This window comes from Capra hircus, chromosome 18 (genome assembly GCF_001704415.2).
Source record: "Capra hircus breed San Clemente chromosome 18, ASM170441v1, whole genome shotgun sequence".
Classification (NCBI taxonomy): Eukaryota; Metazoa; Chordata; class Mammalia; order Artiodactyla; family Bovidae; genus Capra; species Capra hircus.
Window position 1 is genome coordinate 9,632,068 of NC_030825.1, and position 288,358 is coordinate 9,920,425.

The 288,358-nt window shown below is 47.8% G+C and overlaps 2 protein-coding genes and 1 pseudogene across 7 annotated transcripts; 1 reads left to right on the plus strand and 2 right to left on the minus strand.

The window, feature by feature from the left end:
- PLCG2 (phospholipase C gamma 2) lies at positions 9,601 to 167,304 on the plus strand. The gene is made up of 33 exons (XM_018061765.1): positions 9,601 to 9,719; positions 16,830 to 17,077; positions 74,585 to 74,728; positions 76,616 to 76,709; positions 77,447 to 77,494; positions 85,176 to 85,260; positions 87,241 to 87,324; positions 94,389 to 94,432; positions 96,046 to 96,118; positions 104,793 to 104,894; positions 105,748 to 105,866; positions 107,836 to 107,921; positions 109,044 to 109,164; positions 112,243 to 112,411; positions 115,491 to 115,595; positions 117,129 to 117,218; positions 117,787 to 117,962; positions 119,276 to 119,476; positions 120,354 to 120,473; positions 121,598 to 121,778; positions 123,330 to 123,401; positions 127,334 to 127,443; positions 130,374 to 130,470; positions 131,767 to 131,833; positions 133,703 to 133,860; positions 138,783 to 138,885; positions 140,348 to 140,557; positions 142,425 to 142,570; positions 143,103 to 143,217; positions 144,145 to 144,312; positions 149,734 to 149,822; positions 162,314 to 162,498; positions 163,092 to 167,304. The coding sequence occupies exons 2-33, from the start codon at positions 16,894 to 16,896 to the stop codon at positions 163,132 to 163,134; spliced, it is 3,789 nt and encodes a 1,262-aa protein (XP_017917254.1). The 5' UTR covers positions 9,601 to 9,719; positions 16,830 to 16,893; the 3' UTR covers positions 163,135 to 167,304.
- On the minus strand, positions 98,862 to 102,844 carry LOC106503071 (annotated as a pseudogene).
- SDR42E1 (short chain dehydrogenase/reductase family 42E, member 1) lies at positions 251,909 to 265,594 on the minus strand. 6 transcript variants are annotated; one of them, XM_018061768.1, is made up of 4 exons: positions 265,492 to 265,557; positions 256,329 to 256,489; positions 255,136 to 255,228; positions 251,909 to 254,138 (listed from the first exon to the last, which is right to left on the minus strand). In XM_018061768.1, the coding sequence occupies exons 3-4, from the start codon at positions 255,201 to 255,203 to the stop codon at positions 253,025 to 253,027; spliced, it is 1,182 nt and encodes a 393-aa protein (XP_017917257.1). In that variant the 5' UTR covers positions 255,204 to 255,228; positions 256,329 to 256,489; positions 265,492 to 265,557; the 3' UTR covers positions 251,909 to 253,024. The 6 variants fall into 6 exon arrangements, with proteins under 6 accessions (XP_017917257.1, XP_013826411.2, XP_017917256.1 ...); XM_013970957.2 differs by having other exon boundaries at positions 256,329 to 257,686; XM_018061767.1 differs by having other exon boundaries at positions 256,329 to 257,454; positions 265,492 to 265,555.

Here is a 288,358-nt window from a genome sequence, read left to right on the forward strand (position 1 = left end):
CAGCACTTGTCCAGTCTTTTTCCTCCTTTCCTGTCTTCCAGCTCTACAGAGCTTTCCTTATATAGTTAGGAGTTATCCTGATGATACAGTGTATCCATTAGTTACAGGAGGTGGAGGACAAACCCAGTCCAACACCGAGGTGTTTATGGAAGGATAATAGGTGATTGCAGACTCCCTGGAAGGGCAGAGATCCAGGTCTGGAATCTACCTGAGAGGAAGCAAAGCAAAACTAGGCATGGGCTGCCCCTGGCAGGGTCAGGCACAGACTGCACAGCTGATGCCCCTGGGCTTGGAGGCTGTAGCCTCTGGACCTGCTGCTGTTGAGCGCTGGGTGTCTTTGCTGCAGCCTTTGTCAGGTACGTGCCCTCTGACACCTGCTTCTCCCATCGCCAGCTGCTGAACACAAGCCTGGCGTTCAGAAGCCCTGCCTTGCTTCCACGGTCTTGGACAATTCTGCTCTGTCCCAGACTTCCAAGCCCCATCCAGCGAAGCAGACCCCTTGTACCAGTTATCTGTTGCTGCATAACAAAGTCCCCATGGCTTGGAATCACAGTGCTCATTGCTTATCTGCCAGAGTCACTGTGGGTCAGGGATTTGGGAGAGGCAGGGCACTTCTGGCTTGGGCGGGGAGTCTCTCGTGTAACAGCAGGTGGGTGCTGATTTGTTTGGGGACCATCTCAAAGGCTGCTTCACTCTCATATCTGGCGCTGGGCTGAGGAGACTGAGGCTGGGAGAGTGGGGCTGGGGCGGCTGGAGCTCCCGGGCATCTCGGTGCAGTCTCTGCAGACTTTCCAGCATGGTGAGTTCAGAGGCGCTGGTCTTCTTAAGTCAGCTTGGGGCTCCTAAGGTGTGTGTCCTGAGCTGGGCAGCAGCTTCACACATTGTCCCTGCTGCGCCCTTCTATTGGGTTGCAGTTACAAAGATTGGCCAGGTTCCAGGGAAGGGGAGCTGGACGCCACCTCTCAGAGGAGAAAAGTCAGGCCACCTTGTGGAAGAGCAGGCGTGATGGGAAACACAGTCGCCCCCAGGTGGCTTCTGGGTAACCTCCATCTCCCGGGAAGGCAGTGTAGCCACCAGGGCTTACCCTGCAGTGGGGGTCTTACCCTTATCTCCTGTGGTTGTCTCACCCTCATCCCCTGTGGTTGTCTTCTCAGCCATGAGTTGAGCTCTCTGGTCATTCCAGCTCCCTGGGAAGCTGATGGCAAGCCCTGTTCTCTCCATCCAGCTTGTGACCTCGTGTGCTAGGTTGAGTAGGGTCCACCCCAAATCCACATCCACCGGGAACCTCAGAAGGTCACCGCATTCAGAAGCAGGGTCTTTGCCTGTGTAATCAAGCCCAGATGAGATCACATTGGGTTGGGGTGAGCCCTAAATCGGGTGGCTGGTGTCCTTACGGAAAGAAGAGAGGAGGGACCTCCCTGGTGGTCCAGTGGTTAAAACTCCACACTCCCAGTGCAGGATGCCCGTGTTCAAAACCTGGTCAGAACCAGATGCCATATGCCGTCACTCATGTTGCAGCTAAGGCCCGGCACAGCCAAAATAAATAAATATTGAATAAAAGAGAGAGAGGACCCAGAGGAAAGATAGTGTACAGACCCAGACTCACAGGGAGAAGCCACGTGGCAACAGAGGCTCAGGCTGCAGGGATGCGTCCAGCTGCCCAGGACACCGAGGGCGGCCGTGGCAGGGACTGAGAGAGGCTCAGCCCAGATCCACCCCCAGCGCCTGCAGGAGGAACCACCTGCAGACACCATAATTCCAGACTCCTGGCTCCTGAACGATTAGAGAACGCATTCCTGTTGTTTTAAGCTCCCCGGTTAGAGGTTTGTTACGGCAAACCCAGGAGACCTATGCAGTTGACAGTGACATTTTGGTCCCCTGACAAATTGAGGGTCTGGCCGGCTGGTTGGTGGCTGAATTCCGACCTGGTGCAAAGGCTCAGAACGCGCAGGAATGAGGCCTGGGGACACTGTGCAGTGTGGCCGAAGGAGGTCACGGTCCAGGAGACACGAGGGTGGTGCCGGCTCTGTGGACGGGCAGGACTCGGGTGACGCATGAGTCACTGGTGTGTGTTTGCTTGCTCCGGTCTCTTATGTTCTAACCGTGAAAATCCAGCTTGGCCTTCCCAGGTGCGTCCTGTGTCTCCCGCCTCTGGAGCAGCCTGGCTTCTGTCAACACAGGCGCTGTTTACAGTGGCCGCGGCTGTGACCTTCAGGGCCAGGAGGACGGCTGCCCTGGTGGAGTCAGGCTCTGCTTCCACGCTCACACTCGGGGCCTCGTTATTCTCCAAAATACTGAGGGATGGAGACCCACCCTGGGGCTTGAGGGAGGGCTCCCACGTCCTGAGCTCTCGGTGTGACCCTCGGAGGCAATGGGGCGTCTTCCTCTTGGAGCCGCTTCTCCTGTGCAGGTTGGCTCAGACGTTGCCTCCCCTGAGGGGCCCCTGTGTGCCTCATCTACCACCACCCTCACCTCTCCTGGTTTATTCATCTGCCCTCACCCCAAGGTCATCTGCAGTGACCTTGTTAGTGTGTTTCCTTGTTTTTATTTATTCCTTTATATTTTTTGGCTGCCCCCTGGGGCATGTGGGACTCTCAGTTCCACGACTGGGACTTGAACCTGTGGCCCTGTGTTGGAAGCGTTCTTCATGCCTCTTCAAGAATCTCCTATCAGTGGGACCCTGGCTCTGTGGGGGACGGATTGACTACAAACAGCAAATGGAATTTGTAGGGTTGGGAGTGGAATGGGGTCATTTTATTGTTGGTTGTGGTGGAGTTACAGGACTTAATGAAGTTGCCCAAACTCACAGAACTCTGTACCCAAAAGGATGAGTTTTACTGAATGTAAATAGTATTTTACTTAAAAAAAAAAAATGTTTACAAGTGATAAGACCAAGGGTGAGGCCAAGAATAATTAATGCAGGTTTGGGGAAGAAATGGGAAGCGAGGATCCGGAAGTCTTCCTGGAGGTGGTGGTCCTCACACTGAGACTAGAGAAAGTGTTTGTTGAACTTGAACCGGGAGGAGAGGAGAGAGGGCGGGATTTCAGGCGGAGGAACAGCAGGAGTGACACAGTTCTGCAGACGCCGAAGGCTGGATGTGCCCGGAGGGGAAGGCAGGCCTGGCTCCGTTCCTGCAGGGCCAGCTCAGTCTTGCTCAGGCATTTGGACTTCAGAGTGACCTCGTTGGCTTCTGGTTTGGAAAACTCACCATGGAGCAGGAGGGTGGGATGAGGGAGCCAGGCTAAAGGCGGGAGGGCTGGTCCAGATGTTCTTTGCCTAACAGTGTACATCCTTGACTGAGGCATTTTGTCATTTTGTCGCTCCCAGACATTAAGCAAGCACGTGCCACTTCACCAGTAGAATGCAAGAGACACAGGGCAGTTTCAGCCTGTTCTTGTCTCCCCAGCTTCTGTTAACAGTGCTGGCAGGTGGCAAGTGCTTGGCTAATATCTGTTGAGTGACAGAGTGGGCTTTCATTGAGCAGAGTGCCTTGGAGATTCATCCTCGGTCTCACGTCTAGCAGTGTTTTCTTCTCTTTTATCCAAGGGTGCTGTTTCCATGTATGAATGTTTGTTTATCCCTTCACCAGCTGAAAGACCTTAGTGCTGTTTCCAGTTATTGGTTATACAGTGTTAGTCACTCAGTGATGTCCGACTCTTTGTGATCCCATGGACTGTAGCCCACCAGGCTTCTCTGTCCGTGGGATTCTCCAGGCAAGAATAGTGGAGTGGGTTGCCATTTCCTTCTCCACGGGATCGTCCCAACCCAAGGATCGAACTTGGGTCTCCTGCATTATAGGCAGATTTTTTTACCATCTGAATCACCAGGGTGGCGCATGCTGCTGTAAACATTAGGGTACAGATCTTTGCATGATTGTGTGTTTTCGTTTCTCTTGGGTAAATACCTAGATGTGGATTGCTGTGTCATAGTAAGCGTGTATTTCACTTGTTAGAATAAACTGCCTAGCTGTCTTCTGAAGAGGCTGCACCGTTTTGCACTCCCGTCACTGGCTCCACGATGTGTTTCTTCCTTGTTGTTTCAGCAGAATGCGCTGATGTACACACTAGAGGGTGCAGAGGAGTCATGGGCTGGGGTGGCTAACATGCAGGTTCCCCAGGCCCTACCCTCGAGGCATCCCTGGGTGTGTCTTAGACCTCCCTGAGAGCCCCCAGGAGAAGCAGGAGTCCTTTGTGGGGGCAGAGAGAACCCCAGATCTTGATGCAGGCACTCGGTTTCAGTGTCCAGCTCCGCCGCTAGCTTCTGGGTCACCTCTGTGAATCATCTGTCGCCTCCGAGCCTCAGTTTCCTCGTTAGTAAAATAGATGTGAAAATCACTGAGCTTCCTAGTTCGCTGTGAGGGCTTAATGCGTTACTGTGTGAAGGGGCCTGGTTCTAGGTAGGTGTTCAGTAAACGTTGCCGATTTTGGTCAACTGCAAAGATTTTAAATGCTTCCTGCTCCCTTTAGCTAACGGCCTCATATTTTAATGTTTTTATTGATGCGTAGCATAAGGAAGAAAGTGCCCCGAAGACAAGTGTACAGTTCAGTGAATTCTCACACGTAGAACTCATCCGTGACGCCAACGCCCCACCAAAACGGGACGTGACCACATCCCTGGGGCTCCCCTCAGTTCACGCTCATCAACCGCCTTCCAGACTGACCTCTCCTGGACCTGTGACTGTAACGGCCTTGATTGTGAAACACTTTTGTTTTTCTAGTATAGCTAAGATGTGCTCAGTGAAGCTTAGGTTGAAAACACGGAAGGCAGAAGCATAGAGACAGCCTGTTAACATATTGAACAGCCTTTTAAAATGCTCATTTTTTTATTGAGATCTAACATAAGACTGCACAGGTTGTAAGCATAAGGCCCAATATATTTTCACTGGGTGACCACCTCACGTTAATCACCAAATTGAAATTGAGAACAATACGGCAAGAACCGCTGTTCCAAGGAGATAGATCAGCTTTGCCCAAACAGCCTTGTTAATCTTATTTATAGTTTTTGATAATTTATTTTATTGAAGGATAGTTGATTTACAATGTTGCATTAACTTCTGCTGCTTAGTTATACCTACATATACACATAAATGTATATATATATTCGTACATATATAAACACACACACACACATTCTGTTCCACATTCTTCACCATTTGGCCTAGAGCAGGATATTGAATATAGTTCCCTCTGCCACACAGTAGGACCTTGTTGCTTATCCCTCCAATAGATAATAGTGGGCATCTCCTAACCCCAGCTCTCACTCCATCCCTACCCCCGGCTCCTCCTAGGCAATGACAAGTCTGTTCTCTGTGTCCATGAGTCTGTTTCTTAAATAAGTTTATTGGTGTCCTGTTTTATTTTTTATTATTATTTTTGATATTATTTTATGTATTTGACTGTTATGGGTCTTACTGCACCATGCAGTATCTTTTAGTTTCGCCATGTGGGATCTAGTTCCCTGACCAGGGATTGGACCTGAGCCCCCGCACTGGGAGTGTGGAGACTTAGCCGCTGGACCACCAAGGAAGGTCCCTGTTTGTACCATATTTTGGGTTCCACAATGTAAGCGATATCATACGATATTTGTCTTTGTCTGTCTCACTTCACTTCACTTAGTATGATAATCTCTAGGTCCAACCGTGTTGCTGACAATGGCATCATTTCATCCTTTTTTGTGGTTGAGTAATATTCCATCGTGTATGTGTACCACGTCTTTATCCATTCATCTGCCTGTCGATGGTTGTTTCCATATCTTGGTTATTGTGACTAGTGCTGCTACGAACATAGGGGTGCATGTATCTTTTTGGATTAGTTTTGTCTGGATATATGCCCAGGAGTGGGATTGCTGGATCATATGATAATTCTAATTTTAGTTTTTTGAGGAACCTCCATACTGTTTTCCACAGTGGCTGCACCAACTTACACTCCCACCAACAGTGTAGGAGGGTTCCCTTTTCTCCATGCCCTCTCCAGGATTTGTTATTTGTTGACTTTTAAATAATGGCCGTTCTGACTGGTGAGGTGGTCCCTCATTGTAGTTTTGATTTGCATCTCTCTGATAATGAAGTGTTGAGCATATTTTCATGTGCCTGTCGGCCATCTGTATGTCTTCTTTGGAGAAATGTCTATTTAGGTCTCCTGCCTATATTTTGAGAAGCCCAAATTAAAACTACAGTAACAGAGGCTTTTCCACGCAGCCCTCGATTTGAATAGCAGACTCCTACAACGCAATAGCAAAAAACAAGCAAACAAAACCCAAACAACCAGCTTTAAAAATGGGTAAAACATGACAGCAATGATAAATCCATAGGAAAATTTGAAGGTGATGGGTATTTATTGCCTTGAATGCGCTGACGGTTTCACGGGGGTATGCAGAAGTCCAAATTCATCAGATTGTATACTTTGATTGTGTGCAGGTTTTTTTTTTTTTTTTTGTATACTAATTATACCTCAATAAAGCTGGGAAAAAACGAGGTGTGTGGGTCTGACCACTCCCATGCAGAAGCTTCTGTGTCGGGCCTGACCCTGACCAGGTCTGGAAGCCAGTTCTGGGTGGTACTTCCTCTCAGAGTCCTGCCACCCAGCAGCTGAGACTCAGCTTGTCCCCAGGGGACATGCACTTCTCTGAACAATATCAGGAAAGGAAGCCAAACTCAAAGCCTCTCAGGGGTTTTCTGGCTGTTTTTGGCTGTGGGGGTGGAGGGAGGAGGCTGGCAAGGCGCTGGGGCAGGGCAGTGGGCCTTGGCCTGGCCGCTGCGGTGACTGGCAGGGCAAGGAGGGCCAGGTTCAGAAGACCTACTCTCTAATAATGATTATTATGTGAGCAACTGCTGCTTTATTGAAGGCTGTGTTGTGCTAAGCTGTGTTAGCCATTCATTTTTTAAACAGCCTTCTAAGGTAGGCTTTTTTTTTTCCCCCAATAGCTTTATTAAGACATAATTCACATCACATACAGTTCACCCATCTAAAGCCTACAGTTCAGTGGCCTTTAGTATCTTCACAGAGCTGTTCAGCCATTATCACAATCTATTTTAGAATATTTTCATCCCTCCACAGAGAAACCCTGTACCCCTTCCAAGACCCCCCATGTCCCCCCCAGTCCCAGGCAACTACTAATATACTTTCTATCCCTACAGGTTGCTTGTTCTTGGTATCCCAAAAGTAGATTGAATGATGGGGAAATTGAAGGTTCAGAGAGGGTAACTGACCAGCTTAAGGTCACACAGCTAAGGAAGTGGCCTTGGAATTTGAACCCAGATCCCCATGTCCTCCAGATCCACGCTTTCTCACTGCAGCATGGGCCTTTTTCTTCTTCCTGTCAATAACAATACTGAAAATAGTCAACCGTGATGGCTGAACTGTTTTGCCTGTTTTATCGCTCCGTTGTCTCATTTAATCATTATAATCACCCCTGGGAGGTAGGTACAGTTATTATACCCATTTTTGCAAAGAGGGAAACTGAGGCACAGGGTGGGGGCTGCTAATGGTCCAATACATCATGGCTGCTAGCAAATGGAAGAGGGTTATGAAGAAAAACACGATCATCCTTGAGGACTGGTGAGGGACAGAATAGCAAGTCCAGACAATGCTGGTTAAAACACAGTTTTCTTTCAGATTATTCCCTCCCTCCCCCTTCTTCTTTCTTTTTATATGAAAAGGAAAAGAAAGTTCCCTCCACCCTTTGAGGTCACTTCCTGACCCATTTGTGAATCTATGCGGAGTGGTTACACGGGCACCTCTCCCTGCTTGCATTCCTCCTAAATGCCGGGGATGGGTCCTGGGCCTGTGTGCCCCCGGGCTCCAGCACCAGACAGACTCGGGTTCAAATTCTGCTTCCACCGCCCCCCCACCCCCATTTAATGCCCTTGAGCCCTAGCATAGCTAACTTGTGATGGGGACTTTCCACTACATGTATATCTGAATATACAGGGTGGCTTCTCCCCCCACCCCTTATGCCTTGGAGAAGAAATGTCATTTTGTATTTGAGCCTTCCCAGAACCAGGGCTATTATCTCAGTGACTTTATAAAGTTGCAGAAAAACAGGCAATGTGGAGCCCCAAACACTCCCATTCATCGCATTGGATTCCTTTAGCTGTTTACCTGAAAAATGAAAACAGTGAAAAAGAGGAAAAGCAATTAAAAATATGAAAAAAATCAAATTGCCATCTCCAGCACAACAGACATTTTAACTCCAAAAATGCTGTAGGCTCACAAGAAAAGTAAGCTGAAGTAGGTGCTCCGTGTTCTTCTTTCTTGCTTGATTCCCGGGGACCAGGGAGATCTCCAATCAGAATCAGCACCTATCTGGACCGAGAAGAGGAGCCAGGGCTTCCCACAGTGGTTTCCAAAGCCAACTGCCTTTAGTTTCATCTGATCAGCAAGAAATTTAACATGGTCCACTATACACATGGACTTTGTAATAATAAATTCTACACATAGGCGGTTGTACCACTTTATCATATACATTAGATAACATGTACCAGAATAGAAATGATAAAAAGGATCGATGGAAATATAAATTGAAGTTCTTAAAAAAAGCAAATGAATTTAACCCAGATTTATCATTCCTGGGGAGGTGGCCCCATGTTTTCAAGTGGTTTCAAGGATTTCTTTAAAAAGCAGTGCAATAACTGATCTATAGGAAATAGCAAGTGTACACCCCTGGGCTAGGAGCAGTGAAAAATGAGTCCAGCTTGCCTAAAGTCAGCACATGAGCCCTGTGGCTTTAGATATCATATCTTCAGCTAGAGCAACATTCATAGATTTAAAAAAATGCTGTAAGTCAAGTGGCTCAGGAGTAGAACTGACTTGTCCTGATAACTCTATAGGTAAAAGAAAGTCTCTCTCTCGTCACAGCAGACACGTCCAAGATGCATATGGAAGGTCTGAATAAAACAGCTTCATGAAACAGGAAAGAGGAAAAGAGCAATATTTCTCAAAGAATATGTTACATCATACAATATGCGACTTGAAATAGGCTTGGTGTAGCTCAATGAATCAACTAAATCCCATCACTAGGCACTTGACGGTGTCATCTATACGCATAGAAGTTTATAGAGTGAGCCGTAAAATAATCTCTCATTGGGAAAACGAGAGATCAGTTCTCTTGGTATTCCATGTTCCCTAGAACAAACTTTTGGGACTTTGATCCTGTCTGACAGATGAGCAAGCTGAGCTTAGGGTATTTATGTGGTTTGTTCCATGTAGTAAGAGGCGGTCAGACACCTGCGCAGACTCAGTGACGATCTCACAGTAGGACCATGAACTGCCAATTCACGGGGGTTACAAGGGAGCATATTAAATGCATGTAAGACACACGTGTGCAGTGAGCGCTCCATACATGCTGGTCTCTCTGGAAATTCTCTCTCCACCTTGCAAGGGACCTGGGGCAGGCAGGTGGATCCCCTTCTGCTGCCTCAGTTTCCTCCTCGGCCCGCGGAGGCGCGATCCCGAGGCTGGCCCGCCCCCGAGAGGGAGCACGCGGCGCCCCGGGTGCTCAGAGCAGCGGGCGGCGCTGGGCCCGCCTCGGGGCCGGGGGTGGGGCGGGCCGGGGCGCAGGGGCGGCCCCGGAGGAGTCACGTGGCGCGCGGCCGCGGCCGAAGGAGAAGTAGCAGCGCCCGCGTTGGAGGGCGTGCGCGGCAGGGAGTGCCTGGAGCCCGGACGGCGGGCGGCTGCGCGCGGGACCCCGGAGCCGGGACCCGCGGCGGCGGCGCGGCCAGGTGAGTGGCCGGGTCGGGCGGGGCCGCCCCGGGGGCGTGCGCCCGGGGGACGCGCGCCCGGAAAGCCGCGTCCAGGGAGGGGGTCCTGCGCGGGGCGCAGCTGGCGCGAGCAGGGGTGGGGCGCGCCGCCCGAACCCCGCTCGCTGTGCCCAGCGTCCGGGCGGGGACGGCCACTTCCTCACCCCGGACCGGCGCCACTCTGTCGGTTGATGCCCCGGGGCAGCCCGGCTTTGAATGGGAACCGGAGGAAGCTGCGCGGCTTGCGGTCGGGGGTTCGCGCCAGCGCCTGAGTTCTAGGCTCCGGTGGCCCTGGGGGTCCCGCGTGGAGTCGGGCGTGTCTCCTGGCCACCTCTGTGCCCAGGGCTTGTGGACTCCAGGCGCAGGCCGGCCCCTGGCACTTCCTCGCACTACACAGGTGGTTGCGGGTGGGTGGGTGGCGAGCGATACCAAGGAAGGCGCAGCCCTTTGCCCTGAGAGATTGGAGGGTTTTCGAGGGATCCAGGGTTCCCTGTCTGCCCCACAGCGGTGTGCACAATTATGTTTGGGCGACTGTGCGTTTTCCTGGTTATGCTGTGGAATCGCGGAGGGGTGGTTACCCCACAGCGGAAGAATTTGAGGGAAAGACGAGCCCGGTGTGCACCCCGGCGGAGGGGGTGTTGGCAGCTGGATTCCAGAGGGGGCCTGGGATGGCTCTTCTAGCACCCTGATCTTGAACTAGAGTAAGAAAGTGTGGGGTGGCTGGGTGGGGGTGACGCGCACGGGAAACAGGTGGCCTTGTCAGTCAACGTAATTAGAATTTCGGTTCCAGCTGTGTAACCTTGGGCACATCAAAGACTCTGAGCCCCCGTTTCTTCCCCTGGATACTTGGGCCACCCAGGCCTACATCCCAGGGCTGTATGCAGAGTTGGGGCTTATCTGCCACTTTTTGACCCTCTGGTTAAGGGCCCTGAGTGGGGACCTGGGCCAGCCTCGGCAGCTACAGCCTTGCAGGCAGTTTTGAGTCCCTGGCGGTCCCAAGCAGGTCTCCTTATTACAGAGACTAATGCCGCGTGTGTACCACTGCAGGGTTCCCCGATCCTCAAATTGCCTAATGATACCGGCCCCCTTCTCCCTAAGCTTGTGAAACTCCTCTGGAGGAGGCAAAGCCAGGACCCCCATAAATAGCCCTTGGGCTGAGTGGAGTTGATGGAAAATTGAAAATGAGAAAACTTTTGAAACCGTGTCTTTACTTAGAAAACACTAAAAACTCAAAGCAGAAAAGCTCATCCATTATGTTAGCACTTAAATTAGTCATAAGCCCATGGTCAGACCCTTTACGTTCTCCCACTCTCCAAAAATAACCATTCCTTCTAGGTTTATAAGCAGACAGCCTTTAAAAAAAATCATTAAAAATTAATTAATTTATTTTGATTGGAGACTAAGTACTTTACAGTATTGTAGTGGTTTTTGCCTTACATTGACGTGAATCCGCCATGGGTGTACATGTGTCCCCCATCCTGAACCCCCCTCCCACCTCCCTCTCCATCCCATCCCTCAGGGTCATCCCAGTGCATCGGCCCTGAGCGCCCTGTCTGATGCATTGAACCTGTTTCACATATGGCAACAGACAGCCTTTTTAAACATGTAATAATATTTATTAGTTTGCACCTCTTTTTCATCTGCCTCACAAATCTTTCCAGATCACAGTACCTGTAAATCTTCCTCCTTCTTTTCAGTAGCTACTGAACATTCTTTAATGTGGGCTTCCCTGGTGGTTCAGTGGTAAAGAATCTGCCTGCCAATTCAGGAGACATGAGTTTGATCCCTGGATCAGGAGGATCCTCAGGAAACGGAAATGGCACTCTAGTATTACTGTCTGTGAAATCCCATGGACAGGAGCCTGGTGGGCTACAGCCTGTGGGGTCGTAAAAGAGTCAGATGCGACGGAGCAGCTAAACAATTCTTTAACGTGTATGTCCCATCATGTAAGGGATACCCCCCCCCCCCACCCATTCATGGGCAGCTGAATTGTTTCCTGATCTTTCCTCTTACAAATATTTTTGGTGCGTTTTTCTGCACAATGCTGGATCAAAGCAGATGCATGTTTTACATTTTAATAGATGCTCGCAGGTTGCCCTAAAAAAAATAAAAGTGCAACTAAGGCACACCCGTACCTGCCATGGCTGACCCTGCCGAGTTCCTCCAGTGAGAATGTGAGTCACCCTGTTTCTGCAGGTGGGTGTGACATGCAGCGATAACACCCCTCCTGCCCCCAGAGGGGCTGTCACCTTTCAGGGATGCGACTGTGCCCGGAGTCCAAGGGAATTGTCTTGTGGGATTTTGTATGAAATCCTGCCCTGCTCTGAGGAGTGCTGAGAGCCTTGAAGAGAAGAAAACTGTTTCCTGGTTCTGGGTCCTTGCATTACTTTTTAAAAAATCTTTATTGGAATATAGTTGGCTTAGAATGTGTTAGTTTCTGCTGTGCAGCAGAATGAATCAAGTATATACACACATACGTGTTACGTGTGCTCAGTTGCTTCCATTGTCTCGACTCTTTGCCACCCTCTGGACTGTAGCCCGCCAGGCTCCCCTGTTCACGGGATTTTCCATGGCGAGAACACTGGAGTGGGTTGCCATGCCGTCTTCCAGGGGATCTCCCCGACCCAGGGATCGAAGCCATGTCTCCCGCCTTGCAGGCTGATTCTTTACAGTTGAGCCACTGCTTAAGCCCATATATATACATGTATTTACTCTTTTTTAGATTCTTTTCCATATAGGTCATTCTAGAGTATTGAGTAGAGTTCCCTGAGCTATACGGTAGGTCCTCATTAGTTACCTCCAGGAGTGTGTATATGTCGATACCAGTCTCAATCTATGTTCCCTTTTCGCCCAGGAACCATAAGTTTGTTTTCTGCATCTGTGACCCTTTATTTTCTTTGTAGATGGCTTCATTTGTACCTTATTCCACATATAAACGATGTCATATGATAATTTGTCTTTCCCAGAAGTTTATTTCAAAGAGAAGAACATGAAAAGTAGGATCTTATTAAATCTCAGCCTCATTTGTGTTTAACACCATAAGTCATTTTATAAAATTACCCAGGGAGGATGAGAAACAGGAACAAGAAAGGGATTTCAAGTCTATTTCTTTCTTTTTTTTTTTTTTGAAAGCAGAAGCAAAATAGAAATTGCCGGTGATGGCTAGTGCCCTCCTCCGGGGTCAAGGCCTTGGAGACCTTGTCTTAGTTGCTGAAGTGTTGAACCCTGAAAGCCCGACTTGGGAGCTGGTGGATTTTAATGGTTGACTCCAGGGATCTTGTGGCCGTAAGGATGCTTTCCTGGTTCTTAGAGAAGGACGTGAGAGACTTGATGTTTATGGTTGAGCCAGTCTGCTGGGCTTCTGAATGGGGAGTGACCAGAATCCTGGGAAGGTTAGTGCAGGGCCCTCGGGCCCTGGTGCTTCCAGGTCGGCTGGTTTAAGTGGCGGTGTTGTGAGAGGGGGTGTGCTTCTCATTTGTGCCCTGCTACACCTGGGAGTGGGGAACTCGAGAGCTGTGTCCTGCTCCTGACACTTTGCAGCTGTGTGACCTTGGATGAGTCCTTTGACCTCTCTGCGTGGTTAGTTACTATCTGACCAGATTGTGAATGCCAGAAGGGGGTTGCAGAAGGAGCAGGGGCATGGGATTCAGACCCGGGTTCCCATCCTGATGTTGCCACGTCTCCGTGACCTTGATCACGTGATTTCACCTCCCAGGCCTTGAGTTTGCAGCGCCAGTATTTCTGAGGTAAATGAGATGAACCCGATACGGCAGGTGCAGGCACTCGGGAGGGCCAATAAACAGCAGGTTTTCCAGGGCAGAGACTGGCCTCAGGCCCCTTGCTGACCTGGAATAGGGATGGTGAGGCGGGAGGCTCGGATCAGGCAGGGTTCCTGCACACCCTTGGCCCCTGGGCTTTTGTTTCAGCCAGTTCCTCGGACTAGAGCGCCGTCCCCTCCCGCTTCATCTCTTTTAAAGATTGGATTCAGATGCCCTCTTCCCCTAGAAGCTTCCTCTGAGCACTGTTAAGTTCCCAGCCTCACCTTAGACTCAGTTGGGGACCCCTTCCTGCTGCTCCCTCGAGACCCCCACGTCTCTGCTTCTGCAGAATCATGGAGCTGATGTTTCCTAATGGGTGGAGAGCAGGTGTAATTTATGATTTTATTGCTGGGCTGTCAGCACACCTGGGAGGTGCCCCTGGCTGTGGGGGGAGGGGGAGGGGGAGGGGGACGAGGGCAAAGGACAGGGCCCGGGCCTCACCTCTCGTTTGCGTGCGAGTCCACCGTCCGTGCCTGTTATAGAGCTGACCCTTGGTTAACACTTTGATCAGCTGGCTGATTAATATCATCGGAGGCCCTGCTAGATGCTGTTTTTGTTGTTCAGTTGCTCAGTCATGTCCAACTCTCTCCGGCCCCGTGGACTGCAGCACATGAGGCGTCCCTGTCCTTCACCGTCTCCCGGAGTTGGCTCAAACTCACGTCCATTGAGTTCGTGATGCCGTCCAACGTTCTTATCTTCTGTCATCCCCTTCTCCTCCTGTCCTCAATCTTTCCCAGCATCAGGTCTTTTCCAGTGACTTGGCTCTTTGCATCAGGTGGTCAGAGTTTTGGGAGCTTCAGCATCAGTCCTTCCAGTGAATATTCAGGGTTGATTTCCTATAGGATTGACTGGGGGCTGTACAAACATTGTGGGGTCTAGTCCATCCAGAGCCCCTCGAGGGTGGTGTTATTCCCATTATACAGCTGGAACAGCTGAGACCCTGATTTTGAGCAGCTTGGCACAGAGGCTGTGAGGAGGCCCAGGCAGCCCTGGCTGAACACCCAGCTTCTCTGCAAAGAACTGTGGGAGCCTAAAGGGGTTTGGAGGTGGGGACAAGATAAGAAAGATACAGGGATAGAGACACAGGTGTAGAGAATGGCTTGTGGGCACGGGGAGGGGAAGGGCAGGGTGGGATGTGTTGAGAGAGTGGCGCTGACATGTACATACCCTACCACGCGTGGAATGAACAGCTCGTGGGAAGCTGCTGCGGAGCACGGGGAGCTGAGCTCTGTGCTCTGTGCTGACCTCGAGGGGTGGGGTGGGGTAGGGGGTGGGAGGGCGGTCCTAAAGGGAACGGATAGATGGTGTACGCACATGTGTGCCTGCTCAGCCATGTCTGACTGTGCGACCCCATGGACTGCAGCCTGGCAGGCTCCTCTGTCCGTGGGATTTCCCAGGCGAGAATACCGGAGTGGCTTGCCACTTCCTTCTCCAGTGTGTGGTACACACATAGCTGATTCACTTTGTTGTACAGCAGAAGCTTACACAACATTGTAAAGCAATTATACTCGATGGACGTGAGTCTGAGTGAACTCCGAGAGACGGTGATGGACAGGGAGGCCTGGCATGCTGCGATTCATGGAGTTGCAAAGAGTTGGACACGACTGAGCGACTGAGCTGCACTGAACTGATATATATATATATATATACTGAGTGGGAAAGGGGGAAGAAAGATACAGGCAACAGTGGACAGTAACAGGAGCTAAACCTGAGCGTCACTGACCGTGAATCTTTGTTTTAAGGGCCGAGATACACTATCTGGTTTAGTCTGCAGAACCTTCAGCCTTCCTTGAAGGAGAATCCTTTGTCTGTTTTCTTCCCCTTTACAAGGGTGGGATTCAGCCCTGGGGGTGTAGTGACTTGGGGTAGGGGCTGTGGTCAGGTCCCTCAGAGCGAGGGGCCCTGAGTCTTCGGACGTTTGGAGGCAGGATGTTGGGGGCGGGGTAGGGTTGTACAGAGCATAGCTCTGGGAGCGAGCTGTATTCGCTCTTACTCTTTCTGTTTCTGTGCTTTTATTTTGGGCCGTGCCAGGCCTTCCTTGCTTTGCTTGCACTCTCTCTAGTTGTGGCCGGTGGGGGCCACTCTCCATGACATTGCTTCTGGGCTTCTCCCTGCGGAGGCTGCTCTTGCTGCAGAGCCCGGGCTCTGGGCACGTGGTCTTCAGTAGCTGTGGTGTGCAGGCTCAGCTGCTCTGCGGCGTGTGGAGTCTTCCCGGACCAGGGGTCGAACCTGTGTCCCCGCCGTTGGCAGGTGGAGTCTTATCCACTGCACCACCAGGGAAGTCCCGCTCTTGTTTTTTTTTTTTTTTTTTTTTATTCATTTATTTTTAATTGGAGGATAATTGCTTTATAACGTGTTGGTTTCTGCCATACATCAGCATGAATCAGCCATAGGTATGCCTACGTCCCCTTCCACTCTTCTTCTTAAAGCATCCTTTTGGTTCCTGGTCTGAGAGTTCACTCCAGGGTCTGGGGTGGGAGCAGGCGGCCAGACTGACCCACGTGTATAAGATCCCTGGAGGGAGCAGGGACGCAGGGGGACCCACTGCTTTCTGGGCTTGCTGGTGGGCTAGATGCGGGCGTGAGAGGAGCCAGGCAAGGAAGGCTCTGAGACCTGGGGCCCAGGCACCTCTCTGGGGAGCTCCGACTGTTCAGGAGGGTGAGGGGTGACCAGGGCCACCACCGGAAGCCGAGCTGCACACAAGGTACTTCGCTGGTGGCTTCCTACTCAGAGTGGGGCTCCCAGGGGTCATGTGGCCTGCTCAGGGCCGCACGGTCAGCGGGGGCCTCCACGCGGGGCTGCGGGGCCATGCTGGTTTCTGCCCTTTCTGCTCCATTTCCATGCAGAGGTGTCCACGGACCCATTTGGGCGGTTTTTTTTCTCTATTCCCGGCTCCACTCGGGAAGTAAAGGGTTGGTTAGAAGTCTCTGGGAGGGGTGTCAGGGTTGGGGCGGGAGCCAGCCTGGGCTTCTTTGGCTATTCAAATATTCTACAGCATGAACCTGCTTGGGGAAGGAGAGGTGGCGGCCAGGTTGGGGTGATTTGGTTATTCAAAGCCCAGATAACCGTTGGCTCACTGAGGTCAAGGGCTCCACCCACACCTTGCTTCCATTTAAACGTCTGAGCAGCTGGTGAGCCCCGCTGCCACCAGCGCCTTCTCCCCAAGCTTATCCTGATGGGCATGAGATGGGATTTTGGCTTTTGAAGCTTCCTCCTGTTAACCGAAGCCCGCTCAGTTAACTGAAACCAGTTTCCCCTTGCTTCCTCCCTCCAGCCTCCTTGTTCACCCCCTTCCTCCTCGCCTCCCCCCGCACTGGGAGCAGACGACAGTGAGCACCATGGCCAACGTGGACACCCTCCCGGAGTACGAGAAGAGTCAGATCAAGCGGGCCCTGGAGCTGGGCACTGTCATGACCGTGTTCAGCTTCCGCAAGTCCACCCCGGAGCGGAGGACGGTCCAGGTGATCATGGAGACGCGGCAGGTGGCCTGGAGCAAGACGGCCGACAAGATCGAGGGCTTCCGTGAGTACCTCTCACCACCCCGCCTGGAGCAGCGGGCCCTGCAGCCGTCATCAGTTCGACCCCTTCTTCTGAAAAGGAAAAGCGGCGTCACTTTGTCTGGATCTCTGATGGGGTTTGGGGCAGGTGGGGGACGTCGGCCAGGAAAGCCCTGGTGCGGAGGCGTGCGTGGGCCAGCTTGGAAATGACCTCCAGACAGCTTGCCTGGGCTGCTGGGGGCTGAGCGCACCATCTCACGGCCTCGGGGACCGTGTGGTCTGCGTTGATGGTCAAGCCGTGTGCCCTCTTGAGGGCTCACTGGCCAGAGCTTGTGGAAAGTCATCAGTTGGTAGCCAGATGTGTGTTTTAGTGCAGATAGCAGAGCGAGAGGCCTGTGCTTTACTCCATGTGGACAGAGCATGTTGCTGAGTGTGTGGAGCCCTCCTGTGAAGCTCTGCTGCGAGTGGAGGCGGCTTCTTTTTTCCTTCCCCCTTACATTGGGCAGTGGGTTCAGATCCTCAAGTTCCTAAGGCCCCTTTTTCACTCAGAGTCCAGAGACTTAAGCAACGTCCAGTTGCAGAGACTTGCTTTAATGAGTTTTTATTGACTTCTTTTAAATTGAGAAACTAAAGCGTACGCTTGGGGAAAAATCAGACAATTCATAAATAAATGTGTCTCTTCCCCAGGCCCACCCCAGGCTCCAGAGGCCCGCTCCCGCCCAGGCTCTGTGGCCTTCTAGATGCCTTCTGTGCTTGTGGGACGTGTCTGTTGCTTTTTACACGAATGAGTACCTACTGCATATACTTACGCACTTCGATTTCTTTTTTAAATGCAGTAGTTTTCTTTAAAAAAAAGTTTTTATTCTCTCTGTTTGGCCGTGCTGGGTCTTCGTTGCTGCCTGGACCTTTCTCTAGCCGTGGCGAGCTGGGGCCACTCTCCAGCCGTGGTGTGCGGCTTCTCCTTGCAGTGGCGTCTCTTGCTGTGGGTCACAGGCTCTGGGGCGCCGGCTCTGTTGCCCCCCGGCTCTAGAGCAGAGGCTGTGTAGTTATGGTGCACAGGCTTAGCTGCTCTGAGGCGCGTGGGATCTTCCTGGATCAGAGATTAAATCTGTGTCTCCTGCACCAGCAGGCAGATTCTTTACCACTGAGCTGCCAGGGGAGGCCCCTGAGCAGTTACCCACTGAGGTGGTTTCTTATCAGCATATTGATCTGATCCTTCCATTGCCACGTAGCATTCTGGCTACAGTGTGATAGTTTAACCCCTAGAGACGGACGCTTTGGGTTTCTCCAGTCTTTTGCTACTAGCTGTAGCAACTGTACATGGATTCTTCCTTTCTTTTGCTAGCAGATTTATGGAGATACAATTCACATACCTTATAATTCATCCATTCACAGATTGGTATATTCCCAGGTATGTGCAGCCACCACAGTTTTAGAACATTTCATCACCCCTAAAAGAAACCCTGGACCCTCCAGCCATCCATCTGGTCCTCCTCCACCTCTCCTGCCCTAAGCAACCTTTCATCTCTCCATTCCCCTGTTCTGGACACTTCCTAGAAAAGGAATCATGTAGTATGTGGCCTTTTGCGACTGGCTTCTTTCACTTAACAGCATGTTCCCACGTTTTCACGATCCATCCGTGTTGTGTGTGTCTCAGGACTTGATTCCTTTATGTGGCCGGGTAATATTCCTTTCTACAAATATTCCGCAGTTTGTTGACCCATTCATCTGTTGATGGAAATTTGGGTTGTTTGCTCTTTTTGGCTGGTATGAATCCTGCCGCTGTGAGCTTTCATGAAGGATTTTTTGTGCGGCTGTGTGTTTTCATTTCTCCTGGGTGTATGCCCAGGGGCAGGGCTGCTCCTCAGCCAATGCAGTCACTTTGTTTGATCATTTTAGGAACCCCCTGGGCTGTTTCCCAAGTGGCCGCACTATTCTACATTTCCACCAGCTGCGTGTGGGGATCACCTTTGCATCATTCTTTCATGCGCGCATGTTGGGTTTATCTGAAGGACAGCGTCCTCCATGTGTGATTTCTGAGTTAGAAGGCACGGGGTATTTTTAACTTTAAAGGACGGTTGGATCATATCCCACAGAAGATCCTGAGGTGTTGGGGGCCCCTCTAGTTCCCCACATCCCCTCCCACGCTGCCATGGGGTCTGAACTTGGCAGCTCACAGGTGAACTCTGACAGTGTGACATGGCTCTTTGTTCGGTTTCTTTTATCATGAGTGAGATGAGGTAGCTTCCCAAAAGGTTTCTCCTGACTCTAGAGCCAAGATGACCTCCAACAGCACTGAGCCAGAGGGCCTGCTTTGACAGTGTCCGTGACTGGAGGCTGCCGGCCTTCTCCCCCACCCCACCACCCCGATTTTGTTTACATTGGCCTCACGACCTCCCAGGTGGCCCAGAGACCTGTGGCAGCTGGGGCGGGGATGGGGGCCTGCAGGGGCAGGACGGGCCCAACGGTAAACACAGGTGCCCCGCCGCACTGAGAGTGGATGGCCAGCCTGTGTCAGCCAGCTGGCCGAGCGCCAGAAACACCTGGTGAGGGGCATTCGAAGGTGTGCAGGCCTCTGGAGCTTTCTCCTGACGGTCCTGATGGTTGTGAGACAGGGTTTTGCCTCCTGAAATCCACACCCTGTGGTTCTCCCCGGTTACTCGCTAAGAGCAGTTCCTCCTCCTTGGGGTGGCTGAGGATGACTGTCATTCAGGTTGGTTGGGATTCAGTATTTTATTTTATTATTTTTTATTTATTAATTTTTTTGGGATTCAGTATTTTAATGAGCTCCCCAGGTGATCCTGGTAGCTAGCCAGGTTTGGTAGGTACCGCACTAGCGACTCCCTCCTCCCACTCCCTGTCCTCCCACCACCCCCCCTCCCACTCCTCCTCCTCCCAACCCCCGTTCTCCCACTCTCTGTCCTCCCACTCCCCGTCCTCCCATCCCCCCATTTCGTCCTCCCACTCCCCCTCCTTCCACCCCCGGTCCCCCCACTCCCTGTCCTCCCACTCCCCCTCCTCCCACTCCCCCTGCCCGTCCTCCCACTCCCTGTCCTCCAACCCACTGTCCCCTCCACTTCCTGTCCTCCCACTCCCCTTCCTCCCACCCCCCTGTCACCCCCACTCCCCGTCCCCCCACTCCCCGTCCCCTACTCCCCGTACTCCCACTCCCTGTCCCACCCCACCCCCGTCCCCCATTCCCTGTCCTCCCACTCCCCGTCCCCCCACTCCCCATCCTCCCACTCCCTGTCCTCCCACTCCCTGTCCCCCCAATCCCCATCCCCCACCCCCATCCCCCATTCTCCGTCCTCCCACTCTTCGTCCTCCCACTCCCCATCCTCCCACTCCCCGTCCCCCCACTCCCCGTCCCCCCCAATCCCCATCCCCCCACCCCCATCCTCCCATTCCTCGTCCTCCCACTCTCCGTCCTCCCACCCCTGTCCCCCCACTCCCCATCCTCCCACTCTCCATCCTCCCACTGCCCCCCCACTCTCCGTCCTCCCACTCCCTGTTCCCCCATCCCCATCCCCCCACCCCCATCCCCCCATTCCTCGTCCTCCCACTCCCCGTCCTCCCACTCCCCGTCCTCCCACTCCCTGTCCCCCCAATCCCCATCCCCCCACCCCATCCCCCCAATTCCCTGTCCTCCCATTCCCCATCCCCCCACTCCCTGTCCCCCCACTCCCCTTCCCCCCACTCCCTGTCCTCCCACTCCCTGTCCGCCCCATCCCCATCCCCTCCACCCTCGTCCCCCCACTCTCCGTCCTCCCACTCCCTGTCCTCCCACTTTCCATCCTCCCACTGCCCCCCCACTCCCCATCTTCCCACTCCTCGTCCTCCCACTCCCCATCCTCCCGCTCCTCGTCCTCCCACTCCCTGTCCCCCCAATCCCCATCCCTCCCACCCCCATCCCCCCACTCCCATCCCCCACTCCCCATCCGCCCCCATCCCCCCCACCCTGTCCCCCCACTCCTCGTCCTCCCACTCTCCATCCTCCCACCCCGTCCTCCCACCCCCTGTCCTCCCACTCCCCGTCCTCCCACTCCCCGTCCTCCCACTCTCCATCCTCCCACAGCCCCCCCACTCCCCGTCCTCCCACTCCCTGTCCCCCCATCCCTGTCCCCCCCACTCCCTGTCCCCCCGCTCCCTGTCCCCCCAATCTCCATCCTCCCACTCTTCATCCTCCCACCCCCTGTCCTCCCACTCCCCGTCCTCCCACTCTCCATCCTCCCACAGCCCCCCACTCCCTGTCCTCCTGCCCCCCGTCCTCCCACCCCTCCACCCTCCTCTCCTTCCAGCCTTCCTTCTTTCCTTCTCCGGTAGCATCCCTCCCTCCCTCCTTCCTCTGTCCATATTTGAGTGCCTGCTCTGCCAGGCACTATTCTGGGTGCTGGAGATATGGCAGTAACTGAATTAGATCCGTCCTCACAGAGCCTGCCCTGGTGGATCAGGTGCAGGCAGCGTGGAGCCTGACTCCAGCAGGGTTTGATGAGCTTGGCCACGTGAGCCTAGGCGCATCCTGTCCCCTGCTGAGATCCGGTTCTCCTGGCTGCAGGACGGGGACGGTATTGCTGTCCACGCACAGTGTCGCAGCTGCGAATGAACACATGAGTCGCTGGATCAGAGGGCTGAGCACGGTGCGCAGCCCTGGACCGGTGCGAATTGCCGCTTTTGCTTTTGCCGTTGTTGTGGGTGACGAGCAGCGGCCAGCCTGTCCGGAGCAGCAGAGTCTTGCTTAGGTGTTTGGACTTTCTCTGGAGAGCAGTAGGGCTCCACTGAAGGGTTTTCAGCCGAGGGGTGGTGTTTTGAACTGCACTGGCGAGCCTATGTGGGATGGCTGTGTCGTGGTGTTTGTAAAGTGACACAGAAGCTGATTTGTGGGTAAAGTGCTTTACAAAGGTGCTCCCCTGACCACCTAGAGAGAACAGGCCTTTGAGCCCTGGACGGGGCCACTCAGCACCTCGTTTCCAGCCTCTTGATATAGAGGTGGTGTTCTGGGGGCCCCAGCTGTAGTGTTGGTCTGAGTCAGCAGGAGCCTGCAGGTTATTGTGGGGTCTGCAGAAGACAGCACCCGTGTGTGGCTCTGGGGTCACTGGCAGGTGGCCGCTGGCCTCTGGACAGGCGTCACAGCTTCCTGTGTGGGCCTGGTTGAGGGCAGACGGCCACGGGTCTCACTGCACAGCAGGGAGTGGTTCTCAGTCGGGCGATCCCGTCCCACCCATGCGGGGGCATTCGGCAGTGCCTGGAGATGCTCTTAGTCCTGGTTATTTGGAGGAGGTTGCTTCTGGCATCTAGCAGGTTGAGGCCAGGGCTACTGATAAACATCTTACAATGCATAGGACAGCCCCCACCACAAATAATTATCCAGTATAAAATTATAAGATATCAGTGGTGCCAAGGTTAGAAACCCTGGCCTAGGGGCTTCCCTGGTGGTCGGTGGCTAAGACTCTGCCCTTCAATGCAGGGGTTCTCTGTTGTTGTTGTTGAGTTGCTAAGCTGTGTCCAGCTCCTTTGCAAGCCTATGGACTGTAGCCTACCAGGCTCCTCTGTCCTTGGGATTTTCCAGGTAAGATTGCTCGAGTGAATCGCCATTTCCTGCTTCAGGGGCTCTCCCTGACCCAGGGATCGAACCCGCATCTCCCGGGTCTTCTGCACTGGCAGGCGGATTCTTGACCACTAAGCCACCCGGGAAGCACAGTTCCTGGTCAGGGAGCTATATCCCACATGCCATGACTAAGCCCTGGCACAGCCATATGACATAAAAAAAAAAATTAAAAAGGAAGAAGAAAAAGTGTATTTTTTCCTTAAAAGAAATTAAGAAACCTTGGTCTGAAGTCATGTGTTTGCTTTGCTTAGGACCGTAAAACGTCACTGGATATGTTAGGATTCCCCCTTGGACCGTGTCGTGACGGAGCTGTTCCGAGTGGAGTGCCATGCCTGTATTTGCCATCATACCGGGCCCCCAGTTTTGCTAAGAGAGAGGAGGAGGGATGGGGTCCCTGTCCTGGAGGAAACAGGTGAAATCCCACAGATAGAGGAGCCTGGCGGGCTTTAGTCCATGGGGTGGCAAAAGAGTCAGACACGACTTAGTGGCTGAACAACAGCAACAGCAGCTGGGTGGTGGTTCTCTCTGTGGCCTGGACTGAGGTGGTACTCTGCGGGCCTGTCCCCTGGTCTGGAAGTTTCCAGAATCTTGGCTCCTGTGTCTGGTGCTGTGGCGGTGATGGCCGGTAGCCCGGGCTCAGCTGAAAATGTTGGCTGAGCACCTACTGCGTGGCAGTCCCAGGGTCATCGGGCTCTTTACACAGTGCCTGGTGTCCCCCGGGATGTGTCTTCCAAGAGTCACGGAGTTCTTGTGACCTAGCCTGAGAAAGTGTCCGCGGGGCCAGCTCAGGTTCAGAGAATGGGGCATTTCCTCTTGGAGAAGATGAGACCTTCCAAAGTGGGCAGAAAGTTGACAGCAGCCACCTTGGTGCCAAACGGCCACGAGGGTCCAGACTCATGGTTCAGAGCCCCGCTCCACCACCTCCTGAGAGCTGTGTGACCCGAGGTGGGTTTGCGCGAGCTGTCTGTGCCTCAGTTTCTCTGTTGGTCAAGCGAGATGACAGTCAATGAGATCAGGGTGAGAAGCAAGCGGATTTTACTTAAGTGTGTTTCTGTATGTGTTTACATATTTTATCTGTATACCAAAGGTGCATATTTTAAACCGTCGAGTCCCAAGGCCTGGCTTCTGACAAAGAAGATGGACTTCAGCCAGACACTCACGTCTTGGCCATCATTCTCTTGCTGACTTTGCGAGGCCGCTGGGCAAGATGGTGCACTGGATCCCCTCCTGTGTGGGCCTCCTGCGAGTCTCTGGGCGTGGGGCGGGAGCTTGTGCCGGAAGTCCTGCCTCTGGTTTTTTGTTCCCTCCGGGCGCTAGTGGAGCAGACTCCGCCTAGAAGGGAGTCTGCCGGAGCACCTTGCTGAGGTGAGCTTTGGGGTCCGCTGGCACCTTGTCCGTTTGGGAGGTGGCCTGGGACGTGTCCTGGGAGCCACAGTGGTGCCACCTGCCCGGGGGGTGTGGACGGGGCGGGTTGTGTGATGAACCACCGGTGGGGGTGTAGACGGGGCTGGTTGTGTGATGAACCACTGGTGGGGGTGTGGACGGGGCGGGTTGTGTGATGAACCACCGGTGGGGGCGTGGACCACGTCCATCTGACTGAACGGGCTTTGGTTCTCAGGCGTTCACTTCTGCGTGTGCACGTCTTCTCTATCCGCTTATTTTCGGCAAGTGGTGGCTGTCTGCGAATGCGGGGTGCTCACAAATACCAGGTGCTTCCCAGGTATTGGGCTCTTGGCTTGCCTGCCTAATAAGTGAATGATGATGATGGTGGTGATGTTGTTGGTGATGAGAGCCGCCTCTGAGTGCTCTCCATGTCCTAGTCTCTGTGTGGATCCTCACAGTGACCCTGTGAGCAGGAATCATACCCACTTTATTTATGAGGAAACTGAGTCCTGGGGAGACTTGGTGACATGCCCAAGGCCACACGGCCAGGAAGGGGCAGCACCCCAATTTGCTTTCGTTCTACCTGCCTTTTGGAGTCTCATGTCTTCTGTTCTGGGTTGCCTTCTCCTGCTGTGTGATCTCAGAGATGTCTGAGTTAGTTCTGTATGGGGTAGCGGGGCACCCTGCTGGGGACCGAAGGACGACGGCCTCGCTCAGCCTTTGTCACAGCAAGAGGGAAGGCACTGATCCCTTCTCACAGAGGACATGCCCTGCCTGGTGCTGAGATGCCAAGGGCAGGAGGCTGGAGAGGTGCCTGGCTAGCTGGAAGCCAGACGTGCCTGCTGGAGTGCCCACAGTGGGGATGAGTGTGGACCCAACTGGGGGCGCTGAAATGGCCTCATCCTCTATCTTAGCTTCTTCTGAGATCCATCTTCGAGCTACTTATCCATTAAAACAATGAGTATTTTGCAAAGTTCTTATTTTAACAATGCGTTTTTGAAACAGTGGAGCAGGCGTTTTTCCACCGGAATCTTCCGTCTGCAAAATCCATTGTCTGAAAGTGGTTCCCAAGCTCCATCAGTCAAGTGTCCCATGAGAAATAAGATTCAGCCAATGCTCCCAGTGTATTACAGTTGATATAGTACAGTATTAATCTCAACCTCCTAATTTATTGCTACCCTCTTTTTGCCCTTTGTCTTCTGTGTCGGTGATTCTGCTTCATAAATAAGTTCATTTGTATCATTTTTTTGATTCCACATATAAGGGATCAGTTCAGTTCAGTCGCTCAGTCGTGTCTGACTCTTTGCGACCCCATGAATCGCAGCACGCCAGGCCTCCCTGTCTATCACCAACTCCTGGAGTTCACTCAGACTCGCTTCTATCAAGTCAGTGATGCCATCCAGCCATCTCATCCTCTGTCGTCCCCTTCTCCTCCTGCCCCCAATCCCTCCCAGCATCAAAGTCTTTTCCAATGAGTCAACTCTTCGCATGAGGTGGCCAAAGTACTGGAGTTTCAGCTTTAGCATCATTCCTTCCAAAGAAATCCCAAGGCTGATCTCCTTCATGGTATTTATCTTTCTCTGTCTCACTCCACTTAGTGTGATAATATCTAGGTGCATCCATGTTGCTGCAGGTGCCATTCAGTTCAGTTCAGTCGCTCAGTCGTGTCCACCTCTTTGGGACCCCATGAACTGCAGCACGCCAGGCCTCCCTGTCCATCACCAACTCCCAGAGAATGCTCAAACTCACATCCATTGAGTCGGTGATACCATCCAACCATTTCATCCTCTGTCGTCCCCTTCTCCTGCCTACAATCTTCCCCAGCATCAGGGTCTTTTCCGTGAGTCAGTTCTTCACATCAGGTGGCCACAGTATTGGAGTTTCCGCTTCAGCATCAGTCTTTCCAATGAACACTCAAGACTGATTTCCTTTAGGATGGACTGGTTGGATCTCCTTGGAGTCCAAGGAACTCTCAAGAGTCTGCTCCAACACCACAGTTCAAAAGCGTCAGTTCTCCGGCGCTCAGTTTCTTTATAGCCCAACTCTCACATCCATACATGACCACTGGAAAAACCATAGCTTTGACTAGACGGACCTTTGTTGGCAAAGTAATGTCTTTGCTTTTTCATATGCTGTCTAGGTTGCTCATAATTTTTCTTCCAAGGAGCAAGCGTCTTTTAATTTCATGGCTGCAGTCACCATCTGCAGTGATTTTGGAGCCCAAGAAAATAAAGTCTCTCACTGTTTCCATAGTTTCACCATCTATTTGCAAATGGCATTATTCCATTCTTTTTTATGGCTGAGTAGTCTTCCAGTGTGTGTGTGTGTGTGTGTGTGTGTAGGGGAATTAAAGGGTTAAATGAAGTAATTAAAGAACTAAACAAAATAATCCCTATAATTTGCCCTCAGTCACATGGAGGAGACAGGTGCTCAAGTAGTCACTGCTCTTGTTGGCATCGTGGAAGGGATGAGGTGGACTGTGAGTGTTTGTTCACATAATGAAACCATTGTTTTCCTGCATCCACATGGGCCGTCCTGCTCCCCTTCCCCGGGTACCAATTCTCCACGTGGAGCCTGCTGGTGTGAGAGACAGAACTGATGTTTTTATCCCTGACACAGATACAGACCTGCCTGTCTGCCATTCAGCTGAGGAATTGGTTTCTGTGACCATTCAAGGATTGTCTTCTGTCCTGGGTGACAGTCACTTGACATCCTTAGAATTTGTTCCTTTGTTGTTATTTTTTAAAATGTATTTGGCCATGCTGTGTGGCATATGGGATCTTAGATCCTTGACCAGAAATCAAACCCGTGTCCCTTGCAACGGCAACTCAGAGTCCTAACCCCTGGACCACCAGGGAAGTCCCTGTCCCTTCTTTGACTTAGCAAATACTCAGAGGATCGGTGTGGGTCGGATATGAGCCTTGTCACTGGGGACGCCTGGTGAGTGGGACGGTGGGGGCCCCAGAGGAGCTTACGGTGTCACAGGAAGGCCAGAGAAGGCCAGACTAAGCGTTCAGGACTGTGTCGGATGCCAGGGAAGGAAGAAGCAGAGCCCGTGGCAAAGAGTAACCAGCGAAGAGCGCAGTGTTAGGAGGGCAGGCCTCAGGGAAGCGTGTCCATGGAGGCGACGTCTGAGCTGAGACTTGCAAGGTGATGAGGGAGCCGTGGGAAGCTCTGGCCAGGGGCGGCGGGGAGCGTTCCTGGCTGAGGGCACAGCAGTGAAGCTTCCGTATTAGTCTGAGTAGACAAATGGCAGTGACAAAGGTCTTTCTCTTTAAAATTACTTTTTAAATTTATGCTTAATTGCAGGATAATTGCTTTACAATATTGCGTTGGGGACTGCCATACAGCAACAGGAGTCAGCCGCAGGTGCACACATGTCCCCTCCCTCTTGGCCCTCCCGCCCCACCCCTCTCGGTTGTCACGGAACCCTGGTTCAGCTCCCTGAGTCACACAGCAAATCCCGCCCTCTGTCTGTTTCACACGTGGTGCTGTATGAGTGTCTCTGCCGCGCTCTCCATTCATCCCAGCCTCTCCTTCCCCTCTGGGCCCACAGGTCTCTTCACCATGTCTGTGTCTCCATCACTGACCTGCAAACAGGTCCGTCAGTACCATCTCCCTAGATTCCGTTTGTATGTGTTAGTATATGATATTTGTCTTTCTCTTTCGGACTTGCTTCACTTTGTATAAGAGGCTCTAGGTTTGTCCACCTCATTGGAACTGACTCCGGTGCGTTCGTTTTTCTAGCTGAGTAATTGCGTATGTAATTTCTTTATCCTCTCACCTGCTGATGGACATCTAGGTTGCTTCCATGTCCTAGCTATTGTAAGTAGTGCTGCAGCGGACGCTGGGGTGCATGTGTCTCTTTCAGTTACGGTTTCCTCAGGGCCTGTGCCCAGTAGTGGAACTGCTGGGTCGTATGGTAGCTCTATCCCCTGTTTCTTTAAAGTGATCTCCATACTGTTCTCCACAGTGGCTGTATCAACTTGCATTCCCACCAGCAGTGCAAGAGCGTTCCCTGTTCTCCACGCCCTCTCCAGCATTTTTGTTTGTAGACTTTCTGATGATGGCCATTCTGACTGGTATCAAGTGGTGCCGCATTGTAGTTTTGATTTGCATTTCTCTGATAATGAGCGATGTTGAGCATCTTTTCATGTGTGTCTTAGGCATCTGTGTGTCTTCTTTGGGGAAATGACTGTTTAGGTCTTCTGCCCACTTTTTGATTGGGTTGTTTGTTTTTCTGGTATTGAGTTGCACGAGCTGGTTGTGTAGACAAATGCCTTCCTGATATAAATGTTTCACTCAAGTCGTGGTCTAGTGGGACTTCAGGGGGGCGCTCTGCTGTCTTGTGACACCACCATCCCCTAAGGTGTCTGAGGCCACTGCAGGACAGTGTGGGGTCAGCGTGTGGGGTAAGAGGGCGAGTGGAGGACGGCTTAGGAGGCACTAGGGGTCAGGCCTGGAACCAGTGTGCCTCTTCCCTCCCGCCTTCTGTTGACCAGAACTCAGCACGGGACTGGCTGCAGAGGAGGCTGGGAAATATGGTCCGTTGTGTGCCAGGCAGAATGGACGTGGGCGTGGTGGGCGTCCCCCAGGCTCTTCACGGCCCCTCATTTTGGAGGATGCAGACGTGGCTGTAGCCCCACAGATGGCTCGAGAGTAGAATGATTGTAGGAATTTAGGGACTCCTTCAGGAATCCAAGGGGAGTGCAGAGCCCTTGCACTGGGCCTCCTGGGAGTGGGAGGTGGTGGCATTGAGGTCTCTCCCATCCCGTCTGTGATGGAAACCGCTGTGGTGATGACGTCTGCCCATACAGACAGGCCTCGTTAGCCCTCTTAGGTTTCCTTGGAGCCACGGTTAGACCGTCCCCAGCAAAGTCCTCCGCCTTGACTCTGTTGCCCCCCAGCCTCCCAGTGATGGATGCCCGAGCAAGGCCTCCGATGGCTGGGTCTTCTGAGCCAGTGCACAAGGCTTGGCTGCCTCTGAGAACAGTGTCCTCTCCGATCAGCTTCGATGTGGAGGCTGGGTTAGGTGGGTCTCCTGCTGGAGAACACGGTCTGGCTTCTTCAGGGCTTCTGGGTGGAGGTGGGTTCCTGTTATGCGTGGACTGTGTCTCCCTTCCAAATTCAGGTGCCTCTGAACGTGGCCTTATTTGGAGATCTGGTCACTGAAGAGGTGATTAGCCAAGACGAGGTCCTACTGGCACAGAGTGGGCCGCCGATCCCACGCAACTGGCGTCCTTGTATGAAGAGGATGGGACTTCCCTGGTGGTCCAGCGGCTGAGGATCCGCCTGCCAGTCCAGGGGACATGGCTCTGATGCCTGGTCCAGGAAAAGCCACACCCTGTGGGCTACTGAGCCTGTGCGCCACAATGGCTGAGCCTGCCCTCTGGATCCCACAAGCCGTAACTCCTGAAGCTCTGGAGCCTGTGCGTCTCGTCAAGAGAAGCCACCGCAGCGAGAAGCCCACCCATCACATCAAAGAGTAGCCCCCCTTCCCAAACCTAGAGAAAGACAGCAGGTAGCAGTGAAGACCTAGCACAGGCATAAGTAAATAATTAAGAGGATGCACACACAATATCGGTGCTTCTGAACTGTGGTGTTGGAAAAGACTCCTGAGAGTCCCTTGGACTGCAAGGAGATCCAACCAGTCCATTCTAGAGGTCAGCCCTGGGTGTTCTTTGGAAGGAATCATGCTAAAGCTGAAGCTCCATGCGAAGAGTTGACTGATTGGAAAATACTCTGATGCTGGGAGGGATTGGGGGCAGGAGGAGAAGGGGCCGACAGAAGATGAGATGGCTGGATGGCATCACCGACTCAATAGATGTGAGTTTGAGTGAACTCCGGGAGATGGTGATGGACAGGGAGGCCTGGCGTGCTGTGATTCATGGGGTCGCAAAGTGTCGGACACGACTGAGCGACTGAACTAAACTGACACAAAATATTAAAAAAAAATTAAGATCATGGCGTCCAGTCCCATCACTTGATGGCAAATAGAAGGGGAAACAGTGGAAATAGTGAGAGACTTTATTTTCTTAGGCTCTAAAATCACTGCTGATGATGGCTGCAGCCATGAAATTAAAAGACACTTGCTCCTTGGAAGAAAAGCTGTGACAAACCTAGATAGCATATTAAAAAGCCGAGAGATATCTTTCGCCAACAAAGGTCCGTACAGTCAAAGCTACGGTTTTTCCAGTAACCGTGTATGAATGTGAGAGGGAGTGAGTGAGTGAAGTCACTCAGTCATGTCCAAGTCTTTGTGACCCCATGGACTGTAGCCTACCAGGCTCCTCTGTCCATGGGATTTTCCAGGCAAGAATACTGGAGTGGGTTGCCGTTTCCTTCTCCAATGAATGTGAGAGTTGGACCGTAAAGAAGGCTGAGTGCCAAAGAATTGATGCTTTTGAACTGCGGTGTTGGAGAAGACTCGAGAGTCCCTTGCTGCAAGGAGATCAATCCAGTAAATCCTAAAGGAAATCAACCCTGAATGTTCATTGAAAGGACTGATGCTGAAGCTCTAATACTTTGGCCCCCTGATGCGAAGAGCTGACTCATTGGAAGAGACCCTTGATGCTGGGAAGGATTGAGGGCAGAAGTGAGTGACAGAGGATAAGATGGTTGGATGGCATCACTGACTCAATGGACATGAGTCCACTGAGGATTGCTGGCATCACCAGAAGCCAGGAGGGAACTGGGGAGTTGTTTCCCCGTCATAGCCGCAGGAGCCGCCCCTGCTGACTCCTTGATCTGAGCTGTGAGACAGTCCGTTTCTGTTGTGGGAGACAGTACGGTTTTGGTTGGGGCCGTTTTGCTGCAGCAGCCATGGTACACCAGCGCACTGCCCTTCAAGGGGCTGAGGGACGGGCAGAGTGGTGAGCTTGGCAGCTGATGTGTCCACGTGGCCGCAGAAACCATGGACAAGCTGGACTCTGTCGTAAAGGAGTAAGAGCCCTCACTTTCTGTTCCAAGCGTTGTCTTATTTCCCGGCTGTGAGAGGCGAGAGGCAGCATTGTGTCCTGGTTTACCGCAGGGACTGGCCGCCTCCTTGGGCTTGAATCCTGACCCTGTGACTTGGGCCGGAGACTTCCCTCTCTGTGCCTCAGCTTCCTCACCTGTAAAATGGGAAGAATGAGAGTGCCCAGCTTCAACGGCCTTCAGGAGGATCGGATGGGCTCCTCAAGGTGAGGCACTTAGAAAGGTCGGGAGGGGGAGTGCCCTGTGTGGTTTGCCCTTGTCAATGGCTCACGCGTCTTCCTCATCTCTTGGGGGCGCATCCCTTGAAGTCTGTCCTGCAAGTCACCAGCCCCCACGCCCACCCCACAGGACGCTGCGCATGTCTGGTTAGTTGTGGTCCATCCAGTTCTCCCACACACACCCTGGGAGTTGTGGCCGGGATTCTCTTTCCCTCTGGGTTGTTGGGGATCTCAGTATCCCCACCAGAAGTCCAGCTGGCTGTTGGAGAGGAGAGGACAGGAGGAGGGGGCAGCTGGGCTGTGGACACACCTGCTCTGAGAAGCCCGAGGCCGCCCAGGGAGCAGCTGAGGGCAGGGCCAAGCCCTGGGAAGGCAGATCCCGGATCTCTTATGCATGTCTGACTAGGAGAGGGAGCTGTCAGAAGCCATCCTCTGCTGAATCCTTCAGGAAAGACCCTCCTGCCGCCATACCACAGTCTAGCTTAGCTGTAAGTGAACATTTTTGTGTGTTGGGCTGGTGAAGTGACACGTTGTTTTTTCATCTTGGGAGAGACCTAAGCACTGTGCACGTTGAAGCTGAAGCCAGAAATCTTGGTATCGACTCTCCCTGCCCCCGGCAATGCCTGGCCCTGGAGCCAGGCCCCTGGTGGCTGTCACCCCAGGCGGTGAGCTCCCAGAGGCAGGGACCCATCGGTTCTGCTCACCAGGAGGAGTCCCAGCTGCTGGCCCACACCTGACCTGTCGTTGGTGCTCCCCAGAGAGCGGTCAGCCGGTGAGCCAGGACAAGGCCCTGGCCACCGCCCTCTCAGCCTCTGTAGCCTCTTCTCCCCAGAGATGGCAGTGTCTGAGGTGAAGGGAGGGCAGCTCTGTGACTTCTCTTGCTTGCTTATATTTCTGTTTTTAGTTTTTAATTGGAGAATAATGGCTTTACAGTACGACGCTAGTTTCTGCCACACATCAACATGAATCAGCCGTAGGTATACGCATGTCCCTTTTGAACCTCCCACCCCACCCCACCGCACCCCTCCGGGCTGTCACGGAGCGCTTGATTCGAGCTCCCTGTCTCACACGGCGTCTTCCCACTGGCTACCTCTTCGGCACGTGGTAGTTGGTGTGTTTATTCGCCGCACCCTCTCCTTCCCGCACTGTGTCCGCGAGTTTGTTCTTTAGTTCTGCGTCTCCATTGAGCTATGTGCTGTCACTTCAGCCGTGTCCAACTCTTGGTGACCCCATGGACCTTAGCCCGCCAGGCTCCTCTGTCCATGGGGTTCTCCAGGCAAGAATACTGGAGGGGGTTGCCGTGCCCTCCTCCAGGGCATCTTCCATTGTGTCTCCATTCCTGCCCTGCAGAGAGGCTCATCAGTACCATCTTTCTAGACTCCAACTATGTGTATTAATGTATGATATTTGCTTTTCTCTTTCTGACTTACTTCACTCTGTATAATGGGCTCTGGATGCATCCACCTCATTAGGACCGACTCACATGTGTTCCTTTTTATGGCTGAGTAATATTCCGTTGTGTACGTGTGCCACAGCTTCTTTGTCCATCCCTCTGCTGATGGGCGCATGTTGCTTCCGTGTCCTGGCGACTGTAACCAGTGCTGCTGGGGACACTGGGGCACACGTGCCTCTTTCAGTTCTGGTTTCCTCAGGGTGCTGCGCAGCGGTGGGACCGCTGGAGCATGTGGCAGCTCTATTCCCGGTTTTTTAAGGACATCTCTATGGAATCTCTGACAGAATCTTGCTGTTCTTTATAGTGGCTGTATCAGTTTGCATTCCCACCAACAGTGCAAGAGGGCTCCCTGTTCTCCACACCCTCTCCAGCATTTATTGTTTGTAGACTTTTTGATGACGGACATTCTGACTGGTGTGAAGTGGTACCTCATTGTAGTTTTGATTTGCATTTCTCTAATAATGAGCGATGTTGAGCATCTTTCCATGTGCGTCTTAGCCGTCTGTGTGTCTTCTTGGGGGAGATGTCTGTTTAGATCTTGTGCCCACTTTTTGACTGGGCTGTTTGTTTTCCTGATATTGAGCTCTATGAGCCGCTTGTGTATTCTGGAGATCAATCCTTCGTCAGCTATTTCATTTGCAATTGTTTTCTCCCATTCTGAGGGCTGTCTTTTAATCTTGTTCATTGTTTCCTTTGCTGTGCAAAAGCTTTTAAGTTTAATGAAGTCCCCTTTATTTATTTTTATTTCTATTACTCTAGGAGCTGAGTCACAGAGGATCTTGCTGTGGTGCGTGTCAAAGAGGGTGCTGCCTGTGTTTTCCTCTGATGACCCTTGCTCTAGCCGCACGTGATGGTGCTGGCCTCAGTTTTCTCTTCAGGGAGGTGGGTGGCCGGGCTGCCTTGCAGGATGGGAGTGAGGCTTGTGTTTCTCAGTGCATCTCGCGTGCACGGTGTGTACCTGACAGGGCTTGTCTGTGTGCATTTGTGTCTGATTGGGGATGCTGGTGGGGGGGGGGCTGTGGTGTCGCCCCCCGTGCAGAGGCTGGTCCCTTCTGGTGCACGTGGGTAGGGTCCCTATGAGGTTAAGGTCCTTGGTTTGAGCCTGAGTGTCAGCGGGCAGCCCCAATCCTCGCCTTTGTCCTTCTGCAAGCCTGGGGAGGCCTGGCCTTGGAGGAAGAGTGTCTGCAGGGCAGCGGTGACTTCGTTTTGTAAACAGTCAGTGCGGATACCAGCTGAGAGCAGGGGGCCCTCTTCCATGTGCTCCGGACAGCAGGAAGAAGCCGGAAGAAGCCTTCGTCTTGCATGGTGTTCTGGCGGCCATGGTGGGAGTGAATGCTGGGGGGCGGGTGGGGGCGGGCGGGAATTGTCTGTGTGTGAAGGACTGTTTTCTGAGAAAGAAAAGTATGGGAATTTGCTGATCCATAGGGTGGAAACTAGCGAAGTTAGCACAGCAGGGCCAAGAGCATGTGGCCGGGGGACAGGCCAGCCTCGGGACTGGGAGGCCTGCTGGCATCCTTCCTGCTTCAGCTTTCAGCTTCTCTGGTCAGAGTTTACCCGCCGCTGTCACCTGCCCACCACGCCCGGCCAGCGACTGCTGGTGGTTAGCAGGTACCTGGCTGGGGAAGGACCAGTGTGCCTGGGGAGGCCTGAGCTGGGGTGGCTGATGGTAAAAGCTACACCAGTTTCCTGCTGAAGAGAGCTCTGAGCCAGGCTTTTCTGTCTGACCTGGTTTTGTTTCCCCTAAGTGGAAACAGTGTCAGATTTTATTTTTTTGGGCTCCAAAATCATTGCAGATGGTGACTGCAGCCATGAATTTAAAAGATACTTACTCCTTGGAAGAAAAGTTATGACCGACCTAGATAGCATATTCAAAAGCAGAGACATTACTTTGCCAACAAAGATCTGTCTAGTCAAGGCTATGGTTTTTCCTGTGGTCATGTACGGATGTGAGAGTTGGACTGTGAAGAAAGCTGAGCGCCGAAGAATTGATGCTTTTGAACTGTGGTGTTGGAGAAGACTCTTGAGAGTCCCCTGGACTGCAAGGAGATCCAACCAGTCCATTCTGAAGGAGATCAGTCCTGGGATTTCTTTGGAGGGAATGATGCTAAAGCTGAAACTCCAGTACTTTGGCCACCTCATGCGAAGAGTTGACTCATTGGAAAAGACTCTGATGCTGGGAGGGATTGGGGGCAGGAGGAGAAGGGGATGACAGAGGATGAGATGGCTGGATGGCATCACTGACTCGATGGACATGAGTCTGAGTGAACTCCAGGAGTTGGTGATGGACGGGGAGGTGTGGCGTGCTGCGATTCATGGGGTCGCAAAGAGTCAGACACGACTGAGCAGCTGAACTGAACTGAACTGAATTAGGCGGGTCTCCTTGAAGCAGTAACATGTGTCCATCAGTGGAAAGATTTTAAACTTTACAGTGAGGGTTACCCACCTACCCCCAGAGCAATGTGTGTTCACACTTGGTATAACCCTTCAAGATTTTTTTTCTTGCACGACATAGATACATTTTTACAAAACGTAACCCTCTCATAATACTCTTTAGTTACCTGCCTTTTTATTTCGTGCTGTATTGTGACCACCACCTTTTTTTGAGTTATTTAGAATGTTGTGATTGGCATAGAGATGCCTTTGTGCTTAAGAGCATGTCCTCTAGGGTCCGACTGCCAGGGTTCAGATCTTGGCTCTGCCACTTAGAGTTTTGTGACCATGGACGAGTGTTTTAGCCTCTCATTTTCCCATCTATGGAATGGGGCCATAGTAATGCCTCCCTCACCACATTCTCATGGGGGTTAGGAGAACTGGCTAGGTAGCACTCTTGGGATAGGACCTCACAGATAGCCCAGATCACTCAGTAACAGTTAGCTGCTGCTACTATACTGATTATTTCTGTGTACTTTGTGGTCAGCAGAATACTCCCTGCCCCCAGATATTCTAAGCCTCAGAACCCGCGACTCTGTTATCCTGTGTGGCCCAAGTCTCCTTGCAGGTGTGATAAAGTTGAGGATCTTGAGATGAGATAATTCTGGATTGTCTGGGGGGCCTGATGTCATCCCATGGGTCCCAAAGAGTGAAAGGGAGGGAGAGGGTCAGAGTCGGAGGAGGTGGGATGATGGAAGCAGAGGTCCGAGTGATGACATCAGTGCTTGCAAGGCGGAAGGGGTCCACGAGCCAAGGGGTGCAGGTTGCCCCGGAAACTGGAAAAGGCGGGAGGCGAATTCTCCCCTGGAGCCCCCAGAAGGAAGGGAGCCTGGCCGACACCTTGATTTTAGCCCAGGGAGACCCAGTTTTGACTTCTGACCTCCAGAACTCAGGCAGTGATTGGCAGCGCTGAGTTTTTGGTAAATCGTCACAGCAGCAGTAGTAAATGAATGTGCCCTTCTCACCAAGTTAGACACATCATAGTATTTGGTTTGGGTCTTTTCTTTTGTTTTTAAGAAATGAGGTTTTACATTTAAGTCCTCAAGTATACCCCTCCTTCCCTGGAGAAACCAGTAACATGCTTTGATAACTGCCATTCTTGTGGATATGTCTTACCCTTTCTTAAAACATCGTAGCCTGCAGTTGATACAGCGCGTTGTGTGTGACGTATCTGCATTGTGTCAGTGGCTTTATCTGACCTGCCCTGGGCTGTCTCACTCTGTGAGTGCATCTTGAGACATTCCCCAGTCCTTTTGTTTATGGATATTTAGGTTGTTGCCAATTGCAAAAATCTTCCCATTCCAAGTATATGCCTTCCATCTTGTTTCTTTTTTTTTTTTTTTTTGTCACAGTTGGTTTATGGGATCTTAGTTTCCCTATCAGGGATCGAACCTGCGCCCCCTTCAGTGGAAGCTCGGGAGTCCTGACCACTGGACCACCAGGGAATCCCCCGTTTTGTTTTAAATAGCTATGGTTTTCTACCCAATTTCTTAATGTTTTTTAATTTTTAAAATCAATCTTCTATTTTTGGACATCTCGTAGTTTATTATTTTGCCACGTCAAACAGTAATCCCAGGGACAGTTTCATACCTAACTGTTAAGCATATCCCTGGTAATTTCCCTAGATAAATTTCTAAAAGGATTTCTGGGAGGAAGGACAGGCTGCGCCACAGTCTCCGGGCACAGAGTTCTGTTGTCCCCAGGAAAGCTGCACCGACTTGTATGTCCACCCACCTCCCTTACCAGGCGGTGGACATCGTGGGCTCTCACGTCTTTTGTGAAATTCACAGGACGATGAAGTGTTATCCTGAGTGTTGGGTGCCCATCCTTCTGCTCCTGGTTTACATTTGTACTGTCCCAGGACCTGACACCAGCAGCCTGATTCCCTGTTGGCTGAAGGCTGTGGGTCTCATCGTGACGTCATCAGGACCACTTCAGATGGTGGCAGAAAACTCCGGAGCCCGTCCTGTGGGCCAGAGCTGCTGACGGGCCCTCTCAATAGCCCTGTGAAGTTAGTAAAAGAGAATGTGGCGTTGAGGGAAGCGGAGGAACTTTCCAAGGTTGACAGCAGGGATTTAGTTCCAGTTACTCTCACTGCTCAGCTCACTCACTTTACTAGCAGGGTGGGCTCTATTCTGGGACGCGAGCTGGGTGTCACTTTCCTGTCTCGAGAGTAAGGCGTTGGATGGCCTCCCCTTTTGCAGTTGGTTCCACAAATGTATGGCTGTGCAGAGTTGCTGACCAGAGTTGAGTCTGGAGTGGAAAGATTGGACCCCAGTTCCTGGGGTGGGGTGTGTCTTGTTGGTCTCTAACTCTAGCTTGTGCTACCAGCTCATCAGGAGGCGCTCGCTAAATGTGTGCCCATTGAGTGACTACTTCCGCCACGAGCTACCACTTAAACATTTTTCATTTGTTTATTTATTTGGCTGCGCCAGGATCGTCAGTCTTTAGGCATGGGGTTTCTCAATTGTGGCCTGTGAGCTGCTTCTCTGCAGCACGTGGAATGTAGTTCCCCCACCAGGGATCAAACCTGAGCCCCTGCATTTGGAATGTGGAGTCTGAGCCATTGGACCATCAGGGAAGTCCTTTTTCTTTTTTTGGGGAGGAACTACTTTCTCTTCTATAGCCTTGCCTAGTTTGGACATTTTATTTAAATAGAGCTCCAGTATTCTTGCCTGGGAAACTCCATAGCCTGGTTGGATGGCATCACTGACTCAATGGACATGAACTTGGACAAACTTCGGGAGACGTTGAAGGACAGGGAGGCCTGGCATGCTGCAGTCCGTGGGATCACAAAAGATTGGACATGACCGAGTGACTGACAGCAACAATGAATCAATAGTGTACAGGGCTTCCTAGGCGGTGCTGGTGGTAAAGAGCTTGCCTGCCAACACAGGAGACAGGAGACATGGGTTCAGTCCCTGGGTTGGGATGATCCCGTGGAGGAGGGCCTGGCAACCCACTCCAGTATTCTTGCCTGGAGACTCCCCATGGGCAGAGGAGCCTGATGGGTTACAGTCCATAGCATCACAAAGACTCGGACATGACGGAAGCAACTTAGCACGCGCACACATCAGTAGTGTATATTTGTCGAACCCAATCTCCCAGTTCACTTCCCTCCCCCAAAAGACCAAGGTTTGGTGTTGATTGATTGAGGAGGCTTGCAGGAACCTAACCTTGTGTTCCCCCCCTGGGGTGATGGTTCATTATTTGCCAATTCAGTGTTTACAGTGACTTTACAGAATGTAATGGTTGTGGAAGCTGAGACTTGCCCCTATATGTCAACACAGGAGTAAGCCTGGTTCTGCTTTTGTCTTGGGCTCCCCACCTGACGTGAACTCTAGAAGAGGGTCACTAGAGGCCAGAGGACAGGTGGGAGCGTGTGCCTGGCCGCTTCCCTGGGCTTGAGAGCATGTCTCCTGCCATGAAAGCCACCTACTGGGAGTCTCAATGTGAAACTCAGCCCCCCATCCTGCTTTCTAGAACCTTCTGCCTGCTCTTCTCACAGCTGCAGGAGATCTGAGGTCTCTTGGGTCTGAGAGGGAAGAAGGTCTGCTTCTTTAGAATTATTAGCCTTTTCTACTGCAAGGTTGTGAAAGCTTTTTGGTCTCAAGGACACATCTGGGCCATGGCTCTTCAAGGCTGGCCAGGGAGAGAGGCCACCTCTTTTATTCATCGCTGAATGCATTCCCCTCATCATGCATTCATTTAATAACTACTTACTGATCGCTGGGCTTCCCTGATGGCTCAGCAGGTATAGAATCTGCCTGCAACGCAGGAGACACAGGAGTTGTGGGTTTGATCCCTGGGTGGGGAAGATCCCCTGGAGAAGAGCATGGCAGCCCACTCCAGTACTCTTGCCTGGAGAATCCCATGGACAGAGGAGCCTGGTGGGCCACAGTCCGTTGGGTTGCAAAGAGTTGGACACGGCTGAGTGACTCAGCCCAGCGCAGCGTGTGCTGATCATCTACCAAGGATGAGGAAACTGCCTTCTGACTGAAATAGACATGGTCTTTAGTAATATGGGCATTATTGTTTTGGAGGATGGGCAAACGTTGGTGGAGCATACACGTGAACACATTGCTAATGGAAATGGAGGTAAGTTCTGACACTTTCTTGGAGGGACTCCGGGAGGTTTTACATCTGTTCGGGGCCCAGGAGACAGTAGCCGAACTGAGCCCACTGTGGCCTGTCTGGTCCCACTGGCTGTGATCTGTGGCTCCAGCCCAAGCCTGCCGTGTGTCCCAGAGGGCTGTGAGGGTGCACGTCCAGGGGTGCTGCTGGGGTGGGGGTTGGGCTGCAGGGGGTCGTGCGGCATCACACGTAAGGGCAGTGCTGGCATGCTCGAGCCTGGGCTTGAGTCCCGGCTCTGCTGCTCTGTGTGAGCTCCCGACTCAGGGTCTGCATCTGTGAAATGGGCGCAGCCGTGGTACCTGCCTTGTGGGTTGGTGTGCAGACCATAGGTCGCTTCCTGGAGCCTTTTGCTCGGGGTTAATTGAGTGCTTTTCTCCGTGTCATCAGTAGGGCATGGCTTTGCTTACCCAGGGTCCAGGACTCACACAGGGGACAGTCTTCCCTGGCGCCAGTCTCCTGAGAGGGTGACGTGGCCTCTGCCCCCCTCCTCCCCACCCCCCCAGCCTGGAGACCGGTTTGGGAATTTCTCTATCACTGTGTAACAAGCCTTATCCGAACTCAGGGCCTGAATTCTGTGGGTCAGGAACTTGGGCAGGGCTCAGCGGGGCATGGTTCTGCTCCTGGGGGTTGGCTGGACTCACCGGGGTGTAGTCAGCTGCTGGCTGGGCGGGGAGCTCCCAGGGGGCTCTCTGCTGGTGTGTGCTCTCCACAGCACCAGAGAGTCTGTCTGCCTCTCTCCTTCCACATGGCTAGCTTGGGCTTCTTAACAGCATGGTGGTCTCGCAGTATTTGAACTTCTTACATCGGACTGGCTCCTGTGGATGGGGGCAAGGAGGAGAGGGAACTGGGAGTCACCTTCAGGGTTAGGGTCGAAGGTTGGCCCAGTGTCACTTCCGCTGCGTTCTCCTGGTCAAAGCAAGTCACAGGGTCAGCCCAGAGTCAAAGGGAAGGAAGTAGACCCTACCCCGTCATGGGCTGTAAATCTGTGGCCGTCTCTAACCCCCAGAGAGAGATGACCATGGTAGCCAGGCAGTGTCTCTGCCTTTCTGGGCCTTGACCCTGGATGCACCTGGGTGTTCCGGGGGCATCTCTGGTAAGGGGGTGTTTAGAGGGTCTCAGGGAGGGAGGGTGGGCTGGCTCTTCGCTGTTTGCTTTCTGTCCACTGTTTATGGCGCTGCTCTGCTGGGTGGGTATAAAGTCATAGGCAGGGACCTGCCTGTGAGGTGGAAAGGGGCATGGGTGTATTTTAGGTCAGTGCGTTCGGGAGTGGAGGACCTGCCTAGGGAGGTCGGCGAGGTGGGGTATAGTGGGGGTCCCGCTGAAGGACGCCCAGTGGGAGATGAGGCACAGGGAGGCTGGAGAGCAGAGACCCCAGCTCCTGTTGGCCCTGTGCTGCCTTGCGGTGTGGCCATGGGCCGTATACTTACCCTCTCTGAACTCAGATTCTTTGTCTGTGTTCCGTGGGGATCCTCATGGCGCCCACCGCACAGGGCTGGCACGTGAGCTCATACGTGCTGGGTATGCAGCCCAGGGTTTGGCCCAGAGCAGGTGCCCCGTGAGCGCTCGTCCTGGGGGGCCTGCCAGCGTGCAGTTACCTCTGCTGTGGCCGAGACTGCTTGTTTCAGAAGTCGTTCCAGCCTAACAGATGCCTTCCAGGCGACTGGTTGCTGAGGTTAACTTTTAAGTTCTTCTCTCTCCCCGCTTATCAAAGGAGTGCTGAGGATGGGCACTGGCCAGTTGCTGAGAGTGAGTGAAGGGAGGCTTTCTGATGGGAGAGGCGAGAGGCCCTTCAGCTGGAGGGTCTCGGCCTTCCCTTGTGGGGGTGCCCAGGTTAGCCGGCGAGCATCCCAGCCCTCCCCAAGGGATCTCGGCCTGAGCAGGGGGTGGCCACCCAGGATAGCGAGCTGCTTTTGCTCGGCTGGGCCCTGGGAATCCCAGGATCAGAAGGTGCAACCCCAGGGTGACCTGTACCTCTGGGAGGAAGCCTGGGGACTGTGAGGCCACCCCTAAGGCTTCCTGATTTGTTTCTTTAGAACTGCCACGGTTGGGGGCTACTTCGCCTTCTGCTAACCCCTGCGTGGGGTCTGCCCACTCACCCTGTTGCTTGGGGGTTCTCCTGGCTCTTCCAAAGGTGAAGGGTGCTCCGGAGCCACCTGCAACTCAGGTCCCCTTCCAGCAGCTCTGGGTCTGAGCCCCCGAGGATCTCGTCTCCTTGGGAGGATCCCGTCTCCTCGGGGGGATCCCTGTCTCCCGAGTTGCTGGGCAAAACCCAGTTTGGGGCTATGAAAGGGCCACCTGACAGGTCTGAGAAGGGGACCTTGTCCCCGTCAGAGATGACTGCTCACTCCCAAGATGACGGGGCTCTGGAACAGAGAACCAAGAGTTGTGGACGCGTTGTGACCACGTGTAGGGCGGGACTCAGACGCCCGGGGCCGTATGCTGGTTCTCTGCGTCTCCCCCGAGTCAGGCTCTTCGCCTCTGTATCCGTTGCTCAACTACCCGCTTAGAGCCTGGGAGGTGAGGCACTCGACGTTCTGGATGCTGGGGAATGAGCAAGTGACAGTGACAAGGCCCGTCTCGTGACTCTTGAGAGCTGGTGGGAGAGACGGGTGGTGAATTGAAGACCAAGACCCTTCCTTTCTAATGAAGGCAGCTCAAGGGGTGTGAGGCCACCCTCGGTGGGGGTGGCCAGTGAAGACCCCTCTCTGAGGACGTTGCGGTCTCAGCCCACCCACGGGTAAAATGGGAGCATTAGCGTCCATGTCCTTGGCAGCTGCAAAGATAGAATGAATTACAACCTAAGCATCTACCCCTTGAGTAAGCGCAAAAGGCTTTTATAGGTATCATTATTTTATTGTTATGCTAGAGAGGAGTCTGACTGTTTCTCCTGGGAAACCTGAGAGAGAGTGTGAGTGTGTGAGTGTGAGTGTGTGTGTGTGTGTGTGTGTGTGTGTGATGCCCAAAGACCAGGAATGTGTTCCGGCCTGTTTCTGAAGCTTGGGCGTGAGCTGTGTCAGAGTGGCACATGGTGCGTGCCCTCAGCATATTTGACAAAGAAGTGGGCGGTGTTGATCAAAAGACAGACGGTGGTGTGGCTTTTCTGTTACCATTGCCGGGAGTGGTTAAGGACCAGGACCCTGGAAGCGTGCGGTCTGTGCAGATCCAGGCATGCTCTCACTTCAGCTGGGTGACCTGGGGCATGTAGCTTCACCTCTTTGGGCTTTCCCCTCATCTGTAAAGCGAGGATAATCAGAACTGCCTTGCCGACCGTGATGAATGTTTAGTGAGCTAACTCACACGAAGCGTTTTGTTGAATTGCTGGCATCCAGAGAGGGCTGAAGAAAGGTAAGCTGTTGCTAGTTGTAGGGGATTAAGATCTTGAGCTTGAATCAGAGGAGCTGAGTTTAGGTGGTCACTGTGGGTGACCTGGGGTAAGTCACTCCGCCTCTTGACTCCCTAGCTTCCGGTTTATGTGCAGCAGGGGAAAACATCACCCGCCTTATCAGAGTGTTGCGCTGATTGAATGAGTTAATGCGCGGTGATTAGACGACTGCCTGGCACGTAGTAACTGCTGCATGGCCCGTGGTTTCTCTTGATAGTGGTCACGATGGTTTCGGTTAGCTGTGGGTCTGCAACAAACTGCCCCAAAGCTCAGTGGCTTAAACCTGCGGCGACTTGTCGTTTTGCTGGTTCTGAGGCTGTTCCTCTGCTGGATGTTGGGGCCTCGCTCACGTGGCTGGCAGGTGGTCCTGGCTCCTGGCCTCTGCTCTCCGTGTGGCCTGTCATCCTCCAGCAGGCCCAGCCCCGCTCCTCATGTGGCGGTCTCAGAGAAGAGTTTTGAGAGGCAGAAGCGGCAAGGTTTCTTGAGGTCTCGACTCTGGACCTTGCACAGTGTCACTTCTGACTTGTCCTGTTGACCAGAGCAGTCAGGAGGCCCAGATTCAAGGAGAGGGTTACGCGCCTTGGCGGGAGGAGCTGTGAGGTGGGCCGAGCTCCATGGTGTTCTCTCCAGCCATGATCGCCACCCTGAGGGTCACTGTCTGCCCCCTCATCTGGGCGCTTCATCAGTTGCATGTTGCAGGTAATACAGCTGGTCACAGTGAGGTTCTCAAGCTCTTCTAGAACACTCTAGACGTGAATGCACCATTTCAGAGGGTAGGGGGTTCTTCTTTGCCATGATGCACTTCTTGAGTACTTCTGATAGCCCAGGCTCGGGCCAAGCTCCCTGCTCTTGTGGAGCGTTGAGTCTAGTGTCCCTTACTCTTAGGGGAGGGAAGGAAAGAGATTCAGTGAGCCTTCGGGGTTGAGAGCAAGCCTGGAAGGAGAAGTCAGGCCCTGGGAGGAGGGGCAAGACACGGTGTGCTGGGGGTCATCCACCCGCTGCCCCTTCCCGCCACGTGACCAGGCCCAGTCACTTCCTCTCCGTGAGCCCAAGCCCTCCATCTGTCAAGTAATGATTGCCGTCCTTGGTCGGGCGGCGGTGAGGACTCAGCGAGCTGGTGTCTGAAGCTCTTCGAGTTGCTCTGACCACTTCCACCTGTAGTGCCTCGGTTTCCTCATTGGTGAGGGCCTTTCTGACTCAGAGGACCTGAGTTCAGTTGCATCCTCACCTCCTGCCTCCCTGTCTGGTCCCTCGTTCCTCCGTGGGCCCAGCTCGTCATTGTCCTTTCTGATTTCAGCGTGGCCTCCTGCCGGGGAGCTCTGTGAATGTTGTTGACAGTTACTGCTTATTTCTGTGCCCCGTCCGTTTGCGTTAGCCCTTGGTGGGGAGGGGGCATGCTTGTTCTGTTCACATCGTGCTCCACGATGACTAATGTACGCCAGCTGCACCGTAGACATCGTCTGAGTGGGTGAATGCCATCCTTTCCCTGCCCAGCCTGGGGATACCCTTCCGCTGCAGTGAAATGAAGCTCTGGAGGCCCGAGCTTCAGGAACCATCTGTCCAGCAAGGGCACTGTATCTGTAGGCCTCTGTGGTCTGGATGAGAGCCAGCCCAGAGCCACCCATCCAGACCCAGCCTCTGTCAGCCTGGTTGGCACTCACAGGCAGAAGGAAGTGGCTTCACCATGAGGGTGCCCCTTGTCATGAGTTTCCATGGAAACTGAGGGCTGCCTACCTCGTCAACCTTGGCATAAGGGAGGAGGATGGAGTTGGTGTTTAGCTGAAGCATGAATGGGGGAGATTTGCTTCCCTTTCCATAAACTAGTGGGGACTCATTGAACTTTTTTTGGTGGGGGAATCTTTGAATCTAAAGTGAAAACAGGGACTTGCCTGCTGGTGGTCCAGTGGCTAAGACGCTGAGCTCCTGATGCAGGGGGCCCAGGTTCGATCCCTGGTTGAGGTACTAAATCCCACATGCTACAGTTAAGAGTTCACATGCTGCAACTAAAGATCCTGCGTGCTGCAAGTAAGACCCAGCACAGCCAAATAAATAAATTAAAAATAAGAGTACAAACAAGTACAGCTTTTTAGTGGGAATTTAGGGTATACCCAGTACCATCATTGTTTCATTTTATTTTTCCAGCCCTTTCATAAGCAGGAATAACTCCTCTGATTTGAGGATGAGGAAACTGAGGCTCAGGTCCAGTGACTTGTTGGAGGCCCCACAGCCAGCGGATGGCAGAGGTGGGATCCAGGTCCTGGTCGGTCTGCCTCTGGGGTTTAGCATGGAGCGCAAAGGCCTTGCTGGGTGCATGGCTGCTTCTGGGGACGCATGGAGGGTGATCTGTGTCCCTTTTAGAGCAGATGGTCGGGCAGAATTTTCAGGAGGGTCTCACATGAGTCCCCTGGTACTGCCAGGCTCACAGAAGTTAAGGATCAGGCCCAAGACGTCCAGGAAGCTCCAGATGGAACCCAGGACACCTCCTGACTCCTCTCCACGCTTTGTTGGGGAAGGCGGTCATCCGAGTCATCTCAGGAAGGCTGGATGACCTCCCACTTGAGTTTAAAAAGTTACACTGAGTGTAGATTTATTTGCCATTACAAGTGAAGAAATTTTCATTGTAGAACCTTTGGCAGATGCAGAAAAACACAGATAAAAGAAGAATATTTCCCATTGCCTACGGTCTAGGCATCCACTCAGGAACCAAGCTAGTATTTGGTTGCTTTTCTGTGCAGATATGATGTTGTATCTCTAAGGGTTATGATCTCCTGGGAGATAGCTGTGCCTGGTATTTAAAAAATGAACTTTATTGAGGGGTAATTTCATATGCAATGCAGTACTCCCATTTTAAGTATATGGTTTGGTGCACTTTGACACACGTGTTCACGTGTAAAAAATCACCGCCCCAGCTCACCCCAGAGAGCTCCCTCTTGCTCCTTTGCCGCCAGCACCCCTGCCCCAGGGAGCTCCTCCTCTGCCCTCTTTCCATCCTTGGCTTGCTTTGTGTGTGTGAGAATGTCACATGAAGGGAGTCCTACAGGATGTGTGCTTTGGTGGCCAGCTTCTTCCACTCAGCATGCTGTTCTTGAGGTCATACGTGTGGTTGCAGGTATTCCACGCACCCTTCTGATGGATGACCTTGGGCACTTCAGTCTCCCCTTCTGTAAAATGGGGGGAAATAGGTTCACTCTGCGGGATTGCTGTGAGGATTGAATGATTCCTGTGGGTGATGAGAAGACTGCCTGGCCCATGGCAAGCGCTAAATGATGGGGGTTCTTCCTGAGAGTAACGGTGGTTTCAGGTACCTGTTGCTTGTAACAGACTACCCCGAAAACTGAGTGGTAGACGTTGGGGGCGTTTTCAGTCTGAGGCTGTTTTGAATAAAACGGACGACTGAATAAAATCGGTGAGCATCTTGGCAACAGGCTAACAGGCAGATGCTGCCGCTTTGAACACGGGTGGGTTTTATTCGGAGGTGGGTCCTGGGGGCTCTGATCTGCTCAGCACTGGCCCTGCTTCTTGCGCTGCGTCCTGCCCTGAGCCTGGCTCTGGCCTTGCTGAGCTGACCTACCAGCTTACCTCATTTGGGCCTCAGGAAGTGGCCTCTGAAGAAAAAAAAAACAAACGTATAAGCAGCGGGTGGTGGTGAGCTTTAGGCCAAGAAAGCAGATCACTGGAGCGCAAAGCCCCAAAATAGACCTTTCTCTGCTCAGTCTCCAAGCCAGTGGAGGCAGTGGTGAATGCTTTGCATAATTTCCTACCCAAAAGGAAAGGTTTTTACTGTGAACAACTTTTTGGGACCAAAAGGGAAAAAGAAAAACTCAAGAAGATCCAAGTGTTTTTTTGAGAAGCCCAGAGTAAGAGGCCTGAATTGGAATCCCAGAGGCACCACTGGCAAGCTGTGGGCTCTTGGGCAAGCTCTTTAACCTCTCTGAGCCTCACTTTTCCTCTGCGCTCACTGGCAACAATGAGACCAGACTCTCAAGTGTGTAAGCAGAGCACCTTGCCCTGCGTTTGACACGTGGTGGGCTGCTGCAAATAGAAAGTATCCTTTTTTTTTTTTTTTTTTATAAATAATAAAAAAAAGTGTCCCAGCACTTGTGCCTCGGTGTCTGTAAATGTGGTAGGCATGAGGGGGAGGGGTAAGCTTGGACTTTCCTAGGAAAGTATTTGCAAGGGTGCCCTTGAAGTAATACCTTCCTCCTCTGCAGGTCACTGATAGGGAGAGTTGAAAGGCAGGGCTTGAATAGTGGCCCAGATGTCCCAGAACTTGTGGACGCGTTCCTTTCTGTGGCAGCAGCGACTTTGCTGATGGGGTTGAGTTAAGGATCTTGCCATGGGAAGGTCATTCTAGATGATCTGTCTCCGGGGCGGCGGGGATGGGGGTCCAGTGTCATCACAGGGGTCCTTCTAAGTGAGAGGTCGCAGTTCATAGAGATGTGGGAGGAGCAGAGGTTGCAGAGATGTCCTGGAGGAAGGGGCCACGAGCCAAGGAGTGCACACGGCCAGGCCCCTGGCTGCTGAGAACAGTGCGTATAGATGGATTCTCCCCGAAGGCCCCCAGAAGAGACCGGCTCTGCCTACACCTGCGTAGCCCACCTTAGCCCAGTGAGGCTGATCCTCACCTCGGGACAGAAAGAAAGTCAATGTATGTTGCTGCAAGCCGCTCCATCTGCGGCCATTTGTTACAGCAGCCGTGGGAGACACGCACAGCCCGCCGGTTTTGTGCTGTGATGGTTCCGTAGGAAGGTGGCCTCCGAGGTGGTGGCCCCTGTGACCGTGTGTAAGCGTCTCCCTTTCTGACTCGGATGGACTGCTTTGGTCGGGCCTGTGGGACTTGAGATGCTCCGGCCTCTCCGGGGCCCGGCCTCTCCGGGGCCCGGCCTCGGCCTCTGTGGTCAGGTGGCTGCGAGCCCCCCCCAGCTGGGGGAGCTGCTGCAGACGGGCTTCCTCTCTCCAGCAGGAAGAGAAACGAGCCGCACGGCGTCGGGGGCCAGGCGTCCTCTGTGCTGCCTCCGCCCGCCGGCGCGCCGGGTCCAGGTGGGGTGGGAGGGCACACTCCGCGTCCTCTGGCGCGAGCGCCTCTCTCTGCCCAGTGTGGGTCTGTGTGTAGTCTTTTAAATGATTGTTTTGCTGTGATGTGGTACCACCCAGCCCCTGGAGGTGTGAGTGTAAGGCCACCGCAGCCTCCGTGGAGGCGCAGGAGTGGGGCTGCAGAGCTGGCCGTGGCTCTCTGCGGGGACCCTGTTCGGGTCCGTCTTGGGCGGTCTTGGCACTTTTCCTGATGTCCTGCTTGTGTGAGGTGCTAGGCCGTGGTGGGCATTCCAATATAATAATCATTGTTCTAATGAAGGAGCAGCCTCAAGGCTGAGAAATGAGCCGCGTGCCATGGCTGGGTCATCTCACTGGGTGTGAGATGGTCATCTCGTGACCTTTTGCCCTTTTGGTCCTTTCCAGGATACCCCTGCCCCCGCCCCCACCCCCGAGTAGGCAGAATAGTGGTCCCCCAGTGATGTCCAGGTTCTAATCCCCGGAACCTATGGATACGTGACTGATGTGGCAAGAGGGACTTTGCAGGTGTGATTAAGTTAAGGCGCTTGAGATGGGAGATGATGCTGGACACTCCCCGTGGGCCCGTACCATCACCAGGATCTGTAAAAGATGGAAAAGGGAGGTAGAAGATTCAGAGTCAGGGAGAGGCTGAGAGATTCTGGCCTTGAAGATGGAGGAGGGGTGCAGAGCCAAGGGATGAGGCGGCCCTGGAAACTGAAAAAGGAGAGCGTTCTGCCCAGAGCCTCTAGGAGGGGCAGCCCTGGCCACACCTGCTTTGGAATTCTGGTCTGTAAAAGGGTGAGATAATACATGTGCGTTGCTTTAGGCCTCTAAGTTTGCAGTCACTTGTTAGAGCAGTAACAGGAGGTGAATACGCTCCCAAATACGCATCTCCTTTCAAGCTTTTTCAGACTGGTCCACTTGGTAGAGATTTATCAACCATGTTTGAGACACTCTGCTGGGCATCGAGGTGAGCAGGTTGAATACAGCTGGATCCTGTGTCTCGGGTTCACAGTCAGGCAAGAGTTGATAACGCCTGTGTGCAGGGTGCTCTGGAATTGTCGGGGAAGACATGGAACCACCCCCGGGGGTGGGAGCATGGGAGAGTTCTGGTGAGAGTCATCGGGAGAATCCCTGAACTCAGAGTTGGAATTCTAGAAATGTCCGTCATCTCTTGGTTATCGCTACTTGGACATCTAGTTAAGTCTTTTAAGCTGAAACTGTTCAAGATGGAATTTGTCACCAAAAAAAAGAAAAACCAACTTGAGGCTGCCTTCTTTTATATATTTCTTTTTGGCTGCACTGGGCCTTTGTTGCTGCACGTGGGCTTTCTCCAGTTGTCGCGGTGGGTGAACTTCTCATCGCAGCGACTTCGGTTGCTACAGAGCACCCGCTCTGGGCCTGTGGCTTCAGGGGTTGCGGCGCGTGGGCTCAGTAACGGCGACTCTCAGCCTCTGGAGCACAGGCTCAGTAGCCGTGGCACATGTGGGATCTTCCCGGACCAGGGATCGAACCCACGACCCCAGCATTGGCAGGTGGATTCCTATCCTGAGGCGGAGCTCTGAGGCCTCCTTCTTTAAAGCCTACTCCTTGTTCCCCCACCTTGGTGAGAGGTTCACCACACCCACCCCGTGGCCCACACCAGACAACTGGAGTCCCCCTGATTCTGCTCTCGCCTCCGCTTCCGACACCAAACCCGCCCCCGAGGGCTGTGGGTTTGTCCCCATCTGGAGACCCTTTCCCCTCCCGCCAGCTGCACAGCAGTGGGATCCAGGGTCAGAGATGGAGACAGTGGAGAAAAACCTCCTGTATGACCTCCCTCATCAGGTGGTAGGAGGCCCTAGGGGTCATGGCCAGAAGGGTGGACCCCAAAGACGGACTTCCTGGGTTGAGACCCCAGCTCTGCACTTGGTGTGCTCGTAGTCAGTTGCTCTGTGGTGTCCGACTCTTTGCAACCCCTGTGGACTGTAGCCCTCCAGGCTTCTCTGTTCGTGAGATTCTTCCGGCAAGAATGCTGGAGTGGGTTGCCATTTCCTTCTCCAGAGGACCTTCCTGACCCAGGGATCAAACCCACATCTCCTGTGGATTCTTTACCACCGCACCACCTGGGAAGCCCAGCAGTGTACTCTTGAGGTCAAATCACTTCATTTCGAGTGCCCCAGTCTCCTCACTGATAAAATGGTAATAAAAACAGTACTGCTGTCTTGGAATTAAATGTATTAAAATACAGAAAGCGCTTAGAATGACGCCCTCCATAAATGGTGGAGAAGACTGAAAATCCTCACAGCAGTAGCCGCCTTCTAACAGTGTCCTCTGAGGGGTCTTACGACCTCTGTCCTTGGTGTCTTCATCAGTCCTCACTGTGCCTTTATAAAGCCTCCCCATTTCACAGATGGGGAAACTGAGTCTCATAGAGGCGCATGACCTTCCTGAAGCCACTTAGCTGGTAAAACTCTGCTGTGATTTCTTCCAGTATGTCCCAGTGCGGCCTGGGACCATTTTCAGAACCTCTTGGGTTTTTTGAAGGTTTCTTCCTGTAACCGCTTGGAAGTCTGAATCTTACTACTGGAAAGGAGCAAAACCAGGCTCCTGCTTCCTGTGGATCAGTTAACTGACACCAGGGAGCTTGGCCCTGAACTCCTCTCTAGATGCCACCTCCTCAGTCCCTGAAGACAGCAGTCCCCAACCTCTTGCTAGTTTATTTGTTATTTTGGTCGGGGAGGGGCGGCGCTGGGTCTTTGTTGCTGTGCAGGTTTTCTCTGGTTGCGGAGAGCAGGGGCTACTCTCTGTTGCAGTGCAGGGCTTCTCATTGCTGTGGGGATCGCTGCCCTAAGGAATAGCCTCGTAATCTACAGACTCTCTGTTACCATGTTCGAGAGTCTCTGTGACCTTGTGCTGACGTCAGACTCACTGGACGTTTTCCGGGACCTCATAGATGAGATGTGTGGGAAGGAGCCTGGTGAGTTCACGTCTATTGCAGTTAGAAAGGGTCTGTGCTACTTGGGAACTCTGGCTACTTTTGTACTTCTGTGTCAGTTAAGCTTTCAGACCCCCAAATAGAACTTTGCATTTATTCTTTTAAAATTCCACCTCCTCTGTTCCCGATGGGGGAACCAGAAACTCATCTGCTTGTAGGAGGCCGGGCAGGTGACCTGCATAAGAGAACGGGACAGGGTCTAGGGGATGAGTGACAGGACGCCTGGGCTGCAGAGATGTGAGGGCGGGTTGGAACCATGGAGCAGGGGGTGCGAGGTGGGCAGATCACGCCCAGTGCTGCAGGCTCAGGGTCGACAGACCTGTGGCTGAAAACGCTGGTCTTTACTGCAAAATCAGCTCAGTTTTAAAAAGTGCTGACACATTTAAACAAATAGATAAACAGCATGGTCTTGACCCACCTAAACATGTCTGCAGCCAGATGCAGCCCCCAGCCAATGAATATAAACTCTGTTTTAGACTGTTGAGAGTCAGTTCAGTTCAGTTCAGTTGCTTAGTCCTGTTCGACTCTTTGCGATCCCATGGACTGCAGCACGCCAGGCTTCCTTGTCCATCAGCAACTCCCAGAGCTTGCTTAGACTCATGTCCGTCGAGTTGGTGATGCCATCCAACCATCTCATCCTCTGTTGTCCCCTTCTCCTCCTGCCTTTAATCTTTCTCAGCATCAGGGTCTTTTCAAATGACTGTTCGTATCAGGTGGCCAAAGTATTGGAGTTTCAGCTTCAGCATCAGTCCTTCCAATGAATATTCCGGGCTGATTTCCTTTAGGATGGACTGGTTTGATCTCCTTGCAGTCCAAGGGACTCTCAAGAGTCTTCTCCAACACCACAGTTCAAAAGCATCAATTCTTTGGCACTCAGCTTTCTTTATAGTCCAACTCTCACATCCATGCATGACTACTGGAAAAACCGTAGCTTTGGCTAGACGGATCTTTGTTGGCAAAATAATGTCTCTGCTTTTTAATATGCTGTCTAGGTTGGTCATAACTTTTCTTCAAGGAGTTATGTCTTTTAATTTCATGACTGCAGTCACCATATGCAGTGATTTTGGAGCCTAAGAGCATAAAGGTTGTCACTTTCCATTGTTTCCCCATCTATTTGCTGCGAAGTGATGGGACTGGATGCCACGATCTTAGTTTTTTGAATGTTGAGCTTTAAGCCAGCTTTTTCGCAGTTTTTACTGTTGCACGGCAGGTGGTGCCTCCTCCTTTATTTCAGCCACAGTTTTGATCAGTGTGTTCTTGGGGTCCACAGAGGAATCTGGGAAGACATGCTGGTGTGACCTGAAGCAAGTTACAGATCTCCGGGACTCAGCTGGCCTGTACAGCACCAGCCTTCCAAAGCTGCTGTGGCAGCTCAACTTGCCTGTTTTTTAGAGCGTGAAAGGTGTGTTACATAGAAGGTGTCAGTAAAAGTGGGTTTCTTTCCCATCCATTTGCATTCCTTTTCTTTTCCAAGTTTTGGATTAAAATTTTTAAAACAAGGAGCCCACAGCGGCCCAGAGCCCTTTTGGTTCATCACTAGAGACCTCTTTTCAGGGAGACATTGCAAGTCACCCGAGAACCTCTGTGTGGGCTTCATGTTGTGTGTGTTGCTCTTGTTCAGACTTGGCTCCGGGTCTGGAGATGCACTTGGCAGTGTGGCCTAAAGGGAAGAGTGATCGCTGCAAGAGAACGGACTCTGAATCCTGGCAGGTGCCAAGGTCCCATGGCCAGGTTGTTTAATATGAATTGGATGTGTTTAAATAAAAAAAAGGGCAAGAAGGGCAGGGTGTTGATGAGGACCAGGGTGGCTGGAAGTGAGGCCAGTGAGCTATGGGCTTGTGGCCATTACAGAGACTCTTCTGCATTGACTGTGTGTTTTTAAGCTTAAATTTTTTTTTTTCTTTTTGGCTGCGCTGGATCTTTGTTGCTGAGAGTGGTCTTTCTCTGGTTGCAGTGAGTGGGGGCTACTCTTCATCGTGGTGCAAAGACTTCTCCTTGCAGTGGCATCCCTCGTTGAGGAGCATAGGCTCCGTAGCTGTGGCGAATGGGCTTAGTTGGAATGGGTGGCAAGTGGAATCTTCCCGGACCAGGGATTGAACCTGTATGCCTTGCAGTGGCAGACAGATTCTTATCCACTGTACTGCCAGGGAAGTCCTGTAAGCTTTTTTTATTTTTTATATTTGAAATTGTTGTTGTTGCTTAATTTCTCAGTCATGTCCGACTCTTTGCGGCCCCACAGATTGTAGCCCGCCAGGCTTCTCTGTCCATGGGATTTTCCAGGCAAGGATAGTAGAATGGGTTGCCATTTCCTTCTCCAATTTGAAATAACACAAATTAAATATTCAGTATAATGAATGATTACAAGACGAGCTACCATGTCACCATCAAATTGAGACCAAGAACATTGTACTTCCCAGAAGTTTCCTGTGTACGGTCCCAGTCACCCCTCCTCCCTTGCCAACTAGCTCTTCACTTTTCTGTATAGTTGGACCATCTATGGACACAGTGGGGTTTTAAATTTATTTACTTTTTTTGCTTTTGTCACTGAATAATAGCTCAGGAAATCTCCAGTTCAGTTGACAAAGGCAGTCTAATATGCTCTTTTTCTGGTTGCATAATAACCCTCGGTGTGGCGGAACCACAGGTAAATCACCTATTCCTCCACCTTACTGTGTGGTCAGGTTTTTGTTTTTTCCGCTAGCCACTGTGAATGTTGAGATAAAGGGGCCGTATTAGTGCAAAAGCCTTACCTGCTTACATTGCCAAGCTCAAACAATGCAAGTGAGGAAAAAAGTGTGCTGTCCTTCTGCCGCATCTTGGAGATAACCAGTATTAACCGTTTAGTGTGATTTTTTATGTCTTTCCTATGTGTGTATGTGTCCATATACACACGTATGTACGCGGGAATTTTACTTTATTTCTCTGGCTTTGTCAGGTCTTAGCCGTGGCATGCAGGATCTTCCACAGCGGGCACGGACTCTCTAGTTGTGGCGAGCGGCTCCAGAATGCATGGGCTCAGCGGTTGCAGCTCCGTGGGATGTGGGATCTTAATTCCCCAGCCAGGGCTTGAACCCGCGTCCCCTGCATTTCAAGGCAGATTTTCAACCTCTGGGCCACCAGGGTGGTCCCTGTACATAGGTTTATGTACGGTTTTCTAAGCAGAAGTAGGACCACACGATGCCTGTTGCTCTGCGGCATGCTGTTTCCCTTAACCGTGCTCTGGGCAGCTTTCGCGTCAGCACACGCAGGTCTGTTCCATTCTTCCTCCACAGCTGCCTGGTATTCCAGACAGTGGCTGCGCTGTCGTTTCTCTAACTCACGTGCCCGACTGGTGGACAGGAGGGCACCGTCCAGAGGAGAAACGCCCGGTACCAGCGTCTCCGTGCAGCCGTGCTGCTCTCTCTGCAGGATGGGTTCTTGCAGGTGGAATTCCTGGGCGTGCACACTGAACATTTTCATAGATCCCGTCATATTTTCTCACCAGCTGTAGCCTGGTTTTAGAGGGAATTCTCTGCTATGAACATTGAATCTCTTAACGGAGTCTAGACTCAGAAATAGATCGTCACAGAATCTGGGTTTTAGTGATGCCGAGGCACGTGGCTTAGCTCTGCCCTTTTTCCTGCTTCTGTGCTTCTCATTCATTCATGAGCTTTGGTTTGATTATTTTAATAAATAACATGTTTGAGTTTAAAAAAATATATTTATTTATTCGACCGTCTTGTGTCTTAGCTGCGGCATGCAGCGTCTCTATTTGCAGTATGTGGGATCTGGTTCCCTGACCAGGGATCGAGTCCTGGCCCCCCGCATTGGGAGCATGGAGATTCTTTTTTATTAAATGTTAAAGGGCTATAAATCCCTCTGTCAGTTCTCCCAGAAATAACCATTTTGTGATGGTATGTACCCTTTTATGTCTTAAACTTTCTGTACCCTGGGGTAACTGGCATCACAGGCACCCATGACAATTGACTTGTGTCTTTTAAATGGGTCATTACCATTTGTATAAAATTTCAAACTTTTGCAGCTTTTCCCTGCTCAGCGTTTCTTGAAGCTAAGCTTTCGGAATGGCTGTTTTGAGGATGTGCTTTTGATTCCTTTATGGCGATGTGGGTCTCCGTCGCTGCTTGCGGGCTCTCTGGAGCTGCGGTGAGTGGGGGCTGCTCTCTGGTGTAGCTCGGGCTTCTCACTGCCGTGGCTTCTTCTGTTGCGGAGCTCAGGCTCTGTAGCTGGGCGCACGGGCTCAGTTGCCCTGTGGAATGTTGGGTCTTCCAGGACCCCTAACCACTGGACCCCCAGGAAGTCGTGGAATAGGTTTTGATTTACAGAGGAGTTGCAAAGATCCAGAGTTCCCATGTGCCTTTCTCCCAGACTCCCACCTTCTGTTGTGTGATGAATTTGCCCAAACCAGGAAATTAACATCAGTGAATGACTGTTAACTAAATTTCAAACTTTATTTGGATCTTACAAATGTTCCACAAATGTTTTTCCACAAATGTTCTTATTCTGTTCCAAAATCCATCCAGAGCAGCCCGTTGCATTGAGTTGTTTTGATTTATCCATGTTGCTATGTATAGGTCTGTTTTTTTTTTTTAATTGATGGAAACGGATCCATTGATGATGAGAGCCCGTTTGCTCTTATTTCCAGTGTTGAACACGCACATTGATTCTCTTTCCCTCTGCAGTTGTGAGTCACACTGCCCTCAGTACAGGTGGGGTTTCTTGCAGGTGGATGGACCCAGGGAGGTAGAATCGCCAGGTGGGAGGGAGCCTGTGTTTCTAGTGTGATCGCTGATTGCCAGGTCACTCTCCAGGGTCCTTGTTCTGCTTCTTGGTTGAGTTCCCTCTTTGGTGACAGGCACTGAATGCTGTGGACACAGAAATGAGGGAGACAGCTTTTTAGTCAGTTCAGTTCAGTCGCTCAGTTGTGTCCGACTCTTTGTGACCCCATGAATCGCAGCACGCCAGGCCTCCCTGTCCATCACCAACTCCCGGAGTTCACTCAGACTCATGTCCATCGAGTCAGTGATGCCATCCAGCCATCTCATCCTCTGTCGTCCCCTTCTCCTCCTGCCCCCAATCCCTCCCAGCATCAGAGTCTTTTCCAATGAGTCAACTCTTCTCATGAGGTGGCCAGAGTACTGGAGTTTCAGCTTTAGCATCATTCCTTCCAAAGAAATCCCAGGGCTTATCTCCTTCAGAATGGACTGGTTGGATCTCCTTGCAGTCCAAGGGACTCTCAAGAGTCTTCTCCAACACCACAGTGCAAAAGCATAAATTCTTCAGTGCTCAGCTTTCTTCACAGTCCAACTCTCACATCCGTACATGACCACTGGAAAAACCGTAGCCTTGACTAGACGGACCTTTGTTGGCAAAGTAATGTCTCTGCTTTTCAATACGCTGTTCAGTCTGCTATCTAGGTAGCTTTTTTAGTAGATGTCCATAAATCATGGCAAGACCACCATTGTGGGTCGCAGCTGACCCCAGAGGACCCTAGAAGAGCCGGATGGACAGTGGAGAGGGCTGAGAAAGCTGTTGGGATGGGGCTCCAGGCAGGTGCAAAGACCACGCAGGTGTGTGCTCCAGGCAGGTGGGCTGACCGACTGTACTGAGGCAGGGCTGGTGTGATTGGACTGCCCAGGCGGGGGAGGTGAGGTGGGCAGGCGCTGGGGGCCGCGGGGCTCCGGGGGCACAGGCCGTGCGTCCACAGCGCCCTCCTGCTCCTCACGTCTAGAGCTTGGTGGCGTGCCGGACAGAACGCACCCAGCTCCCTCTTGGCTCCTTAGTGCTTGCTGTTTGCTCTTTTTTTTTAATTTAAACTTTTATTTTATATTGTGGTATAGCCAATTAACAATGTTGTGGTAGTTTCAGGTAGACAGCAAAGGGAACTCAGCCATACGTATACGTGTAGCCCTTCTCCCCCAAACTCCCCTCCCAGCTGGGCTGCCACACAGCGTTGAGCAGAGTCCCCTGTGCTCTATAGTGGGACCTTGTTGGCTTCCCATTTAAAATATAGCAGTGTGTATATGTCCATCCCCCCAACTCCCTAACGATCCCATCCCCCCCACTCCCTAACGATCCCATCCCCCCACTCCCTAACGATCCCATCCCCCAACTCCCTAACATCCCATCCCCCAACTCCCTAACGATCCCATCCCCCCCACTCCCTAACGATCCCATCCCCCCACTCCCTAACGATCCCATTCCGCCCCCCCCCCCCCCGCCCTTCCCCCTGCTGTTTTAATCTAGACGTCTGCGTGGATCTGCCCTCGCTGCCTTCGGGCCACAGCGTAGAGGGCCTCTCTTTCGAGCTTCGCGCTGCGCATCACCCACCAGGCCTCGCTCTGAGCCTGTGTGCTTGGTCGTGTCCGACTCTGCGACCCCTTGGACTGTAGCCCACCAGGCTCCTCTGTCCCTGGGATTCTCCAGGCAAGAATGCTGGGTGGAGCCGGTTGCCGTGCCCTCCTCCAGGGGATCTTCCCGACCCAGGGATCAAACCCGTGTCCCCTGCGTCTTCTGCATTGGCAGGTGGGTTCTTTACCACCGCGCCATCTGAGAAGCCCTGGGCCTCACTCTGCCTTGGTTTGCTTCTTGCAGCCCTTCTCGCTAGCAGGCATCATGTTGTCGTTCAGTCGTTCCGCCGTGTCTGACTCTTTGAAACCCTGTAGCACTGCAGGCTTCCCTGTCCTCCGTTATCTCCTGGAGTTTGGTCAGACTCATGTGCATTGATCTGTTGATGCCATCCTGGATGGTAGATGTGTGTGGATTTATCTGTCAGCCTCCTTAGAATGTCCTTCCTTGAGGGCAGGGATTTGGTCTGTTTGGATCTCCAGCCCCCACCCTGTGCCGGGCCCGGGAGCCTCGGCGCCTCTGCCGACGGGATGAGTGGCTGGGTGTTCCCCTCGCTGGGTGACCTGAGACGACAGCAGCAGGCATTTAGCACTGGGCCAGATGCAGCTCTGCATCATGAGCTGTCTTCTCCTTCAATCCTCGCATCCCCTCCGTGAGCCCGACCCCACTTAATGGTGTCTCTTTTCTGCAGGGGGGTTGGGAGCTGGTGGGGGTGTGGGTGGCATGACTGTGGGGCAGGGACTCGGCCATCTGCTGACCCAAGCTCCAGCTGGGAGCCCAGGCTGACTCCCTGGCAGATGCTACGAAGAGGAGGCAGGCTGTGGGTTTCCGCTCTGGGCTGTGAAGTCAGACAAGTGCTTATAGCCCCGGGCTGGACACGGATCCTTGTGCCAGGAGGACGCGGGTGAACCTGCCTGGCCTGGAGTGCTGGGGGGACCCTCTTGCCCCCATCCTGCCCTCTCTGAAGGGGAAGGAAGACTCTCACCTTCTAGCTCATTGTAACAGGAACTGCCACCTCCCCCCCAGCCTTGGTTTGCAAAACTCTGAGCCTAGTGGGGAAATGAAGGGCTGGCTTGCTAACCACAGTGAAAACTCATTTGCAAAGGCAAAGCAGGGGCCGCAGGCCCCTTCTCTGCCCCTGCAGAAGGGACCCACATCTGTAGGCAGCTGTCTTGCTGGGGCGGGTCGTGTCCCACCATGGGGCCTGGGAGCCTTGAGATAGTTAACAGACTGTGGGCTTTCTCGTCTTTCAGCCTCAGTCTTCCCCTCTGTTAAATGGGAGTAATCATGATAATGTGGTGGTGGTCCCATGGCTGCCCAGAGGAGGAGATGCACGCGGTGCCTGACACCCTGTTCCTCCTGGGGGGCTCTTAGCATCATTCCTGGGGTGCTAATAGACAGTGGGCACCCCTCTTCCGGCCTGTGCTCCACTCGGTAGCTACTTTTTAGGAATAATACTCAGGTGGAGCAACCAGGGGATAAAGGAATATTTCCTGAGGCATGATTTCTTTTTCCTGTTTGAGCAGACCTGGCCAGGTTAGTCAAACTTCACGGGGCAGTCTGACATCGATTCAATGGAGGGCGTTGTGAGGGTCAGACCTCATGCCTGCAAAGCTGAACAAGGAGGCAGAACTGGGCCTCTCGCCTTGGGACCAGCAGGGGAGCCCATGGGTGCCTAGTAAGCACCCCCACACCCCTGCGCTGGGACATCCGGCGTCCCTGCCAGTAACTCTTTGGAGGCTCCCAGGGGGCCCAGCTTTCCCGGGGCCAGGGCCTGGGTCAAGGCCGTAGCAGTAAAGCAGAGTAGCGAGTCATTACTGAAAGTGTAGTGAGAACCAGGAAAGGGGAAGTTGAGAAGAGGAAGGGAAGGCCTCCTGGAGGAGGGGGGCATCTACTCGGGGCCCAGCCAGATGAATGCCGTTTCCTGCTCCCCAGCTGCGTTCACCCCCCGGGGCCCCGGGTCGGCTCCGGGAAGAGCCGGGCCTTCCCTTGCAGGCTGCCCATGTCCCTCGGGGCCCTTCCCCTTGAGTGGCTCCGTCAGTCAGGTCCCTAAGCACCTGAACCCTTTTTCTTGCCAACGTGGCCCAGGTCCTGCTGGAGACTGGGAGAGTGTTCCGCTGGCGACTCCTGGCCTGTCCTGGTCAACAGCAGGGTGAAAAGGGGTCTCTGCCTTCTCCTCCAGGGACTGAGCTTGGCATCGGGAGCCCTGAGTGCTTCTGGCCTCTCTCTCCAAAGCCCGCCAAGACTTGCCTTCAAAGAGACGCCTTGAGTCCGTATCTGTCCTGCTCACCCCAAAGGTTTTCCTAGAGACCATCATGGCAGCAGCCCGTCCCCCGAAACAGAAGTGGGGAGAGGAGAGAGGCAGGCTCCCCTGGGGGGCGGGCTCTCTCTGTGCGACACCCCCATGTCACACGTGGGGGCTCATGCCCTCTCATGCCCTGCTGCCTTTGGCGTCATGGTCTGGCCGGCCAGGTGACCATGAGGGGATGACCTCACCTTCCTGAGTTGAGTCTGGAAGATGGGAGTTTGTTCCTGGGGTTGAGAGGAGTAAGGAGCCAGTGAGCTCAGCTCTGGCACCTAATAACAAGGGTCCTGTCTGTTAACTGTGCAGCTCAGGTGTTTTGACTTTGGGTCTTGACCTTGGCAGGGCTCCCCCTTTCTGCTGGTGGAATTGGGGAGCCTGCCTGGGTGGTGCTGGGGCTGGACTGGCAGGGCTTGGACCTGGGTCACCCAACCTGCCAGAGTCTGCTTCCTCCTCTGCAAAATGGGGGTGCTGATAACAGTGGCCACTCACCCCTTAGGGCTGCAGGAGGCACCTCTGAAGTGACGGATACCAAGTGTTATCCTTGGCTGGTGGTTGGTGGACGGTGGCCTGTCAGAGTTGCTGCTGCCTGTGTGTAGGGGTTTCGGAGCCAGGATCTGAGCAAGGATGTTCCTGAGACAAAGGACCCCGAGGGACACAGCTGGGCTGGGGGAGATCTGAGCAGGCAGGGGCTCTTCCCAGGAGAGGAGCTGGCCCTCCCTGAGGAGGGGTTAAGAGTGCCTGCTGGGAGGTGGACTGCCAGGGTTCAAGTCCTGGCTGCACCATGGTGGTGGTGACCTTGTTTGCTGCCGTTTGGTTGCTAAGTCGTGTCTGACTCTTTGTGACCCCATGGACTGTAGCCCACCAGGCTCCTCTGTCCATGGGATTCTCCAGGCAAGAATACTGGAGTGGATTGCCATGCCCTCCTCCGGGGGATCTTCCCGACCCAGGGAGCAAACCTGCGTCTCCTGCTTGGCAAGTGGGTTCTTTACCATTGGGCCACTTGGGAAGCCTGGCGGTGGCCTTAGAAAGTCATGAATCTCTGTCTTAGTTTCCCCATCTTTGGAACACAGATGACGATCTCTGCTCACATGCGCGTGTCAGAATCTCTGGTGTGGTGCCTGGCTGGCCGTACTTGGTGTTTCTGTGAATGTGGCTCTCCTGTCCTTTGTGCCTGTTGGATTTCCACTGAAGCCAAGAGGTCCCTGGTAGAAAGACGAGGGCCAGCATTTTCCATCGGAGGATTTAACATCAGTTGACCTCGAGCATTTTCTCTACACAAAGTGGTCAAAGTTGAGATAGTTGTGTATTCTCAGAACCTTTCTTTTCCTGTTTAAAAAAAATGATAAGAAAAGAACCGTCGGACACAAAGGATGAGCATGTGTTTATGTGCAGTGCTGCCTGCCGGAGCTCATGGACAGAGGAGCCTGAAGGGCTACAGCCCATGGGGTCGCGAAGGGTCGGACGTGACGGAGCGACCGAGCGCGCACGCACACTGGTTGGACTGAGGTCAGGGAGGGGTGATGGGAGGAGAGGCTGCTGTCACGGGGGAGTTCACGCTGTCCTTCCGCAGGTGCTGAGTGCTCGGGCTCCTCCCGGACGTTCATTGAAATTGTGTTCTTGGCAGCCGTCCTCGGCCTTTGCAGAATGAGCGGGCCCCCAGGCTGGGCCCCGTCACGGGCCCCCTGCAGGCCACTTCCTCTGGGTGTGTGACTGGTTATCAGGCAGCCCCATGTGCGTCTATTTGTGGTCCAGCTAGAAATAGTATGGATCCTGGTGGAGAGAGGAGCAGTCCACAGGGAGGGGTGAGGGGTGCTGTCCCCAGTGCCCCCTGGGAGACTGACTCAGGCCCCGGGGACGGGAGCCGGTGCTGGAAACACCGTTCCCTCCAAAGTTCTTTTCTGGTCTTTCTGAGCACGTCAAGGAGAACATCTGTGTGGCACTAGCACGGTTGGTTTGTTTCTTTCTTAATACTCTGTATTTTTAACTGAAATTTTATTGAGGTCTTCCGAGGATCATCTGTGTGTGGACTGTATTCAGTTTCCCCCAGTACTAATAACATCCTGCCAAGTTGTAATGTGACGTCACAGCCAGGACGCTGGCCCTGATCAGTTCTTGGCCCGTCTCACTCAGATGTCCCCAGTTTCCCTTTTATTTTTAACATTTATTTATTTGGCTGCGCTGGGTCTTAGTTGCGGCATTTGGGATCTAGTTCTCGGAGCAGGGATCAAACCCGGACTCCCTGGATCGGGAGCACCGAGTCTCAGCCGCGGGACCGCCAGCGAAGTCCCCTGGTTTCCCTTACACTCTGTATGCATTTATGGGTTAATTCTGTACAGTTTTATCCCATGGATAGATTTCTGCGTCCCCCACCTCAGACAAGATAGCGAAGTTCATTGCCATCAGCCGTGCCTCTTAATAACCACACCCACCTCCATTTCTAAAATTTTGGCACATCTCATTTTGAAAGGTGTACGTTTTCTTCAATAAGATATAACTTAGCTATGGGAGAAAATGCAAGTGAGGTGGGCATGAGCTCAGATTACACGTGTCCAGCTCTGTGCCCACTGTCCCCACGAGGAAACCACCGCTCTGCTTCTGTGTCCTTCCGTGACTGACTGTGGTGAACTTGGCCTCATGCCGTCTGAAAACTGCTCTGTCCTCTTGTAGCTCAGAAGCACCCAAGGGTTTGCTTTGGCATCAACTGTAGGCAGAATTTTAATAACATTGTCCCATTTCTACTGAACTGCATTATTTTACAGTTCCTATGATATCCGGGCTTCGCAGGTGGCTCAGTGGTAAAGAATCCGCCTACCCATGCAGGAGGCTTGGATTTAATCCTTGGGTTGGGAAGATCCCCTGGAGGAGGAATTGGCAGCCCACTCCAGTATTCTTGATTGGGAAATCCCATGGACAGAGGAGCCTGGACGCCCATGGGGTCGAAAAAGAGTCGGACATGACTTAGCGACTAAACACCACCACTGAGATATACAATGGATAGGACTGGTTTTCTTTTTACCTAAGACATAAACTCAGAATACTCAGATGAAAAGGCAAGTTGATTTAAAGGTAAATATTAGACAAACAGTACCAGCACCGTGCCATACGGCAGACTTTACTGAGCTGATAATCAGAGGGTATTTGAGAAATAGTGTCAGAAACACATACGGTTCCAAGAAAACTCTAGACCCCAAGATGGTCAGTCCAGCGGGAGGAATGATCAGTAGATAGGCTTGGTACAATCAAGGCCTGCTATGCCATTCTGATTCACAGTACTGGGTCTATTTAAGATTCTTTTTGACGTGGGCCACTTTTAAAGTCCTCGTTGAGTCTGTTACAGTGTTGCTTCTGTTGTTGGATGTGGCTTTTTTGGCCATGGGGGATCCTAGCTTCCTGGCCAGGGATCGAATCCCCACTCCCTGCATTGGAAGGCAAAAATTTAACCGCTGGACCACCAGGGAAACCCCAATAGTGGGTTTAAAGCAAAGAAAATTAAAATTTGGTTAGGCCACGCCCACGTAAAGGCGTGAGTCCTTTCCTTTTAATTCCTTAGTGATTTTTGTTGTATCTGCATACCACCTGTTTTCTAGACCTAATACATATTTTAAAATCAACTTTTTAAAACTTAAATTTGTATAGAAGGAACTTGGAGCGCACAGTTTAGAGGCTGCTAGATGGGTTTCAGTATGAACTGGAAAAATACACATCACAATTAAGAGATAAAAAGTATGTAGATACTGTTAAAGTCATCTCCCACATCAGACATGTGGGATCATTCTTGTTTCGTTTTCAGCAGGAGAGAGGAAACGTCGAATTAAAGAGACACTGAAACAATGAGTACTTAAAGAGCTGTATTTGACGCTTGGTGTTTGATGTTTTGGCTGGCCAGTTCATAAGGCTTCTCTTTCTGCCATCTTCTCCTGAGCTCGAGCACAATTAAGAACTGACTCCCAGGTCACTCATAACGGGCTGTGAGAAGATTTGCTCTGTGTTTGAGCTGCCCCGAGAATCTGGTTTAGCACTGCTCTCTGACCCCTGACACGCTCACCCTGGGCACTATTGGATGCCCACTCCAAGCCACAGGGAGTGGGGCTGGGCACGTGGTTCCTAGGGGGTAGGTTGGACCAGAGCTGGATAAACAGCCTGAGTTGGGCAAGCCGGCTTCCTTCTCCCAGATTCTCCTGCCGGAGAGCGTTCCCTCGTCTCTGGGGGAGAGGGAGTCCCCGAGGGTAAGAGAAGGCTGGTCAGTTTCTCCAGGATCACTTCAAACTCTTAAACACCCGTAAATCGGCCCTTCAAACATTCCTGCATGGATGCAGAGCCTTCCATGAACAGCTTAATGTTTGAGTGTTCTTTCTCTGGAAAAGTCTCCGTGTGGAAGCAGGAGGCTAATGTCCTCAGCTGGGTGTCAGCACCGTCTCATCCATTGCGTGTTGCTTTCTTCAACAAGGAAGATGAGAGCAGCCCCCCTCACTCCCCATCTCTAGCCTTTAAAATAATTTTTTGAATATTTATTTGTTTGGCTGCGCTGGGTCTTAGTTGTGGCACGCAGACCCTAGTTCCCCGACCAGGGATTGAACCCGGGCCCCCTGATGTTGGGAGCGCAGAGTCTTAGCCATTGCACCATACCAGAGAAGATCCCAAAATAATTTTTAATATAAAAAACTCATCTTTTTGACATTTTACCAAGTTCTTTGAGGTATATCTACCTATGGGATGGATGTTATTTCCCCATTGCACCTGTGAGAAGGTAGAGGCCAAGTCAGAATGAAGGAACTCCTCCCCAGGTGCATAGCTGGGGGTGACAGCATGGAAGCTGAAGCCGTGTCTCCTCGATTTTTGTGGAGTTGGACTCTTCCTGCGCTCCACGTGCACCTCCTGTAACTGTGTGTTCCGTGGTGCATCTCAGTTATTTATCAAAGTAACCCCATGCCCTTTGGCTTTTTAAAGCAGGGTCCTTCACTGAGACAGCAATACTGAGACAAAGCGAAACCAGCAGTGGTGGCGAAGGTGTTGTTGAGAGATGCCGTGAAAGAGTGTTCATCCCAGCAGCTCAGCTAACCCCGACTCTGAGACCTCTCAGGGGCCACCGCAGTGACTGCCATTTCATCTCGTTTGCAGAGCAGCTCAGGGAAGGCGCTGCTGTTAGCACTGTGCATGCAGCTGAAGGGAGAAGGGAGGTGACTCGCCCAGCCTCCCAGGTGTCGCTGGGGAGCAGAGCTGGGCTTGGAACTGGGGTCTCTGCAGTCCAGACTCTTCCCAGCGCTTCCCTCCAACCCCCTCACAGGATAACTCCAGGCTTCAGAACTCAGCCGGGATGCTCACAGCCTCGAGTAGCCTTTCTTCCCCTTGCTGGGCCAAAGCCCCCGTGTAGACTTGATCTTGCTCCTTTGCGGTGTTTAGCTCAGAGGGAGGTTTATGCACTCGTGTGCCAATCTGCTCAGGGTCTGTCCCTCCTTCCAGCCTCAGAGCTTCTGAGGATGGGGACTGTGCCTGTCGGCTTCTCCCCTGGCACTCAGCGGGCTGCTCAATCCCCACCCGATTGGTTGAATGACTGAAGGATGGACAGGGGGACGGTGGGCATGTGCAGGGAGGTGCCTGAGCCTGGTCTGTCTCTTTTCCCATCGGTTATACCTGGAGCTTCCTTGAAGGTGTTCTGTTAAGCTCGTTGGCTGGTGGTGCCACCTGAGGTCGGGTGAGGAGATGGGGAGAAGGCCAGGCGAGGGCAGGAGGAGGTTCCAGGTGTGGGGGGCAGCCTGAGAGCGGCCCAGAGTCAAGAGTGAGAGGAGGAAGGAAATAGGAGTCGCAAAGCAGGGTCATGGGCACAACTGACACGGGGCACAAAAACCCCAGGCGCGCCTGCAGATGATGGGTGGGTAGTGGTGGCCAGACCTGGGGAAGACCCGGTGTGATGCCAGGAAGGGGGCTGTGCCGAGACCTCGCCTCTGTGGCTGTGTCATCTCGCTTCTTCAAGCAGGAAGCGCGGCTGCAGAGCTGACCACACAAGCACCCCCGGAGCCCGCTCGGTAATCGAGTCTGTGCTCTGCCTGAGCCCTTGGCCAAAACTCCCGCCCACTCGGGTCAAGGTCCCCCGGCCACCGTTTGCCCATCACCCTTCCCGTGAGTCACCCCTACTGTCAGCAAATTGGTGGGAACCTCTCTCTCTCTCTTTTTCAAAACCTCTTCTCACACTTTTACGCACACATGCGCACACGTACAAATAAAAGCACCTCTCCTTAGCCGAGCCTAGTGCATCCCTGAAGATGCAATGGAGAGCATCTTTCTTGGGATAATGTGTTATGTCCTATTACGTGAATACAAGTGGCGGCCCATCACCAACAGCTTGAAAAAAACCCAGCCCATTTCCACAGTATTGCTTAACACCCTTAAGCACCTAAAAACCAGCCCATCAGATGTTTCTGCAAGAATATAGAGCATATTGACAGCAACAAACACCTAATGATTTGATGCTTTGATGACCTTATTACTCGTGTATATGAAGCTGGACAGTACTGGTTCTGAATTTTGATTTTTTGTTCCTGTCATGTAACTACTTTGTAGCTTAATAGAAACGACAGTGAAATCGCCTGTTAAAAGTACTAAAGAGAGTATCTAAATTGGTTGGTATCTACTCTGGTTGGTAGTTGGCTTGCCGGAAGTAAGCCCTGAGATGGACTGGGGTGGCAGGACACTGGTTTGCTGCATGACGATTCTCGCCACCAGTAGCGCTGGCTGCGCTCCTCTCCAGGGCAGACTGGTGCGCAGTGCCATTTTCACAGGTGTCTGCTCGCGAAGCCCCTCTCACAGGTGTGTGCGGTCCAGGTGGTGCATTTCAGGTGAAAAATCGTCGCTGTTGCTGTTGTTCAGTCTCTAAGTCGTTGTCGACTCCTTACGACCCCATGGACTGCAGCACGCCAGGCTTTCCTGTCCTCCACCAGCTCCTGGAGTTTGCTCCAAGTCACATCCATTGAGTCGGTGATGCCATCCATCCATCTCATTGTCTGTTGCCCTCTTCTCTCACCCTCAGTCTTTCCCAGCATCAGGGTCGTAGAGCAGATGCTCATATGTGAGCATTTGAATAGCAATAGGCACCTGTATACAGTATGTGTGTGCACAAGTGTGTACGTACGTGCGGATCCACACACAGGTCTCCCACACCTGGGAGACCCTTGGGAATATGTGGATTTGCATCCCTAGCACTGGGGTTTTATTCCCAGTGGCAGGTCAGAAAGGCACTTTGGGGTTAACCTGGCCGAGTGCAGCCAGCATAACCCACCTTGCTGTCTCACACCCCTGGGTCAGTGGGCCCACCCTTCAATAAGGAAGGTGCCCCGCTGCCCCACGTGATGTAAGATCAAGCGCTGGGCGTGTCAACAAAAATGCTCAAAGGGCTCCTGCAGCCTCTTCAGTTCAGTTCAGTTCAGTCTCTCAGTCGTGTCTGACTCTGCGACCCCGTGGACTTCAGCGCGCCAGGCCTCCCTGTCCATCACCAGCTCACGGAGTTTACTCAAACTCATGTCCGTTGAGTCGGTGATGCTATCCAACCATTTCATCCTATGTCATCCCCTTCTCCTTCCGCCTTCAATCTTTCCCAGCATCAGGGTCTTTTCCAATGAGTCAGTTCTTCGCATCCGGTGGCCAAAGCATTGGAGTTTCAGCTTCAACATCAGTCCTTCCAATGAATATTCAGGACTGATTTCCTTTAGGATGGAATGGTTGGATCTCCTCGCAGTCCAAAGGACTCTCAAGAGTCTTCTCCAACACCACAGTTCAAAAGCGTCAGTTCTCTGGCACTCAGCCTTCTTTATAGTCCAACTCTCACATCCACACATGACTACTGGAAAAACCATAGCCTTGACTAGATGGACCTTTGTTGGCAAAGTGTTGTCTTTGCTTTTTAATATGCTGTCTAGGTTGGTCATAACTTTTTGTCTTTTGATTTCATGGCTGCAGTCACCATCTGCAGTGATTTTGGAGCCTCCCAAAATAAAGTCAGCCACTGTTTCCACTGTTTCCCCATCTATTTGCCATGAAGTGATGGGACTAGATGCCATGATCTTCGTTTTCTGAATGTTGAGCTTTAAGCCAACTTTTTCACTCTCCTCTTTCACTTTCATCAAGAGGCTTTCTAGTTCCTCTTCACTTTCTGCCATAAGGGTGGTGCCATCTGCATATCTGAGGTTATTGATATTTCTCCCGGCAGTCTTGATTCCACCTTGTGCTTCATCCAGTCCAGCGTTTCTCATGATGTTCTCTGCATATAAGTTAAATAAGCAGGGTGACAATATACAGCCTTGACGTACTCCTTTCCCTATTTGGAACCAGTCTGTTGTTCCATGTCTGGTACTAACTTTTGCTTCCTGACCTGCATACAGGTTTCTCAGGAGGCAGGTCAGGTGGTCTGATATTTCTATCTCTTTAAGAATCAGCCTCTGCAGATCACCAATAGAAAGCCGCTCCCACTGGTCTGGGATTTCCTTCCTGGGGCTCCCGGTATTCAGGGGATGGCCAGACAGTGGGTACCCCTGTGTTTCTGGAGGTGGCCTCTGCTTGTCCAGAATGCCTGGAAGGTGGTGGTGCCTGCTTTGAAGGACTTGGTGGTGGTTCACGGAGGCCCAGCCACAGGCCCACACAGACAGGTGACTGTCCACCTATGTATGAGCCACTTCTGCCCCGGGTTGGCGGCTGGTCAGCCTCGTGGTGTGAGGGGCACACGTCGCCATTACACTTGCGGCCCTGAGGGTGTAAATGATAGGGGACCAGTTTCCGCTGCTACCAGACACCCAAGATCACTGAAAACAGGTGTTCAAGCAGCAGCCTGCATGCGGATGTTCAGAACTGTAGTATTTACAACAACCCAAACGCGGAAGCAACCCAAATGTCCAGCAGTGGATAAATGGTTAGAAAAGATTCATGTGATGGAATGTTACTCATTCATGAGAATGACGCGTGCTGCAGCACGGAGGGACCCCGGAGATGTCCTGCCGAGTGAATGGAAAGGCCAGGCCCAGAAAGGAGATCGCGTATCCTATGATTCTGCTTCTATGGAACGTCTAGAACGGGCAGCTGTATGTAGGCTGAAAGTGGACGAGTAGTGTCCAGGGGCTGGCGGGGATGAGCGGGAATGTGGAGCCTGAGGGTAGGGGCTTCTTTTCGTGGAGATGGAAACATTCTAACATTGACTCCGGTGGCTGCCCGAGCCTGTGAATCTACTAGAGGCCATTGAATTGTTTGCTCTAAGTGGATGGCATGTGAACTACAGCCTTTTAAAAATCCGTTTGTTTTTGTTTGTGCTGGGTCTTCCTTGCCGCGTGCGGGCTCCCTCTAGTTGCGCCTCTTCTGTGGGGCGTGGGCTCCTCACTGTGCTGACGTCTCTGGTTGTGCACAGGCCCTAGGGGTGCGGTCTTCAGTGGCTGCAGCACACGGGCCCAGAGGTTGTGGCGCGCCGTCCTAGTTGCCCTGCGGCATGGCAGTTCTTCCCAGACCAGGGATCGAACTCCTGTGTCCTGCGTTGGCAGGATTCTTATTCGCTCTACCACCAGGGAGGTCCTGAACCGTATCTTATAAAAGCTGGTATTTTAAAAGAGATTTAGTGAGAGGTTGAGAGAGTGCACTGATTTGTGTAGTTCCGGGATACCTTCAGGGCTGCAAAATGTATAGAAGTGGTAACATCTCGTCCTGTCTCCATGCAGCAGCTCCACTCAGGGAGCCCAGAGACGCTATTCTTGGCAATAACTGGGGCCTGTCCACATCCCCCACTGTTCTGCCTGAACTGGAGACCCTGCAACTTTGATGCCTCTGATCCCCGAGTTCCGCGAGGGTAGCACAGAAACTACGGGCTTGCCAGGTGGCTCAGTGGTCAAGAATCTGCTTGCCACCGTAGGGGACTTAGAAGAGTCAGGGTCAGTCCCTGGGTCGGGAAGATCCCCTGGAGAAGGAAATGGCAACTCGCTCCAGTATTCTTGCCTGGAGCATTCCATGGACAGAGGAGCCTGGCGGGCTACAGTCCATGGGGTTGCGAGGAATCAGACACGATTTAGCAACTGGGCACACACAGTGCAGAAGCTACCAGACTGATAAGCTGACACAGCAGAGGATGCTGTGGGCTGACCCTTATGCTAGAGTGGTCGCTGATGCACATTGAAGGCACTTTGCTCTGAACACTAAAGCCCTCTGCTCAGGGCCTGGGGAGGTTAAGGCCTCCAGAAGCAGTCATCGACCAATAGCAGGTGGAAGTCGGGGGATAAATACCCCAGCTCCCTCCCTCCTCCATGGGGCAGCCTCTAAGGGGGCTCCTAATTCCTGTGGGGTCAGCTCCCAGTGCCCCTGGGGTGCCAGCTTGATAACATAGCACCTGTCTTGCTTCCCCGTGCCTCTGCTGGTGTTTCCTGGCAGCCGCTCCCGGGGCAACTGCATGTGCTCAAATCGCGGTCTCAGAATCTGCTTCTGGGGGAAGCCAAGCCACCTGGGAGACCTTCTCATTTATTGTGTGGCAGTCTGAGTCTCTGCTCTGAGCCAGGCTCTGATGCAGGCGGCTGTGCACAGGGTGGACACGACCCTTGTCCTGCTGGGGCTTGGAGGGGAGAGCGGATGGGCAGTAAACAGATGACCCTGTGATTGCAGATGGTGCTGGTGAGGAGCTTTCCAGGGAGCCAACTGATGACTCGTGCAAAGCACTGGCAGCGTGCCTGGAGTTACAGTGTGTGCTCTGTGAGAGCTGCACATGGTTATCATTGCTTGGATTTGTATTCTCACAGTTGAACTCAGTGTGTCTGTAAGACCGTTGGGGGCCAGGACTGTGTACATTCAGGGGATTGTCTTGATGAATCAATACTCCACCTTCATGGATAGAAAGACTTGATATGTCAGTTCTCTGCAACCGAGTGTAGTCAACACAGTCTCCATCAATAAGCTAGCAGGTTCTTCTGTAGATATGGACAGTCTGATCCTAAAGTTCATATAGAGAGGCAAGACACCTGGGACAGTCAGTGCAGTGTTGAAGGACAAAGTCAGAGGGGGTTGCAGCCTCACTCTGAGACTTACAGTAAAGTCATAGTTATCAGGACAATCAGGGAAATAATAGATCCATGGAACGGAAGAGAGAGACCAGAAATAGACCCACACAAATAGTCAGCTGACCTTTGATAATGGAAGGGAGGCTCCAATGGGGAAAGCATGGTCTTACCAGAAGTATGATGAATAGGCCAGTACTTATCTGGCCAAAGAGGGGAGTGATCAGGATGACCTCATGGAGGTGTCCAGGCTTGCCGATGAGGGTGGACACCTGCAGCCCTCTCCTGGGACAGGGCTGCCCTCCAAAGGGTGCTTGCTTGCAGTGAAGTGAGGGGCGGTGGTGTAGGGGTCATTGGGGCTGTTTATGTCATCAGAGTAGCTGTTGCATTTCATTCTCTCCCCATTTCCTGTTTTCTCTATCTTTTAAAAAAATATTTATTTGTCTGGGTCTTCGTTGCGGCACGTGTGCTGTGTTGCAGCCCCGTGAACTCAGTAATTTTGGTGCATGAACCCCGGAGGGCATGGGCTTAGTTGCTCCATGATATGTGGGATCTTCGTTCCTGGACCAGGGATTGAACCAGTGCACGCTGCGCTGGAAGGCGGATTCTTAACCTCCGGCACCAGGGAAGCCCCTCTTTCTCTCTTTGTATGTTGCACGGTTGTCCTTCTCCCTCCTCGTCTGGGTAGCTTGTCTCCTCTCTGTGTCTGGTTGTCCCTGACCCTGCTTGACCCTGTTTGTGTGTGTTCATATCTGTGTGTGTCTGTCTCCCTCAGTCTCCCACTCTGTCCCATCTCGAGGTCTGTCCCATAGTCCCCATCACTCTCCCCTTCCTCTTTTTTTAAAAAATATTTATTCGGCCACAGCACGTGGCATGTGGTATCTTAGTTCCCTGACCGGGGATTGAACCAGTGCCCTCTGCATTGGAAGGCCAATTCTTAACCACTAGACCACCAGGGAAGTTCTTGTCCCCTTCCCCTTTTAACAGTCATATGTTTCTTATAATTTTGCTGTAAGGAAAAAAGCTCACAGTAGGCCAGTTCAGAAATTCCCTCTTAGCAATATTTTATGGGGAAAGAGAATGGTTAGATAATCATTGCTAGACTAACTAGGGGGGGAAAAACAGAGTATTTACTTAAAGTCGCTAGACTCTTGACTGGCTGTGTGGGTGAGTAACTGATTTCTGAGAGCAGACCTTGATACCTTAGATGTTCCCAGATAACTGCTAAAGCACTGCCGACCTGACCTCTCAGAAGGTGGTGGGTCTGAGCGCACACAAAGTCTCTTTGTGTTTTGTTGTTGGCGTTTGAGGAATGAGGAAGAGAAGAAAAGATAAGATTCCCTGGTTTCAGGGTTGGATGAAGGGTGGGATTATACCTCCCGCCTCTCTACCCGCCAAGGTTTAGAGACCCTGCCCAATAATAGGGCCATTCATAATTGCTAAGTGTCTCAAAAACTTTTTTTGGCTTGAAAAAATTGTAGATTCAAATAATTCGAAGTTTCTGGGTGCCATTCATCTAATTTCCCCCCATGATAACATTTTTCATAACCATAGTTAACAAACCCAGGAAATTGAGCTGGTAAAATGTTCTTAAACCGTAATCAGTTATTTTTAAAATTTATTTTTTATTGACGTATAATTGAGTTACACTGTTATGTCAGTTACTGCTGTACAGCAAAGTGACTCATTTATACATGTATATACATTCTTTTTCATTATGACTTATTACAGCATACTGAATATAGTTCCCTGCGCTCCACAGTAGGACCTTGTAGTTTATTCATTCTGTGTGTGCCAGTCTGCATCTGCTAATCCCGAGCTCCCAATGCAGCTCTCTCTCACACCCCGCTCCTTTGGCAACCCAGTCTGTTCTCTCACGTCCCTGATCCTGTTTCTGTTTCATAGAGAGGTTCGTTTGTTTCATATTTCAGATTTCACGTATACGTGATGTGCGCATGCTCCGCCGCCCAGCCGTGTCTGACTCTCTGCAGCCCTCCTGGACTGTAGTCCGCCAGGCTCCTCTGTCCATGGGATTTCCCAGGCAAGAATCCTGGAGTGGGTTGCCGTTTCCTCCTCCAGGGGATCTTCCCAGCCCGGGGATCAAACTAGGCAGTGTCTCGTGCATAGTTGGTGGACTCTTTACCACCGAGTCACCGAGAAAGCCCGTGTCAGTGATGCCGTGTAGTAGTCATCTCTCTCTCTGATTTACTCCACTTTCTGTGGTAATCTCCAGTTGCATCCAAGTTGCTGCAAATGGTATAATTTTGTTCTATTTTATGGCTGAGTGGTCGGGCCATAATGGGTTTTCATCATTTTTTTACGTGGACTCAGTTTTGGTTTGTTTTTGTTTCGGTGAAGAGTTTTAAGGAATTTTCTCACATGTATAGACCTGTGTAACCACCACCACCACCACCACGCACAGAATGCAGAATAAATGCTGTTTATTTCAAGTTTTTTCACTTTACTTCATGACTCTTGTCCCCCGAACTGTTTTCAGTCTGGCTAGACCCATGGTAGGACAGTGGAAAGGCTTTAGTTCATTCCACCCCCTTCCTCCCCAATGTAAGTATCTCCCCTCTTCTGCACCCTGTGTGCGGTGGTAGCTTCATGAGTCTATACATGTGACCAAATTCCTCAAAACTGTACACCGAAACAAAAAAACCAAAATTGAGGCCATATAAAAAAATGGTGAGAACTGATGATGGCCGGACAACTCAGCCATAAAAAGAGAACGAAATTATACCATTTCAGGTCGTGCTAGTGGTAGACAGTTCGCCTACCAGTGCAGGAGATACAAGAGATTCAGGTCGATCCCTGGGTCGGGATGACCCCCTGGAGGAGGAAATGGCAACCCACTTTAGTACTCTTGCGCGGAGAATCCCATGGACAGAGGAGCCTGGTGGGCTATGGCGTCGCACAGAGTCGGACATGACTCAGCACACACGTATCTCATTCTGCTGTCATGTGTGAACAGCTGTCAACCTTTACTCCTACTTCAACTCTGACTCTGAAACGCCCTGGTTCACTTGGGTCTCTTGGCTTCCTGGACTCCAGGTCAAAGCTGAGGTCTCCTTCCTACCCTCTCACTTCCAGGAATACCTCTCTCTGCTGTTTCTCTGTTCAGTGCAGTAATGGAGGTGTATGCCCCAGGATTCTTACGGTTGCATGTGACAGAAATTTCCCACTGACCAAAGCAAAAAAGAATGGATTAGGTCACATAGATAGCGTGTTCCAATGCAGAAGAGGCTTCAAGCCCAAACGGACCCAGGAGTTCGATAGTGCGTCAGAGCTGAGTCGTTTTGCTTTCCGCGTGCCCAGCAGCATGGACCCTGCTACCCCTCCACTCACGTTTCCTCAGCCTGCAGCAGCAGCAGGAGAAATGTGACGAATGGCTTTGGCCAAGTCAGTCCTGGGAGGATGCTGACGGGCCCAGCTTAGGCCGTGTGCTCCTCCCTGAATTCTGGCCATGAGGTGGGATGCCTTGGTCATTTCTGGGACCCTGGGTCCCTCCTTTGGCCTGTTGTGGTGGGAGGGGGGTGGACCGTCTTCATTTCAGGCATGTGGAGTGGGTCCATCCCAGGAAAAGGTGCTTTTCTGACAGAAGAAAAGGAGGAAGGGATCGATGGACTTGTCTCTTGGTGACACTCCTTAGTTCACTGGGCCTCCTGAGATAGGAGCAGGGTCCCTCATGCAACAAACGGCCACCCTGTGAGGGGAGGGGCTCACCTTTGAGTCAGGGGCCGTCCTGACCTTTGCCCAGGAGAAAGTTGGAGTCCCGTGGCCGGGGTTCTACAGAGGATGAATTTCCTCTTTTTCTGTCATCTAGGGCTTCTCCAGTGACTCAGACGGTAAAGAATCTGCCTACAGTGTGGGAGACCTGGGTTCAATCCCTGGGTCAGGGAGATCCCCTGGAGAAGGGAATGGCAACCCACTCCAGTATTCTTGCATGGAGAATCCCACGGTCAGAGGAGCCTGGCGGGCTACGCTACAGTCCACAGGGTCGCGAAGAGTCAGACGCCACTGAGTGACGGCTCTCAGCATTGCTACACAACAGCTCTCCCGGCGCTGAGTGCCTGAGAACCACACGCGTTTCATTATTTGCACATAAAGCTGTGAACGGGCAGGGCCTCGGGGCTGGTCGAGCGTGTCTTCACCCTGGGCAGTGAAGCGCTGGGCGGGGTGTCTCTGGGGTGCAGGCACGTGGCGGCCGCCTCAGGTGGGGTGACGTCCAGCTTCTAACCGGCTGCTGTTACTTTTCCTTCAGTGGACATCATGGAGATAAAGGAGATCCGGCCAGGGAAGAACTCCAAGGATTTCGAGCGCGCGAAAGCGGTCCGCCAGAAGGAAGAGTGCTGCTTCACCATCCTGTATGGCACCCAGTTTATCCTCAGCACGCTCAGCCTGGCAGGTGGGTGCCCGCCGTGCGCGCTTCCCCTCCCTGCGCTGGGGTTGCCTTCCAGGAGAGTGCTCCAGCGGGATGCTCTCCCCTGGCCCCCTGCTAATGCGTGTTTGGGGCATCCCGGTTTCGAATCCTGACCCTGCCTCTTTCTAGCTGTGTGGCTTTGAGTAAGCGACTCTGCCTCTCTGAACTATGGTTTGCCCAGTTGTAAAACAGGACCCAGTTCATCCTCATGCTGACCTCGTGGGGATGTTGAAAGGATTATGTTAAGGGCCCGTTTGGCTCATGCTGTGCTGAGAACTGAAGGCAGGTTACATTTTGTTGTCCAGCTGAGTGTGGCCTGCACCATTTATTCAGCTTAACTGATCTGAAGGAACGATCCTGAAATCTCCTCTCTCATACATGGATATGTGCACACACACAGTGCATGCACATAGACACAGTCTGGGGGGGTGATGTCTGGTCCTCCTTGTGAATCCTCCAGAAAGTTAAAGAGGCCTTTAGCTGGGAGAAGAACTGAGAAAGCTCAGGCGCTTGGCTCAGGGGCAGAAGCTTATAGCTACCTTCAGGTCTAACCCCAGAATTTCTTGACTTAGAACTTGATATAAAATCATGGTGGACAAGATAGAAAATAAGTAGCATTAAAAGTAAACCAAAGTGGGTGGAAACTGTGGAAGCTGAGTAGCATTAGGGACTTTTAAGTTCAGGCCCGATGACTCTCATTGGTTTAATTTCCCATTCATGCTTTCCTCAGGCATCTTTTGAGTTTATGCTCTGTTCTGGGTTGTGCTAGATGTCCGTGGGGCTGTAGTGAGACATAGGACCCAGTTACCACCTCTAAGGAGCTCATGGTCTACTTGGGGAGAAGACGTGTGGACAGGGACTTAGAGTACTCTCTGATAGGAGCCGTAGTCCAAATGTAATACAGTGTGCTGGAGGAATACCCGGAGCCTAATTCCCTGGAAGGCTTTGCCGGGGAGGTGGCTTTTTTTAAACTGGGTTTTGAGGCATCAGTGGGAGTTATGAGGAAAGAGAGAGGATGGTCCAGGTAGAGACCCTTGCATGTGCCAGGCTTGGAGGAGGGAAATAGTAAGCCGGATGTGGGAAGTGATGGGTGCATGTCTGATGGAGGGGGTGTGGCAGGAGGCAGAGACAGGACAGGAGAGAGGGGCCCATGAGCCTGAACCTTCAGAGCTTTGTCCACTTAGCCCGGCTGCAGGCTGAGGCCTGGTGGTTCTTCTTGGTAGGGCGGCCGTGAAAGCCCAAGCAAGATGTGGAGCCCAGGATGCCAGCTTGAAGGCTGGATCCCGGCTTCTTCCCTTCGCCCTTCCTAGCCATGCCTTTCTCTTCATCCGCCTGAGGAGAATGAGAGCAGAGGCCTCGGCATGCTCTGTCCAGGCTAACGAGGCCCCTGGCGGTGCGAAAAGATGTTTAATAGCGGGACCAGGTGTTTGCACTGCTAGCTGCATTTCATGATGAGGAAATGAGGCACAGGGAGGTTAAGTAACATCGCACAGCCCTGAAGCGCTACAGTGGGCTTTGGGGTTGATGCTAAGCTCTTACCCACCTTGCGTTGCTGCTTCCCTTACAGGCAGCAGCCTCGGCTGCTTGGTGGCCCTCTCTCTGGCCTTGATGGGAAACAAGGGAGGTGCCGAGGGCTCTCAGGATTGTGGTCCAAGTTGTCCTGAGTTCTGCCTCTTGTTTGTTAGTATAGGACTAAAGCTAAAGCTCTACCGGCTTGTCACTCCTGCTGTAGGAGGCTCACCCTGGGCAAAAAGCAGGTCCCAGGAACCAGCACAGGTTCCTCCCATCGCCGTGGTCTGTGTGGGGAGGGAGTCTCCAAGCAGAGATCTTCCCAGGGAGTAACACAGCATTTCTGGCCCCTCCTCTCTCCAGCCGACTCGAAGGAAGATGCAGCTAAGTGGCTGTCTGGCTTGAAGATCTTACACCAGGAAGTGATGAGCGCGTCCACCCCCACCATCATCGAGAGGTAATGGCTTTGCCTGTTTCTCTCCGTAGTCGCTCACTCGGGCGTCTGTTCGGCTCCCTCTAGCCAGTATGACGAAAGAAGGGAGAAGGAGATGCTTCGTCTTGGAGGCTCCTGGAGTGCCCTGTATGCAGTAGGTGTCCAGTAGTGACGGTGGACACTCCAGCATCTCCCAGAAGAGCCGCCCGTCTCCCTGGGCCTTGTTCTGCTGGGGTGAGAAGTGCACTGGGATTGAGACAGAAACTCGTCCTGGTGTGGGGTCTGAGGGGAGGGCCCGAGGCTTCTTTCTCAGAGGATTTAAGAAGAGATTAAGCTGACTGACGGGAGGACCTCAGGCTCGAGGTCTGGGATTTTCCTCCTGGCTTGACGAGGGCCTTCTCAGGACTGTCCATCAGCGTCATGGGTGTCGGGTGGGACTCGTGTATGAATTGCTGCCCATCCAGCGAACCAGAGCCCTCTGATCTCGACAGCTTTTTGGGAGATTAACAGAGAGCACTAGAGGGGAACTGTCAGTTTAAAGAATCCAGCCTCTGTGAGGCCACGGGGCTGCTTGGTTCGGCTGGGCGGCATTTCACCCACACGGAGAAGCTGCTTCTTCCCAGGTTGCTGGTGTTAGAAAGTGAGAAGGGCCTTCCTTTTCATTTCCAGGCTCTGTGTCCCATCCTACAGAAATTCCCTGGACTTGTGAGTCTAGCTTTCTGATTTTCTAACTCTCTGTCTCTTGTCTCATCTCTTCCCAGCTGGCTGAGAAAGCAGATTTATTCTGTGGATCAAACCAGGAGAAACAGGTGAGATTCGCTCACATTTTTGTGGTTTCCTCCCGATCATTTTGAATCATCTCATTGTTTCTTGAAATATCCCAAGGGGGTCGGAGTGAGTTCTGTGCTGTGGAAAGGTCCTCGTGAAATCAGATTTGACTTAACAAGGCGGCAGATGCAGTGCTCAGTGGTGTGGATTGTGGTGATAAAAGTCTCCACCCACGTGGGGTCTCATTGCAGTGGACAGTGCCACTCCATCCGTGGGGAGGACTTCTCTGCCATGTGAAGCACTCGGACCTCGTCACTTAGGCCTGTGCGTTTGAGCATCTTCTGTGTCCCGGGCAGAAACAGGATCCCCATGGTGCCCGCCCGTCCTTTGTGGTGGAGATTGACCATCAGGAAGTAAACCCAGTTCGGGGGCGATGCTTCTAAGAGCTGGGTGAACACCCGGCAGGCGATGTGACAGCCTGTAATCAGTGTCCCTGACTGGTTCACTTAATAGCACGTCTTGGAGCGGTTCCCTCTTGGCACATACAAGGCTCTATGCCACACAGTTTTGGAACAGATGTGATTGGTCCTTGGATAGATGTGGTGTGATTGCCATATTGATGGGAAACCAGTTCCTTCTCGATGAACATCAGGTTGTTTCTTTATTATAAAGCTATGAAAACCTTCAGGTCTCCTTTTTAAAAACTGTTATTGTTAATTATTATTATTTGTTTATCTGGCGGGGCCGGGTCTCAGTTGAGGTCTGCAGGATTGTCCATCTTCATTGCGCAGGCGGGATCGTTATTTGTGGCATGCAAGCTCTTAATTGCAGCATATGGGATCTAGTTCCCTGACCAGGAATCGAACCTGTGCCCCCTTCATTGGGACCGTGGGGTCTTAGCCACTGGACCACCAGAGAAGTCCCTGGGTCTCCTTTTTTGTAAATGTGCGGGACACAGATATGAACAGGATAAATTCCTACCAGAGGCATTCCAGAGGCCAGGCGTCCCTGGGTCTGGCAGTTTGAGAGGGGTGATGGCAGTTTGCGTTTCTGCTAGCGGTTCAGGGGACTCTTCTCTACCGTGTGTCGCCAGACTTTGACCTTCACTGACCTGATGGGTGAAAAGCAGCAGTGGAGTTTTGGCTTAAATTTGCATTTCTTTATTTAAGGGAGAGGTTGAACAGCCTCTCATCACTTTTTTTTTTTAGGTTATGATCCAGTTCCTGTTAATAGTGTAGTGATAAAACCCACCGTTTATGGAGCACCTGGCATGGCAGGCACCATCCTCAGCACTTGACAGTCACTGTATCACTTTAGCCTCACATCAGACCTCTTTCAGCATTTTTAAATGTCGTTCCTTCCATTCTCCATTAAGAGACGTCAGCTTCATACACGAGGCAACAAGTAACCTCTGCAATGCTCCCCTCGTGTACTGCACAGCGCGTGGGAGCTAATTCCCCACCAGTGATTGAACCCATGCCCCCAACATTGAAAGTGCAGTTTTAACCCCTGGACCACCAGGGAAGTCCCTACCCAGCTTGTTCCTGAACGTCTTTCCATCTTTAGGGCATTTTGGTGCGATGCCAGTGTCACCCATCACTTGTCAATTTCAAGTGGTCTGTTGTATGCATGCCCCGAGGGGTGATTTGCAAACGTATAACCAGGAAGACAGGAAGCGTGGAGAGTTAACTGATGCTGTTAGGTCAGCCAGCATCTCCCTGTGTCTTTCCATCTGCCTTTCCCTCCTTCCCTCCCTCCCCCTCCTCCTCCTCCTCCTCCTCTCCTGCCAGCATCCTCTGTGGTCCACCCTGGGCTTGGGCCTGGTGTTTCAGAGGCGGATCAAACGAGGGGGCCTTTGTACACACTGGGCTCGTTCAGCCTCAGGGTGGAGCCTCCCATGACCATTTCCCTTCTCTGGCTGCCCGGTGATTCAGAGCTGAGGTTGGCACAGAGCGGGTGGAGGGAGCCCGCCAGGGCCCTGTCTCCATGAGGTGGGGTACACGGCGTCATCGGTTTGGTTCCAGAGTCTGCTCTCCATCTTGTGTTGTCAAGAAACGGAAGCCCGGCTTTCTCTGCTCGGAACGATTCTTGCAAGTCCTTCATTGAGAAGTGCTTTTCAGAACCTTCGGCAGGGAGCGAGTCTGACTCTGGCCTCGATGCCTTGTTCCCTGTTCCCTGCCCCTGCCCGACCCCAGCACCCTTCCCTCCCTCCCTGTGGGCTGAGCCCTGCTCCTCTGCTGACACGTGGGAAATCCCACCTTCCACGTGGCTCTGGGAGGCCCTGAGGGAGCTTTGCCAAAGGAGCTTTGCTCAAGGAGCCCACGAAAGGGCTCGACTCCTGCCAGTTTCCCCTCCTTTCCTGTCGCCCACGTTAATCGCGTCTCCTGGAGGAAAACAAAGGCGCAGCAGCGGGGCGAAGCGTCCTCTGGGCGGGGAGGGCTGGCTCGGCAGTGCCCGCTCCCAGGTTTTCCTTGGCCTGAACGTGTGTTTCACTTTCAACATTTTGAGGGGCCAGATGGCAGCAGCTGGCGTTTGTTGAGAAGTGGCTTTGCGGCAGCCGCCCCTCTGAGCACCCTCTGGACTTAGTAAGTTGGGGAGAGGTTATGGAACGAATGCTGGGAGACTGAGCAGCTAGGCATCCCCTGGGATGCTGAGGATTTGATGAGGATGCTGAGGCCACGAGAGGGTGTCATTTGAACAGAGCAACCGAGCCAGTCAGCCGTGGCTTATTGATCACTAAGCTGGTCAAAGGCAGAAATCTCTTCCTGCCGTGACTTCCTATGACTGAAAATTACTCATTCATTGTGATGAACTATGTAACATAAAACTTACCGTTTTCAGGGTACATTTATGTGCATTTACGTTGGCATGCTGCCATCAACGTCTGTCTCCAGAGCTCTGCTCATCTTGCAGACCTGAAACCCATCAAACCATTACCCCATTTCCCCCTGCAGCTGCTGGTAACCTCTATTCTTCCTTCCGTCTCTGTGAATTTGCCTCCTTCAGGCGCCACCTGTGCGTGGAAGGATGCTGCGTTTGTGAGTGGCTTATTTTGCTCAGTGTGATGTCTTTGTGGATCAGGTATGTCACTGTAGCAGGTGTCAGAACTCCCTTCCTTTTTAAGGCTGAATGATATTCCACGATCTGCACATAACATGATCTTCATTGCTGTGTGCAGAATCTTTTTATTTTTCGTTTAGTTGCAGCATGTGGGATCTAGGTCCCCAACCAGGGATCCAGCCCAGGCCCCCTGCATTTCGAGTGTGGCGTCTCGGCCCCTGGACCACTGGAGACGTCCCGACCTTGACAGTATGGAGGAGTAGGCCTTGGGCATTCTGTAGCATGCCCTTCCGTTTGTGGCGATCTGGCATTTTCCTCATGGGTAGACTGGAGTTAAGGGGAACCTGAGGCTGTGTTTGGGAAGCAGGCATGGAGGTGAACATCGTGGAGGTGAAGGTCTTTCTCTTGGGCATCTGCTCTCCCGTGGTCTGTCGAGGGTGATGGAAGTCTTGACCATCTGGCCAAAGTGCTGTCTTCCAGATCTCTCCTTTGTAATGACCCCTGTCCCCCTTACCTGCCCCCCACTCATCCCCACTCTATTTTCTGGGAATCAGTCACTAAGTCCAACCCGTGTGAAAGGGGGGCAAACTTTTTTCACCTCCCCTTAAATTATAAACATGTTTTCATTTCCTTGTAACTCTTGAGACTGGTATCAATGCCTACATTATAATTCAACCAATGGGACTTGATATCTCGCTTGAAAAGTTGCCTTTTGTTTGTCTTTTGGTTTGTGTCTTGTGTTTCAAAGTGGACGTACTAGGGGGTAGGAAGTGCCCCTCAAGAGCTGCACGTCTGGGCTCACTGTGGGATTCTGGCCTTAGTGCCAGGCTCCACGGTCCCATCTGCTTTCTTAGAATTTTGTCCTCGTTGCTGCTGTTCACGTTGAAGGGGCTCCTTGAGGTCAGGGATCTGGCTGGTTGGTCAGATGAAATGAAAGGCCCTCCCTTTTCATTCCTGCATGTAACATCGGAAAACTAGATCGTTCCCCCTTTGGAAGCTTTCCTTATGACATCTCCAGGCCTGGGGAGATTGGGTCAAAGACGAATGTTTTAACATTCATCCTGGCCAGATTTCTAGAAACCCCCTCTTTTTGAATCTGTGGAGTTTAGTTGCCTTATCTGGGAATTAGGTTTCTAAGGTCAGTGCTTTAGGTAAAAACTTCTCCTGTCAAAATACCCCTTGAGAAAGCCCCTGGACCTTCTGGGACAGCCACTGGAATTGTATTCCTCAGGGTGGGGCTCATGGGCGGGTCCTCTGGTGGGGCCAGCAGCCCTCAGGGTTGTGGTTTCTTTCCCACCTTGCCCTTGCCCCTTGGCCTGTAACCCTGACTTTGCATAAGCTTGAGCCTATGCCTGCACTTCCTGTTCTTGCTCACCCGGGCCTTCGGGATGGGGAAGGGGCAGGCTCACAGGTGTGTAGTCCGGTTCTGTCTTCAACAGAAAGGCAAATAGGTTCCCTGTGGTCAGCAGTCCTGGCTCCAGCACTATGGACAGCCTGGAGGGGGCTCTGCCTGCCCCACAGCAGGGTGGGGATCACAGATTTCTCTGTCTGGGTGGGGATCACAGAAGTTCATTTCCAGCAGATTCCCAGCTGACGCTACTTAGGGACCCTACTTAGAGGAGCAGGCTTCTAGAGCTGCACTGTCCACATGTCACTATTTAAATCTAAATTAATTACAATTAAATAAAATTTAAAAAAAAATTCAATTCCTTGGTCGCCCTAGTAGCCTTGGACAGCTCTGATCTAGAACATTTGCAACACTGTAGAACATTCTGTTGGGCAGCACTGAGGTTTGAATCTCAGCTCTTCACACTTACTGGTTGATGAGTTTGGGTAAATTGCTCAATTTCCTTGTGCCTTAGTTTCCTAATTTGTAAAAGAGATCCTAGTTCTTACCTCCTGGGACTGGTGTGAGGATTCAGTGGGTTAGTATGTGAAAAGTGCTTGGCCAGTGCCTGCTTGCGGTGGTGGGTGTGGAGGTGGTTTATTCGCTCAGTCATGTCCCACTCTTGCGGTCCCACAGACTGTCGCCCGCCAGGCTCCTCAGTCCATGGGATTCTCCAGGCGAGAATTCTGGAGTGGGTTGCCGTTTCCTTCTCCAGGGATCTTCCTGACCCGGGGACCCAGACCGGGTCTCCTGCATGGCAGGCAGACTCTTTGCTGTCTGAGCCACCATGGTTACGATAAACCAGGGATGGTGGGCCTGTTGGTAATCAGCCTCAGGGTGGCAGGCAAGTTGTCTGGGGCCATCAACCCCCGGGGTGCAGTGTGGTGGGATCTGGGGCCAGGCCAGCCTGACGAGAGGGGGGGCCCTGATTGTTTATCGCCTCTAGGGCAAGGAATCGTTTTTGCCATCTCTCCCCAAAGGAGTCGCCCCAGTTCCTAGCCCGCTTCACAGGCCGAGCCTGCAGGAGACAGAACCTGAGATGTGGGTTTGTGTGCAGGAAGCTTGTGGAATGTGTAGGGGACCCTCACCTATGGAAGTGAAGGCTGGGAATTGTTGGGCTCAGATGCCGTCACAACCACAGCCTCAGCTGGCCCCTGGTGGAGCTCCAGGATGGCCCTGCAGAACTGCCCCGAATGGAGGCCAGAGGGCAGGGCGTGACGGTGGCTGAGGCCCTCCCTTTCTTAGAAGACAAGTCCTGGGTGGGGAGAAGGGTGAAGTTGGGAGCTGCTAGCTTCCTGCCCTCCAGTGGCTGAGAATCCGAGTGCCAGTCCTGGCTGGGGGTCAAGTGGGGCCTGATCACACGCCCAGGACGGGAGGGGAGGTTCCTGCATGGGAGCCCCAAGGAGCTCTTCGGGTCCCACCTTTCCCTGGAGGCTCACCTGTTCTGCTCTGAGGGGGCCCATTGGAGCAGGTGGGCTCAGATGTCCCAGTGCTCAGATTCTCACGACCCTGGAGGCTGTGTTTGCTCCGCTGGCCCCCCGGCAGCTGCCCTGACTCCCGGCTCCCCAGCCTCTCCATTCCTGTTTATGGGAGGCTCTCTTGGCCCTGTTTCTGCCTGGAAGTCTTGGGTTCCGCAGGGGACTGTGTCCTCTTCCCTGGTCCTGGATGAGCCCCTGGGGCCACCGTCTTGGCCAGACCCTCACCCTGCCTCGTTTTGCAGCACCAGCCCTGCCCCCATCTCTTCTCCCTTCACCCTAGTCCGGCAGGCTCTTCATGGACATCCCAGGGCAGGGTGGGAAAGGGGTCTCAGCCAGTCTGCTCACTCCTCTGCCCGGCCAGCCCCGCCTGGCCCACTGGGGACTTTGTGTGGCTCTTGCCATCTCTCGGGGGGAAGCTCTGGGTGCCAGCCCCGGGAGTAGAGGGCATAGGGGGGCACCGGGCACGTGATGGTCTCTGGCGTCAGGGAGGCCGTTAGATGAGAGGCAGGGATGCCGGGGGTGGGGCCACGAGGTGGCCAGGAGGCTGCCTGGCCGTCTCCCGGGGCGGCTGCTGGCTGGGACATGCCTCTTCCTTCTGGGTGAGTAGACGGGGCGGGGGTAGCGGGGCTGCTGTCTGCCCACAGCCTGGGCAGACTTCCTTCCTGGCCATGCACAGCCCCTGTCTGGTCTGACGTCTCTGAGAACGTGGCACACTTTTCTTTGGCCACAGCCAGAGGCTCCCCAGGACTACCCTTGCTTGCTCTGCTGGGCCCTCGGCTCTGCAGCCACAAGGGTCTGGAACGCGTGCCCTCGACCACCTCCTCCCCCGCCTCTGTTCCTGCCATTCCCTGAGAGACAGTTAAATGCAGCGCTTACAGGCAGACCCAGAGGCCAGCTCCTCTGCAGTCTTACCTCCCTCATGCAGCACCGAACCTTCCTGAGCCCCAGTTTCTTCACCTGGAGTGCAGAGTAATAACGGTTGTTCTTGTTCAGTCTCTCAAGTCACGTCTGACTCTTTGCAGCCCCACAGACAGCAGCACGCCAGGCTTCCCAGCCCTTCACTGTCTTCCGGAGCTTGCTCAAACTCATGTCCATCGAGTCGGTGATGCCATCCAACCATCTCATCCTCTGTTGCCCCCTTCCTTGTCTTGCCTTCAATCTTTCCCAGCATCAGGGTCTTTTCCAGTGAGTCAGCTCTTTGCGTCAGGTGGCCAAGGTGTTGGAGCTTCAGCATCAGTCCTTCCAGTGAATGTTCAGGGTTGATTTCCTTTAGGATGGACTTGTGATAATGGTGATAACGCTATCTGCCTTCTAAGGTCTTTAGAGCAGCTCCGATCGTGAGTGTTCCGGCCCCGCCCTCATTGCCTTCTGAATCCTGAGGGTCGAGTGTACTGAGGGGCAAGGTGACATCATTGCTTGGAGGTACCCAGGGCAGCCTGGCACATAGTAGGTGTTCAGATAAGGTTGCCTCTTTCCCTTCCTCATCTCTGGCCTTCAGTGACCTCCTCTTGGTTTGAACCCCAGTGACATTGCCTGTCTACCAAGGTCATCTGCAATGTCTCTGCCCGCTCTGTGCATCTCCTCCGTGACCCGCATCCACGGCCACTCCCCTGACGACGGGGACCATCCTCGCACACGGGGTGTCACCCCCACCCTGACCTCAGGCTCTCTGTCCCCAGTCACTCAGAGCTGGTGGCAGGTCTTCTTGTTGAGGTGGGCGCTGGTGGGAGTAGCCAGGCCTTCCACTGTTGAAACCCCTTGAGGCTGACGGAACACTGGGGTTCCCCTCTTTTGCAGCATCAGCCTCCGGGAGTTGAAGACCATCTTGCCCCTGGTCAACTTCAAAGTGAGCAGTGCCAAGTTCCTGAAAGATAAGTTCCTGGTAAGTTTCGCGGCTCAGCCTGGCGATTTTGTGAACCGGGGTTATGCGTGCCTCCACGAAGCCACCGCGCGCCTTGAAGCGCTGTTGCATGCGTGCTCAGGCAAGCCCTCCGCCTCCAGACTCGGCCGTCTTAGTCCCGACCGAGGCATCGTGTGAGGATCTTAGGCCCGCGTTCTCCATCCCGACAGAGGATGTCATCCAGGAAGACCATGTTTACCGAGCTGCTTGGCTCAGGATTTTTCCATCAGTCTAACTTTCCCTTTCCCTCACCAACCCACAGCCTGTTTTTCTTTTAATAATATGAACACATGTGTTTCATTTGGAAAGTATTATGAACGATTCCTTATGTAGGTTGCCAGGGAGGTGGCATTTTGTATGCAAGCCCTGACAGTGGAGCTGTTGGAGTTGGCTCTTCTCTGCCCTTCCCCCCGCTTCCCAGCCCACCCTCCACCCACCCACCCTTCCTTCCATCCCTCCTTCCGCCATCATTTCACTTCTGCTCCTGTGTAGCTAAGCTGTTGGTAGATCTGGGGCAGGTTGTTCCATGAGTGAGGGGATAGTGTAGGTCGGGTGGGGCTCTTCTGAAGGGTGTAGGGTGGAGATGACCCTGGGCATCCTTTCTGGCCTTCACAGAGGTCCGGACTCTTGTCAAGGACCCCAGCAGGACTCCATCCCAATAGTCCCACTTGGAGGCTCTCGGGACCGTGCCGCAGGATTCCTCAGCTTCGAAAAGCTCATTCATTTTGTACCCATGAGTTCCCAGAAGAGTTAACCCATTTTATGGCGTATCTGGCCATCTTTTGGCCCACCCCCATCATTTCAACTCGTCCAAGACAGCAAAACCAGAGAAGGGTGGGGATTGAGAGAAGAGAGATGGGAGAAGCATTTACCACTGGCCACCCCGTAATTGGGATTTTGTCCCTTATCATGCCTTAACCAAGCAGGTGCTACGTGAATGTTACCTGGTTTGGTTTCAGGGAAGTCCTAGCGGGGTAGTGGCGGTTCTCCCATTTTACAGAGGAGGAAGCTGGGAGTTTGATGGAGCTAAGCGAATTGGGACAAAGTGAAGCGAAAGTTGCTCAGTCGTGTCCAACTGCTTGTGACCCCATGGACTATACAGTCCTTGGGATTCTCTAGACCAGAATACTGGTGCGGGTAGCCTTTCCCTTCTCCAGGGGATCTTCCCAACCCAGGGATTGAACCCAGGTCTCCCACATTGCTGGTGGATTCTTTATCAGCTGAGCCATGATGGAAGCCCAAGAATACTGGAATAAGTAGCCTATTCCTTCTCCAGCAGATCTTCCCGACCCAGGAATTGAACCAGGGTGTCCTGCATTGCAGGCAGATTCTTTACCAACTGAGCTTCCGGGGAAGCCATGAAGCAATTCAGGGGACAAGCCTTGACTGGAGTTGAGCTCTATTAACTCTAAAGGCTCGGTACTTTTTCTTAAAGTACAGTGAAAGTCACTCAGTCATGTCCGACTCTTTGCGACCCCATGGACTGTAGTCTGCCAGGCTCCTCTGTCCATGGAATTCTCCAGGCAAGAATGCTGGAGTGGGTTGCTGTTCCCTTCTCCAGGGGGTCTTTCCTGCCCAGGGGTCAAACCTGGGTCTCTTGCATTGCAGGCAGATTCTTTACCAGCTGAGCCACCTGGGAAGCTGTGCTTTAAAAATGACCTGTGTGTACATACCCTATAAGTACGTCTAGATTTGAAAGTGTCTCCTGCCCCAAAAGGAGGGGTTCCGCATTATGCCTGTTGGAATTCTGGCTGAGACCCTTCCCTTTCGGGGAGTTGAAGGATCTTACCTGGGGTCCCTGGTGGGTATGTTCTCCAAGCAGAGAGGTTGGGTTCAGAGGAATGCAAGTTTGCTTTCAGCCAGTGTTGTAGCACAGCTGGCTATTTCTGTGAACAGGGAGGAGGCATTCTTGTGGCAGACACAAAAAATTGTGTGGTCATTTTTTTTTTTAAATTTTTACAGGAAATAGGCGCGCACAAAGATGAACTCAGCTTTGAACAGTTCCATCTCTTCTATAAAAAACTTATGTTTGAACAGCAAAAATCGGTAAGATGATTCTTTTCTTCCCCATTCATTTTTTGGAAGGTTTTGATAGTCTTGTTTGACCTTACTTTTTAAAATTGAAGTCTAGTGATGTATAATGTTTTATAAATTACAGGTACACACTTTTTAAAGGTTATACTGCATTTACAGTTATTTAGATTCCACGTGTGAACGATGTCATACAGTGTTTGTCTTTCTCTGACTTATTTTACTTACCATGATACTCTCTAAGTTCATCCATGTTGGATATGGCCGTATTTCAAAGGAATTATGCAATGTAGTAGTATTCCTGTGTGTGTGTGTGTGTGTGTGTGACATCTTTATCCGTACATCAGCTGATGGACTTTTACATTGCTTCTGTATCTTGCCAGTTATTAATAATGCTGCTGTGAACTTTGGGTTCCCGCACCTCTCTTAATTAGCGCGGTTGCTCCTTCTGGATATATATACCCAGGAGTGGCTGTGCTGGGTCATATGGTGGCTCTGTGGTTAGTTTTTTGAGAAACCTCCACAGTGGCTGCATCGGCTTATATTCCCACCGACAGTATCTGAGGGGTTCCTCTTCTCCACGTCCTCGCCAGCGTTTGTTACTCATGTTCTCTTTGATGATGGCCATTCTGACAAGTTTGAGGTGGCACCTCATTGTGCTTTTGCTTGACATTTCCCTGATGATTTGTGATGGGGAGCTTCTTTTCTTGTGCCTGTCGGCCATCTTTACGGGTAAGACGATTCCTAAGCAAACCATCAAACGATGCTTCTGTTTCCGCTGGGTTTCAAAGTCTGGCCTGTTCCTAAGAGACCCATGAGAAGCGTTCGGTCTCCCTTCTCGTCCAGGAAGTATACAGTGGGAGTGACAGTGATGTCCTATTTTCATCTGTTAGATGGGCAAAGGTCTCGAATAGGACAGAGCTGAGGGGACAGGGTGGGGAAATGACTGTCTCCTACCTTCTTGGTGGGAATGTGAGTGCCTGTCGGTCTGATTGGAATTTAGTCTGAGACTATTAAAGTAAAAAGGTTCAGCTAACTCTACTGTGTCAACTTGTTCTGGAAGGAAATTTACCAAAGTATTAATAGTTAGCTACCTCTGGGTGGAGGGATTATGTGTGTGTGTGTTGTTCTCTCTACAGCTTTGTTCCTATAATGAGAATGGTTTTCGATTACGATAATATGCTATTTTAAAATTAGGACGTGCATGCATTTTGACCTGACAGTGGCATCTGGGGGCTCTGTTTTAGAGAAATGAAAGCACTGAGGCCTAGGAATGTATTACCAGGCTGCTTATTGCAGCATTGCTTATGCTGGCCAAATACCTGGGAGCCGTCTGAATGCCTCTCAGGAGAGTGATAGCGGGTAAGTTATGGTCCAGCCATACTATGGGACACCGCAGCTGATTAAGAAGCCTGAGTTCATTGGGTTTCTGTCCTTCTGGAGGGCTGTTGATGGTATTTTGTGAGGAAAACCAGCAGCAGAAAGGAGGAGCTAGGTCTGACTTTTTGGTAACAAACAGTAATCCTCCTGTATACGTTTGCATGTGTTTTTATGAACAAGGAGGAGAGTGCACACACCTCACATTTAATGTTGATTTTCTGCATGTCCTGGAGGGATTTGGGAAGATGTACTGGCGAGATAATTAAATTTTTCTTTGCATCCCTCAGTTTTCTTCAGCTTGTTCTAAGTAACATGCTACTTTTGCAATGAAAAAAAAAATGTCCCATTAAAGCGTAAGGCATAAAAAGGGAGGCGCTGGGTGCCGTGCATGGAGCGCTGTGCCTGCTGGTGCCGCTGCTGTTGGGACAGGGCTCTGCAGGCGGCCGAGGTGGGTCCGGAGCAGAGAATGGGTAGGACTCTGTGTGATCTTGGGCCAGCCACTGACCCCTCCCGGCCTCCGTCTTCCCATCCGTGCAGTGGGGGTGACGAGTCTTACCCTGCCGGGCTCTGGGGAAGACTGAACGAGGGTTTGGAGGTCAGGAGTGCAGACGTTTTAAAGCGATGAGCACGAGAGACAGTTTTCAGTCGCCTTCTTCCTTCAGACTGGCCGCAGGGCCACACCTCTTGATAGGTGACCACTGGCTGTGGGACTTCGGACGCATCCGAGGCAGAGAAATGGGAGGAGCATTTCTTGTCTGCCTAGATTGGGGAAAAATACATGGTTGTATGGAGTAAAAGACTGAGTTGCAGTGTTCACGTTTTTACCCAGGTAATAATTAGTGCTTGGTTTGCCAAGTGGAGTAGAAAGAAATGGTAGGCTTTGGGAGTGGAAAGAGTTAAATTCCAGCCCCCAGCTGGTTTGGGGGAACGCCGTCTTGCTCCATCACTCAACCTCCTCTATAAAATGAAAGTATTAAATCAGGTCGTCGGTTATACAGCTTTTTAAACTGTCCAACCCCCTCTTCTTTTTTGTGTGGAACCTTAACTAAGACAATTCTGCTGCCCAAAAGCTGATCGAAACACTTTTTAGATTTAAATCTTCAACTTTCATTTAGAATCAGTTCTTGAGAGCAATGAAAATGTTGTGATAATAGTGTATAAACGAAGTCCAGAATAATGACAGTTGCTGTCTTAGGCGGTTGACGAGGACTGAGAAAAAATTGATTCACTCAAGATAAGCAGTTGCAAAAAAACCAGTGCTTATCATTTGCCGTGACATTTCAAGCTGCTGTCTCATCAGATGGAGGGCAGGCGACGCTTAGGAATACGTTTTGCATAAAAGCTGTCATACCTGCTAGTACAGGTTACCCACTGATAGTCTCCACCATGATCAAATTCCGCACAAGAGAACTTTTCACTGTGGTTCTTTTTAAAGCGAATGTTTGTATGTTTGAGAGGGAGAAGGGAGAGAGAAATTTAAGTCAAATTTCTGCATAGTCCATGAGTCCTAGATGGCCAGTTTTTTGGGGGAAATGTCTGTACCTATCAGAGGTTACCCCTGGTGGCCAGAATACCACGTTCAGCTGGCATTCGGTTGGTACTTAGCCTAGTGGTTTAAATGTTTTTTCCATCCCAGTACTAACCAGGCCCGACTCTGCTTAGCTTCTGAGATCAGATGCAGTCAGGGGTGTTCAGGGTGGTATGGCCATAAACTAAATGTTTTTTAAATGAATTGCCTGTATTTAAAACTTGGAAGATTTCTCAGTCAGGGGTGTTCAGGGTGGTATGGCCATAAACTAAATGTTTTTAAATGAATTGCCTGTATTTAAAACTTGGAAGGTTTCTCATTAAGATCCAGATTTTTTGCTTCTCTTGGGAAAAAAATATCACATTCTGGCTATATTTGGCGACCTGTGAGTGGAGGGAAGAATGCTTTCTGGTTTGTCCCAGCCCTGCCCCCTACCCCGATGCAGCCCTCTTTACTGATTTAGGGCCCAGGGTCACCTCCCTGGTACCTAAGACTTTTTGGGCCAACAGCCTCTTCTCTCTCTCATTGGCAGGTATAGCTGTCCCGTCTGGCCACTGCGTGTTTCAATTCAGTGACTTGGCATTTGATTAACAAAGCCCCAGGCTCTATAGATAGTTACTGGTCCACTTGAGAAGCCTCTCTGCTCTTGTGTATGTAAATGCCTCTCCCCCAGCTGTCAGCGGACTGTGGCTCAGCTGGTAAAGAATCCGCCTGCAGTGTGGGAGACCTGGGTTCCATCCCTGGGTTGGGATGATCCCCTGGGGAAGGGAAAGGCTGACCACTCCAGTATTCTGGCCTGGATATGGTCCACGGGGTTGCAAAGATTTCACTTTCACTTTCCAGCCGATGGCATACCATTTACTTCCCGAGTGCCTCACTGGAATCTCAGGGCAGAGAAAAGCGTTACCTTGGTGCTCTTAGGAGTTCAGCTGGTTTTCTTGGGCTCCTTGGGGTGATAGAGCTGTTCATGATGGTTGGTGATCCCCAGACTTAAGTCCAGGGAGTGGAGTCCTGCTTATCAGTAGCTATAGGTTTCCAGCGTGAAGTTGCCAGTTCCTCCTCCTGTCTAACTACCAGCTTACATTGCCGCACTCAAGCCTCAAAGCTTCCAAAAGTTTGGCAGCAGAAGGAGGATAAGAACTTAAAATTTCACGTATGTCCACCCTTGGGAGAGGGGTATATCTCCGACTAGGTTGTAATAATGGTGTTACGAATAAAAGATCACAACTAACATTTGCTAAGTGTAAACTCTATGTCGGGCACTGTGCTATGTCTTACATGCATTTAATTCTCCTCAAGACCCTGTAGGGTAGGAACTCTTACTATCCTCATTTTATGGACTGAAGATGCTGACACTTGGCCACTTGTTGGAGGTCAGGTGGCTGCTGCCGAGCTAGAGCTTCAGTTCTCCTTTGCTCAGCTTCGCTGCCCACCCACGGAGACTTCTTTTTATTTTTTATTATTTTAAAAATACTTATTGTTTATTTAGCTTTGCTGGGTCTTAGTTGCGACATGCAGGATCTAGTTCCCTGACCAGGGATGGAACCTGGGCCCCCTGCAGTGGAGTCTTAGCCTCTGGACCACCAGTGGTCCCCGTTGGGGAGTGTGTGTGTTAGTTGTTCAGTCGTGTCCAGCTCTTTATGACCCCATGGACGGTAGCCTGCCAGGCTCCTCTGTCCATGGGATTCTCCAGGCAAGAGTACTGGAGTGGGCTGCCATGCCCTCCTCCAGGGGATCTTCCCGACCCAACCCAGAGATGGAATTCGGGTTACTGCAGGCAGATTCTTTGCCATTTGAACCACTGGGGAAGTCCCTCCCATTGATGCTTTTTAATTCTTTAAACCTTTGTGTTAAGGGAAATCTCAGACCCAGACGGGCGGAGATAATAGTGTAGCAAACCCCTTTGCTTTCCGTCTGCTTCTGCCTTTGCTTTCTGTCTGGTCCCTGCTCTGTACCCCAGGGCCTGGTTCCTACAAACGTGTTCTGCCTCTGTGCACAGGCTTCTGGGGGTTCAGAAAGTGGGGTGATGTGAGACTGCAGGCAGAGGGGCCGGGAAGCTGGGGTGTGTCTCCCGGTCTTTCCTGGTCTGGAGTCACCTCTGAAGCAGAGGTGCCCCCTCCTTCATCCTGGCCCCCCGCATGGCTGGAATGGAGTGGAGCCTTTTCTCCGCTTTTGCGTGGTGAGGAAGGGGCTGGCTTTAAGTAAGGACCACGTGGAGTGGAAACACTGGGGGGAGTCACAGGTGGCCTTCCTCTACATGTGGGGAATTCGGTCTCGGGGTTTGGGTTTGAGAGGATCTGGCCTTATGCCCCATTTGACCCAGTGATGTAAGGGCCGAATGAGTCCAGATGGCAAACAGCATGCCCTGCCTAAAATCCTCCCTCCTTAAAAAAAATAAATAGCCATGCTGTAAATCAGGGGTTCCCCAGCCTCTGGGGTCTAATGCCTGATGATCTGAGGCGGAGCTGGTACAATAGTGATAGGAGTGCCCAATGAATGTGCTGTGCTTGAATCATCCCGAAACTGTCCCTCCTCCCCAGTCCTTGGAAGAATTGTCTTTCACAAAACCGCCCCCTGGTGCCTAAAAGGTTGGGGCTGTAAATGACATGTGCGTGAAAGGAAGTCCTTCTGAGTCTTTCTAAAAGAGTGACTCCTAACCCTTTTTGGTGACCTGCTTCTTTGAGATGCTGATTAAAGCTACGGACCATCTTTCCAGGAAAAGGGAAAAAAAAAAAAGTACATGCACAGACTTCTGCAGACCTCCTGAGGCTTCCCAGGGGCCAGTGGCTACCTTTCTAGAACACTGATTTTCCACATGTCGTCCTGGAGTGCAGGCTGTTTGGCAAGACGACTGGGGCATTGAGGGCAGGAGCTGTTTTAGATTGTTAGCGTTTACAATCCGCCAGGCGCTGCATCTGTGTCCTGAATTACTCCAATGCTGATCCAGTCACAGCGACATTAGAGGCTGTTCCAGTCATACAGCCTAACTGGAAGTGGACGTGGTGTGGGTGTGCACGTGTGTATGTGGCGTGTGGGTGTTTGTGCATCCATGCCCTTGTGTGTGTAAGACACCTGGCCAGGGAGCTGGTGTGGTGGCGGCTGGGGGAGGGGGTATCCCCGCTCCTCCTTGGTGGAGGAGCTCACCGCCCTTCTTCAACAGCTGCAGTACGAGCAGGCCATGAAGCCTTGGACTAGAGCTCTTGATATTTTTCTTTCTCTTGAATTCAAGGATGAGAAATGAGCCCATTGAAATATTAAGGATTTGAAATGTAGCTGTGAGGGTGCAGAAAGGAGTGTGTATTTTCTGCTGGGCGTGCCAGTGAGGACAGCTGTTTAGAGAGGACTCTGGTGAATCTGGGAGAAGGCAATGGCACCCCACTCCAGTACTCTTGCCTGGAAAATCCCATGGACTGAGGAGCCTGGTGGGTTGCAGTCCATGGAGTCGCCAAGAGTTGGACACGACTGAGTGACTTCACTTTCACTTTTCACTTTCATGCATTGGGGAAGGAAATGGCAACCCACTCCAGTGTTCTTGCCTGGAGAATCCCAGGGACGGGGGAGCCTGGTGGGCTGCCGTCTATGTGGTTACAGAGTCGGACATGACTGAAGCAACTTAGCAGCAGCAGCAGCAGCTGGTGAATCTGTGAAAGGTGATGTGCACACCCTGTGTCCAGGTGCTTTCCCACCTAGGAATCCACCCCACGGAAATGCTGGCACAAGTGGGTGAAGACAGATATGTGGGAACATTCTGTGTAATACTGGATCGATTAGCAGAATATAGGAGGACAGACATGGAATACGGTGTCGGTTTTCAAAGTAGTGAGGCAGGGCGATTTGAAGTTGCTAAATAATAGCTAAAGCGTAAAACAACAGCAAAAAAGCTGGAAGACATAGATGTAACATAAGATGATAAGATATAACTAATTAAATATCCATAAAATGAACTCAAGGAGGAGAACTGCCAAATTATTATGAGTGATTGCTTCTCAGGAATCAGGCTGTGAAAGAGGCGAGGAAGACTTCCACCTTTTGTGTCAAGATGTAAATATTTGAATATTTACAAGTCACATAAATGACCATGGTGATTTTTTAACAAAAACTCTGTTTATTTTCGTTGTCTTGACATGTCTAATTTTCTTGTTTTCTGTCTGTGTTCTATTTTCTGTTTCAGATCCTTGACGAATTCAAAAAGGATTCTTCCGTGTTCCTCTTGGGGTGAGGCATCTCTGCTGGGTTGTAGTTCTGGGTGGCTGTGCCAGGCAGTGGTGCCCTTGTGGGTCCTCCCAGCCCGGCCACTTGACCTCCAGGAGGTCACCTCTCTGGCAGGCACTGGTCTCCACAGAGACGGGGTCCCCTTGTTGGGGAACTGACTATCCTGACACTCAGTTCAGTTCAGTTGCTCAGTCGCGTCCGACTCTTTGCGACCCTGTGGACTGCAGCACGCCAGGCTTCCCTGTCCATCACCAGCTCCCGGAGCTTGCTCAAACTCATGTCCATTGAGTCATGGACTCCAATCAATCCAATACCACGAGTAAATGTGCACAGCAGCAGGGCTTGTGGAGGATGGCCTGGAAGGTTCTGTAGAGAAGCCTGCTTGCTTCAGGACGTCCTGGTTAAGCAGGCTGAACCGAATTAAAATGAGTCGAAGCACGTAAAGTGCTTTATGTGGTGCAGGCAAGGCTCATAAAAGTGGTGATGATGTGATGGCTAAAACTTAAGTGCTGCAGGACTTGTGAGGCCCTTTACTGAACTGACTGATTCCCCAAGTGGGAGAGCTGTAGTGTGCTGTGTCTCCCAAGCCTGTCTACCTGGGAGAAAGGTTTACTGTGACATTAACAGCACCTGGAATGTGGTTTGTGGCCTGCTGACCTGGGCCTGCTTTTAGGAACCAGCCCTCATTGATGAAGATGCCCTGGCAACTGTTCCTCTGTTGAGTTCTAAACCAGAAACCTGAAAACTCCGAAGTATTCATTCATCTAAATGACTCTGATTTGTTTGCAGTGTTTTACTGAAAAGATTAGTGTTGGACCATGAGGCTGTTAAGAAAGAAGGTTAGAAATACACTCAGAGACAGTAGATTTTGGACCCTGAGTGTTCAGTAAAGGGAGAAAACTTAAAGCATGTTTCATCTCCTGTATTAAAAAAAAAAACAAAACACCCTCCCACCCCCACTGCAGATGCGCAGGGAAAAGTATGCGTTTCCCTGGAGAGCCCTGTTTTACAGGACATACCTTGTGTAGCCCTCTCGGTTGCTTGGACCAGCGAGGTTCTTGGTCCAGTTGAGCACCCTCTCCCGGAGGCCAGCAGGCTGCTGGCCAAGGAGGAATCTCCCTTTTCTCAGGCAGAAGATTCTCCCAGCAGAGGCCCTCTACTCACTCCCTGGCCCTGGTCTCGCATATTCCAGCGGGTTCTCCCTGCCTGCCCAGAGTCGGGGCTTCATCCAGGCCCCTCTCCTGCCTCAGAGCAGGCTCTGGGGTCAGTTCTTCAGCGTTGCCACCCCCTAAATGCACCCCACAGCCAGCCCCACCCTGGCCTCTGCTGTCCTGCCTGCGTTGCCTGCCCCTGCGGGACCAGCTGGGAGCAGCTGGGTGTGGATTCCGGGGCCTGATTCTCCTGGGTTCTGGTGTCAGGACCCTCTTTGCACCCTTCTGGGTCAGGGGTGTCCTCTGGGTGACTTTGTCTTCCCGTCGGCCAGCCCACACCTGACCCCGTGGGGCGGCGGTGGGGGGCTCGGCTGGGTGCCCAGGCGCCCAGGTGTCTCCTGGCGGGGACCGCCTCCTGACTGCTGGCTGCCCTCCTCTAAACATCATCTCTTTCCCCGAGGGCAGCAACACCGACCGGCCGGACGCCTCTGCTGTCCACTTGCATGACTTCCAGCGGTTTCTCTTGCATGAACAGCAGGTGAGGGGATAGCAGGGCGGGGGCACTGGGTGGGCGGGGGGCGCTGTACCCGCAGTTTGTCACCTTGTCGGCACCTGCCGTCAGGAAACGAATCGTCTCCCTGCCCAGCGGCGCCTGGGGGCTGAGACTCTGGAATGAGGCTGGCGTCGCAGCAGCCCCTTCCCCGGGCGCAGATGGAGGAGGGGGCGATGGGGACCCTGCAGGGTGGGCGGGGCCCTCACCTGCTGGCCTCTGCTCCCTCACTCCGGCTCGTCTAGGGGGGCCCTTCCCCTGGCTCTGGGAGGATGGGACTCAGGTGGACGAGCCTGCGGGTCCCCTGAGGGATAAGGCAGCATGCTGTCCTCAAACAGGTGACCCGTGGGTGTCTCTTGGGGTGTTTGCGTGTGGGCCCCGAGCTGGGGGCTGAGTAGGAATTCATGTCTGGCAGTGGTTTTTTATGGGGCCGTCCGGGCAGGAGCTGCAGACTCAGGTCGGGGCTCCTGGCATCTAGTGGGGGGAGCCCAGTGCTGTTGCGAGGCGACCACACCCCACCTCTGCCCCATTCCCGAAGCAAGGAGCTCCCCAGCCCCGCGTGTCAGGAGTGCCTCAGTGGAGACGCCGAGCTAGAGTGAGAGAAGCCTGCCATCCTGTCACGGGCTCTGTGACCCTGGGCAGGTGGTTCGACCTGTCTGTGCCCCGCTTTCCTCCTCTTTGAATGGGGATGAGAGCCCTGCCTCTCAGAATTATGGGGTTCGGAGAAGATGGTGTTGATCTTTGTATGTCTGGGTATGTGTGTACATATATAGTCACATTGACTATTCAAAAATTTTATTTCTAATCACTGGAATTTCACGTACTTTTATTCTCTTCAGTTGTTTTTAAAGATTTTAAAAGCCTTTATTGAATTTTTACAATACTGCGACTGTTTTGGATTTTGTATTTTTTGGCCCTGAGGCACGTGGGATCTTAACTCCCTGACCAGGGATTGGACCCTCACCCTGTGTGTTGGAAGGCAAAGTCCTAACCACTGGACTGCCAGGGACGTCCCTTGTTGTTGTTTTTTAAATAGACTTTTTAAGGGCAGCTTTAGATTCATAATGATGTTCAGCTTATTTGCTTTAAAAAATACTTTGTATTGTACAGCATCTCAAACATACACAAAAGTAGACAGGCTGGTCTCATAAACTACCGTGGACCCGTCACTCAGATTACAGGATTATGAACATTTTGCCACTTCCATTTCATCCCTCTTCCGTCCCCACACCCACGTGTCTCCCTTCCCTTCCCTCCTTCTTCATTTCTTTGCTGGCAAATTCTAATGGAAACCCCAGACTCTGTATCATTCCCTCCGTAAATACTCCAGTATGTCTCTCTTGTGAAATGGAGCTTTTTTTTTTTAAAAAACAAAACAGGACAGTAACACTCCTGTTAACCCTTTCGCAGCCAGCACTAACTTCTCAGTGTCAGCACCCGTCTGGTGTTCAGATGCCGTTGCTTGTAGGGACGCTGATGAACGGAGACACTCGGACGAGGCCGGCCGCAGGAAGGTCCAGGCGGAGCGGGTAGCGGCAGTGCCTTGTGATGAATGGTGATCAGGGTGCTGGGGTGCGTGGGAGTGACCAAGAGAAGTCCACCCACCTGGGGCTGTGACCGAGGGCAGGTGAAATGAGGGCATAGATGAAGTCTCTTGGGCCCAATTACATGTAAGGTGCTGAGCTGCCCAGAGATCGAAGCAGAGAGAGAGGCTCCCATCTGTCTGCTTTTCCTCCGTGCTCTCCCTTGCGCTGAATTACTCCCTGAATTTGTAGGGAGATGTTGGAGTTAAATGGTTAAACTCCTGGGGGCAACTCACCATGTATCCTGGATCACCGTGTGCAGGGTAATGATATTCCTGGGAGAGTCGCATGCCTTCCCCACACTGGCCCCGTCACTGGGCTGCCCTCAGAGGTCAGGGTCATGGGCCGGCAGCAAAGTTCAGGGAGTTAGGATCCCACATCTGGGAGCTAGGACACAGACAGCCTGCATGCATCCATGTGAGTGTGTGGGCAGGAACAAGGGGTGAAGCCAGGGGTGGGGCCCGGGCTGTCAGCCTGGTGGACCCTGAATGTCTCAGCCCCCGGCGCTCTGTGGGATGCTGAACGGGTGACCTAGGGCCCGGAGGCTCATATGTGATGTGAAATAATCGCTGTAGCACTTGGTGTACGAGTTAACACAGATTTTTTTAGAAACCACTTTGGGCAAAACGCAGTTAATATGAAAACTTTGAAAACAGCCTTCTGTACTTTTAATAATTGCTCTCCTAGGAACTCATCCTAAAGAAACGACAGCAGCATTGTTTTTTTTTTTTTGGAGTTAAGGTGTATTTAATACAATCAGAAATATTTCAAGTATAATTTACATGAAACATAACTTGGAAAATATAAGTGCTATGATGCATATATTTTAAAAAGCTTTATGTAAACCTCATGTCAGGAAATGCCCATTAGTTACTGAAGATAGAGAGCAAAGAGATTATATACAAAAGTATTTTGAGGGACTATCTTATGCTTCACTAAAACAAAGGTTCAGGTTGTTTGAAGTAATTAGGTAAGAACAGATAGGAAATCTACAGAAAAAGAAAGCAATCAGAATGATATCCACCAGATAAGATTTTGAATATTCCTTTGCTCTGAATTGTTTGCCAGTTGAAATCATTTTCTAGATCACTCCAGTTTCCACGGTGAGACTTGTTTACGTTCGTTATCAAAATTAACGATGACATTTATTATTTTGGTTTCACTCTCCTCTTGGCATTTTTACATTTCTTCCGACAGTCCATTATGCAAGTTGTTTGTTCTGATCTCCCAAGAATTCCTGCTGATGTTACTTCCCACCCCTCTCCAGAATAAGTCGGAACCCTGAAGTCTCTCATCATTCTTATAGAAAAAGGAAAATCTAGTAGTCTCTTTCTCAGGTAATGATACTTCTTCAGGGCTGTGCTTTTTGTCATCTGTTTCTTTAGTAACATCTTCCTCTTCTGATGGAGAAGGAAATGGCAACCCACTCCAGTATTCTTGCCTGGAGAATCCCATGGACAGAAGAGCCTGGTAGGCTACAGTCCATGGGGTCGCAAAGAGTCGGACACACTTCACTTCACTTCACTTCCTCTTCTGAACTGCTGTCTTGGAAACTAGGGTCTCCCTGCCAGGCCATCTTCCCAGGTTTTACTGCTTCAGCTCTATAGGTCTCTCCCTTTTCATCTTTGGCGTCAGACTCAAAAATGGAAAATGTGAACCCGCCGGTTTGTTCACCCCAAATCATCAGAGCTGTAGGGCCCCAGACTACCTCAGCTTTCTCTCCATCAGAGTCCACATTCCAAGGTGTCTCGTCTTCCTTTTCACGGGTATCTTTTACAGTCTGGAATATTTGTTTTAAATCCATAGCAATGTTATAATCCTATCACTTCATGGCAAATAGATGGGGAAACAATGGGAACAGTGACAGACTTTATTTTTGGGGTTCCAAAATCAGTGCAGATGGTGACTGCAGCCATGGAATTAAAAGACGCTTGCTCCTTGGAAGAAAAGCTATGACCAACCTAGACAACATATTAAAAAGCAGAGACATTACTTTACCAACAAAGGTCCATCTAGTCAAAGCTGTGGTTTTTCCATTAGTCATGTATGGATGTGAGAGTTGGACTATAAAGAAAGCTGAGCACCGAAGAATTGATGCTTTTGAACTGTGGTGTTGGAGGAGACTCTTGAGAGTCCGTTGGAGTGCAAGGAGATCCAACCAGTTCATCCTAAAGGAAGTCAGTCCTGAATATTCACTGGAAGGACTGATGCTGAACCTGAAACTCCGGTATTTCGGCCACCTGAGGCAAAGAACTGACTCATTTGAAAAGACCCTGATGCTGGGAAAGATTGAAGGCGAGAGGAAAAGGAGACGACAGAGGATGAGATGGCTGGATTGTGTCACCGACGTGATGGACATGAGTTTGAGCAAGCTCCGGGAGTTGGTGATGGACAGGGAGGCCTGGTGTGCTGCAGTCCATGGGGTTGCAAAGAGTCAGACACGACTGAGTGACTGAACTGAAAGTTACAATACGTTTCTTTAGACACCTCAGGTAGTTTCTCAGCTTCTTCCCTCTTCTTCTTTTGTTTTGCTTTACTTTCTTTGGGCTTATCATCTTGCCTTCTCTCATAAGCGGCATGGCCATGCCTCATTGAATCATAATGCATGATGTCCTTAAATTTCTTTGCAGCTACTGATCCTTTGCTTGTAGAACTGCTTAAGCTGATCTGCAAAATGCTCTGCACGACATTTAGGGCTTTCAGCTTTTCTGCAGCAAGTTCTTCCTCCTCAGCAGTTTTCTTTTCATGTATTTCTTTCTGTTCCTCTTCATTATCACTTTCTAGAAACTGGGAGTCAGTGCCAAAGCGAGACTGCAAATTCATGAGCTTCTGTCCAGCTCTGCCCTCCAATTGAGGTTTAATTCTGAACCTGTTATTGTCATCTTCGGAACAACATTCCTTATCACCACTGCTGTCAAAGAGCTTCCCAGAGGCTCTACCAGGGACTCTTCTACTAGTTCCTCTCCTGGGTGGCTTGGCTCCTGAGTGGATGTCTCTTCTTTCACTTTCACTATTGGAACCAAAGATGGTGTGCGTCGGCTTGTCCTCTGGATGACTGTCCAGATTTGCCAGAGCATTGTGAACCGACTTCTTTTGGAGTTCTTTGGCTTTCCACCTTGCCTCTAAGGCTGCCAGACGTTTCTGATTATCTTCAGCATGCTTATCCTTAGCACTAACACCTGATGAGCGATTAACAGAAAGTGGGACGTCAGTGTTGCTTCCCTGGGAGTCTCTTCTTGAGAAAACCTCTGGTGGTTTCTCAGGGGCCTTGGAGCTGCACAGATCAGGCCTCTGATCAGAGCCCTCTCCTGACTTTGCAGTGCTGTGGCACAGTCTTCATCAAGGCCTCTGCTGTGAGTCTTAGCACCAAGACTTAAAGATTTCTTATCTTTCAGTGGCAACAGACTAGAAATAGGATTCCTGTTTCTCTTTTCTGAACTGTTAGGGGACACCTGCTTTGTGACCCTTGCTCTCAAAAGAAGCCTGTCTCTTGAGGCTGAATTTGGTTTGAGTCATTTGCCTCCTTTGCATGTTGGAAAGGAGTCTGTTCACTTGATGGGCCATTAGCACACAGGGACCATTTTTCCATGGACATGTTCCTGGGTTCCTCAAGTTTCAAGGAAATTTGATTTTTATTAATATTGTTAGAGGCAACATTCTCTTGCAAGGATTTTTTCATTGATTCCTTTCCATAGAGACAGCCCACTCCTTTGAATGCCTGTAAGTTTGACTCTAAGCTATTTTCCTTTGGTTTCTGTTTTCCACGTGGGTTCTCTTTTCCTTCTAGAAGAGAAGCCGCAGTCTCCTCGGGATGACTACAGTGCTGGCCTCTGCGGAGGTCACCTGGAGTCCTTTGGCTCTTGGAGGCCCTGTCACACTGGGCAGTGGTTTCCTGGCCATTGCCCTCAGTCTTCTCTTTTGGAGCCTCCTGGTTACCACCCTCCAACTCTTCCAAATCAGCCAAAGTCAGATCCACCTGGAGACAGTTTTCCATCAAGGTGTTATACTCCTTACCTCCTTCAGACTCAGTTGATTCTGATCAGCGTCTTCACTGCTACTGGACTCAATCAGAGATTACAACTAAGAGCCTTAACTCTGTGACTGAGGGCTATCTACTTTGTTTTTTCTTTTTTGTACTTTAATACAGTCATCAGAAAGATCATCCTTTTTTTCCTGTTTTTCAAATAAGTGTTCTTGTTCATAGACTTTTCTATCTGTGAAAAGTCTACACAGTTTTTGATCTTACCAGAGCTTTTTTTTCATTGCAATGATTTCATCTGTATCTCCTGAATCAGAGTCACAACGATTTTCCATAACATTATTTTCACTGTTGAGGCAAGAGACATTGTTTCTGAGGCCTAAACCTGTTGAAGTATGACATTTGTGAAAATCACATTTAAAGTCATCCCTTACAACTTCAAAGGGATCATTTTCAGACTCATTGGAGGACCGTGTCGTTTTCCCTAAGTTTTCCTCTCTCACAGTCATTGGTCTTAATTCATCTTCAGGATCAATATCATCATCAGATACGCTGTTTCTGTTTTTGGTAGTTTCTAAACCAGAAGTCTGAAAAAATGCATTTTAAAATTCCTGACGATCGTCATCAGTTGTAGAGGGTGAGTTAGGAGTAATGGAATCATGAGGTGTTTTCCGTGCCAGTTGTTGTATTAAATGCGGACTCTCCGTTACACTACTCGGTTTTGATCTCATGGTTAGAGATGCAGCGGAACCCTCATTCTTCTGCACTTTTGTTGTCTTCTTGGCAGGGCTGTGAAAGGCAGAGAATGCTCCTCGCTGTTTCTTACTCATAGGATCATCCTCTCCTTCCAGTTCCCAAGTGAGGCTGGATACAGGGATAGCATTTGTGAACTCCTCCCCTATCTTCTTTAAGTTGTGGCAGTATTTTGAGGGATCATACTTTGTGATTTTTACGTTTATGTTCATTCTTTACATGAAGGACAGGGAAGACTCTTCCAGATTTACTCACAACCCAGTTTTTGCGCCCTGGTACTTCTGTTCCTGGCACAGTTTTCACATGGAAATCCAGCATCTTCGTCTTTTCTAACAAGCTGGTGTGATGGCGGCATTTTAATAGGTGTGAGGATTTCAGAGAACCCGTCTGAATTTCCATCTGGGGGCTGGTCAGGTGGGCTGCAGTCCAGCCCTGGGAGGGACAGGTGATGTGAACTGACCCGAACCTGATGTGTCTGGGTCACTGTTGGGTCAGCTTGTTTAATGACCCGAAGCCTCAGCTTTCTTGTTTATTTAACCGGAGAATAATGTTATACATATCTCCCGGGCTTGTGTGAGTTCAAAATGAACCATACATGACAATGTTGAGGGCAGAGCCTGGCATGCCGCCCCTGCCCAGCGCAGACCACCTCACCACAGTTACTTCTCTCCTTGTAATCTCATCACTGCCATTATCGCAGTTGCCCAGCACAATACCCCACACCACAGAGACACATTTTTTTTCTTTTCTGGCCCTGTGGCATGTGGGATCTTAGTACCCTGACTGGGGATCAAACCTGTGCCCCCTGCCTTGGAATGGTGGAGCTTTAACCACTGGACCACTAGGAAAGTCCCACCAAGTAGAAACATTTACTAACCCCCTAGGATGTTCATATTTTAAACTCCTTTAGGCAGAAGATTTCTTGTTCACAGCTATTTCAGTTCCACGTTATGTCGGCTCAGTACCCATGATTTTTTTATGCAAAAGCTCTACAGGAGAAGGAAGCAGGAAGCTTCTGGCCTTTGCAGGGCATCTAGGCCTGGCAAGGTGTTTGCATTAAGTATCCTACAATTTGAGTTTCCTGTTCTGGTATTCAAAGGTTGTAACATCCTCTATGCAAATGAACCAGCCGCTCCCCTGGCTCCTGGCTGCTGGGTGCCCTTCACCCGAGGCGATTTGCAAGAATCAACAGTGAGGCTTGTTGCCGCCTTGCACCTGCCTCATTTGTGTCTGCCCGTACGCTTCACCTTCTTTCCAACTTCCTGTTCTGACCTTCCCATCCAACCACACGGCGCGGGCAGCACATCTGGCTTTATTTTTCCTACAGATAGAGGGTTTAGAGTATTAGGAATCCAGAAAACATGAGCCAAAATTGAATATCTGGGTCATGTTTTATCCTTTTGTCTAGGAATATTTGGGGATTTAGGGTTTGAAGAGAAACCAGTGAAGTTCTTTTACGTTACATGTTCTTGTTTCTAAAGGGCTTCTGAATTTCTGAGACCGTGCAGAAGCTGCTCTTGAACTGGTCATGTATCTTTCAGACCTTATTGGTGTCTGAGTAGCAATACTTTGCTGATCTTAACTCATTCTGTGTTGGTTTTCCAACGTTTAGTTACTTGGAAGCCTAGCTCTCCAGATTACTAGCTGTGTGAAGTTGGGATTGCGGGATGTTCTGAGCTTCTGTGTCCTTGTCTCTAAAATGACAGTGACAGTATGTGGCCTGCAGAGTTGTCTGGACAGAGTGAGATGTCACAGGAGGATGACAGTCGACCATTCATGTTGCTGTGATTTGAGCACCTTCTGTGTTCCAGGTGTTTTAAGCACAGAACTTTTATTTCATCCAGTCCTTCACAGTCTGTGTGCTTAGGTATCATTATTCCCAGGCAACGGACCAGGAGCTCAGAGAGGGTCTGTGACTTGCCCACCATCAGCCAGGGGAGTGACCGTAGTTGTCCTACATAACTGTGGTCCCCTCCTCTTCATGCTAGCAAGTGTAGGGAGCTGGCTTAGAGCAGGAGTTGGCAGACTGTTACCACAGACCGCCTCTGGCCCACAGCTTGTTTTTTACAAATAAAGTTTTATTTATAAACACAACCATGGCCATTTGTGTGCCTGTTGTCTGTGGTTCTTTCTGCACTATTATAGAAGAATTAAATTGTTGTGGCCAAAAGCCTAAAATGTTTGCTCTCTGGTCCTTTAGGGAACATGTGTGCTGTGCATAGGGTGAGGCCTTGATGGTATTCGTGTCCAGAATGCATCCATGTTTCAGTAAAACTGGATCCTGGGAGGTAAAGAATTTTGCCAAGTCTTCTTTCTGATGATTTCATGTTCTTTTTATCATTCTAAGGAGCTTTGGGCCCAGGATCTGAACAAAGTCCGTGAGCGGATGACGAAGTTTATTGACGACACCATGAGGGAAACTGCTGAACCCTTCTTGTTTGTGGATGAGGTGAGTGAGCTCCCTGTCCTGTGCACATTGCTTTTGGGTTCACATCGCTGTCCTCCGAAGTGTATGTTCTAGGCCTCTTCCCTTGGAGGGCTTTGCTGCTAGATGTCCCTAGACCGACTCTCTCAGTCAAGAGCTGTTTTTTCCCCGGTCCTAAACCATCATAGGCTTTGATTTTTCTCCTCCTCTGTTTGATCAGATAGGTGAAATCTTTTCTTTTGCCGCTAGAGGGAGTTGCTGCCAGTGAGCCTTAAACCGTTACAAGCACAGCGCTAGAATTCTGAGGTTTACGTGGCTCTGAATTCCGAGGTTTACGTGGCTCTTGCAAGATGTGGAAAAGGGTTGTGGAAAAGGCTGTGCACTTGGCCCAGCGTGAGGCTGAGGGGCTGATGGGAGCTGGGGAGCGCCCGTCGTCCCATGCAGGGTTGTTCCCAGGAAGCAGAGTGTCACTCAGGCTTCTGTTTCCTTTTTAATGGGGCAGGAACTGGCATGTGAAATTTCCTGCCTTTTAGGTATCATGACCCTGGCAGTGTTCTGTGCCTCACCTCAGATGGTGCGTTTGCAAATGTTCATGGTATTATTGTCCCCAAACACTTGTATATGGGCAGCGTGTACTCTTGTAGTCTCCAGTACCTGAGGATACATACTGAAAAGGAAATCAACTGTATAGGTCAGCGAAGCGTGTGTTCATACAGCCTGTTGCAATCTGAGTTTTCTGCTTTGGCAACTTGGGTAACTGAGGCCAGGGGGGCTGTGTGTTGAATCTTCACGTACCGTCTCCCCGAGCTGACACAGGCCTGTAAGAACCAGTCGCCACCCGTGTGCTGATCCCTCCCTGTGTTTGCGACTCTCCTAGTTCCTCACGTACCTGTTTTCCCGGGAGAACAGCATCTGGGACGAGAAGTATGACGTGGTGGACATGCAGGACATGAACAACCCCTTGTCTCATTACTGGATCTCCTCGTCTCACAACACGTGAGTCTTCCTGCTACCCTGTGGCCCGTCGGGCAGGAGAACGGTGGTACGGAGGGCGCTCCAGGGCACTGCTCCGGCAGAGCGTGTGGGCAGTGGGCAGAGTGCAGGCCCTCGCTGCTCAGACTGGGATATATGGACGCTTCTGGAGGGGAGGGGAGATGCGTCTGTCTTTCCTAGTTGGTGTTGCCGTAGTAGTCCTTTTTTTGTGGCCCTAAGAAGCAAGTTGACAAAGCCAGTTTGCACAATTTGGGCATCTCATTCATAGTTGTTGTTGCTGAGTCTCTAAGTCATGTCCGACTCTTTGTGACCCCAAGGACTGCAACACGCTAGGCTCCCCTGTCCTTCACTATCTCCCTGACTTATGTCCATTGAGTGGGTGATGCCATCCAACCATCTCATCCCCTTCTCCTCCTGCCTTCAATCTTTCCCAGCCTCAGGGTCTTTTCCAGTGAGTCAGCTCTTCGTATCAGGTGGCCAAAGTATTGGAGCTTCACCCTCAGCATCAGTCCTTCCAGTGAATATTCAGGGTTGATTTCCTTTAGGATGGACTGCTTTGTTCTTCTTGCTGTCCAGGGACTCTCAAGAGTCTTCTGCAACACCAGAGTTCGAAAGCATCAGTTCTTTGGTGCTCAGCCTTCTTTATGGTCCAGCTCTCAGGAAGGCAGTTGAATGAGTCACTGGACTGACATTTACTGAGAGCTCACCTTGCGCCAGGCCCTGGGCTTCCATTCCACTGCAGGGGGCACGGGTTCAGTCCCTGGTTGGGGACTAAGATCCCACACGCTGCACAGCAGGGCCAAAAAGTAGGAAAAATGGGGCTGGGCGCAGGATCAGCCCCGGTCCTCCTGCGTTTGGAGGGGGAAAGGGCCTCCTTTGAGTCTTAGCAATGAGCAGGAGTTGGTGCGAGAAGAACAGGTGGCGAGGCGAGGAGGAGGAGGGCTTCAGACACAGGAACAGCACATGCAAATGTGCGGGGGTAGGAGGCACTGAGCGGAGTCTCGTAAGACCAGGGCACAGACCCCGGGAGGGAGGGTGGCCGGAGACGAGGCCCGGAAGAGTCGGCTCGAGTGGAATCTTTGAAGCTGCAGGGGGGCAGTGGGAGCCCCCACTCGTGGCTTTTAGGCCGGAGAGCAGCACACTCATGTGTATCTTTGGGAGCTTGCCCTGATTGAAAAAAAAGAGCAGACAGGAAGGGAGAAAAGGCTCTCATCCTCCGTCTGCTGTATAAGGTGAGAGGGTGGAGGCCTTCGGTCCTGGGCTGTTGGCTGGTACTTTCCCGAGTGTCGGTCCAGACAGGAGTTGGAGAGAAGGCCCTTAGGTTTGTCTCCAGGCATTTTGGAAGACACCTTCCTATTCAGGGGCAAAGGGACTTCATAGTTCTCATCCCTGCCTTTGATTTGAGTACGTGTCTTAGAATGGCGAATTCTGCCAAACCCAGAAGATAGCTGAGCAACACAGACTCTTAAAGGGGGGGTGGGGCATGGGTGGTAAGGAGGAGAATGATAAAAATTGGTCTTTCTGCATCAGCTTTGGTGGACGTAGTTCACAGGGTAGCAAGTTCCATTTGTCCTGTGCCCGGCCTGGGGCCCTGATGTCCGAATGACGGCCCGCCTCTGCCTTGTGTAGCCTGGGGGGCAGCCGTCGGGAGTCGTGGGTTTATCATCGTCCGTCAGTCTCGCTCCTGCCTCCCTTCGACCACGTTTTCCTCGAAAGGACACACGTTCTCCACCCCATCCTTGGGTGTCCAGGATGGTTGCCCTTCACCTCCCGCGACCATAGCCTGAGTCTGAGGCTCCTGACTGTCAGCCACACGACTGCCTGTGTCTGGCCCAGATCCTAACAGGGGGGTCGGGTTGGGGGGGATCTTTCTAGACGGGAAGGACTCAGGGCACTGGGGGCTCAGGCTGAGAAGTCCCCCAGGGGCGCCCTGAGGTGCAGGCCTGCCCCCACACGGCCCCTCTTCCCGCAGGTACCTCACGGGGGACCAGCTGCGGAGCGAGTCGTCCACGGAGGCCTACATCCGCTGCCTGCGGTTGGGCTGCCGCTGCATCGAGCGTGAGTGCCCGCCCGCCGGACGCTTCGCGTGGGGGCCCGATGGTGGGGGTGGGCGGGGCAGCCTGGGGGCCGAGCCAGGCGCCCTCAGCATCTGGGGTGAGCGAGGCGGCCCCCACCAGCCGGGGGCTTTCCCCCGAAGACGGGGTCCCCCGCGACAAGGAGGGACGTTGGGCCTGGCCAGGTCGGAGCCACAGCACCTTGGGCAGTGGTCTTCTTGTCCGCAAGGCGTCCAGATACAGCGGAGGGGCTGGGAGGCCCGTGGCAAAGATGGTCTTCCTGTCCTGCCGTCCCTCGGGGCTGTTGTTAGAGGCAGGAGGGCGCCCTGCGCGGTTCAGCAGGGGTCCCTGAGCGCCTGTGCCCAGGTGCCCGCAGCTGCCCCACAGAGACGACTCCAGGCCCCCGGGCGTGGCTGGGAGCGGGTGCTTCCTCCTGACCCCCCAGCCTGCCTCAGTGCCAGAGGCTCATGACTGTGCCAGGCTGATGAAGGGCCCAGAGCACCGATGTCGGCTCCAGTTTAATCAGAAGCATTCATCAGGGTATCAGACCTTAACGGCAATTCCTCCTACAGAGTGCTGCCTAATTTATGCCTTTTTCCCTGTTAGGGAAAAAGCAAATGTGAAAAAAATTTAGTTTGAAACTGTCAGCTCCTGTCTCCTCTGGGGGTTAAAAATATAGAGGCTGTTCACCTTCTACGTAACCTAGTTCTGTCTGAACATTTCACCATGAATCTCAAAAAATAAATCACTGCCCTGTAATGTTCCCTCTAGCAGAGAAAGCAAGCCAGGGTTTAGACTAGTCAAATCAGAAGATAAAACGCACGATGAATCTCTGTTAAAAAAATTTGGACTAGTGTCTTTTGGACAAATGTGTGGCATTACAAAGGGACCTTTAATTAGACCACCCAGTCTTCCTGTAATGACGCAGGTGACATGTGCACGCAGGTGAGATGTGTCCTCAGGCTGGTGGCCCCGATCTGGCCAGGTCTGACCCCAGTATCCAGGTGATGGAGCCGGCGCTGGGGCGGGGGCTGGGGCACTGCCGTCACCAGGCAGCGTGGCACCTCCAGTGGACTGGGGGTGGAGGGGACGGGCGGGAGCTCAGGGCGCCCGGTTCTGCCCACAGTGGACTGCTGGGACGGGCCCGACGGCAAGCCCATCATCTACCACGGCTGGACGAGGACCACCAAGATCAAGTTTGACGACGTTGTGCAGGCCATCAAAGACCACGCCTTTGTCACCTCCAGGTCGGCGGCGGATTTCCTGGTGGTTTACCTTCAAGGGGAGGTCCCTGGGGTTGGGTGGACCGACACAGGCATACTCCCCACCCCCCTGCACACCCCACATAGACACACACACATTCTCAACCTCCTAGACATGCCCCACATACACAGAAATATACACATAGTGCCCACCCCCAGACACCCCACATAGACGCACACATATACACATACTCCCCACCTCCCAGAAACACCCCATATAGACACACACACGCATATATATACTCCCCACCCTCCAGACACCCCACATAGACACACAGACTTACTCCCTACCCCTGACACACCCCACATAGACACACACACACACTCCCCACCTCCCAGACACACCCCATATAGACACACACACATACATTCTCAACCTCCTAGACATGCCCCACATACACACAGAAATATACACATAGTGCCCACCTCCAGACACCCCACATAGACACACACACACACACATATATACACTCCCTACCCTCCAGACACCCCACATAGACACACACACACACACACATATATATACTCCCCACCCTCCAGACACCCCACATAGACACACAGACTTACTCCCTACCCCTGACACACCCCACGTAGACACACACACACACACACACACACACACACACTCCCCACCTCCCAGACACACCCCACATAGACACACATATATACACATACTCCCCACCCCTCAGACACCCCACATAGATACACAGACTTACTCCCTATCCCCTGACACACCCCACATAGACACACACACACTCCCCACCACCCCAGACACACCCCACTGCATACATACACACATACACACATGCATACTCCCCACTACCCCAGACAGACAGACAGACAGACAGATACACACACACACACACACACACACACACACTTCCCACCACACCAGACTCACCTCACCTCAGACACATACACACACACACGTGCATACTCCCCACCCCCCAGACACACACTCCCCACCACCCCAGATGCACCCCACACAGACACACAGACACAGGAACAGATACTCTTCCCCAACAAATACACACAGACACTCCCTTCCCCCTAGTGCACACACTTATACACACACACACTACACATAGATTCTCACAGAGATACACCCCCTACATAAACACCTGTAACACACATAGACACACACAAAGACATAGGCTGAGTAGACACTCCACCACAGATACCCCTCCAGCAGACACAGACACACCCCCACCCCACACACACCCAGACATATACTCTCCACACACATACACTGACACCCCTTTTCCCCAACACACACACACAAACACACAGGCACCCCTTTCCCCCAACACACAGACACACACTGATGCCCCTTTCCCCCAGCACACACACACAAACACACAGACACCCCTTTCCCCCAACACACACACACATACACACTGATGCCCCTTTCCCCCAACACACACACACACACTGATGCCCCCTTTCCCCCAACACACGCAAACACACACTGACACCCCTTTCCCCCAACACACACATACACACACTGACACCTCTTTCTCCCAACACACACACACACAGTCACAGCTGACACCCCTTTCCCCCAACACACACACACAAACACACAGACACCCCTTTCCCCAACACACACACAAACACATACACACTGATGCCCCTTTCCCCCAACACACACAAACACACACTGACCCCCGTTTTCCCCAACACACACACACACACTGACGCCCCCTTTCTCCCAGCACACACACACACACTGATGCCCCTTTCCACCAACACACACAAACACACTGATGTCCCCTTTCCCCAACACACACACAGACACAAACTGATGCCCCCTTTCCCCCAGCACACACACACACACACACACACACACTGACACCCCTTTCCCCCAACACACACACAGACACACACTGACGCCCCCTTTCCCTGAGCACACACACACAAACACACAGACATCCCTTTCCCCCAACACACACACATACACACACTGACACCCCTTTCCCCCAACACACACACAAACACACTGACGCCCCTTTCCCCCAACACACACAAACACACAGACACCCCTTTCCCCCAACACACACACATACACACTGACGCCCCTTTCTCCCAACACACACACACACACAGATACCCCTTTCCCCCAACACACACAAACACACAGACACCTCTTTTCCCCAACACACACGCACATACATACTGATGCCCCTTTCCCCCAACACACACAAACACACACTGACGCCCCCTTTCCCCAGCACACACACACACACACACACTGACACCCCTTTCCCCAGCACACACACAGACACACACACACACACACACACACACCCCTTTCCCCAGCACACACACAGACACACACTGACGCCCCTTTCCCCAGCACGCATACAGACACACACACAGACACACACACCCCTTTCCCCAGCACACACACACACACACACACACACACACACACTGACGCCCCTTTCCCCAGCACACACACAGACACACACACCCCTTTCCCCAGCACACACACACACACACACACAGATGCCCCTTTCCCCAGCACACACACACACACACACACACACACACAGACACACACACTGACGCCCCTTTCCCCAGCACACACACAGACACACACACAGACACACACACCCCTTTCCCCAGCACACACACACATACGCACACACACACACACACACATACACACTGACGCCCCTTTCCCCAGCACACACACACACATACACACTGACGCCCCTTTCCCCAGCACACACACACACACACACACACACACACACACTGACGCCCCTTTCCCCAGCACACACACACACACACACACACCCCTTTCCCCAGCACACACACACATACACACTGACGCCCCTTTCCCCAGCACACACACACACACACAGATGCCCCTTTCCCCAGCGCGCGCGCACACACACACACACACACACACCCCTTTCCCCAGCACACACACACACACACACACACACGCACACACACACACACCCGCACACACACACACACACACACACACCCGCACACACACACACACCCTGACCCCGGCCGCCTTGCTGACCCCGGCCGCCTGCCCGCCCGCAGCTTCCCCGTGATCCTGTCCATCGAGGAGCACTGCTGTGTGGAGCAGCAGCGCCACATGGCCAGGGTGTTCAAGGAGGTGTTTGGAGACCTGCTGCTGACCAAACCCAAGGAGGCCAGTGCCGACCAGCTGCCGTCGCCCAGCCAGCTGCGCGGGAAGATCATCATCAAGGTAGTGGCTCGGGGCGTCTCGCGCGCGGGGGCTGGGGCCCGGGCTCGCCATTCTCCTCCCTAACTCCACAGCTGACCCGGGCAAGGTCACTTAACCTCCCAGCGCCTCTGCGTCCTTGCTGTCTGGGGGCTACGATAGAACCCACACCGTCAGTGTGCCGTGAGTACAATGTGAAAGGGTGTGTGCAGAGTGCGTGGAACCGCCCCGCCCCCCAGCAGAGCCCCGGGCGCATTCACTCAGTGCCACTCACTCGCTTCTGGGCAGCTCTTCACCACGCCCCTCTCTGTCAGGCCGTCGCCATGTGCTGGGGTTGTTCCAGTGAGACCCAGGCTCCGTCCTTGCCCTTGGGAGCTCCCAGGGTAGCTCGGGAGGTGGACTGGAGGGGGACAGCTGCCCCCAAAGGACTGTGTGCTCCGGGGGTGCTGTGGGAGGGGGATGAGTGACAGCCAGCAGCACCATGGAGAGGGTGACATTTGGGTCAGGAGACCCGATGGACAGTGGCTTAAAGCACGGCAGTTCAAGCCCCGTGTGCAGGAGAGTGGACTCTGGTCCACGAGGTTGTTCAGGGACCCAGGATCCTCTCCCCTTGTTCAGTGCTCTCCCAGGGAAGAGGTTTTCAGGTGAGGGCCTGCAGAGCCCCCAAGAGCCCACAGGTAGAATTCGGGGGGACGGCACGGTGGCATGTGAACTTGGGGCAGAAATGTTGCCTCTTTGTTAACATGTAAGCAAAACTTAACCTCTCCTCCCATCATCAGTATTGGCAACAAGCCACGTGGGGCTTTGTCACCAGCAGAAATCATGGATATTTTCACATCACATTTGCAGTTGTTGCAAACATCTCAAAGTGTGCTCATCGTGACTTTGAAATTATGATGGTTCTTAGATCTGCCTCTAGATGTTATATGAGGTGTTAATAAAGAGGCATGTCTGATAGTATGTTACAAGGATTTTTATCTACTGCCTTAATAGTTGTATTTCAGTATCGTTGGTTTCTTTTATAATTCTATGCATTATGAATGTTGTTCTGAGGAAAGGATCTGTACTCTTCCCCAGACTTCAGAGCTGGGGTTCATAGCACAGAACTGGCCAAGCCTGCCTTAGGGCGCCATCCTTGTGTGGTTGATGCTGGGTCACAGGCACGTGGAGATCCGGCTCACAGAAAGGGGAACACAAGGGGTCCAGGGCGAGGGATGCCTGGTAGGCAGGCGGGACGTCAGTGGGACAGGCCCGGCCTCTCCTTTCCTGGCCTGAGAACTTAGTCACGTGACCACCCCACCTGCAGGGGCACTGATACTAGCAGGGAAGCATCGGTGGAAGAAGCGACGTGGATTTCGGTGACAGCCAGCAGGTCCATGGGAAGGACGGACAGGGGTTTACCAGGCAGAGAAGGGGGAAGGTTTGGGGTGGGTGCTGCACGTGGTGTGTTCCCTAGATTGTCACTGGGCCACGAAGACTCACTGGGGACATTCCCTACATGTTGGGAGGTCACAGTCTGGTGGGGAGACCAACCTCTAAGCGGAGGAGAACCGAGCAGTGAGGGGGCTTCGGCCAAGCCCCATCCAGAGGGGAGGACCCTGGTGTGCCCTCGGGTCAGAGCAGTAGCATATTTGGAGGAATTGGCTGAGATTTTGGGGTAGATTTCTCTGAGAAGTTCAGGGAAGCTTCTAGCATTCCAGTAGAATGAGAGGCAGAGGGGGCTTGGCCGGGGAGCGTCCACGACTTCTCAGGTTTGGTCGGTGATTCTTCAGGGGGCCTCATTGCCTCTCTCCACAACTTCCCCCTGTGTCCATTAGGACAGCTCTCTGCGTGTCCCCAGGGATTTCTCGGCTCTCGTTCCACGGTGTGAAGTAGCACACACCCCTTTAGGAGCAGTCATGGGCTCACCTGTGCTACCTCGTGGCTCACTGCTCTCAACTGCAAGGAAAGGGGGTGGAAATACCGTCTGTGACCCAATCAGTGAGTGCTGCACACTGGGCTGGTTCACACTTACAGATGGTACTCCATCTCATGACAGCCCGCAGAACGGGTCATCCGGGCCCCCGGCCCCCTCGACAGGGGAGGCCACAGGTGCAGAGGTTGACTCGGCGGAGGTTGCACGGTTCCTGCCAAAGATGTCACTCGGGGCTGTTAAAATGGGACGTTCATGTCCTGCCACGGCATGTGTCCCGTTTGCCCACTGTCTTACGGGACCCTGCAGGACTCTGTCACCCCCATTTTACAGGGGAGGTTACTGAGACAGATTGTCATGCAGCCAAGGCTACCCAGTGAGGAAGGCGGTGGGCCCTGAGTTCACGCCCGGGTCTGACTCCCCATCCAGAGTCTCCTCCACCAGGCCGCCGCTTCCCAAGGCTTGTGCGTGTGATGTGGGTGGTTAGCACTCGCCCAGGTGGATGTCTTCATGCTCGCCCTCTTCGTCTTGCCAGTGGACACGAAGGTTTCAGAGCAGCGTGGCCACCTGCCCTGGGTCACACAGCTGATAAGGCAGCAGCAGGGCTGTTTGCACCCAGGTCTTCTCAGCCTACCTCCCCAGTGTGCCCGCCCCTGCCCTGCACAGCCTGTGCCCATGGACGCATCCTGGCCTCGCCTTTCCCTCTGTGCGCTGGAGAATTTGGGCGCGTCGTTGATTCACTGAATATTTATCAAGCAATCACTATGTGCTAAACTAGCTCAGGAAATTCAACAGGGAACAAAACAAAGTTCCTGCCCTCATGGGGCTTATATTCTAGCAGGGAAGACAGAGGATAGTTAGATACGTAGCTACACACAGGGCTCAAGAGTACGAAGGTTAGCGAAAGAGTATGAGGATTAATTATATCCAGCGGCTTGAGAGTGACAGGGGTGGGAAAGGGGCGTGGGCAATTTCATGCCACGTAGACAAGGGAAGCGCCTCTGGGGCGGTGACGCCAGGTGCAGAGCTGAAGGTGGAGACAGAGAAGCCGGGCAGAGAGAACCAGCAGCGCAAAGGCCCGAGGCGGGACGGTGCAGGCGGATGCTGCGCTGACGGGGGTGGAGGTCTGCTGGCCCCACGATCCTGACTCTGGGGCTCAGGAAGACAGGCTCTGTGTGTTCCTCCCCTCAGCATAAGAAGCTGGGCCCCCGCGGTGACGTGGACGTCAACATGGAGGACAAGAAGGACGAGCACAAGCAGCAGGGCGAACTGCACATGTGGGACCCCATCGACCAGGTGCGGCCCCTCGCGCCCCGCCCTCCCGCCGGCCGCGCCCCGCCCTCCCGCCGGCCGCGCCCCGCCCTCCCGCCGGCCGCGCCCCGCCCTCCCGCCGGCCGCGCCCCGCCCTCCGCCGGCCGCGCCCCGCCCTCCCGCCGGCCGCGCCCCGCCCTCCCGCCGGCCGCGCCCCGCCCTCCCGCCGGCCGCGCCCCGCCCTCCCGCCGGCCGCGCCCCGCCCTCCCGCCGGCCGCGCCCCGCCCTCCCGCCGGCCGCGGCCGCAGCGCGTTCGAAGTGAATTGGCCGTTTTAGGAGACTGTGTTTTTCTTTGGCCTTATGAATGTTTCATTTTGAAATAATTTTATATTCAGTGTAACATACTATAGATTCTGAGGCAGAAATGTAGACAGACAGACAGAGAGACACACACACAGACACACACAGAGTCGTCATACATCCTTCACCCGGTACACACACACACACACACACACACACACACACACACACACACTTGTCATACATCCTTCAGCCAGTTTCCCCAAATAATAACATCCTCTGTGACCAGAGTGTAATTGTCATAATCAGGAAGTGGAACACAAGCTACATTACTATGGACTAATTTATGGGCCGTATTCCAGTCTGTCCACTGATGTCCTTTTTCTGGTCTAAGGGATGCAATAATGCAATTGGTTGTCCTAACTCCTTAGTATCCTCCAACCTGAGACAGTTCCACTGGGAACATTTTCATTATTATTGTTGGCTGTGCCACACGGCTTGCAGGATCTCAGTTCCCCGATCAGGAGTTGAACCCAGGTCCCCTGCGTGGAAGCATGAAGTTCTAACCACTGGACTGCCTGGGAATTCCCAAAGTAACATTGTTTTTTGATAAAAATGGGGCGTTTTGAATGTTAATGCCACTTCTCATATCCCTTAACCAAACATGACAATCCATTTGAGTAGGTATTGATCAAATGATCGATTGAAGTATATAATTGATATACAGTGTTGTATTAGTTTCAGGTGTATAGCAAAGTGATTATTATAGATTTTATATAAACATGTAATATTTGTTTTCCTGCAAATATTTGAGTATTTTTTACATGTCCTTATAGCCTAGAAATAAACCTTAAAAATGGTTAAATAAAGAATTAAGTCATATTTAAAAGTTGAAGAAAGGGTCTCTAGACAGACTGGCTGAGAAATCGTGAAAGTTTTAAAAGGAAGATGAAATAGAAAAAGACAGTCATGAAGACACACACAGAGAAAACAATCCCATCATTCATAAAAGGCTTGAAATTAAGTGAATATGATACTGCCTTGTGTCTACTTATAGACATACTGAATAAAGAAGTCCTCAAAATGCTAAAGAACCCCAGAATAATAGGTGTTTTAAAGGAAACATCTCACAGGGGCTTGAGGTCAGTGAAACCACCATAAATGGCTACAAACATGGGAAAGGCAAGTCCCCAGGGTGACGCCAGGCAGGAGCCTTGGGCCTCAGAGTTGATGGAGCAGAGATCTGGGGGGAAACCTAATGCTGATCTTACTTTGTAGAAATGGACTCGGCACTACTGTGCCATTGCTGATGCCAAGCTGTCCTTCAGCGATGACATTGAACAGACTGTAGAAGAGGAGCTGCCCCTGGTAGGTGGAGACCTCCTATACTGCTCCTCTCATCCGGTTCAGGCCTGGACATGCTCGGCCCATCCATGCAGCTGCCTCTTTGGGTACCAAGGCTTGCCTGGCTCTCCTCTGATTGGTTGGTTGGCCCATGTGCTTAGCCAATGAGGCTTAAGAGTCTTTCCTGCCCTCTGAAAGGCTTGATTGGCCTGTGCTACCTGGGGAGAATGAGGACATTTGGATGCTCCGTTCAGCCCCATTTCCTGCCCTCTGCCCCGGGGCTGCTGACCATCCTTGGTGCTGTTCCTTGAGTGCAGCCCTGAGGGGATTGTAGCTTTCAGACTTCCTGTATGATAGAGTTGAGGCTGTACTGGGCCATGACTCAAGAGGCCACCACAAATGGGGGCTGTCAGGAGTAGGTGGCTGGCCGGGGGAGGGCAGTGGAGGCTGGCTTCCCAGACCTCTTGGGGTGAAGGCAAGCTGAGGCCATCCTTGGTCTGTTATCCAATCCCCTGAAGCAGCATGCACAGATGGACTGGTCTGGTGATGCTTGTCCTGGTTTTCAGAAGCCTCTCCTCTCTTTGTGGCCCAGGATATACCCCCCACAGAGCTGCATTTTGGGGAGAAGTGGTTCCACAAGAAGGTGGAGAAGAGGACGAGTGCCGAGAAGCTGCTGCAGGAATACTGCGCCGAGACAGGGGGCAAGGATGGGACCTTCTTGGTGCGGGAGAGTGAGACCTTCCCCAACGACTACACCCTGTCCTTCTGGTAATGCCCCTCTGTCCAGGCCATGCCTGCCTGCTCCCCACAGCTGGTGGGATCGAGGGGCCATGTGGCAAGTGGTACCAGCTGAGGCTGGATTTGGGTGGAGCTGGGCTAGAAACCGAGGCTTCCCTGGTGACTCAGTGGTAAAGAATCCGCCTACAGTGCAGAGCCACAGAAGACACAGGTTTGATCCCTGGGTTGGGAAGATCCCCTGGAGAAGGGAATGGCTACCCACTCCAGTACTCTTGCCTGGGAAATTCCATGGACAGAGGAGCCTGGTGGGCTGCATAGGGTCGCAAAGAGTCGGACACAACTGAAGTGGCTTAGCATGCACGCATGGGCTAGAAACCCAGACTTCATTTAGTGAGTTTTATGGGGCAAGACTTGGGTTGAATGAGGCCCCCGAAACATAGTCATCAACATTAATGATATTTCAGTGCAATATCAGATATTATAAAGTAACCTTACAGAACTGTGGTGAGGCTATAGTGAGCTCATCTACATTAATTCATTAAAATATACTTATTTTAAGGGTACTTGCTCAGTGCTAGGCACCGTGACTTAGCATTGACCAGGCAGACATGGTCCCTGTCCTCTTGGAAATTAGGGTCTGAGAATGGAGATGGACAGTGAAAAAGGAATCACACAAATAATGCATAATTCTAGTGGTGACAAGTGCAATGGAAAAAATGCAGGACGTTATGAACGTCAGTGAGAGCGGGATCTGGTGTGATGTTGGGAGAAAAATCAGGGAAGGCTTCCTGAAAGAAGTGGTATTTAAATTGAGACCTGAAGGATAAAAGTTCTAATAGTAACAACATACAGATAATAGTGAGAGCTAACACCTGTAAGATGCTTACCATGTAACAGGCAGCATTCCAGGCACATTCTGTGTGTGTGTGTGATCTTGTTTCATCCTCAGGATATCTCTGTGAGGCAGATACTGCCATTATCCTTGCTGGACCACTAGGATCGTAATAGGGAGGCTCAAAGGGGACAAGTCACTTGTTCAAGGTCACTTAGCTCATCAGTGGCAGAGTCAGGATTGGAACCCAGGCTGTCTGGCTCCAGAGGAGCAGTTATATAGGTAAAGGGGACAGCAGGCAGAGGAAGTCGGTGGAATGTTCTGGAATCCAGGCTCAAGGAGTAGCTTGTGTGGAAGCCCTGGTGGGTTCAAAGAGCAGAGGGAGGCCTGTGTGGCCACACACAGCGTCCACCCTGGGGGCCGCGGCTGCAGCTCTGGCCTGTGTCCTCTGCTGCCCTGGGCGCAGGAGGAGCCCCCTGGGCTGGCTTTGACGGGGTCCCTCTCCCCGCAGGCGGTCGGGCCGCGTGCAGCACTGCCGGATCCGCTCCACCATGGAGGGCGGGACCATGAAGTACTACCTGACCGACAACCTCATGTTCACCAGCATCTACGCCCTCATTCAGCACTACCGCGAGACACACCTGCGCTGCGCCGAGTTCGAGCTCCGGCTGACCGACCCCGTGCCCAACCCCAACCCGCACGAGTCCAAGCCGTATGTGTGCCCGTGGTCTGGGGGCGCGAGTCGGAAATGCCAGCCTTGTGGGTGGGCTGCGGCCCGCGTTTGCATGAGGCTCCTCACCTGGGCCCACCAGGGTCTCTCTAGGTTCCCCGGGACGGCCGCTGTCTAGAAGCCTGCTGCCCGTTCCTCCTGCCTCTCCCTCCGCCGCTCCCATCCTTTCTTCTTCTTCGTCTTCAGAGTCCCGAGGTCTTGGCCTTTGATTTTTCAGAGACAAATTCTGACCTGGTGTTACTGTTCTACTTGTCAGAGCTCATTCCTGTTGATTTGAAAGCAAAAAAAAAAAAAAAATTGTAAAGAGAATATCGGTTAGGCCCTGCAAAGGGTTAACTAGTTCTGGAAAGAAAAGAGTAATTTTTAAGCAGAAGCCTGCTCAAGTGCACCTTTCTGAAGAAGCCATATAACTGTGACAACTTTGATTTTTACTTTTCTTGTCTGTATTCAAGTGGATGGCCTTAAAATTTGCCATTTTGCATCTTTAAAATTAACTCCCAACCCCTCTAAAACCCCGTTCTGTGTGTTTTCTGCCTCTGGTTTTCTGAGACACTGGAGGGCTGTGTCACGCTCTGATGCTTGGGTCAGTGGTCTGGGAGGGGGTTGAAGATTTAAGTTGATTTATTCTCTCGTGCTCCAAGCAGACTCCCTACACAACTGCTTCACCCGAGCTGTGTCTGGGTGATTGTTTTCAAAGTTGCCGTCTCTAGAGGGGGTTTCGGGTGGGGAGGCCTGCTGTGTGATTTCCGTGGTGGGCTCCAGGGTTGTATTTCAGGCCTCCCGGGGACCCACCACGTCCTCCTCTGCTGCCAGTCTTAGCGGCCTCTCCCCTGACCATTGCCCTGGGCCTGTGCTGCAGGTGGTACTACGATGGGCTGAGCCGCGGAGAAGCGGAGGACATGCTGATGAGGGTCCCCCGGGATGGGGCCTTCCTGATCCGGAAGCGGGAAGGTACCGACTCCTACGCCATCACCTTCAGGTAAGTATCTGGGCTGCAGCCACTTCTCACTCTGCGGAGGCGCCTGGGCAGGGCAGGAGGGAGAAGAAAGCGGGAACTGCAGGTGGGCGCTGAGCCCAGTGTCCTCTGTCCAGAGTGTCAGCTGTGATGGGGACAGTAATAGTAACAGTGATAGCAAAGGCAGATGCTGACGTGTGCTTTCAGCATGCCAGGCACTGCTCTGTACTCCCGAGAGTAATGTGGTTTACATGAATTCATTTAATCTTCCCAAAACTCTATGGGGTGAGCATGACCCATACCCCTACTTTTTGGAGGAGGAAGCTGAGGCCAGGGTGATGGAACGACCTGCTGAAAACATGCAGCCCATTAGCGGTGGAGGTGGAGTTTGCACCCCAGCAGCGCTGGCAACCCAGATGGGTGATGCAGCTCCGGTCTCCTCCCATCTGCCGTTGCCACTGACTGCCAGTGGGCAGGCCGTGTGGACCAGCCGTCTCAGGGCCGTGGCTCTCTGTGTTAATTCTACCCCAAGACACCTGAGTCCTCCAATCTCCACCGAAAGCAGTATGAGGGAGGGTCAGACCCCGTTCATCAAACTGCCCCTCCATCTCCCCATCTGCAGGGCTTCCCTGCGTGTTCTTGGTGATGGTAGTGGAGTACTGGGTGCCAAAGACCGGGTTCCCAGGTGATGTTCCGGACACTGGGCTGCCTTCAGGGCCTCACCTATTTATTTTCATTTATTTATTTTTCAATTAATATTTTTTCAAATACTTTAAAAAATATTTATTCATTTATTTAGCTTTGCCAAGTCTTAGTTGCAGTATGTGGGATCTAGTTCCCTGACCAGGGATTGAACTCAGGGTGTCTGCATTGGGGGTGCAGAGTCTTAGCTGCTGAGCCGCCAGGGAAGTCCCTTCCAATACTCTTTTGACCTCACTGCATGGCATGTGGGATCTTGGTTGCCTGACCAGGGGTCAAACCTGTGCGCCTTGCGTTGGAAGTGTGGAGCTTGCCCATGGGTGCCAGGGAAGTCCCGCCACGTCTGTCTGTCTGGTGCCCTAGGCCGGGGGACCGGGCTGTCTGTGGTTCCTGGGCTGGTGTGGCTGTCACCGGCTGCGGGACGTCAGCCCCGTGTGCTCTCCCCCCAGGGCCAGAGGCAAGGTGAAGCACTGTCGTATTAACCGAGACGGCCGGCACTTCGTGCTGGGCACCTCCGCTTACTTTGAGAGCCTCGTGGAGCTGGTCAGCTACTATGAGAAACACGCACTCTACCGGAAGATGAAGCTACGCTACCCCGTGACCCCCGAGCTCCTGGAGCGCTACAACATGGTGGGTGGCTGACCCGCCCGGGATGCGGCGGACACTGTCTGAGGTTACGATTCACCTGCTGGTTCATTCAGCAAACCTTTATTGAGCACGTACGTGCGTCCCACTCGGCTCTGGGTCCAAAACTGCAGAATGGACTCAGACTCTGCCCCTGTGCTCTTACAGTCCAGTGTGGGTGAGACAGACGACACACGAAATGAAGAACTGTCAGAGCACGTGTCAGCTGACAGGATGATAAGAGAGACACTGAGCCAGGGTTACAGATGTTGCTGAGGCAGGTGGATAAGTGGGTAGATGATGGGGAAGGGGCTGCAGTTCTCAGGGGTGCTCGGGAGGGGCTTGCTGACTAGGAGACGTGGGCAGACACTCCAGGAAGTGGAGGAAGCAGCCTGCAGCTGTGAGGAGGAAGAAAGAACAGTCAGTGCAAAGGTCCTGAGGTGAGAGCATGCAAGGAGGCAAAGAGGAGAAGCTGGTATGGCTGGACCTGAGTGGTCCAGGGTTGGGGCAGACCTAAATAAGGATGGAACTGCATGGAGTGGGGCCACACACAGTGGCTTTTATTCTGAGCCATTGGAGGGTTCGTCTTTTTTTTGGGGGGCTGTGCCATGCAGCATGAAGCATCTTAGTTCCCTGACCAGGGATCAAACCTGCAGCCCCTGTGGTAGAAGTGGTATCTGGACCACCAGGAAAGTCCCCACTGGGGGGCTCTGAGCGGTGAAGGGGGCCAGTCTGATTCTCGTGTCCCAGCTCCTCTCAGCCAGACTCATTACGTTGTTGGAAGGAGGCTGACTGCACTGTCAGGAGCCGAGTGTAGATGCTGGGAGAGCTCGGCGGAGCACCGTCAGCCCTTGGCACATTCGGGTTCTAGACAGGTGCCCCCGGGCAGGGCGAGTTACAGTGAAGACGAGAACAGGATGGGGCGCTGTGGGGTGGGCACTGCGTTAGACTGGGGCCGGGAGCTGGGAGCGGGCCTCCTGCAGAGGGTGGGAAGGCAGCCGGGGGGCGGAGCGGCTGGGGAGCTGTGGAGGCGGCGGGTTCCAGGTGGGGGGCAGGCGGGCGCAGGACCACAATGTGGGGTGGGGGTGCAGCCCACTGGGGGGCCGGGGAGGGGCAGGAGGGTCTCCAGTGTGCGCTGGTGAAGGTCTGCCCGCTCTGCGGAGAGAAGCCCCGCTCTGTGGCGTTTGCCAGTTTCTGTGCCTTGAGCACTCCCGCGGTGGCGTTTCAAGCTGCCGACGTTGAGCGTGGATCAGGAGAGTGGTGAGCTCGCCCCAGGACACCAGTGCCTCGCAGGGCTCGTGTTTTGACAAAGGAGGATGGTGCCTGGCATGCGGTAGGCCCGCGTTGGGGCCTCTCTGATCCTGGGGTAACATTTCCAAGTTTTGGGGAATTTCTTAATAGCCTCTTACTGGCTCTGCCTACAAGGTGAATAAACTGAGGTTTCAGCTCTTCTACTAGAAGGCAGGAGACCATGAGGATGCGTAGAATCCTTGTTCCAAGTCAGGGCTGTCCCGGGAGCTTGAGTGACTCTATTTATTTTTCTCTCTTCTTTTACAGGAAAGAGATATAAACTCCCTCTATGATGTCAGCAGGATGTATGTGGATCCCAGTGAAATCAATCCTTCAATGGTACAGTGCAAACTTCTGATTCACACTATTACCTCATCACTAGACTGGCATGGGTCGTCCCAGGTGGCTCAGTGGTAAAGAAATTGGCTGCCAATGCAGGAGATGCAGGGTCAGTCCCTGGGTCAGGAAGACCCCCTGGAGAAGGAAACGGCAACCCACTCCAGTATTCTTGCCCGGACAATACCATAGACAGAGGAACCTGTCGGGCTGCAGTCCATGGGGTCGCAGAAGAGCTGGACACAACTTAGCGACTAAACAACAACAAACAGATTGACATAGGGTCTGTCTACCCCCAGGTAAAACAGGGCAAGGGAACGTTTTGGAAAACTCTGCCAAAGAATTCTTGGAGGGGAGAAGAAATGACGATTGACAAAGTGACACCTAGTTTCAGGGAAGAGGTTAATAGCATTCCATCCAAATGTGACTGAGCCTTGCTAAAATTCTGAAGTTTGATGAGCCACCTTTGGGCCCAACAGCTTCTAATTGAAAGTCTTTCAAATGTTCCTTGCTCACTGACTGAGCCTGTGGTGTTTATAAATTCCACTTGGTTCAGCGACCCCTCTGCCGTGCGCACGCTATCTCGTATTCCCACCCTGGCTGCTGAGTCCTTTCATGCAGGTAGGGCTGGATTTTACTGTTAGCCTGAAGCTCCCAGTTTCATCTTAAATTTAGCTGGAGCTTGCAGAGGAGCAGTGCTGGCGAATTTTCTGTTTGGCGGGGCTGTCTTGTCTGTGATTAGTGTACAGTTCTCACTTTGGAAGGGACACCCTGCTGGTGGGCTCTGTAAAAATCTGGGGATTTTCTTTTAAAATAATCCTTGGCCAATGCTAATCCCTTTCAGCAAGCAGTGAAGTCTTGAAAAATTATGGGTGCGTGGAACCGGGTGTGAAGTGCATTAGGGGACTTAGCCAAATAGAAAAAAAAACCCCATTTATTAGAACTGACAGATGCTTTGGTTATGAGAATGATACAGCCTCATGTCAGGCAGATGTCGGGGGATGGTGGAGGTCATGGTAAACCGAGGACACGCCCCATCTCGAGAGCAGCCACCCCTGTCAGCAGCTGCCATTTCAGAGACCAGGCGGGGTCTTCTGATTTCTCAAGACAAGCCAGTAATCTGGATGTTTGATGTGAAATCTCCCCATTATTAAACCCTGGCCGCTATACCAAGGTATGTAGAGGAAGTCTTCCTATAGTCAGTGAGCCAAGTGAAACATGATCGTATGCGGAGTTTGAGTGCAAGCTGCCAGACCATGGCGAGTACCTCAAAATACAATTATTATTCTTGTGATTGAAAAATGATGTAACAATGAAAAGGGAAACACTTTCAAGGCAGGGAAAACAATCTGCCCTGGGCTCGCCATCCTGACACAGTGGCCATCTGCACCTGTGGGTGTTCCGTCCTCTCTGGTCCTTGTCCGCGGGGAGATGTGTTTTACAGTCCCCACCCCAGCACCTGCCATTTCTATTCTTTGTTCACCTGCCACTCGGCCACGAGTGAGTTTCTTCACTGCTGATCTACTTAATGACCATTTTTTGTTGAACCTGGTAGGCCATGCAATTTCGATGCAGTACCTGGGCTGGGTACTTGGACAGGGAAGCCTAGCGTGTTGCAGTCCATGGGGTCTCAAAGAGTCGGACATGACTGAGCAACTGAACTGAACCTGGACTGGAATTGTAGAGAGAATATTTTTTATGCTGTAGAATATTCGAGGTGACTGGGCCCTTTTAGGTGCGTCTCCATCAATGGCCATTTGGGTTGTCCCTAGGCTGTGCTCTTCTCGTTAATGCTAAAATGAATTTCTTCACCTGTGAGGTTTTGTATCTTTCACTTTACGTCCTTTGGGTGAGTTCTTAGGACTGGAGTGACGAGGTCAGTAATAACAGGTAATACATATTGATGACCACATAGCGAGCATTGAGCTAAGCGCCTGATGGCTCATTAGTCCTCCAGGCATTAAGTACCATTTTTGTGCCCATTGTACAGATGAGACAACTGTACATAGTAGTTGAATGATGATGTAAGTGTGGAGCTAGGATTTGGCTGCTCCCAGACATGCGCTTGTGGCCACTCTGTGGTGCCACATGCCTGCTTGCTCATGCGATGGGTGGCTCATTTCTCTAGTTCATGAGGGACGTGACATGAGGACCTGTCCTGCCATCCCTCAGGCTGGAGACTTACTCCTCGTAGACACCACTGTGTGCCACCCCCTCTGCCACTGGCTGCGCCTTCCTCATGGCCTTGGAGTCTGGCAGTGAGCTGTAGAGTTTTGTGGGGAAAGAGACAACTCCGCTCCCTACGTCCGGTCTGCCCTTGACGCAGGGTGCACAGAAGAGCTGGCTCTGCTTGCAGGTTGAGGAGTCAAGTTCAGAAGCTCTGGTTGGAGTTCCCATGGCAAAGCTCACAGAACCCACACTGTAAGCATCACAGTCGATGGTGGTAACTTATATTAATGGAGTTTTTCTCTGCTCAGCCACTTGCCAGGTGGTTGACTTTGGCCAAGGATGCTTCATCTCTCTGGACCTCCATTTCCTCGTCTGTAAAATGGGATACCGTCGCTACTCCCTGCCTGTTAGGATTATGAGGATTAGAGGAGATAACTGTAGATAAAAGGCCTAAAGCAGGGCTTTGACTGCAGTAAGAACTTAAGAAATGCTTGCTGTTGTCATTTTTATCCTTGCGTGTATTATCTCACTTAATAGTCGCAATGACCCTGTGAAGTATGCAGTGTTTTAATTCCTGTTTCACAGATGGGGAAACAGGCCGAGAGAGCCTCAATATTATATAGCTCTTGAACAGAAGGGGCAAACCGAGGATTTGAGCCACATGTCTGACTCCAGAGCCCCATGCTCCTGAGGAGCAGTTTTGTGGATTCCTTGTGAAAAGCTGCACTCCCGTTTCCTTGTGTTGGAGGAGGTTGGCAGTCTCAGAGGTTTTCCCGTTAAGCGTTTGCTTGCTGTGTGGCTGTTCATCTTGCCGTGCATTTGTGCTTGCCCAGCGGCAAATCATGGAGGAGGAATTCTGCCCTCAGTTCTGTCTTGTTTCTGCCAGCGCAGAGGCCGCACTTGGTGATTTCATGGAGGAGCACCTCGGGCACTTGCAGAATGCCAGCATCCCAGGGCATATCAGGGCATCACCAGTAAAAATGCTGGTGAGGCTCGGGGGCTGCCAGAAGTAGTGTTGAGCTTGAACTGCTGAGCGGGTTGGTGAATATGGGTAGTGAGGACTTCGGAGATGGGGGGCATGGTTTCGCCTGAAAGGCGTGTCCTTTCTCTGTTGAGGAAATACCGGCTCACTCTGAGGTGCCCTTTGTTGCTGTTCAGATGCTCAGTCATGTCCGACTCTTTGCGACCCCATGGACTGCATCACCCCAGGCTTCCCTGTCCTTCACCATTGCCTGGAGCTTGCTCAAACTCATGTCCATTGAGTCGGTGATGCCATCCAACCATCTCATCCTCTGTCATCCCCTTCTCCTCCCGCCTTCAATCTTTCCCAGCAACAGGGTCTTTTCCAATAGAGTCTGCTCTTTGCATCAGGTGGCCTAAGTATTGGAGCTTCGGCTTCAGCATCAGTCCTTCCAATGATTATTGAGGGTTGATTTCCTTTAGGATGGACTGGTTTGATTCCTTGCTATCTAAGGGACTCTCAAGAGTCTTCAGCACCACAGTTTGAAAGCATCAATTCTTCGCTGCTCAGCCTTCTTTGTGGTCCAACTCTGGCATCTGTACATGACTACTGGAAAAACCTAGGCTCTGATTTAGGCCAGTTCCCCTTGTGGCTCCCTGGCAATGCAAGCCCTCACCACCAGATGGTGCCATAAGCCTGGACTAAAGCCGCCCTCTTGTTTGAGAACCAAATGTGCCAGAGAGTGCAGCCGCCTCCCTCTTCTTTCGCCTGGCCTGACCCTTTACCTTCTTGTTTTCCCTGAAAGCCTCAGAGAACCGTGAAAGCTCTGTATGACTACAGAGCCAAGCAGAGTGATGAGCTGAGCTTTTGCCGCGGTGCCCTCATCCACAACGTCTCCAAGGAGCCCGGGGGCTGGTAAGGCTAAGGGGAGCTGGGCCCTTCGACCTGTCCCTTTCTAGCGGTGAGACTCAAGCGCTGGCTGAACCCTGACCCCTTTATCTCCTGTTCTGGCCTGGCTTTGACCTGTCTTACTTTCCTTGGGAAGGTGACCGATATATGCCCTATTTGCAAAAGTGGGTAAATAGCAATAGCAGTTATGATAATGTCATTTATTAATATATATCATACTACATATTAATTGTAATAGTAGCTGCCATTTATTGAGGTCTTACTGTGTGGCAAGCACTATGCTAATTGCTTTCATACAATATCTAAGCAAATTCTTGTTACAGCCCTGCAGGGTTATGACTGTGATTATCTCTGCTTTATGTCAGCTTCCCAGGCGGCGCTAGTGGTAAAGAACCTGCCTCCAACACAGGAGTCATAAGAGACGTGGTGGGCCCGATGCCTGGATCGGGAGGATACCGTGGAGGAGGGCATGGCAACCCACTCCAGTGTTCATGCCTGGAGAATCGCATGGGCAATGAATAGATGCAGTGAATGAGGCTTTGCAAAGTTCAGCTACTGAACACTACAGGCTCTTCCCATTATGCAAGCCTGTGCATTTTAAATTCAAATTCTTGCGCTATTGCATAGCCCCATGCCCTGTGCAGTGGCCCCATCGTGGTTTAAAGAGGTGCATTTAATTAAAGAGGTGCACCAGGCCAAAGGCATCTGGGTGTATGACAGTTGAGTTATCTCTTCCCCTTTTTTCTCACCCAGGGTGAAGAACACTCTGCCCAACCATAGGTTCCCTCAGCAGGTGGTTTCATGGGATGATTTCTATCTTAGAGCAGTAAGGATTGTTCATAACCATGAGCCCTTGCAGAGACTCGGGCACCTCGCAAAACTGGTGCTTCTTCCCCTTGGAAGATAGCGGACCTGACTTAGAGGTCTGAATAGTGGCTCACATGGAGCAGTGTCGAGCACCGTCATAAGGACTTCATTTGAAGTCATTCCTGTGGTCCACACAGTGACCCTGTAAGGTTGCTGCTTTGCTCCCCTGCATTTCACGGAGGAGGACAGTGAGGCACGAGAAGCAGTGCCTTGCCAGGGTCACAGAGCAGCCTGAGATTGGAAGCTCGGCCTTCCGACTCAAGGGGCCACACACTCTACCCACTCGTGTGCTAGATCCAGAGGTTTACCAGTTGTTTTCTTTCAATTTGGAGAACACCCTCTTTTCAAACCCATTGCTTACCTGGATCCACAGAGGATTTTGTCTCAAGATGGGTTAAGAGACTGGAGTGAGTGCTGTTGGCGAGGGACTGCGGGTAAACTGTAGGCCCTCCTGAGGCGCCCTCCTTGCTTACTCTCTGCCTGGTGTCAGTATCGCCACCTAGTGGGATGCCTGCCTCGAACCACTTTTTTTTTTTTTGCATCGTTCCAGATTAGAGGACCACATCATTTTTGTTTAAACCGGGATGCATTTGAGAGTGAAGGGAATGCATAGTTAATAATTACACCTGGGCCGCAGGTATAAACTACCCAGTTCTGGGCACATGGCCCATACAGTTGCCCACACGGTTGCCCATACAGTTGCCCATACAGCCAGACTTTGCTGGAGATAGGGCTGGAGAAATGAAGGCTGAAGGGTATGTGAAAGGGGCTCACAGCTGGCAGTTCTGTTTCCACCAGGCCGTGGAACAGGCAGTCCTCTCTGCTTGTTCAGCTCAGCAAACATTTGTTAACATTATTGACCAGGGAATTTCTGCAGAAACTAATGCCTGTGGAGTTAATATGTTTCCAGTCAGTAATGTGTTAAGCGCTGCCGAGTGTAGATTTGATTAAGACTGAGGAAGGTCGCGTGTAGAAGGGAAACTGATGGGTAACTGTAAGTTAATATAAGGTGTGGACCGCTTTGACAGCTGTGGGGAAAGATGCCAGGGAGCACAGAGGAAGAGCGCTCAGCCTGGCAGTCAGGGAAGGCTCCCCAGAAGAGGAAGATCCCGGCTGAGTCTTACATTGCTAGGTGGCTATAGAGGGCATTGAGTATGGCATAGAAGGTAGAGAGCATGGCAGGGCCATGTGGGGAGTGGGCCACAGACGGTCTGGAATGAATATCCGGTTCAAGTCAGAGAGAGGCAGGAGTTGAGGTCCCTGGGTTAGAGCATTATGATGGCCAAGCTACACAGTCTCGGCTTGATTTTGAAGGCCTCAGTGTGGTGGGGTCAGAAGAGCATTCTGGAAGGAGCCCCCTGGCTGCAGAAAGTGGGCCATGGGAGGGCTCAGAGGAGGATCCAGTCCAGGCATCAGACTTGGGGGCATCTTGGGGGTGCGGCCAGTTTCTTTGAGTCAAGACACGTACAAAGTTGATAATGTCTCATGTTATTAGTGTTGCTACCAAGGTGGGAAGGTCGGGGGTGGGGGCACAGTTTTAGCTGAATAATAAGAACTAACACTATGGAGCGCTTTATATGTAAACGCAAGACGATGTTAACTCCTATGGCCCCGGTAAGATCCTGAGGGGGACACAGGGACCGCCCCCACACCCAGACGGTGGGTCTGAGGCTCAGGGCACCAGTGTGGTTGGTGGAGGAGCTGGGACTCGAGTCCAGGCCATCTGACGGCAGGCCCTTCCTAACCCTCACCCCCGTCTCTAAATTCACAGCCCTTCCTGAAGGGCCTGGGCCTCTGCTAGAACCAAGCTTTTGTCTTGCACAGTATCTGATGTCCACTTAAAGCACTGAAACTTGGGACTCGGTGGCTCTGCCAAACACTAGGGTCATGGGCAGGGGATGGCGCGCCCTAGCCGTCTCTGCTGGGGACACGGCAGAGGACCCTGCTGCGGGGGGTCCTGGCCCGGCCACCGGCCCCTCCCCCGCCCCAGCAGCAGGGAGCTAGTGAGCAGTGATGAGGGTTAACAACGCTCGGCTGAGGCCCCGAAAGTGCCTTCTGTGTTTCCGTAGGTGGAAAGGAGACTATGGGACCAGAATCCAGCAGTACTTCCCATCCAATTATGTCGAGGACATTTCACCAGCAGAAGGGGAGGAGGCGGATAAGCAGGTGAGTCTCCATCGTTCATTGCAGGGAGGGACCCGCCGATCCTGTTCTGGAGGCTCTGCCGAGTCAGCTCCGTGGACACGTTTTTGCATATGTTGCCCTGAGCTCCGGACCAGGGACAGCAGAATGATGGGGAAATTAGGACTGTCCCCGAGTTGTGGGTGAAAGTCTGTGACCAGATAGGCAGGTTTAAATTAGGTTGTGCTGGGCCGGAAGCCTTTGCGTATGTAGGAGGATTCCCTCCAGAGTGAAAACGGCCAGACGGGGAATTTGTCCTTTGCTTAAACCGGCTTGCAGATGAAACACATTTAGCTTGGCCAGCCAGACGTTCAGAACGTGCTCGGTGTGAGTAAGTAAGCCGGCGCACGTGGAGGGTGAGGGGAGGCTCTTCTGGTGACATTGCAAACCTGGTTTCTACTCATTGCCTCTTGCTCAGAAAGCTTGACGAGCAGCTACTTCAAGGTGACAGCAGTGCACTGAGGCTGAAATCCTAGACTTTCTTCTAAGAGAGTTGGGGGCAGTCTGGGAAGGCTGCATGGAGGAAGGGGCCTTTGAGCGTTAAAAGTCAAGTTAGAGTTCAATAGCGAGAGACCGGCAGGAGGGAATTCCAGGTGGGAGGTACAGCCTGAGCCAAAGTGTGGTGGTGGAAACGCAGTTCACTGTGCTCAGCCTGAGGCAGAGACGTGACCCTCCCAGCTGTGTCTGTCCCATGTTGCCCATTACCCACAGTCAGCATTAGCCTGGTGGAGGGTGGGGATGAGTCCATGCAATGGGCAGATACACAGTTCTACCAGCTTTTTGGAGACCAAGATACTCCCATCTCACCTGGCCTCTGCGATGGTTCAGATGTGCTGGCAGATGGAGTGGAAAGCCCGGAGGCCAGACTGCAGAGCTTGGGTGTTGGTTCCGTAGGACACAGGGAGCCACAGAAGGTTCTTGAGCTGGGCTGGAAGAGGAGGCCAGTCCCATTTCATAATAACATCACAACAAAGGGTCTAGGGTGTTCTTTTGAAACCAGATCTGCGGAAACACTTTGAAACCTGCTCTAGACTGCACAAGGCGCGTTTTTACAGGTTGGGAAATGAAATGCTGAGCCTGCTGGCACCTACTCCCTGCTGGGTCCCCGTCAGCAACAGGCTTCATTGTTTAGCTCTCTCCCCATGGACGTAGCCTGTGATGAAAATGCATTTTAAACAGTTCCACAGGCAGTGTCTCTGCTAAATGGTGTGCTTTGGAAACTGGTTCTCTTTTTATTATTCCCGTTAAGACGAACGTGAGTTATGTCTTGTTTCTTCGCAGATTATTGAAGACAATCCCTTAGGGTCCCTTTGCAGAGGAATCCTGAATCTCAACATCTATAATGTTGGTATGTGCACACGTGGTCTCAGCCTGGATTCCCACCCAAGTCGTCCCCTCTGCCCCCCTCCGCCCCCCACCCCCAGAGCCTGGCCTTTGGACTGCCCCGGGCAGGGGGTGGGTCTTTCTAGCCTCAGCTTGAGTACTGAAGCTGAGTATTGGGCCGGGCTGGTCAATGACTTCATCTTACGTCTCATAGATTGCTACGCCATTAACATCTGTACAGTGTGGAAACAGTCTGGTGCGTACGTAACAAGCGCTGGATGGGCGTGGGCTGCTGTTACTCCCAATGCTGTCATCCTTATTTCAGGGGCCTGGCTGGGTTCCCTGGGCTTTTCTCGGAGGAGCCGAGACATCCGTGCAGTGGAGTGTGGGGTTGGGGGTGTCAGTTCTCAGCCTAGCTCCACCTCTCAGGCCCTGCAAGACCCTGCGCCTGTCATAACCCCCCCCAAGGCTGCAGCTGCCTTCAGTTCAGCTGGGCGTCAGGAAGCCTGGCTTCCCCCTCGGAGCCTGGGGCAGGAGGGAGCCCACAGCCTCAGTGCGCCCGTGGTGGCAGAGGTGTGATCTGCACAGGGCTTCCTGGGCCTTTTAAGATGGAAGGGCTGGAGGCAGTGAGGAGAGGCTCTCTGGGCAAGAAGCCGGAGCAGCTTGCTTCTCTGGGGCTGCCCAGGTTTCCAGAGCTGGCTTCCATGTCCTCTGCCCCTCCCACCTCGACCCCCACCCCACCACAGCCCATCAGTCCATTTGCCTCAGCAAGTGGGAGAAGGACTCTCATTCCAGTTAACAGATGAGAAAACCAAGCCCCGTAGTGACCATAGGAGCTGCCTGAGGTTCTGCTGCGAGTTATGGGATGGGCTGGATCCAGGACGTCCCTGGTGGCTCAGATGGTAAAGAATCTGCCTGCAATGCAGGAGACCTGGGTTCGATCCCTGGGTCGGGAAGATCCTCTGGAGAAGGGAATGGCAACCCACTCCACTATTCTTGCTTGGAGAATTCCATGGACGGAGGAGCCTGGCGAGCTACAGTCCATGGGGTTGCAGAGAGCTGGACAGGACTGAGCAGCTCCGCCGGATCTAGGGTGTTCTGTCCTCCCTTCCCTCGTCCTTTGTACCACCCTGCGCTGCATTTTCAGGGCACAGGCCTGTGGCTCAGGGTGGTGAGCGGGGAGGGGAGTCAGGTCTGAGGTGAGCCTCCGCTTTGGCCACTGCCAGCCCTGTGACCTTCCGTGGGCTACTCTGCCTCAGCCAGTCTCTGTTTTCTCTCCTGTGAAACGGGCAGAAAGGGAGTAGCACCCCAGAAAGCGGCGACGAGGGTTAAATAAGATGTGGGAGGAGATCTGCTTAGAGCACTGCCTGGCAGATGAGCCCAGAGGTCTTAGCTGAGGGGCTTATTTGGCAGATCAGTTTTCCTATTGCAGCCATCATTTTCTCTGTCTAGGACATGCTTTCTCTGCAGAGAGACCGACCCCAGCTTCTCGGGGCTGCTGGCCACGCGGGCCCTGTGCCCATCACTCCAGTCCCTGTCTCCATCTTTGATGGCCAGCTGACTGCCCAGTGTCTCAGGCTCCCTTTTGCTCTCCTTCCTGTGATGAGGATACTGGTTCTCAGGTTTAGGGTCCACCTGGAAGGCAGGGATGATCTCCTGAGATCCTTCCGTACGTCTGCCCAGACCCCCATTTCCAGATAGGGTCACATTCACATTTAAGACACGCATTAAAACCCAGACTATTACCTGATCCAAGTCAGACGTCCCAGTCAGCGCCGACATCCACAGTGACGGTCAGCTTGGGGTCGTAAGAGAAGTGGCCTGGGGCCTAGAAGTCCGGGCGTCTTGGCCTTCTGTCAGGCTGATCAGGACTTTTGTTATCCTTTCCCCAAAGTTAAAGCCCCACATGGGAAGAACCAGAAGCCTTTCGTCTTTGTCTTGGAGCCCAAGAAGCAGGGCGATCCTCCAGTAGAGTTTGCCACGGACAGCGTGGAGGAGCTGTTTGAGTGGTTCCAGAGCATCCGGGAGATCACCTGGAAGATGGACACCAAGGTAAGCCTGGGCACCTGGGCTCCGCTGAGCCTGGTGTCGTCTGGCTTCTGGTCCTCTGCTGAGGTGCGGGTGGGTCCAGGCTGCAACCACAGAGAATTTGGGGGGCAGGGCAGGCAGGGAGCTCAGACAGCAGGAGCGTTGCGGAGAGGAAGCGGGTGCGGGGTCTTCCTGGGGGTGCTGTGTCTCTTGTGAAACCTTTGAAGGTTCAGCGTGTGTGCGGTGACCCTTGATGTTTGAGGCCTGTCCGGCCTCATGTATCTTAACAGCAAAGCTTTGCCATCCTCATTTTAAATGTTATCTTGCTTCTAAATACTATCCCAAGCAGCTTGGACCCTCCCTCCCTGTGCATTCATTGAGCTCATCTCCCTGGACTGGAAAGGGCCCTGGGCGTACTGGAATTCATAAGACCCAGCTCCTTGCTTCCAGAAGTTTCTGTCCTTGTGGGGGAATTTCCACTCCAGATGGGCATGAGCTTTTGAGGATTTATCCTGAAAGGTCTTTCCTTTGTTTCAGTTTTTATTCGGGGGGCCGCCCCCGACGGGCATGTAGGATCTTAGTTCCCGGGCCGGGGTCGAGCCCACACTGCCCTCACTGGAAGCACAGAGTCCTAACCACTGGCGGTTTTCTGAGAAGGGTGAGGTTCTAGGTAAGAACAGGAGGGTTAGAACTAGGCCGACTGGAGTGTGTCTCCTGGCATGGCTGGACCCTGGGCAGGTAACCACACTCCTCTGGGCCTCGGTTTCCTCGTCAGTAAAACGGGGAGCCGGGTACCTAAGTCCCAGGGTGCGGTGAGGACGAAGTGGGACGGTGCGTGGACGCCACTGGGCCCGCGCCTGACACACAGCAGGGCCTGAGGTCATGGTGGCATTTCACCATCGCACTGTCGTGCCTGGAGGGCCTCGAGGCATTGCCGTCTCTTGGGTGATGGAGCTCAGTGCTGTCTGCTCTTTCTTGTGGCCGCAGAGCTGGGAAGAAGCTTTAGGAAGGTTCCCCATGTGCCCAGCTGCTTCTCAGGCAGGTCCTGGCCCAAAGGACTGAGCCCGGAACTCCCTCAGGTTCCCTTGGACCCCTCTGACCTCGGCTAGCAGGCGAGGAGCCCCCCTCCTCCAGTGTACTGACCTGACCTTTTCTTCCCCCACTGGGGGCGACTGCACAGTTGGCCAGTCGCTGGTTACCAGAGGCCCCGGGACTCATCTTTCCAACACCCCGGAGTCAAGTCCTCTTCTTTACAGGACTTTGTGCCGAGGGCTGTCCAGACGGGCACCTTCCCTGGCGTGCCTCCCATCTTCCTCCCATCCCGGATCCTCGTCACGAGGCCTTACGTACGGGTCCTCATTCTCTGCGAGGCTCGTCGCGCCGCCACATCAGTCGCTCGGGGTGGACCGCGAGCCTGTGGCCGGCAGGCTGCCCTGCCCCGCGGGGCCGTCTCCTCTGCGCTCGCGCCTGCAGCGCAGCGCCTCCGAGGCCCGGGCGCGGGGCCCACTGTCCTGGGCTTCTCTGAGAGATGGCCTCCCCGCCTCCTTGCAGGTGTGGTTTTCAGTGTCGGCTGAGTGGCTGTCATCAGGATCTGGACGGCGCCGCTTGCCAGGCGGTGGACCTCCTGAGCATGTTCTAGGATGTGATGTTCGGGGCCCCTCTAGCCGGGGATGGAGAAACAGCCTAGAGAGAGCGTCTAGCCACCGTTCCCTGTAGACTTATTCTCAGGCACTCAAGCCTGCTCCGAGCGTGCGGCGGGGAGAGGAGAGGGCCTGGCCGTGACGCCCTCTGGCCTGGTGCTTCCTGCGTGTTAAGTTGCTTCAGCCGTGTCCGACTCTTTCGACCCCACGGACTGTAGCCCGCCAGGCGCCTCTGTCCATGGGGATTCTCTAGGCCTAAGAATTCTGGAGTGGGTTGCCACGCCTTCCACCAGAGGATGTTCCCAGCGTAGGGCTCGAACCCGTGTTCCCTAGGTCTCCTGAATTGGCAGGCAGGTTCTTTACCACTAGCACCACCTGGGAAGCCCCTGGCTCTCTCTGTTTCTTCTGGAAGAAAAGGTGACTTCGCTGGAAGGTTGTCCCCCGCATTCCCCATCGCAGGAAGGGTTTTGAAACTAAGCCTAGCTCTTCAAGCCTGCTGTTCTCTGCCTCTGATCTACAGTCCTTTTAAATTAGCTTTTACATCTGGTAAGTCCTCTCATGGTGATTTCCCTGGTGGTTCAGCCAGTAAAGAGTCTGCCTGCAATGCAGGAGACCCAGGTTCGATCCCTGGGTCGGGAAGAGCCCCTGGAGAAGGAAATGACATCCCACTCCAGTATTCTTGCCTGGAGAAGTCCATGGATAGAGGAGCCTTCTCATATTGATTATGAATGTTCAAAAAACAAAACCAAAAAATAAGAGGCAGCAGAAGTAACCAAGGTCCTGTGCTGGGCACAACCAGCTGTGGGAGCGGCTGGTGCCACTGGGAAACCAACATGCACTGTGCCCTCAGCGCACTCCTGGGAGCTCCTCACCGAGGCCCCGAGAACCTGCCCAGGGCCCTGTGATTTTACATCATCTCTGGCTTCCTTTGGTCGATGGCAAAAGACCAGTCACTGAGGTCTGTCTAGTTAGTTTCCAAAGCCTGACTGACTTAAGTGCACTGTGATGCCAAACTCTGGGACAGCCTCTGGGCAAAACTCTGCGGGTCTGGAGAGGAGCTGTTGCACCGTTTTGAAGTAGCAGCTGTGTTTCATCTTGAACTGATCCTGCTTTTTGCTGAAGAGAAAAAGTGATGCTCTGTAATCTTTCCTTGCTTTGTCTTCTGTGAGGCCAGAGGTCCCCGCCCTGAGACACAGGTGTGGCTTGCTTCACCCCACCCTGACTTGAAAGCGGCCCTGTCGTCACTAGAGGCGGGCTGTGTCGTTGCCAGGGTCTCCTCTCCCCAGACAGCCCGTGGTGAAGACTGTGTACCAAGAAGGCAGTGCCAGGTGGACACAGGGGTCAGGAGAGCACACCTGCGGCTTGAGCTTAGCCAAGGCTTCAGTCTCCCTGAAGCATCGGCTGCGGACTGGCTGATGCCTTCCCTGCTCCGTGCCCGCCCATCCCATGCCAGCCCTTTCAGCCTTACTGCTGCAGCTTGTTCAGTGCCTAGGGGATTCAGGGCATGTGGGAGCGGCTGGAGGAGGCTGGGTGTGCTTAGGTGGACTCTGGCAATCTTCACGTCCCAGTCTGCCCCGGTGAGGTGGTTGCTGAGCTCGGCTGACAGGCTTGTCCGCTGGCCACTGCAAGGGTTCACGGGGGCCTCGGGACTTTTGTCGGCAGTCCTAGGTGAAGGCATTCTTCCAGAAGAGTTTGGGTGTCCTGCCCGACTTGTTTAAAAAGGGGACGCTCTCGTCTTTGGCCGGGAAAGGTGTCTCCGGGGCAGTCTGTGTGGCACCCTTGTTTCTCACATGTCCAGCGAGGGGAGAGGCCTCCTTCCTGAGTTAGCATAACAGCTGCAGCAGGGAGGGACTCACGTTAGCCCCATCATACAGATGAGGAAACTGAGGCAGAGAGGCTTGATGGCTGGCCCACTCGGGAAAGCCAGCAGCTCAGGCCAGCTTTCAGACCCGCCCGAGTCCAGTCCCCGCTGGGCAACTGCCGTGACACTCCTGTCACCACCTGTCACCTGGGGACTCGCCACCCTCGGGGAGTCCTGCTTCCCAGGGACCTGTCTCGGGTCAGGGGGCAGGACACGGGTCTGGACACTCATGCTGAAAGGCACCAGCGTGGGACAGTCAGATGAGGGACGGTGCAAGGTTGGGGAAGGCCGTGGGCATTCTGGAAGGTGTGGGGGACGCAGCGTCTCTTTCCTAGTCCCGGATGGAGGTCTCCAGGAAGGCGTCCTGCAAGAGTGAGGCGGGGGGTCCAGAGGAAGAGGGACCCACGGGCCTGCCGAGGAGGGAGGGGGGTGAGGGGCCAGGACAGGCGGTGCTGTGGTTCAGGGGGACCCAGCCTGTGAGCCTGGGGGCGCTGCAGCGAGGTCTCCTCCGGCACCCAGTGGCCGAGGGTGCAGAAGCGCCGGGGCCAGGGTAGTGACGCGGGTGAGGCCGCCGCTCAGGCCTCTGATCTCGGCCTGGGCCTGCGGGGCCTGGGGTCAGCTGCTCACCCTGTCTGTGTGCTGCGGGCTCTTTGGAGAACAGAGAAACAGTCCTCCTCTTGGGGATGGGTGGGCTTAGATAGTATCCGTCAAGCACTCACTCAGTGTGCGATGCCTGGAGCCAGGCAGCGCCACCCCCTGCCCACCCCCATGCTGAATGTTGCCACCGGTCCGTGATAATCCTCCCAGGGGGTCCATCCCCACCGTGGCCCCTGGGGGGATGAGTCCAAGGTTGGCAGGGCTTGAGAGGGAGGCCTGGTTTGGAGTTGGAGCGAGCGGCCTGTCTGCGACTGTGGGGTCCTCCAGGGGTGAATGGCTCCCAAGTCTACGGCGTGTGGTCTGGTCCCCAGAGGGCCCTTTGCACAGAGCTGTGCATGGTTCAGGGGACAGCGAGCGAGCACAAAGCTGCCATGGTCTACAGAGATCCTGAACTGGGACAACTAGAATTTTGGATGAGCTGTGACAGAGTGATTTTAGTGGGCTGGATAGGGCAGTGGGTGAGAGCAAGAGGGTTAAGGAGAGAGGTGGTGATAAAGAAGAGCCCTCGTCCCTGGTGTTCTCGAGAGCCGCGGTAGGAGACTGAGCTCCATGCTGCTCCTCGGTCCGGACGGCATAGCGGAGAATTTCTGCAGGCAGAGGAAGCGGGGAGCGGGGCGGGGGTCAGGGGAGGGAAAACTCTCCACCACTGCAATTTGCGCGTGCGCGAGGGCCAAGTGGAAAGACGAGGGGGAGAGTCAGAGGAGGGCGCCCGCCAGGTGAGCTGGAAGAATGGGGTTTCCCAGGGGCCAACTTGAGAGCTGAAACTAAAGGCGGTTGGCTCCACACAGGAGAACAACATGAAGTACTGGGAGAAGAACCAGTCCATCGCCATCGAGCTCTCAGACCTGGTCGTCTACTGCAAGCCAACCAGCAAGACCAAGGACAACCTCGGTACCGTCTGCCACCACCCTGCCTCCCTGCCTCGGTGAACACGGAGTTCCTCTCTGAGCCTGGTGCTGTCACGCAGCACGGTGACAGTGGTTCCTGCTCATCCTCCGGATGCCAAGTGGGAACCTTCCCGTCAGAGTGTCCTCAGGGCCAGGATGCTGGTGAAGCAGGCCCTCCTGGTATCTTTAGAAGGAGAAACCCTCTTAAAGGGTGGATTGGTTTTTTTTTCCTGCCAACGTAACCAATTATTATACACTTGGTGGCAGAAACAATATATGTTTATTCTCTCATAGTCATGGACTGAAGTCAGTATCACTGAGCTGAAATCAAGGTGTCAGCAGGGCCCCGCTCCCTCCAGAGGAGGGTCTGGACCTGGCCTCCGGCAGCTTCTGGTGGCCACTGGCATTCCTTGGCTTTTGGCCATGTCACTCCAGTCCCCACCTTTGTGGTCACGTTGCCTTCTCTTTGTAGTCCCATCTCCCTCAGCCTCACAAGTACAAAGACTGTATGGTTTCATTTAGGGCCAGGTAATCTCCCCACTTCAAGCCTGCCATCTGCCAAGTCCCTTTGAAAGAACATGGTCTCAGGTTCCAGAGGTCAGGACCTGGGTGTCTTTGGAGGCCTGCTGCAGGAGAATTCAAAAGTGGATCTTTGACCACATTCTCCAAAGCAGCAGGTTCTTTGCGCTTATAATGGTCCTAGTCATATTTTCTTTCCCCTTGCAAGCAACTCCTGTGGTTGCTTTAATTCCAGGGCAGGGAGAGAGGCAGTCCTAAACCCCGGAGTTAATGGTTGCCCGGAGGCTGGTCCCTGGGCACCTCTCGACGTCCAGGGCAAGAGGCTGGAGCTCTTAACCGGAGTCGGCCAGGCCCGGCGTGTTTAGGAGCTGTCCTACCTAAAGCAGAGCTTTATCCAAACAGTTCAAGAATTGTTTGCATTTCCTCTACGCTGCTTCCCATTCTTTGTCCCTCCACAGGACCCCGTCTCCTCTCTCTATCCCCGCTTCCTGCGGGTGGGCGGTTCTCCTTCCATCAAGATGCTGGCTTCACTCATCTCACGTCTGTGACACCTTCGCTGAGGAAGCCAGGGCCCTGTCTGCGTCTTCCACTCCTCAGACCTCCTCCCTGCTGATCCCTTCCTGCACCACACCTTTCTATAACTGTATCCTGTATCGCTTTGGTGGTTTCCTGCACAAGGCTGCTGGTAGTTTTAAACAAACAAAGCAGATTACATTAATCCTAGACTAAGAAGCAGTGGGAACCCTGGGCTGCCTTTTCATCTCTGAGACTTCCCCAGAGGGCAAGAGCCCACTGCAGAACCAGTTACGACGGGATCGTCACAAGCATTTGGACATCTTCTCCGAGAGAGGTTCCGGGTTGTGTTTGATGACCTGCACATCCTGCCAGTGGTGTTAAGAAAAACTCACGAGACACAGGATAAACGTTGACTCCCTCTCTTTGTGCAGAAAACCCTGACTTCCGAGAAATCCGCTCCTTTGTGGAGACGAAGGCTGACAGTATCGTCAGACAGAAGCCCAGCGATCTCCTGAAATACAATCAAAAGGGCCTGACCCGTGTGTACCCCAAAGGACAGCGGGTGGACTCGTCCAACTACGACCCCTTCCGCCTCTGGCTGTGCGGCTCCCAGATGGTGGCGCTCAATTTCCAGACTCCAGGTAAAGGGGGCCTACTGTGGCCAGTAAATCTATGCTGGGGCATCATTCCAGGCACATTCTTCTGGGGCCATCAGTGCAATGTGGTGGCCAGAGCACGCAGTTTTTCTTAGGAGCCATCAGAGTTCAGCCAGCATGCTAGCGTGAGGTCCCATCCCTTGAATGGAGTGGTGGAGGGACCACTGGGCACGCCAGACCTTTGCGTTTGGCAGGCTTCTCGATGTAAATGACAGATGTGGTCAGTCTGGTTTCAGGGAGAAAAGGAAATGCGTTTGCTCACGTAATTGAGAAGTCTAGGAGGGGAGCTTCAGGCACAGCTGGACCCAGGTGTCCAGTGGCTATGTCTTGGACCCTCGTCCTCTTTGGGGCCATCCCTCTCTGGAGGCTTTCTGCTCGGGCTCTCTTCTGGAGATAATCCTCTGCTGGAAAGAGCCGGCATGCCGAACTTCTTCATGCAAAGGGCAGCGTTAACTATAGTGTGCGGCACAGAGGCGCTGCATGGTTCTTTCAGCCTCTTTGGAGGCCTGCTCATCAGTGCTGCCTCCTTTGTGCCTGCGTCAGACTCCACTGAGTGGACGCCATCATGTCCTCAACTGGCGCCCTGCTGCAGTGGCCCGAGGTGACTTCCCTTCATTGCTGTTGCAGATGGCACTGCCCCCCGTGACCTTGTGTGAACCTCCCTTCACACGTGGGAGCACCTGTGGTGCAGGGCGGATCCAACAGCTTTGACCAACTTGGCCCCGAGCGAAACCACCGCACACCTGTATCCAGGAGTGTCCAGGCCAAGACACTCTGCCAGCCCGCCTCCATGGAGGCTGTGCGTGGGAATGCAAACGGGTGAAACTCTTTCTGGCTTCACTTCACCAACTTAGTTTTGGCAGGCGCCTCAGTCTTTGATAGTGTAAACTGGTGTCACACTGCAGTCAGAGTTTCCCTTATTGGTAACTTCTCTGAGTAACAGAGAAGTTAACCAGGTTTTCATATCCTTAAGAAACATAGACGTTTTCTTTTCTGCAGATTACATTTATGCTTCTTATTTTTCTAAGGGGGGTGTAGGTATTCACAGCAAACAGATATCAGATTTCTTAACAGGTTAAAGTTACCTATCAGTGGAGTGAAACAGATTTTTCTAAAGCATGTCAGATTCTATGGAAATTTTGTCCTGGGTAAAAATGTTTAGCTTTGAGTACATTCTGGACTTTGTATCATACTCGGAAAGTTGTCCCCAGTGTGAGTTTTTTTTTTTAATCTGATTTTCTTCCAATAACATGAGTTTTCAATGAATTTTTAAACCCATAGTTTTAAGTCAGATACCTATTTTCACAGCCACCTCACATTATTTTCATCTTCCATTGGGGTATAGTTGCTTTGCAGTGTTGTGCTAGTTTCTGCTGTATGGTGAAGTGAGTCAGCTCTGTGTACACCCCTCCCTCCCGCTTGGGCCGGTCAGCGCAGAGCTCCCCGGGCTCCCTGGCAGCTTCCCGCTAGCTGTCTGTCTTGTAGATGGCAGGAGCGGGCGTCAGCCCTGGCCTCCCAGTGTCCACGTGTCTCTTCCCAGCATCTGTGTCTCTGTTCCTGGCCTAGGGCCATCAGGGCCATTTTTCTAGATTCTGCACATACGCATCAATGTCTGATGCCCGTTTTTCTCTTTCGGACTTCCTCCACTCTGATAGACGCTGGGTCCATCCGCCTCGCGACGGCTGGCCCAGTCCCGCTGTTCTACGGGAAAACAGTGTTCCGTGGCATGCTCCTTATCCATTCATCTGCCGGTGTGCCTCATGGCACTTCTGGAAGGAGGCCTAAGCCCTCCCCTACCCAGCCCCCGGGCGCCCTTCTGGCCCCCTCTCAGCAGCAGCTCTCTCCTCCCCAGATAAGTACATGCAGATGAACCACGCGCTCTTCTCCCTCAACGGGCGGACGGGCTACGTCCTGCAGCCTGAGAGCATGAGGGCAGAGAAGTACGACCCCATGCCGCCCGAGTCCCAGAGGAAGATCCTGATGACCCTGACGGTCAAGGTAAGGCCCCGCCCTCTGCCTGGGCTCCGCACCCAGATGCAGCTGAGGGTCTTCACTGCGGTGCCCGCCAGGGCCGTTGCAGGGCAGAGAGGCGGGAGGGCATCTCCCCAGGTCCATCGTGGTCACCTCCCCTTGTTGGTGGGGCGAGTTACAGATCCATCTCTTGCTGGGCTCAGCAGGGTCAGCATCTGGTCAGAGAGAGAGAAATAAAACAGGTGCGACACGGCTCTCTGCGCTTTACTGAGGAGAGGGCTTATCCTTGCAATGGCCACTTTGAGGGGTGGAAGCTTTTTAAAACTGACCCGACTTTTGGACATTGCATTGTCTCTTTGTTAAGAGTGTCTGTCTTTTCCTGTTTGGAAACTATTTCCTTCATCCACAACAGGGAAGCGGTGGGGGTGTCTGCTACCAGAGGGTGCAGCACCTCACCAGTGACGAGGAAACGAGAATCCACCCATGTAGACCTCTCCAGCTCTGCCCAGGGTGGAGTGCGGGCAGGCGGAATTCTAACACTTGGCTCTTGGGGTCCTAGGTACTGGGGGCCCGTCATCTCCCCAAACCCGGACGAAGCATCGCGTGTCCCTTTGTGGAGGTGGAGATATGCGGAGCGGAGTATGACAACAACAAGTTCAAGACGACAGTTGTGAGTAAGTTGCCTGGGTCCTTTCCTCACTGAGACTTCAGGCGAGCTGAGCCGCACGCTGGAGATGCTGGTCAGCGGGGCTTCACTAATGTGCTAGTGGCCAGGTCTTTCCCTTTGTTCCCCTTGCCCTCTGTGGGCAGCTCAGAGGGGCAACGGAGGGCCGCAGGACCTGAGAGCTAGACCCACCGCGGTGTTTCTCAGCCCGTCACCCACGTCAGGAGGCCTGGGTGAGGCCTCGGCTCCCTGTGCCCGTCACTCCGGGGTGTCCCCTCTATGTTTCAGCCCCCACCTAAGTCCAGGGCTCAGAGAGGATGCGGCTGACTCACCCCCAAGGCTGCAGCCAAACTTGGGTGATCTGACCCCACAGCGGGCGGGGAGGCCCAGAGAAATGGCTTGTTCTGCCATTTGAAGCCTGGGAAGAACCGAACTGGGGGCCTTTCTAGGCTTGCGATCACTGGCTCCTGGTAAAAGGCAGCCGGATAACAGTTCACAGACTGGCCGGTGAAGCTGGCCCTGTGGAGGGTGAAGGTTACCTCTTTTCCCTGTTCCCTGAGGCTGGCTCTCCCCAGTGACTCCAGAACCCACCACCTGTTCAGAGCCTGGCCCGCCTCCCCCATCAGACGAGTGATGTGGCCCCCAGCTCCTCTTTTCTTTCTTACAAACCTGTTGTTGCTCTGTGGTCCACCTCCCATCCCTCCCACGTCCCAGGGAGTTGAGATGGGAGAGTCTAAGGAGAAGTGGTCCCATCTTCTCTGCTTACTGAGGGCCAGGTCTGCGATGCCACTGGGGAAAAAAAAAAGGATCAGATCTTGGCCTAGATGTGTATTTACATGGCTGCTAAGGAGATCCACAGCTGAATGGGTGTAGAGATGGTGAGCTGAGACAGAGCAGGACAAATGGGGCCCCTGAAAGAGCCTGGATCTTCTTCCAGATGACAACGGCCTCAGCCCTGTTTGGGCCCCAACGCAGGAGAAGGTGACGTTTGAGATTTATGACCCCAGCCTTGCGTTTCTGCGCTTTGTGGTTTATGAGGAAGATATGTTCAGCGATCCCAACTTTCTGGCCCATGCCACGTACCCCATTAAAGGCATAAAGTCAGGTAAGGCCCGTTTTAATCACAGCGTTCAGTTTTTCTCGGCATTGTCTTTTGGTTTGCGTTGCTAGCTTTTGGAAAGAATGATGCCTTTGTCTTGGTTTGTATTCACTCATGGGTAGGCTGAGTAGTGGGTCCTCGTGGGAGTCCCATGAGCGGGACAGAGACAGGGGAGGGAGACAGGATGGGGTGCTGGGCGGCTCCGGGGGCTCCTGCATCCAACATTGGATTACTAGCTGACGGTCCACTTGGCACTGTAATTGGATTTTGTTTTGGAAGCTTAGACTCTGTTGGCCTCTCCTCAGGCAGGCTCGGGGCTGGTTAGGTGCTTGGAGGGGAGGACGAGGCCCAGAGCCACGGTCTTAGGTCCCTTCTCCCCGCCTCGTCCTGGGCAAGTCATCTGGGCTGTCAGAGTTTCACCTTCCTCTTCTCCGAGGTGGGCTGATTCACTTCTGATTGTCTCCCATGCTGAGCAAAGCACAACCCCCTGCATGCCTGGAGAAGGGCCCTGTATTTCTGAGAAAAACAGCCACAGATCCTTCTGGATTCTTTATGACGTCCCTGGTCCCTGTTTTTCAAGGATCATTTTTTTGAGAGAAAAAGACCACTCTCCTTTTAGTAATTTGTATACACTTCATGGGAAATAGATGGGGAAACAGTGGAAACAGTGTCAGACTTTATTTTTTGCGGCTCCAAAATCACTGCGGATGGTGACTGCAGCCATGAAATTAAAAGACGCTTACCAACCTAGAAAAGTTATGACCAACCTAGATAGCATATTCAAAAGCAGAGACATTACTTTGCCAGCAAAGGTCCGTCTATTCAGGCTATGGTTTTTCCTGTGGTCATGTATGGATGTGAGAGTTGGACTGTGAAGAAGGCTGAGCGCCGAAGAATTGATGCTTTTGAACTGTGGTGTTGGAGAAGACTCTTGAGAGTCCCTTGGACTGCAAGGAGATCCAACCAGTCCATTCTGAAGGAGATCAGCCCTGGGTGTTCTTTGGAAGGAATGATGCTAAAGCTGAAACTCCAGTACTTTGGCCACCTCATGCGAAGAGTTGACTCACTGGAAAAGACTCTGATGCTGGGAGGGATTGGGGGCAGGAGGAGAAGGGGACGACAGAGGATGAGATGGCTGGATGGCATCACGGACTTGATGGACGCGAGTCTGAGTGAACTCTGGGAGTTGGTGATGGACAGGGAGGCCTGGCGTGCTGTGATTCATGGGGCCGCAAAGAGTCGGGCTCGACTGAGCGACTGAACTGAGCTGAACTGATACACAGATAGTCTTTTCTCTTGATGTTGCTTGAAAACCTGGGGTCTTTTTTTTTTTTTAATTCTTTTTCAACTTGGAAACATATCAGATACTCCTTAAATTTCTGCACCTTTCTTTGTATCTGCCTTTGATCATTTCTACAACTTGGTGAGTGTGTGTGGGGTGGGGAATTCCAGGCTCCTGGGCCGGTCCCACGGTGCTCTTGTTCAGCCCCTGTGGGGCGGGGCCAGGAAGCTGCACGTGGAGCCAGCTGCTCAGCCGGCACTCGGAGAAGACTGCACAAGGCCTCGGCTGCCCCTCTGAGGACACGCACTCCCCCGTGAGAAACACTTGCCTGGTTAGAAACGCCACACAGTTCCCCTAATTTGGGAAGAGCAGTGCACACTCGTTTGTAAGTCCGAGAGGCCTGATGTTTGCCAATCCTCTGGGTTAACTTGCCCCCCTCTTCCCAGCAAATGACGTGAAACTCAGCTAGTTAGCCGCAGGACTTCTTCAGTCTGCAGTTCACCTCCTTCACATCAGCCAAGTCAGTCAGGCTTACAACGGATTTCTTTTTTGCCCCATAAACAATAATGTATACATTTGCAACAAATAATGTGGCAACAATGTTCGTAAAACAAAAATTATAAGAGTATCAGGGTAAATAGACAAGAACCTTGTAAGGGGCACTCCCTGGTGGCCCAGTGGTGAGGATTCCATGCTTCCACTGCAGGGGGCATGGGTTTGATCCCTGTTCAGGGAACTAAGATCACATGCGCAAATGCAGAGCTGCCAAACAAACAAACAAACACAAAATCCACATTGTAGGGGATTCCAGTTCATGTCCGACTCTTTGCAACCCCAGGGACTGCAGCACACCAGGCCTCCCTGTCCATCACCAGCTCCTGTGGTTTACTCAAACTCATGTCCATTGAGTCAGTGATGCCATCCAACCATCTTATCCTCTGTCATCCTCTTGTCCTCCTGCCTTCAATCTTTCCCAGCATCAGGGTCTTTTCAAATGAGTCACTTCTTTGCATCAGGTGGTGATGGATTTCTTTGTGGTAGCTGTGCCCTCCCCTTCTGGACACAGCAACCCCCAGACGCATCCCGCACGGTGCAGGGGCTTTGCCGTGTCCCCCTCCAGACGGGGTCCTGACTGAGCCCTGGAGCCCCTCCAGGACTTAGAGAGAGCTGCCGCCTTAACTGTGTGGACTCCTCTCCAAAAAAGCTGTGACTGAGCTTGGGGGCATTTACAACACAAAGAACATCTCAAGGATGATACAGAATGTGACCGGCTGTGAGATGCTCCCAGGAAGACCTTCTCTCTCCCTCCTGCCTGGGACATCCATATTCATGGAGGGCATGCCACAGAATAACAATACCTTTGTGCATAAGGCTTCAGGGGCCTTCTGAACTAGAAAATAAACCCTGCCTGTTGTTACCAGGGATGCACTTAAGCCTTTAAGCCAGCTGGAGCTCAGCAAAGAGGGAAAACAGCATTTATTGTGCTCTGCGCCTCAAAACTCTCTCTTTTAATCCTCGCAGCAGTCCTGTGAAAGGAGTTTTATCATTTCCGCTTTTTAAATATAAGCACTCTGGGGCCAAGAGATGTTAATTAACCAGCTCAGGGGTCACACACCTGACCGACCAGAGCCTGGGATTCAGACCCAGGAATGTCTTGACTTCAAACCCCATGTTATTCTTACTCTGCCTGCCACCCTCGGGCCGCCACGACGCCTGACCAGCCACACTGATGCTGCTTCAAGCGGTGTCTCTGTTTCCCTTTCCGCTCGGGTCTTGCTTGTGTCAATCAGAAGAACAGTGGCATCAGTTTCTAGTGAAACTGGCCAGCACCTTTCAGCCCCGTCCACTTGAAGGGCTGCAGGTAACAACGCAACTTGGGCCGTGGCAGGATGTCTGTGGACCTGGAGTCGTCCCTCCGAGGGAGGGGGCGGAGCTGACTGCCCCAAACGGGGAGGCCTGCACTGGGCACTGGGCGGGCCCGTTCTGCTCTGCCTGCGTGGGCAGGGCACTCAGCACTGCCGTGCGTTCTGGCAGTCGATCAACACCTACACCAACAGCTTCCACAGAGACCAGCTCCGTAGAGGTGTGGAACCTCGGCCCCGTCCCAGGCCTCTGGAGTCAGCATCTGCATCTTAACAAGACCCAGAGGTGATGCACATCTTAGCATAATTCCCAACACGTATAAGGGGAAAACAGTTCAGAAAACTTCTCTGCAGCGGAATTCAAGGAGAGCAGGGTCCCCCGGAATCCTTCAACGAGAAGAGTGTGACCTGAGGGTTTTGTGCCCACTCAAGTGTAAAATCAAAGGATGGATATGTTCAAACAGGCACAGTCCAGGGATTATATGTTCCCATGAGCTTGTACTGAAGATCTCAAAAGACAGTTTTAGCCAGCCAGAATATCTAATGGAAAAAGGTCAGTTCAGTAAGGAGGTGGTGAGCGTTGGACATTGAAAAAAAATCATTGTGTATAAGTTTTACGTCACAAAAAGGACACTGAACAAATACGGAATTCTTGTTCATGAGATTCATGCTGACAAAGAAGAACTGTGTAGATGTCTTCATCTTTCTTTGAAACAGGAAGTAAATATCATCCGATAGAGTAGTGGTTGGATAAGCATAAGTGAAAGGTTAATGTAAGATTTAGGTCGTGGGTGTTCAAGCGTTCCTTATTGTATTTTTTTGGCTTTTGCTAAATATCAGGAAAACTAAGCCTCTCTGTGGGAGAATTATGGTTACAGATGGAATGCTAATATTACATACTACGTCGACAGAAATAATAGTACAGTTTACCCAATCGGGGAAGGGAAAGGGAGAGATGCTATCAAGTTATGTAAGCAAGCCAGTGTCTTCAACATAAGTGGCACACAGAGAGAGTCAATAGATACTATTTAATGATGATAAATCAACTAACAGACTAAAAGATTCTCTAAGAGATAGAAAGATAATCACCAAACAAGCCAAAACCTGACTGGCAGAAGGCACTTTGTGCGTTGCTTGTCCCAGAAAATCAGTAGATACAAGGCAAATATAAAGCTCTCAAGGCACAAATCTCTACTTACTAATAAGCCACAGGGATGTACTGTGTAACAGCATAAGGAATGTGGTAATACTGTACTTACTTCGGGACAGATGGTTACTGGAGTTACTGCGATAATCATTTCATAGTACATGCAGATGTCAAATCACTATGCAGTACTCTTGAAACTGATATCATATTGTACATCAACTATGTTTCCATTTAAGGAAAAGCTTTCAAGTCAAACTAGGGCTACATAGTGAATCCCTAAGATAGAGTGTTCAGTGGAACCTGTAAGATTCAGAATGGCTGGTTAGGGTACTATTCTCTGTGATTTTAAGGGAAACACACACTGCATAGATGATTTTGGAAAGCCGTTAACAATGGTTCCTCCTGTAATAAGAGGTATGAGTGGGTGGGAATGAGACGTTAATTTCTGCTGTGTATTCAGTTCTACTACTCTATCAAAACAAGCCAAACAACCAACCTTTAAGATGTGTTGCCTTAAACATTACTCACTGCGGAGGGGTGTGGGGAATGCAGCCCCATCTTAACCCTCTCCCTCAATAAAAAGAAACATTTAAATGACCGGCAGACACAGGTCCTCACTACAAATAATAGGGAATGGCTTTTAGGGGAGGATGATCAACAGGGCAGACTGCCAAGGGACGGAAAGATTTCCTCCCACTGGAAATCTTTAAAAACACTCGCTCGTCCCAAGCCTTGTACATGGCTGAGTGAAGAAGATGGACGTGGGGATTCATTACTCCTTTGTGTCTTTTGGGCTCAGGAATATGTAAGGGACTGAAACCACAGCTGTAGAGGGTCTGAATTCAGTGTGCAGTGCTCTGTGGGCTTTGATTCTTCCGAGTCAACTGCATTTCTAGGGGGCAGGCATTTCTAACTTCATTTCTCCGGCTGGACCTGGCAGTCAAGGCTGTGTTCTGCAACCCCGCTCCCCAACCATCAGGTGGGGGGTTGGGGGGAACCTCTGGCTTCCAGAAAGGAAGTCAGCCCCCCAGCACGGGGCTCTGACCTCTCTGCTCCATGCACTGGGCACGTGATCCCTGGGTACTGCAGGAAAAGCAGAGATCTGATGTGAACTGGTTTGTTTTTTTGACCTGCAGGATTTAGATCTGTGCCTCTGAAGAATGGCTACAGTGAAGACATTGAGCTGGCGTCCCTCCTGGTTTTCTGTGAGATGCGGCCAGTCCTGGTGAGTGGAGAAACACCAGTGGGGGCTCGCAGAGCCACGTCTGCGGCGGGGGTGAGGTGGGGACGACCACTGAGTGTGGCTGAAGGACTTTGAACACATGTGAGAATTACCTAGCCACATGCGCCACGCCGTAAAAGGAGGATTCCTTTAGCTACAGATTTCCTCCGAGGTCCTCGGGTTTCCCTTCCAGCAGCCTGTCTTCTTGCAGGATGCCGGACGGGTCTGTGAATAGGGTTGTGTCGTTGGAAAGAGGAAAGCTCTTTGGAAGTTCCGTGCTTTCATTTCAGCCAGAGCTGGGCAAGACGATGCTCTTCTGGGTAAACTTGCCCTTCCAGCGTGCTTTCCTCCACCTGGTACTCTGGTAATTCCTTCTGCAAGCGTCCCATTGAGTCTTTTTATGGCTTGTCCTACGGAAGGAAATTCACAGACGTCAACTTCCCATAGGGAGCGGCACTCCTCTTATGGTTCTTTCTGCTCTTGGTGGAGCCTGCCTTCTTGGTTCTGTTGGTTTGTCAAGGCCTTGAAGATGCACAGTCTATGCTGATGAACCAGTTTGGGTTGGCTTGGTGGAAAGGCCTTGGCCAATTTGAACTATGAAAGAGGATGAGATAAGGTTGGTCGGACAAAAGGTTAAGAACGCAACACCGAGCAGTGGGTAGTTCAGGTTTTGAGTTTGATTATGGTGTGTGTTGTCATTCTGGGGGCTTCCCTGGTAGCTCAGCGGTAAAGAACCCGCCTGCAGTGCAGGAGATGTGGGTTTGATCCTTGGGTCGGGAAGATCCCCTGGAGGAGGGCATGGCACCCCACTCCAGTACTCTTGCCTGGAGAGTCTCGTGGCGAGAGGAGCCTGGTGGGCTACAGTCCCTGGGGTCACAGCGGACACGCCTGAGTGACTGAGCACGTACACGCGTGCTTGGTGTTTCTGGAGCCTCAGAATTTTCCCGACGGCCACTCCTATAGAATGAAACCCTCAAGGGCCCACGTGTGGCCACCACAGTCTCCCAGGATCCTTCCATCCTCTTCCCACAAACCTCAGCATGGGCCAGGTGAGTGCGGTCACCCCAGTCCTCCTGGGGTAAGCCTGGCCAGTGCTGCATGCCTCGTTTTATCACACTTTTGTTTTTTGTTTTTAAACAAATTGCAGGGTTGTGACAAGTCTGTTGGCACCATTTTTCCCACAGCATTTGCTCTCTCCGTGTCTGGGTCACATTTTGATAATTCTCTTATTTCACATTTTTCCTTTGCTGTTATTATTTGTTACGGTGATCAGTGATCTTGACTGTTAACTACTGATACTATGTCTCGTTCAGATGATGGTTAGCATTTTTTTTTTTAAGCAGTGTAGTCTTTTCAATGAAGGTAAGTATATATTTTTTAAAGACATAATTAATAGGCTATATAGTATGGTGGGAAGGTGACTCTTTTATGTACCAGGAAACCAGAAAATTTGTGTGACTTGCTTTATTGCGGCGGTCTCCCAGGTGTGCCTGGCGAGCTGAGCACATCCAGTGGGGAGGGAGATGGCAGGGACGGGGTGCCTGTGAACAGCCAGAGCCGTCGCCCACGTGGCAAAACCTCAGAGAGAATGCCAGGCCTTCTGCACACCCGTTTGCCTTCCGTTCAGTTTTTACAACCTTGAGAGTTCTTCACTTCAAAGCATTTTAGAAGCATCAAGACGGAAGAGGATGGCAAATACAAAGCACAGTAGGTAAGGGCCAGAGAGCCTCAGTGACAGTGTGTTGGTATAAAATAAGCTCATGATGATGAAATTGTCTGAAAAGGATAAAGGGATGGATAATGGAAGGTTTTCTGTTTTGAAACAAATTTTAAGTGTTCGTGTTTTAGACTCTGTCAAAGCACTGTTTATATGAGAATTATAGTTTTCACTTGAGCCTTAAACTATGGATCAAAAAAAAAAAAAAAAAAAGGCACCTTTCATGATTCCAAGTGGTAGAAATGCTTGGACAGGAAAGTCTTCAAGTCCCTCCTTTCCTGGTGGTCCTTGTTGAGCATTTGTGTGCGCCCTGCTCTGCAGAGCTGTCATAAACAGTCTGGAAGCATTGTAAAGAATTTAAATGACAGGCATCGCTGGCAGCAGGTAAAATTAGTATATTTAAAAGAAAATGTGTGTTTTCAGGTTTGACCCTTGGTGAGGGAAGCTTCTGTTGGGGAGGTCCCTGAGAAGGGAGCAGGGGGAGAAGGGGCATTGCGTGGGGTTCCCAGGGAAGAGCTGTCTGAGAAGGTGCGGGTTTCATCGCTGCTGCGGGTTCCCGAGCTTTTAACTCCATATGTCACCTGGTGGTAAGGCACTCACAGGCACCGTTGGGTGTCTCCGCCCGCACTGTGACGAGGGGTGTGTTTGGGAGACCTGGGCATTCTGGGTGCCCAAGGTCTAAAAAGCTTTGTCTGAGCAAATGATTGACCCGGCAGAGCTGAGACGGAGTTCACTCATGAGACGCTGGCTGAGGTTAGGAGTTGAAAGCCCCAGGAGACCGTCAGTGAGCACGCTGAGCCCTTTCTGAAGAAGCCGTTTACCTGTCACAAGCACGTGTCAGTTCTGTTACTCTGTTAGCTGTATGCATGGTTCACAAAAAGTATTTCTAACACCGTTTTATTACCTCTGATGTTTGATTTGACAAGTAGGGAAAGGAAGAAAGGGGGATGTTGGGAAAGCCGCAAACCACCTGCACATCACTACTGTTGGCATTCTGGTGTCCTTCCTTTGCCTGGCCAATTTTTTGCACATGATATTTTCATAGTTGGATTCATATAATATGTATGAATATGTGCCCTTCTTCCACTTCACAAATGATGCTAATAAATTTTCCATGTTACTATGATTGTCAAAGCCATTAAATCCCTATTTCATCGGGTAGAAGTCCTTAATTCATTTAGCCTTTCTCCCACTGATGGACAGGTACATTGTTTTGTACTTTTCTTTTTTACTTTATAAATAATGAAGATCTTCATATATCATTGAGTAAAAATTATTTCCTGAGGCTAGCTCTTTGTAATGGAATAACAGCTCGGGGGCGGGGCGGGGGGCCATGGGCAGGGAAAAGACCATATATTTTTGGATCCATGTCAACTTGTTCTCTGGAATAGTTTCTTTTCAGTTGTATGATCTCCAATCCTGCTGTTGATTGAAAAGGGCCTCTTTTACTCAAGTGAGCTAAACGTGTGAGATTCGGAAGCATGGGCATGAGACAGTGTGGAACCTTGAACAGTCACCCTAATCCTCATCGATGGGCAAGGTGGCCGTAGCTGGAGGGTGTGCTTGAGAAAACTGGCCACCCCGGGACCTTTTAGGATGGATCTCCGGGTGGACTGGGCTGGCTGGAGCAAAGGTACAGGGGTGGGTGGCCTGGTTGGAAAGACCAGGATCTGTGCTTCCCGCTGAGGCTCAGCTGGAGCAGATGTGTGGATTCACATGTACCCCCTGGAAAAGTGCTAACGGGGTGCACACTCCTAGAGGATGAGCAGGGGGTGCTACACTCTGGACACATCAAGGCAATAGAGACAGATCCTGTGGACATGTGATGTTTCCGACACAGTGTGCGTCCCACTCGAGAGAGAGCTTGATTTCATGATATCCTAGAACCGAAAATAATCAAATGTATCAGCAACACCCAGGAATTAAAATACAGCCATCCTAAAAGGTTTTAGCATTTATGCCTGTGAGGTCAGTAGGCAGAGAAAGCATCCTGGCCGGGGAAAGTTAATTCTGATATTGTGATGTACAAAGGAAATGTTAAGAAACTGAAAGCAACCATTATAAGAATTGAAAAGCAAAGGAGGAAAAAAAAAATAGAAACTTGACCAAGAGAGTAAAAATTATACAAAAGGATGAAATAAATTAAAGAAAAATATAATAATTAAAATGGAATGGATATAACATCTTTGATTAGGTGAATGGATTCTATTACAGAAGAAGCAAAGAAATGGAGCAGGGCGATGTTTAAAAGAAGTCAGTCTAAAAAAAGGTTACCTTCCCCCCTCCCCCCCAAAAAAACCCCAAACAAATAAGAATGAAGAGTTACTGGGAAAAACTGTGAAGAAAAAGTTAATGCCAAGTAGACTTTAAGGGAGGAAGTGCTAAAGGGCATTGAGAGGGACAATATATAAGGACAGAATGTTTACAAAAAGGATGCACAAGTCACAGATGTTTGATTAGAAACCACCATTACTGTGTTAAACATAGAAAACGAAAGCTCATACGATAAAAACGTTTACCCGACTGAAAACAGCTTTCAGAATTTGGATGTCTGGTATATAAAAAAAAATCGCCAAGGACAGATGCTCAAACTAATGACTAACAAGTTAGATTTAAGAGAGACACACTTAGGCCCTACACGTGGGCGATGTGCATTGTTGTCTTCTGTTTCTCAAACTTGATTGAGTTCTTGGTCACAAAACCTGAATAAATTATAACCTGATAAAGTTGGAAAGATAATAAGATGGAAATCAGAGGGTCAAAATATTCCCTATTTGAAAATAAGGAATTCTGAGATGAAGTAAATCAAGTAGATTACACAAAAGTAGTAAAAACATTTCATGCCATAAGTATATTTAGGAAAGTCCTTGCCTTGAAACTGCATAGAGACTGAGTATTTATTTGAAAGAAAAAAAGAGTAAAGATACGTCAACTGAATGAAACAAATGCTGATTCGTTGAAAAGCTCGATTAAATAAACCCTTCGCCTGCTTAATAAAAAGGAAGAAAGTAAGGGCAAAAACATACAGCAGTAAATATTGAAAAGGAGACGGAGCCCCAAAGAGTAAGATAAGTAAGTTTGAAAACCTAGGGCAAATGGGTGACTGCCTTGAAGAATGGGCTAAAATTGTGTCAGGAAGCAGTAGAGACCTTGGCTACTAAGTCCTATCGAAAACGCCTGAAGGGTAATAAAGCATCTATCAGGTAGTAGATGGTGTTAGAGCTGTATTCAATCTGGGTTTAAATAACACAATTCCAATTTTAATCTGCTGAAGTCAACAGAAAACCAGAAGTGCTGCCGTTAGCTTGTCTTGAAGTTGTAGAACTTTCACATCAAAACTGGAAATAGTATGCTTCCTCCTCCACCCATAGATCAATGTCAGTTATGAATACAGACTAAAATTCTAAAAAAAATTAGTAAGTAGTTTCCAACTATTTACTGGAAGAACAATATATTACAAGTAAAGAATGCAAGGATGATAATGTAAGGATGGTTTATCACTAGCATAGATAGCAACAGAGAGAGCAAAATAATGCCTTTAGATACAGCAAATGTAACCAATTAAAAGACACAATATAAAGTGTGGTGAAGAGATAAAATTTCCTGCTCACAAACTGTGGCTGTATAGTTTTAAAGAAGGACCCCAGTTTTAAGGAGACTTGTTTATTTGTTGTGTGTTTATTAAGTCACTGTATTCTAGAAATAACAGTTGGAAAAATGGGATGGGAGGTAGGGACAGATGGGAAATGTCACTCATGATACTGACAAAGACTGTAACATGGTAGACGGAATTTAAATAAGAAAAGTATAGGGCCTATGGTGGAAAAGCATGAAATCTTACTGGAAGACATAAACTGACCTGATAAGCAGAAATATATACCAACCCTTCCAAAATTAATGTTTGTTTGGTGGAAATCAGCAGTATCAGTATAAACTCAAAATACACACACACAGGTATAGAGAAATGAACACGTTTGCATTAGTAACTATACGTATGTGCATACGTACCCAAACTCTAGAACAGCGGAGACCCCAGTAGCAACAAGCACCCACATCTTCCTTTCTAAACGTCATTCTCCAGTAGAAGAAATCAGAGCTCCGTAGACAAATAGTTACTCTGAAAGCTGGGACAGATAAACTGTGAGCCTGGATTATACTGAAATTTCAGTGAGTTGAGAAGAGATCAAGAAAGGACGGTGACACATCAAAATCCCTCAAAGGCCAAAGCTGGAGCAATTTGAGTAGCGAAATAATGATACTGTACTGTAACCCATGGATGTGTGAGTGCTTAATAATGAGACATACAGCTAAAAATAAAAGCAAACACCCAACCAAATGGGCAGAAGATCTAAATAGACATTTCTCCAGGGAAGACATACAGATGACCAAGACACATGAAAAGATGCTCAACGTCACTAATTAGAGAAATGCAAATCAAAACCACAAAGATGCAAATCGCGCCAGTCAGAATGGCGAGCATCAGAAAGTCCACAAATAGTAAATGCTGGAGAGGCTGTGAAGGAAAGGAAACCCTCCTGTATTGTTGGTGGGTGTGTAAACTGGTCCAGCAACTATAGAGAACAGTACGGAGCTTCCTCAAGAACTTTAAAAATAGTTACCATATGATCCTGCAATCCCACTCCTAGCCATGTATCCAGACAAAACTCTAATTCAAAAGATGCATTTACCCTTACCATATAGCAGCACTATTTACAACAGTTAAGACATGGAAGCGAATGAAATGTCCATGGATGGATAAAGAAGATGTAGTGTACACACACACACACACACACACACGGAGCAGAATATTCAGTTCATTTCAGTCGCTCAGTCGTGTCTGACTCTTAGTGACCCATGGACTGCAGCACGCCAGGGCTCCCTGTCCATCACCAACTCCCGGTGCTTGCTCAAACTCATGTCCATTGAGTTGGTGATGCCATCCAACCATCTCATCCTCTCTTGTCCCCTTCTCCTCCTGCCTTCAATCTTTCCCAGCGTCAGGGCCTTTTCCAGCAAGTCACTTTTTTGCATCAGGTGGCCAAAGTATTGGAGTTCCAGCTTCAGCATCAGTCTTTCCAATGACTCAGCCATAAAAAAAATGAAATAATGCCATTTGTAGCAACATGGATAGACCTGGAGATCAGCACACTAAGTGAAGTCAATCAGAAAGAGACAAATACCACACGATATCACTTATATGTGGAATCTAAAATATGGCACAAGAGATCCTAAGAAACAGAAAAAGAACAGACTTGTGGTTGCCAAGGTGCAAAGGAAGGATGGACTGGGAGTCTAGGGTAGTGGATGCAAATTATTACATGCAGGACGGATAAACAGCAAGGTCCTGCTGTACAGCAAAGGGAACTCAATTCAATATCCTGGGATAAACCATACTGGAAAAGAATACTGAAAAGAATGCATCTATAACTGAGTCTCTTGCTATACAGAAGAAATGAACATTGTAAATCAACTATACTTCCATTAAGAATAAAAAAAAACACTGAAAAAATGTTCGTGCAAGATGAGGGAAATAGAAAATCACTATGGGACCACAACTGTCCAGATCTATCAGCGGATGCTAAAGTTCAACTTTGAGAGGAACTTTACGTAAAGTGCCTTGAACTAAGAAATTTATTTGGAAAGAAAAACAGGCTGTATAGTGGATGAACCCAGCAGGTACCATGCTAACCAAAAATGATCAGTGTCACCACCAGTAATGTGTGACATCACATACCTCCCGAGAAGGCACCTCACTTCTGTGCCATTCGGGCCAAAGCTGCAGCAGCTCAAATCACGAGAAAAACGCAGGCAAACCCTTGAATGCAGGATGTTCTACAAAGCGAGTGACTAGCAGTCTTCCAAAGGGTCAAGGTCATGGACAGTGGAAGGTGGATGGGGCCCTGGGGAAAAGTCAGAGCCGGGAGGACTGGGAGCCACCGCAGCAGCGTGTGCTGTGGGGCCTGGACTGGGCCGTGGACCAGAAAAAGGCCATGCGTGGGAGAGCCGGTGAGAACCGCAGAGGCCCTGTGCTTCAGTGACTAGCATGCTCCAATGCTGATTTCTTAGCTTCGACCACTGTACTCTGGTTGTGCAGGATGGTAACCCTGGGGACCTGGGTGGTGCAGGGTACGGAACGAGCTCTTCCTGCAACTTTTCTGTACGTTTATAGTGTCAACATAAAAAAAATAAAAGGTAAAAGCATTGGTGGTGGTAGGGGGGAACAAACAGAAAAGAAAACTAGAGATAGAGAATTCCATGAAGGTTTTGACACAGGTCAGATAAAACTTATTAATAACATTAATAACTTATTAATAAGATTTCAAGGATTTTTAAACTCTAAATTCACACACACACACACACACACTCTCTTATCTAAAACAAGGAGTAAAAGAAGATGGAAGGGTTCAAAGTGGGACTAGTAATAAAACTGCAGTGTGAACATAAATTGATATAACCTAAATGGATTTATCTCCATGGGGGAAGATAAGAGAATGTGTGCAGAAAATAGCTAAATCATTCTCTCCGCAGATAATCCCTAAAACCTGGAGAACCAAGACCTTGCAGTTGTAAGCATGTTGTTTTTGTTTCTGTTAGAACTGTGGAGTTAATCACCAAAAAAACAACTGCTGACCTTGGGGAGCAGGGGTCAAGGGCTGGGGGTGGTGCCCAGGAGTCAGCTGGGTTTTTTTTGGTAATCATCCTAGTAGCTCTTAGTGGCTCTTTAAACTCCGTGTATATATAATTAGTAAAGACTGAAAATGCAGAACGTGAGTACATGATACACTGATGAGGAACATATGACTTATTCGAGGACACTGGCTGTGAGGTGACGAGGGGTGGGTCGGGAGCTGGTGGGTGAAGGAGAGAAGCCCATCTTCTGAAGACGGGCTTGTGCTGCTGATGCAGACGACGTAGTGGAGAAGGGAGGCAGGGCAGAGAAAGGGTGTGTCTGCTTACTTAGGAGAAGGAGAAAAGAATTTCATGGTGAAATACAGGAGGCTCGTATTGTTGAATGAGCTTCTATGATGCACGTGTTAACATTTTCTTTAGGACCTTCTCACTGGTATTCACTGATGTTTTGGGTCAGGTTTTGTTGTGCTGGCTTCATAAAAATTCCTCGGGAGCTTTTTTTCCCAGGGCAATGGCACATTCTGAATAGAACTGGAGGCAACTGCTACCTACTTACAACACACGTTAAGACACAGAAGCTTTCCGGGCCTGGGAGAGGGCAGAGGGCAGCGTGCAGACTGAGGGAGGGAGGAGCTTGCCATTCCAGGTGAACCTGCCCGGGAACGTCTTAGCACTCAAGGACAATAACGCTAACACCGCCAGCAAGCACGGAAGCTAGAGGACTGACTCCAGTGACTCTGAAAATAAGTGAAAACAAATACCTTTTTAAAAAGAGAACCCAGTGGATACATACATTTAAAAAACGTAATCAAAAACATGTAGGAATGAAATGAACAGTTAAGAAATCCCTGGAGCCTATTGTATACACAGCACAGGGAACTCTGCTCAATGTTATGTGGCAGCCTGGACGGGAGCGAGGTTTGGGGGAGAACGGATGCATGTATTAATATATGTACGGCTGAGTCCCTTTGCTGTTCACCTGAAACGACCACAACATTATTAATCACCTATACCCCAATACAAAATAAAAAGGTTAAAGTTTGGGGGGAAAATGAAATTCCTGTAACATACAAATTGAAAGTGGGGTGGGGGGAACCTTTAAAGCTTAGTAAGTGGGAAATTCCAGAGTGGGTACAGTTAAGGGAAATAATAAATGTAAAGATTGTGTTTGGGGAATTTGCTTTGATACAACAAGACAAGAGAAATGTATTAAAAGGGAAAAAAATTAGGGTAAAATGAGAAGCTCCAACATAAAATACTTGAAATATTCAGGGTGGAGAATTTTCTAGCACTAAAGAGAAAAACATCCTCCAGTATAAACACAGAAGTATAGAGACCCACATATAGGTGTTTTTCTACTGAAGTGTCAGAATATCAGGACAGGGAGAAAATTACAAAAGTAGAAAAGATAGATTACCTGCAAAGGGCTGACACACAACAGCAGCCGCCAAGACTAAGGTGATGCCTCCGCAAGGCCTTAGACATGCTGTGGGTCTAGGTGTTCTCCATCCCAGGGGCTGCCATTCGAGAGTGAGGGGAAAATGAAGGTATTTTCAGGTGAAAAAGACTTGATTCACTACTAATGAACTCTGCTAAAAGAATGACCATAGTAAGGAAGAAGGAATGCAATTGAACACAGTGGGGACAAAGATATATATATGGCAAAACAGAAGTAACCGTCAACTTAGAATATAAAAGCTAAGCTTTTTGGAAACAACTCAGACTCCAAAGAAAGCCAGGAAAGCATTGTCACAAAATTCTAAGAGGGAAGGAGGGAGTCCTGATTGGGAGGGGTTCACAGAGTGGATGACGCTCTACGTTTTGACTTGCTGGTGGCTCCACCGCTGTTTGCTTTATAGTTACTCACTAAACTGTATGTATGTTTTATTTACTTTCCTGAATGTTTGTTATATCACATTTATATGGACTGCTAATAACTAAATTATGTAACATCTGTAAATCCTTTGGGATTCAGAAACAGAGACGAAGGCCTCTGACTATATAAGCGTTAGCAGAAAAGATGGATTTTTGACCAACAGATCAGGCAGTCATTACATCTGTGAGATCAAAAGAAGCTGTTTCCTGCAGGCGGAGAGAAGGTGAAGGGGCCCATCCGTGGCTGAGTGTTGCGGCGTCAGTGTGGCTCTGGCTCTGTTCCGCTTTAGGGTTAGCAGGAAGGAAGACTGCAGTCTCTGAGGAAGAGTAGACACTTAGGCAGAGTCGCCACTGACTCTTCTCAGTGCCTCACTCGGTGCGCTGCATCAGGGAGTAGGGACTGGCCATTTACCTTCACCCCTTGTGCAAAGGCAGTTGGCGTTTTATTCCACTGCACCTTTGCCAGTGGCCAGAATAACTTTCACCCTCGCTCTCCCAGCCTCCAAAGTTAGAGTTCTGCCTGTTTGCTTGGGGGGATGCCCACGGCAGTCTGTTCGGTTGTTAACCTGGGAAAAATATTTCAGGCCACTGTATGGTCAGAGTCCACTTGTTGTAGAAATAAGCATCAGCAGAAGCTGACCTGTGTATATCCACGCACGCTTTGGAGGCACTGGAGTCTCTCACTTGGTCCGCTGCATCGGTGGGAACAGCACTAGGCCGACCTCCTGAGTAGCCATCCCTTCAGTTCGGTCACTCAGTCGTGTCCGACACTTTGCAACCCCATGAATTGCAGCACGCCAGGCCTCCCTGTCCATCACCAACTCCCGGAGTTCACCCAAACTCATGTCCATCGAGTCGGTGATGCCATCCAGCCATCTCATCCTCTGTCGTCCCCTTCTCCTCCTGCCCCCAATCCCTCCCAGCATCAGAGTCTTTTCCAATGAGTCAACTCTTCACATGAGGTGGCCAAAGTATTGGAGTTTCAGCTTTAGCATCAGTCCTTCCAAAGAACACCCAGGACTGATCTCCTTTAGGATAGACTGGTTGGATCTCCTTGCAGTCCAAGGGACTCTCAAGAGTCTTCTCCACCACCACAGTTCAAAAGCATCGATTCTTTGGCGCTCAGCTTTCTTCACAGTCCAAACTTTCACATCCATACATAACCACAGGAAAAACCATAGCCTTGACTAGATGGACCTTTGTTGGCAAAGTAATGTCTCTGCTTTTGAATATGCTATCTAGGTTGGTCATAACTTCCCTTCCAAGAAGTAAGCATCTTTTAATTTCATGGCTGCAATCACCATCTGCAGTGATTTTGGAGCCCCCCAAAATAAAGTCTTACACTGTTTCCACTGTTTCCCCATCTATTTCCCATGAAGTGATGGGACCAGATAGCATGATCTTCGTTTTCTGAATGTTGAGCTTTAAGCCAACTTTTTCGCTCTCCTCTTTCACTTTCATCAAGAGGCTTTTTAGTTCCTCTTCACTTTCTGCCATAAGGGTGGTGTCATCTGCATATCTGAGGTTATTGATATTTCTCCCGGCAATCTTGATTCCAGCTTGTGTTTCTTCCAGCCCAGCATTTCTCATGATGTACTCTGCATATAAGTTAAATAAGCAGGGTGACAATATACAGCCTTGATGTACTCCTTTTCCTATTTGGAACCAGTCTGTTGTTCCATGTCCAGTTCTAACTGTTGCTTCCTGACCTGCATATAGGTTTCTCAAGAGGCAGGTCAGGTGGTCTAGTGTTCCCATCTCTTTCAGAATTTTCCACAGTTTATTGTGATCCACACAGTCAAAGGCTTTGGCATAGTCAGTAAAGCAGAAATAGATGTTTTTCTGGAACTCTCTTGCTTTTTCCATGATCCAGTGGATGTTGGCAATTTGATCTCTGGTTCCGCTGCCTTTTCTAAAACCAGCTTGAACATCTGGAAGTTCACGGTTCACGTATTGCTGAAGCCTGGCTTGGAGAATTTTGAGCATTACTTTACTAGCGTGTGAGATGAGTGCAGTTGTGCGGTAGTTTGAGCATTCTTTGGCATTGCCTTTCTTTGGGATTGGAATGAAAACTGACCTTTTCCAGTTGTGTGGCCACTGCTGAGTTTTCCAAATTTAGAGATCTTTAAAAGCACCATTTTTTGCTTTGAATAAGATAGGCCCTGGCTCTTCTGGGAAGATCCCAGCAGACGATTGGGTCTGCCCCGTGCTCCCTGCAGTTTCCCCTCCAGGCGGCACGTCCCTCATGGCTGTCGTCCCCTCTGTTCTCCAGGAGAGCGAAGAGGAGCTGTATTCCTCCTGCCGCCAGCTGCGGAGGCGGCAAGAAGAACTGAACAACCAGCTCTTCCTGTACGACACCCACCAGAACCTGCGCAGCGCCAACCGCGATGCCCTGGTCAGAGAATTCAACGTCAACGAGAACCAGCTGCAGCTGTACCAGGAGAAGTGCAACCGCAGGTGGGTCACACCCTGCAGCCACTGTGAGGTCAGGTCTGGGCCAGGGCGGATGGCAAGCCTCCCCTTTCAGAAAGCCTGAGCCCTGACCCCTCTTCTTTTGGCTCCATCAATTACTTATACTAAGAGCTCAAGGATCTACACCTTCCCTGAGCTGAACTGTCCTCCTGAGCATGCCCAGGTAAGAGTGAAAATAAGCAACGACCCCTACCGTTTAAGGAGCCCTTCTCGCCTCCCAAGCCTGGGCTCGTCCAGGGTCCTAAATTAAAGCAAAATCTCCCACTTCCAACAAGGGGTGCCGTGAGGTGTGCTGCAGACACGTAAGGACAGGCGGCCAGGTATGCCAGAGTCCTGTTCCGCCAAAACTATCTCCAAGAAGGTGTCAGCAGTGGCCTCCCTGGACACAGCATGGAGATGCCTTCTGCATGTTGTTCTCATTTCATCTTGACTCCTGCACAACAGCAGGGACCCCAGGACAAAGACCAGTGAGGAGACAGATCTGTAGAGGTTTCTTGCCTGGGGTCCACTTCCCCAACTCTGCCATGTATCCCTGAGTCCTAGGCTAATGGATGACAGTGAAATCTGTTTTGTTTCAGGTTAAGAGAGAAGAGAGTCAGCAACAGCAAGTTTTACTCATAGAAGCTGGGTCCATGTCTAAGCATGTTGTGTATGCATGTGAGTTTGCATGGAGGAGCACGTGCTCTGTTCAGACCCTGGGAACATCCTCACGTGTGAGGTCGTCACTCCTCCAGCCTGTCACCAAGATGACAAACCTGAAGATGACCCAATTGGCATGAGTTGGGGTAACCTTTTCATCTTGGACACTTTCTTAACTTACCGTCTCTAAAGAGGACCCCAAAATGTGCTCACATGAGGCCTCTCACGTTCCAAACCTCCCTGAATAAATGTAGTGAAACTCGATCAGTGACCTTCTGTGCACGACCTGTAGAGTGAGCAGGATTCCTTCTCTGGCCTCTAAAGACCCAGGTAACTGACTTCTACAGAAGATGAGCCGGGTCTGTAAGGAACTAATTCATTAGATTCTGAAAAGATCTGAACTAAAAGGCAAACGATCGCACACTGAAGGCCTCGGACTTCACCAGGCCTGGAGAGGAGCCCCGGTCCTGCCCCAGCTCAGAGCACCTGAACTCCCTCTAGCGGCTGGACCCGCCTGCAGCTGCACATGAGGGGTAGGGTGGGCTGTTCATTAGGACAGGGACTTGCTGGGTGAGTGGGGTCAAGGGTGGCAATCTGGGAGCTCTCTGACTTACAGGCCTATCAGAGAGCAGAGCCCCGTGAAGGCTTGGCCAGCTTCTTAGCCCCACCGGCCTGTTCACTCCCTGGTCTGCACAGCCACGGGGCCGTGGGCTCACTCACTGCTCAAACGGGGTGAGACAGGGTGGGCTTCCTGGATGTCACAGTTTCCTGGAGCAGTGAGCTAAGCTTTAGGGAACGACAGAAAATCTCAGGTGCAGCCACTCCCGAAGGGGCAGAGCCACCAAGGACAAGGTGATACTCGTCTACATCCTGGGATGCTATTTACTGATTTGTACATGTGATGCTTTAGGAAGGCTTTTTCAAAGTGAGGATAGTAGTGGGCTGGGGGCGGGGGCGGTCAGTAGAGGCACCACACAGAATGAATTGAGAACTGACTTAGGAGAAAAGAGGTTTACCTATGGGGAAAAAGTGATTGTGCTGGGAGGAACAAACTAGCAGTCAGCCTGGTAGCTTTACTTGGATGGAACTGGGTCCTAGAAACCCACTCCCCTTATTGTCCTGAGCTTAGCATGCCTGTGTCATTGGAAGAGTCCATTAAAGCCAGCCACGCTCTGTGTGATCAGAAGACCCCCTCCCTCCATTCCACACAAATTTACTGAGAACTTCCACACAGCCAGCAGTAAAGTCAGGGGAGACCATGTCTTTAAAATGTTAAGGGAAAAAATAGCCATTATCCTGGTCTCACGGAACCTCTCCACGTGCTTCTGAAGAAATGCATTTCTCTCTCATGAAGCCAGGAGGGCACACCCGATAGCGGACTGACCAAGGTGGGGCTCTTCATTAACTTCGTTATTCCCGAGTCGAAGCTGCTAGCTTATTTGGCATTGGCAACCGAGGGACGAGTATTCCTGGTGGTAAAAATGTTCAAAGCACCTTTCAAGAAAGCTCAGATGAAAAAGGCAGTGAGCTGAGCACTGCAGGGCAGCCATAGTGGCCAGTGTCCTATTAGCTGTTGGCCAGGCAGCCGGCGGAGCCTCAGCTCAAGCTGCTTTTGGCTCCATCACTTTCCCTACAAGCTCAGGTGTCGATGGCATTACCTATTTGCAGCCTGGGGTGTGTAGAGGACACAACACTTTCCCACTTCACTCCATTTAAAAGCTCAAAAGCTAAGACCTGGATCCCCCTTCCGCTTAAAATGCATTTATCTGCTACTTTGTCAAAGGAATGACGAAGTAGCAACGTAGAAGTCAGAAGGCTCAGCATCTGTTCAGCTGCTGTGCTGTAGAATCCACACCCAGCCACATCCTCGCAGAGTGGAGTGGAGCAGAGCAGCTGAGGGGGGTGCTGACATTCTCAGGGGCACTGAGAAGAGCCCTCGCCCTGAAAGATTGGCTCCTCCTCTCAGGTGCTCCAGTGATGTTGATTCAGCATCACAGAGTATTTGCCTTGGTACCACCATTCTCCCCATAATTGGGTAACACATGAATCCGGTCATGTTGGTGTTAGGAGTCTCTCCGTGAGGAGGCACACAGAGAGAAAGAGGGGCACAGATGACATCGCTGCTCTTGCCTGAGTCTGCCTGGAAGCCACGTAACCTGAGTATAAACACCTCGCTGAGACTGTGCTTTCACAGCCACGTAAAGAGCACAGCCGATTCAGATCAAGCAGAAGAGTGACAGGAACACTGTGAAAGACGGCAGCAACACTGATGGAGTCAGCCCGCGACTGCCTATGTGCACAACTGTCTGTATTCTACTGAATAAGGGAAATGGTGAACATTAGCTATTACATGGAAAACGAAATAGATGAAGCTGGTTAGATCATTTGAGTTTGGGAAATTTAGGTTGGAGAAAGTTAATTTCTCTGCTGTTAACTTGCCTATTCTAACGTGCACACTGAAGAGGGTTAGACTATCACATTTCCTAAGTTTGATCTGAGAACCCTTTTGCCAAGAAACATCTTACAGGAACACATTTGAGGACCTGCTTCTCTATTAAAGACAGTGACATGATCTAATCATTTATATGCTTTACAATGTAGTTGGATCTGAACTTAAGCCAAGGCCAGTGGTTTTTAAACTGGGCCAGCCTTACCCCTAGCAGTCTATCAGAGCTTTCTAAGGAGTCACAGACTCTTTTTTTCAGGGGATCAATTTTCAGATCCTCAACTGCCTGTTGCACTCTATCCAGAGATTCATCAGCATGAGAAAATGCCCTTTTTCCCCCTTACAGAAGGAAGTAGGTCTTCTCCCCACATTCAGTCTTACTATAGAGCAGGACTCAAGGTACAATTTCAAAGTATAGTGTCTGGAAAGTGCAAGCCTCTTAACAGGTCCTCCTCCGGTGCTGGTGGTTTCCAGTTCCTTGCTTTCAACAAAACTGAAGGAATACCCAGATTTCTGAGTATTTTAACTCCTTCTGTTCTCAGTTGTCTGTGTGAAAAAGGATCATTAGCATTTCCATTTGTAAAACTTAAAACGGAGAATAGAATTGATACTGTACCATTGCCATTCTACCAAAGATAATAGTAATCTACACAGAGAGTAAAGAACCAAAGTAGAAGCCTTCTTTGACTCATTACATTGCCAGTGGAATTTTACTGTTAGTTCTTTATTAAATGTGTACTCTGTTTATTAAACAAGCTGAGTTCAGAAGAAATTTAGAATATGTGGAGCCTTTTTAAATGATTGTGTAGGTAGGATGATGTGTGATTTTGTTACAGATATGCAGCTAAATAATATATAAGCCAAGGATAATTAAGCTACAATTTTATAAAGTAGAATAAAAATATAAATTCAATGAGTAAAAAAAAATGTGGCATTTCCTACCATTAAAAATTCCCTTGTTTGTAGAATTTTTTGAAAGGATGATAGTGTCTATCACCAATTGCACTTAGAACCTTTGGCTAAATTTAAAGGGAAATGGAAATATTTTACCGGAAGATGCAGTATCTACCATGTACCGTGCGCACCTCTGCAACTATTCAGGATGAAATTATTAGACATTAATGTAGAAATGTGTAAGGGGACCCACGAGTTTTCCAAAGTCAGGAGGTCTCTGAGCATAAAATTTTAAGACTGATCCAGGGCCACTAAGGGTGAGTTTTATTTGGACTTAAGAAGGATGGTTAAAGGGGGCTCTAGTTCTTTTAATTTCTAGAAGTGTAGCTGAACTTTCCCATATAGGTGATATCCAACTTTTTGGAGACAACCCTAAAAGCTATATTCTTACCAACAGAAAGCTGATCATTAGATTAAGAAATATGCAAAATTATAAAACTGGCATTTGAAAACTACTCAGTGATTTTGTGTCAGGCTTTTCATTCTCAAAATATTTTCTTTCTGAAGAACCAGTTCCATGGTGATCCTGTCTCAGAAATGTCCATACTTATTTCTCAATAGGCTTTAAAAAGCTGCACTTGTAAACGTGTGTTTGTTATTAAAGCTTAATTTATTTTTTATATAAATAGTGTGTGCTTGTGTGTACACAGAGAATCATGTGAATGTATCACACAAATGTTGGCTGTTATTAATGTGAGAATTAAATGGCTGTATCACATTTAAAAAAAATAAAATTTGTCTCATTCAATAGATTACTAGCAGTCTGTCTGGAATCACTTTTTGTTGTTTGTTGTTAAAAACTATTCACATTTGTTGTTCTTCTATAAACTAGGATATAGGTCTGCCAGTGATGACACAGTTACCATTTTAAAAAATAATAATGTTTTTCTATCCTCTCTTTTTTCCCTCAGTTACTAGTCTTTCTTACTTTAAGCAAAACCTCACTCCATGCAGAAACCCAAGCTTCTAAAATTAATCCATGACTACTCTGCAGTTTGTTGGTCTTTGGAAGAATGCTTTGTGCTCGTCACGCAATGATGCTGGGAAGAACACCCGTGTTTCTCAACTAAGCACCAGGGCACGCCGGAACTGTCAATCATTGTATTTTCCTGTCATCAAGTCCTGTGCACAGGAAGCCGCACTGTGCATCCTAGAGCTCCCCACCCCAATCCTCATCCTCTGATGACTGGACTAGTCACCCCGGCCCAAAACCCTGAGTCTATGACAAACTCCTGCGGTAGAAGAGACACGGAGAGGAGTGAAAAACAAAGGATGAATTAAAACTGCTGAAAGATGACTTTTTAAAAAAGGATAAAGTCATAACTCTTATAAAGATACTAAGTGAACACCTGTCTGAAATTTTATTTAACCCCTTCATTAACCATGGAATGATTAAAATGTCATAACTGGTTCAAAGGAGAAAACAAAGAAGAACACGCAGTTAGGCTACCTGGTGGTCTTGATTATCTGATTCTACACCTTTCATTGTGAGACATTCAGATGATTCTTATCCCTAGAAACCCAGATTGTGTCCAGTGAAGACAATGGTCACTGGCTCTGAGTATTAACCAGTTTTCCTAGTTTTTTTTTTTTTTTAATCTGTTGAACAAATTTATTTTAACATCACCAACAGGCATCTGACCAACAGAAATCTGACCCTGACCTTATGCCACAAGCAAATATCAACCAAAGTTAGATTACAGATCAAGAGGTGAAAGATCAAACAGTATCACAACCTTACAGTAGGGAAAAGTTGTTTCAACAAAACACCAAAGGCTTCACCTGGCAAGGAAGGCAGCGAAACTACACTCTGCTGGAGTTCACGACTGCTGTTCATCAAGAGATACAGTGAGGATAATAGAAAAGCAAGCCACAGGGTGGAAGAAGAATTTCCAATACACTTATCTGACAAAGAATCTCATTGAAAATGTGACTCCACCCCTCCAAGTCACTAAGATAATCCTTTAGGGTAAAAGGTATTCCATGAACAACCACCTCACAAGAGTACATCCAAATGGCTGATAGGCAAATTAAAAGATGCTTACTCATTATTTGTAAGAGAAAATGCAAATTAAGATCACAAGAAGATACCACTAACACATTTACTAGAGCGGCAAAAATTCAAAAGTCTTAACAGTACTATCAGTTCTTAGCAAGAATGCAGAGCAACTGTTAATTGTGTAATTTGGAAGCAAATTATGTTGTAAAGATGTTTGACTCTCTACTGATGTTATTTACCACGTGCATAGCCTATTATGAGCAAGCATTCTACTCCTGCATACAGTTGGCCCTCTGTAATCTGTGAGTTCCGCATCCGTAGATTCAACCAACTTCAGATCGTGTACCATGTTTGAGTCCACACGGGCTGAATCAGCAGGTGGTGAATCCATGAGTGTGGAGGGCAGGCTATGAGGCTTAAGCGTCCTGAGAGTTTTGTATCCACGGCAGATCCTGGAGACAGTCCCCTATGGGTACTGCGAGACCACAGTGTGCCTGCTAGCAGTGCATCCCTGTGTCCCCTAAGGACATGTACAAGACTGTCTGTAGTGCCGTTTCACACTAGGCAAAACCAGAAGGGTCCTGCTGTCCCTCTCCTGTATGTGTTAACTGTGTGTCTATACAGTGGAGCACACACAGCAACCTCAAATGACTGAGCTATAAGCAACATGGATGGATCTCACAAGTATAATTTGAGTGACGGGAGCTAACAACACAAACAGCAAAGAAAAAAAAAAGGAAAACCATAAATTACTAGGCGGATATATAGGAAAATGTAGGATATTTGAGAGAAGGATTAGTATAAAAAGGTGATGCAGAATGGAACTCAGCACATAAACACAACATGGATACATCTAAACACTACAGTAGGAGAAGAGTGAAATGCAGGAAAATGCACATTAGAGCTGCCATTTACATACATCTTAAAAACTGCAAACAAAACAATATTGTATGTTGCTTGTAACAGACATATGGATAGATAGCTAGAAGTATAGAAATGGACTGAAAGGGACATCTGAGAGTCAAGACAAAGACTGAGTCAGTGGGGCAGGCAGTGACCGAGACAGGGAAAGGCAGTGTTAACTCTGTTGTGTGTTTCCTTTCTTTTTTAAACACTGGAAGTGCTGCTCTGCCCGGTACAAATGTAAAAGCAGGCCTGCTTACAGAGAACTTATACCGATCATTCTCCAACTCCTCCTAAAGACTAAAGGGGAAGGAACACTCCCAAAGACGTTCTATGAAGTCACTATCACCCTGATACCCAAACCAAAGACCACCAAAGAGAAAACTACAGGCTAGTCATTTTGTTGACTACAGACCCAACAAATCTCAACCAAGTATTAGCAAACTGAATCCAACAATAACAGAAAAGGCCATAAACCATGGCAGCCGATGGAGCCGACTGTACTCTCTTCCCCGTGGGGCCCAGTGTGCGATGGCTGCACACGGCAGCCTCAGTAGGGTATGCAGCCTGATGGCCGGCTCCAGCTGCCCTACGGGGCCTTGGAGACAGCCCTTTCCAGTGGACACGTGTGACTGGCATGCTGTCCCCAGTCTAGACTCCAGACAGGCGTGCACAGTGCCTTTGGAAAGCCCCAGGGCACACTGGCCAGGGTCCACATTGCCCAGTCCATCATGTCCATCTGCACCAAGCTACAGAACAAGGTACCTGGGATTGAGGCCCTCCACGGGGGGCCAAGTTCAAGTTCCCTGGTCTCCAGAAGAGCCACATCTCCAAGAACCGGGGATTTACTGAGTTTAATGTGGATGAATTTGAAAACGTGGTGCAGAAAAGCGGCTCATCCCAGATATTTGGTGAGGTCACATCCATCCCTCATCATGCCCTCGGAACAAGTGGTGGGCCCTGCACTCACTCATGAGAGCCTTGGCCCTGTCCCCTCCTTACTCATGCCCACCTGTATAAACCCTACTTTCCTGTCAAAAAAAAGTCATACACTATGACCAACTTGGATTCATCCCAGGGTCACAAGGATGGTTCAACATATGTAAACCAATGTGATAAACTACATCAACCAAAGAGAAAAAGCCTATGATTCTCTCCATAGACACAGAAAAAGCACTTGATACAATTCATCCATTCACAATAAAACCCTTACAACAGTGGGTATAGAGGGAACATATCTCGACACAAGAAAAGGTATTTATGACAGAACCATACACAATAGACTCAACCTTGAAAAGCTGAAAGCCTTCTGGCTAAAATCTGGACCAAGACATGGATGCCCACTCTCACCACTTCTCGTCAACACACTACTGGAAGTCCCACCCATAGTAATCAGAGAAAAAAAAGAAGTAAAAATTATTCAAATCGGTAGGAAAAGAGTAAAATAGTCATAATATGCAGACAACATTATACTATAGATAGAAAACGCTGAAGATTCCATAGGAAAAAATACTAGCACTTATGAATGAATTCAGCAAGGTAGTAGAATATAAGAATAACATACAGAAATTAGTTGCATTTCTTTATACTAAAAACGAAATATCATAAAGGGAAGGTAAACAAACAATCCTTTTTAAAATCTCATCAAAACAAAAACACAAACTTAGGAGTAAATCTCACCAAGGAGGTGAAAGACAAATATGCTGAGAAGCAGAAAACATTAATGAAGGATATTAAAGGGTTCCCCAAATGGAAAGATCCCATGCTCTTGGATTGTAACAATTAATATTTTTAAAATGACAATACTACTACCCAAATCAATCTATAGATTTAACGCTATCCCCATCAAATTACCTATGACTTTTTTCACAGAACTAGAACAAATAATCCTTATATTTATATGGACCATAACAGAGCCGGAGTTGCCCAAGTAATCCTGAGGAAGAACAACAAAGCAGGAGGGATAACCCTACCAGACTTCAGACAATACTACAGATCCACAGTAATCAGAACAGTGCCCTAGTGGCAGAAAAACAGACAAACGAATCAATGGAACAGAACAGAAAGCTCAGAAAAACCCACACAACTACAGTCAATTAATCTTCCACAAAGGAGGCAAAATTTAAAATGAGAAAAAGTCAGTTCAGGAAGTGGTGCTGGGAAAGCTGGACAGCTGCATGTAAATTAGTGAAGTTGGAAAGCAACCTTTCACATTGCACAAAAATCAACTCAAAATGGCTTAGAACACCATCGAACACCTAGAAGAGATCACAGGCTAAATATTATCTGATATAAATCATATCAGGGTTTTCTTAGGTCAGTCTCCCAAGGCAATAGAAATAAAAATAAACAAATGGGACGTAATCAAATTTGCAAGCTTTTTCACAGCACAGAAAAAATACAAACAAAATGAGAAGACAATCTATGGAACAGGAGAAAATATTTGAAAATGATGCGACCCACAAGGGCTTAATCTCCACAATACACAAACAGCTCACACAACTCAACAACACAAAAATAAACAACTCAGTAGAAAAACAGGCACAAGACTTAAATAGACATTTCTCCAAAGAAGATTTATAGGTGGCCAACAGGCACACAAGAAGATGCCCAACATCACTAGTTATTTAGAGAAATGCAAATCAAAGTGACTATGAGGCAACACCTCATAGCAGTCAGTAAGGCCATGGTTTAATATTCCACAAAAAAAAGCTGGAGAGGGTGTAGAGTAAAGGGAAACCTCTAACAGTGTTGGTGGGAATGTAAACTGGTGCTGCTATTGTGGAAAACAGTATGGAAGTTTCTCAAAAAACTATAATAGAGTTGCCGTTTGATCCAGCAATCCTACTCCTGGGCATATACCCAGACAAAACTATAAATTGAAAAGATATGTGTGGCCCTATGTTCACAGCAGCACTATTTACAACAGCCCAGTCTTGGAAATGGGAACACCAGACCACCTGACCTGCCTCCTGAGAAACCTGCCTGCAGGACAAGAAGCAACAGTTAGAACCAGACATGGAACAACGGACTGGTTAAAAATTGCGAAAGGAATACATCAAGGCTGTATATTGTCACCTTGCTTATTTAACTTATATGAGGAGTACATCATGGGAAATACTGAGCTGGATGAAGCACAAGCTGGAATCAAGATTTCCAGGAGAAATGTCAATAACCTCAGATATGCAGAAGACATCATCCTAACGGCAGAAAGCAAAGAGGAACTAAAGAGCCTCTCGATGAAGGTGAAAGAAGAGCATGAAAAAGCTAGCTTAAAACTCAGCATTCAAAAGACTAAGATCATGGCATCTGGTCCCATCACTTCATGGCAAATAAAAGGAAAAAAAGTGAAAATAGTGACAGACTTTATTTTCTTGGGCTCCAAAATCACTATGGACAGTGAGTGCAGCCATGAAATTAAAAGACACTTGATCCTTGGAGGAAAAGTTATGACAAACCTAGACAGTATGTTAAAAAGCAGAGACATCACTTTGCCGACAAAGGCCTATATAGTCAAAAGTGAAAGTGAAAGTGAAGTCACTCAGTCCTGTCTGACTCTTTGCGATCCTATGGACTGTAGCCCACCAGGCTCCTCTGTCCATGGGATTCTCCAGGCAAGAATACTGGAGTGGGTTGCCCTTCTCTTCTTCAGGGGATCTTCCTGACCCAGCGATCAAACCCAGGTCTCCTGCATTGCAGGCAGACACTTTAACCTCTGAGCCTTTTCCAGTAGTCATGTATGGATGTGAGAGTTGGATCATAAAAAATGCTGAGTGCCAAAAAGTTGATGCTTTCAAACTCTGGTGCTGGAGAAGACTCTTGAGATTACCTTGGACAGCAAGGAGATCAAACCAGTCAATCCTAAAGGAAATCAACCCTAAATATTCATTGGAAGGACTGATGCTGACGCGCCAATACTTTGGCCACCTGATGTGAAGAGCTGGCTCATTGGGAAAGACCTGGATTCTGGGAAAGACTGATGGCAGGAGGAGGAGAAGTTGAAAGAGGATGAGATGGTTGGATGTAATCACCGACTCAATAGACAAGAGTTTGAACCAACTGGGTTATAGTGAAGGACAGGGAAGCCTGGCATGCTGCAGTCCATGGGGTTGCAGAGTCAGACATGACTCTTGGGAAAACCTACGTATCCATCAACAGAAGATGGATAAACTAGATGTGGTGAATGTATACAAGGGCTTCCCTGGTGGCTCAGACAGTAAAGCGTCTGCCTGCAATGCAGGAGACCTGGGTTCGATTCCCCGGGTTGGGAAGATCCCCTGGAGAAGGAAATGGCAATCCACTCCAGTACTCTTGCCTGGAAAATTCCATGGGCGGAGGAGCCTGGTAGGCTACAGTCCATGGGATTGCAAAGAGTTGGACATGACTGAGCAACTTCACTGGTTCATGTATACAGTGGAATATTACTCAGCCATAAAAAATGATAAATAATGCCATTTATAGCAACATGGATGCAACTATAAATTATTATACTAAGTGAAATAAGTCAAAGAGAAAGACAGATAGCATATGACATCACTTACATGTGGAATCAAAAACAATACAAATGAAAACAACTATGAAACAGAAAGACTCACAGACATATAGAATAGACTGTGGTTGCCAAGCAAGAGGGAGGGTGAGGAGGGATGGTGTTGATGTTAGGGGTTAGTAGATGCAAATTATTACATATGGGATGGACAGACAACCAGATCCCACTGTATAGTACAGGGAACTATGTTCAATATCATGGGATAAAACCATACTGAAAAGAATATATATGTGTGTGTATTTGAGCCACTTCACTGTATAGCAGAAATTACTATATTATAAATCAACTACACTTTCATAAAAATAAACTACAATAAAAAATAAACCTTGAAAAGCATAAATACAGGCGTGAGGGAAACAGAAATTACCATCAGACCACCACTGTCAAGATCTACAAATGAATGCTAAAATTAGTTAAAGTTTGAGGAGAGCAGGCTGTTTGCAGTCCCAAAATACCTTCTTCTAGGAAATATAATTGTAAAAAGAAAATCAAGAGCTTTACAGTGGATGAACCTAGCAGATATCATTATGCCAAAAATGATCAGTGTCATCAGCGTGACATCACATACCTGAGAAGGTACCTCATTTCTGTGAAAGTGTTAGTTGCTCAGTCACGTCCAGCTCTTTGTGACCCCATGGACTGTTGCTTGCCAGGCAATTCTCCAGGCAAGAATATAGGAGTGGATAGCCACTCCCTTCTCCAGGGGATCAAACTCAGGTCTCCTGCATTGCAGATGGATTCTTTACTGTATGAGCCACCAACTTCAAACAAATCATCAGACAAACCCTTGAAATGCAAGATGTTCTACATAGCAAATGACCAGCAGTCTTCAAAAGTGTTCAGGTCGTACATGGCGGGGCGGCAGGGGGAGCAGGGGCGGTGGCACTCAAGCAAAGCCATGGATTGGAGGAAACTGGAAGCCATAGCAACTGCGTGTTGTGTGGGATCCTGGATGGGATCTTGGCTGAGAAAGAGGACACGGGTGAAAAAGCCAGTGAAAACCAAGGAAAATCTGCACGTTACTTGCATTGCTTCAATGCCAGCATCTTAGTTTTGACAGCTGTACAGTGGTTGTGCAGGATGGTAACCCTGGGGACTCTGGATAGTCCAGGGTGTGGGACTTGCTGAACTCTTACTGCAACTTTTCTGTAAGCTTAAAATGTCAACATAAAAAATTAAAAGGGAAAAGCATTGGTGGTAGAGAACAAAGAGAAAAAAACCGAAAATGGTGAATTCCACGAAGATTTTTGTCACAGGCCAGAGCAAACATCTCACTGCAGGTGTTTTCTAAGAACCAAGGATTGTTTTGTATTTGATTACACATATACATACATCAATCTAAAACGAGGGGTCAAAGAAGATTCACAAGTTCAAAGTTGGTAATAATAATAAAATCACAATGTAAACATGAATTGATACAACCTACATGGATTTACCTCCCTGGAATAAGATAAGAGAGTATGTGGGGAAAATAGTCAAATCTTTCTCCTTGGAGATAATCGCTAACATTGAAAAAAGCGAGAACTTGTAGTATAAATGCAGGTTTTTCTTTGTGTTAGAACTGTGGAGTTAATAACCAGGAGAAACAACTGCTGACCTTGGGGAGCAGGGGTCAAGGGCTGGGGGTGGTGCCCAGGAGACAGCTGGGGGTTTTTTGGTAATCATCCTAGTAGCTCTTAGTGGCTCTTTAAACTCTGTGTATATATAATCAATAAAAACTGAAAATGCAGAACGTGAGTACATGATACACTGATGAGGAACATATGACTTATTTGAGGACACCGGCTGTGAGGTGACGAGGGGTGGGTCGGGAGCTGGTGGGTGAAGGGAGAGCTTCTGCAGATGTGCTTGCGCTGCTGATGGAGACGACGTAGTGGGGAAGGGAGGCAGGGAGAGAAAGGGCGAGTGCAGGAGGGAAGCCATGGGCGCTGGTAAGGGGCCGAGACGGGAAGATTTCCCGCGTAATTTCTTCTATACAAAAGACAAAGCAAGGCCTGGGGAAGGTAACGGCTTCCCAGGTGGCGCTAGTGGTGAAGAACCTGCCTGCCATGCAGGAGACCTAAGAGACGCGGATTTGATCCCTGAGTGGGGAAGATCCCCTGGAGGAGGGCATGGCAACCCACTCCAGTGTTGCTGCCTGGAGACTCCCGTGGGCAGAGGAGCCTGGCGGGTCACAGTCCATGGGGTTGCAAAGTCGGACACGCCTGAGTGACTTAGCATGCGCACACAGGGAGGGTGGAGGTGTGACACAATCATCTTACGAGAAGGAGAGAAGAATTTCTTAGTGAAATACAGTAGGATTGTTGGTTGGACGTGTTTCTATAACATACGTGTTAATTTTAGGACTTTTTCACTGGTATTCATTGATTTTTGGGGGGGTCAGGTTTTGTGCTGGTTTCATAAAAATTACTTGGAAGCCTTCTTTCCCAGGCGATGGCACATTCTGAATAGAACTGGAGGCAACTGCTACCTACATACAACACACAAGAAAGACACCATTTGTGAAGCTTTTCGGGCCTAAGAATTTTCTCATTTTCTTCTAGGATAAAACAATTTATTATCTCTTATGGGCTACCTTTCTATAATAGCTATTATGTATGTGCATATCTAAAATACATATTGAAGATATAAGAGCCTTAAAATAATTATACGCATGTACTTACTCTTTCCATCATCGCTCAGTTTTCTATTTCATACACTCCTGCCACATCCCCTCATCTTTAGTTTATACCTGTTAGGTTTTATTTGGCAAGTTTACCTTCCACACTTTCCTAGTTTAGTTTAGATAATGGACTATCTACTTCCCTGATTCCATGTTTGTGCTTTTCCCACAACACAACCTACTTTTGCATTTATTTGATATTTGGGTTGACCAGTTCGGCCATTTCTGTGTTTATCATTTATCTCCAGTGACTCAGTCTTTCCTTAGCCTCCTGTTCTTTTTATAACTGCTTGTGGAAACAGTGTCAGACTTTATTTTTTGGGGCTCCAATATCACTGCAGATGGTGACTGCAGCCATGCAATTAAAAGATGCTTACTCCTTGGATGAAAAGTTATGACCAACCTAGGTAGTATATTCAAAAGCAGAGACATTACTTTACCGACTAAGGTCCGTCTAGTCAAGGCTATGGTTTTTCCTGTGGTCATGTATGGATGTGAGAGTTGGACTGTGAAGAAGGCTGAGCGCTGAAGAATTGATGCTTTTGAACTGTGGTGTTGGAGAAGACTCTTGAGAGTCCCTTGGACTGCAAGGAGATCCAACCAGTCCATTCTGAAGGAGATCAACCCTGGGATTTCTTTGGAAGGAATGATGCTAAAGCTGAAGCTCCAGTACTTTGGCCACCTCATGAGAAGAGTTGACTCACTGGAAAAGACTCTGATGCTGGGAGGGATTGGGGGCAGGAGGAGAAGGGGACGAAAGAGGATGAGATGGCTGGATGGCATCATGGACTCGATGGACGCGAGTGTGAGTGAACTCCGGGAGATGGAGGCCTGGCGTGCTGCGATTCATGGGGTTGCAAAGATTCGGACACGACTGAGCGACTGAACTGAACTGAACTGAACTGAACTGAACAGTGTTTGGTTAGGTGATTTTTGTTATTTCATTTTTGTGTGCTAACGCACATGGAACTGTACATAGATAGGTTGCCTGGGGCTAGTAGTGGGCATCACTCTTCTGAAATACCCTTCAAGAAAAGAGACCTGGCAGATATCTAGGATTCAGGCCAGCGGTCGGTTGCTTCTTGACGGGATGGGATAAAGTGGACACAACCATGTGGCCGGGACACAGGATTAGTAGCATCCAGAGTGCCCTGGTCCCTCACGGTAACACTGCTGGCCTCGTGCTTGGGAGTCCCCCATTGAGAGCTTTCAGACAACCAGATGCCACTGTACACACAGAGGTGGAAAGACACTTCCATTCCAGATGAGCTGCACACAGAAATTTTAACCCTCAAGGAATATAATGCTAATATAGCTAGCAAGCAAAGCAAGAGAACTGACTCCAGTGCATATGAAATAACACTGAAATTACAAAAAAGTTTTAAAAAAGAGAGTCCAGTTGGATACACACATTTTTAAAAGATCAACCTTCCTTAAACCTAATCAAGAACATGTAGGAATGAAAGGACCAGGAAAGAAATTGCTGGAACTCTGAGTTGAAAAATCTTGAAACAATTTTTTTAGACCTTAGTAAGTGGGAAGTTCCAGAATGGGTACAGGTAAGAAAAGGATTAGTGTATGTGAAGATTGTGTTTGGAGAATTTGCTTTAATATAGCAAGATAAAATAAAATATTAAAATGGTAAAAAAAAAAAGAGTAAAATGAGAAGTTCCAATGTAAGAGAAATAAGAAAGGAGAGATAAGGGAGATAGTGTTCCCATGTAAGAAGAGATAAGAAAGCCTTAAGCGAACAATGCAAAGAAACAGAGGAAAACAATAGAATGGGAAAGAACTCTTCAAGAAAATTAGAGATACCAAGGGAACGTTGCATGCAAAGATGGGCACAATAAAGGACAGAAACAGTATGGACCTACAGAAGCAGAAGATATTAAGAGGAGGTGGCAAGAGTACACAGAAAAATTGCACAAAAAAGGTCTTAATGACCCATATAACCACAACAGTGTGATCACTCATCTAGCGCCAGACATCCTGGAATGCAAAGTAAGTGGGCCTTAGGAAGCATCACTATGAACAAAGCTAGTGGAAGTGATGGAATTCCAGTTGAGCTATTTCAAATCCTAAAAGATGAGGCTGTTAAAGTGACGCACTCAGTATGCCAGCAAAGTTGGAAAAAGCAGTGGCCACAAGACTGAAAAAGGTCAGTTTTCATTCCAATCCCAAAGAAAGGCAATGCCAAAGAATGTTCCAACTACCACACAATTGTGCGTATTTCACATGCTAGCAAGGTAATGCTCAAAATCCTTCAAGCTAGGCTTCAATAGTACGTGAACTGAGAATTTCCAGATATACAAGCTGAATTTAGAAAAGGCAGAGAAACCAGAGATCAAATTGCAACATCCGTTGGATCATAGAAAAAGCAAGGGAATTCCAGAAAAACATCTACTTCTGCTTCATTGACTATGCTAAAGTCTTTGACTGTGTGGATCACAACAACTGGAAAATTCTTAAAGAGATGGGAATACCAGACCACCTTACTTGCCTCATGAGAAGCAGGTCAAAAAGAAACAGTTAGAACCAGGCATGAAACAATCAACTAGTTCAAAATTGGGAAAGGAGTATGTCAAGTTTGTATATTGTCACCCTTCTGATTTACTTATATGCAGAATACATCATGCAAAATGCCAGGCTGGAAGAAGCACAAGCTGGAATCAAGATTGGTGGGAGAACTATCAGCAACCTCAGATATGCAGATGACACCACCCTAATGGCAAAAAGCAAAGAGGAACTAAACAGCCTCTTGATGAAGGTGAAAGAGGAGAGTGAAAAAGCTGGCTTGAAACTCAGCATTCAAAAAACTAAGATCATGGCATCTGGTTCCATCACTTCACAGCAAACAGATGGGGAAAAAAATGGAAACAGTGATAGACTTTATTTTCTTGGGCTCCAAAATCACTGTGGATGGTAACTGCAGCCATGAAATTAAAAGATGCTTGCTCCTTGGAAGAAAAGCTACAACAAACATAGATAGAGTATTAAAAAGCAGACATCACTTTGCTGACAAAGGTCCATCTAGTCAAAGCTATAGTTTTTCCAGTAGTCATGTATGGGTGTGAAAGCTGGACCATAAAGAAGGCTGAACGCCAAAGAATTGATGCTTTTGAACTGTGGTGTTGCAGAAGACTCTTGAGAGTCCCTTGGACTGCAAGGAGATCAAATCTGTCAGTCCTAAAGGAAATCAACCCTCAATATTCATTGGAAGGACCGATGCTGAAGTTAGAGCTCCAATACTTTGGTCACCTGATATAAAGAGCCAACTCACTGAAAAAGACCCTGATGCTGGGAAGGATTGAGGGCAGGAGGAGAAGGGGGGTGAACGAGGATGAGATGGTTGGATGGCATCATCAACTCAATGGACAGGAGTTTGAGCAAACTCAGAGAGGGAGTGAAGGACAGGGAAGCCTGGTGTGCTGCAGTCCATGGGGTTGCAAAGAGTCACACATGACTGAGTGAACAACAAGAAATCATGGCTGAGAATTTTCCAGCACTGCAGAAACAGGCATCCTCCAACTATACACACAGCAGTATAGAGACCCACGTACATGCATATTCTATTGACGTGGAAGAATATCAGGATAAAGAGAGAATTGTAAAAGAAGAGAAGACAGATTATCTACAGGCGACGGACACTCAATAGAAGTGCTTCTATGTATAGCAAGAGCAGCCTAAAGAATAAGGGATGCCTTCAAAATGCCTTGGACACAGCTGGAGGTCTAGGTATTTTATATCCTAATAGCTGCTTTTCAAGACAGAGGGAAGAATGGAAGTATTTTCAGACATACAAAGACAGACAATTTAGTACTAATAAACTTTGCTTAAAGAATGATCATAGGAAGCAAGAAAGAATGCAATACAAAAGCAATGGTAAGAAAAATTAGTTATATATGTATATTATATATAAACAAAACAAAAATAATCATGGACTTGGAATAGAAAGTAAAACTAAATTTTTTTTGTAAAACTTCAGACTCAAAACAAAGCCAGGAAATAGTTACCACAAAATTCTAAAAGGGAAGAGGGAGTCTTGTTGGTGAGGGGTGCGCAGCATGAACAATGCTTTATTTCTAGACTTGCTGATGATTCCATGGCTGCTGCTTTATAGTTATTCACTAAACTATATATATATATATATGTTTATGTACTTATCTGAATGTTTCTTCTATATAGATATGCAATACTACAGCCTGAACTATGTAACAGCTATAAATGATTTGGGATTCAGGACAGGAAGACAGGCCTCCAATTATATAGAAGCATTAGTGGGAACAGTGAATTTTTTACCTCAACCAGATCATAAACACTCATTATATGTATGACAGCCACAGAGGTTTTCTTTTAGGTGGAGAGAAGATGAAAAGAGATGATCTGTAGTGCAGTGTTAGGACTTTCATGTTTTGTTTGCTTTAGTCTTAACAGAAAAGGAAGCTGGTCTCCTTGTGGAAAGACAGACATTTAAAGCAGGTAACCACTGGCTCTTCTCTGTGACTCGGTCAGTACACTGAATCAGTTACCAAGGACTGTCCATTTAGCTGTACCCCTTGTGCAAAGACAATTACTGTTTTACTTCTCTGCACCTTGGCCAGTGGTCAGAATAACCTTTACCATGGTCTCCCCACCTCCAAAGTCAGAGTTCATTCCACCCATTATCCCAGGGCATGTCCATGATGGTTTGTTAAGGTTGTTAAGCTGGGGAAAAAAATTTCAGACCAAAGTACAGTCTGAGCCCAGTTTCTGTAAAAATAAAGGGCAAAAGAAGCACATCTGTGGTTACCAATGGATGCTTTTGTAGCACCGGAGCCGCTCACTGGAATCACTGCATCAGTGGTAACAGCCACTAGCCTGACCTCCCGAGGAGCCGTCCTTTACACAATAGAGATCTTCTAAAAACATCAGAGGTAACACACACTCATCCTCCCATGCTAACATCCACAACCCTCACCCTGGAAGATTTTCAGCATAACGGGGGTGCTCTTCTGGCTCAGACAACGGCACGGTTTAGCGGCAGGGCTTGTTTCCGTCATGGCTGGACCCAGGCGCTCTCCCAGTGGCTCTGTTTCCCTCTTTCTCCACGCGATGGCAGAAGGACCACCAGCAACTGAAGACACGCATCACTCTCTCCACTGATCCACCAGAGAAGAAACTTTCTCTTTACCAAGAGCACCAAACAACTCCCATGGACACCACCCAATAACCTGACATGGATCTTGTGGCTAGAGGTGGTGGTGACAGGGGAGGAAGTCAACGGTACCAGCCAGAGTCACATGCCATCCCTGGGGGTGTAACCTATGTTTCCCTGGGTCTTCTGGCAGGAGCGGGGGGAAGTGGGTAACAGATTTATTTGAGATGATTCTTATACCATACATTTCACCACTTGTACAACGCACTGTTTTTTAGCCCCTTCGGAGTTGAGTAACCATCACTATTACCAATTCTGGAACATTTCCATCACCCCAAAAAGCCACTCCTGCTCCTCATCTGTCTCCAATCATTCCACCCCAGGCCGCCAGCAGTCTGCTTTCTGTCCAGGCCACCCTCCACCTCACCTGCTGTGTCTACTGCGAGCACAGGGCCTCTGTATTTGCATGAGAACCAGAAGGAGACGTAGACCCATGAAAACCCAGACTGGATTAAGAAACAGGATCGCTGGGCAATGCAGCTGCTGTTTCACAATAAAGCTCCCCTTAACTGGCAGCCATAGCTTTCTCGACTGCTGCTTCCCATGGAGTAAATGATTGAGAGCTCATCTTTGGTTAAAACAGATCCTGGCTCTTCTGGGAAGATCCCAGCAGACGATCGGGTCTGCCCCGTGCTCCGTGCAGTCTCCCCTCCAGGCGGCACGTCCCCCATCTGGTTTGACAAGCCTGCCCCCCGTGGCTGTCGTCCCCTGTGTTCTCCAGGAGAGCGAAGAGGAGCTGTATTCCTCCTGCCGCCAGCTGCGGAGGCGGCAAGAAGAACTGAACAACCAGCTCTTTCTGTACGACACCCACCAGAGCCTGCGCAGCGCCAACCGCGATGCCCTGGTCAGAGAATTCGTCAACGAGAGCCAGCTGCAGCTGTACCAGGAGAAGTGCAACCGCAGGTGGGTCACCCCCTGCAGCCACTGTGAGGTCAGGCCTGGGCCAGAGCGGAGGGCAAGCCTCCCCCTAGAGAAAGCCTGAGCCCTGACCCCTCTTCTCTTGGCTCCATCAATTACTTACAGTAAGAGCTTAGGTGGTACTAGTGGTAAAGAACCTGCCTGCCAATGCTGCAGATGTGAGATGCAGCTTCAATCCCTGGGTCAGGAAGATCCCCTGGAGGAGGACCCAGCAACGCACTTCTTGCCTGAAGAATCCCAAGGACAGAGAAGCCTGGTGGGCTACAGTCCACAGGGTCACAAAGAGTCGGACACTGCTGAAACCACTGAGTACCCACACAAGCTTAGGAGTCTGCCCCTTCCCTGGGCTGAACTGTCCTCACGAGAAGGACACATGTTAAGAGTGAAAATAAGCAATCATCACTACTCCTTAAGGAGCCCTTCTCACCCTCCCAGACATGGGCTAGTCCAGGGGTCCTACTGACCAGAATCTCCCCACCTCCAACAAGGGGTGCTCTGAGTTGTGCTGCAGACACATAAGGACAGACGGCCAGGTATGCCAGAGTCCTGCTCCATTGAAACTAGCTCCAAGAAAATGTCAGTAGTGACCTCCCTGGGAATCGGCGTGGAGATGCCTTCCCCACGTTATTCCCATTTCATCTTGGCGACACCTGCACAGTAGCAGTGACCCCAGGACAATGAACAGTGAGGAGAAAGATTTGCAGAAGTTACCCACCTTGCCAGGGACCCACTTCTCTGACTCTGCCCTGTACCCTCCAGCCCTGAATACTCTGCAACTGTGAGCACAGGGAAATGTGAGAGTTCAGCTTGTGGCCCAAATCCTAGGCTAATGGATGACAGTGAAATCTGTCGTATTTCAGGTTGAGAGAGAAGAAAGTCAGCAACAGCAGGTCTACTCATAGAAGCTGGGTCCATGTGTAAGGCTGTTGTGTGTGCGTGTGTTTGCACGGAGGAGCGTGTGCTCTGTTCAGACCCTGGGAACATCCTCACATGTGATGTCGTCACTCCGCTAGCCTGTCACCGAGATGACATATGTGGAGACCCAAGTGGCAAGAGTTGGGATGATTTCCTGCTAACTTTTTCATCTTAGACACTTTCTTAACTTACCATCTCTAAAGAGGACCCCAAAATGTGCTCACACGAGGCCTCTCACGTTCCAAACCTCCCTGAATAAATGTAGTGAAACTCGATCAGTGACCTTCTGTGCACGACCTGTAGAGTGAGCAGGATTCCTTCTCTGGCCTCTAAAGACCCAGGTAACTGACTTCTACAGAAGATGAGCCGGGTCTGTAAGGAACTAACTCATTAGATTCTGAAAAGGATCTGAACTAAAAGGCAAACGATCTCACACTGAAGGCCTCGGACTTCACCAGGCCTGGAGAGGAGCCCCAGTCCTGCCCCAGCTCAGAGCACCTGAACTCCCTCTGGCAGCTGGAGCCGCCTGCAGCCACACATGAGGGGTAGGGTGGGCCGTTCATTAGGACAGGGACTTGCTGGGTGAGTGGGGTCAAGGGTGGCAATCTGGGAGCTCTCTGACTTACAAGCCTGTCAGAGAGCAGAGCCCCGTGAAGGCTTGGCCAGCTTCTTAGCCCCACCGGCCTGTTCACTCCCTGGTCTGCACAGCCACGGGGCTGTGGGCTCACTCACTGCTCACACCGGGTGAGACAGGGTGAGCTCCCTGGATGTCCCAGTTTCCTGGAGCAGTGAGCTAAGCTTTAGGGAACGACAGAAAATCTCAGGTGCAGCCACTCCCGAAGGGGCAGAGCCACTGAGGACAAGATGATACTCATCTACATCCTGGGATGCTATTTACTGACTGATGATGTGATTTACAGTGTGATGCTTTAGTAAGGCTCTTTCAAAGCGAAAATGTGAGGTTGGGGGTAGTCAGCAGAGGCACAACATAGTCAGAATGAATTGAGAATTGACTTAGGAGAAAACAGGTTTAACTATGGGAAAACAGTGACTGCGCTGGGGAGGAACCAACTAGCGTCAGCCTGGTGGCTTTACTTGGATGGAACTGGGTCCTAGAAATGCATTCTGCTCTCCCCTTATTATCCTGGGCTTAAAGTGCCTGTGTCATTGGAAGAGTCCATTGAAGCCAGCCAAGCTCTGTGTGATCAGAAGACCCCCCTCCCTCCATTCCACACAGGTTTATCAAGTGCTTCCATACACCAAACTCTATCCTGAAGTCCCTTCATGGATCACAGTCTTGTTGTGGTGAAGGGGCTTGTGTAACCCAGTGAAGCTATGAGCCATGCCATGTAGGGTGACCCAAGATGGATGGGTCACAATGAAGAGTTCTGACAAAAGGTGGTCCACTGGAGGAGGGAATAGCAAACCACTCCAGTATTCTTGACACAATAACCCTATGAACAGTATAAAAAGGCAAAAAGATATGACTCTGAAAGATGTGTCCCCCAGGTTGGAAGGTATCCAATGTGCTACTGGGGAAGTATGAAAGTCAAAGTGTCAGTCACTCAGTTGTGTCCAGCTCTTTGTGACCCTGTGGACTGCAGCCCACCAGGCTCCTCTGTCCATGGAATTCTCCAGGCAAGAACACTGGAGTGGGTAGCCATTTCCTGCTCCAGGGGATCTTCCCAACCCAGAGATGGAATCCAGGTCTTCTGCATTGCAGGTGCTTTTTTTTTTTTTTTTTTTTTTAACCATCTCAGCCACTGGGAAAGAGGTGGGCAATTACTAATAGCTCCAGAAAGAATGAAGCCGCTGGGCTAAAGTGAAAACAATGCCCAGTTGTGGATATGTGTGGTGGTGAAAGTAATGTCCAGTGCTATAAAGAACAGTATTGTGGAGAGCACCAAAATTGCAACTAGCTGTTGAACAACCACTGACAGGAGAATGCTGGAACCCACCAAAAACAGGTACCCACCTCCAAAGACAAAGAAGCAGCGGCAGCGAGACAGTAGCAGGGGCACAATCACAATAAAATCAAATCCCAATCAAATCCCGCTGGGTGGGTGACCCACAAACTGAAGGACAGCAATACCAAAGACGTTCTCCCACTGTTGTGAAGGTCCTGGACCCCACGTCAGGCTTCCCAGCCTGGGGATCCAACAAAGGGACTAGGAATCCCCAGGGAATCTGACCTTGATGTCCAGTGGGATTTGACTGCAGGACTTCCACAGGACTTGGGGAAAGAGAGACTCCGGTCTTGGAGGCCACAAACAAAATGTTGCATGCACCAAGACCCAGAAGAAAGGAGCAGTGACCCCATAGAGACTGAACCCAAGCCACCTGCTAGTGTTGGAGGGTCTCCTGTGGAGGCGTGGGTCAGCAGGGATTCACCACAGGGACAGGGGCATGGCAGCAGCAGTCCTGGAAGGTCCCCCTTGGAGGTGCCATTATCCCTACAAGAGACCCAGTAGACCCCAGGGCTGGGTCACCTCAGGCCAAACAACTAACAGGGAGGGAACCCCACCTATCAATCTATAATTGGATTAAAGCTTCACTGAGCAAGGCCCTGCCCACTAGAGCAAGACCCAGTTTTTCCGACCTCCAGTCCTTCCCATTAGGGAGCTTACACAAGCCTCTTAGCCTCCTTCATCTTAGGGCAGACAGAATAAGCAAGAAGAATCACAATCCCACAGCAGCTACAACAAAAATCACATTACAGAAAGTTAATCAGCATGATGGCAGTATTTGCCATCACTTCATGGCAAATAGATGGGCAAACAATGGAAACAGTGACAGACTTTATTTTCCTGGGCTCCAAAATCACTGCAGATGGTGACTGCAGCCATGAAATTAAAACACGCTTACTCCTTGGAAGGAAAGCTATGACAAACCTAGACAGCATATTAAAAAAGCAGAGACATTACTTTGCCAACAAAGGTCCATCTAGTCAAAGCTATGGTTTTTCTAGTATCCATGTATAGATGTGAGAGTTGGACTATAAAGAAAGCTGAGCGCCAAAGAATTGATGCTTTTGAACTGTGGTGTTGGAGAAGACCCTTGAGAGTCCCTTGGATTGCAAGGAGATCCAACCAGTCAATCCTAAAGGAAATCAGTCCTGAATATTCATTGGAAGGACTGATGCTGAAGCTGAAGCTCCAATATTTTGGCCACCTGATGCAAAGAACTGACTCATTTGAAAAGACCCTGATGCTGGGAAAGACTGAAGATGGGAGGAGTAGGTGATGACAGGATGAGATGGTTGGATGGCATCAGTGGGTTTATGGACATGAGTAAGTTCTGGGAGTTGGTGATGGACAGGGAAGCCTGGCGTGCTGCAGTCCATGAGGTTGCAAAGAGTCAGACACGACTGAGCAACTGGACTGAACTGAATCAGCATGAAAAAGCAGAGAGTTATGTCTCAGATGAAGGGACAAGATAAAACCCCAGAAAAACAACTAAAAGAAGTGGAGAAAGGCAACCTTCCAGAAAAAGAATTTCAAAATAATGGTAGTAAAGATGACCTAGGATCTTGGGAAAACAATGGAGAAGATGCAAGAAATGTTTACCAAAGACTTAGAAGAACTAAAGAACAAACAAACAGAGATGAATAATACACTACAAGGAATCAATAGGATAACTGAGGCAGAAGAACAGATACATAACCTGAAGGACAGGATGGCAGAAATCCCTACCACAGAGCAGAATATAGGGAAAAAATGGAAAGAAATGAAGACAGACTAAGACCTCTAGGACAACATTAAACACACCAGCATTCACAATATAGGGGTCCCAAAGTAGAAGAGAGAGAAAGGACCTGAGAAAGTAGTTAAAGAGATAATAGCTGAAAACTTCCCTAACATGTGAAAGGATACAGTCAACCGAGTCCTGGAGGCACATGGAGTCCCAGGCAGGGTAAACCCAAGGAGGAATACACTGAGACACATAGTAATCAAATCACAGCAGGATCCTCTATGACCCACCTCCCAGAATATTGGAAATAAAAGCAAAAGTAAACAAATGGGACCTAATTAAACTTAAAAACTTCTGCACAACAAAGGAAACTATAAGCAAGGTGAAAAGACAGCCTTCAGAATGACAGAAAATAATAGCAAATGAAGCAAGTGACCAACAACTAATCTCAAAAATATACAAGCAACTCCTGCAGCTCAAGTCCAGAAAAATAAATGACCCAATCAAAAAATGGGCCAAAGAACTAAATAGACATTTCTCCAAAGAAGACATATAGATGGCTAAAAAACACATGAAAAGATGCTCAAAATCACTCATTATCAGAGAAATGCAAATCAAAACCACAATGAGGTACCATTTCATGCCAGTCAGAATGGCTGTGATCCAAAAGTCTACAAGCAATAAATGCTGGAGAGGGTGTGGAGAAAAGGGAACCCTCTTACACTGCTGGTGGGAATGCAAACTAGTACAGCCACTATGCAGAACAGTGTGGAGATTCCTTAAAAAACTGGAAATAGAACTGCCTTATGACCCAGCAATCCCACTTCTGGGCATACACACCGAGGAAACCAAAATTGAAAGAGATACGTGTACCCCAATGTTCATCACAGCACTGTTTATAATACCCAGGACATGGAAGCAACCTAGATGTCCATCAGCAGGTGAATGGATAAGAAAGCTGTGGTACATATATACACAATGGAGTATTACTCAGCCATTAAAAAGAATACATTTGAATCAGTTCTAATGAGGTGGATGAAACTGGAGCCTATTATACAGAGTGAAGTAAGCCAGAAAGAAAAACACCAATACAGTATACTAACGCATATATATGGAATTTAGAAAGATGGTAATGATAACCCTGTATGCGAGACAGCAAAAGAGACACAGATGTATAGAACAGTCTTTTGGACTCTGTGGGAGAGGGCGAGGGTGGGATGATTTGGGAGAATGGCACTGAAACATGTACAATATCATATATGAAACGAATCACCAGTCCAGGTTCGATGCATGATACTGGATGCTCCGGGGTGGTGCACTGGGACGACCCAGAGGGATGGTACAGGGAGGGAGAGGGAGGGGGGTTCAGGATGGGGAACATGTGTACACTTGTGGCAGATTCATGTTAATGTATGGCAAAACCAACACAATATTATAAAGTAATTAACCTCCAATTAAAATAAATAAATTTATATTAAAAATAAATAAAAAAGTGTTAGAAGGAGGTTTAGTGAGGTTGATTCACTTACCTAAATTTATACAAAGTGAAGAACCAAGACCTCATCTTTTATTTTTAAACATAATTAACTCTCCAGGCCTTTTTATTGCAAAAATGTCTCCATGCCTTTATTATAAATGTTATTCTTAATAGATGATCAGGATTTGAACCCCTCTTTTGTGGGAAAATCAGTAAGAAGCGTTTGAGAGGGTTGTAGTTACAATTAAGTTATACCTTAAAAAAATTAACAGATATATATATATATTATTTTCTAGAGCAGTTTTAGGTTTATAGAAAATTTGAGTGGAAAGTATAGGGAGTTCCTATCACCAACAACTCTGGCCTTTGCAAGTTTCCCTTCAAAAACAAAGTGAAGTCGCTCAGTCATGTCTGACTCTTTGTGGCCCCATGGACTGTAGCCTACCAGGCTCCTCCATCCATGGGATTTTCCAAGCAAGAATACTGGAGTGGATTGCCATTTCCTTCTCCAGGAGGTCTTCCCAACCCAAGGACTGAACCCGGGCAGACGCTTTGCCGTCTGAGGCACCAGGGAAGCACATCTTGTAGAAGTATGGACATTTGTTACAATGGGTAAGCCAATATCGATCCATTAGTATTAACTTAAGTCTATAGTTTACACTGTGATTCACTCTGGGTTTTGTGTATTCTGTGAGTTGTAGCAAATGTACATGGGCATGTTTATTGCAGCATCAAATGTAATAGTTCCACTGCTCTAAAAATCTCCTTTACTCTGCCTATTCACCGCCTCCTCTCTTCCTCCCCTACTGCCCCCATCCACAGTCACTGACCTTTTCACTGTCTTCATAGTTTTGCCTTTTTCAGGTGTCCTATAGTTGGAATCATACAGTTTGCAGCCTTCTCAGATTGGCTTCTTTCACATGGTAATATTAATTTAAGCTTCCTGCATGTCTTTTAATGGCTTGATGGCTCATTTATTTTTAGCACTGAATAATATTCTATTGTCTGGATGTACCACAGTTATTTATCCATTCACTTACTGAAGGTTACTGCCAAGTTTTGGCAATTATGAGTAAAACTGCTATAAACATTTGTGTATAAACAGGTCTTTGTGCAGACATAAATTTTCAGTCAATGTGGGTAAAATACCTAGGAGCTTGATTGTTGGAACATTTCATGAGACTGTGTTTAGCTTTGTAATAAACTGGCAAACCATCTTCCAAGGTGGCGGGACCATTTTGCATTCTCAGCAATGATGAATGGGACTTCCTGCTGCTCCATGTTCTTACCAGCTTTTGGCATCATCGTTCTTCTGGATTTTGACAGTTCTAATAAACATGTCAGGCTAACTAAAAAAAAAATAAAGACAAAGGTAAAATATTAAAAGCAACAAGGGAAAAACAACAAATAACATACAAGGGAAGTCTCATCAGGTTATCAGCTGATTTCTTAACAGAAACTCTATGAACCAGAAGGGAATGGCACCATATATTTAAAGTGATGTATGACAAAACCAATACAGTATTGTAAAGTAAAATAAAGTAAAAAAAAATAAAAGAATGTTAAAAAAAAATAAAATTAGAAAAGATATCACGAAAAAAGAAAGCTACAGGTCAATATCACTGATGGAAATAGATGCAAAAATCCTCAATAAACTATTAACAAACCAAATCTAACAGTATATTAGAAGGATCATACACCATAATGAAAGGGGATTTCTCCCAAGGATGAATAATTATTCCATATTCATAAATAAATCCTTGTGAATGCTACAGTAATAAATTGAATAATAAAATCATATGACCGTCTCAAAAAAAATAAATAAATAAAGTGATGAAAGAGAAGCACCTACAACCAAGACTACTTTACCCAGCAAGACTCTCATTTAGATTTGATGGACAAATCAAAAGCTTTTCGGACAAGCGAAAGTTAAGAGAATTCAGCACCACCAAACCAGCTTTACAACAAATGCTAAGGGAACTTCTCTAGGCAGGAAACACAAGAGAAGCAAAAGCCCTACAGAAAATAAACCCAAAACAACTAAGTAAATGGTAATAGGATCATGAAAGTGAAAGTGAAAGTCGCTCAGTCGTGTCCGCCTCTTTGCAACCCCATAGACTGTATAGTCTATGGAAGTCTCTAGGCCAGAATACTGGAGTAGGTAGCCTTTCCCTTTTCCAGGGGATCTTCCCAACTTAGGGATCAAACTCAGGTCTGCTGCATTGCAGGCAGATTCTTTACCAACTGAGCTATGAGGGAAGCCCTAATAGGATCATATGTATCGATAATTACCTTAAATGTAAATAGGTTAAATGCACCAACCAAAAGACATTGACTGGCTGGGCGGATGAAAACATGTGCATATATGTACTCTCACTTATCATATTACCCTGCTTGATCCCCCCCCAAATTGTATGCAATTATTTTATATTGTTAGATTAATCATGTTCCCATTATGGCTTGCAATTGTAATTATTGTTTATTTTTCGTCTGGCTATCAATTGTGAAAACTGATAAACATCTTTTACTATTGTGATTATGTAACTATTACTCAATACCATTGTATCATGATTGTCAACAACAACAAAAATAGAATTATCAATAAAACTAACATTTAATAGAAAATCCTGTCATCACTTTAAAATCCAGATCATATCAGAATTATCTTGGAAGTTTTTGAAAACTAGCAAATGCTTTTTCTTCTCCAGAGCTCCAGATGTGTTTCTAATGAGCAGCCATGTTTAAAAACAACTGGACTATATGAGGATCTTTTACTTTTATCTGGTTATTTTAACTTTTTCTATTTCATATTCAGTGCTCCCATTTCATTTAGCTTATGTTCTCCAATTTCTCCATCTCTTTTTTTTGATGTTCCTTCTCAAGCCTTTATCAAGCAGGGTAGAAAAACTTTTGTATACATACATATATATAATATGTATAATATATATATATATATTTTAGAAAACTTATGAATTTTTGCCTAACTAAAAATTTTATGACATTTTGATTCTGCTTGTTTGACTTAGTATGAATAGAATGCTAGATTTCTAACTAAAAGAAACAGATAAGCAACAAGCAACAAAGTTTTACCATACAGCACCAGGAACTATAGTCAATATTTTGTAATAACCTAAATGGGGAATAATCTGAAAATAATGTATGTGTGTCTGGATAGCTGAATCACCTTGCTGTGCACCTGAAACACTGTAAGCCAACTGTCCTTCAATAAAATATACATATTAAGAAAAAAAAGAACAATACTGCATAGACACCTGGAATGTTAGGTCCCTGAATCTAGGTAAACTGGAAGTGGTCAAGCAGGAGACGGCAAGAGTGAAAATCGACATCTCAGGAATCAGTGAACTGAAACGGACTGGAACGGGCAAATTTAACTCAGACAACCATTATATCTATTACCGTGGGCCAGAATCCTTGAGAAGGAATAGTCAACAAAAGAGTCCAAAATGCAGTACTTGAGTGCAATCTCAAAAATGACAGAATGATATTGGTTCATTTCCAAGGCAAGCCATTCAACATCACAGTAATCCAAGTCTATGCCCCAATGCTAAAAAAGGTGAAGTTGACTAGTTCTTCATAGAACCACAAGATCTTCAAGGACCTACAAGATCTTCTAGAACTAACACCAAAACGATGTCCTTTTCATTATAGCAGATTGGAATTCAAAAAGTAGGAAGTCAAGAGATACCTGCAGTAACAGGCAAGTTTGGCCTTGGACTGAAAAATGAACTGGGGCAAAGGCTAATGGAGTTTTGCCAAGAGAATGCACTGGTCATAGCAAACACCCTCTTCCCACAACTCAAGAGAGATTCTATACATGGACATCACCAGATGGTCAATACTAAAATCAGGTTGATTATTAGTCTTTGTAGCTCAAGATAGAGAAGCTTTATCAGTTCAGTCGCTCAGTTGTGTCCGACTCTTTGTGATCCCATGGACTGCAGCACACCAGGCCTCCCTGTCCATCACCAACTCCCAGAGTTTACTCAAACTCATGTCCATTGAGTCGGTGATACCATCCAGCCATCTCATCCTCTGTCATCCCCTTCTCCTCTCACCTTCAATCTTTCCCAGCATCACGGTCTTTTCAGATGAGTGAGTTCTTCACATCAGGTAGCCAAAGTATTGGAGTTTCAGCTTCAGCATCAGTCCTTCCAATGAATATTCAGGACTGATTTCCTTTTGGATGGACTGGTTGGATCTCCTTGCAGTCCAAGGAGCTCTCAAGAGTATTTTCCAACACCACAGTTAAAAAGCATCAATTCTTCAGTGCTCAGTTTTCTTTATGGTCCAATTTGCATGTGCTGGAGCGGCGAGCAGTGGCTGCGTGGCACTGGCGAGGCTGTGAGGCGATACCCCATATCCAAGAGCAAAGGAGAAGCCCCAGAATGATGGTAGGAGAGGCGAATTTGCATTTAGAATCAAACCCCATTTCTGCCAGAGGTGCTCAGAGGGCTCAAACAAACCTTGTGTGCAGGACCCAGGGACCCCACAGAGACTGAGACAGAACTGTGTCTGGGTGTCTCCTGAGGAGCTGCAGGTCAGCAGTGGGCTGCTGCAGGGCAGGGGCTCTGGGTGCAGCAGTCTTGGGTATGGCATAAGCCCTCTTGGAGGAGGTCGCCATTAACCCACCATAGAGCCGCCAGAACTTACACAGGACTGGAAAATAGACTCTTGGAGGGCACAAACAGAACCTTGTGCACCAGGACCCAGGAGAAAGGAGCAGTGACCCCACAAAAGACTGTCCCGGACTTGCCTGTGGGTGTCCCGGAGTCTCCAGCGGAGGCGAGGGTCGGCAGTGGCCTGCTGCAGGGTTGGGGGCGCTGAGTGTAGCAGTGCACGCCTGGGATCTTTTGAGGGAGGTCGCCATTGTCTTCATCACCTCCGCCATAGTTTAGCCCCAGGTAAATAGCAGGGAGGGAACACAGCCCCACCCTTCAACAGAAAATTGGATTAAATATTTACTGAGACTGGTTCCAAATAGGAAAAGGAATAGTCAAGGCTGTATATTGTCACCCTGCTTATTTAACTTATATGCAGAGTACATCGTGAGAAACACTGGGCTGGAAGAAGCACAAGGTGGAATCAAGATTGCCAGGAAAAATATAAATAACCTCAGATATACAGATAACACCACCTTTATGGGAGAAAGTGAAGAGGAACTCACCTCTTGATGAAAGTGAAAGTGGAGAGTGAAAAAATTGGCTTAAAGCTCAACATTCAGAAAACGAAGATCATGGCATCTGGTCCCATCACTTGATGGGAAATAGATGGGGAAACAGTGGAAACAGTGTCAGACTTTTTTTCAGGGGCTCCAAAATCACTGCAGATGGTGACTGCAGCCATGAAATTAAAAGATGCTTACTCCTTGGAAGGAAAGTTATGACCAACCTAGATAGCATATTCAAAAGCAGAGACATTACTTTGCCAGCAAAGGTCCGTCTAGTCAAGGCTATGGTTTTTCCAGTGGTCATGTATGGATGTGAGAGTTGGACTGTGAAGAAAGTTGAGCGCCAAAGAATTGCTGCTTTTGAACTGTGGTGTTGGAGAAGACTCTTGAGAGTCCCTTGGACTGCAAGGAGATCCAGTCCATTCTAAAGGAGATCAGCCCTGGATGTTCTTTGGAAGGACTGATGCTGAAGATGAAGCTCCAATACTCTGGCCACCTCATGCGAAGAGTTCGCTCATTGGAAGACTCTGATGCTGGGAGGGATTGGGAGCAGGAGGAGAAGGGGACAACAGAGGATGAGATGGCTGGATGGCATCACTGACTAGATGGACATGAGTTTGAGTGAACTCTGGGAGTTGGTGATGGACAGGGAGGCGTGGCGTGCTGCGATTTATGGGGTCGGAAAGAGTCAGATACGACTGAGTGACTGAACTGCACTGAACTGAGCATGGCCCTGTCCCATCAGAACAAGACCCAGCTTCCCCCTCAGTCAGTCTCTCCCATCAGGAAGCTTCCATAAGGCTCTTATCCTTCTCCATCAGAGGGCACACAGACTGAAAACCATAATCACAGAAAACTAACCAAACTGATCACAAGAACCACAGCCTTGTCTAACACAATGAAACTATGAGCCATGCCGTGTAGGGCCACCCAAGTGGACAGGTCATGGTGGAGAGTTCTGACAAAATGTGTCTCACTAGAGAAGGGAATGGCAAATCACTTCGTATTCTTGCCTTGAAAACCCCATGAACAGTATGAACAGTAGGAGAAGCTCTATACAGTCAGCAAAAACAAGACCTGGAGCTGACTGTGGCTCAGATCATCGACTCCTTACTGCAAGATTCAGGCTTAAATTGAAGAAAGCAAGGAAAAACCACTAGGCCATTCAGGTATAACCTAAATCAAATCCCTTATGATTATACCATGGAGGTGATGACTAGATTCAAGGGCTTAGACGTGAGAGTACTTGAAGAACTATGGGTGGAGGTTTGTAACACTGTATAGGAGGCAGTGACCAAAACCATCCCCCAAAAAAGAAACGCGAGAAGGCAAAGTGGTTGTCCGAGGAAGCTTTACAAAGCTGAGGAAAGAAGAGAAGTGGAAAGTAGGGGAGAAAGGAAAAGATAAACCCAAATGAATGCAGAATTCTAGAGAATATCAAGGAGTGATAGGAAAGCCTTATTCAATAAGCAATGCAAAGAAACAGAGGAAAACAATGAACGGGAAAGACAAGAGACTTCCTCAAGAAAACTGGAGACATCAAGGGACAATTTCATGCAAGAATGGGTACAATAAAGGACAGAAACAGTAAGGACCTCACAGAGGCAGAGGAGATTAAAATGAGGTGGCAAGAATACACAGAATCGTACAAAAAAGGTTTTAATGACCCAAATGATCACAATGGTATGGTCACTCACTGAGAGCCAGACATCCTGGAGTGTAAAGTGGAGTGGCCTTAGAAAGCATTACTTCCAACAAAGCTAGTGGAGGTGATGGAATTCCAGCTGAGCTATTTCAAATCCTAAAAGATGATGCTGTTAAAGTGCTACACTCAGTATGTCAACAAATTTGGAAAACTCAGCAGTGGCTACAGGATTGGAAAAAGTCAGTTTTCATTCTAATCCCAAAGAAAGGAAGTGCCAAAGAATGTTCAAACTAATGGACAGTTGTGTTCATTTCCCATGCTAGTAAGGTTCTGTTCAAAGTCATGATGCAATGGTATTGAATAATAGTTACCTAATTACAATTGTAAAAAATGTCTGTTTTCACAATCAATAGCCAGACTAAAAAAAAAAGATAATTACAATTGCAAGCCATAATCCAAACATGACTAACCTAAAAAATAATTACATTTAATTTGGGGGTTAAGTAGAGTGACGTGCTAGGTGGAAGTGCATACTTGCACATGTTTTCATCTGCCCAGTCAGTCTACTGATATCCATAATTATCTTAAACGTAAATGGATTAAATGCACCAACCAAAAGACACACACAGATCTCAGAACCCATTTGCCAAGAAACATCTTACAGGACTAGTTACAACAGAGTGCATTTAACGACAAGAGGCTCTATTAAGATGGTGACATAATCTAGTAATTTCTATGCTTTATGAAAGCATAGTTAAATCTAAACTTAAGCCACTGAAGCCAATAGTTTTTAAACTGGGATATCCAGATGTACAAGCTGGATTTAGAAAAGGCAGAGGAACCAGAGATCGAATTGCCAGCATCTGTTAGATCACAGAAAAACCAAGGGAATTCCAGAAGAACATTTACTTCTCCTTCATGGACTATGCTGAAGTCTTTGACTGTGTGGATCAGGACAACTGGAAAATTCTTACAGAGATGGGAATACAAGACCACCTTACCTGTCTCCTGAGAAACCTGTATGCAGGTCAAAAAGCAGCAGTTAGAACCAGACACAGAACAACAGACTGGTTCAAAACTAGGAAAGGAGTACGGCAAGGCTGTAGATTGTCAGCCTGCTTATTTAACTTATATGCAGAGTACATCATGTGAAATGTTGGACTAGGTGAAGCACAAGCTGGAATCAAGATTGCCAGGAGAAATATCAACAACCTCAGATATGCAGATGATACCACTCTAATGGCAGAAAGTCAAGAGGAACTAAAGAGCCTCTTGATGAGGGTGAAAGAGGAGAGTGAAAAAAAAAAAAACTAACTTAAAACTCAACATTCAGAAAACTAAGATCATGGCATTTGGTCCCATCACTTCATGGCAAACAGATGGGGGAAAAGTGGAAACAGTGACAGATTTTATTTTGGGGGGCTTCAAAATAACTGCAGATTGTGACTGCAGCCATGAAATTAAAAGATGCTTGCTCCTTGGAAGCAAAGCTGTGACAACCTAGACAGCATATTACAAAGCAGATATCACTTTGCCAACAAAGGTCCATATAGTCACAGCTATGGTTTTTCCAGTAGTCATATATGGATGTGAGAGTCGGATCATTAAGAAGGCTGAGGGCTGAAGAACTGATGCTTTCAAACTGTGGTGCTAGAGAAAACTCCTGAGAGTTCCTTGGACTGCAAGATCAAACCAGTCAACACAAAAGGAAATCAACCCTGAATATTCTTTGGAAGGACTGGTGCTGAAGCTCCTATACTTTGGCCACTGGATGAGAAGAGCCAACTCATTGGAAAAGACCCTGATGCTGGGAAAGATTGAGGGCAGGAGTAGAAGGGGGTGACAGAGGATGAGATGGTTGGATGGCATCACTGAATCAATGGACTTAAGCAAACTCTGTGAGACAGTGAAAGACAGGGAAGCCTGGTGTGCTATAGTCCTTGGGGGTTGCAAAGAACTGGTCACAACTTAGCAACTCAACAACAGCAGCCTTACATCTACCAGCATTTTCCAATGAGTCAGAGACTCAAACAGTTTCAGGGGATACATTTTTATATCCTCACCTTTCTATTGCACTCTTCAAAGATTCACCAGCCAGAGAAAATGCCCTTCTTTTCCCATTACAGATGAAAACAGACCATTTCCCATATGCGCCTTACTGTAGAGCAGGACTCAAGATACAATTTCAAAACACAGTGTTTGGAAATGAAAGCACAGTAACAGGATACAGATCCTCCTGCAATGCTGGTTGGTCCCCAATTCCTTGCTCCTTGGAAGCAAAGCTGTGATAATCTAGACAGCATATTAAAAAGCAGGTATCACTTTGCCAACAAAGGTCCATATAGTCAACCTGATCAAAATTGGTCCAATTTTGCCAACAAAACTGAAGGAACATCAAAATTTCTGAGCATTTATTTTAGCATGTAATTCCAAAGGAGATGGCTTTACCCTGCTATCACTAACTCCTTCTCTTTCCATCTGTCTGAAGGAGGGTCATAAGCATTTCCATACATAAAATTGAAAAGGGAGAGAAGAACTGATGCTGCACTGTGGCCATTCTAACAAAAATAATAGTAACATATAGAGATGAAATAATTGGGAGGAGAAGACTTCAACTCATTAAGTGATACACTGTCAATGAAATTTTACGTGTTTAGTAGCTTATTAAAATTGCCCTCTGTCTATTAAACAAACTCAGTCCATAAGAAATTTAAAATATGTAGAGTGTTATGGGAGAAGGCGATGGCATCCCACTCCAGTACTCTTGCCTGGAAAATCCCATGGATAGGAAAGCCTGGTGGGCTACAGTCCCTGGGGTCGCAAAGAGTCGGACACGACTGAGTGACCTCAAATTCACTTTTCACTTTCATGCATTGGAGAAGGAAATGGCAACCCACTCCAGTGTTCTTGCCTGGAGAATCCCAGGGATGGCGGAGCCTGGTGGGCTACCCTCTATGGGGTCGGACAGAGTCGGACACGACTGAGGTGACTTAGCAGCAGCAGCAGCAGCAGCAGCAGAGCCTTATGATGGTAGGATGATATGGAATTTTGTTACAGACAGTCAACTAAACAATATGTAAGCCAAGAATAATTAGGCTAAAATTTTGAGGGAGAAGTAGAATCAAAATACAAATTCAGGGAGTAAAAAAGAAAAGTATGGCATTTCCTACCATTAAAATTTGTATTCTTTGTGTAATTTTTTGAAAGGATGATAGTGTCTAGCACCAACTGTATTTAGAACTTCTTGGCTAAATTTAAAGGCAAATGTAGCCATTTTACCCAAAGATGCAGTATCTATGCATGCTGGTACTTAGAGCCTTTGCAAATATTTCAGATGAAAAATTTTAGACTTCACTAAGAGAGTTCCAGAAAAACATCTATTTCTGCTTTATTGACTATGCCAAAGCCTTTGACTGTGTGGATCACAAGAAACTGTGGAAAATTCCTCAAGAGATGGGAACACTAGCCCACCTGACCTGCCTCTTGAGAAACCTATATGCAGGTCAGGAAGCAACAGTTAGAATTGGACATGGAACAACAGACTGGTTCCAAATAGGAAAAGGAGTACGTCAAGGCTGTATATTGTCACCCTGCTTATTTAACTTCTATGCAGAGTACATCATGAGAAACGCTGGACTGGAAGAAACACAAGCTGGAATCAAGATTGCCAGGAGAAATATCAATAACCTCAGATATGCAGATGACACCACCCTTATGGCAGAAAGTGAAGAGGAACTAAAAAGCCTCTTGATGAAAGTGAAAGAGGAGAGCGAAAAAGTTGGCTTAAAGCTCAACATTCAGAAAACGAAGATCATGCCATCTGGTCCCACCACTTCATGGGAAATAGATGGGGAAACAGTGTCAGGGGGCTCTAAATCACTGAAGATGGTGACTGCAGCCATGAAATTAAAAGATGCTTACTCCTTGGAAGAAAAGTTATGACCAACCTAGATAGCATATTCAAAAGCAGAGACATTACTTTGCCAGCAAAGGTCCGTCTAGTCAAGGCTATGGTTTTTCCAGTGGTCATGTATGGATGTGAGTGTTGGACTGTGAAGAAGGCTGAGCGCCAAAGAATTAATGCTTTTGAACTGTGGTGTTGGAGAAGACTCTGGAGAGTCCCTTGGACTGTGAGGAGATCCAACCAGTCCATTCTGAAGGAGATCAGCCCTGGGATTTCTTTGGAAGGAATGATGCTAAAGCTGAAACTCCAGTACTTTGGCCACCTCATGAGAAGAGTTGACTCATTGGAAAAGACTCTGATGCTAGGAGGGATTGGGGGCAGGAGGAGAAGGGGACGACCAAGGATGAGATGGCTGGATGGCATCATGGACTCGATGGACATGAGTCTGAGTGAACTTTGGGAGTTGGTTATGGACAGGGAGGCGTGGCGTGCTGCGATTCACGGGGTCTCAAAGAGTCGGACACGACTGAGCGACTGAACTGAACTGAACCGAACAGTTTGGAGACAATCCTAAAAGCCAACAGAAAGGTAATAATTAGACTAAGAAGTATACAGAATTACAAAACTGGCGTTTGAAAACTAGTTAGTGATTTGTGTCAGGCTTCTTATTCTCAAAATATTTTCTTCCTGAAGAGCCAGATTCCACAGTGATCCTATCTCAGAAATGTCCATACTTATTTCTCAAGAGCCTTTAAAAAGCTGCATTTGTAAAGGTGTGTTTATTATTAAAGCTTCTTTTTTTATATAAATAGTGTATGCTTGTGTGTACACAATCATATCAATGTGTCATACAAATGCTGGCCGTTGTTAACGTGAAAATTAAAAGGCTGTATCAGATTTTTAAAAAATATTAATAAAAATTGGTCTCATTGGATATAGCAATTTGCCCAGGAATTTTTATTCTTTTTAAATACCATTCAATTTTCCATCCTCGTATGAAAACAAGAACGACTTCTGTCACAAGATAGCTATAGGTACAGTTCTTTTCAAATTATGTGCTTTTCTATCATTTACTCTATTCTCTGGGTTACTGGTCTTACTCTTAGCAAAAGTTCACTCTATGTAGAAGCCCAAGGTTCTAAAATTACCATGTGACCACTAGCAATGTGTCAGTCACTGGAAAAATATTTTGAGCTAGACAGGCAACGCTATTAAAAAAATACCTGTAATTCTCCACTAAGTAACAGCGCACTAGAACTGCCAGTCACTGTGTTTCCTGTCATCAAGGCCTGTGTGCAGGAAGCCACACCGTGCGTCCTAGAGCTGCCCCAGCCCCATCCTCATACGCAGATGCTGGACCAGTCACGCTGCTCCCAAACCTGAGCAGTCCATGACAGACCCCTGCATTAGCAGATAATCACGGAGAAGCAAAAAGCAAAGAAAGAATTACAGCTGCTAAAGGACCATTCTTTTAAATGGATAAAATCATACCTCTCATAAAAACATAAGTGAACATATATCCAAAAATGTATTTAACCCCTTAATTCACAACAAAACAAATAAAATGTTATAACTGGTTAAAAGTAGAATTTAAACAAGAATACAAGCTTTGGGTACCAGAATCTCTGATTCTATACCTTCTGCTAGGAGTAATTCAGATGATTCTTGTCCCTATAAATGCAAACTGTCCAATGCAGACTCAACTGGTCATTGGCTATGAGTATTGACCGATTTTACCAATTTTTTAAGTCAGTTAATTAAGTTTATTTTAGCATCACCAATGGACATGAAATCTGACCCCACCCTTACACCACACATAAAAATTAGATCCAGTTAGATTATACATCAAAATGTAAAAGATAAAACAGTAACAGTTCCAGAAGGGATTCACAACCTCAGAGTAGGGAAAAGTTGTTTCAACAGAACACCAAAGGCACTACCTGCAAGGAAGGCAGCTAAACTAGACTCTGCTAGAGCTCATGACTGCTGCTCAGCAAAAGATACAATAAGGCGAACAAAAAGGCAGGACAGGGTGGAAGAAGATATTTGTGACAATCTATCTGACAAAGAATCTTGGTGAAAATGGGATTCCATCCCTCCTAGACACTACGGTAACCCATTAGTGGAAGAGGCGTATTCCATGAATAAGCACCTCCCAAGAGTACATCCAAATGACTGGTAGGCAAATGAAAAAATGCTTATTCATTATTTGTAAGAGAAAATACAAATTAAGATGACAAGAAGATACCACAAAAACCTTTACTGAAGTGACAAAAACTGAAAACCTAACAGTATTATCCATTGTTAGCAAGAACATAAAGCAACTGGTAATTGTCTAATTTGGCAGCAAATCACATTGTAAAGACATTTGACTCTCTACTGATGTTTACCACGTGCATAGCCTATGAGCAAGCATTCTACTCCTGCACAGAGTTGGCCCTCTGTAATCTGTGAGGTCCGCATCCGTGGATTCAACCAACCTCAGATCGTGTACCATGTTTGAGTCCACACTGGCTGAATCAGCAGGTGGTGAATCCATGAGTGCAGAGGGCAGGCTATGAGGCTTAAGCGTCCTGAGAGTTTTGTATCCACGGCAGATCCTAGAGACGGTCTCCTAAGGACATGTACAAGACAGTCTGTAGTACTGTTTCACACTAGGCAAAACCAGAAAAAGAGTCTTGCTGTCTACATGCTGCACAAGTGTTAACTGTCTGTCTTTACACAATGGAGCACACACAGCAACTACAACTGACCAAGCTGTAACAACATGGATGGATCTCACTCAAAGTATAATTAGAGCAAAGGGAGCTGAAAACACAAATATAGCAAACGGGAAAAAAAGGAACACTACAAATTAGTAGGAGTGCATATAGGAAAGTGAAGGATATCTGAGAGATGTGTGCATGCATGCTAAGTTGCTTCAGTCATGTCCAACTCTGTGTGACCCTATAGTGACACAGACTCTGTAGCCCCCCACCCCCACCCCCCGCCCCAGACTCCTCTGTCCATGGAGATTCTCTAGGCAAGAATACTGGAATGGACTGCCATGTCCCCCTCCAGGGATCTCCCTGACCCAGGGATCAAACCCTCATCTCCTGCATTGGCAGGTGGGTCCTTTGCCACTAGCGCACCACCTGGGAAGCCCCACTTGAGACATGGATTAGTATAAAAAAATAACACAGAATAGAACTCAGCACATATACACAACATGGATACATCTAAACACTACAGTAGGAGAAGAGTGAAATGCAGAAAAATGCACATTAGAGCTGCCATTTACATACATCTTAAAAACTGCAAACAAAACAATATTGTATGTTGCTTGTAACAGACATACGGATAGATAGCTAGAAGTATAGAAATGGACTGAAAGGGCCATCTGAAAGTCAAGACAAAGACTGAGTCAGTGGGGGAGGCAGTGACCGAGACAGGGAAAGGCAGTGTTAACTCTGTTGTGTGTTTCCTTTCTTTTTTAAACACTGGAAGTGCTGCTCTGCCCGGTACAAATGTAAAAGCAGGCCTGCTTACAATGAACTTACATATCGATCCTTCTCAGACTCTTCCTAAAGACTGAAGAGGAAGAACACTCCCAAAGACATTCTATGAAGCCATCATTACCCTGATACCAGAACCAAAGACAAAAATGCTACCAAAAAAGAAAATTACAGGCCAATATCTTTGATGAATAGAGACCCCCAAACTCTCAACCAAACACCAGCAAACCAAATCCAGAAACACATTAAGAAGGTCATACAACCAAGACCAAGCTGGATTCATCCCAGGGTCCAAGGATGTTTCAGCATAACGCGAATCAATAAATGTGATACACCACATCAACAAAAGGACAAAAGCCACACGACTATCCCACAGATGTAGAAAAAGCATGATAAAACTCAATATCCATTCATAATAAAAACCCTTACAAAAGTACATGTAGAAAACATCTCTCAACATAAGAAAAGCTATTTATGAAGAGCTAAAATCTGGACCAAGACAATGATACCCACTCTTACCACTTCTCTTCAACAAATACTGGAAGCCCTACCCACAACAATCAGATAAGAGAAAGAAATAAAAAGAACGCAAATTGGTAAGGAAGAGCTAAAATTGGCATTATGCACTGACAACACAATACTATACATATAAACCCTAAAGACTCCATACAAAACTACTAGAACTGATAAATGAATTCAGCAAGGCAGCAGGATACAGAAATGAACTGAATTTCCTTACACTAAAAATGAAATAACAGAAACGTAAACAGTCCCTTTTAAAATCACATAAAAAACCACTTATGAATAAACTTCAAAGAGGTGAAAGCCTTATGTGCTGAGAAATCATTAGTAAAGGAAATTAAAGAGAATTCAAAGAAATGGAAAGACATTCCATGATCTTGGGTTGGAAGGACTAGTATTTTCAAAATGCCACTACTATCTAAATCAGTCTACAGATTTAATGTGACCTTTGCCAAATAACCCATGACACTTTCACAGAATAAGAATATATAATCCTAGTATTTATATGGAACCATAAAAGACCCAGAATTGCCAAATAATCCTGAGGAAGAACAAAAAAGCAGGGCGTATAAACCTCCCAGGCTTCAGACAATACTACAAAGCTATCATAATCAAAACAGTGTGATGCTGGCAGAAAGCCAGACATATAGATCAACAGAACAGAAGAGAGAGGCCAGAAATGAACCCACACACCTATGGTCAACTAATCTTCCACGGAGGCAAATATATGAAATGAGAAAAAGAGAGTCACTTCAGGAAGTGGTGCTGGGAAGGCTGGACAGTTGCATGTAAATTAATGAAGTTGAAACATATCCTCTCACCATGCACAAAAATAACCTCAAAATGGCTTAAAGATTTAAACATAAGATATGATACCATAAAACTTCTGGAAGAGATCATAGGCAAAACATTCTCTGAAATAAATTGCACTAATGTTTCCTTAGGTCATTCTCCCAAGGCAATAGAAACAAAAACAAAAATAAAAATAAATAAATGGGACCTAATCAAACTTACAAACTTTGCATGGCAAGTGTGAACGTGTTAGTTGCTCAGTTGTGTCTGACTCTTTGCAACTTGAAGGATGGTGGCCCACCAGACTACTCTGTCCATGGAATTCTCCAGGCAAGAACACTGGAGGAGGTAGCCATTCCCTTCTACAGGGGATCTTCCCAACCCACTGACTGAACCTGGATCTCCACATTGCAGGCAGATTCTTTACAGTTTGAGCCACCAGCAAAGGAAACTATAAACAAAATGAAAAGCTATGGAATGCGAGAAAATATTTGCAAATGATGTGACCAACAAGGACTTAATTTCCAGAATATACAAACAACTCAAAAACACAAAAACAACTCAATCAAAAAATGGGCAGCAGACTTAAATAGACATTTCCCCAAAGAAGAGATAAAGATGGCCAATAGGCACACAAAAAGATGCTCATATCACAAATTATCAGAGAAATGCACGTGAAAACTACAACAAGGCACCACCTCACACCCGTCAGAATGGCCATCATTCAATACAAACGACAAATCCTGCAGAGGGTGTAGAGAGAAGGGAAATGTGCTGCGCCGCTGGTGGGAATGAAACTGCACAGCGACTCTGGAAAACAGCACACAGGTTCCTCAGGAAACTGTGATAGAGTTGGAATTTGACCCAGCAATCCCACTCTTGAGCATATACCCAGACAAAAATATGATTTGAAAAGATACAAGGGCCCATATGTTCATAATAGCACTATTTACAATAGCCAAGCGGTGGAAATAACTGACCAACAGATGATGGATAAATCAGATGTGGTACATATATACAATGGAATATTACTCAGCCATAAAAAGAATGAAATAAGGCCATTTGCAGCAACTTGGATACACAGTAAGTAAAATCAGTCAGAAAGAGAAAGACAAATACTGTATGAAATCACTTACATGTGGAATCTAAAATATGACACAAATGAATATATCTATGAAACAGAAACAGACTCAGAGATATAGAAAACAATTTTGTGGTTGCCAAGCAGGGTGTGGGGGAAGGAGGGACTAGGAGTCTAGGGTTAGTAGATACAAATTATCACTCACAGGATGGATAAGCAGGGTCCTAATGCATAGCACAGGGAACTATATTCAATACCCTGGGATAAAACCATACTGGAAAAGGATATTTAAAAGAATGTATGTATGTGTGTAACTGAGTCACTTTCCTGTACAACAGACATTAACACATTTTAAAATCAACTATACTTCCAAAAATAAATTTAAGAATATAAACACTGAAGAAAATGCAAGAGAGAAGGAAATAGAAAATCACTATTGCAATATGACTGTCAAGATCTACCAATAAATGCTAAAATTAGTCAAAGTTTGAGGAGAAGCAGGCTACTTGAATAGTCTCAAAATACCTTCCTCTAAGAAATACAATGGGAAAGAAAAAAAAATGAGGCTATACAGTGGATGAACCCAGAAGACACCATCTTAACCCAAAATGATCAGTGTCACCACCAGTAATGTGCAACATCACATACCTCCTGAGAAGGCCCCTCACTTCGGTGCCATTTGGGCCAAAGCTGCAGAACCTCAAACAAATCATGAAAAATACCCAGAAAAACTCTCGAAATGCAGGATGTTCTACAAAGTGAGTGACCAGCAGTCTTCCAAAAGGTCAAGGTCATGGACAGTGGAAGGTGGATAGGGCCCTGGGGAAAAGTCAGAGCCGGGAGGACTGGGAGCCACCGCAGCAACGTGTGCTGTGGGGCCTGGACTGGACCGTGGACCAGAAAAAGGACATGCGTGGGAGAGCCGGTGAAAACCGCAGAGGCCCTGTGCTTCAGTAACTAGTATGCTCCAATGCCGATTTCTTAGCTTCGACCACTGTACTCTGGTTGTGCAGGATGGTAACCCTGGGGACCTGGGTGGTGCAGGGTACGGAAACTGCTGAATTGTTATGGCAACTTTTTTGTAAGTTTAACATGTCAACATAAAAAAGTTAAAAGGTAAAAGCACCGGTAGGGGTGAAAACAAGCAGAAATAACCTACAGGTAGAGAATTCCATGAAGATTCTGTCACAGGCCAGAGAAAGCTTATTATGAAAGCTGTTTTCCAAGAATTCAAGGATTTAAAATTATATACAAAAAAAAAAAACAACAACAAAAAATTATATACACATACACACACATCCATTTAATACAGGGCTTAAAGAAGCTTCAAGGGTTCAAAGTGGGAATAATAATTATAATGTAAATATACACTGATGTAATAAAAAATGAATTTATCTCCATGGGGGAAGATAAAACAGGATGTAAGGAAACAACCAATGCTTCCTCCCTGAGATAATCCCTAAAAACTGAAAACCAAGAACTTTCAGTATAAGCATGTTGGTTTTGTTTCTGTTAGAACTGCGGAGTTAATGATCAAAAGAAACAACTGCTGACCTTGGGGAGCAGGGATCAAGGGGCAGGAGACAGCTGGGGATGCTTGGTAACAATTCTAGCAGTACTTCTGGCCCTTTAAATCCTGTGCATATGCAATTAATAAAACCGGAAATGCAGAATCTAAGTGTGAGTAGATGATACACGGATGGGGACAGATGACTTTTATTCAAGGACACCGGCTGTGGGGTGACCGGACGAGAGGGGTGGGTCGGGAGCTGGTGGGTGAAGGGAGAGCTTCTGCAGATGTGCTTGCGCTGCTGATGCAGACGACTAGTGGGGAAGGGAGGCAGGGAGAGAAAGGGCGAGTGCAGGAGGGAAGCCGTGGGCGCTGGTAAGGGGCCGAGACGGGAAGATTTCCCGCGTAATTTCTTCTACACAAAAGACAAAGCAAGGCCATCGGCTGACCTTGGGGAGGGTTAGGGAGAGCAGAGGTGTGACACAGTCATCTAAAGAGAAGGAAAAAAGAATTTCTTGGTGAAATACAGTAGGATTGTAATGTTTAATGTGTTTCTGTACTGTACGTGTCAATGCTTTCTTTAGGACTTTCTCACTGGTATTCACTGATGTTTTGGATCAGGTTCTGTTGTGCTGGCGTTATAAAAATTATTCAGAAGCCTTCTCTTCCAGGACAATGGCATATTCTGAATAGAACTGGAGGCAACCGCTACCAACATTCAACATATGTTAAGACACCATTTGTGACGCTTTCTGGGCCTAATATAAGAATTTTCTCATTGTCTTCCAGGATAAATTTTTTTTCTCTTAAGGGCTACTTTTCTATAATAGCAAATACATACACACCTACCTTAATATATACTGGAGATCCTTACAACAAATATACACATATTTATTCTTTTCATTATCACTTGGTTTTCTATTTCATAGGTTCTTTCTGCATCTTCTTAACCTGTAATTCTATACCTATTATGTTTTACTTGGCTAACTGGCCTTTCATACTTTCCTCGATTAGTTTAGACAATGGATTATTTATTGCATGACTCTGTTTTTCCCAGAAAACAACCTAGCTCTTGCATTTACTCGATATTTGGGTGTACCAATTCAGCCATTTTTGTGTTTATCTCCAGTAACTCTGTCTTTTCTTAGCTTCCTGTTCTTTTTATAATTGCTTGTGTTTATGTAGGTGATCTCTGTATTTCATTTTTGTGTGCTAATACACATGGACCTGTACACAGATAGGTGGCCTGGGGCTAGTGGGCATCATTCTTCTGAAACACCCTTTATGAAAAGAGACCTGGCAGGCACCCAGGACTCAGGCCAGGGGTCAGCTGTTTGCTTGAGATGATGGGGTAAAAGTGGACACAGCCCTGTGGCTGGGACTCAGACAGGATTACTGGTATCCAGAGAACCTAGAGCCCCAGTGCAGCATGGAAACAGTGCTGGCCCCGGCCTTGAGAGTCCCCCATTTAGAGCACTCAGACAACCTGATGCCTGAGCAAAGGAAACAATAAACAAAAAGACGGCTTTATGGAATTGGGACCAAGTATTTGCAAATGATGTGACCAATAAGGGATTAGTCTCCAAAATTTACAAACAGCTCATGATACTTAACAGCATCAAAACAAACAACATGCTCCCAAAATGGGCAGAAGACCTAAATAGACATTTCTATAAAGCAGACATGATGATGGCCAATAGACACATGAAAAGATGTTCAACATCGCTAATTAGTAGAGAAATGCCAATCAAATCTACAATACGGCATCACCTCACACCTGCCAGAATGGCTCTCATCAAAAAATCCACAAACAATAAATGCTGGAGAGGGTGTGGAGAGAAAGGACCCCCTCCTACACTGTTGGTGGGAATGTAAACTGGGACTGCTACCACGGATAATATTATGGAGAGTCTTTAAAAAACTAAAAATAGAACTACCACATGCCCCTGCAGTCCCCCTCCTGCACATATATCTGGAGAAAAGCATGCTCCGAAAGGATACACACCCCCCCGGGTTCACTGCAGCACTGTTGACAACGGCCAAGACGCGGAAGAACCTGAAAGTCCATCAGCAGAGGGATGGATGAAGATGTGGCATGTGCATGCAGTGGGGCACTGCTCAGCCATGAGAAGACTGGAATGATGCCATCTGCAGCAACACGGACGGGCCTGGCGAGAGCCATCCCCTCTCTCTCTCCGAGTGAAGGCAGAGAAGGAGTAGTATTGTACGACATCCCTTATATGTGGGATCTAAAAAGAAGTGCTACAAATGAACTTACAAAACAGAAATACCTGTATGGCTGAGTCCCTTCATGTTCACCTGAGACTAGCACAACATTGCTTGTTAATTGGATATATCACAATACAAACTAAAAAGTAAAAAAAGAAAAAGAAAACCAGATGCCAATGTATAAACAGAGGGAGGAAAGAAACTTCCCATTCTAAATGAGCTTGCACATGAATATTTAAACCTCAAGGAATATAATGCTAATACAGTTAACAAGCAAATAAGCAAGAAAATTCACTCCAGTGAATCTGAAAATAACTTTGAAATTTAAAAAAAAATTTAAAAGGGAACCCAAGGGTTGCACACAAAAGAACAACTCTTTCTTAAACTTAATCAAGAACATGTAGGAATGAAAGAAAAAATTCAGAAATTCTGGGAAACAGGAGTTGAAAAATCCTGAAAAAAAAAGCTTAGTAAGTGAGAAATTCCAGAATAGGTATGGTTAGAAAAAGAATTAATAATAACTGTGAAGATTGTACTGAACAATTTGCTCCAATACATCAGGACAAGGTAAAAATATGAAAAAGGTAAAAAAAAAAAAAAAAGGTAAAATGAGAAGCTCCATAGTAAAATATCTTGAATATTCATGGTTGATGATTTTTGAGCACTGAAGAGACAAACATCCCCCAACTCTAAGCAGAGCAGTATAGAGACCCACATTCAGGCATATTCTACTGAAGTGGAGAAATATCAGGATAAAAAGAAAATCATAAAAGAAGAAAAGACAGATTACCTACACACAGCAGTGGTGCTTCCATGTACAGCAATAGCGGCCTAGAGAATAAGTCACTCGTGCCTGACTCTCTGCAACCCACCAGGCTCCTCTGTCCATGGAGGAATACTGAAGTGGGTTGCCAGGCCCTCCTCCAGGGGATCTTCTCGGCCCAGGTATTGAACCTTCGTCTCTTACGTCTTCCGCGCTGGCAGGTGGGCTCTTTACCACTAGCGCCACCTGAGAACAAGGGATGCCTTCAAAATGCCTTAGACACATATCTGTAGGTCTAGATAATTAACATCCTAATAGTTACCATTCAAGAGTGAGGGAAATCTCTATACCAGGTAGAGAGGGATGTGTAAACCTCCAGAAACTCTTATCAGTGGAGAAGGCATGGACTTAAAACTGCATTAAAAACCATACTCTTAATCAACTATACTTCAATTAAATTAAAAAAAAATACCCTTGATTACTGTACTCTTCCCGATAACATCTCAGAGTGGCATTTCCCCTGACGTCTTCTTTTCTCTTTAGCCAGATATGGTATTTAAGGTTGTGGCTTTGGTAGTGGCTCTTTAGCTAAATATGGTATTTAAGGTGCTAGCTTCCTTACTATATGGGCTTCCCTTTGTAACTCAGTTGGTAAAGAATCTGCCTGCAATGCAGAAGACTTGGGTTCAATTCCTGGGCCGGGAAGATCCCCTGGAGAAGCAAATGGCAACCTACTCTAGTTTTCTTGCCTGGAGAATCCCATGGACAGAGGAGCCTGGCGGGCTACAGCCCATGGGGTTGCAAGTTGGACGCAACTTAGTGACTAAACCACCACCACCACCACTGCCTTACCTATGGCCATTTTTTGCTAAAAGAATGACCACAGTAAGGAAGAAGAAATGTAACACAAAAGCAGTGGTGGGAATAATCAGTAAGATATTATGAAATAGAAATAACCATCTACTTGGAATAGAAAAACAAAGAAAGCCAGATGACGCTCTGTTTCTTGACTTGCTGATGGCTCCATAGCTGTTTGCTTTATAGTTAATCACTAAACTATATATATATGTTTTATGTACTTTCCTGGATGTTTGTTAAATCATACATAATATGGACTATTAAGTACTAAATTATGTAACAGTTATACATGCTGTGGGTTTCAGAAATAAAGGCAATTATAGAAGCATTAGCAGAGAAGATGAATTCTTACCTTAAGCTGATCACAGTCATTACGTATATGAAAGCAACAGAAGTTGTTTTCTACCTGGTGGAGAGAAGGTAAAGGAGACCATTTATAGCTGAGAGTTAAGATTTCAACATGGCTCTTGTTTTGCTTTAGCATTAACAGGAAGGGAAACTGGTCTCCTTGAGGAAGAATAAACATTTAGGCAAAGTTACCACTCATTCTTCCCAATGCCTCACTCAATACATTGAATCAGTTAGCAACGACTGTCCAATCATTTCACTCCTTTGCACCTTGGCCAGTGAACAGAATAACATTCACCATGGCTCTCCCCAGCTGCAAAGTCAGAGTTCTACCTGTGGTTATGGGGGATGCCCACAATGGTTTGTTAGGTCATTAAGCTGGGAAAAAAATTCAGACCAAGGTATGGTCTGAGCCCAGTTTCTGTAAAAATAAAGGACAAGAGAAGCACATTTGTGGTTACCAATGGATGCTTTTGTAGCACTGGAGCCGCTCACTGGAATCACTGCATCAGTGGTAACAGCCACTAGCCTGACCTCCCGAGGAGCCGTCCTTTACACAATAGAGATCTTCTAAAAACATCAGAGGTAACACACACTCATCCTCCCATGCTAACACCCACAACCCTCACCCTGGAAGATTTTCAGCATAACGGGGGTGCTGTTTTGGCTCAGACAACGGCACGGTTTAGCGGCAGGGCTTGTTTCCGTCATGGCTGGATCCAGGCGCTCTCCCAGTGGCTCTGTTTCCCTCTTTCTCCACGCGATGGCAGAAGGACCACCAGCAACTGAAGACACGCATCACTCTCTCCACCGATCCACCAGAAAAGGAACTTTCTCTTTACCAAGAGCACTAAACAACTCCCATGGACACCGTCCACTAACCTGACCTGGGTCTTGTGGCTAGAGGTGGTGGTGACAGGGGAGGAAGTCAACGATACCAGCCAGAGTCACATGCCATCCCTGGGGGTGTAACCTATGTTTCCCTGGGTCTTCTGGCAGGAGCAGGGGGAAGTGGATAACAGATTTATTTGAGATGATTCTTATACCATACATTTCACCACTTGTACAACGCACTGTTTTTTAGCCCCTTTGGAGTTGAGTAACCATCACTATTACCAATTCTGGAACATTTCCATCACCCCAAAAAGCTACTCCTGCTCCTCATCTGTCTCCAATCATTCCACCCCAGGCCACCAGCAGTCTGCTTTCTGTCCAGGCCACCCTCCACCTCACCTGCTGTGTCTACTGCGAGCACAGGGCCTCTGTATTTGCATGAGAACCAGAAGGCGACGTAGACCCATGAAAACCCAGACTGGATTAAGAAACAGGATCGCTGGGCAATGCAGTTGTTGTTTCACAATAAAGCTCCCCTTAACTGGCAGCCATAGCTTTCTAGACTGCTGCTTCCCATGATTGAGAGCTCATCTTTGGTTAAAACAGATCCTGGCTCTTCTGGGAAGATCCCAGCAGACGATCGGGTCTGCCCCGTGCTCCGTGCAGTCTCCCCTCCAGCTGGCATGTTCCCCCATCTGGTTTGACGAGCCTGCCCCCCATGGCTGTCGTCCCCTCTGTTCTCCAGGAGAGCGAAGAGGAGCTGTATTCTTCCTGCCGCCAGCTGCGGAGGCGGCAAGAAGAACTGAACAACCAGCTCTTTCTGTACGACACCCACCAGAGCCTGCGCAGTGCCAACCGCGATGCCCTGGTCAGAGAATTCAACGTCAACGAGAACCAGCTGCAGCTGTACCAGGAGAAGTGCAACCGCAGGTGGGTCACACCCTGCAGCCACTGTGAGGTCAGGCCTGGGCCAGAGCGGAGGGCAAGTCTCCCCCTAGAGAAAGCCTGAGCCCTGACCCCTCTTCTCTTGGCTCCATCAATTACTTACACTAAGAGCTCAAGGATCTGCACCTTCCCTGAGCTGAACTGTCCTCCTGAGCATGCCCAGGTAAGAGTGAAAAGAAGCAATGACCCCTACCGTTTAAGGAGCCCTTCTTGCCTCCCAAGCCTGGGCTCATCCAGTGGTCCTAGGTGAAGTGGAATCCCTCTCCCCACCTCCCTTCTCCAGAGTAGGATGCTTGGAATTGTGCTAGAGACTTGTATGGGGGCTTCCATGATGGCTCAGTGGTAAAGCATCCACCTGCAGTGCAGGAGACATAGGAAATACATGTTGGATTCCTGGGCTGGGAAGATCCCCTGGAGGAGGAATTGGCAACCCACTCCAGTATTCTTGCCTAACAAAACCGAAAGACAGAAGGATCTTGGCGGGCAACAGTCCATGAGGTTGCAAAGTCAGGCATGACTGAGCATGACAAGAGGCATGTAAGGAGGGATTGCCAGGTATGCCAGAGTGCTGCTCCATAAAGAACATTCTCCAAGAAAGTGCCAGCAGCAACTTCTCCAGGACACAGCATGGAGACTCCTTACCCATGTTCTCCTCGTGTCATCTTGACGACATCTGCACATCAACAATGACTGCCGCACACAGGGATGAAACCGAATCATGAAAGTTATGCATCCTGTCAGGGACCTACTTCCCCAACTCTGCCCTGTACAGCCAGCCCTGAACATCCACAAACATGTGGGCAGAAACGCGACAGTTCAGCACCTGACCCGAGTCCTAGGCTAATGGATGATGGTGAAATCTGTCGTATTTCAGGTTAAGAGAGAAGAGAGTCAGCAACAGCAAGTTTACTCACAGAAGCTGGGTCCATGTGTAAGGGTGTCGTGTGTGCATGTGTTTGCATGGAGGAGCGTGTGTTCTGTTCAGACCCTGGGAACATTCTCACATGTGATGTCGTCACTCTGCTAGCCTGTCACCGAGATGACATATGTGGAGACCCAAGTAGCATGAGTTGGGATGATTTCTTGCTAACTTTTTCATCTTGGACACTTTCTTAACTTACCGTCTCTGAAGAGAATCCCAAAATGTGCTCACACGAGGCCTCTCACGTTCCAAACCCCCATGAACAAATGCAGTGAAACTTGATCAGTGACCTTTTGTGCACGAGCTGTAGAGTGAGCAGGATTCCTTCTCTGGCCTCTAAAGACCCAGGTAACTGACTTCTACAGAAGATGAGCCAGGTCTGTAAGGAACTAACTCATTAGATTCTGAAAAGGATCTGAACTAAAAGGCAAACGATCTCACACTGAAGGCCTCGGACTTCACCAGGCCTGGAGAGGAGCCCCAGTCCTGCCCCAGCTCAGAGCACCTGAACTCCCTCTGGTGGCTGGACCCGCCTACAGCCGCATATGAGGGATAGGGTGGGCTGTTCATTAGGACAGGGACTTGCTGGGTGAGTGGGGTCAAGGGTGGCAATCTGGGAGCTCTCTGAGTTACAGGCCTATCAGAGAGCAGAGCCCCGTGAAGGCTTGGCCAGCTTCTTAGCCCCACCGGCCTGTTCACTCCCTGGTCTGCACAGCCACGGGGCCGTGGGCTCACTCACTGCTCACACCGGGTGAGACAGGGTGGGCTTCCTGGATGTCCCAGTTTCCTGGAGCAGTGAGCTAAGCTTTAGGGAACGACAGAAAATCTCACGTGCAGCCACTCCCGAAGGGGCAGACCTACCGAAGACAACTCGTCCACATCCTGGGATGCTATTTACTGATCTGTACAGTGTGATGCTTTAGCAAGGCTTTGTCAAAGTGAAGAATGTGGGGGGCGGGCATGATCAGTAGAGGCACAACACAGAATGAGCTGAGAACTGACTTAGGAGAAAAGAGGTTTAACTATGAGGGAAAAAAGTGTTGGGGAGGAACAAACTAGCAGTCAGCCTAGGGGCTTTACTTGGATGGAACTGGGTCCTAGAAACCCACTCCCCTTATTATTCTGAGCGTGCCTGTATCAGCGGAAGAGTCCATTAAAGCCAGCCACGCTCTGTGCGATTGAAAGACCCTTCCCTTCATTCCACACAAGTTTATCAAATACTTCCACACACCAAGAATAAAGGTTGGGGGGACCATGCCTTTATAATATATTAAGGGGAATAAAGCTATCATTCTGGTCTCATGGAACCTCTCCAAGTACTTCTAAAAAAATGCAGTTTATCTCCCATGAAGCCAGGAGTACACCTAACGTTAATAGCAGCCTGATCTGTACAAAAAGGATCTTCACAACCCGGATAATCACGATGGTGTGATCACTCATCTAGAGCCAGACATCCTGGAATGTGAAGTCAAGTGGCCCTTAGAAAGCATCACTAAGAACAAAGCTAGTGGAGGTGATGGAATCCCACAGAGCTATTTCAAATCCTGAAAGATGATGCTGTGAAAGTGCTGCACTCAATATGCCAGCAAGTTTGGAAAACTCAGCAGTGGCCACATGACTGGAAAAGGTCAGTTTTCATTCTAATCCCAAAGAAAGGCAATGCCAAAGAATGCTCTAACTACCACACAATTGCACTCATTTCACATGCTAGTAAAGTAATGCTCAAAATTCTCCAAGCCAGGCTTCAGCAATACGTGAACTGTGAACTCCCAGATGTTCAAGCTGGATTTAGAAAAGGCAGAGGAACCAGAGATCAAATTGCCAACATCCGCTGGATCATGGAAAAAGCAAGAGAGTTCCAGAAAAACATCTATTTCTGCTTTATTGACTATGCCAAAGCCTTTGACTGTGTGGATCACAATAAACTGTGGACAATTCTGAAAGAGATGGGAACACCAGATCACCTAACCTGCCTCTTGAGAAATCTGTATTCAGGTCAGGAAGCAGCCGTTAGAACTGGACATGGAACAACAGACTGGTTCCAAATAGGAAAAGGAGTACATCAAGGCTGTATATTGTCACCCTGCTTATTTAACTTATATGCAGAGTACATCATGAGAAACACTGGACTGGAAGAAACACAAGCTGGAATCAAGATTGCTGGGAGAAATATCAATAACCTCAGATATGCAGATGACACCACCCTTATGGCAGACAGTGAAGAGGAACTAAAAAGCCTCTTGATGAAAGTGAAAGAGGAGAGCGAAAAAGTTGGCTTGAAGCTCAACATTCAGAAAACGAACATCATGGCATCCGGTCCCAACACTTCATGGGAAATAGATGGGGAAACAGTGGAAACAGTGTCAGACTTTATTTTTTTGCGCTCCAAAATCACTGCAGATGGTGACTGCAGCCATGAAATTAAAAGACGCTTACTCCTTGGAAGAAAAGTTATGACCAACCTAGATAGCATATTCAAAAGCAGAGACATTACTTTGCCGACTGAGGTCCGTCTAGCCAAGGCTATGGTTTTTCCAGTAGTCAGGTATGGATGTGAGAGTTGGACTGTGAAGAAGGCTGAGTGCCAAAGAATTGATGCTTTTGAACTGTGGTGTTGGAGAAGACTCTTGAGAGTCCCTTGGACTCCAAGGAGATCCAACCAGTCCATTTAAAGGTGATCAACCCGGGGATTTCTTTGGAAGGACTGATGCTAAAGCTGAAGCTCCAGTACTTTGGCCACCTCATGAGAAGAGTTGACTCATTGGAGAAGACTTTGATGCTGGGAGGGATTGGGGGCAGGAGGAGAAGGGGACGACAGAGGATGAGATGGCTGGATGGCATCACTGACTCAATGGACGCGACTCTGAGTGAACTCCGGGTGTTGGTGATGGACAGGGAGGCCTCGCATGCTGCGATTCATGGGGTCGCAAAGATTCGGACACGACTGATCGACTGAACTGAACTGAACTGACCAAGATTGGGCTGTTATTACTTAGTTACTCCTTGAGTTGGAGTTGCTATTTTACTTGGCAGTCAGCAACTGAGGGATGAATATTCCTGCTGATAAAAACATTCAAAGCACCTTTCAAAAAAGGTTAAGTGGAAAAGGCACTGAGCTGAGTGCTGCAGGGAGAGAATTCAGACACTGTAGCTGACAAAGTTCCATGTAGTCAAAGCTCTGGTCTTTCCAGCAGTCATGCACAATGTGTGACAGTTGGACCATAAGGAAGGGAGAGTGCTGAAGAATTCATGTTTTTGAACTATGCTGCTGGAGAAGGCTCTTAAGAGTCCCTTGGACAGCAAGGTGATCAAACCAATCAATTCGAAAGGAAATCAACCCTGAATATTCATTGGAAGGACTGATGCTGAAGCTTCAACACTTTGGCCACCTGATGTGAAGAGCCAACTCACTGGAAAAGACTGAAGGCAGAAGCAGAGAGGGTGACAGAGGATGAGACTGTTGAATGGCATCACCGATTCAGTGGACATGAACTGGGGCAAACTCCAGGGAAGCCTGGCATGCTGCAGTCCATGGGTCAGAGAGTCAAGACAGGACTTGGCAACTGAACAACAATAACAACAGTCAGTGCCTCATTACCTGTTGAACAGGAAGCCAGTGGAGCCTAATTATTGCAACCCTACCTGCAAGTCCCTTTTGGGTCCATCATTACCTCTGCAAGCTCAGGTATTGATGTCATTACCGGTTTTTAGTGAGGGGTAGAACAAAGACCTAAGCTTTCCTACCTCACCCCATTCTAAAGCCATACAGTTCAGACCAAGATTCCCTTTCTGCTTGAAATGCATTTTCAGTTACTGTATCAAAAAAAATTTAAGAATTTGCTGCACAGAAGGCAGAAGCTCAGCATCTTTTCAGCTGCTATGTTGTAGAATCCACACTCAGCCACCCCCTTGCTGGCAATGAGGGGACTATATTCCACAAACGGTGCTAGGAAACACCCTCAGCCCTAAAGCTGGCTACTCCTCCTAGGTGCTGCAGTGACTTCAACACGTCATTAGATAGTATCTGTTTTGGCACCAAGATCTCCCCACAGTTACCTAGGGTTCTGGGTGGTGGTGGAATTCTCTCCATGAGAACACACAGAGAGAAAGAGGGGCACAGATGACATCGCTGCTCTTCCCTGAGTCTGCCTGGAAGCCACATAACCTGAGTATAAACACCTCGCTGAGACTGTGCTTTCACAGCCATGTAAAGAGCACAGCCGATTCAGATCAAGCAGAAGAGTGACAGGAACACTGTGAAAGACGGCAGCAACACTGATGGAGTCAGGCCGCGACTGCCTATGTGCACAACTGTCTGTATTCTACTGAATAAGGGAAATGGTGAACATTAGCTATTACATGGAAAACGAAATAGATGAAGCTGGTTAGATGTGAGTATGGGAAATTTAGGTTATAGAATGTGAATTCCTCTGCTGTAAAACCTGGCTATTCTAATGCGCACAGTGAAGAGGAGGGTGGAATGTCACATTTCCCAAGTTTGATCTCAGAACCCTTTTGCCAAGAAGTATCTTACGGGACTAGTTACTGTGGAATACGTTTGAGGACCTGCTACTCTATTAAGAAAGTAACATAATCTAATAATTTATTTGCTATATTACACAGGAAAAATCTACACTCATCCTACCAAGGCCAGTGGTTTTTAAATTGGGCCAGCCTTACCCCCAAGCAGTCTACCAGAGCTTTCCAAGGAGTCACAGACTCAAATAGTTTCAGCGGATCAATTTTCAGATCCTCACCTTCCTATTTGCACTCTTTCCAAAGATTCACCAGCCTGAGAAAAAGAGGTCTTTTCTCCACGTTCAGTCTTACAGTAGAGCAGAACTCAAGATACTATTTCAAAATACAGTGTTTGGAAAGCGAAAGCCTCTTAACAGGATACAAATCCTCCCACAATGCTGGTGGTTCCCAATTCTTTGCTTTCAACTAGACTGAAGGAACACTCCAGATTTCTGACTATTTATTTTAGCATGTACTTCTGAAGGAGATGGCTTTACCCTAAGTACTTCTGTTTCCATCTATCTGTGTGACAAGAATCTTCAACATCTCCCTACATGAAATTGAAAAGGGAGAATATAACTGACACTGTACCATGGCCATTCTAACAAAGATAATAGTCACCTACACAGACATGGAATAATCGAAGGTAGAAGCCTTCTTCAACTCATTAAGTGACACGCTGCCACTGAAATTTTACTGTATTTAGTGGTTTATTAAACTGTGAACTCTGTTTATTAAACAAGTGCAGTTCAGAAGAAATTTAAAATATGTGGAGCCTTATAAGTTTAGGATCCTATGTAATTTTGTCACAGATATGCAATTGAATAATATAAAAGACATAAATAATTCACCTGAAATTTTGAGGGGGGAAATAGAATACAAATTCAATGTGTAAAAAGAAAAAATGCAGCATTCCCCTCCATTAAAAATTGTCTTTTTTGGTGTCATCTTTTGAAAGGATGATAGAGTTTACCACCTATTACATCTAGATCCTCTTGGCTAAATTTATGAGGAAATGTCCATTTAATCCAAACATGCTGTATCTACCACAGGCCGGCACTTAGATCCTCTACAACTATTAAGGATGAAAAATTTTAGGTATCGATTTAGAAATGTGTAAGGGGACACACAGGTTTTCAGAATTCACTTATGAGGTCTCTGAGCATAAAATTTTAAGTTGGGCCACTAAGAACGAGTTATGTTTGGAAATAAGAAGGATGGTGAAAGGGGCTCTAGTTCTTTTAATTCCCAGAAGGCATGTAGGTGAACTTTCAACTTAGGTGACATCCAGCTTTCTGAAGACAACCCTAAAAGCTATATTCTTGCCAAAAGGAAGTTAAATCATTAGATCTAGGAAATGTGTAGGATTACAAACTGGCATTTGAAAGCGACTCAGTGACTTGGCTCAGGCTCTTCAGTCACAAAATACTTCCTTCCTGAAGAGTCAGATACCACAGTGACCCTGTCTCAGAAATGCCGTATTTCTTGTTTTCCATAGACTTTGCAAAGCTACATTTGTAAATGCATGTTTCATATTAAAGTTTAATTTGTCTTTTATATGAATAGTGGGTGCTTGTGTGTACACAATCATGTGAATGTGTCACACAAATGCTGGCTCTTGTTAATGTGAAAATTAAATGACTGTATCATGTTTTTTAAAAATAGAAATGTGGTCTCATTGGACATATCAGTCTTCAGTGAAGACTCAGTTAATTATTAGCTGTGAGTACTGACACATTTTGCCAGTTAATTTTAAACTGATTCAGCAAACTTATTTTACCACAAAGATGAACAAGAAATCTGATCTCTACTTTACGCCACACACAAAAATCAAGCGTCTGGTTAGATTACACATCAAAATGTAAAACGTAAAACAAAAAATAAAACAGTACCAATTCAAGAAAGCATTCACAACCTCAGAGTAGGGAAAAGTTGTTTCAACAGAATACCAAAGGCACTACCTGGCAAGGAAGGCAGCTAAACTAGGCTCTGCTAGAGCTCACGACTGCTGCTCAGCAAAAGATACAAGGAGAATAATAAGGCAAGACAGTAGAAGAAGATATTTGCAATGATCTATCTGACAAAGAACCTCAGTGAAAATGTGATTCTACCCCTCCAAGTCACTAAGATAATCCATTAGTGGAAAAGGTGTATTCCATGAATAAGTACCTCCCAAGGGTACATCCAAATGACTGATGAACAAATGAAAAGATGCTTACTCATAATTTGAGGTTTTAGCAAGACTGTAGAGCAGTTGGCACTTTGGTGGTTGTGTAAATCGGTACCTAACTATCAATGCATTGTAAAGATGTTTCATTCTCTCTTCTAAAGTTAACCATTTGCAATTCCACCCCTACATACAGTTGACCCTCTGTATCTGCAGGTTCTTCATCTGTGGATTCAACCAACCTCAGATCATGTACTATGTTTGCAGTCCACAGCTGGTTGAATCCACAGATGTCAAATCCTTGGATACAGAGGGCTAGCTAAGGGTCTTAGACATCCTCAGATTTTTGTATCCACAGCAGTTCCTGGAAGTAATCCCCATAGATACTGAAGGATAACTATATACCTACTAGAAATGCATACGTGTGTCTCCTGAGGACATGTACAAGACTGTCTACAGAGAGTACTACAGCACTATTATCCACACTAGGCAACGCCAGAAAAGAGTTCCACTGTTCGTCTACTTCACAATTGTTAAACTGTGTGTCTTTATACAACAGAATACATATACCAACTGCAAATGACCAAGCTACTGCATGAAATAACATAGGTAATCTCACAATGATACCATGAGTGAAAGGAGCTACATACACACAAATATAGCAAAGGAAAAAAACGGAATACAACAGATTAAGAGAAAGGTATACAGGGAACTGTAGGGTGTTTGTAAGATGGAACAGTGTAAGGAGGTGAAATGAAATGGAGAACAGCAACCATACACAACATGGATACATTTAAACAATAATGTTTGAGAAAAGCTGAAATGCAGAAACATGCACACCCAGTGATACCATTTATACACATTTTTAAAACTACATGCCAAACAGTGCTATTTACTCCTTCTAATAGACACATAGTGAGATGGGTAAAGTATAACAATGGACTGAAAGGAACATCTAAAAGTTCAAAGATCGAGTCAGTGGGGAAGGCAGTGACTGAGACAGGGTAAGGTAAGTTTAGCTCTGTGGCTGTTTTATCCTTTTAAAATGTTGGCAGTGTTGCTCTGCTTGGTACAAATATAAAAGCAGGACTGTTTACAAAGAAGAATTTACACTGATCCATCTCAAACTCCTCCTAAAGTCTGAAGAGGAAGGAATACTCCCAAAGACTCTACAAAGCCACCATCACCCTGATAACAAGAGTATCACAGACACTATCAAAAAACAAGTTACAGGCCAATATTTCTGATGAATCAGTTCAGTTCAGTCGCTCAGTCATGTCTGACTCTGCCAGGCTCCTCCGTCCATGGGGTTTTCCAGGCAAGAGTACTAGAGTGGGGTGCCATTTCCTTCTCCTTCCCGACCCAGGGACTGAACCCAAGTTTCCCTCATTACAGGCAGATGCTTTACCATCTGAGCCACCAGGGAAGACCCCCAAATTCTCAACCAAATATTAAGAAGCCAAATCCAACAACACACACAAAAAGTCATACACTGTGACCAGGTTAGACTCATCCCAGGGTCACAGAGATGTTTCAACATATGCAAATCAACCAATGTGATACATGACACGACAGAACAAAGGACAAAACCCACATAATTATCTCAACATATGCAGGGAGTATTTGACAAAATTCAACATCCATTTATGATTTTTAAAAAAGACAACTCTTACCAACGTGGGTATAGAGGGAACACATCTCAACATAATAAAAGATATTTATGACAAACCCACAGCCGATATAATACTCAACACGGAAAGCTTTCTGCTAAAATCTGGAACAAGCAAGGACGCCCACTCTCATCACTTCTCTTCAGCACACTATTATAAGTCCTACCTATAGCAATCAGACAAGAGAAAGTATTCAAACTGGTAGGGAAGAGGTAAAACTGTCATATGCAGATGACACGATGCCATTAGTATATATATAGAAAATCACTAGGACTGATAAATTCAGCACGGTAGCAGGATACAAGATTAACATTCAGAAACCAGTTGCATTTCTTTAGTCTCCCAAGACAATAAAAATAAAACACTAAAATCAATAATGGGAGCTAATCAAACTACAGGCTTTTTCACAGCAAAGAAAACCATGAAAAAGAGACAACCTACATAATGGGAGAAAATATTTGCAAATGAGGTGACAGACAAGGGCTTAATCTCCAAAATATATAAACAGCTCATACCACTCAACAACACAAACAACCAACAACCTAATTGAAAAATGAAGACCTTAGTAGATATTTCTCCAAAGAAGACGTACAGATATCCAGTGGGCACATGAAAAGATGCTCAACATCACTAATTATTAGAAAGATGTAAATCAAAACTATGAGGTATCACCTCACACTGGTCAGAAGGGCCATCATTAAAAATCTACAGATAACAATAAGCTGGAGAGGGTGTAGAGAAAAGGCGCCTACGTGTTGGATATAAATTGGTACAGCCACAATGGAGAACAGTATGGAGCTTCCTTATAAAACTAAAAATAGAGCTAACATATGAGCCAGCAATCCCATTCATATCTGGAGAAAACCATAATTTGAAAAGATACATAGACTCAAATGTTCACTGCAGTGCTATTTACAATAGTTAGGATATGTAAGCAGCCTTAATGTCCACCAAAAGATGAATGGACAAAGAAGATGTGGTACATGCATACAGTGAAATATTACTCAGCCATGGAGCTTAGTCGCTCAGTCTTGTCTGACTCTCGGTGACCCCATGCACTGTAGCCCGCCAGGCTCCTCTGTCCGTGGGGATTCTCCAGGAAAGACTACTGGAGTGGGCTGCCATGCCCTCCTCACTCAGCCATTAATGCCATTTGCAGCAATATGGATGGACTTAAGAGATTGTCATACTGAGTGAAGTAAGTCAGACGAAGACAAATATCATATGATATTGCTTACATGCGGAATCTGAAAAGAAGGGTACAAGTGAACTCCTTTACAAAAGAGAAATAGAGTTCAGTTCAGTTCAGTTCAGTCGCTCAGTCGTGTCCGACTCTTTGCAACCCCATGAATCGCAGCACGCCAGGCCTCCCTGTCTATCACCAACTCCCGGAGTTCACTCAGACTCACATCCATCGAGTCCGTGATGCCATCCAGCCATCTCATCCTGGGTCGTCCCCTTCTCCTCCTGCCCCCAATCCCTCCCAGCATCAGAGTCTTTTTCCAATGAGTCAACTCTTCGCATGAGGTGGCCAAAGTACTGGAGTTTCAGCTTTAGCATCAGTCCTTCCAAAGAAATCCCAGGGCTGATCTCCTTCAGAATGGACTGGTGGGATCTCCTTGCAGTCCAAGGGACTCTCAAGAGTCTTCTCCAACACCACAGTTCAAAAGCAGCAATTCTTTGGCGCTCAGCCTTCTTCACAGTCCAACTCTCACATCCATATGTGACCACAGGAAAAACCATAGCCTTGACTAGACGGACCTTAGTTGGCAAAGTAATGTCTCTGCTTTTGAATATACTATCTAGGTTAGTCATAACTTTTCTTCCAAGGAGTAAGTGTCTTTTAATTTCATGGCTGCAATCACCATCTGCAATGATTTTGGAGCCCCCCAAAATAAAGTCTGACACTGTTTCCACTGTTTCCCCATCTATTTCCCATGAAGTGATGGGACTGGATGCCATGATCTTCGTTTTCTGAATGTTGAGCTTTAAGCTAACTTTTTCACTCTCCTCTTTCACTTTCATCAAGAGGCTTTTTAGTTCCTCTTCACTTTCTACCATAAGGGTGGTGTCATCTGAATATCTGAGGTTATTGATATATGTAGAAAATAAACTCCAGGGAGTAAGGGGGGGAGAGGGATAAACTGAAAGACTGGGACTGACATACACAAACTACTATATATAAAATAGACACTATTTTATAGTTAAGTATTAAATACCTACCATATACTACAGGGAACCTACTTAATACTCTGTAATGGCTTGGATGGGAAAATAATAAAAAGAGTGGATATTATTTATACAACAGGCTTACTTTACTGTACATCTGAAACTAACAACATTATAAATCAACTACACTCCAATAAAAAGACTACAAATAACAAATCCTGGAGAGGGTTTCCAGGAGGAAAGGAAACCTTCTACACTGTTGGTGGGAACGTAAGTTGCTGCAGCCACCACTGAAAACAATGTGGAGATTCCTCAAAGGACTAAAAACAGAATTACCATAGGATTCAATCCCACTCCTGGGAACATGCCCAGAAAACATATATAATTCAAACAGATACATGCACCCTTATGTTCACAGCAGCGCTATCCACAACAGCCAAGACATGGAAACAACCTAAACGTCCACCGAGAGATGAATGGACAAAGAAGATGTGGTGTTCTTTGGGATACTGCAATGGGCTGTTACTCAGTCCTAAAAAAGAACAACATAATGTCACTTGCAGGCATATGGATGCAACTAAAGATTATCGTACTTGATGAAGTCATAAAGAGAGAGACAAATACTATATATGATATCACTTTTATGTGGAGTCTACTATATTAATAGCACAGATGAATCTATCTACAAAACAGAAACAGACTCACAGATATAAAGAACAGACTTGTGGGTGCCAAGAGGGAGGAGGGATGGGGAGGGAAGGACTGGGAGTTTGGGATCTGCAGATGTAAATTATTCTATACAGGATAGATAAACAACAAAGTCTTACTGTATAGCACAGGAAACTATTTGATATCCTGTGTAAACCATAATGGAAAAGAATGTATAAAAAAGGATGTCTATATGTATATAACCAAGTGACTTTTCTGTATAGCCAAGACTGGTACAACACTGTAAGTCAGCTATACTTCCATTAAAAAATTAAAAAAACAAAACAAAACAAAAAAACCTACAGAATGGGAGAAGGTACTTGCAAATGATGCAATCGACAAGGGCTTAATTTCCAAATTATAGAAACAGCTCATACAACTAAACAACACAAAAACAACTCAAAAAAAATTGAAAAAGGGGCAGAAGACCTAAATGAGCATTTCTCCAAAGAAGACATACAGATGGCCAAGAACCATGTGGAAAGATGTTCAGCAACACTAGTTATCAGAGTAATGCAAATCAAAACTGTAATGAAGCATCTCCTCACAGCAGTCAGGATGTCCACTATGAACAAGTGTACAAACAATACAAGCGCTAGAGGGAGCATGGAGAAAAGGCAACTCTCCTGCACTGCTGGTGCGAATGTAAGCTGGTGCAGCCACTACTGAGAACAGTACAGAGGTTCCTCAAAACACTAAAGGTAGAGTTTCTATATGATATAGAAGTCCCATTCTTGTGCATATATCCAGACAAAGCTACAATTCAACAAGACACATGCACCTCTATGTTCAGAGCTGCACTATTTACAATAGCTATGACTGGGAAATGACCAAAATGTCCATCAATAGATAAATGGATAAAGAAGATGTGATGCATATGTACAATGAAATACTACTCAGCCATCAAAAAGAATGAAACAATGTCATTAGCAGTAACATGGGTGGACCTAGAGATTATCATACTAAGTAAGTCAGACAAAGACAAATACCACACAATATCACTTATATGTGGAATCCAAAATACAATGTAAATCAACATGTCTAGGAAACAAAAACAGACTCACAGATAAAAAGAACAAATATGAGGTTGCCGAGGGAGAGGTGGGCTAGGGAAAGGAGGAATGGTAGCTTGGGATTAGCAGAGGCAAACAACTATATATAGAGTGGATAAACAACAACGTCTTACTGTATAGCATAGTGAACTACACTCAACATCCTATGACAAACCATAATGGAAAAGAGTGTATATATATTACTGAGTCACTTTGCTGTACAGAAGAAATTAACACAATATTATAAATCAGTTATATTTAAATAAAAAAAAAAAGAATTGGCACCTTAACAGTACTCTAAATAAATTGCCTTAAAAAAAAAAAAAAAAAAAAAAAGCAGGGTTTCTCTACCAAAAGCAGATGCAGGCATGTTCAATCTTTCTGGTCCATAGCAGACCACCTAAACTGAACAATATATAACCATGGAAAATAAAGGCGGAAGAAGGAAAGGTTTGGGTAGGGGTGGGAATCAGAGTGAATGAGAGTGCCAGAGGGAGACTAAGACTAAAAGAAATAGTTATTATTAGCAGTTAATAATTCTGGGTAGTGAGAAGATGCCATTATATTACTTTTTCATGTTTCCTATTTTAAAATTTAACTTAAATAAAAGAAAGGAAAGAAGATAAAAGCCATATAAAAAGATATACCTGGCAAATATGAATAAAAATTAAGCTGGTGCAGCATTGTTAAATCAGACAAATTACAATGCAAGGTAGGAACCTCTAAGGGCAACATTTTATATTGCTAACAAGAACATTACCCCAAAGTGTTACAGACACACACTTTTGTGCTTTTCATGGCATAGATCTGAAGAACATAAAGCAGACTGGGAAAGAAAACAAATTTCTAATTACAGTGAGGACAGACTCTTCTCTCAGAAATATCTTATTAAAGGAAGTGAAAAAAGCTCAGAGACTTTGAATAGTGTAAGTCACAAGTTTGATCAAGTGCACAGATATGCTCCTACAAACACTAGAACTTTGTACACAGAGGATACTTGCTTTGCCCAAGCATAGCATATTCACAAATGTTTGACTGGACACCGAGCCATAGGGGGTGGTGGGTCAGGGAAGGATGAACTATTTTAATTGCTTCAATACAAGTCCAAATTCACTGTTTCACAAAGTCACAAAATAAAGATATCCTCCCAAAGTCCTTACACATGAAAACTTTACAATCTATTTCTGAAATATTTTTATGTTAACAGGAAAGGACAAAACTTCTGCTCAAAAAAATCAAACCTTTAAGTGCATTCATTCCAAAAGAAGAAAAAGTGAAAATAAATGAGTTAAACTTTTAACTTAGAAGCTAGGGGGAAAAAAACCTCAAAAGTAAAAGATGTAATTAATATAGAAGAAATACAGAACGAAGAGAACTTAAGTAAAATTGATAAAGCAGTTCTTTAAAAAAGACTAATAAAATATATAAAGGGAAAAAGGAGAGAAAGCACTTTATCAGTACTAGAAGAAAAAAAAAGCATCCCTAAGTAGAGATTAAAAAAGAAAAGACTACATTCAAGTCTATTAATATAAACATCTGGGAACCTAGACAGATTAGGCAATATTATATTAAAATAAAAACTATTACATGTCTAAGAATCTAGAAGTTGGACCACTCCAGTTATAATCAAAGGAAAAATAGTGGCCAAAGATGTGCACCCCCTCCAGGTGTCATCAACTCCATATAACTTTTATGGACAACTTCTGCCGGGGGCCCAGTCCCTGACATCACCATCCCAGACCTCTGTTATGTGACTCTCTGTTACGTGAGAAAAACAAAGCCCTGTAACTTTAAGCTGCTCTGAATTCATTTTTAACAAGTGAGAAGCTGAATGCATGTCTGATACAGCAGTACCCATTTTAAGTTCCAATCCTGCTTTTAGGGATCTACTGTAGAGACCCACTTGCCAGAGTATCCAAGGAGATGTGTACAAGAGGACTGATGGCCGCGCTGTTTGATGAAGTGGCAAATTAGAAACAATCTGACCAAGCATCCATGAGGAAGTGGCTAAATCAACAGGGGCGGGTTTACAGTGAGGAACAGGAAGCAGCTATTAAAGAGAGGTAGGTGCAGCTACCTCACGGTGGTCATAAATAAGACATGTTCCATAATACCATCATCTCACAAAATGTCATGCATCTAGTGGTCCCATATTACCACGGTGAGATCGAGGCTGAGGGCTACCAAGCTCACACTCTGAGTCTTCTCCTTTGAAGCCACGCTGCTGCTCAGCACGTGTGCCCAGAGTGGGAAGCAGAAAGGCACCCCAGGAGTTAGACTGCCCAGCTCACAGCCTCCACCCTCAGGGGTGGGTGAGTCGCACTGACGACCTTGGGAGAGGAGCAGGGAGGTGGGAGAGCAGATGTACTGCAGCAGAGTTAGGAAAGTTCTGGTGTGCACACAGAACATCTGGGGAGCCCCAGGGAGGCAGCGCCACCTGAACACCTGTTCCTATCGGGCTGGCCCGGGCTTTCGCAAATTTGACGCAGCGATGGGATCACAAGACTTAACTACCGTAACAGTGAGAATGGCAATGCACTGTCTGAGGCGATCACTGACTCAACTTACTAACGCAGTGATGGTCAATTATAGAGAGAATTACCTACACTCAGGCAGCACAGATGGCTTTCAACATTCTGTGAAAATGAAGAGTAAAACACTTAAAGTGCATTTTACAAATACTTTTGGACTCAGGTTGCTATGTTTACTGAAATATCAAGTTCCATTTGAGTTAATTGAAACCTTTTCTTTTTGCTTAAATACTGTAGTATCCTGCGAAAATTTATCTTACAGCAATGACAAGGTTGATATTGGAATTCTTTCAGGTGTATCATTATGCTGCATAACTGGCACCAATATTGGGCTGAGATATCTATTTTTCTATATGTTCAATGGCTACCGGCATAGGAATTTACTCAAATGTATTATGGCTTGCTACATGGCTTTACCAATTTTTGTTTGCTTTATTTTGGATGCACAGTAGAGGAATTCCTTCAAATATATTTTACACTGTGACTTTTCTTTTTTTAGTTACCAGCACTCAGTGAAACACAGTACCAGCATCCGCTTTTACACCATCCGATGTCGGATTACCTTCTCTTCCACCAGTAAATGTGTTTTGCTGCCCATTACATAAAATGATGGGCAATAACATGTACTCATAAAATTATTTCAGTGTTGCTAGAATACTGCTGCATACTCAGAATTTAGGATGTCCTACTAGATTCTATTATACACATTCAAAATGGTATTTTCCCCTCAAAACCACTTCACAACTTATAACACAGATATTATGGGAAAATATGTCATCCTTTCTATTATAACTTAAGCATCTTACATAGAGTGACTATACAATTCAAAATACAAAATGGGACACATATGAGAGTGAAAAAAAGAGAACAATTAAAAGTTAAGATAGGACGACAAGCATAAAATCAGAACTGTCCTGGACAAACTGGAACATATAGTCACCATTTCATACAACAGCATCCCTCCTCCATCAGCCAATAAGGAATATATTCTAATACCAGTAAATCACCGTGATGCACAATTTAGTGAGAAACAACTAGCAGAACAAATGTGAAGTAGAAGGCAACAGTATGGACAGAGAAAAGAACCCTACAGGCCAATTTTCTATACACCACCTACATATACAGAACTGGGGATACACTGGTAAAAGGGTTCTTTGGCCAGATCTGCAGAGTTTTAACTTCTAAGAAAAATCCATGTGTGGATTATCTAGACAGCTACCTTTAAAACTAAAAAGAAGTATTCTGCACACAGAATTAATAATGACCTTTTCACCTTTAAAACCAAGACACACTATTAGGGACTGGATAGGATAGTTTTTGTTGTTGTTGTTAATAAAACTACTTCCTTCTTGGTGAATTCCTTCTGCACTGAGGGATAAAGAACCTGAGCTTCATCAAATTCTGTGACCAGATAAATAGTTTCTGTTGGGAGATCATGGGTTTGAGTCCCACCTGAAGAGTGGTTATGTTTGAGTACCATCCAAAAGGAGTGCCATTAGAATACTCTGGGTTCGAGCCCCACTCTGAGCCATATGTCTTCGACAGCACTGTGAGCATTTAAACACATTGAAATTTAAAGCAGAGAGGCATAGGTTATCAATTTTTCTCCAGCATGGTGCCATCTACTCTGCATCTTTTTAAAAAAATCCCCTCTTTATTTTCAGTTTAGAACACAAAGCATCAGTGAACTGAGGTACTTTAAACCATAGTTACCAAATGAGCACCAATTTTGTAGCAGTGAATCAATGAAATAGTTTCACTAGTACCATCCTCACCTGATCAGACAGTTCTCACTGAAGCTCCAGTCCGACACTGCTAATCATTTACTGAGCATTCTATTTGAATGACTCAAACTCAACTGTCATGTCTCATATCTACTCCTGTATACCACCAGCTCCCTCTCCAAACTCTTCTGCCTCTCCCAGAAGGACTGCTATTAATTAAGGATCTATGTGCGTAGAGCTTTACAGGTTACAAAAGGGCCTCCATGACATTTCATCCACTGAAGGATCCCTGTGAGATGGGCGTGCTAAGTCGCTTCAGTCATGTCCGACCCTTTGTGACCCTATGGACCATAGTCCGCCAGGCTCCTCTGTCCATGGGATTCTCCAGGAAAGAGTAACTGAAGTGGGTTGCCATACCCTCCTCCAGGGGATCTTCCCAACCAAGGGATCAAAAGTGTGTCTCTTACTGTCTCCTGCACTGGCAAGTAGGTTCTTTATCACTAGCACCACCTAGGAAGCCCTGTGAGATGAGCAGGGAATGTTTTATCTCCATCTTACAGGTGAGGGACAGATGTGCTGGAAGTCACATTGCAAACTAGAGATGGATCCTGCCTTAGGAAGTGCTAACAAGTGTGTGAGTCCCTTGTGCACTGAAGGAGGCCAAGATCACCTGTCACCAAAGAACTCTTTTCCACTTGGGCCAAAGGTCTAAAGTCACCCCAGTGCGTAGAGAAACTTCTGTCCTGAGGGGCTTTGGGAAAAGTTCACCTTTCTATGGGAGAATTTAAATATCTCTGTTGCAGAGATATTCAAGTTCTCTGTTGCAGCAGAGGAAAATGTCACATCCTGGGACCTGCAGGAATCCTTAGGTCAGACTGCCAAGAGAGGGTTCTTGACTTTGTGCAGGAAAGAATTTAAGAGTGAGCCTCAGTAAAGCAAAAGCAAGTTTCCTTAGAGACATACACATTCCATCCGCAGAAGGCAGACGTCTCAAAGTGAAAGCAGGCTGGGGTGTCGGTGTTGTAGGTTTTTATGCATTAAGTAATTTAATAGGCTAAAGAGTAGGAGGCATATTCGTGCTATTTCAGGGAAGGGTAGGGATTTCCCAGGTATTGGGCCACTGCCCACTTTTTGGCCTTTTGTGGTCGGCCTTGGAACTGTCATGGAGTAAGGGGGAGTGGATTTTAGCATTACAGAGAAGGTATAATCGGCTCAGATATGCAGATGACACCATCCTTATAGCAGAAAGTGAAGAGGAACTAAACAGCCTTTTGACGAAGGGGAAAAGAGAGTGAAAAAGCTGGCTTAAAACTCAACATTGAAGAAACTAAGATCATGGCATCCGGTCCCATCACTTCATGGCAAATAGATGGGGAAACAATGGAAACAGTGACAGACTTTATTTTCTAGGGCTCCAAAATCACTGTAACTGGTGACTGCAGCCATGAAATGAAAAAATGCTTGCTCTTTGGAAGAAAAGCTATGACCAACCTAGACAGCATATTAAGAAGCAGAGACGTTACTTTGCCAACAAAGGTCCATCTAGTCAAAGCTATGGTTTTTCCAGGAGTCATGTATGGATGTGAGAGTTGAACCATAAAGAAAGCTGAGTGCCAAAGAATTAATGCTTTTGAACTGTGGTGCTGGAGAAGACTCTTGAGAGTCCATTGGACAGCAAGGAGATCAAACCAGTCAATCCTAAAGGAAATAAGTCCTGAATATTCATTGGAAGGACTGAAGCTGAAGCTCCAATACTTTCGCCACCTGATGCAAAGAGCTGACTCACTGGAAAAGACCCTGATGCTGGGAAAGACTGGAGGCAGGAGGAGAAGGGGACGACAGAGGATGAGATAGTTGGATGGCATCACTGACTCAATGGACATGTGTCTGAGTAAACGCCAGGAGAGAGTGATGAACAGAGAAGCCTGGCATGCTGCAGTCCAAGGGGTCACAAAGAGTTGAACATGACTGAGTGACTGAACAAAAAAAAAACATAATTAGCTAAAGATCAATGACCAGAGTATTCTCAAAGCTACCCTGGTTTCAGCCTGTCTATTTTTTAATTTTTTTTACTGAACTGCAAGGCATGCAGGATCTTAGTTCCCTGACCAGGGACTGAACCTGTGCCCCTAAAGTAGAAGAGCAAATTCTTAACCACCAAACTGCCAGAAATCCCCTCCAGCCAATCTTTATTGCACCCCAACAGCTGTGTCTCTTTTTCATCATCTATAATGTGTGTCCATCCATAAAACTCCTAGAAGAGATTATGCGCAAAATATTCTGACATAAATTGTGCTTAGGTTTGCTTAGGTCGTCAGTCTCCCAAGACAACAACAGCAATAAAAATAAACAAATGGACCTAATTAACCGTACAAGCTTTTGCATAGCAAAGGAAACCATAAACAAAATAATGTATGGACTGGTAGAAAATATTTCCAAACAATGAGACAAAGGCTTAACTTCCAAAATATACCAACAGCTCATACAACTCAACAACAGGAAAACAACCCAATCAAAAATTGGGCAGAAGAACTAAAGAAATATTTCTCCAAAGAAGACATACAGATGGCCAAGAGACATATGAAAATATGCTCAACACTGATAATTATTAGAGAAACGCAAATCAAAACAGCAATGAGGTACCACACCAGTCAGAATGGCCATCATTAAAAATCTATAAATAACAAATGCTGGAGAGGGTGTGGAGAAAAGGGAACCCTCCTATACTGTTGGCAGAAATATAAGTTGGTGAAGCCACTGCGGAAAATTGTATGGAGGTTCCTCAGAAAACTACAAATAACATTACCATACCATCTAGCAACCCCACTCCTGGGCATATATCCAGACAAAACTATAATTCAAAAAGATACACACACTCTTATGTTCACAGCAGCACTATTCACAACAGCCAAGACATGGAAAAACCTAAACGTCCATCGATAGATGAATGGATGAAGAAGATGCAGTCCATAAAGACAACAGAATATTGCACATATGTGTGCACAGTTGCTCAGTCATGCCCAACTCTTCTGTGACCCATGGACTGCAGCCCACTAGGCTCCTCTGTCCATGGAATTTTCTAGGCAAGAATACTGGAGTAGGTTGCCATTTCCTACTCCAGGGAATCTTAACAACCCAAAGATCAAACCCACATCTCCTGCATTGCCAGGCAGATTCTTTACCACTGAGCCAGCTGCGAAGTCCACAATGGAATATTACTTAACCATAAAAACGAATGAAAGAATGCCTTTTGAAGCAACACAGATGGACCAAGAGATCGTCATACTAAGTGAAGTCAGAAAGACAAACAACATATGGTGTCATTTATTTGTGGAATCTAAATTATGACTCAAATGAACATACCTATTGAACAATCATGGACACAGAGGACAGACTCGGCAGTTGTCAAAGGGAAGACAAGGTGGGAGGACAGACTGGGAGTTGGGGGTTAGTAGATTCGAATTATTACATATAGGATGGATAAACAACAAGGTCCTATTATACAGCACAGGGAAGTCTATTCAATATCCTGGGATAAACCATACTGGAAAAGAATATTAAAAGGAATGTATATATGTGTATAACTGAGTCACTTTACTGTACAACAGAAATTAACAACACTGTAAATCAACTGTACTTCAGTAAAAAAATATTGATTAGAATGTGCATCCTGCCCCTTTCTCTCGTCTCATGTCTGAAACTTGGACTTTGTGTTTTCAATATTCTGACAGATATTTATTAGGCCCGTGCTCTGTGTCTAAAATGGTGTAAGAGACTGCAAGGAAGGCAGATATCAATCAACAGTGAGTAATATGTGGGCTCTGCTCTCGGATACCAACGAGGAGAGGAGATTAGGTTATGTAAAATGTGACCAATGCTGGTAATTAGATGCAAGAGCAAGTCATTTATTCTTGGAGGATGCCTTGTGGATTATTAGGGCTCTAACATGCCATACTCTTTACTAAATAAATGAGATTTGATAGATTAACCTGCCTACACACACACACACACACACACACACACACACACACACACACCCCAGCTCTACCACACAGCACATTCATCTGTAAAATAATGCTTTGCTTATGACTTATTAAGGGTTTGTGCAGCAAAAGTCACTATGCACAGTAACTTTTTTTTGCTGCAAATACAACCATTTATTTTAATTGCAAAAGGAGTTTAGGTGATGTTTGGCCTTGTATAGTGTAATGTTAAAATGATACAGCCACCTCAGACATGGTCATCAAGAGTCTGGTGTCTGACAAAAATACACTCTAAATGGTTTAAAGGCTTAAACATAAGACCTGACACCATAAAATATCCTAGAAGAGAATACAGGCAAAATATTCTCTTACATAAATTGTACCAAGATTTTCTTAGGTCAGTCTCACAAGACAATAGAAATAAAAGCAAAACCAAACAAATGAGACCTAATGAAATTTATAAACTTTGACACAGCAAAGAAATAAAAAAAAAACACAACTTACAGAATGGGAGAAAATATCCACAAACAATAGGACCAACAAGCACTTAATTTCCAAAATACACAACAGCTCATATAACTCTACAGCAGCAACAACAACAACAAAAACCCAAGCAACCCATTCAAAGAATAGGCAGAACAACTAAATAGACATTTCTCCAAAGAAGACATACAGATGGTCAACAGGCACATGAAAAAATGCTTAATGTTGCTAATCATTAGAGAAACACAAATCAAAACTACAGTGAGGTACCACCTCACACCAGTCAGAATGGCCATCATTGAAAAACTTACAAATAACAAATGTTGGAGAGGGTATGGCGAAAACAGAACCCTCCTACACTGTTGGTGGGACTGTAAATTGGTGCAGCCACTATGGAAAACAGTATGGAGGTTCCTCAAACAAACAAAAATAGAATTATCATATGATCCAGCAATCCCACTCCTGGGCATATATCCAGACAAAACTTTAATTGAAAAAGACACATGCACCCCTATGCTCACAGCAGCACTATTCACAACAGCCAAGACATGGAAGCAACTTGTCCACCAAAGAAGAATGGACCAAGAAGATGTCGTACATATATATACACAATGGAACACCACTCAATCTTGAAAAAACTCCAAATCACACCATGTGCGGCAACACGGACGCAACTAGAGATTACCGTACTAAGAGAAGTCGGAAAGAGTAAGGCAAATAACATCAAATATTTATGCAATTTAAAATATGACAATGAACTTACCTGTGAAACTGACTCACGGACATAGAGAACAGACTTGTGGTTGACAAGGAGAAGAGGGGTGGAGAAGGGATGGACTGTGAGGTTGGGATTAGCAAATGTCAACTGTTATCTATAGAATGGATAAACAAGGTCTTACTGTTAGAGCACACAGCACTATATTCAACAGCCTATGATAAACTACAATGGAAAAGAATATGAGTATATATATATATAAAACTGAATCATTTTGCTGTACAATAGAAATTAACACATTGTAAATCAACTGTGATTTTTTTAAGAGTTTGATATCTGGATTCAAGTGAACGTGTCTTAAATCCAAGCTTTGCCAGTTCCTGGTGGAGTGACTTGGGTGACCTGGGCCAGATGCTTCACCTCCCAACACCACCAATTCCTCACGTGTACACTGGGGATGATAAAAGTCCCCACTTTTTAAAGCACTGAGAGAATTACATAAGTTTAGGAAATAGAGAGAGACTTAGACACAGTAAGTGTTCAATAAATAGTAGCAATTAACTAGTGAGAATGACCTTCTTTGAATAACTTAGTTAACGAGGGTGATGGATTACATCCATCATTATCCTAGTGATAAACATATCTAGAAGCAAAAAACCCTGATGAAATTGCATGACAACTTAAGTGTGGGTGTTGCAATTGCCCCAGCAACACAACAAGTAATTCCTCTTCAAAGCTGGGCAGCATTTCTGAGCCCTATTAGCTATTCAGGACACTAGATTCTAGAGATGGTGAACAGCACATGGCAACTCAATTCTCATTACACGAACTAAAAATATGTATTGGTAAGAAAGCATTTTACTTTTAGATCTGTAATAAGGCTCCCCAGGAGGACCAGAGAAAAACATATCTAGAATATTTGCCAGGATTAAAATACCACATATTAGTAATGAAGAATGTTTTAATTACTTGCTTGCTTCAACTAGATCTATTAAAAATAAACCTTGCACATTACTGCAGATCAACCCCTTGTTGGCTGCAAGACACTTGCCCAGGTCACTGTTTTATGTGATTTCTTGGGGTGAGCTAGATTTTGCCTTGGTCATAGTTACACTTGAGTTCAGTAACAGAAGTATCTTTCCCGTGTGTGGAGTTGGGTAACATTGTATGAATCTGCAGAGTTTAGGGGTGCTGTGGTCTGGTTGACTCCATTTCTGGTTAGGTTTTCAACAGCAAACAGCTACTTTGTGCCCAAAAGATGAGGTAACCAGGCCCAAGAGACGCATCACAAAAGAAACCCTTGGGCCAAAGGAAGCTGGTTCCCAGGTGGCCTGGAGGAATCAGCACTGGGAAGTAGCGTGCTTGTGAGTCAACAGACCACGGGGCCTATGGTTGAAAAAGGAGGCAGGAGGTCACCTCGGTTTAAGGTTCTTCTGTGAGCCCCATTTCCCCCTCCAGTCGTTCAGCAAAGGTGAGCAGTGCACAGCACTGGAAGGGGAAAGCAACAAGTACGCAGGAGCCGCGTGCTCAGAATCTTGCAAAGGGAGCACGTGTTTGTTATCTGGCAGCATTTTCAACCTTCTTGTTGGAAGATAAGGAACACCTGGATTATAGACTCCCAACCCACATAGAGCTTCTGAACCACAACCACCAGGGAAAGTTTTCAGACTTTGCACATGTATATTTGTGGTAAAGTATACATAACTGTTCTGCAGTTGTTGGTTCTGCTCATTTCCCCCCAGCTTACTGGTCGTTTTGGTGAAAGGGCTGACCCTAGAGCTTCTGGCTCTGCTATTCTGCCTAACACCACACCTCTGGAGTCTATACATACATAGTCTTTCTCTCTCTCTCTCTCTCACTCTATATATATAAAGAAATATAAATATATTTTTAATGAAAATTATATATATTTAAGGTGTAAAACATGATGACTTGATATACATATACAAAGTGAAATGATTACTAAAGTCAAGCTAATTAACACTTCTTGCATAGTTAGTTTTTTTGTGTGTGATGATAGCCCCAGAAATAAATCTAGATATTTATATTTAATATAAAGCATGATGACCACAGTTAATAATACTGCATGGGTCTCCCACACTGCAGGCAGACGCTTTAATCTCTGAGCCATAGGGAAGCCCTATGAAATACTGTCAGTATTTTTTACCTTGGGCTTCCAGTGTTCTTATTTTGAGGTAGGGATTGGAACTTCAGGTTTAAAGGAATACTTGGGATATCAGAGTCATAATCTCAAGTGAGGTCACCTGGTAAGTGCATTCAGCCAATCAACAAGCACTTACTGGGTTGATGAAGGAAAGAGATTTCTGAATTAAAAAAACAGCAAAACAGGCATAGTCCCTGCTCCCACAGGATGCCAATGGTTGGTTCCTCAGAACAAACCATTCTGTCAAATAATTTCATCATGTAACAATAGAGTTGAACAGTTCAGTTGCTCAGTCTTATCCAACTCTTTGCGACTCCATGGACTGCAGCATGACAGGCCTCCCTGTCCATCACCAACTCCCAGAGCTTGCTCAAACTCATGCCCAACAAGTTGGTGATGCCATCCAACCATTTCATCCTCTGTCATCCCCTTTTCCTCCTGCCTTCAATCTTTCCCAGCATCAGAGTCTTTTCAAATGAGTCAGTTCTTCACATCAGGTGGCCAAAATATTGGAGTTTCAGCTTCGACATCAGTCCTTCCAATGAATATTTAGGATTGATTTCCTTTAGGATGGACTGGTTGGATCTCCTTGCACTCCAAGGGACTCTCAAGAGTCTTCTCCAACACCACAGTTCAAAAGCATCAATTCTTCAATGCTCAGCTTTCTTTTAGTCTAACTCTCATATCCATATATGACTACTGGAAAAACGATAACTTTGATTATACAGACCTTTGTCGGCAAAGTAATGTCAATGCTTTTTGATAACTGTCTAGGTTAGTCATAGCTTTTCTTCCAAGGAGCAAGCTTCTTTTAATTTCATGGCTTCAGTCACTGTCTGCAGTGATTTTGGAGACCAAGAAAATAAAGTCTGTCACTGTTTCCATTGTTTCCCTATTTCCCATGAAGTGATGGGACTGGATGTCATGATCTTACTTTTCTAAATGTTGAGTTTTAAGCCAACTTTTTCACTCTCCTCTTTCACTTTTATCAAGAGGCTCTTCAGTTCCTCTTCACTTTCTGCCATAAGGGTGGTGTCATCTGCATATCTGAGGTTATTGGTATTTCTCCCGGCAATCTTGATTCCAGCTTGGGCTTCATCCAGCCTGGCATTTCTCATGATGTACTCTCCATATAAGTTAAATAAGCAGGGTGACAATATACAGCCTTGACGTACTCCTTTCCCTATTTGGAACCAGTCTGTTGTTCCCTGTCCAGTTCTAACTGTTGCTTCTTGACCTGCATACAGGCTTCTCAGGAGGCAGGTAAGATGGTCTGGTATTCCCACATTTTGAAGAATTTTCCACAGTTTGTTGTGATCCACACAGTCAAAGGCTTTCATGTAGTCAATAAAGCAGAAAGAGATAGTTTTCTGGAACTCTTGTACTTTTTCTATGATCCAACGGATGTTGGCAATTTGATCTCTGGTTCCTCTGCATTTTCTAAATCCAGCTTAAACATCTGGAAGTTCATGGTTCATGTACTGTTGAAGCCTGACTTGGAGAATTTTAAGCATTACTATTTGAGGGATGAGTGCAATTGTGCAATAGTTTGAACATTCTTTGGCATTGCCATTCTTTAGGATTGGAATGAAATCTGACCTTTTCCAGTCCTGTGGCCACTGATGAGTTTTCCTAATTTGCTGGCATATTGAGTGCAACACTTTCACAGCATCCTCTTATAGGATGTGAAATAGCTCAACTGGAGTTCCATCACCTCCACTAGCTTTGTTGGTAGTGATGCTTCCTAAGGCCCACTTGACTTTGAATTCCGGATGTCTGGCTCTAGGTGAGTGATCACACCATTGTGGTTATCTGGGTCATGAAGATCATTTTTGTATAGTTCTTCTGTGTATTCTTGCCACCTCTTATTATTATCTTCTGCTTCTGTTAGGTCCATACCATTTATTGTGCCTATCTCTGCATGAAATGTACCCTTGGTATCTCTAATTTTCTTAAAGAGATCTCTAGTCTTTCCCATTCTATTTTTTTCCTCTATTTCTTTGCACTGATCACTGAGGAAGGCTTTCTTATCTCTCCTTGCTATTCTTTGGAACTCTGCACTCAAATGAGTGTATCTTTCCTTTTCTCCTTTGCCTTTTTCTCTTCTTTTCTCAGCTATTTGTAAGACGTCCTCAGACAACCATTTTGCCTTTTTGCATTTCTTTTTCTTGGGGATGGTCTTGATCACTGCCTCCTATACAATGACACGAACCTCTGTCCATAGTTCTTTAGGCACTCTATCAGATCTAATCCCTTGAATCTATTTCTCACTTCCACTGTATAATTGTAAGGGATTTGATTTAGGTCATACCTGAATGGTCTAGTAGTTTTCTCCACTTTCTTCAATTTAAGGCTGAATTTTGCAATAAGGAATCCATTATCTGGGCCACAGTCAGCTCCCAGTCTTGTTTTTGCTGACTGTATAGAGCTTCTCCATCTTTGGCTGCAAAGACTATAATCAATCTGATTTCAGTGTTGACCATCTGATGATGTCCATGTGTAGAGTCTTCTCTTGTGTTGTTGGAAGAGGGTTTTTGCTATGACCAGTGCGTTCTCTTGGCAAAGATGTTGACCTGTGCCAGGAGCCAGCACGGGAGATCCCACCCATGACAAGGTCATGTGGAGAGGCCTGATGGGCAAGGCGAGTCAGGCCTCAGGGTTCCCCCTGGAATTTTGTGAGCATGTACCCCCCAAACCAGAATCTGCCTGCCTTATTGTACTGTGCTTTTCCACTCTTCTGCCGCACTCTGGAAAAAGTTAACTCAGGGCTTTTGTCTTCTGCATTTGAAAGGGATATTTCAGTTCAAATCCCCTCTGATAACTCTCTAGCTTGCCTAACAGGTTCCCCCAGACTTTTTACAGCTTGTGAATTGTTTACAGTCTCCCAACCGTGAGAGGCACAGGAAGCTTAAAACATCCTAGGAATGCAGGGGCTTCCAAGGTGTCAAGATCATTAGAATAAAACTGATTAAGCATTTCATTGTTGAGCCAATACTTGCTGCCAAATTTTCATATCTTTTATTTGTTGATATAGTTGGTATATAAAAAAACAAGTAGCAACATTAGATCTTTGAGTTAAGTACCTTGTTATAACCCACTGTGCCTTTGTTCTATAGGGATGTAACTTCAGTGCTTTAAGGAGATGCAGATTAAAGAAAAACACTTCAGAGAAAACAAGATTAACATTCATTAAGGAAGAGAGCCAAAAAGTGTTAACAAGCCTCTTGGCCAGAAGATAATGTAAATCACCTGAGACCTTTTGTAAACAAAAAGATATACAAAAAGAGTCAGGAATGCTGATCCTGCATGACTCTGTATCTTCCATTATGTAAAATTTAGGGTATGTAAACAACTTTTAAAAATAAAGTGATGAGAGGGGTTTTTGCACAAGCCTGGTTTGCCCCATGTCGATTCTTTTTCTTGCTCCCTCTCCCTCCCTCTCCTTTTCAGGCTGATCCCTTGGAACACAGAGGCTCACCGAGTCTACTTACTTGCCCGGGCTTCTGAGACCCATGCGAGAGGGAACCAAAGGCGGGGCACCCTCTGCTATTCAAGCGGGGGCCTGTGGCCCAAGGTAGACGGTGCAAGTTCCATGTCTGGAACTTTATTGGTTTTCCACGTAAACCAAGTTAATCAGCCTCTTTTCTCCACTCATTTTCCTACTACACGATTTTTTCCTAATCTAATCTTATATTTCTAATTAAATAAATCTGTCCTCGCTGACTCCGTCCACCCTTCGAATTACCCTGGATCCACCGGGGCTGGACTCCCGCAGACCTGCTTGACCTGCTTCGTTTTGTACTCCAAGGCCAAATTTGCCTGTTCAGTTCAGTTCAGTCGCTCAGTCGTGTCCGACTCTGCGACCCCATGAATTGCAGCACGCCAGGCGTCCCTGTCCATCACCATCTCCCGGAGTTCACTCAGACTCACGTCCATCGAGTCCGTGATGCCATCCAGACATCTCATCCTCGGTCGTCCCCTTTGCCTCCTGCCCCCAATCCCTCCCAGCATCAGGGTCTTTTCCAATGAGTTAACTCTTCGCATGAGGTGGCCAAAGTACTGGAGCTTCAGCTTTAGCATCAGTCCTTCCAAAGAAATCCCAGGACTGATCTCCTTTAGAATGGACTGGTTGGATCTCCTTGCAGTCCAAGGGACCCTCAAGAGTCTTCTCCAACACCACAGTTCAAAAGCATCAATTCTTTGGTACTCAGTCTTCTTCACAGTCCAAATCTCACATCCATACATGACCACTGGAAAAACCATAGCCTTGACTAGATGGACCTTAGTCGGCAAAGTAATGTCTCTGCTTCTGAATATACTATCTAGGTTGGTCATCACTTTTCTTCCAAGGAATAAGTGTCTTTTAATTTCATGGCTGCAATCACCATCTGCAGTGATTTTGGAGCCCCCCAAAATAAAGTCTGACACTGTCTACTGTTTCCCCATCTATTTGCTATGAAGTGATGGGACCAGATGCCATGATCTTTGTTTTCTGAATGTTGAGCTTTAAGTCAACTTTTTCACTCTCCTCTTTCATTTTCATCAAGAGGCTTTTTAGCTCCTCTTCACTTTCTGCCATAAGGGTGGTGTCATCTGCATATCAGAGGTTATTGATATTTCTCCCGGCAATCTTGATTCCAGCTTGTGTTTCTTCCAGTCCAGCGTTTCTCATGATGTACTCTGCATAGAAGTTAAATAAGCAGGGTGACAATATACAGCCTTGACGTACTCCTTTTCCTATTTGGAACCAGTCTGTTGTTCCTTGTCCAGTTCTAACTGTTGCTTCCTGACCTGCATACAGATTTCTCAAGAGGCAGGTTAGGTGGTGTGGTATTCCCATCTCTTTCAGAATTTTCCACAGTTTATTGTGATCCACACAGTCAAAGACTTTGGCATAGTCAATAAAGCAGAAATAGATGTTTTTCTGGAACTCTCTTGCTTTTTTGATGGTCCAGTGGATGTTGGCAATTTGATCTCTGGTTCCTCGCCTTTTCTAAAACCAGCTTGAACATCAGGGAGTTCATGGTTCATGTATTGCTGAAGTCTGGCTTGGAGAATTTTGAGCATTACTCTACTAGCATGTGAGATGAGTGCAATTGTGCGGTAGTTTGAGCATTTTTTGGCATTGCCTTTCTTTGGGATTGGAATGAAAACTGACCTTTTCCAGTCGTGTGGCCACTGCTGAGTTTTCCAAACTTGCTGGCATATTGAGTGCAGCACTTTCACAGCATCATCTTTCAGGATTTGAAATAGCTCAACTGGAATCCCATCACCTCCACTAGCTTTGTTCTTAGTGATGCTTTCTAAGGCCCACTTGACTTCACATTCCAAGATGTCTGGCTCTAGATTAGTGATCACATCATCATGATTATCTAGGTCATGAAGATCTTTTTTATACAGTTCTTCCATGTATTCTTGCCACCTCTTCTTAATATCTTCTGCTTCTGTTAGGTCCATACCATTTCTGTCCTTTATTGAGCCCATCTTTGCATGAAATGTTCCCTTGGCATCTCTAATTTTCTTGAAGAGATCTCTGGTCTTTACCATTCTGTTGTTTTCCTCTATTTCTTTGCATTGATCGCTGAGGAAGGCTTTCTTATCTCTTCCTGCTATTCTTTGGAACTCTGCATTCAGATGCTTATATCTTTCCTTTTCTCCTTTGCTTTTTGTTTCTCTTCTTTTCACAGCTATTTGTAAGGCCTCCCCAGACAGCCATTTTGCTTTTTTGCATTTCTTTTCCATGGAGATGGTCTTGATCCCTCTCTTCTGCACAATGTCATGAACCTCATTCCATAGTTCATCAGGCACTCTATCAGATCTAGGCCCTTAAATCTATTTCTCACTTCCACTGTATAATCATAAGGGATTTGATTTAGGTCATATCTGAATGGTCTAGCGGTTTTCCCTACTTTCTTCAATTTAAGTCTGAATTTGGTAATAAGGAGTTTATGATCTGAGCCACAGTCAGCTCCTGGTCTTGTTTTTTTGACTCTATAGAGCTTCTCCATCTTTGGCTGCAAAGAATATAATCAATCTGATTTTGGTGTTGACCAGCTGGTGATGTGATGTCCATGTGTAGAGTCTTCTCTTGTGTTGTTGGAAGAGGGTGTTTGCTATGACCAGTGCGTTCTCTTGGCAAAACTCTATTAGTCTCTGCCCTGCTTCATTCCGCATTCCAAGGCCAAATTTGCCTGTCACTCCTGGTGTTTCTTGACCTCCTACTTTTGCATTCCAGTCCCTATAATGAAAAGGACATCTTTTGGGGGTGTTAGTTCTAAAAGATCTTGTAGGTCTTCATAAAACTGTTCAACTTCAGTTTCTTCAGCGTTACTGGTTGGGGCATAGACTTGGATAACTGTGATATTGAATGGTTTGCCTTGGAAATGAACAGAGATCATTCTGTCGTTTTTGAGACTGCATCCAAGTACTGCATTTCGGACTCTTTTGTTGACCATGATGGCTACTCCATTTCTTCTGAAGGATTCCTGCCCGCAGTAGTAGATGTAATGAGTTAAATTCACCGATTCCAGTCCATTTTAGTTCGCTGATTCCCTTAATGTCGACGTTCACCCTTGCCATCTCGTTTGACCACTTCCAATTTGCCTTGATTCATGGACCTGACATTCCAGGTTCCTATGCAATATTGCTCTTTACAGCATCGGATCTTGCTTCTATCACCAGTCACATCCACAACTGGGTGTTGTTTTTGCTTTGGCTCCATCCCATCATTCTTTCTGGAGTTATTTCTCCACTGATCTCCAGTAGCATATTGGGCACCTAATGACCTGGGGAGTTCCTTTTTTGGTATCCTATCATTTGCCTTTTCCTACTGTTCATGGGGTTTTCAAGGCAAGAATACTGAAGTGGCTTGCCATTCCCTTCTCCAGTGGACCACATTCTGTCAGGCCTCTCCACCATGACCCGGCCGTCTTGGGTTGCCCCACAGGCATGGCTTGGTTTCATTGAGTTAGACAAGGCTGTGGTCCTAGTGTGATTAGATTGACTAGTTTTCTGTGAGTATGGTTTCAATGTGTCTGCCCTCTGATGCCCTCTTGCAACACTTACCATCCTACTTGGGTTTCCCTTACCTTGGCATGGGGTATCTCTTCACGGCTGCTCCAGCAAAGCACAGCTGCTGTTTCTTACCTTGGACGAGGGGTATCTCCTTACCGCCACCGTTCCTGACCTAGGGATAGCTCCTCTAGGCCCTCCTGTGCCTGTGCAGCCACCACTCCTTGGGTTGCTCCTCCTGGCTGCCGGCCCTGGCCTCGGGCTCGGGGTGGCTCCTCAAGGTCACCGCCCCTGGCCTCGGGCGCAAGGTGGCTTCTCCTGGCCGCCCCTGATATCAGACGTGGGGTGTCTCCTCCTGGCCGCCACTAGCCTCAGATGCTGGGTAGCTCCTCCTGGCCGCCGCCCTGACCTCGGACACGGGGTCTCCTCCCGTTACTCTAGGTTATCTCTTGACTTCCTCCTTTTGCATTCCAGTCCCCTATGATGAAAAGGACATCCTTTTTGGGTGTTAGTTCTAGAAGATCTTGTAGGTCTTCATAGAACCATTCAACTTTAGCTTCTTCAGCATTACTCGTTGGGGCATAGACTTGGATTACCATGATATTGAATGGTTTGCCTTGAAAACGAACAGAGACCATTCTGTCATTTTTGGGACTGCAACCAAGTACTGCATTTTGGACTCTGTTGTTGACTATGAGGGCTACTCCATTTGTTCCAAGGGATTCTTGCCCACAGGAATAGATACAACAGTCATCTGAATTATTTGACCATTCCAGTCCTGGAGAAGGAAATGGCAACCCACTCCAGTATTCTTGCCTGGAGAATCCCAGGGATAGAGGAGCCTGGTGGGCTGCTGTCTATGGGATTGCGCAGAGTCAGACTTGACTGAAGCGACTTAGCAGCAGCATTCCAGTCCATTTTAGTTCACTGATTCCTAAAATGTCAGTGTTCACTCTTGCCATCTCCTGTATGACCACTTCTAATTTACCTTGATTCATGGACCTAACATTCTAGGTTCCTATGCGATATTGCTCTTTACAGCATCAGACCTTGCTTCTATCACGTCACATCCCCAACTGGGTGTTGTTTTCTCTTTGACTCTCTCTCGTCAATCTTTCTGGAGTTATTTCTCCACTCTTCTCTAGTAGCTTATTGGGCACCTACCAGCATGGGTAGGTCATATTTCAGTGTCATACTTTTTGCCTTTCCATACTGTTCATGGGGTTCTCAAGGCAAGAACACTGAAGTGGTTTGCCATTTCCTTCTCCAATGGACCACGTTCAACATTCAAGGTGGTCCACTGGAGAAAGTTTCAACAACACTGTTTAAATATGTGTCCAGTCCAAACACACGCTATTCTAGAAAAGGAAATTAGTCCGTTCTGGAAGAACTCCAGCAAATGTTCAGTTCCCTGGGGGTGGGGGTGGGGGGTGGGGGTGCTAAAAAAAAAAGGCCCTCTTTGTAAGGAAGGGGGTACACAGGAGAATGGAAAGTGAGTGCCTTCGGAAACTACTACAGAGGATGTTCATCTGTGCCCAGGATCGGGCAGTGGAGACTATAAACCAAGACCTTTTCCAATTCACGGAGAAAAAACCCAGCTCAAAAGACTAAGCAGAAAACAAAATATATGGAGACTCACATGACAGCACAGTCCAGGAAGAGGTGAGCCTTGGGCGGGAGGCAAAGGCGCGGTGCGGCTCTGAGGACCTCCTCTCTCTCTCCATTTCATGGCTCTATTGTGCTCAACTCACAACTGGAACCAGGAGCTCAAACATTATCAGAATTTGGTCTCTCTTCTGCGATACGCCAGTTCATGGCAGCCCCAAAGCCCAGCGACAATCCCCCAACCGCCCCTGCAAAGAAGCAACCTCCGCAAAAGCTATTTCCCTGCTGAACGTTCGCCAGGAAAGTTGAGAAGAGGACATTGATTGGCCCTCTCTGGCCCAATGACTGCAGTCAGAAGGAGGGCAGTTTTTTGATTGGCTAGGTCTTGTTTGTGGAGGTCAGTCCTAAGGGCTGGGATTGGATTTCTTGTTTTGAAATGGGAGGGGGCGGGTGTCACCTTCCACAGCAAGCGATGATGGTAGCCAACAGTGACAACTTCAATAAGAATTGCTGGTGTCGGCTTCCCATGCCAGCTAACAGGGGGTGTTCTTAACTCTAGGGTGCATGGCTGTGTTGGGGACCAGGAGTAGAATTCTGCAGGTTATTTCTTCTAACCTGTCTGTAAGGCTTAGTGAACTGGTAGGGATTTGGAAGGAATCCACGGTAGAAGATGCCCCAACGTTGTGAGCAAACAAATTAAATCTGACACAGCAATACTGGATTTCTCACAATCAGCATATTACGTGATTTAGGACAATAAAACCTCCTCTTGAAAAGAATCCCTATGCCGACTCTATAGTTTGAGAAATACGATAACCTAGGTAATGCGGTGCCACAATTAGTTAATTGGCCCTTCTGTAACCGCTACAGTTCTTAATATGGCATCCTCTGCCACCTATGACTGGAGCAGCATTAAGCAAATCCAGGATTTGAACAGGCCTTCTGGCCCCTCTTCCTTCCTGCAGACTCCAGCAGCTTTGGCATGTCCTTTGGGTTCCATGACAGGGCTCTATGTCACATGGTGTGACCCTCCCACAGGCTTATGGATAACTGCTCACCCATTCCTTGGAGGCAGTGTTTTGGGTGGCAGTGCTGGGTGGCTTACGCTCAGGCGTCTAGGAGATTCCCCTCCGCTGTCCTCCAGCCATGCACAAGGCTGAGCATCATTTCATAGTTCTATGCAGGTTTGGAGGCTCCACCTGGTTGAGGGAAGTTGGGAACCCTGTAATAATGGAATTCCTTAACTGCAGTATCTCCCGACCTTAGAAAGCAAAGGTGCTGCCTTTCAGATAATAGATTGAGTGAGTTCTTTTAAGTGGTTGGCTTTTTGGCTCCGAGTTGGATGGAATGCCACCAATTTATATGGAGAATGAGCTTACTTATTTACTAGACTTCATCTACCCTTGACTTAGTTGACACACAATTCTCATAGGTTGGATATTTTCCCAGTTTTCAAGAGATTACAAACAGTAAGTGATGTACACGAAGAAATGGGTATTCACCCTTGGAAGGAAAAACTACATTAATTCAATAAGTATTTTTATAACAAATACTTATTATTGAATTCCCATATTGTGCTAGGTGTTAGAGGCACAAGAGTAAGCAAGGAAAAGTTCTGCCCTTGTGGAACTTACAGGCATTCGACACATGATGACTCAAACTATGACAGCTGCGAGAAAGGTCACACAAGAGAAGCAGGTGCTATGAGGGCTTGTGGCTGGAGGGCCAACCCTAAATTGTTAGGACCATGGAAGGCCTCCGGAAGAAAATCAACCTGAGATATGAAATAAACACACAGGTCAGTAGGTCGGGGAGTGGGTGTGAGAAGCTCGAACTCAGGACCCTGCAAGAAGCTAGTGTAGCCGGGCAGAGAAGGCAGTATGGTGTGAGATGACCAGGGAGAGGTGGGCGGAGTCAGATCAGGCAAAGTCTCTTGGGTTGCATTAAGGATTCTCAACCTAAACCCAGAGCCTGGAGTAGGGAAGTGACACAGATTTACACCTTTATAAGACCACTCTGCTTAGCACGTGGAGAAGGGGTTAAAGGGACACAGAAGTGGACGCACATGGAAGAGAAAAGAGGCTGTTACTGGAGCCAGGGGAGAGCAGTGACACCTGTGCCCTGGGAATGGGCAGAAGGTAAACTCAAGGGCTAAAGGTGGGTCAGATGTGTCAGGTAGCCGGGAGCAAAGATTATCCCAGATTTCTGGCATGAGAAATTCAACACTGGTGACATCTATTAAGGAGAGGAACCCTGTAAGAATTTGGAGGGATTGTGAGTTTCATGTTAGATATGTTGACTGCAAAGTGTTTGTGAAATATCCAGCTGGAGGTGCAGAGGTGGTTGGATGGGTGGGGCTAGAACTGTAAATTTAGTATTGTATTAATATATTTGGAATAGAGATGGAAATTAAAGCCAGGAGCTTGGACAAGATCACTTCAGGAGAAACTGTGGTTTTAGACAAGGGCCTCGTGCTGAGCACGGAAGAAATTGATCATGAAAAACTGGTGAGATGCAGAAGTGTGGGAGCAGGCTCCAGCTTGGCCTCCAGTGACCCCCCTTCTTGGTTTTCATATCCTAGAGGTCCTCCCATGTGGAGGCAGCTAGTCAGGGCAGCCCATAGATTGTGGAAATGACAGTGCACGACCAAGCTGGTGGCTAAAATCTTCTGAGACCTGAATCTTTAGAGACCTAAACTGGTACCTCTGGTTCAAACAGAAAGAGGTCTGGTTCAAACAGTGATTTCTAAGAAACTCGAGGGCATTTGTCCCTCAACAGTCTCAGGAGAAACTCATAGTATAGAATATATCTCAGAGAAATATGTGGGTGGGGCTCTTGCCTAATAGAGTGACTGCAGTGAGATTCCTAGGAGACACATAAAGTGTTCACAATAATTAGGACTGAAAGGGATACACTACAAAAGGGAAAGAGGCCTTTCAGCTCAGTTCAGTCACTCAGTTGTATCCGACTCTTTGAGACCCCATGGACTGCAGCACACCAGGTATCTGGGTGTGGCCTACCTGGGTAAGCTCTAGTTTAGGGTCTCCTGACGTTGGCTGGCGCTGCAGTCATCAGTAAGCTTGACTGAAGCCAGAGGATCCACTTCCAGGATCATCCATGTTACTGTGAGCAGGAGAACTCAGTTCCTCAGCATGTGAGCATCTCCGTAGGACTCACTATTTGGCATCCTCATACATGGCGACTGGCTTCCCCCCAGAGCAGGCCAGGCTTCCCTGTCCATCATCAACTCCTGAAGCTTGCTTAAACTCATGTCCATTGAGTTGGTGATGCCATCCAACCATATCCTCTGTTGTCCCCTTCTCCTCCTGCCTTCAATCTTTCCCAGCATCAGGGTCTTTTTCAAGGAGCCAGTTCTTCACTTTGACCCCCTCAAATTCTACCAAGGGGAAGCAGGCTGAGAAAATTATGTAGCTGTAAATATAGGCTACCTTTCATGGAAGAGGAAGGATGAATCAGATGGTGGAGGTCAGCCTCCAAGATGGGACCCACAACACTCCTCCTCCGTTATTTGTACTGAATACCACACTGAAAAGGACTGACCTGTGTAAAGTGTACATAGTGCGGAGTGCACTGTGTGACTTGAGGACAAGTCATGAAAGACACTGCAGCTTCCAGTTTGCTTTCCTGAATCACCTGCTCTGGGGGGAAGCCAGTCGCCATGTCATGAGGATGCCACACACTGAGTCCTGTGGAGATGCTCACATGCTGAGGAACTGAGATCTCCTGCTCACAGTAACATGGATGATCCTGGAAGTGGATCCTCTGGCTTCAGTCAAGCTTTCTGATGACTGCAGCGCCAGCCAACGTCAGGAGACCCTAAACTAGAGCTTACCCAGGTAGGCCACACCCAGATACCTGGCCCACAGCAACTGAGAAGTAATATTTGTTATTTTAGGATGATATGTCTTGGGGGGTAATTTGTTATGTAACAATAAATCATTAAAACAAGGAGAAAGGCCAGAAGAGTGCGAGTTCATGAAAAGTAAGTGGATTATGTTTCAAGGAGATATTGGACAAGTATGTCAAATGTTGTGAAAACATCAAATGTCTCTTATTTAGATGACAATGAAGCCCATCTGTCAATTTCATTTAGATACCTTCATTGTAGAAAACATAAACAAGAAACATCCACTGTGCTCAGTACAGCTGGTATGAGAAAACTTAGAACTATCTGCCATTCTTTTGAAGAACTTCATTAAAAATGTTCTGAAAGTCTGTGAGGCCTCTCAGTGACAACAAATAAAATAAAAATGCTTTACTGCACTTACCTGGTCTCTCAGCTGCCTTCCCGTATGGATACACCATGTCACTGCTGGACTGCAACTCTGTAAAGGACAGATACACCTGCCCTTTAGCACCTGGAGTGTTAGGTATGCTGCAGATACTCAGACAAGTTGAAAAGTCAAAGTATTAGTCACTTAGTCATGTCTGACTCATTGTGACCCCATGGACTGTAGCCTGCCAGACTCCTCTGTCCATGGAATTCTCCAGGCAAGAATACTGAAGTCAGTTGCCATCCCCTTCTTCAGGGGATCTTCCCGACCCAGGGATCAAACCCAGGTGTCCCACATTGCAGGCAGATTCTTTACCATCTAAGCCACCAGGGAAGCCTTGGTCAGACAAGTTACCTTCAGACTAAGTTAACTTCATGAAATGCAAAATAAAAGACTCTTATTTTACTAAAAGCAATCCCACCACCATCTTATATTAATGTTGCAATTTATATATTAAATTATATATTAAAAGTACTCATTACATTTTACGTTATGCTCAGAACAAACCCTGTGAGGTGGCTAAGTGGGTTAATGCGCTAGATACTCAGTCACTCAGTCGTGTCTGTTTGCAACCCCATGGACTGCAGCCTGCCAGGCTACTCTGTCCATGGGATTCTCCAGGCAAGAATACTGGAGTGAGTTGCCATTTCCTACTCCAAGGGATCTTCCCAACCCAGGGATTGAACCTGTGTCTCTTGTGTCCCCTGTATTGGCAGGCAGATTCTTTACCATTGTGCCACTTGAAAATCCCAAAGGTGGGTTAATAGAAAGGGCAAATACATTCCTATTTCCCAAAGCAGGCAACTGAGGCCCTACAGAGGCTGCAGTTACTGGGTTAAAAGACCACACAAGATATTCATGGTTGCAGATCCTCTGGTATCAAGTTGAGCACTTTTTCCAAAATGTCCAGGCAAGATGCACCAGGGCCTCTTCATCCAGCACCCTCCTTCTACAAATATTCTCAGACCAAATCTAACATGACTTTCCACAGCCACCTGTCCTTAGAGCATAGGAATGCTGTCCTTTCTGTAGTTGGAATCAGAGAATGGGTGAAGATGTTGTCTTCTTTGCACTTTGGTTCCCATGTGACAGTACAACTTGAATGTCTGCCACAGCAATCCCCGTGGGCGCCCGGACAATGCCACCATTGTTCAGAATGTTCTTCATTGGAAGAGGCCGTCAGAGAATGGAAATTCTCCCCAGGAAGAAAACCAGTCTATTAGCTGAGAGTTATGCTTTATTTTTTAATTGCAAATGGTATCATTAACTTGAATATTCTCATCAATTATCAGATTTTTAGCTGTTTCCCAGATTTCAATCTCTCCTTGGAGACCACAACTTTATCAACATTGAATATATTTAAGCACACTTGTTATAGACTCTGAGGGCATGTCACAAAGGTATTCCAGAAAGATCAGTAGCAACAGTACCCTCTAAACAGAATACCCTGAGGAAGAAAACCCTCATAAGGAATGTGTAATAACAATATTAACAAAAATAATGGCTTGTAAGTGTGGTGAGTGGCACTTTATATACCTGGTCCAATTTAACCCTCCAAAGAATCCTGGGAGGTAAGATAAAGGTCTGTTCATTTCAATATCAAACATTACCATGTGGTCACACAGGTATAACACCTTTATGTCATGAAGGGCAAAAACTCATTCCTAGAACATACATGTGACTAGCAACCACCTCCCCTGCAAAAGTGACCATCTCCTCAGAGGCTTGGGCTGTTGGGAAGTAGCTCAACTTGGTGTTTTTCACACAAGTGCAAGCCTGTTAGCATTTTGCCATTCCCATATCGTGCTTCAACCTCTGTGAAGTCAATGCAGAACGTATGGAATGAAGATAAGTACATTTTTGGCTTCTGAGAAATTCAAGTAAGACATTTCCCATCTGAGGGAGTTTAGCTCTGTGGGTTTCGGAATGACGTCTACTGTCCATGTCTGAAGGAGGAGGACCCAAGGATCCGAATCCCAAACTTATCCTGGTTTCTGTTTTCTCCCTTCAGGATTTGTGCCAGGAGGTAGGAAATGAAGACTTAATCCAAGAATCAATTTTTTTTTTTTTTTGGCTGTGCTGTGTAGCACATGGGATCTTAATTCTCCAACCAGAGATTGAATCCATACCTCCTGCACTGAAAACTCAGAGTCTTAACCACTGGACCGCCAGGGCGAAGTCCCCCAAGAATCTATTCTTAAGTAGTGACTTGAAGATCCAAATGTTGACATCAGGTATCTATTCTCTATTTATAAAATGTGTGTTTCCTGCAAACCACCTCAGTATATATAACCACCTCAGTGGTGTACTGTAACACCTCAGTACAGCTCCTCCTTCACACCGACAGGATCACGGAAGGCAGCAGCCACATGAGAACCACTGTAACCAGGAGTAAGATCACCAGCCCATCCCAAACAAGACACTTGGAGTCACGACTCCCAGGACGTCTGCCGTGACCGTGGGCTTTAAACCACTCGACTGCCTCCTGGAGGTCAAACGGCTGAGCCTCATACCCCAGCTCCTTCCTGGCTTTCTCCAGGCTAAAGTAATGTGTGACGCCGGTTTTGTAAACTTCGGTGCGGGTGAGGAAGGGCTGGAAGTTGTAGAGTCGCCCCAAGATGAAGTGGGTCATCTCTGTCAGGAAAGCGAAGCAATAGATGAGGGTCAGAGGGAGGCGGATGGACGGGAACTTGTAGCCCAGGCCCTCAACCAGAGGCCGGAGGAACTCAAAGTTGTTCACGGGCCTGCCATCTGAGATGAAGTAGGGCTGCCCGGCGGCAATGTGGCCCTTGTCGGCTTTGAGGGCCTCTGAGGCCAGGATGTGAGCCTGCACCAAGTTGTCCACGTGGACAAATTCCACCAGACTCTTGGGGTCTCCATACACAAACCTGAACAGGCCCTTCTCTATGTAGCTCACTATCCTGGGGAGGTGCCTCTGTTCTCCAGGCCCATAGATGCCAGCCGGCCTCAGGGCACAGGTGCTCAAGACCCCACCGCCCCTCTCCAGGGCCACACCATTGGCTGACAGCACCTTCTTCTCGGCGATAGATTTGGTCCGAGAGTAGTGATCAGGATGGAGGTGAAGGGGCAGGTAAGGCAGGGATTCGTCTCCATTTCTGATGACCTGTCCTCCGAAGATGACGTTGAAAGTGCTTGTGTACACTAACCTTGGCACCCCTCTCCTCCTGCATGCCTGGAGGATGTTGTCTGTGCCCCCCACGTTGACTTCTTCAATCAGGCTTCGATTCAGTTGCTCGCGCCCTGACATACCATAAGACGCGATATGGAACACACAAGCCACGTTGACACCCTGGAAGGCGTTCTCTATGTCAGAGAGACGGCGGATGTCTCCTAGTATAAACCGGATGCCTTCTGGAATGGTCTGAGCAGGGCGGCTGATGTCAAACAGAATCACATGGACTCCTTTCTGGTTCAGAGCACAGCCAAGCCTGCAAGAAAAAAAGGGTAAGTTAGATCAAATCACTATTAAGCTATGCCTTGGAAAAGTACAGCTCAGACGGTGAAGCGTCTGCCTGCAGTGTGGGATACCCGGGTTCGTTCCCTGGGTTGGGAAGATCCCCTGGAGAAGGAAATGGCAACCCACTCCAGTACTCTTGCCTGGAAAATTCCATGGACTGAGGAGCCTGGTAGGCTACAGTCTATGGGTTCACAAAGAGTCGGACATGACTGAGTGACTTTACTTTCTTTCTTTCTTTGGAAAAGTATATAATTTTCCCAGTCTCCTTGGCTTATCCTGTGAGTTCCTCACTTTACACGTTCACTGGTCCAAGTCTTGCTTATGCAAATATTAAAAAACAAGCATCTTCACATTTATTTAAATTACAATGAGAGAGGCTTTATCTTCAAAGATGGTGGTGTCCACATATTACATTCACCCAGCCCCCCGTTCCAGGCATGCATGCATGCTAGCTCACTTCAGTCGTGCCTGACTCTTTGTGACCCCATGGAATGTAGCCCACCAGGCTCCTCTGTCCATGGGATTCTCCAGGCAAGAATATTGGAGTGGGTTGCCATGCCCTCCTCCGAGGAATCTTCCTGACCCAGGGATCGAACCTGCATCTCCTGCAGCTCCCTGTATTGCAGGTGGATTCTTTACCACTGAGCCACCAGAAAACCCCTCCTCCCCCTGTTCTGGCACTCACCATCTATTCTTCAGAATATTTATGAATGATAATATAACTGTGAAAGAATAGCTATTAATTTTTTGTGTGTGTGATATGACTATCTCCCCACCCCGATTCAATGCCTTTATAAAGAATTTCTCTTCAAGTGGAATGTATCTATAGCTTTCAATTTCCTAATCTGAACAGTGGGCAGCATGGTTCATTCCTGGTCTACACTGCATTAATGTAGGTTGAAAGCTATACTTTTCCCAGCAACTACCGGTAAAATACTTCCATGGACATATTTTACAGATGTACTGACCGGAAACCAAAATAGCCACCTCCTCCTGTAATGAGGACCGTTTCCTTTAGAGATTTGTGGGAATCCATATGTGGCAGTCAAAGATATCAGGACCTATGAAGAAAGCAGGATGCACCACTATTACTAACCCAACCGCAGAGGCGATGGCCCCCTACTTGGGGTTAATAGACACAAAAAGGCAGTGTGGTCCAGCAGAAAGAAGAGCTCAGACCTGGGTTCCCGTCATGGCTTTGGGACATTAGCTGACTCCTGCCCACCCCCCTCCTGTCACTTCTTGGGCTGAACAACATTTCTTCCCGTGTGTCAGCAGGAACAGTAATAATCTGCTCTGCCTGCCTGGCAAGGTCAGTGTGAAGGTTAAGTAAGATAATGTAGCTGGGAGAGCTTTGAAAAACCACAAAGCACTCTCCAAATAGAAAGCATTATTCTTAATCTGTGGAAAACACTAGAGGCTTTTTGAAAAGAAGTTGCTCAAATTTGGTAGGGAGGGTCATTTTCTGCACCCTTGCCCCCACCAAAAAATCAAGGACAGAACTCTGAAGCAAATTTCCAACATCTTTTGTTTAAGACAGCACACTGCAGCATAGTTTAATACTGGCTTTTATGTAAAAAAAAAAACAACAGGGAAGGACAGAAAGGTCCTTTATGTAGCAAACCATATTCACCCACCCAGGAAATCCTCTAAGTACTCTGTGTGCTCAATACCTATGGGAACCTTGCTTCTCCCTCCTTCTGCATCTATGCTAAAATTATATTCTAATTATTATTTTCTCAAGGCTCCAAGACATCTTTTTTTCAAAAACAAGACAAAACAAGCAAAAAGTGGGCCACTCAACTCTTTCCACTTAAGAAGAAATGGAACAGGAGGCTTGCAGGTCCTCAAATGCATTTAAACACACACACACTTTCTCTCTTTCAGTCAAGTAAGTGAAGACAACTGAGAAGTATGGTTAGCTAGGGAGACTGCAAGCAACCAAAGGTGCTACCATTTGGACAGGTTCATCCCTCGGAGCTGTTGCTGCATTAAACATTGGAGCTAAAAATAAGCTCGCAGGATTCTGGAGACCGAATGGGAACACGTATAAAAATTGCCTGATGTAGTGTAGGTGCTCCATGGATGTCACTGCTTGAATTTCCTTTTCTTCGAGTTATAGAGTCTAGGGATTCAAGTTTTCTCTTACATTCCCACTTACCATGATAAGGTCTCTCAGAAGTACAGGATTACATAAAGCTTGTCAGATTCTTCTTGATAAACTCTAAGAAGCTTTGATCACCAGTAAAGCTAATCAGATCATTCAGAAATCAGTTGGTGTGACAGCTGAAGACAAGATTCAGCAAGTGACTGTGTCCACGGCTTGAGGGTGAGAAAATTAGGAAAACTGAGCAAAATGATGTGAAAGATGGCTGGAGTCCCAAGGTCTGACTAAGCAGTTGCCATTTGTTGTGCTTATAAGAAAATCCATCATGATTGAATGCCACGGCATCCTTTTAATATGCGACCTTGTGTTTCTACTATTTTCTGAGTGCAGGACGCTCCCATTCGGATTTGGGACTAGCCAGCCATAAAACTTGCTGCGGCCCATTCTGTCGCTTAACATGATCACATGACTTTGTTATCAGACACAGAAGGGTGTCAGTCACTGACACTTTAGCCTAGATTTCTTACTGTCACCACCATGACCTGGTGGCAATCTCCTTCTCTGACTTCCTCTCACTCTTTTGTTTCAACTCGACTCTATGCTCCACCCCCTGAACTTCTCCCTTCCCTTGATGCCAAGCTCATCTGTGCCCTGAGGCCTACGTGCCCTTTTTGCTTAAGGGCGTCACGGTCCTTAAGAGTTCACCTGTTGCTTCACTGTCCTTAGACTTCACCTGTTGCTTCACCTCTGTGTGAACCGCCAACGAGCCAGATCCCTGCCAGGCTGCATCTTTCTCAATACTCAGGTCTGCTCAAGTGCTCGACGCAGAGGGTAGTTTCTGAAGAGCTCTCCCTTATCTGAACACTGCTTTGTTTTCTTTGTGGCACATTGCCTAAATGTATTTGTTTCCTTTCTGACTACTGATCTCCTTCCAGCGGAATGTGGGTGCCATGAGAACCAAAACCTTCAGCCTTTCTCACTGGCATGTTCCCGCCAGAGAACCTTGGATGCAGTGGATGCCCATCAAGTATGTGCAGAATTCATGGGTGATTTGGAACATGGTGAAATACATCCAATTTAGTAAAATGATGATGGGCACAAATTATGCAGGGCCTGGCCATGTCCAAGAGTCGTCGTGGTGTATGCCAATCAGTGCTGCCATTTTCATTTAACTTAGTTCCTAAAAAGAAAAGTTCTGGCATGAAAATGACATAAAGCAAAATGTGACAAAATTCCTGTGTTCCGGAGCGTATGCCAGAGGAGACAGGCTTCTGCAAATTAAAGTAGAAGGCGAAACGGAGAAACCCAGATTCCTTTGGGGGAGCCTGCACTCTATTCTGCAGACAACAGAGTCTCTGTAGGTGTCCAGGACGGCGGGCTCACTTCAGTCCTTGTCAAAGATTAAGCTTTACCTGGAGGAGGGAGAGACTGGAGGTTGGCAGGAGTCTAGGTGAGGGGTGATGAAGGGGCAGGGCCAGTGTGCTCAGCTGAGATCACCAGGAGGCAGGGGCAGCAGGTCAAGTCTAAGGACGGTGATGCCCTTAAGCAAAACTGCACTCACAGGTTTTAGAACTGTTCTGTTTGGTTACAGGGTTTTCATTAAGAGGATGCCAGAGGCGGAAAAAAAAGGTTAAGATATTTTTCTGTCTCCACATGAATTCTCTGATAAGGAAATCAGAAAATGGACAAGGCTTCAAAGAGCCCAACTAAGAATTTGGCAACAGAAATTCTTCGCAGGGACTTCCCTGGTGGTTCAGTGGTTCAGACTCCCACTGAAGATGGCCTGCGTTCGATCCCTGATCAGGGAACTAGATCCCACACGCTGCAACTAAGAGTTCTCATGCTGCAACTAAAGATCCTGCAGTGAACGTAAGTGAATAAATAAATATTTTTTAGGAAAGGAAAAAGAAAAAAGAAATTCTTCCAAATCTCTCACTGTCCTTTTTTAAAAAAGTTTTTATTTTATGTTGGAGTATAGCCAGTTAACGATGCTGTGACAGTTTCAAGTGCACAGCAAAGTCACTCAGCCATCCACAGACATGTACATGTTCTTCTCCAAACTCCCCTCCCATCCAGGCTGCCACATAACACTGAGCAGAGTTCTCTGTGCTACACGGTAGGTGCTTGTTGGTTACCCACTTTAAATACAGCAGTGTGCATCAATGTCCTTTGTTTTTAAAATTGCACGTTCCCATCCAGTCCTAAGACCGCAGGCCAGTCCTGGCTCAACTGCACACTAATCACACCAGGAATGTACCAACTCAAACTATTAATGCTTCCGAGTACCTGTCAGGCCTATTCACGTTATTCCTCATTACCTTCCAACTAATTCCAGAATTATCTGGGGCAAGAACCTGTGTAACTGACTTGAACTGGAGGGTCAGAGGAGTGGTAATGAGTAAGGAAAGATTAATAAGTCAGCAAGACGAATGGCAATGAAAGAAGCCTATCCGCCCGGCTGGTGAAACCTTCATAGGTGACCAGCCATTAGTGCCGCCACCCAGAAGCCACCTCCTCCTTTCCAGCTGCCTGCATCAGCGAGCACAGAAAAACCACAGCAAACACATTTCGCAGGAAACCAAAAGAAATTCCCATGAACACTAAGCCACAAGGGAGAAAAGAGGGTCTGCGTGGTTTTCCTTCAAACGGCTGCCTGACTTTTTATATTTCATGGTGGCTGCTTTACTAGTTTCCATCTGATTCTTTGCAGGGATGGGCACTCAGACCACTGTTTATAATCTCAATTGCTTTAAGACTCTTCCAAAATGTGGCTTTGTTCAGTAATTGCTTTCTTCTGGGTTGAGGGGGAGGGTCACATTTAATCTGAGGCTTCATTTTAGCAGATACAGGTTATGGTTAAGTACACGATCCAAAAAAAAAAAAAAGGAATCTTAATTATAAATAAGAAAAAATGAAATTTAAAGTCTGCCTGACCCCTTGATAATACTAAGATAGAACGAGGGTAATAAAGTTGACATCTCACAGGGAAGTCAAGAAAAGAAACTCATAAAAATGACTAGGAGTATTTCAGATTTACAAAGACCTAATTAAATGCGAAGGATCAGTAATAAGAACCTCAGCTTATGCACACAGTTCCTTCATCCCCAGGGTTCAAGAGGATGATGCTACTGACCCTCTGGTATTAAAATGCAACATACAAATCTAGGCACTATTGGAGTACCGCGAGCAGAACTGAAGACAGCTTTCATAAAGATAAAAATTTACTGTATTTACTTTAAAGGAAGATAAAAATATATCCAGGTCGTTTAACCCTATGATGGCATGTTTTAAATTACTGCCCAGGTACTGAACGGAAGCAAAAGTTAACTGTGTTCTTACTGTACTGAGACCAGGAAACTGTATTGAGGCCAGAAGGTTTAGAAACAGTGCTGCTCAAACTCCACACGTGATCTGAAAGTTATCTGTGTTTAATACAAAGCAGTCAGAGACATAATGATGAACAAGTAGTTACACACAATAAGGAGAGTCACCCTGATACAGGTAAAAGGGCTGTGAGGTGTAAAACCTAAAACGCCAAACACATCTGTGAAGAAAATTAACGGCACAGCATTAAGGGGAAAGTTGACACAATCATGACAAACAAGGGTATTTGCACACAGCTTTGAGTTTTACTGGCACTGGCAGGGAAGTTAATTCTATCATCTGATCTTCTGCTCCAGCTACCCACTCAAACTCCTTTTGCCTAGATATTTGTTGCACAAAAGATCCTTGCAGTCTTACAGTTATTCCTGATGTTTATGATAAAAATTAATCACAAAGTTTTATAATAGGTATTTTCCAACTGCTTCCCAAACTATCATATTAACTCCATGCAAACCTAAGCCATTTCTCTAAGAATGTCAGCAGGAACAAGAAGTATTTGACAGATCCTAGACCTGGTCCATTATATCTATTACTGTGGGCAGGAATCCCTTAGAAGAAATGAAGTAGCCATCATGGTCAACAAGAGAGTCCGAAATGCAGCACTTGGATGCAACCTCAAAAACAACAAAATGATCTCTGTTTGTTTCCAAGGCAAACCATTCAATATCACAGTTATCCAAGTCTATGCCCCAACCAGTAACGCTGAAGAAGCTGAACGATTCTATGAAGACCTACAAAACCTTTTAGAACTAACACTCAAAAAAGATGTCCTTTTCATTATAGGGGACTGGAATGCAAAAGTAGGAAGTCAAGAAACACCTAGAGTAACAGGAAAATTTGGCCTTTGAATATGGAATGAAGCAGGGCAAAGGCTAATAGAGTTTTGCCAAGAGAACGCACTGGTCATAGCAAACACCCTCTTCCAACAACACAAGAGAAGACTCTACACATGGACATCACCAGCTGGTCAACACCAAAATCAGACCGATTATATTCTTTGCAGCCAAAGATGGAGAAACTCTATACAGTCAGCAAAAACAAGATCAGGAGCTGACTGTGGCTCAGATCATGAACTCCTTATTGCCACATTCAGACTGAAATTGAAGAAAGTAGGGAAAACCACTAGACCATTCAGGTAGGACCTAAATCAAACCCCTAAAGATTATACAGTGGAAGTGAGAAATAGATTTAAGGGACTAGATCTGATAGATAGAGTGCCTGATGAACTATGGAATGAGGTTCGTGACATTGTACAGGAGACAGGGATCAAGACCATCCCCATGGAAAAGTAATGCAAAAAAGCAAAATGGCTGTCTGGGGAGGCCTTACAAATAGCTGTGAAAAGAAGAGAAACAAAAAGCAAAGGAGAAAAGGAAAGATATAAGCATCTGAATGCAGAGTTCCAAAGAATAGCAAGAAGAGATAAGAAAGCCTTCCTCAGCAATCAGTGCAAAGAAATAGAGGAAAACAACAGAATTGGAAAGACCAAAGATCTCTTCAAGAAAATGAGAGATACCAAGGGAACATCTCGTGCAAAGATGGGCTCAATAAAGGACAGATATGGTACGGACCTAACAGAAGCAGAAGATATTAAGAAGAGGTGGCAAGAATACACTGAAGAAGTGTATAAAAAAGATCTTCACAACCCAGATAATCATGATGGTGTGATCACTCACCTAGAGCCAGACATCCTGGGATGTGAAGTCAAGTGGGCCTTAGAAAGCATCATTACGAACAAAGCTAGTGGAGGTGATGGGATTCCAGTTGAGCTATTTCAAATCCTAAAAGATGATGCTGTGAAAGTGCTGTACTCAATATGCCAGCAAACTTGGAAAACTGAGCAGTGGCCACAGGATTGGAAAAGGTCAGTTTTCATTCCAATCCCAAAGAAAGGCAATGCCAAAGAATGCTCTAACTACTGCACAACTGCACTCATCTCACACGCTAGTAAAGTAATGCTCAAAATCCTCCAAGCCAGGCTTCAAGAATACTTGAACTGGGAATGTCCAGATGTTCAAGCTGGTTTTAGAAAAGGCAGAGGAACCAGAGATCAAATTGCCAACAACCGCTGGATCACGGAAAAAGCAAGAGAGTTCCAGAAAAACATCTATTTCTGCTTTATTGACTATGCCAAAGCCTTTGACTGTGTGGATCACAATAAACTGTGGAAAATTCCTCAAGAGATGGGACTACCAGACCGCCTGACCTGCCTCTTGGGAAACCTATATGCAAGTCAGGAAGCAACAGTTAGAACTGGACATGGAACAACAGACTGGTTCCAAATAGGAAAAGGAGTACGTCAAGGCTGTATATTGTCACCCTGGTTATTTAACTTATATGCAGAGTACATCATGAGAAACGCTGGACTGGAAGAAACACAAACTGGAATAAATATCAATAACCTCAGATATGCAGATGACACCACCCTTATGGCAGACAGTGAAGAGGAACTAAAAAGCCTCTTCATGAAAGTGAAAGAAGAGAGTGAAAAATTTGGCTTAAAGCTCAACATTCAGAAAACGAAGATCATGGCATCTGGTCCCATCACTTCATGGGAAATAGATGGGGAAACAGTGGAAACAGCGTCAGACTTTATCTTTTTGGGCTCCCAAATCACTGCAGATGGTGATTGCAGCCATGAAATTAAAAGACGCTTACTCCTTGGAAGGAAAGTTATGACCAACCTAGATAGCATATTGAAAAGCAGAGCCATTACTTTGCTGACTAAGGTCCATGTAGTCAAGGCTATGGTTTTTCCAGTAGTCATGTATGGATGTGAGAGTTGGACTGTGAAGAAAGCTGAGCACCAAAGAATTGATGCTTTTGAACTGTGGTGTTGGAGAAGACTCTTGTGAGTTCCTTAGACTGCAAGGAGATCCAACCAGTCCATTCTCAAGGAGATCAGTCCTGGGTGTTCTTTGGAAGGAATGACGCTAAAGGTGAAACTCCAGTACTTTGGCCACCTCACGTGAAGGGCTGACTTATCAGAAAAGACTCTGATGCTGGGAGGGATTGGGGGCAGCAGGAGAAGGGGACGACAGAGGATGAGATGGCTGGATGGCATCACCAACTTGATGGACGTGAGTCTGAGTGAACTCCGGGAGATGGTGATGGACAGGGAGGCCTGGCGTGTTGCAATTCATGGGGTCACAAAGAGTGGGACACGACTGAGCGACTGAACTGAATTGAACTGAATTGAGACCTGGTAAATCCAAATACAGTTTGTACTCTGCAACCTTTCCAATGCCCTTTGCTGTTGTAGCTGCACGCATTCCAGTTGTACTTCCTCCCCTCTAGGTCAGCATGCCTGCCACTTAAAACATATCAAAGTACTGTCATCCGTCATTCATTAATCACTTACTGCGTGCTGCGCACCCCACTAGACCTTCTCCACAAATCATTTCCCTTGATGCTACTAACAACCCTCTGAGGCAAGTACTAATTGGTAAATCCCATTTACTATGGCCAGGTCATAGTAGTTGGGACACTATGTCACTGTAGTTGGGACAGTAGGGGGCTGTATCTACTAGAATGCAGATGCATCTGACTCTACAGCTTACACCTCACCCACATCAAGCACTCAGGGCTGTGCAGAGTCCGTGATGAAGCAGCCAAGTCTCTGGTGACCTGAGTCCCGTGGGGGCTTTCACAGCTAACACATTCTGCAATGTGAAAAGGGACCTTCCAATTTCCAGAAGGGCAGGCAGGAGGTGCCCCATCCCCTCCCAAGAGGCAGAGGTAGTTGGGGAGGCAGGGTTAAGCTTTTTAGGTTATAAATCAGAAAATCTGAGTCCTAGACTTGGTTCTCCCATCAATTCCCTGTGTGATCCTGGGAAGGTCACTGAACCTCTCGGATCCTGTTTCCTCCTTGCTAAAATGAAAATAGCAACTATGGCGGCATTTACTATTTATTATGGGTGAGGGGCTTAAGGTTTACCACTGAAGCCTCAGAACAATCTTCTGAGGTAATTATTATCCTCAGCTTTTCTGATATGAGAAAAAGACGCAGAGCTCAAGAACCTTGCCTACCCATTTATATATATATATCCAAAGTAAAGGAAATCACTATCTTGAAAAGGTATCTGCGCCCCCATATTCCCTGCAGCATTATTCAAAACTGCTGAGTCATGGAAACAACCTAAGTGCCCATTAAAGGATGAATGGATAAGGAAAATATAATGTATACACACACACACACACACAGTGGAATACTATTCAGCCACTCAAAAAGGGAAGGAAATCCTACCATTAGTGACAGTACCAATTGACCTTGAGGGCATTATGCTAAGTGAAATAAGTCACAGACAAATACTGGGGTGATCCTGATTACACAGACTATAAAAGAGCTGATCTCATAGAAACAAGAGTAGGATGGCGGTTGCCAGGGGGTGGGGGATGTGGGAAATGAGATGCTGGTCAAAGGGTATAAGCTTCTAGTTACAAGACATAATTGAATTCTGCGGATCAAATACACAGCATGGGGGCCATATGTAATATTACCGTATTACAGGCTTGAAAGCTGCTGGGAGAGTAGATTCCCACCCCGCCCCCGCCCCCGCCCCTTTGGGACCCCTCAGCTCCCAAGGCCGCACCGCCCAGGGTGAGCCAGGCTCTGCCTTGCTGGCCCAGACGCCAACTCCATGCAGATCTGATCTCTAGACCTCCACCTGGACGCCGCCATCTTCCCGCACGCCAGGCGAGAGTAGATCTTTCAAGTGTTGACCACACACAAAGAAAACTATCATAATTCTCTGAAGTGATGGAGATGTTAACTGACCTCACTGTGCTTATCATTTCATAATATATATGCGTATCAGGTCATCAAGCTGTGCATCTTAAAATCACACAACGCTACACATCATTTTTACCCTAGTCAAGCTGAAAGGAAAAACATCTGAAACAAACAAAAAAACCGGCCCACAAATTATGCAGGAGACAGAGGCTGAGTTGGAGCAAGGACCCGCAGACGCATCAGAGTAGGAGGGCCCAGCTGGGTTGGGAACAGCGCAGTGTCATTCACTTACCACCTTCATAATTTGTCACACCTGGTATCTCTGCTACTTTGTTGCTGCTTAGTCGCTAAGTGGTGTGTGGCTCTTTGCGACCCCGTGGACTGGAGCCCGCCAGGCTCCTCTGTCCATGGGATTTTCCAGACAAGATTACTGGTGTGGGTTGCCATTTCCTACTCTGGGGGCTCTTTCTGACCCAGGGATCGAACTCGTGTCTTTGGCATTACAGGCAGATTTTTTACCACTGGGCCACCAGAGAAGCCCTATCTCTGGTACTAGCACTTACTGTTTTTTATTTAAAACTTATCTTTTAGCAATAAATACCTTCATTTTAAATGGGAACCTTACATGGCCACTTAAATGGAAAACCAGAATCATCTGTCATCAAGAGAAAGTAATCTTCCCCCACAAAGTGCGATTATAATTAAAAAATGTGAATGGAGTCTAGCTTGACACAGATGCCTGTTGAAAGTTCTGAGCTTGGGGCCTGCCATCTTTTTCAAAAAGAAAGACGAAAACCAGAAGCTAGCCGGTGCTTTGAGACCTTTGCAACGATCCTAGAAAGCGACGCTGAGCCCCGCTGCTTGGAATCCGAGGGGAAGTAGGGTGAACTTAGGTCGGCCATTACTCACGACCACGCCCCGTACCAGCGGCCACCGGGCTCGTCCCACCTGGGCCGCCACGACACCGACGCGCGTGCGAGCCCAGGCGCCCCCGCCAGGGTCACACAGGGAACTGAAGGGAGAACCAAGTCTAGGACTCAGTCTAGGCCCCGCGCCTGGGTCCCGGCGGAGGGGCGACCCTCCCTACCCGGACTCACTCACAGAGGCACAAGACCACAGCGACGCCGAGACTGCGCGAGGTAGGGCGACTCAAGCCCCTCCCTCTCCCCACCTCCACCCCGGCTCGGCGCCTGAGCCGTCGGACCAGCCTCCTGGAGCTACTTCCGGCCTCTCTAGGATGCTCGGAGGTCTTGGCATCTCTATGGTGTACAGGTTTATCCCACCGTCACCTATGCGACGGTGTGGAGTTCACTTCACGCATCTCCCCGACATGCCCAAACCGTGTGTTTCAGCCTCGCGGGAGCCCTTTCAGGGCACATCGGCTATAACCATCTCCAGTTTAGACTTCCGTTTCCGTCTTTGTGTACCTCAAACGCTGAGCAGGACTTCCCTGTAGCTGAAACGGTAAAGAATCTGCCTGCGATGCAGGAGACCGGGATTCGATCCCTAGGTGGGGAAGTTCCTATGGAGCCGGGAATGGGAATCCACTCCAGTACTCTTGCCTGGAGAATTCCATGGACAGAGAAGACTGGCGGGCTACAGTCTGTGGGGTCGCAAGGAGTCGGACACGACTGAGTGACTAACGCATGCACAATGTTGAGCATAGGCAGTGCTTGATAAATAGGAGGTGCTCAGCTCAGTTCAAAAGCAGAGACGTTACTTTGCCGACTAAGGTCCGTCTAGTCAAGGCTATGGTTTTTCCAGTAGTCATGTATGAATGTGAGAGTTGGAGTGTGAAGAAGGCTGAGCGCCAAAGAATTGATGCTTTTGAACTGTGGTGTTGGAGAAGACTCTGGAGAGTCCCCTGGACTGCAAGGAGATCCAACCAGTCCATTCTGAAGGAGATCAGCCCTGGGATTTCTTTGGAAGGAATGATGCTAAAGCTGAAGCTCCAGTACTTTGGCCACCTCATGCGAAGAGTTGACTCATTGGAAAAGACTGATGTTGGGAGGGATTGGGGGCAGAAGGAGAAGGGGACGACAGAGGATGAGATGGCTGGATGGCATCACTGACTCGATGGACGTGAATCTGAGTGAACTCCGGGAGTTGGTGATGGACAGGGAGGCCTGGCGTGCTACAATTCATGAGGTCGCAAAGAGTCGGACATGACTGAACGACTGAACTGAACTGAACAGCTCAGTTATTGCTTTGATGGATGAATGGATGTGTAGGTGTGTGGATGGATAGATAGACGGGTGGATGGGTAGATGGGTGGGTGATGGATGAATGAGGCTCTCTAGGCTCCTGAGTATTCACTTGCCATGTATCTTTTAAAATCTGTCTCTGAGTTTCCATATTTATGTATATTTTCCTGTGTCCCCAGTTTTCCCTATTTTTACAGTTCCACTTCTGATCAGTGAGCGAGCAAAGATGTGAAGACTAACCTTTGTTGCTGGCATATCGAGTGCAGCACTTTAACAGTATCATCTTTTAGGATTTGAAACAGCTCAACTGGAACTCCATCACTTCCACTAGCTTTGTTCCTAGTGGTGCTTCCTAAGGCCCGCTTGACTTTGCACTTGAAGCACAAGCTGGAATTAAGATTGCTGGAAGAAGTATCAAAAACCTCAGATACTCAGATGATACCACCCTTATGGCACAAAGTGAAAAGGCACAAAGTGAAGAGCCTCTTTTTTAAAAATATAAATTTATTTATTTTAACTGGACATTAATTACTTTACAATATTGTATTGGTTTTGCCATACATCAACATGAATCTGTCACAGGTATACACGTATTCCGCATCCTGAACCCCCCTCCCTCCTCCCTCCCTGTACCATCCCTCTGGGTCATCCCAGTGCACAAGCCCCAAGCATCCAGTATCATGCATAGAATCTGGACTGGAGATTCATTTCATATACGATATTATACATGTTTCAATGCCATTCTCCCAAATCATCCCACCCTCTCCCTTTCCCACAGAGTCCAAAAGACTGTTCTATACATCTGTGTCTGTTTTGCTGTCTCACATACAGGGTTATCATTACCATCTTTCTAAATTCCATATATATGCGTTAGTATACTGTATTGGTGTTTTTCTTTCTGGCTCACTTCACTCTGTATAATCGGCTCCAGTTTCATCCACCTCATTAGAACTGATTCAAATGTATTCTTTTTAATGGCTGAGTAATACTCCATTGTGTATATGTACCACAGCTTTCTTATCCATTCATCTGCTGATGGACATCTAGGTTGCTTCCATGTCCTGGATATTATAAACAGTGCTGTGATGAACATTGGGGTACACGTGTCTCTTTCAATTTTGGTTTCCTCGGTGTGTATGCCCAGCAGTGGGATTGCTGGGTCATAAGGCAGTTCTATTTCCAGTTTTTTAAGGAATCTCCACACTGTTCTGCATAGTGGCTGTGCTAGTTTGCATTCCCACCAACAGTGTAAGAGGGTTCTCTTTTCTCCACACCCTCTCCAGCATTTATTGATTGTAGACTTTTGGATAGCAGCCATTCTGACTGGTGTGAAATGGTACCTCATTGTGGTTTTGACTTGCATTTCTCTGATAATGAGTGATGTTGAGCATCTTTTCATGTGTTTGTTAGCCATCTGTGTGTCTTCTTTGGAGAAATGTCTATTTAGTTCTTTGGCCCATATTTTGATTGGGTCATTTATTTTTCTGGAATTGAGCTGCAGGAGTTGCTTGTATATTTATGAGATTAGTTGTTGGTTAATTGCTTCATTTGCTATTATTTTCTGCCATTCTGAAGGCTGTCTTTTCACCTTGCTTATAGTTTCCTTTGTTGTGCAGAAGTTTTTAAGTTTAATTAGGTCCCATTTGTTTACTTTTGCTTTTATTTCCAACATTCTGGGAGGTGGGTCATAGAGGATCCTGCTGTGATTTATGTCAGAGAGTGTTTTGCCTATGTTCTTCTCTAGTTGTTTTATAGTTTCTGGCTGGCCTTACATTTAGATCTTTAATCCATTTTGAGTTTATTTTTGTGTATGGTGTTAGAAAGTGTTCTAGTTTCATTCTTTTACAAGTGATTGACCATTTTCCGCAGCACCACTTGTTAAAGAGATTGTCTTTAATCCATTGTATATTCTTGCCTCCTTTGTCAAAGATAAGTTGTGCATAGGTGCCTGGATTTATCTCTGGGCTTTCTATTTTGTTCCATTGATCTATATGTCTGTCTTTGTGCCAGTACCATACTGTCTTGATGACTGTGGCTTTGTAGTAGAGCCTGAAGTCAGGCAGGTTGATTCTTCCAGTTCCATTCTTCTTTCTCAAGATTTCTTTGGCTATTTGAGGTTTTTTTATATTTCCATACAAATTGTGAAATTATTTGTTCTAGTTCTGTGAAAAATACCGTTGGTAGCTTGATAGGGATTGCACTGAATCTATAGATTGCTTTGGGTAGTATACTGATTTTCACTATATTGATTCTTCTGATCCATGAACATGATATATTTCTCCATCTATTAGTGTCCTCTTTGATTTCTTTCACCGGTGTTTTATAGTTTTCTATATATAGGTCTTTAGTTTCATTAGGTAGATAAATTCCTAAGTATTTTGTTCTTTCCGTTGCAGTGGTGAGTGGAATTGTTTCCTTAATTTCTTTTTCTACTTTCTCATTATTAGTGTATAGAAATGCAAGGGATTTCTGTGTGTTGATTTTATATCCTGCAACTTTACTATATTCATTGATTAGCTCTAGTAATTTTCTGGTGGAGTCTTTAGGGTTTTCTATGTAGAGGATCATGTCATCTGCAAACAGTGAGAGTTTTACTTTTTCTTTTCCAGTTTGGATTCCTTTTATTTCTTTTTCTGCTCTGATTGCTGTGGCCAAAACTTCCAGAACTATGATGAATAGTAGTGGTGAAAGTGGGCACCCTTGTCTTGTTCCTGACTTTAGGGGAAATGCTTTCAATTTTTCACCATTGAGGATAATGTTTGCTATGGGTTTGTCATATATAGTTTTTATTATGTTGAGGTATGTTCCTTCTATTCCTGCTTTCTGGAGAGTTTTTACCATAAATGGATGTTGAATTTTGTCAAAGGCTTTCTCTGCATCTATTGAGATAATCATATGGCTTTTATTTTTCAATTTGTTAATGTGGTGAATTACATCAATTGATTTGCAGATGAAGAATCCTTGCATCCCTGGGATAAAGCCCACTTGGTCATGGTGTATGATCTTTTTAATGTGTTGTTGGATTCTGATTGCTAGAATTTTGTTAAGGATTTTTGCATCTATGTTCATCAGTGATATTGGCCTGTAGTTTTCTTTTTTTGTGGCATCTTTGTCAGGTTTTGGTATTAGGGTGATGGTGGCCTCATAGAATGAGTTTGGAAGTTTACCTTCCTCTGCAATTTTCTGGAAGAGTTTGAGTAGAATAGGTGTTAGCTCTTCTCTAAATTTTTGGTAGAATTCAGCTATGAAGCCATCTGGACCTGGGCTTTTGTTTGCTGGAAGATTCCTGATTACACTTTCAATTTCTGTGCTTGTGATGGGTCTGTTAAGATTTTCTATTTCCTCCTGGTTTAGTTTGGGAAAGTTGTACTTTTCTAAGAATTTGTCCATTTCTTCCACGTTGTCCATTTTATTGGCACAGAATTGCTGATAGTAGTCTCTTATGATCCTTTGTATTTCTGTGTTGTCTGTTGTGATCTCTCCATTTTCATTTCTAATTTTATTGATTTGATTTTCTTGCTTTGTTTCTTGATGAGTCTGGCTAATGGTTTGTCAATTTTATTTATCTTTTCAAAGAACCAGCTTTTGGCTTTGTTGATTTTTGCTATGGTTTCTTTTGTTTCTTTTGCATTTATTTCTGCCCTAATTTTAAAGATTTCTTTCCTTCTACTAATCCTGGGGTTCTTCATTTCTTCCTTTTCTAGTAGCTTTAGGTGTAGAGTTAGGTTATTTATTTGACTTTTTTTTCTTGTTTCTTGAGGTATGCCTGTATTGCTATGAACTTTTCCCTTAGCACTGCTTTTACAGTGTCCCACAGGTTTTGAGTTGTTGTGTTTTCATTTTCATTCATTTCTATGCATATTTTGATTTCTTTTTTCATTTCTTCTGTGATTTGTTGGTTATTCAGAGGCGTGTTGTTCAGCCTCCATATGTTGGAACTTTTAATAGTTTTTCTCCTGTAATTGAGATCTTGAATTGTTCCTCTCTGATCCTATCTGTCTTGTCCTCAAATGTGATCCAGCCATAAGTCTTAGGAGACTGAGATATGGTTGTAGATATCTTACTGCATTGTGGTCAGAAAAGATGCTTGGAATGATTTCTATTTTTTTGAATTTACCAAGGCTAGATTTATGGCCCAAGATGTGATCTATCCTGGTGAAGAGCCTCTTGAAAGTGAAAGAGGAGAATGAAAAAGTTGGCCTAAAACTCAACATTCAAAAAACTAAGATCATGGCATCCAGTCCCATCACTTCATGGCAAATAGATGGGGAAACAATGGAAACAGTGACAGACTTTATTTTCTTGGGCTCCAGAATCACTGCAGTGGTGACTGCAGCCATGAATTTAAAAGAATTTCTCCTTGGAAGAAAAGCTATGACCAACCTAGACAGCACATTAAAAAACAGAGACATTACTTTGCTGACAAAGGTCCATCTAGTCAAAGCTATGGTTTTTCCAGTAGTCATGTATGGATGTGAGAGTTGAACTGTAAAGAAAGTTGAGTGTTGGGAGTTGATGCTTTTGAACTGTGGTGTTGGAGAAGACTCTTGAGAAGACTCTCCTTGGACTGCAAGGAGATCCAACCAGTCAATCCTGAAGGAAAGCAGTCCTGAATGTTCATTGAAAGGACTGATGCTGAAGCTGAAACTCCAGTATTTTGGCCACCTGATGCAAAGAACTGAATCCTTGGAAAAGACCCTGAAGCTGGAAAAGATTGAAGGAGGGAAGAGAAGGGGATGACAGAGGATGGGATGGTTGGATGACATCACTGACTCAATGGACATAAGTTTGAGCAAGCTCTCGGAGTTGGTGATGGAAAGGGAGGTCTTTCATGCTGCAGTCCATGGGGTTACAAAGAGTCGGACACGACTGAGTGACTAAACTGAACTGAACCTTTGTTGCTGAAGTAACCAAAGACTTTAAAGCCATACAGAAAGGAACGTTGACATCCTTATTCAAAGGTGTCCTGGGGAGGCCCATCTTTTCCTCCTCATCACAAGTCTGGTTCCATGGAAACCTGCAGCCTCTGTATACAAACACACACACACAGACACACATGACTTGACCCCTGGCTGGAGAAGACTTCGTTTTGATGGCTCAAAGGATAGGAGTTTTGACTTCATACACTGGTGTTGCCACATGCAGACTCCAATAAGTTCATATGACATAAGTCATTTACTGCTAAATTTTCACTGAGAACACAAAGTCACAAAGAAAACCTCAAGCCTGGGGATATAAACATTAATGAAAGCCATAGAAAGAAAGCTGAGTCCCCAGCACTGGCCTCTTGAATCGTTCCTCTCTGATCCTATCTGTCTTGTCCTCAAGTGTGATCCAGCCATAAGTCTTAGGAGACTGAGATATGGTTGTAGCAAGTAGTCTTAAGGAACAGCTTTTCTCTGCCTTCCTAGCATGCATAAAGATTAGAGGAGTAGAAGAGGAAGGCTAGTGAGGTGACCAGCGATATGTTCTTGGGACCAGTAGCCAAGGAAGAAAATATCCCTCTGAGGATGCAGTGTGTAAGACGGACATCCTTTGGGGAAATTCATCTCTAAGAGATGCCCAGGTTTACTGCCTGTTGATAGCCCATAAGAAGAAATGTGGCAAATTTAAATGTTAATATCATTGTGCCACCAAGGACTCTTTTAAAATCTAAGCAGTTATGTTTTAAGGGAAAATCATAAATTTTACAATTGCTCTCTTGGTTTCTACCCACTGCAATTTAGTGAGTTGATTTTATAAAGGTCTGAACAAGAATTTTAAGATAGAAATGACCAGGAAAAAAATTGACCTCAGTATTAATTTACATGTCAATCCGTTAAAAAATTTTTTTTCCCTAATAATGCATCCAGAAAGTGGATACATTTCAGAAAAATCAGTTTAAAGTTATCATTCTTCACAGATGTCCAACAATTTATGCTGTTAGCTCATCAGATTCACAGAAATTGTATCCATTAAGATCCTTTCGAGTAGTAGAGAATTTTGGTGTCATTGTTTAGTAACTAAGTTTTGTCCGACTCTTTTGTGACCCCATGGACTGTAGCCCCCTGGGTTCCTCTGTCCTTGGTATTCTGCAGGTAAGAATACTGGAGCAGGTTGCCATTCCCTTCTCCAGGGGATCTTCCTGACCCAGGGATTGAATCCACGTCTCCTGCATCTCCTGGCAGGCAGGTCTTTGCCACTGAGCCACCAGGGAAGTGCAGTAGAGAATAGCTCTAACAAATATAAGTGAAAAAAATGGCAACTTTTAGGATCTCAGAAAGAGTTCAATAATTTATGCATGTTTGATAAGCAGTGCTAGCTTCTATAATAGATAAATCCTGAAATCTCAGTGGTTTAATGCAATAAAAGTTTCTTTTTCATTCTCATTATAGTTCAGTTAGTCTGCAGGGGAGAGTGGCTCTCCTGCACACAATTACCAGGGACCCAGTTTTCTTTCATTGGTTATGTTTTTTCATTTGTATTCAACATGTGTCCGCCAAGGTCATTGTAGAAAGGGAAGCAAGAGCTTGGCTTTCCCCAGCACCCCTGTTTAAAGTAGGTCCCCTGCAACCCTTGAAATTCTCCAATCACTTCAAAGCACTTAGCTTATCTGAAATTATCTTGTGCAGTACTATCATGAATGCTCTGTGAGGCCAGAGACCTGCTTTATCGAACTACTATATCTCTACTGCTCGTTAGAGTATCTGGCATAGAGAGAACTTGAAAAGAACTGCTGAATGAATGAGCAAGTGAGTGAATGTCCCAACCCTGGTTGTCTGTTCAAAACCAGATTTGTGGATGAGACCTTCTTTTGACCCTGGTTGGGTCAGAAATCACCTCTAATGTAGTAGAGGTGGCAAGGGGGTACAAGCTATGGGGATACAGCTGTGGCAAGCAGGTAGAAGAGCAAGGATTAATAGCCCACCACTGAAATCCAGGGCAGTTTCTAGAAGAGGAAAATCATTGTGAGCCTGGAAGTTACCCTCTACCTTGTTACCCCAAAGTGTGAAGGCAGCCACATCAACATCACTTGGGAGCTTATTCAAAATGCAGCTCTTGGATCCCACTCCAAACACAACAAGAATCTGCAGAGGTCTTGTGAAATTTGGAAGTCCCCAGGGAATTCCTATGAACAATAAAGACTGAGAGACACTGCCCTAAAAGGTTTTTATCACTACGACTCTCCGATGTGGGTAAGAGATTCCTGACAGTAGTCTCTTGTGACACCTGGAACCCAGGTAAGATTTAGTGACTTACCCAAGGTCACAGAACTAGTAATTGGCAGAGCTGGGGTTAAAAGCCAAGGCTTCAGGCTCCAAATCCCACTCCACTCCATGCTTATTCCACCATGCTGCTCTATCTCCTGGATAAACCTATTTCCTTCCACTAATGAGAAGGATTCAAAAGGGAGAAATAAATAGGAAAAAAATAGAGTTACATTTAAATGCTGGTTAATGGTTTCAAGAATTGATTTGTTTTAGAAAAGGAAACAGGCATTTATTGGTTACAGTGCATCCAATACACCGTTTTCCCCATTACATATTAAAGAACTCTCCAAGTAACAAAATGGATGTTTATATTTCATTTATTCACCAATTAGGCATCTTAACATTCTTTTATAAGCATTTGTAGCACTTGTTCAGAATTACCAATATCCTATTTGGGTCAATGGTTTTTCTTTTTCCTTCTTGGATTAAGTTGTTTACATAGCACTGATTAAAACTACATGTTATTTTGAATATCTTGGCCAAGGGCTCTCAGCTCAGGGCTCAGGCATTTGAAGCTTTCTTATTAGAACATAGAAGACCCCCAGAGATAGTGAAGCTTGCCTTTGCCACTTTTGTTCTTTACTGTTTTCAGAGATTGAAGAATGTAGATACCAACCGTGTTAATCAGGTTGCAAATCATAGAAATCTATCCTAGCATGGGTAAATCAAAGGTATAAATAATTGGCTGCTGTAGTTGGAAGCTCAAAAGTTGGATCTAGCTTCAGAGTCTTAAACATCATCAGAGTTCCATCTCCCCGTCTCTCAGCCCCTCTTGCTCCCATTTGACCAGTTCTCTTCCTGTGGCTTATTTAACTTACCTGAAGAGTACATCATGCTAAATGCCAGGCTGGATGAGTTACAAGTTAGAATCAAGATTGCCAGGAGAAATATCAGCAACCTCATCTAGGCAGATGATACCACCCTTATGGCAAATTGAAGAGGAACTAAAGAGCCTCTTGATGAAGGTGAAAGAGGAGAGTGAGAAAGCTGGCTTAAAACTCAACGTTTAAAAATTAAGATCATGGCATCTGGTCCCATCACTTCATGGCAAACAGAAGGGGAAAAAGTGCAAGTGGTGACAGATTTTCTTTTCTTGGGCTTCAGAATCACTGTGGACAGTGATGGCAACCATGAAATTAAAAGAAAGTTGCTCCTTGGAAGGAAAGCCATGACAAACCTAGACAACGTGTTAAAAAGCAGAGACATCACTTTGCTGACAAAGGTCCATATAGTCAGTTCAGTTCAGTTCAGTTGCTCAGTCGTGTCCGACTCTTTGCAACCCCATGAATCACAGCACGCCAGGCCTCCCTGTCCATCACCATCTCCCGGAGTTCACTCAGACTCACATCCATCAAGTCCGTGATGCCATCCAGCCATCTCATCCTGGGTCGTCCCCTTCTCCTCCTGCCCCCAATCCCTCCCAGCATCACAGTCTTTCCCAATGAGTCAACTCTTCGCATGAGGTGTCCAAAGTACTGGAGCTTCAGCTTTAGCATCATTCCTTCCAAAGAAATCCCAGGGCTGATCTCCTTCAGAATGGACTGGTGGGATCTCCCTGCAGTCCAAGGGACGCTCAAGAGTCTTCTCCAACAGCTATGGTTTTTCCAGTAGTCATGTATGGATGTGAGAGTTGGACCATAGAGAAGGCTGAGCACCACAGAATTGATCCTTTTGAACTGTGGTGTTGGAGAAGACTCTTGAGAGCCCCTTGGACTATAGGGGGATCAAACCAGTCAACCCTAAAGGAAATCAGTCCTGAATATTCATTGGAAGGACTGATGCTGAAGCTGAAGCTCCAATATTTTGGTCACCTGGTGTGAAGAACCGAGTCATTGAAAAAGACCCTGATGGTGGGAAAGATTGAAGGAAGGAGGAGAAGAGGACAATAGAAGATGAGATGGTTGGATGGTATCACCGACTCGATGGACATGAGTTTGAGCAAGCTCTGGGAGTTGGTGATGAACAGGGAAGCCTAGTGTGCTGCAGTGGGGTTGCAAAGAGTCAGATGTGACTTAACGACTGAACAACAATAAGAACTATTGCCGGGGGCCAGCGTGAGGAACTCCGCCCATGGCAAAGGTCATGAGGAAGGAGGCTTGGCATACGCAAAGGTGTGATCAAGCCTCAGGAAACCCCCTGTTCCCGAGCATCTAACCCCAAAACCAGAGTCTGTTTTATGCTCTCATCTACACTTCTGACTTTACGGGGGGCTCTCCCCCATAACCGTTTCTCTCGGAGAAGGAGTAAACGTGCAGCTCCAAGACAATAAAAATTCTTGGGCGTGACAAGAGTGTTTCAGCTTGCGGACTCCTCTGAAGGTTATCTAGCCCACCTGTATAGGTTTGTCCGGCCACATGTGATTGTTTATAGCCTCCCAACCTGAGAGGCATGAGATGTTTTAGACTTACTAAAGGCAAATTATTTTGGGGAGTTAGAAATTATTAGTATAGTTGGCTAGGAATTATATTGGTGAAGGGTTTCTTCATTTGTTGTGTCAATAATTGCTGCTAATTCCCTGCTCTGGGTGGGACAAGGATGTTTCAGGTCAAACCTCTCTGCTGACAGACTAGCCTGTGTGACAGGATTATCCATACTGCTGCCACTAGGCACATGATTGTTTACTACCTCTCAACCGTAAACAGCACAGAGAGTTTTGGAGTATTCTGAGAGTCTTAATTAGCATAGGGCTTTTTCTTCTTGTTGAGTCAATGATTGCCGCCAGGCCTCTATATCCTTAGGCACCTGGGAATATATTAATCAATGTATTTGGAATATAGCAAAGGAAATATAGTAGTTTTTGATGTTAGCAATACTAGACTTTTTGAGTTAATGGATTTTCTCTCTTGTAATAGATCACTGTACTTTGTTATAAATCACTGTGTCCTTGCTATGTAAGAATGTAACTTTATCATATCTTAAGACTAAATAGATCTTAAGGGGAGCATTGGTGAAAGGATTTTCATTTGTTGGGCTGATGTTTGCTGCTAAATCTCCATGTTCCCTACCCTTATAATGAATATAACTAACATATAGGAGAAATAAGTATTAACCTTTAAGCATATAGGAAGAAATAAGTATTAACCTTTAAGCATATAGGAGAAATAAGTATTAACCTTTAAGACTAATCATGTTAACCTTGGGTTAAATAAATTCCTTTCTTGATTGTAACTCACTACACCCTCACCCTATAGGAATGTAACTTTATTTGGAGGGTGGTGCCTGGTTTAAGAAAAAACACCCTTGGAAGAAATAAGTTTTTTTGGTTATCAGAAAGAAAGGATCATAAAATGTCAGCAGGTCTCACTCATGGCCAGAAGATGATGTAATATCCCTAAGACCTTTTTTTTATACATTTATGTGAAGCACCTGATTTTGATAAAGGTCAGGACTGCTGACTCCCACGTGACTCTGTATTCATCCCTATGTGTAACAAAAGGTATATAAGCAAACGCAAAAATAAAGAAAGGGGATCAGTTTCCGGAAAGACTGATTCCCCCATGTCGCTTCTTTCTTGCTGCCGTTTTTCTGGCTGAATTCCCATCTGGAGCATGGATGCTATTCCACGTAATCCAAGTTATTCAGCCTCTTTTTCTCCACTAATCTTCCTACTACACTATCCATTTCTAATCTCTCTATATCTGTGATTAAATATGTATTTTTCCAAAGACGCCAACTCCGTCCCCACCTTCGAATCACCCTGGATCCACCGGGGCTGGACCCCGGCAAACTATGAATGAGATGCCCAACCTGTGCAAACCAGCATTGTCGACTTGCTTCTTAGGGCCATAGGAAAAGGATTATTAGGGCAATACCAACTAGGAAAGACAGATGCATCTCCCCTCCCCTCCAGAAGGACAGGCTCTAGGCTCGCGGGCTTCAGTAGTTGCAGCTCATGGGCCCTAGAGCGTGTGGGCTTCAGTAGTTACGGAGCTTGGGCTTAGTTGTTCCTGGCATGTGGAATCATCCTAGACCAGGAATGAAACCTGTGTCCCCTACTTTGGGAGGCAGATTCTTATACATTGCGCCACCAGAGAAGTCCTAGACCTGCTTCTTTTGAATTCCCTTTAGGAAATAAAGCACAAATCCCATCAATATTTCCTTATTCCATGTAGGGAGTCCTCTTAGGAGCTAGTGACATACCTCAGAACAGACTTCGCTAGGAATTCCGGTGACTGGATTGTGGGAGAACCACCATGTTCTAGCTGGAGTTTCTGCAGAAGCAGATCTTGAGGCAAGAATTCAAGTGCAAGTAATTCATCTGGAAGGTGATCCCAGGAACTACCAGTAGGCATTTTGAGGGGGTGGTGGTGACAAAATATGGTAACAGTTGCAACTTCTGTGAACACTGAAAACCACTGATGTGTGTACTTTGAATGGGTGAGTTGTATAATCTGTGAATTATATCTCAATACAACTGTTGCTCAACTACAATAAATGCCATTTCATCATTTCAACATTGAGTGAAAGAGGACCAGATGTCATTTCACCCTGGGCATGCCCACAAAAATGTGCTATGGGTGGCAAAATCAATACAGGGAAAGGTTTAGGAGCCACTGCCTTAGAAAAATAAAAATGATTCTCTTCCCTTCCTCCACCATCTTGATAGAGTTTTTCCTCAGGGTACTCCTCTCCCTGCCCTCTTTCTCAGGGCAAGGAGAAAAAAGCACAAACCTGAAGGGAAGGAGGTTTGAATAATAAGAGGTTTTCAGTTAGCTGCATTGAAAACTGAGAGTTGACCTGTATTAATTTTCATGATCAAATTACTTCATTTTGTCTCTCTTCTAACTGTGAGGGTAATTTTATGCCAGGATTATTTCAGTCATTCTAATTATGCTTGCATCAATATTTAGTGGGTGTTTACGTAACCCACAGCACACCCAAATGTTCCCTTCCCTCAGAGACTGCAGCAGCACGATGTAATATGAATAGGTGGTGCACAGGACCGAGATTAAGTTCCTTTTATTTCTCCATCTTTGTTTGTAAGGAACATTCAGGTGGCGTTTCTTGAAAAGCAACATATATGCTATTCAGATGCATCTATAAAACCACAGGCAAGTGTTGTGAATGCTGTGAGTTCATTACATGATATTAAATGCAATTCTCCCACAGATGTTTCATTAGGGATTCAGTTATACAAGACAAATCAAAATTTACCATTTGTTTAGATTTTTCTTTTTGTAAACCAGCTTCGCATTCTTGTTGTCATGCTTTTGAATTACTCTGTCACAGACAGAGTTGCTTACCCTAAACTTTTCATACAGAATCCCTTCTCCTTAACAATCTGTATTTATGTTCTTCTCTGTCGTCTCACCCCCATTCATCCTCTCTCCATTTTCTTTCTTCAGAAACTTTGTATTTTCTTCCCACCTCCTAACTGGGTTAAAACCTAAGACTGAATCTTGAGTCTTTTTATTCTTTCATGCCTACATCCTTCACTTAAAAGAACACTTCATTGCTCTTGGTTTCGATTCTGAACCTTGAGCTGACGTTTCCCAAATACATATGAACAGGCACTGGGATGTATTTATGGGAATGGGCCGTTTATCTTAACCTGATATCCAGAAGTGAACCCCTCACCTCCAACAACACCTGACATTGGCCGTACCATTTTCATACTTCGTTTTTTCCCCTTCATTTTCATTTGAGTTTAATTTTGCCTTGCAAAGTCTCTTGGCCTCATTCTCTCTTTCCATTTCTTCTGTGTTCACTGTTTTCCTGATGGCTTCCTAACCAGAGGAACACTCCAGCATGTCAGCAAGCTAACCTTGGTGGTCTGCAAGATCTGATCATCTCCATTCTGAAGCTGCCTGCTTTCTCCCTTCCTTCACTCCCAAGATCCAAAGACACCTGGCCCCTGCATCGCTCCCCCAAGTCCTGTGAAACGAGATGAAGCTGGGAGAGAGCCTTCAATAAGAGAGAAGGACATGAAATGGAGCAATACAGAGGAGGATGTTGGGGACCAAAGGCACAACGTGGACCACAGGGTGTTGAGAATCTGGAAGATTCAGAGAATATACCAGGAGAAAGGCTTCCTGCCTATCCACGAGATCGCCCTGTGGAATGACCTGTCATTCATTCATTCAGGAGCATCTTATACTTAACTAAGTGTTCTTAGAATTGGGTAAATCAAAAGAGTGTTCATTTCAACACAAATGCAATCTTGTGAACACAGTCTTATCATGTGTCTTAACTATCTCTTAAAACAACTCTGTAAGTGAAGATTTACCTCATTTAACTTATGGAAAATATTCAATGTATCATAAGCATTCCACATTATGAAATCAATCAGGCAGATCAAAGTATTTGAATTCTTTCTGAGTTATATGCCCCAAATTACATTTAATGATCATCTGTTAGGGAAAAAGTGAGTTTGTATTTCAGTTTGAATAAACATAACAACATTCTCATGACAACTGTTTCATTTTTGGTAGAGAGAAAGAGTAGACAGATTGTAGCCCTTGTTGTTGCCATGAGTTTGTTACTTAGGCTTTCATGAGAAAATTTACAGCATATTGAGGGGGAGGGAGGTGGGAGCAGGGTCCACTAAGCAGGAGACTTTGAAGAAGGAATCATAGAAGGAGAGGGAAATAAGCAAATGGGCAAGAGTATTCCTGGCAGAGGGAAGAGCCGAAGTGAGGCTCCAAGGCAAGGTCCAGCCTGTGTGTTTGAGGAGTTGGTAAGGGGGCCCTTGTGACTAGAATGGAATGAATAAGGGAACAGAAGTCAGAGATCAAAACCAACAAGAGCCGGGTCATTTAGCCTGGAGCCATTTAGAGATTCTGGTTTTTACCCAGGTTTTCAGCAGATGAGTGATGTGATAGCACTAAGGTTGTGAAAGGGTTTCTGCAGTGCTTGAGAACAAGGGTGACAAGGGTGGGACCAGACATCCAGGCGGGAGGTGATGGTCGCTTGGACCAGGTGAGAAGCAGCAGAGTTGTCAGGTAGTGGGTAAATTTTAAAGGCATATCCCACAAGATTGTTGATGGATGGGTTGTGGGTTGAGTCAGGAAGCATCACTACGAACAAAGCTAATAGAGGTGATGGAATTCCAGTTGAGCTATTTCAAATCCTAAAAGACGATGCTGTGAAAGTGCTGCACTCAATATGCCAGCAAATTTGGAAAACTCAGTAGTGACCACAGGATTGGAAAAGGTCAGTTTTCATTCCAATCCCAAAGAAGGCAATGCCAAAGAATGTTCAAACTACCACACAATTGCACTCATTTCACATGCTAGCGAAGTAATGCTCAAAATTCTCCAAGCCAGGCTTCAACAGTACATGAACTGTGAACTTCCAGATGTTCAAGAAAAGGCAGAGAAACAAGAGATCAAATTGCCAACATTTGCTGGGTCATTGAAAAAGCAAGAGAGTTCCAGCAAAACATCTATTTCTGCTTTATTGACTACACCAAAGGCTTTGACTGTGTGGATCACAACAGACTGTGGAGAATTCTTAAAGATTTGGGAATACCAGACTACATTACCTGCCTCTTGAGAAACCTGTATGCAGGCCAAGAAGCAACAGTTAGAACTGGACATGAAACAACAGACTGGTTCCAAATCAGGAAAGGAGTATGTCAAGGCTGAATATTGTCACTCTGCTTATTTAACTTATATGCAGAGCACATCATAAAAATGCTGGGCTGGATGAAACACAAGGCGGAATCAAGATTGCTGGGAGAAATGTCCATAATTTCAGATACGCAGATAACACCACCCTTAAGGCAGAAAGTGAAGAACTAAAGAGCCTCTTGATGAAAGTGAAAGAGGAGAGTGAAAAAGTGGCTTAAAACTCAACATTCAGAAAACTAAGATCATGGCATCCGGTCCCATCACTTTATGGGAAATAAATGGGGAAACAGTGTCAGACTTTATTTTTGGAGGCTCCAAAATCACTGCAAATGGTGATTGCAGCCATGAAATTAAAAGACACTTGCTCCTTGGAAGAAAAATTATGACCAAACTAGACAGCATATTGAAAAGCAGAGACATTACTTTGCTAACAAATGTCCATCTAGTCAAAGCTATGGTTTTTCCGGTAGTCATGTATGGATGTGAGAGTTGAACTATAAGGAAAGTTGAGCACTGAAGAACTGATGCTTTTGAACTGTGGTGTTGGAGAAGACTCTTGAGAGTCCCTTGGACTGCAGGAAGATCCAACCAGTCAATCCTAAAGGAAATCAGTTCTGAATATTCATTGGAAGGACTGATGCTGAAGCTAAAACTCCAATACTTTGGCCACCTGATGCAAAGAACTGACTCATTGGAAAAGACCCTGATGCTGGGAAAGATTGAAGGCGGGAGGATGAGATGGTTGGATGGCGTCACCTACTCAATGGACGTAAGTTTGAGCAAGCTCCAGGAGTTGGTGATGGACAAGGAAGCCTGGTGTGCTGCAGTCCATGGGGTCGCAAAGAGTCAGACACAACTGAGCGACTGAACTGACTGAGTCAGAGATCAGAGTGAAGGGGAGTCCAGCGCTGTGCCACTGGAAGGGCGGCCTTGCCTTCACTGAGATGGGGAAGGATGTGGTTAAGCAAGTTTGGGACATGTAAATTGGGACATTAGAGTGAGCTGTGAGCAAAGAATTCTGCAGGATGGAAGGAGGAGACATGCGAGTCTATGGGACAGGAAGGGAAGGAGGAAGAGGAGGGGGTTACACAGCATGAGAGAAGCTCAAAGGAGCGTCCATGAGGTCGGTGACACCCACTGAGGTGATGGTGGGAGGACGCCTAGGCCCATTAGTAGGTACAGTTCCCTTTACCGTTGCACACCCTTGGGTGATTGTGTTAGTTTCTTGGGTCTTCCATAATAAATGGCCAGAAACTAGGTGGCTTTGTTGTTGTTCAGTCATTCAGTCATGTGTGACCCTTTGTGACCCCATGAACTGCAGCATGCCAGGCTTTCCCATCCTTCACTATCTCCCAGAGTTTGCTCAGATTCAAGTCCATTGAGTTGATGATGCCATCCAACCTTCTTTATGGTCCAACTCTCACATCCACACATGACTCCTTGAAAAACCATAGCTTTGACTGTATGGACCTTTGCTGGCAAAGTAATGTCCCTGCTTTTCAATCTGCTGTCTAGGTTGGTCATAGCTGTTCTTCCAAGGAGCAAGCATCTTTTAATTTCATGGCTGCAATCACCATCTGCAGTGATTCTGGAGCCCCCCCAAAATAAAAGTCTGTCACTGTTTCCATTTTTTCCCCATCTATTTGCTATGAAGTGATGGGACCAGATGCCATGATCTTAGTTTTTTGAATGTTGAGTTTTAAGCCAGTTTTTTCACTCTCTGTTGTTTCAGTTGGTGGCTTAAACAACAGACATTTTTTTCTCTTACAGTTCAGAAGACTAGAAGCCCCAATTCAAGGTATGGGCAGAGCTGTGCTCCCTCTGAAGGCCCTAGGGGAGGAACTTCCTTGTCTCTCCCAGCTTCTGGTGGCTCCAGGTATTCCTTGGCTGTGGCACCATAACTCTAGGTTCTGCCTCCATCTTCCCAGGGTATTCAACCCATCTCCCTCGGCCTCTGTTCTGTGTCTTACACGGATGCCTGTCCTGGGAATTAGGGGCCGTCTGAATCCCGAATGATCTTATCTAGAGATCCTTATGTTAATTACACATGCAAAGACCCCCTCCCCTCCAATAATGTCACCTTCATGGGTTCGTGGATTTAAGACTTGAACATATGCTAATGATTCACTCCACTACAGTGGTAGAATTTTTCCTCCATCCTGTCCATCTCTCCTACCTGAACTCCAAAGCCTCTGAAGGTAGAAGGAAGTTCAATACAGTTGACTTTATTGCTTTCAGTTTTGTTTTGCAAATAGAAAAGAGAGGTTGGATTTCATATTGAATTCAAAATGATAGAGAGAAGCAATGACTTAGAAGAAGCAGAAGGAACAGTGAGAAGGTAGGTCCTTAGGATCTTGGAGAAATCTTGGTGAGGCTTTGACTTCCCCAGGCTGTGGGACTGGGAATTTGAGCCAGTCTTATCTGGATCCCAAAGTTTAAGAAGTTCCAACTGATATCTGGATGATAAGGCATAAAATATGATCACATTATATATTTTACTTTGTAATCTGCTCTCTGTGCTCAAAAATGTTGCAAAGCTTTCCTCAAGACATTAAATATTCTCCAACAACACAATTTTAATGGCTGTATAGCAGTCCATCAAATGAAAGTGCCTTAATTTATATAACATATCCTTTATGGTAAGCCATTTAGAATGTTTCTGCATTTAGCACATGATAAATAACACTGAAATGAACAACTTTCTCTATAAATCATGTGCACCTCTTTGATTATTTTCAAATGGTCTCATTTTAAATAACCATGAACACTTCTGCAATAACAATTTCTGCTCATTGTTTTCTTTATGAACTAAAATTTTCCTTCAGGCAAAAAAAAAAAAAAAAAAAGGAAAAGAAGTTCCTGGAACATCTGGCTTATGGTATAATTTACTTTTGGCATTCAGCTATGCTCTCAAATTTCGAACTGTCTTCTTTCTAACAGACTCATCTGAGATTTAATCTCCCTTCTGGAGATACAGATGTCAGTGTGTCTCCTCTGTGAACCTTCAGTCTAGGAGCCATGACCGTAGGAAAGAGCCCACGCCAAGTAGTACATTGGTTGCCTGTGGCTCCTATTTTTCAATTTGTAAATTCCAAGAAGGGACAAGAAGTGAAAAAATTCTATTGCAAGAATTCTTGCTGAAGCCAAAAAGATTTTTGTATAATGGCTGCCATAAAAGTCTCTAATATGCCAGGTCATACACATAGATTATAACCAATATAAGGTACAAATTATTATCCCACTATTGATGAGCACCACTGTTCGAAGGCATCAGATTCTTCAGAGTCCCTTGGACTGCAAGGAGATCCAACCAGTCCATCCTAAAGGAAATCACCCGTGAATATTCACTGGAAGGACTGATGCTAAAGCTGAAACTCCAATACTTTGGCCACCTGATGTGAAGAGCCAACTCATTGGAAAAGACTCTGATGCTGGGAAAGACTGAAGGAGGGAGGAGAAGGGGATGACAGAGGAGGATATGGTCGGATGGCATCATGAACTCAATGGACATGAGTTTGAACAAACTCTGGGAGTTGGTGATGGACAGGGAGGCCTGGCATGCTGCAGTCCATGGGGTCGAAAAGAGTCAGACATGACTGAGCAACTGAACAATTGGTGAGCAGCCTGTGGCTCAGACAAGACAGGGCAGTTCACACAATCAAGGAAGTAACAGAGTTGGATTTATACGTAAGGTTTGTCTTACTCAGATCCACCATGTGGTGTGTTAGTGGGACTGTCACATTTTTGAATTTTGAACCCTGGTGAAATATCAGGTTAAAATCTGGGGAGACATGTCAGTTTGCCAACTTTTAATATTACCAAATTCAGACTTAAATTGAAGAAAAGTAGGGAAAACCACTAGACCATTCAGGTAGGACCTAAATCAAATCCCTTATGATTATACAGTGGAAGTGAGAAATAGATTTAAGGGACTAGATCTGATAGATAGAGTGCCTGATGAACTATGGACGGAGGTTCATGACATGGTACAGGAGACAGGGATCAAGACCATCCCCATGGAAAAGAAATGTAAAAAAGCAAAATGGCTGTCTGGGGAGGCCTTACAAATAGCTGTGAAAAGAAGAGAAACAAAAAGCAAAGGAGAAAAGGAATGACATAAGCATCTGAATGCAGAGTTCCAAAGAATAGCAAGAAGAGATAAGAAAGCCTTCTTCAGCGACCAATGCAAATAAATAGAGGAAAACAACAGAATGGAAAAGACTAGAGATCTCTTCAAGAAAATTAGAAATGCCAAGGGAACATTTCATGCAAAGATGGGCTCAATAAAGGACAGAAATGGTATGGACCTAACAGAAGCAGAAGATATTAAGAAGAGGTGGCAAGAATACACAGAAGAACTGTACAAAAAAGATCTTCATGACCCAAATAATCACGATGGTGTGATCACTCACCTAGAGCCAGACATCCTGGAATGTGAAGTTAAGTGGGCCTTAGGAAGCATCACTACAAACAAAGCTAGCGGAGGTGATGGAATTCCAGTTGAGCTATTTCAAATCCTAAAAGATGATGCTGTGAAAGTGCTGCACTCAATATACCAACAAATTTGGAAAACTCAGCAGTGGCCATAGGACTGGAAAAGGTCAGTTTTCATTCCAATCCCAAAGAAGGCAATGCCCAAAATGCTCAAATTACTGCACAATTGCACACATTTCACATGCTAGTAAAGTAATGCTCAAAATTCTCCAAGCCAGGATTCAGCAATACATGAACCATGAACTTCCTGATGTTCAAGCTGGTTTTAGAAAAGGCAGCGGAACCAGAGATCAAATTGCCAACATCTGCTGGATCATGGAAAAAGCAAGAGAGTTCCAGAAAAACATCTATTTCTGCTTTATTGACTATGCCAAAGCCTTTGACTGTGTGGATCACAATAAACTGTGGAAAATTCCTCAAGAGATGGGACTACCAGACCACCTGACCTGCCTCTTGAGAAATCTGTATGCAGGTCAGGAAGCAGCTGTTAGAACTGGACATGGAACAACAGACTGGTTCCAAATAGGAAAAGGAGTACGTCAAAGCTGTATATTGTCACCCTGCTTATTTAACTTCTATGCAGAGTACATCATGAGAAACGCTGGACTGGAAGAAACACAAGCTGGAATCAAGACTGCTGGGAGAAATATCAATAACCTCAGATATGCAGATGACACCACCCTTATGGCAGACAGTGAAGAGGAACTAAAGAGCCTCTTGATGAAAGTGAAAGAGGAGAGTGAAAAAGTTGGCTTAAATCTCAACATTCAGAAAATGAAGATCATGGCATCCAGTCCCATCACTTCATGGGAAATAGATGGGGTAACAGTGGAAAGAGTGTCAGACTTTATTTTTTGGGGCTCCAATATCACTGCAGATGGTGATGCAGCCATGAAATTAAGAGACGCTTACTCCTTGGAAGAAAAGTTACTACCAACCTAGATAGCATAATGAAAAGCAGAGACATTATTTTGCCGACAAAGTTCTGTCTAGTCAAGGCTATGGTTTTTTTCCTGTGGTCATGTATGGATGTGAGAGTTGGACTGTGAAGAAGGCTGAGCGCCAAAGATTTGATGCTTTTGTGGTGTTGGAGAAGACTCTTGAGAGTCCCTTGGACTGCAAGGAGATCCCACCAGTCCATTCTGAAGGAGATCAGCCCTGGGATTTCTTTGGAAGGAATGATGCTAAAGCTGAAACTCCAGTACTTTGGCCACCTCATGCGAAGAGTTGACTCATTGGAAAAGACTCTGATGCTGGGAGGGATTGGGAGCAGGAGGAGAAGGGGACGACAGAGGATGAGATGGCTGGATGGCATCATGGACTCGATGGATGTGAGTCTGAGTGAACTCCGGGAGTTGGTGATGGACAGGGAGGCCTGGCGTGCTGTGATTCATGGGGTCACAAAGAGTCAGACATGACCGAGTGACTGAACTGCACTGAATTTTGCCAAGGAAATCAAAACAGAAACAACGACCAAGGGGCTTCTCTGGTGGTCCCGCGGCTAAGACTCCATGCTCCCATGGCAGGGGGCCCAAGTTCAGTCCCTGGTCAGAGAAGTAGATCCCACATACTAAGAGTGTGCATGCTGCAACTAAAACCCAGCACAGCCAAAAATACAAAAGCTTTTTTAAAAGAAAGGAGATAAAATATATATTTTTAAAAAACAACCAAACTGTGATATCCTGTCACCACTGTTTCACACACGAATAGATATTTTAATGACAAAAAGGAAGGATATACTCTCCACTGATAATCCTTTAAATGAAATATTCAGTCTTAAGAACGTTCAGTACATTGTCCTTGCTGATGAGCATATCTCGTCATGGATCAGTGAAAAGCAGTTGCTATCTCTAGACCACACTCAAGAATTGCTTCGAGAGGCCTGTTGCATCGCTGCTTGATGGGGATGTTCCTCTGGCCTGGCTAACCAACACCGAAGGGGTGCCTGGCCTCTCTTCTGCTGTGGGAGAGTGAAAGTGAAAGTGACGTCGCTCAGTCATGCCTGACACTTTTCGACCCCATGGACTGTAGCCTACCACACTCCTCCGTCGATGGGATTTTCCAAGCAAGAGGACTGGAGTGGCTTACCATTTCCTTCTCCAGAGAATCTTCCTGACCCAGGAATTGAACCCAGGTCTCCTACATTGTAGACAGACACTTTACTGTCTGAGGGAAGTGCTTGTGGGAAGGAGCTGGGAAAACATTCAGCCTGGTGAGAGTGGGGCATTCATGTCATTACCCCCTCTATTCAGGGCAGAATTCTCACACTCCAGTCCTTTCTAAGAGTGAGGAAGAGAAGTGGAGGCAGGAGATGGAGACTAATATCAAGACATTTAAGAGTAGATTAAGAAGAGAGAGGAGTATTTGGAAACAGAAAAATTTTGGAGTAGATTCCTTAATGTATTCATCAGAAGTGGAGCTATGTACATGGAGAACCCTTGTCAGTCTC

Coding starts and splice junctions, on each gene's coding strand:
- PLCG2 (XM_018061765.1), top strand. CDS start 16,894: ATGGCCAACGTGGACACCCTCCCGGAGTACGAGAAGAGTCAGATCAAG. Junction 105,867..107,835: donor ATCTCCTCGTCTCACAACAC/GTGAGTCTTCCT, acceptor CTCTTCCCGCAG/GTACCTCACGGGGGACCAGC. Junction 131,834..133,702: donor TCTCAACATCTATAATGTTG/GTATGTGCACAC, acceptor CTTTCCCCAAAG/TTAAAGCCCCACATGGGAAG.
- SDR42E1 (XM_005691827.3), bottom strand. CDS start 255,203: ATGGATTCCCACAAATCTCTAAAGGAAACGGTCCTCATTACAGGAGGA. Junction 254,139..255,135: donor GGTGGCTATTTTGGTTTCCG/GTCAGTACATCT, acceptor TTTTTCTTGCAG/GCTTGGCTGTGCTCTGAACC.